Source organism: Schistocerca nitens, chromosome 2, assembly GCF_023898315.1.
Source record: "Schistocerca nitens isolate TAMUIC-IGC-003100 chromosome 2, iqSchNite1.1, whole genome shotgun sequence".
NCBI classification, from domain to species: Eukaryota; Metazoa; Arthropoda; class Insecta; order Orthoptera; family Acrididae; genus Schistocerca; species Schistocerca nitens.
The window spans coordinates 76,543,319-76,804,622 of record NC_064615.1 but is presented as its reverse complement, the minus strand read 5'-3'; the positions used below and the strand labels follow the sequence as shown (position 1 = coordinate 76,804,622).

The window sequence follows — 261,304 nt, the reverse complement described above, 5'->3', positions numbered from 1 at the left end:
TACTGTAAATCTGTTTCTGTCAGCCGGCCGAAGTGGCCGTGCGGTTAAAGGCGCTGCAGTCTGGAACCGCAAGACCGCTACGGTCGCAGGTTCGAATCCTGCCTCGGGCATGGATGTTTGTGATGTCCTTAGGCTAGTTAGGTTTAACTAGTTCTAAGTTCTAGGGGACTAATGACCTCAGCAGTTGAGTCCCATAGTGCTCAGAGCCATTTGAACCATTTTTTTGTTTCTGTCAGCTTCTCTGTAGCCACCTTTGTCGTCCATAACAGTCTGAGATTCTTACCCACTTATTAAAGCGTAAGATACTTTTCTTTTCATAGCAATAGAGCCAGCTATGATGAAAGTAACCTACTTGATACGCGAGATATATGAGAAAGATCATAGACACTAACGCTTCATGATGAACCTTAATTCCAACACCAAGGGTGCTGACAGATGTGAATATTAGCGATCCATGCGTTTAATAAGAGATGGCTGCTAAATAGTGCCATAAATTAGTTATAGAAGAATAGAAAATCTGGTACAAGCCAACCTCAGGGAAGACCAATTCTGATTCCGGCGAAACGTAAGAACGTGCGAGACAGTCCTGAACCAACGACTTACAGAATAGGATACTCTCAGTCGTCAGGCCACGAGTGGCCAACCGGGACCATCCGACTGCCGTGTCATCCTCAGTGGAGGACGCGGATAGGAGGGGTGTGGGGTGAGTACACCGCACTCCCGGTCGTTATGATGGTGTTCTTGACCGAAGCCGCTACTGTTAGGTCGAGTAGCTCCTCAATTAGCATCACGAGACTTAGTACACCCCGAAAAATGGCAACTGCGCATGACGGCCTCGATGGTCACCCACCCAAGTGCCGACCACGCCCGACAGAGCTTAACTTCGGTGATCTCACGGAAACCGGTGTATCGGAAAATTTCGGTTTATACGAGAGCCGTTCAGTATATAATGTACCACAATTTTTTTCAATAGGACCTATTTATTCATAAAAGGTATAACTTGGTGTAGTCTTTCGCCCCTACTGTTCAATCTGTACATCGAAGAAGCAATGGCGGAAATAAAACAAAGGTTCAGGAGCGGACTTAAAATTCGAGCTGAAAGAATACCAATGATACGATTTGCTGTTGACACTGCTATCCTAAGTGAAAGTGAAGAAGAATTACATGATCTGCTAATGAACAGTCTAATGAGTACAGAATATGGATTGAAAATAAATCGAAGAAAGACGAAACTAATGAAAAGTGATAGAAATGAGAACAGCAAGAAACTTAACATCCGTATTGATCGTCACAAAATAGATGAAGTTAAGGAATTCTGCTATCTAGGCAGCAAGATAAGCAATGGCGGATGGAGCGAGGAGGACATCAAAAGCAGACCAGCACTGGAAAACAGGGCGTTCCTGGAAAAGAGAAGTTTACTAGTATCAAACACAGGCCTTAATTTGAAAAAGAAATTTCTGAGAATGTACGTTCGGAGGACAGCACTGTATGGTAGTGAAACATGCACTGTGGGAAAACCAGAGCAGATGAGAATCGAAGCATCTGAGATAGGGTGCTACAGACGAATGTTGAAAAGTAGGTGGACTAGTAAGGTAAGGTATGAGGAGGTTCTGCCCACAATCGGAGAGGAAAGGAATATGCGGAGAACAATAATAAGAAGAATAGACAGGATAACATGACTTTCATGAAACTAGAGGGAGCTGTAGAGGGAAAAAACTGTAGAGGAAGGCAGAGATTGGAATATATCCAGCAAATCACTGAGGACGTAGGTTGCAAGTGCTACTCTGAGATAAAGAGGTTGGCACAGGAGAGGAATTCTTGGCGGGCCGTATCAAACCAGTCAGAAGACTGATGACTAAAAAAGAAAATATTGGTGGCAGTATTAATCAACATTTCTTTCACATGTACATTTATTCGCTATCACGTTCTGCGGTCTTACGTCAGCGTTGCGTAAGAGCATGTATTCGATGCTGATAAAAGCTCTTTCCCACTGCACATAGCGCCGGCCGGAGTGGCCGAGCGGTTCTAGGTGCTACAGTCTGCAACCGCATGACCGCTACGGTCGCAGGTTCGAATCCTGCCTCGGGCATGAATGTGTGTGATGTCAAAAAAATGGTTCAAATGGTTCTGAGCACTATGGGACTTAACATCTGTGGTCATCAGTCCCCTAGAACTTAGAGCTACTTAAACCTAACTAACCTAAGGACATCACACACATCCATGCCCGAGGCAGGATTCGAACCTGCGACCGTAGCAGTCGCGCGGTTCCGGACTGCGCGCCTAGAACCGCTAGACCACCGCGGCCGGCTGTGTGATGTCCTTAGGTTAGTTAGGTTTAAGTAATTCTCAGTTCCAGGGGACTGATGACCTCAGAAGTTAAGTCCCATAGTGCTCAGAGCCATTTGAACCATTTTGAACCACTGCACATAGCCATGTTTCCTCTGCAGGACTTATGTTCACATTAACTTCAAAGTGTGTCCCATCTACAAAATCCTGAAGTGGCCGAAACAGATGACAGTCCACAGGCGCCACGTCTGGGCATCCAGTTAGGCGGTGCGTTCTGAGACTTACACGTGGACTTACTTCGTACTTTTGGAACCAGATTTTTTCAGGTCCTGTTCAGATCGAACACACAGAAACGGTTCTCAAGTTTGGCTGGTTCTGAGCACTATGGGACTTAACTTCTAAGGTCATCAGTCCCCTAGAACTTAGAACTACTTAAACCTAACTAACCTAAGGACATCATACACATCCATGCCCGAGGCAGGATTCGACCCTGCGACCGTAGCGGTCGCGCGGTTCCACACTGTAGCGCCTAGAACCGCTCGGACACCCCGGCCGGCTTCTCAAGTTTGTTCAGAGTCTTTCCATAGGCCTATGAATTAATGGTTGACCTTTTTGGCAACAAATCCATGAAAATGACACCAACATTACATTTACATCAATATTTACATCTACATCTACACCTGCGTGTCTACTCTGCAATACACAATTAAGTATCTACTAAAGAGCTCATCGAACCATCCTCAAACCACTTCACTAGCGTTGCACTCTCGAACAGTGCGCGGGGGAAACGAACACTTAAATCTTTCCGTGCGAGCTCTGATTTCTCGTATTTCATTACAATCAACATTTCTCCGTATTCAGGCTGGTAACAGTTTAATATTTTCGCATTCGGAGGCGAAGTTGGGGACTGAAATTTCGTGAAAAGGTTCTGCCGCAATGAAAAAGCGCCTTTCTTGCAATTATAGCCATCCCAGCTTACAGATCATATTGGCGACCCTCTCTTTATTTCCACTTGGTATACATACCATGACGCACAGCAGTACTCTAGCACAGGGCGGACAAAGGTAGTGTAGGCAGTCTCTTTAGCAGACCTGCTGCATTGTCTAAGTGTTCAGCCAATAAACTGCAGTCTTTGCTTTGTTTTCCCCACAACACTATCTACGTGATCGTTCCAATTTATCCGTAATTGTAGTCCCTAAGCATTTAGTTGAATTTACAGCCTTTAGAGTTGTGTGATTTATCGTGTAACCGAAATTTCGTGGATTCGTTTTAGTACTCTTGTGGATGACTTCACACTATCATTACTGAGAGTCAATTTGCACTTTTCGCACCAAAAGATATCTTGTCTAAATCATTTTGCAGTTGATTTTGATCATCTGTTGACTTTACGAACAATCTCAGATGGTCCAAAAATGGTTCAAATGGCTCTGAGCACTATGGGACTTAACATCGGAGGTCATCAGTCCCCTAGACTTACAACTACTTAAACCTAACTAACCTAAGGACATCACACACATCCATGCCCGAGGCAGGATTCGAACCTGCGAGCTTAGCAGCAGCGCGGTTCCAGACTGAAGTGCCTAGAACCGTTCGGTCACAGCGGCCAGCATCACAGATGGCTGCTCGTATTGCCTCCTAAATCGTTTAAGTAGATCAGATGCAGCAGAGGACCCTAATACTTCCTTCGGAAAACCTAGATTTCACTCTATTTTACTAGATTGCACTCCGTCCGCTATAACGAACTGTGGCCTTTGTGAGAGGAAATCACGAAACCGATCATACAATTGAGATGATACTCTGTAGGCGTGCAATCTGATTAGAAGTCGCCTGTGACGAATGGTGTCAAAAGCCTTCCGGAAGCCTAGAAATACTGAATCAATCTGAGATCTTCTGTCTATAGCTCTTACTACTGTATCTGAATAAGAGCTAGTTGTTTTTTGCTGGAACGATATTTTCTGAATCTGTGTGACTGTTTGTCAATAAATCATTTCCATTCAGGTAATTCATAATGCTCGGAGACTGTGCAAGTTCAAAATCCTACTGCAAACTGAAGCCAGTGATTGGGGTCTGCAATTCAGCAGATTACCCCTATTTCCTTTCTTTTGCAAATGTGTGATTTATGCAGCTCTCCAGTTCTTAGGGACGGATCTTTCGTCATGAGAACCGTTCTATATAATTGCTAAGTGTGGAGCTATTATATCACTATAGTCTGAAAGCAACGTAGTTGCTATACAATCTGAACCAGAGGACTTGTCTTTTAAGAGATTTAAGCTGCTTCACAACACCTAGGTCATCTACTCCTAAGTTACTCGTGTTGGCAGCAGCTCTTGGTTCAAACTGTGCATTCACTTTGCCTTCTTCGGTGAACAAATTTTGGAAAATTTCGATTTAGTGGCATTGTCGGCAATACCACCCGATTGCTGTGGTGGAGCAAAGGTACTGATTATGTCTTGCCGCTGGTGTACTTTTATATAAAGATAATTTCTTTGGATTTGCTACCAGATTTTGAGACAGAGTTTTGTCGTGGAAACTGTTAAAAACATTAATCCCAAAAGACTGTCATCGTGGCTTTGTCAGTAGAGTAACTACAGAGGGTGCCTGTCCAGTGACTGCTTTTTTACTTCCGACTTAGAGTAACGCACTAAGGTGACAGAAAGGCCTCTCATTTGGCCTCATACTGTACCAACATTACAGATAAAGTGGCTTTTCTTTGAAATTTGTTGCGTGGTAGTGAACACTCATGAAACCCATCTCGAGCACACTTTCGAGTATTCATGAGTCTCAGTCAGTGCACACGCAATTCCAATGCTCACAGATAACTTAAGAGTCGATCGGCCAGCTATGCGCCGGGCTGTACGAATAATAGTATCTGCGCGAATCACTATATTGGGAGCAGTGACTGTGACAGAACATTCGGAACGTGGCAGATCATTGAACTCGGATTCTATAATTCCTGGCGCTTTAATTCTGTGTACCATCGCCCAACAATACTATCAACTGCATAATTACTAAAATCTGCGGTGTGCTGACCACATGCCTCTCCATATCCGCATCCAGTGACGCCTGTCGGCTGAGGATGACAGGGCGGCCGGTCGGTACCGTTTGGCCTTACAAGTGAAACATCCCCTTAGAAAAATTTTATAAATGACAGTGCTGGAAAACCTCTACGTTATTTGATTTTCAAACAGCTGAGGAAAACTGAACGTACTCAGACTTTCACTAAACTGACACATAATATTTTTAGCGCAACGCATTCTGACTTTCAGTAATCCCTACAAAAGAATGGCCCTGACTAACAATAATCTATTCCTTTCATGAATCACTTACCTCACAAAAATGTTCTTTACTCAAACTACTGCAATACAGCGAGCGCCAATACTGCCAGCTAAATAAAAGATTCTAACTACTCAAGTCACTAACTACTGATGGACACACGTCCAGATCATCCGCTCTCAAAACTGCCCAACACTGCAATAGCGAATATTCCAACAACGCTAACCAGCCACAGACTGCACACAGCACAGTCAGTGATTTTCATACAGAGCGCTACGTGGCGTTGCCAACATAAAAACCTAAACAACCTACTTACACAAGGTCTGTTCGGCCGGAGTTTAGTTTAGTACCATTTTACATTGACGAACCCTTTTTTCCATGTCGACAAATCTAACGTAAGTATCTCAATATTCCTCCAGTCTTGCTTTCGTTATCAAGCCAACGTCAGAATTGTCTCTGTGGTACCTTTGCCTTTCGTAAAGCCAAACTGATCGTCACGTAATAGATCTTCAGTTTTCATTTCCGTTCTTCTGTATATTAGTCATGTCAGCAACTTGAATGCAGGACCCGCTAAGCTGATTTTACGATAATTCTTGCACTTGTGTGTTCTTGCTATCTTCGGAATTGTGTGGATAATTTCCAAAAGTATGACTGTATGTCGCCAGTCTCATACATTCTTCACACCAACATGAATAGTTGATTTCTTTTGCCACTTCCCTCAGTGATATTATAAATTCCAATGGGATGTTATCTATCCCTTCTGCCTTATTTGATCTTAAGCCATCCATAGCTCTGATTCTACTACTTCCCTGTCGACACCTGTTTCTTGTTCTATTACGTCATCAGTCAAATCTTCTCCCTCTCAGAGGACTTCATAGTATTCTTTCCTCCTACTCTCTCTCTCCTGAATTTAACAGTGAAATCCTATTTACACTCTTAATATAATTGCGCATGCTTTTAATTTAACCGAGGCTTGTTTTGACTTTTCTATTTGCTGGGTCTGTCCTTCTGATGACCTTTTTTTTCGATATCTACATATTTTTCATGCAGCGGCTTCCCCTTACCATCACAACATTTCCCATCTGTTTCATTCCTAAGTGATTTGTATGTCTGTATTCTTGAATGTCCCTGTCGTCGATCAACTGAAGTATTTCTTCCGTTACCCCTGGTTTCTTCGCAGATACCTCCCTTCCACCTAAGTTTTTCTCTCCAAAGTCTGTAATGCCCTGTTTAGAGATGTCTGATCCTCTTCAACTGGACTCAGAGAACTTCAAGCGTGTCTCTTCATTCAGTAGTACTTCCGTATCCCTCTTCTTTGCGCATTGATTCTTCCTGACTAGTCACTTAAACGCCAGCCTACTCTTCGTCATTACCAAATTGTGATTTGAGTCTGTAACTTCTCCTGGGTACGTCTTACAACTCAGTATCATGTTTCGGAGTCTCTGCCTAACCATTATGTAATCTAACTGAAACCGGCCTTTCCCAAGTATCCCTCTGCCTCTTATGATTCTTCAACAGAGTGTTCGCTATGAGAGGTGGCATGAGCCCCTCTCATATTTCTATCTTACGATTTTCCTCTTTAATCGCATGCGGTGAAAAGTTGCTATTCCTTCACACGCGGACTTCCCACACAGCGTCTCTCGTCACCCAGGTGGTCCGGGATCTCGAGAGGGTTAAGCCGACGGGTGTGAGGCAGTCGAGAGAATGCTTTCCAGACGCCGACATTGTCAAAAGACACGCCCGGAGGGGCCTGAAGTAGCGGCTGGGCTAGAGGTTCCGTTACTTCGCAGAAACTTAGCGAAAACACTTTCTGGCGGGCTACCAGCGAGGCGTGGGAATGACTTGTGTATCCAGGCAGTTGTGGCGGGAAAATTCGCGCGCTTTCTGCAAAATAGTAACTGTGATTGGCTTGCTCAGGGCATAGCTCCGTGACGTAGCAAAATCAGCGCAGAAATTGGCGCCAAGAATCTCCATTGGTGGAATGGTAGTGCTCCAGCAATGGAGTGGAATTTTCCGCCGGTTTTCGAGTTACTGATTGGAACGTTTAACCACGGCCACTGTCGTGGGGGCGGGAATGTTCTGTGTTCGGCCTGTACGGGTGCTCAGAGGGAGTCGGCTCTCGCCTTTCGGTCGAGGACGTCGAAGCAACCAGCCATCGCCTCCGGTACGCCAGATCGTGTTCTGGCAGTTAAGAAGACAGTTTGGTAATGTATGTCCACAGCACCGGCGGATAGGGATTTTCCTAGGTGATAATCAGAGCTCAGCAGAGCGCGCCTGTTCGTCTTTTTCTAACTTTGTTCTGTCTTGAGTAGCAGCAATTAATGTTGGGTTAGCTGTGTGTCTCTCTTAAGATTTGAGTGGCAAGGAATTGGCTCCACATACCACTTCGCCTTAAACCTCACAATCTAGTTTAGGGACAACCTCACCTTTACAGTGTTTGTATGAGTATCCAATTTGAGCCAATTTGATGTATTGTAAATGTTTCATGTGTTTTTGTTTATTATTTTGTGTTTAGTCTTAATAAATCATATTGTTATTTTGGACAGAACTTTCATTCTGTTAATCGGTAGAGCAACCCTATTATTCCTCACTATGTTAATGAAACCTTCGTTTATTTAACTTACATATCAAATTAAATTATTGCAGGTGCCAAACTATCTTCTGCTCCACTGGCAGGGTTGATTAGAGTCAGTTCGCATATATTTTTTAATCCTTGTGCAACAGCAAAAGTCGGAGTTAGAATAGGGGGGGCTTAGAGCATCATTTACATATGTAGATTCTAGAAGAATTTAGTGTTAAATACACTGCTAGCCCCGGCACCTCGCATAAAATGGCGACCCTTAGCCTCGGATCTTTCCTGAGAATCACTGATTAACAAACAGTATTCTTAGTAGGAACATTCAAATTCTCTTTCTCTATTTTTTTTAATAATTAATACCCAAGTTCATTTTCTTGTAGTTCCGCGATTAGTTTTTAAGTAGCGGCGCATGATTACAGCTTTTGTTTTCAGTGTATATATTTTTTTTGTTCATTGTTTTTTGTGTTTCGTTGATGTGGTGTCCGTACCACATCGCACTTTGTCGGATTTATGTGCGGCTTCTGTACCGCATCAAATTGTGTTTGTAATTACAGCGTTGGAACAGCGTTGTTGAAATTTTATGTCTATACGTAAAAAATACAGGCAGTAGATTATTTTTACTGTGTATTTTAGATAAATTTTGTTTCTCATGAATGATCACGAGAAGTAAGGCACGACTATTAGTGAGTGAAGCTAAAACAAAAGTGGATACTATAATGTATAAGGGGCACGTTACTGACGGGGATAGGTTCGGAGGTGAGATGGGCACATTTTTAGCAGGACAGGACGACAGGGTCATTGATGAGGACGGTGATTTGGACGCGATCTTACAGCAGCGTCGCGACCGTGATTATGATAGTGAGGTAGAGGATGAAACAGAGACAGGCACACAGGTCGAGACGGCAGCAGAAGTTTATAATCAAACGAACGAGAGCAGATAGGGGCCAGCTCGGTCACGTCAGAGCTCTAGTGCCCAGGTGTCCAGAGTTACATCGCCCATGTGTGACGAGGATCAAAAAGATGACATTAACCCAATACTGAGCTTCCTACGATCAATGAAAGAAGAAGATAAGAAACAGCGTAAGAAGGACACTCAGACTATAATTTCGCATATAGGAGAAATTCGTGGGGAATTACTAACAATAATGAAAGAATGTGGAGAAGCAAAACAAATTTCAATGGTAGCACAAAAAGTAGCAGGCCTAGCCAAAACGGCAGCAACATGGGCAATGAGAATCGCAAAAGTAACTTCTCAACTTGCAGGTCGCTTGCGACATGCGACACAAGCCCACTCAAAATCCCTAGCGTTCTTAAAAACCCAAGGTAATATTGTGGTTACGAACATCACGAAACGAATTAAAGAAGTAGAGAGTCGGATAGCAAAACTAGAGCGAAACGGGCGCACGAGCACTGCGCGTTCGGATACCAATGATGGAGTACATAGAATTGTGTCTCCGAGGAAAAGCCCGCCGTGCTCTAGCCTAGTGACAGAGTGCGGAACTAACAGTGCACACGCAGAAACACCTAGTAATAGCTCCAATAATTGTAGCCCACTTAGGAGAGTGAATTCTGAGTGCCACTGCCACTGTGATACAGAGGTAGCACATCACAGTTATCAGCAAGATAGATCAGGACACTCAGCAGACGTGCAAGTTTCGGAAACGAGTGACAACACCAGTGCGAGGATCGGACAGGATTTTGATTACAATCACTTCCTGTCGATACTAAAATTCCAAAAGTTCAGAGATAATGGAGGGTCGATGCATCCCAAGAGCTGGGTGATGCAGTTTACAAATTCATTACCGTCATCATGGCCAACCCTGGCAAAATTAGAATTCATGTGTGGACACATCGAAGGCCAAGCCGCGGAAAAGATGCGGGGTGTGGCAGCGACGTGTCAGACTTATCAGGAATTTATTGATGCGTTCCTGGGGATCTACTGGTCAAAGGAAACGCAAGACAGGATTAAAGAGGAAATAATATTTTGTCCTGAACTGGAAGTGTCCGGGCAAAGGAGCGCAACCAAATTTTTTGATGATTTGCTCAAGAAGAATCAATTTTTAGATAGTCCATATAGCAAGGGAGAAATCATCAAATTTTGTTTTTCCAAATTGCCTGTTAGGTATCAACAGACACTTTTCGGCAAGTGTGGATATGACATAGAAGCATTCAAGAGTCTATTGCGCGAACTCGAAGTAGTCTTCGATAAACAAGACGCAAAGGACAGGAAGAAGGAGCAAAATAACAAATACCACGGGCCAGCAAGGGCAGACGACAACAGATCGCATAATCGCGCTCGTCAGTTAGGAAACCAGGGTTACGGAAATCAAGGTTACGCAATTCAAGATTATGGAAACCAGAGACATGGAAACCAGAACGTCAGGGAACAGGGTCAATCTAGACAAGGAATCTGGGACAGGAGGAATAACGAACGGCAAAGCGACCGTAACTGGAGAGAGCGAAATCAAGGACCACAGGAGAACCAGGAGATTGAAATTAGACCTGCAAATCCTAATGCACGTCAGAGGAGGGGGAGTCTGGCAAGGGATTGGCGCTAGTCCATAGGACTCCACCACATCTCTCACACAAAGAAGTTCGTGGAATAATAGTAGTTTAAGTGGTGTACATAGTAGAATAGGCAAATGTATGAACCTTTCTTCGGGGAACAATAATCGTTACATTAATAGATTAAGATTGCTAAATTATTAACACGCTGCGTTGTCTTGCATAAGAATTTACTGCTGCTATCCTCTTTTTGTTTATGTTCGCGACTTCCAATGTCGATGGAGTAGGAGACACTACCTTTTCATGAGCAATGTTTTTGTCCTTTCCTGTCTGGTGTCCATGTTGAGGGATAATGATGAGTGACGAGATGTCGCACAAACGGGCGCATACAAGAACGTGCTCTTAGAAGCGTTCTGAGAAGTCGTGATACGCTCCATAGCGGCCACAACCAGTTCGTGAGACGTTCATACCAATGCTTGCAGGCACGCGTCAGTGCACTGCAAGATTGTGGTATATTGCGTGATTTCGAGGATGAATATGGGCAGTATAGTTTTTGCAGAGCTGGGCCAGCATCGTTGTCTTGCAAGTCGGGGTGAACCTGTGAGCGTTTGATGGTTGGTTGGTTTGGGGAAGGAGACCAGACAGCGAGGTCATCGGTCTCATCGGATTAGGGAAGGATGGGGAAGGAAGTCGGCCGTGCCCTTTGAAAGGAACCATCCCGGCATTTGCCTGGAGCGATTTAGGGAAATCACGGAAAACCTAAATCAGGATGGCCGGACGCGGGATTGAACCGACGTCCTCCCGAATGCGAGTCCAGTGTCTAACCACTGCGCCACCTCGCTCGAGCGTTTGACCCCAATGGTGCCCTAGACGATAGAAATGCGGGCATAAAGCCTACCATGCCAATGTGCAGGTTGGGGATTTAGCGTGCTGCTCGTGACTGTGACAGATGAATAACCAAGGAATTATACTTACAGATTCGTGACATACTCTGTAGCTGGCGTGTGTTGGGCGACGGAATCCTCAACAGGAACCAGTCCTGGCTTGGTCATATTACATTGCCTCTGGAAAGGTGTGCTTTGATCGCGAATACTGCATAACATAGAAAAAGAAGTTGCAACTATAAATTTATTGTCTTGTATAGCCATGGCTAACCCAGTCTTTCAGTGAGGCGTAGTGAGAACTCGGAGGCCATGTCGTATGGCGCGCACATCACTGTCGTCAATAGCGGCGAGCAGCGAGACATCTCAACGTAACAGGAATTATGTAAGAGTATTGTATAAGGTAAACAAAAAATAATAATAAATAAATAAATAAATAAAGGGTACGATATATTAGGATAAGTTAAACTGTAGGATTTAACAATAACTAGATTAATATTGTGGGGGTTTTCTACCACAAGTGTTTGGCGCGCGCCTGTTGGGATGTTATTTTTCAGGTCATCAAATCACAGACCCAAGATGGAGGGACGACCGGCGAGCGAACGTAGAATAGTTGCTTGTTCTTTATAGTTCAGTAAAACTTCAGCCTGCATAATAATATAATTTATTCAGAAGACATAGAATGTAGATCGTTGACATATGGTAGTTAATACTTGAGCATGTCTACTGTCTATCTATATAAGTAATAGTAATATTGGTGCGGGCCCGCACATTTAGCTGTTCATCCAGTGTAGCGTCACACACCATGTACAGTAGTGAGACCGGTCTCTACACAAATATCAAGATAAATTATTTCCATGTCTAGATTACATACACCACGATTTTGTTATAATGATAGCCTTAGATTAATAACTATAAAAGTAAAATAAGAGTGTCTGAAATGACAGATCATCAATGTGTTATTATGTAAATTTATTATAACATAGAAGGTCATGGGGAAAAGTTAGGCATAAGATTTTTGTAAGAAAAGATTTTTGTAAGAATTGTGCAGATGACGGGGATCGTGGCAATGCAGAGGCCAGCCGGAGCAAAAACAAGAGGTCATCGGCTACCTGCAAGAAGAGAGCGTCAGCGCGCCACCTGATGTGAAGGGCGCGAGAGCATCCGGTCCTACAAGCTGACAGTCACCGGGCCGTATACCTGAGGGATTAGGCGGCAGACAGCCCTCGCTGGGCCACAAGCGAAAGTGAGGCTGGCCGTTGACACTGACATCCGACCCACAAGCGACAGCCTGCTAGCTCTCCGGACGCGGCAGCCGTTTGGAGGGATTCCCTGCGGCAGACCACGTTGTCGTGACTACACAAAGAAGATCACATATCGTGTCAGAACCTGCACCTCATGTGCCTCAGGACAGAAAGGGACGCTATATACTCACCTGTTTGGGTTTTTACAACTCACTAGCATTGGCCGATTTGCATACACAAAACAGCATCGTGCCACACTAACAAATGAATGGTCTCATTTCTAACTTCTCCTCTCTATTAGAGAGCAGTTTTAGCAATTGTCGCTCCTAGTTCGATCCTGTATGGATGACCTCACACACTTGTGGAGTCACTCCACGTGCCATCATCCCTCGTCGAACTGCAATATTGGGAAACGTAAAGTACTGTCCAGCGAGAGAAGAGACCTAGACTAGTGATGTATCCCAACAAGTAGACCTCAGAGACAATTAATCGACGTGAGGACAGCCTATCACTGTGTCTTCCTACCGTACTGCCGTGATCATATGCGTGGGTCTTGGTGCAATCTCAACAGAGTACTGCAGATGCTCCAGCACACCCTATTGCCGTTGCAACAACGCAGCAACAACACCTGACGTTTAGCCCTATGTGATGTCAGTACTGTGGAATTTGTGAAGTGCTTCGAATATTTCTAACAATGTGATTTAGTGCCTCATTCTCAGCACAGTCGTGAACTTTGTGCAATGTGCACGCACTACTTGATGCCCCATGAACCTTGTTCTTTTTTCTTAAATTTCTTTCTCTTATGTTGTTTTTGTAATGTATGTTATACCTTGTATGTGTTTGTGTTTTACACTGTAATTCTTATTACAAATTACTGTATTGTTCTCCACACCATGTTTTGTTTTTGTATTTTGTATTTATTGTTGTGTGTATGCAAACAGTGTGCCTGAAGTCCCCATAAACTGAAGCAGATACCACCACTGTCATTGTGAATGGACCATCAGTTCAGGGAACATTTTGTAAAGGTTATTCTTGCTGCAGGGAGACAGAATGAATTGGAGGTTGTAACTAGATTCTGAAAGCTCACAAAGAGATTGTTAACTTAAATAGTATCATGTGTGAGTGAGTTCAGGTTAGTTTCATGATTAAAATTGTTGTAAAATCTTAGGCATTTAATTGCGGAGCACTCCAACTCTGATTGTAAAGAATAAACTGCTCCATATTTGGCTCACATGGCGGGGCCATATTTAGAGCGTGAATGTCTGTGTGAATCGGTGTTTGGAAGGGGCTCCCTGGGTATGGATGTGTGATGTGAGTGTTAGTGTTCCATATTAAGAAGGTGAAGTTGGCTACATCATAAATAATCCTCCCTCTATGAGGTGCATTTTTCGGTTGCAGTGGTTTTTTTAATAGAGTGCGGCATGTGGAGTCAGTTTGTAAGATTGTTCTTGGGCGATTGACTCACTACCTTGCTCCTAAGTGAGCCAACCGCTCACCAATTACAATCTAAAATGGCGTAGGGGCTATGAGAGGTGGCATGAGCCCCCTCTCATATTTCTATCTTACGATTTTCCTCTTTAATCGCATGCGGTGAAAAGTTGCTATTCCTTCACATGCGGACTTCCCACACAGCGTCTCTCGTCACCCAGGTGGTCCGGTGACAGGCGGGCTCTGCGGATCTCGAGAGGGTTAAGCCGACGGGTGTGAGGCAGTCGAGAGAATGCTTTCCAGACGCCGACATTGTCAAAAGACACGCCCGGAGGGGCCTGAAGTAGCGGCTGGGCTAGAGGTTCCGTTACTTCGCAGAAACTTAGCGAAAACACTTTCTGGCGGGCTACCAGCGAGGCGTGGGAATGACTTGTGTACCCAGGCAGTTGTGGCGGGAAAATTCGCGCGCTTTCTGCAAAATAGTAACTGTGATTGGCTTGCTCAGGGCATAGCTCCGTGATGTAGCAAAATCAGCGCAGAAATTGGCGCCAAGAATCTCCATTGGTGGAATGGTAGTGCTCCAGCAATGGAGTGGAATTTTCCGCCGGTTTTCGAGTTACTGATTGGAATGTTTAACCACGGCCACTGTCGTGGGGGCGGGAATGTTCTGTGTTCGGCCTGTATGGGTGCTCAGAGGGAGTCGGCTCTCGCCTTTCAGTCGAGGACGTCGAAGCAACCAGCCATCGCCTCCGGTACGCCAGATCGTGTTCTGGCAGTTAAGAAGACAGTTTGGTAATGTATGTCCACAGCACCGGCGGATAGGGATTTTCCTAGGTGATAATCAGAGCTCAGCAGAGCGCGCCTGTTCGTCTTTTTCTAACTTTGTTCTGTCTTGAGTAGCAGCAATTAATGTTGGGTTAGCTGTGTGTCTCTCTTAAGATTTGAGTGGCAAGGAATTGGCTCCACATACCACTTCGCCTTAAACCTCACAATCTAGTTTAGGGACAACCTCACCTTTACAGTGTTTGTATGAGTATCCAATTTGAGCCAATTTGATGTATTGTAAATGTTTCATGTGTTTTTGTTTATTATTTTGTGTTTAGTCTTAATAAATCATATTGTTATTTTGGACAGAACTTTCATTCTGTTAATCGGTAGAGCAACCCTATTATTCCTCACTATGTTAATGAAACCTTCATTTATTTAACTTATATATCAAATTAAATTATTGCAGGTGCCAAACTCTCTTCTGCTCCACTGGCAGGGTTGATTAGAGTCAGTTCGCATATATTTTTTAATCCTTGTGCAACAGCAAAAGTCGGAGTTAGAATAGGGGGGGCTTAGAGCATCATTTACATATGTAGATTCTAGAAGAATTTAGTGTTAAATACACTGCTAGCCCCGGCACCTCGCAGCTATTACTAGCTGAAATGTACTGCAGAACTGCGTTGGCCTGTTACTTCTCTCGTTGCTACTACCAAGACCATATTCTCCCGTAAACCTTTATTCTACTCCCTCCCCTACAACAGCATTCCAATCCCCCCCGAGTAGTAGATTTTCATCTCCCCTTACCTTCTGAAGTATCTGTTAAATATCCTCATATACTTTCTCTATCATTTCGTCCTCTGCTTACGACATTGGCCTCTATACCTGAACTATTGTTGTCAGAATTTGCAGTCGATTCTAATGAGAACAACCCTATCACTGAATCTTTCACAGTATATCACTCTCTGCCATAACTTCCTATTCATAACGGATCCTACTCCCGTTACACTATTTTCTGCTGCTATTGATATTACCCTGGGCTAGTCTGAGCAGAAATCCTTGTCTTCTTTCCATTTCACTTGACTGACTCTACGTTGAGTTTTAGCATTTTCCTCTTCAGATTTTCTGATTTCCCTATCACTTTCAAGCTTCTGATACCCCAAGCCCCGACTAGTAGAACGTTACTCTTTCGTTGCTTATTAAATCTTTTTCTCATGGTCACTTCTCTCTTGGCAGTCCCCTCCCGGAAATCCGAATTGGGGTTAGTCCGGAATCTCTTGCTACTGGGACGTCATCATGACATTTTTTCAATTATAGACCATATGTCCTACGGATACACACTATGTATTGCTTCCCTGTTCTTCCACCTTTTAGGGGCATTTTCCCAGCCCAAGGGCAAGAAAATGCCCTGAACATCTGTCCGCTCCTTCGCCCTCTTTGAGAGGGCCGTTGGCAGGACGAGGGTGATTTATTATGCCAGAAATATTCGGCAGCCATTGATAATTATGTTCATTCACAATATTGTTAGTGGATAGTTTCGAACCCTGGACCAAAGACGTTTTGATTACTAACAAAAACACTCCCGCTAGACCACAAGGTCAAAAATGGTGTAAATGGCTCTGAGGACTATGGGACTTAACTGCTGTGGTCATCAGTCCCCTAGAACTTAGAACTACTTAAACCCAACTAACCTAAGGACATCACACATATCCATGCCCGAGGCAGGATTCGAACCTGCGACCGTAGTGGTCACGCGGTTCCAGACTGTAGCGCCTAGAGCCGGCCGGAGTAGCCGAGCGGTTCTAGGCACTTCAGTGTGGAACCGCGCGACCGATACGGTCGCAGGTTCGAATCCTGCCTCGGGCATGGATGTGTGTGATGTCGTTAGGTTAGTTAGGTTTAAGTAGTTCTAAGTTATGGGGGACTGATGACCTCAGATGTTAAGTCCCATGGTGCTCAGAGCCATTTTGTAGCGCCTAGAACCGCACGGCCACTCCGGCCGGCTAGACCACAAGTCTAATACGTTTTTACTGTCAGCTCAAACACTGGAATCCATTCGAATGCTTCGTTCTACCCGAAGGTGGCGCTCATGGTAGGTGTATGTTTGTTTACCAACAGGTCAGTGACGACCTTTTTAACAGAACAGTATCAGTCACATTAGCAACACACCCGGATGACATATTGGTCACATCAGTACAGGATCAGTCACAATAGCAACACATCTGGATGACATATTGGAGTGATGCAGCACCTCCATTATGTCGAATGAGGGTTTTACATCTAAATTATAGTTTCTTAAGAAATGACAGTAATAGAACGGTATTAATGGGGACAAAATATAACTGAATTTTACTTAATGATACTTTGTATAACACTACTAAGAACATATATATAACGTTAACACTGATAAAAGTGATAGTGACACAAAATATATTTATAGGTGTTCGAAAGCTATTTTTAGCAGCATATTGAATTCTGAAAGAGAGGAATTTAGTTGTAGTGCGCCAGCTAAGAGCTTTGGGCTAAAATGGATGATCAGTTGTAATGATACTTAGTAACGGGGTAACGAGTGCAAACAGGAAGAAAGGCAAACTTACTGTGGCTTTAGTAGATACGTCATTAACTGTCTTTTGAAGCTCTCAGATACTATGAAGCAGGTCATTCCAGAGTCGAGTTCCTGTTACTGAGAACCACACTGAGGGGCAATTTAAGGCAATTTTCATCGACCACCGCTTTCCGGAAAACTTTTAACATCTCGCCGCTGTTAAGGAAGGGTAAAGGGCTTTTCTGTTCGGTTGAAGTGCCGGGCGGGGATTTTAAACTGTAGCAGATTATAAAGTGAGCTCAGTACAAGACTTTAGATTGTCAATTGTTCCTGATACTCAGAGGTGGCAATAAGGCATTCTACGTACACTACTGGCCATTAAAATTGCTACACCAAGAAGAAATGCAGATGATAAACGGTTATTCATTGGACAAATATATTATACTAGAACTGACATGTGATTACATTTTCACACAATTTGGGTGCCTAGATCCTGAGAAATCACTACCCAGAACTACCACCTCTGGCCGTAATAACGGTCTTGCTACGCCTGGGCATTCAGTCAAACAGAGCTTGGATGGCGTGTACAGGAATAGCTGCCCGTGCACCTTCAACACGATACCACAGTTCATAAAGAGCAGTGACAGCCGTATTGTGACGAGCTAGTTGCTCGGCCACCATTGACCAGACGTTTTCAGTTGGTAAGAGATTTGGAGAATGTGCTGGCCAGGGCAGCAGTCGAATATTTTCTGTATCCAGAAAGTCCCGTACAGGACCTGCAAAATCCGGTCGTGCATTATCCTGCTGAAATATAGGGTTTTGCAGGGATCGAATGAAGGACAGAGCCACGGGTCGTAACATATCTGAAATGTAACGTCCACTGTTCAAAGTGCCGTCAATGCGAACAAGAGATGACCGAGACGTGTAACCAGTGGCACCTCATACCATCACGCCGGGTGATACGCCAGTATGGCGATGACGAATACACGCTTCCAATGTGCGTTCACCGCGATGTCGCCAAACACGGATGCGACCATTATGATGCTGGAACCATAACCTGGATTCATCCGAAAAAATGACGTTTTGCCATTCGCGCACCCAGGTTCGTCTTTGAGTACACCATCGAAAGCGCTCCTGTCTATGATGCACCGTCAAGGGTAACCAACGCCATGGTCTCCGAGCTGATAGTCCATGCTGCTGCAAACGTCGTCTAACTGTTCGTGCAGATTGTTGTCGTCTTGCAAACGGGCCCATCTGTTGACTTAGGGATCGAGACGTGGCTGCACGATCCGTTACAGCCTTGCGGATAAGATGCCCGTCATATCGACTGCTAGTGATACGAGGCCGTTGGGATCCAGCACGGCGTTCCGTATTACCCTCCTGAACCCACCGATTCCATATTCTGCTAACAATCATTGGATCTCGACCAACGCGAGCAGCAATGTCGCTGTACGATAAACCGCAATTGCGATAGGCTACAATCCGACCTTTATCAAAGTCGGAAACGTGATGGTACGCATTTCTCCTCCTTACGCGAGGCATCACAACAACGTTTCACCGGGTAACGCCGGTCAACTTCCGTTTGTGTATGGGAAATAGGTTGGAAACTTTCCTCATGTCAGCACGTTGTAGGTGTCGCCACCGGCGCCAACATTGTGTGAATGCTTTGAAAAGCTAATCATTTGCATATCACAGCATCTTCTTCCTGTCTGTTAAATTTCGCGTCTGTAGCACGTCATCTTTGTGGTGTAGCAATTTTAATGGCCAGTAGTGTACGTATTGCGTTTACAGAAAAGTTGTAGTTAACTACCTCGTGCATTTAATGAAAATGGAGGACTATGAGTAGGTCAATGTGCTGTTGCAAGTGCAAAGACACCTGGAGCAGGAGAGGAGCGTTCTGCAGGTATTCAGCGGTCATGCTCTGCGTCCCCTTGCATCAAGCAGCTCGTGACGTATCAACAGCAGGGATTCCCAGGACTCGCGTCAGTAGCAGGGATTCCCAGTACTCGGTTGCGATACAGACATATAACATGTCACTACTGAGGTCATCTGTTACTTCCAGGAAAATAAATAAAATATCCGGTGCGCACTTAGAGCGTTACACACCTACCCGTCCAGCCAAAATGACGACACCAACGGCTAACGAGTGCCCACCACATCCGTTATGCCTGAAGTTCCATTCTTGTAATTAAGACTGGAGGGATACGGCGACATTATTGGCCTTCGCCAATACCTGGAAGTTCAACATTTGCAGTTATGTCAATCAGCAGCAGCCCCTGGGAAAACAAGGGGCCCCTTCGCAGGCGTTTAAATACTTCTCAGCACTGCAGTCGAACTGCAGCTGAGCTTGCGTTGCAGCACCGACGAAGCACCACAAGTGCACGTGTCGAGTACATGGTCCACGGACAAGGTGCCGAATGAGCAGAACGTATCGCAGCACACCGTCGATATGTGTAGGAATGTTATAAGTGGGTTTTTGAAAGTAGCTTATCTACCGCGAGCAAATAACTTGCAACGTAGTTAACTAGAAAGCTCAGCTGAAACCACGCTAGAGGTTTAATTCCTGCGCCTTGTTTGCTAGAGCAATGAGTGTATCCCAACCGAGATTTCGTTAGAATAATAATTATCCCGTAATGTACTCCTTAATATTTCTAGTTTGTATCTTTTATTCGCTAATCATAAAAACGGATGGGATATTGTGACTAATAGCATTTTTAGTTCGCAAGTCATTGTCTATATTGAATAACCTAATGAAATTCAGCTACATTTACAAACTCAAACATTTTCTGTAACGGCGCAAGCCATCAATAATATGTACAAGTTTTCATATGCACTGATACTCGTGCTCACTATGTGTCGAAAGTTTATTATAAATACAGCCAGAGGTTGATAATACCGCTACAGTTGTAAAGTTCTTTTATTATTACACGACCGGTTTCGGGTTCTCGTAAGCCCATCCTCAGGTGTCGTAATTTGGTACTGCGGCCCCCGAGCGCGGCGGTGGACGTGTACTAGGCGCGGTGTGCTACCTGTCAGCGCTCATAGGTAGCACACCACGCCTAGTACACGTCCACCGCCGCGCTCGGGGGCCGCAGCACCAAATTACGACTCATGAAGATGGGTTTATAACAGCCCGAAACAGGTCGTGTGATAATAAAAGAACTTTACAACTGGAGCGGTATTTTCAACCTCTGGTATAATGCTCAGTTGCGGATGTTCCACCAACAGGATTGTTTGTGGAACCTGAAAAATAACAGTGCACCCCTATTAAAAGAATTGTTTCTTTACGTTGTGACGTATTTCTGAATGAAAACATTTTCAAAGAATCCGCTCTGGTTTCGAACGATACTTCTGCTTCAGTATCTATTCCGTCATTTATTCAGAGTAGAAGTGTTTATCCAGTTTTTAGTACAGAATGGGACTAAGTGCGAAAAATAGTTGCAACCCTGAATTTTTGAACTGGTGCTTCTTTCTATAATACCTGTTAGCCCATATCTATCATTATGTATAAAATTTTTGTGTCACAGTGTTAGTTGCAACCATACTACTCCGAAACAGCTAGATCGATTCTGACGAAATTTCACATGTATATTCGGTACGTCTGAGAATCGGTCGTAATCTACTTTTCGTACCCGTAAGTGATAGGGGTGGTCCACCCCAATTTTTTTTCTTATTTTTTGGACAGAACTTTTTATTTTAATTCTTTTATGATGTGGCATTACAAAATACACGCAACCCTAAATTTTCACCCTCCTACCACCAACCCCTATTTTGTAATAGCGATTTTAGTAATTCAATAATTTTCAACCCCGGTCGATAAATGATCAATTATCACTTGATCAGTCATCCCCGCCAGGTGTCTACCGGTGATAGTCTTCCACTATTCGATAGATAGGTAATTGAAGAGAACGTACCAAAAGCAAAGATTCGAATATCCCTCTCTGAATCGACGTAACTAGACCGAGAAGTTTAACTAGGTAGCACGCGCCATTCGCCAAACCGACATTTAGGCCTAGCGCACACACATCGATTTTTATCGCACGGAAATGTATCGTATGATCAAATTCTTTTAGTGGAACACAGAGGTTCCTACGCTCTCCTTTGCTCCTCTAAACCAATTTAATCGTACAATATTTTTACGTACGATAAAAATCGATGCATGTGCGCTTGGCCTTATTCATAATGCTGGTGAACACGTCTCGACTCGAAATTGCCGCCATGTTTGTATGCTCATGGACGAGCCGTGTATCGCCTCCAATTGTTAAATCCGCGCGATCTACCGTAGAAACGCTAGAACTAATAGTGGCCGACATTGCCAGACTTCTCCCTAAGCCTTTTCTCACTCCCTACCCAGTTTTCGGCCATTATTATTGTTTGTACCACGAGCTCCCGCCAACAACGGCTATTGTGTTACACGTATACATTGTGTTACACGTTTACAATATTCTTATAGACTAGAGATAATTTATATGACAAAACAACGTTTGCCGGGTCAGCTATAACATATAAAGATTTTCAGATGCGGAACGAAGTTCGCCGGGTATAGCTATTATGCTTATAAAAATCATTGTCTGTATGTATGTTCGTTCCATATCTCTTCTAAACCAGTAGACAGACTTCAACCAAGCTTGATGCACATATCGCTTAGTGTCTGGAAAGAAACACTGGTATGTAAAGAGACACATTCCTCCTACAATCGGTGAGAGTGTTGGGTGGAAAGGGAGTGACATAGAAGTATAGCTCACGTACGTCTCGGACAGTTTCCACCAAGTTTTTTGTATTATTTATATAATTATTTGCATAAAAATTCCTCTGGGGTAATAATCTTCTACTACCTCAAAGCGTCAGGGCTGGGATCTGTTCACCGTTTCAGCTGTGCGTGTGCTGCTGAGAATGTTAAAAACTTTTCAGTTATAAATATATTAGCCTGTGGTTGGAAGTATGTTTTGTACTTTCTTCAATGTGTAATCGATTTCGGGACTGTCGATCTAATTTACACATACACCCTGAAATATACCTCTGACCGATGTTAGATATTTTTTCCAGTATCACAGATGGCTGTCATCACCGACCACCTAACGTGCAAGAATCACGTCCACGACTCCACACAAAATAAAACCTCAGCAGTCGACAGTGGCATACACACATTTGTACACAGTTGTACATCGTTCATTGGCGGCTGTATCTCTTTTAGCTATATCATTACTGTTGTGCTAGAGAAACGTATGGTATTGTGCTCGGGAGACTCTGAGCGTTGATTCAGCCGCCTAATCAGGAAGCGTTTTCTTCATCGGCGCGAATTGGTCCGCTTACGTGCAGTGTGTGGGTTGTGTCTGAAGTGTATCTGTTATGTGTGACTGTCACTGATGAGTGCACAGTGTGGTGTGATATTTGTTTGGTATAGTGATGAGGGTGAATCCCAGCGCTGGTACATATTCCCCATCCGACGATCGGGTCACCACGGACAGTATCACATGCCTTCACTCCACGAGCCGGCCGCTGGTGGCCGAGCGGTTCTGGCGCTACAGTCTGGAACCGCGCGACCGCTACGGTCGCAGGTTCGAATCCTGCCTCGGGCATGGATGTGAGTGTTGTCCTTAGGTTAGTTAGGTTTAAGTAGTTCTAAGTTCTAGGGGACTTATGACCTCAGCAGTTGAGTCCCATAGTGCTCAGAGCCATTTGAACCATTTTTCACTCCACGAGAGACTGTGGAGAGGTTTGAAATTCAATTCAGGTCATTGGTGCAACGTCTGGTGGTCAGGAACGTTACGCCATCATATGACCTCACCTTCCTGGTCAGATACTGGTGGTTAAAATTTCCTCCACCACAGACATTCTATACGTCTTTCTGAGAGTTAAGCAATATGGGTGGGTTAAAGGCCTCTGCTGCGGAAGTGGGAACGGTCCTTCATTTCCATGGCTGACATTCCGTTTCCCTCTCTTGGCACAGACGCGACGGTTTCTAATTTTCCTCACAAAGCATTTCGAATAGATTGCAGTTCTTACAATAACCTTTCCGTATGCAGATAACAGTCAAAATGATGGATGGAGGGGCTAACGTTGTGCTGTAGAAGACATATCAAGCAAACTCTTTGTTTACGTTCAACATCTACTTGGTAATGTTTTGTGAAATCAAAAGATGTTTTACGACATCTACTAAACAATATATTTGTGTAGTCACTGAGGGAATAAATGCATCAAAAGATTCAAGATTTTATTTATTTATTTTTATTTACACCTCTAATTCCGTAGGACCAAATTAAGGAGCAAATTTCCAAGGTCATGGAACGTGTCATTACATGAAATTACAGCATAAAAGAAATAACAGATAAAATAAAATGTTTATGTACACAAAAAAGTCAAGCCGTAAGTTTAAATAAATGGAATCAACAATATAACATACGAATTAGCTTAATTTTTCAAAGAACTCAACAGAATAGAAGGAGTGACCCATGAGGAAACTCTTCAGTTTCGATTTCAAAGTGCGTGGATTACTGCCAAGATTTTCGAATTCTTGTGCTAGTTTATTGAAAATGGATGCAGCAGTCTACTGTACACCTTTCTGCACAAGCGCTAAGGAAGTGCGATACAAACTACAGAGTATTAACTGAGTGAAAGCTGCTAATTCTTGGGAATAAGCTGATATTGTTAACAAGAAACGACAGTAAAGAATGAATACGTATATATTGAGAGGGCAATGTCAAAATATCCAGACTAATGAACAGGGTTCGACAACAGGTTCCCGAACTTACACCATTTATTGCCCGAACTGCCCGTTTCTGAGCCAAAAATATCCTTTTAGAATGGGAACAGTTACCCCAAAATATAATACCATATGACATAAGCGAATGAAAATAAGCAATGTAGACGAATTTTCGATTCCAACGATCACTTACTTCAGATACCGTTCGAATAGTAAAAACGACAGCATTAAGTCTTTGAACAAGATCCTGAACGTGGGCTTTCCACAACAGTTTACTGTCTACCTGAACTCCTAGAAATTTGAACTGTTCAGTTTCACTAATCATATGCCCATTCTGTGAAATTAAAACGTCGAGTTTTGTTGAATTGTGAGTTAGAAATTGTAAAACCTGAGTCTTACTGTGACTTAGCGTTAGTTTATTTTCTATAAGCCATGAACTTATGTCATGAACTGCACTATTTGAAACAGAGCCAATGTTGCGCATTACATCCTTTACTACCAAGCTAGTGTCATCAGCAAACAGAAATATTTTAATTCTGTCACCAGTCATTGGTCATCCGCTGATGGCCTCTAGACATTTTCATGAACTACGTTCTTTAGCTACATGCATCCAAGTTGCTCCAGCACATTTTCCGTTAGACAGTACTCTGGTTCTTTTAATGTAGGTTAATTCTTACAAAGAAGAAAACAGCAACCACCCACTATTAACACTGCTATTTATTTAAGTAAATAGAGCCGTCACCGGTTTCGAACTGGCAAGATCATCATCAGACGGCTGTTCACATGATTTTCAAGATACACTTTACATTATCGTCCGTTTCCGATTTTTATTATTCCACTGTGACGAAGTATTTTTGGTGTGTTGTTACCCTACGGTAGAAAAACAGTGTTAGAAGCGCCCTATGTGAAAATAACTAATCTCCAAACGATGAAATACAGCGTAAATAAATATGTGAGGTTAAGTGGTTATGGTACTTACGTCGAAAATTCAACGCGATTTTGTTGCGAAGTTGCAGGATTGTATTTTTCGCATATTCCTAAATTAGCTTAACGGTTTAATTTTTGTTGGAGTTCCTTGACAGAATAGAAGGAATGAGCCATGAGGAAAATCTTCATTTTAAACTTCAAAGTACTAAGGTTTTTGGAATCTTGTAACAGCTAACTGAAAATGGGTGTTGCAGAATACTGCACGCCTTTCTGCACAAGAGTCAAGGAGGTTTGTTCCAAATGTAAATTAGATTTCTGGCTATTACTAACTGAGTGAAAGCAACTAATTCTTGGGAATAACCTGATATTGTTAACAACAAACGAAGTTAAAGAAAACGTGTATTGAGAGGCTAATATCAATATTCCCAGAGTAAAGGAAAGGGATCCACACGAGGTTTCTGAACTTACACCACATAGTTAGTTAGTTAGTCAATTAGTTACGTGTTCTATTGATCAATCTCACGGTAACCGCTATGATGTGGAACCTATCAAGTGTATAACAAATGAACGCATGAATTTCACGTTTTTATTACCTGCCCCATTCCCTTAAATGGCACAAAATGCATATGTTATACCTATAGATTTATTTCTGTTCAAGGACTCATCTGTGGTATAGAAGGAGTTGTAAGGGAGATATTATTTCATATTTTTGAAAGTATTACTGCTGTCTGTCAGACATTGTATTTCATCTGGTAATTTATCGATAAGATTTACAGCAGCATATTTTACCCCTTTCCTTGCCAGAGACAGGTTAAGTGGAGGATAGTGTAAGTCTTCCTTTCTTCTGGTATTATAATCATGAATGTCAGGGCTGTTTTTGAAATGGTCCGTGTTGCTGAGAACTAATTTCATTACTGAATAAATGTATTGTGAGGCTGTTGTTAGAATTCCCAACCTCTTAAGCAGATGCCTACAAGATGTGCGACTATGAGCCCCACACTTTATTTTAACCACTTTCTTTTGAGCGAATACTAAGTGTTGAGTTACCCCAAAGTATCATTCTGTATGACATCAGAAAGTGAAACTATGCAAAGGATGTTTACCTTAACACATTCTGTATCCTCATAAATGGCAATTATTCTGATTACAAAAGTTGCTGAACCTAGTCGCTTTAGGAGATCCAAAGTATGAACCTTACAATTTCGGTTCTCGTCAATATGTACACCCAAAAACTAAGTACACTCTACCCTGGCTACTGATTTCTGTTGATGTGTTATATTTATTGAAGGAACCGTACTCCTTTCAGCAAACAATTGGATATACTGTGTTTTTTCAAAGTTCAGAACAAGTCCATGCACAGAAAACCAATTAATAATATTTCCAAAGACATTATTTGTATCATTTACTATTGGAGTTTCTGTTACTGGATTAACAAAGATGCTTGTATCATCAGCAAACAGTGTCAGTTTAGTTTCCTGTTTCAGATAAAAAGGGAGGTCATCCACATATACAAAGAACAGAAGGGAACCCATGATCGAACCCTGTGGAACACCTAATGTATCTTCACTGCAATTAGATGTGGTCGCAAACTTTCCTAAATCACTTAAACCACATAAAAAACCTTTTGCTTCCACTTCTGTAGATATGACAAAGCATTCAAATTCTGTTACATTTACACAATAGAATTGTAATTTCTGCAACATAATATTATGGTTCACACAATCAAATGCTTTGGATAATCGCAGAAAATAACTGTCGGTGACATTTTACTATATATGGGCAGTGAAATTGTATATTGTTGTCTTAGTGGAACAGCGTATTTGAAGTCTGAACTGTGATTTACTAAGTATCCCATTACTGTTGGTATGGCTAACCACTCTTGAGCAAATTACTTTCTCCACGATTTTTGAAAATTCTGTAAGCAAGGATACTGACCCGTAATTATTGACATCTGTGAGTCCCCTTTTTTGTAGAAAGTCTTGATACTGGCATATTTTAACCTGTCTGGGAGAATACCGTGAGTTAGTGATGCATTACATGTGTGACTCAGAACATCAGCTGTAAGTGCTCCATATTGTCTTACTATCTTGCTAGAGATGTCGTCTACTCCAACAGAAAACATATTTTTCAAAGATTTAATGATTTTCCTTGTTTCACAAGAGGTTTTTACGTGAAAATTAATCTAAGATTTCTCAAAACTGACTCTTCCATGTACTTCTTGGCTTTTTCTTTTGAACTATTTTCATCAATTTTTTCTCCTGCGTTTAAGGAATGGTTGTTGAATACATTAGCTACCTGTGTGCTGTAGGTTAGGATGGTCTCATTCTCTGTAATAGTAATACTACCTACCCCAGTGATTACTTTTCCTGTCTCCCTCTTAACAACATTCCGTATTGATTTGATTTTCTTGCCCAAGTTGTTAATTTCATCTCTAACATACATATTTCTTGATTTTCTGAAAACTTTCCTGAGTATGTTACAATAAATTTTTCAGTGTATAATTACTTATGGGTCTTTACTATTTCTTGCTGTCTCATACAGCTTTCTTTTTCTTTCTGAAGACACTTTAATACCTGTAGCAATCCAAGGTTTCTTTGAAAACTGTTTTTTATTATATTTAGTAATTTTTTGACAACAATGTTCTAAAAGGGATATTAATTTATCATGAAATTTGTAGCATCCATCATTAGCATTTGCCTCATTATGTGCATCTCCTGAATTATCGATTCTGAATCTTTCTCTGAAGTGCTCTATAGATACAAAGTTGAGCAACCTTACACTTCTATGTAATGGTTTCTGAACTGTACACCCAGCTATGTTTTACAAGTTAACCAATGGTGCATCATGGTCTGATAATTAATCCATTTATCACAGGGAAAGCATGTGTTAGTTTTTCATCCTCTTGCTGCACAAATACATTATCTGTCTTGAGATATACATGTAGGGAAATGGATCACTGATTCTAAATTGCATGTCATTAATAACACTTCTAGTTCACTTACCCTATCAAAATTTGCTCAGAAAGAGTACATTGAAATCACCACACATTAATAATATCTTCTTTTTGTCTGAGACAGAATAATCTCATAATGGGGACCTGTACACTACATTATCTGGATGCAGTTCACATGCACAAACTTCAAAGTGCTGATTGACACAAAATTTGTTTACTTCTACAGTTTTTTATTTATGCCCTTGTTTTGTGTAAATGGCAACTTCTCCTTTATCCCTGCTAGATCTTCAGGATGCTAAATTACACCCATTTACACCAACACTATCCACCCCCACAGTTACATAGTGTTCACGAAGACAAAGTACATCAATCACATTCTTATTTTTGAGATCATCTAAACACACTAATATCTAATCTACTTTACTTTTTATTCCCCTCATATTTTGATGAAATAAGTTGATACTGTTCTTAGCTTTATCCCTATTTACTGCACATGAAGCTTCTTTTATTCTATTTGTCTTGATTGTTGTCTATCTGGACTTTGGCTATAACCTAAAAAGCCTGTCTGTCTAGTCCCTTGTATGACAGTGGTCCCTCTTATAGTGTCTTCTAATACAGAAGCTAACTTTCTTTCCCTTTCCTAGTTAGGTGCAGGCCATATGTAGTGTATCCCCATCTACCAATAGAATCAACTGTAACAACACTTACGTGAGATTTTGGCAGTGCCTGGAGCATCCTATTTAGTTCAGTGTTAACATGCCTTACATCGTTTTCATATTTTTACATTTAGTATGGGAATTTTATTAATCTGAATACATCTTTAGATAGTTCATATTTTTTGCATTTGTGTTATGTGTTTCTGATTACTTTTACACAAACGCTATGTGAGCCGACATCATCCACAGTTTTCTCATTTGGTGATTCCATTTTTCTGATTTTGCAACACACGCTATTTAAGTTTTCGTTAATAACACCTATAGATGCGTGTAAGTTCGTTGCTGTTTGAAACACAAGTCAGTTACTCTCTAAGAATCAGTTACAGACGCATGACTTTTTAACAACATAATGTTACACACTGTTGATGTTTGGAACAGTTGTAACATACGTTTAGATGTAGCAATATGTATCGATAAATGTAATATTTACTTAGATATAGTAAGATATTTAGATATTTCATATATTTTTATATGAAAAGTATGCATTTATAGTTTTAACTTGATGTCACTGTTTTTCGACAGTTTAATGTCTTACACTGTGAATGTTTGTTAGTACATGTATATAGGTATAGTAATGACTCGATAAATGTAACATCTGCTTAAGTGCAGTATGACTCTGGTTTGTTTTTAACTCTCTTACATTTAAAAAAAATTTATGATTTTGTTTTTCAATAATGGCTCTTTGATGTTTGAAAGTACAAAATGTGGTTGTGCACTGTCATGAACATTTATTGAAAACGATTATTTTATAAAAATGGATGCACGGACTGTATGTCGAACAAAGAAAATACATCTATAATGTGCAGCTAATGTTGTCTGTATTCTTATTTTCCTCACAGTCATTATGTGTGTTGGTATTGTGTCTGTGTCTGTGTGTGTGTGTGTGTGTGTGTGTGTGTATGGAAATGCTGAACACTTTTGTACAGGTATGTATGTACACGCAAAAAGAAAGCAGTGCATTATATTTACTTTGCACGTTTTAAAATATGCTGTGTTAAACCACCAAGCTACACTTATTATCCAGCATTACACGTAAATTCCTTCCACTTTTATGTGGGTGCTAAAGAAGCACACATACACTGAAACAGTTTTTCTTTTCCCAGTACGGTTACTTTGTTGGAGCCTCAGATTTTCTGTATATTTATTTTTACAGTGGTTGCAATAACACTACGAGATTTTTTATATACAGTTGCTGCAGTATATGTGTCTTTCTCCTGTTAATAAAGTGATGAAGTAGTTGTATTAGTGTGTAACAAGTTTACAAATCTCATGTTAGAAAATACATACATATACACTCAGTGTTTCATAATTTAAATGAGAACACTTTCATGCAGCTCTCCCACACTGTAATGATATGGAGTTACAGCTCTTATAATACATGACAACATAGTAATAACCATGATTGGAAATTAAACACATATCGTAACTTTTTAAAAGCAATACCAATTTTATCACATCTTATATACTATGCATGACTGCAACATTTTGCTATTTTAAACTTAGGCAATGCGTAGTCCTTTGAAATAGTATTTTCAGTGCTGCATGACCAAACAGGTCTAGTGTTTGCGGTGGTATCACGACTGCTGCTAATGCTGGTGACGCTATTGCTGCTGGAAGAAAAGCTGATATTGACCGTGTGTGGGTTCCATTCTGCATTGAGTTGATTCTAAAGCTCAGAGAGATTTTTGCAGAAGTGTCTCCACTCTATCTTACCAAACTGAATATTTCAGTGTTGCTGTAGATCCTCTAGTTCCACTATGATGGCAAACTCGACATTTGGTGCTATTTCAATGCTGATGCATTTCGAGTTGCAACCAATCAATATAAAACTTGCTTATGGCAAGGAGCATAATCCTGAAAACTTTTTAGATTGATGAACGGAATGCTGAGATTATATCCATATGTAAAACCATCCTCAGGTTACGATAATCTATATCAGTCTCGAGTGGTAGGGGGGAACTAGCTTTGAATTTTCCGTCAGTTTTTGATTTTCCGGGATGTAAGTAATGTACCAGGAATAAATATTTCATGGGCTAAAAATAGAATATTCCAGAAAAAAATATACCATATTCCTAGTAAAAAGCAGGTCATGGGCTAAAATAGAATGTCCTTTAAATAAATGGTCATAAGTTAAAAATAGAATGTCTCGGGAAAACGTAGGTCATTTGCTAAAAATATATTTGAAATTAGGCTAGGTGATACAGTGCCAGGAGCGGCAGTTGCCTACTATTGACTTTTAGCGCCCTCAGCGATTAGCTTTTAATCTTATCCAAGTTTGGGGAACGACAGCCCTTTAAGGTTTTATACACTTTGTGAAGAGAAAAAGTCATACAGGACCAGGTCAGCCTACTATGGAGGATGGGGCATAATTACAGTCTTGTGTTTAGCCAAAACTTACCGAAGAAGCAACGAAATGCAATTTAGATCCATTGTACTGGTACAGAAGCCAGGAATTATTCCGGTACAAATGCTCACTGTTTCATGCAGATTGCTTTATGCAAAGGCGTTAAATTCTTAAACAGTACTCCTTATTGGCCCTCTATGTCATGAATGCGCTAGCATAGTTACCCTTCCCCTTACCATCACTTGCAACTCTCAAAAATATCTACTTGTCGTCTCTAAGTTGTCACCGAAAGCTTTGCACGATACATGGTTGACTTGATGCTGATGTGTGTACTCATGTTGAGAGTGATGCCATGACGCTATCTGTACGACAGCTATATAGCTATACAGGGTGAGTCACTAACTATTGCCACCTGGAATAACTCCAAAAGGATGATAGTAGCTGAAAATTTTGTGGGACAAATGCTGCATGGGATAACGGGGGCCATAATAGACGTTGGTTTATTGTTGCTAGGTCGGGTCGCGTGGGAGATATGATCAACTTTATTTTTTTCTTTAATGGGATGCTGTAGTTTGGTACTTATCTTGTGATAGCTATCGAGACGAATCCCACCATGTGTTACAGTAAGGTCTTTGGAGGTCAATGGAGATCAAAATGGTGGCATGAATGTCCATTTACAGAAAGTGTTGGAAGTGATGACCATTGGTACCACTTGTGAGGTAATGGGCGACTTGTGGCGCCCTGGAAACATTCTATGTTCGGAGTTCGGGCAATCGCACAGGACGCTCGCCAAAGCCGCAGCTCGTTAGCAACCGCATGATGCCGCACAGTAGCCGGACCACGTGGTTGCTAGCCAACTGTGTGGCTGGGAATTCCGTGGTGACGCTGTGTCGATGAAAGAGACTTGTATGCGGAGAGTACCAAAGATGGCGGACTTTGTGAAACCTTAATGGCAGACATATCACAGTTTGTACAGAAATTAATAGTAGCCAGATGAATCATGACACCTCAAAAAGAAACATGTGCATTACCATTATTTGCACGATGATTCTGATGGTGTAATCAGATTTTCAGTACCTGTATTAGTTTAAAGTTTAGTATCTGACGATACATTATACAAGTAACACCCAGCAACGAATTTCCACAATCTAAACGGTTCATCCAATTTTGTCGACCGATATGTCTTTAGGAAGCTATTAATGTAAACCTAAATTGATGTAAATTGCAGGCATGTAACTTGAATAGTACATGAGTTATTGGAGGTCAAAGTGGCCGATTACTATCGATCGCGTCAGGCCTTAAGTACTCCACAGTTACACGAAAAAAGGGTGGCAGCATGCTTATAAATATATTTCGTCGTCTATGTCTTTTGTATATATCCGATATATACTATTCATGAAGAAATTGGTCAAATATTTACTGTGTTTTAGAAAGCGCAGAGACATTAGGCTACCTGCCTACCTTTTGTTGCTATTCCTTTGATATATGTTTATTTAATTTGTTTATGTATTTAATAATGTGTTTTAGAGCATGTTTGATGTTAACAAATTTCTCTTCTTCAGAAACGCTTTCCTTGCCATTGCCAGTCTACATTTGTTATCCTCTCTACTTCGACCGTCATCAGTTATTTTGATCCCCAAATAGCAAAACTCCTTTACTACTTTAAGTGTCTCATTTCCTAATCTAATTCCCTCAGCATCACCCGACTTAATTCGACTACATTCCATTATCCTCGTTTTTTAAGTGTCAGGAAGTCGTTTCTGAAAGTATTTGTATGGAGCGTAGCCATGTATGGAAGTGAAACATGGACGATAACTAGTTTGGACAAGAAGAGAATAGAAGCTTTCGAAATGTGGTGCTACAGAAGAATGCTGAATATTAGATGGGTAGATCACATAACTAATGAGGAGGTATTGAATAGGATTGAGGAGAAGGGAAGTTTGTGGCACAACTTGACTAGAAGAAGGGATCGGTTGGTAGGACATGTTCTGAGGCATCAAGGGATCACCAATTTAGTATTGGAGGGCAGCGTGGAGGGTAAAAATCGTAGAGGGAAACCAAGAGATGAATACACTAAGCAGATTCAGAAGGATGTAAGTTGCAGTAGGTACTGGGAGATGAAGAAGCTTGCACAGGATAGAGTAGCATGGAGAGCTGCATCAAACCAGTCTCAGGACTGAAGACCACAACAACAACAGAGCATTTTTATGGTCCGGCCATAGGATTATTTACTTAATTTCAAGTTATTTAAACGCAAATCCAGTATTTCGGATGTTTTTTTGAGTGTGTGTTGGCGCTCTAGCCAATCACAGCGCTCGTGAATGGGGAGACTGGATGGAAGTGGGGCTTCTGACAGGGCGGTGCGAGGGACAGTCGCACAGGACACGGAGAGTCCTGGGCAGAACGGCGCGACGGACGCACAGTCGCGGGAAAGACTTGGAGAGTGGAGCAGTTTGCGCGTGGTCGCGAGAGATTTCGTAGTGCCGACTTGTGCGCTTGTGAGATTTCCGTGGCTTCTGCAGTGAAGACGTAGTATGCGTTTAGAAGTGAATATCTTGCGAGCTATGTTGTTGTTCAGAACTAATTACGTGAAGTAGGAATCTATTATTTCCCTGTTATTCCACTTACATTTTATTTACTTGAAACCGATAAGTGTTTCACGGTAATAAAGGGCATTCTTAAAGGTAATTCTGCTATCACACTCGTCATTTAAAGTCGTTAAAATAGTACCTGCAGATTTTATTTAATTGCAATCTTTCATTTATAAATTTCTCTATAACATTCAAAATTCGTAATTGCCGAGTGATAGGAACCTTCGACCATTCTATTCATGTGTATGTTCATATTGTATACTGTAGACACAGCAGTATTTGGCTTGTAATGCGGCAACTACTCTCCTGGAAATTGAAATAAGAACACCGTGAATTCATTGTCCCAGGAAGGGGAAACTTTATTGACACATTCCTGGGGTCAGATACATCACATGATCACACTGACAGAACCACAGGCACATAGACACAGGCAACAGAGCATGCACAATGTCGGCACTAGTACAGTGTATATCCACCTTTCGCAGCAATGCAGGCTGCTATTCTCCCATGGAGACGATCGTAGAGATGCTGGATGTAGTCCTGTGGAACGGCTTGCCATGCCATTTCCACCTGGCGCCTCAGTTGGACCAGCGTTCGTGCTGGACGTGCAGACCGCGTGAGACGACGCTTCATCCAGTCCCAAACATACTCTATGGGGGACAGATCCGGAGATCTTGCTGGCCAGGGTAGTTGACTTACACCTTCTAGAGCACGTTGGGTGGCACGGGATACATGCGGACGTGCATTGTCCTGTTGGAACAGCAAGTTCCCTTGCCGGTCTAGGAATGGTAGAACGATGGGTTCGATGACGGTTTGGATGTACCGTGCACTATTCAGTGTCCCCTCGACGATCACCAGTGGTGTACGGCCAGTGTAGGAGATCGCTCCCCACACCATGATGCCGGGTGTTGGCCCTGTGTGCCTCGGTCGTATGCAGTCCTGATTGTGGCGCTCACCTGCACGGCGCCAAACACGCATACGACCATCATTGGCACCAAGGCAGAAGCGACTCTCATCGCTGAAGACGACACGTCTCCATTCGTCCCTCCATTCACGCCTGTCGCGACACCACTGGAGGCGGGCTGCACGATGTTGGGGCGTGAGCGGAAGACGGCCTAACGGTGTGCGGGACCGTAGCCCAGCTTCATGGAGACGGTTGCGAATGGTCCTCGCCGATACCCCAGGAGCAACAGTGTCCCTAATTTGCTGGGAAGTGGCGGTGCGGTCCCCTACGGCACTGCGTAGGATCCTACGGTCTTGGCGTGCATCCGTGCGTCGCTGCGGTCCGGTCCCAGGTCGACGGGCACGTGCACCTTCCGCCGACCACTGGCGACAACATCGATGTACTGTGGAGACCTCACGCCCCACGTGTTGAGCAATTCGGCGGTACGTCCACCCGGCCTCCCGCATGCCCACTATACGCCCTCGCTCAAAGTCCGTCAACTGCACATACGGTTCACGTCCACGCTGTCGCGGCATGCTACCAGTGTTTGCGATGGAGCTCCGTATGCCACGGCAAACTGGCTGACACTGACGGCGGCGGTGCACAAATGCTGCGCAGCTAGCGCCATTCGACGGCCAACACCGCGGTTCCTGGTGTTTCCGCTGTGCCGTGCGTGTGATCATTGCTTGTACAGCCCTCTCGCAGTGTCCGGAGCAAGTATGGTGGGTCTGACACACCGGTGTCAATGTGTTCTTTTTTCCATTTCCAGGAGTGTATGTATCCCAGACCCTAGACAAAGAAACGAGCCGAAACTTTTAATATTTCAACTCTGAGTCGGAGGGTACGTAGCTGAGTGCCATTTCATTTTCTATTTGAAAGCTCGCACAGTGCATTTCTGCAATATTTTTAGCATGGATTGAGTAGTATTCCTTGTCACTTCGGCATTTATCGTAGCACATGCTCTGACAATTCTCTCTCGAATATAGTGTAAATAGTAAAAATTCGCCGAATAAAGCGTATCCATGTAATTTGCCATTGACATGTAAACACCATTCGACGGTTTCGCAATACAACAATAATAGTTACGGTAAGACTAGTATCGTCGAATCAAGCGAATGTGAATGATATATTCCTTCGAAGAACAAGTCGATATGCTTCTCATTTGTGGAGAATGCCAATATCTCTAGCAAATGGAAGATACTAATGAGGAAACGGAATTCGGTACTCTTGCCATTGTGGTTCGAGATCCTTGTGTTAGTTCGCTTCAAATTTCAAGGGAATCTGGCATGAGCCAGAGTAGTGTTGTTCCGGTTCTGCATCGCCATAAATATCATCCTTACCTTATCAGTCTCTACCAAGAATTAACTGGTAGGGATTGAATGCGTCGCACTGAATTCTGCCGATGGGCTCAACTTCAGATTCAGAGGGATGACACATTTATTAATTTGATTTTATTTGCTGGAGAGGCTACATTCACGAATCGTCGAAATAATAATTTGCATAACATGCATTATTGGGCAACTGAAAATCAATGTTGGCTGCCGCAAGTTTCACACAAAAAACCGTGGTCTTTGAATGTTTGGTGTGGGACTCTGGAGGACAGAATTATGGGCCCCTATTTCATCGCAAGAAATCTTATGGGTAGGAAGGCCGCCACATTCCTGCAAGAAACATTAGATCTGTTATTGGAAAAAATACGTTTAGGAACAAGGAACAGAATGTGGTATCAACACGATGGGTGTCCGTCACATTTTTCGCTGATGGCTAGAAATAAGTTGCAGAGACAATTCCCATATCGTTGGATTGGAAGCGGAGGAGATGTGTCGTGGCCGGCTCGTTTGCCAGACTTGACACATTGGCTTTTTTCTTGTGGGAATTCGTAAGAGACTTTGTTTATAAAGACGTTCCAACTACATCTGAAGATATGCGAGAGAGAATTGTCAGAGCATGTGCTTCGATAAGTGCCGATGTGATAGCGAATACCATACAATCGATGATAAGAAGATTGCAGCACTGCGCTGATACCAATGGTCATCATTTCAAACACATTCTGTTAATGGACGTTCATGCCACCTTTGTGACCTTCGTGACCCTTAAAAAACCTTACTTTTACATATCATTGGATTCGTCTCGATAACCGCTATCAGAAAATAAGTACAAAATTATAGAATCCCATTAAAAGAAAAACAAAGTTGACCTTCATATTTCTGAAGCGCCCCCACCTAGCAACAAAAAGCCAACGTCATATTATGGCCCCCGTTGACCCATGCATCTTTTGTCCCACAAACTTTTCAGCTCCTATCATACTTTCAGAGTTATTGTTGGTGGCAATAGTTAGTGACTCACCCTGTAAAATGAGGAAGTAATCTAGCACGAGAAAAATGAAGACCTTGCACGCATCAGTGATGGTCCAAGATGGTCTAATGCAGCGACACATTGGTGTACAGGAGAGACAGATGTGTCGCGAGACTTTTAATGTCTTATAATAATCCGTAGATAAAATATCTAGAATATAAAAAAAATTATCGCCAAATCGTTTCTGGGAGGAGACCAAAATGCAAGAAACCGCCCATCATTATACGTTATTATAGGCATAATAATAAAAGGAATGTATTGCATGTACTCTGGTGTTTGCGTTTTTGCATCTAGGACGAAAATTACATGTAGAGGTCTTGCGAAAGCTTGAAACTTACTTTGGTGTGACCCAAAGAGAAAAAAAGAGGTTGAGAAATATGGGCCTAGATTGCAGAACAAGATTTTTCTTCTGCAATGGCCAGTTTCTGGACCAGCTATCCACCCAATGAAAAACATATTGGTGGATAATTAGTCTGATTTGCAAAAAAAAAAAAAGAAAGCTGGAGATTATCTTTGGAATGTAAGGCAACGTTACTGAGAGACTGAAAATGCGAGACTTATTAACCACCTTATAGGCTACCTTCCACTTACAGGAAAGTTGATCAGTGAAGTCGAAGTTTCAAATTTACCTGCAGATTTCTGTCTGTTTGTCTGCTGAAATATCTTGGTGTGAAGTCAGCAGCATCGAGCTACAACAATGAAACTTAATGAGGTACTCATTATGGCGGGAAGATTCAAATAAGAACAAAGATCAAAGAGAACATAAATTACAATAGGAGACTCATATGGCTTATAATCACTTTAAAACATAAGCCGGCGACTCGTACATAATATCCAGAATCAACTTGTTGATTTAAGTAAATATTCAATAAATCGAATCAAGATGATCTGCTAGCATGAGAAACTTAGATGTAGATATCCTCGGTATAGCGAAGCAGCTTAAATCACTTAATGAAGGAAGGCCTTTGGTCCAGATTGTAGACCTGTTACTTTCCTTTCAGAGTATGCAGATACAACAGCTCCATACTTAGTAGTGATATACAGTTGCTTGGGTGACGAAATATCCATACCGAACGACGAGAAAGTTGCACAGGTCACACCAGTACTCAAGAAAGGGATCCGCTGAATTGCAGACCCTTATCGCTAATGTCAACTTGCAGTAGGATTTTGGAACATATGCTGTGTTCGAACATAATGAATTTCCTCGAAGTAAACGATTAACTGACAAACAGCCAACACGGATTTAGAAAATATCGTTCTTGTGGAACACAACTAGCTCTTTATTCTCACGAAATAGTGAGGACTATCGACAGGGGAAGTCAAATTGTTTCCATATTCCTAGACTTCCAGAAGGCTTCACAACCTACTTCTGATCAAATTGCGTGAGTATCGAGTATCGTCTCAGTAGCGCGACTGGTTTTCTGTCAGAAAGGTTACAGTTAGTAGTAGTCTTAGCAATTAGCGGAAGCTCTTCGAGTAAAGCAGAAGTAATATCTAGCATTTCCCAAGGAAGTGTTACAGGAGCTGTGATGTTCCTGATCTGTATAAACGATTTAGGAGACAATCTGAGCAGCCCTCTCAGATTATTTGCGGATGATGCTCTCATTTACCGTCTTGTAAAGTCATTAGATGCTCAAAACGAATTGCCAAATGATTTAGATAAGTTATCAGTACGGTGCGAAAGTGACTCAAAATAATGAATGTCATCCACATGAGTACTAAAAGCAATACGCTAAATTTCGATTACACGAAAAATCACAAAATGTAGCTGTCAATTCCAGTAAATACTTAGGGATTACAATTACGAATAATTTAAACCGGGACGACAACATAGATAATGGTGTTGGGAAAAGCCAACCGAAGACAGCGGTTTACTGACAGCATATTTAGAAAACGCAACAGGTATAATAAAATGACTTCCTACACTACGCTTGTCCGTCCTCAGCTGGAGTATTACTGCGCAATGTGGGATCCGCATCAGCTGTGATTGGGCCGAGTATATCGAAAAATTTCAAACAAGAGAAGTTCGTTTTGTACTATCGAGAAATAGGTGAGAGCGTACCACGAATACGGTAGGACAACTGGCATGGAAATCATTAAAACAAAGGTGTGTTTCGTTCCGGCAGGATCTTAAAACATCTAAGCGGGTCTAAGGCGTCCATTTATCCGTCACTGACCAGTCTGGTGTGGCAGTCAAAGATAGCAAAACGAAAGCCGAAGTTTTAAATTTCAAGTTCAAGAAATCGTTAATACAGGAGAACCGTACAAACATACCGCCATTTGACCGTCGTGCAGAGTCTCGCAGGAACGACATAGTAATAAGCATTTCTGGCGTAGAAAAACAATTAAAGGATTAGAATGCAAATAAATTACCAGGTCTGGATGGAATCCCAGTTCGGTTTTACAAAGGGTACTCTACGACATTGGCGCCCTATCTAGCCTGCATTTATCGTTAATACACTACCGGCCATTAAAACTGCTACACCAAGGAGAAATGCAGATGATAAACGGGTATTCATTGGACAGATATATTATACTAGAAGTGACATGTGATTACATTTTCACACAACTTGGGTGCATGGATCCTGAGAAATCAGTACCCAGAACAACCACCTGTGGCCGTAACAACGGCCTTGATACGCCTGGGCATTGCGTCAGACAGAGCTTTGATGGAGTGTACAGGTACAGCTGCCCGTGCAGCTTCAACATCATACCACAGTTCATCAAGAGCAGTGACTGCCGTATTGTGACGAGCCAGTTGCTCGGCCACCATTGAGCAGACGTTTTCAAATGGTGAGACATCTGGAGAATGTGCTGGCCAGGTCAGCAGTCGAACATTTTCTGTATCCAGAAAAGCCCGTACAGGACCTGCAACATGTGGTCGTGCATTATCCTTCTGAAATGTAGGGTTTCGCAGGGATCGAATGAAGGGTAGAGCCACGGGTCATAACACATCTAACGTCCAATGTTCAAAGTGGCGTCAATGGGAACAAGAGGTGACCGAGACGCGTAACCAATGGCACCCCATACCATCACGCCGGGTGATACGCCATTATGGCGATGACGAATACACGCTTCCAATGTGCGTTTACGGCGATGTCGCCAAACACGGATGCGACGATCATGATACTGTAAACAGAACCTGGATTCATCCAAAAAAATGACGTTTTGCCATTCGTGCACCCAGGTTCGTCGTTGAGTACACCATCGCAAGCGCTCCTGTCTGTGATGCAGCGTCAAGGGGAACCGCAGCCATGGTCTCCGAGCTGATAGTCCGTGCTGCTGCAAACGTCGTCGAACTGTTCGTGTAGATGGTTGTTGTTTTGCAAACGTCCCCATCTGTTGACTGAAGGATCGAGACGTGGCTGCACTATCCGTTACAGCCATGCGGATAAGATGCCTGTCATCTCGACTGCTAGTGATACGAGGCCGTTGGGATCCAGCACGGCGTTCCGTATTACCCTCCTGAACCCACTGATTCCATATTCTGCTAACAGTCATTGGATATCGACCAACGCGAGCAGCAATGTCGCGATACGATAAATCGCAATCGCGATAGGCTACAATCCCACGTTTATCAAAGTCGGAAACGTGATGGTACGGATTTCTCCTCCTTACACGAGGCATCACAACAAAGCTTCACCAGACAACGTCGGTCAAATGTTGTTTGTGTATGAGAAATCAGTTGCCACCGGCGCCAACCTTGTGTGAATGCTCTGAAAAGCTAATCTCTTGCATATCACAGGATCTTCTTGCTGTCGGTTAAATTTCGCGTCTGTAGCACGTCATCTTCTTGGTGTAGCAATTATAATGGCCAGTAGTGTATATCGCCCAGCACAAAGTCCCAAGTGACTGAAAAAAAGTGCAGATGACTCCAGTATATAAGAAGGGTAAGAGAACGGACCAGCAAAATTACAGACCTATGTCCCTAAATTCGCTTTGCTGCAGAATCTTCGAACATGCTCTAAGTTCGAAAATATTAAACTTCCTTGAGAATGAATTGCTTACGTCCACGAATGAGCATGGTTTTAGAAAACATGAATCGTGCGAAACTCAGTTTTCCCTTACCTCACATGGTACTCACCCAACTATGAATGAATGGCAACAGGCTGACTTCATTTTCTAGATTTCCAACAAACATTTGACACGGTGTTCCACTGCCGGCTATTTAAGAAAGTACGACTGTATTGAATAAGTTCACAGATATTTGAGTGGCTCGAAGACTTCTTGAGTATTAGAACCAAATATGTTGTACTCGACGGCGAGTGTTCATCAGAGACAAGGATATCGTCAAGGTGTGCCACGAAGTGTGATAGGCGCGCTGTTGTTCTCTATATGCATAAATGCTTTGGCGGACAGGGTGGGCAACAATCCGTGGTTGTTTGCTGATGATGTTGTGGTGTACGGCAAGGTGTCGAAGCTAAATGACTGTATGAAGATACAAGATGACTTAGACAAAATTTCCAGTTGGTGGCTAGCTCTAAATGAGGGAAAATGTAAGTTGATGCAGATGAATTGGAAGAACAGACCTGTAATGTTAGGATGCAGTATTACTAGTGTCCTGCTTGACACAGTCAAGTCGCTTAAATACTGGGCGTAACGTTGCAAAGCGATATGAAACGAAACGAGCGTGGGAGAACTGTGCTAGGGAAGGAGAATGATCGACTTCGGTTTATTGCAAGAATTTTAGGAAAGAGTGGTTCACCTGTAAAAGAGACCGCGTATAGGCTGCTGGTGCGACCTAGTCTTGAGTACTGCTACAGTTTTTGGGTTCCGTACCAGGTAGGACTGAAGGAAGACATCAAAGCAAGTCGGAGGCAGGCTGCTAGATTTGCTACTGGCAGATTCGAACAAAAAGTGTTATGGAGATGCTTTGGTAACTCAAATGTGAATTCCTGGAGGGAAGGCGGTGTTCTTTCCGAGAAACTCATATAGCATATAGACGATCTTTTATTCTCGATCTGTTTGCGAGTGGAACAGGAAAGGAAATAACTAGTAGTCATGCACCTTACTGTGGGTTGCGGAGTGTCTATCTAGATGCAGATGAAACTTCAATCATCAACTTTCTTCTCAGAATACAATATTATTTTTTTGGGTCCTACATACATAGAGCGAAATTATCATTGTAATAAAAATAGAGAAATCAGAGCTCTCACGGAAAGTTTTTCCCGGCTACTGTTCGCAAGTGGAACGATAGAGAAATAGCTTGGGGGTTGTTCGATGAACCCTTAGCCCGGCACTTAACCATGAATTTCAGAGTAGTCATGTAGATGTACATGTAGGTGTAGATGCAGATGCAGATGCATTTCATACAGTGCTAGCAATTCTGAAAATATTACCACAGCCTTCGTGTAATCAGTCTGGAAACCGCTATGATTGCCTTTAACTTCTAGTCAGAATGTTAAATATACCCAGTTAAAATATCTTCCACTCCACAACCACAATAAAGAGAGTTATATTTCTTGCATAGCAGAAAGCTGAGAGTGAAGGAACTGTATGTGGGCGTACTTATATAGTGCTCAGTTATTGAACCACAGTGGCCTTTCCCGTCCTTCACTATCGTCTAGGCTACACATTCATTTAGCAAGAGGCCTACAGTTATTCTGAATTTCTACTACAGGTCATTGACCACGTTCTGTAGTGTCTAATTACATGTCTTCAGTTAAGAAAGAGACGCAGGCATTCGTTTAATTTTCTTTGATCTGGTTCAAATGGCTCTGAGCACTATGGGACTTTGATCTGGTTCAAATGGCTCTGAGCGCTATGGGACTTAACTTCTGAGGTCATCAGTCCCCTAGAACTTAGAACTACCTAAACCTAACTAACCTAAGGACATCACACACATCCATGCCCGAGACATGATTCGAACCCGTGACAGCAGCAGTCGCGCGATTCCGGACTGAAGCGCCTAGAACCGCTCGGCCACCATGGCCAGCTTTCTTTGATCTGTATTCATTCCTTCATAAAAGGTGTACTGGATACTTTGATAACAATTTTCTTCTCTTTTCCGGAACATTGCATTGTACATGTTCTGTAACTCAGAACTGAATGCCGACTACGAGTACAGCCCAAAAATTAGATTAGATTAGATTAGATTAGTACTTGTTCCATAGACCATGACTATGACACTTCGTAATGATGTGGAACGTGTCAGGTTAATAAAAGGTGTCGATACAAGAGATTACATTACACAAAATATTACATGACACTCAATATCTTTTTTTTTTTTTTTTTTTTTTTTGTGGGGGTTGGGGTAATTACCCACTTACTATATCCAAAAATTCATCTAATGAGTACAAGGAGTTGCCATTCAGAAATTCTTTTAATCTCCTTTAAAATGCTATATGGCTATCTGTCAGACTTTTGATGATTATTTACCCCCTTCTGAGCCAGAGTTAGATTTAACCTTGAGCAGTGAAGATCATCCTTTCTCTTAGTGTTGTAGCCATGTACACTGCTATTACTTTTGAATTTGTTCGGATTACTAATAACAAATTTCATAAGTGAATATATATATATTGTGAGGCTACAGTGAAGATCTCTAGCTCTTTAAATAAATGTCTGCAGGATGATCTTGGATGAACTCCAGCAATTATTCTGATTACACGCTTTTGTGCAATGAACACTCTTTTACTCAATGATGAGTTACCCCAGAATATGATGCCATACGAAAGCAGAGAATGAAAATAGGTGTGGTAAGCTAATTTACTGAGATGTATATCGCCAAAATTTGCAATGACCCTAATAGCATAAGTAGCTGAACTCAAACGTTTCAGCAGATCCTCAGTGTGTTTTTTCCAGTTCAACCCCTCATCAATGCATGCAGCTAGAAATTTTCAATATTTTACCTTAGCTAACGAATTCTGATCGAAGTCTAAATTTATTAATGGTGTCATTCCATTTACTGCGTGGAACTGTACATACTGTATATACTGAAAAAATAGTTGAATGAGAGCCCATTTGCAGAGAACCACTTAATGATTTTCTGTAAAACATCGTTTACAATTTCACTAGTCAATTCTTGTCTGTTGGGTGTGATAGCTATACTTGTATCATCGGCAAAAAGTAACAGCTTTGCATCTTCTTGAATATAGAATGGCAAGTCATTGATATATATTAAGAACAGCAGAGGACCCAAGACCGAACCTTGCGGCACCCCATTCTTGATTGTTCCCTAGTTTGAGAAACCAAAAGTTTTTGTATATTATGTGAACTGCTTATTTCAACTTTCTGCACTCTTCCAGTTAGATGTGATTTAAACTATTTGAGCGCTGTCCCATTCATACCATAGTACTTGAGCTTATCTAGAAGTATTCCATGATTTACACAATCAAAAGCCTTTGATAAATCACAAAAAATTCCAACGGGTGACTTCTGGTTACTCAGAGCATTTAATATTTCATTAGTGAAAGTATATATAGAATTTTCCGTTGAAAAACCCTTCTGGAAACCAAACTGACATTTTCTTAAAACTTTATTTTTACAAAGGTGTGAAGTACACAACTTTTTCAAGAATTTTGGATAAGGCATTCATAAGAGAGAGTGGGCGGTAGTTGTTGACATCAGACGCATCCCCTTTTTTATAGGGTGGTTTAACAGTGGCATACTTCAGTCTATCTGGGAAAATACCCTGCTTCAGAGAGCTATTACATATGTGGCTAAGAATCCCACTTATTTCTTGGCAACAAGCTATTATTATCCTTCTGGAAATGCCATCAATTCCATGTGAGCTTTTATTCTTCAGAGAGTTTATTATCTTCCTAATTTCAGAAGGAGAGGTGGGTGGAATTTCAATTGTATCAAATGGTGTGGGTAAGGCCACTTCCATTAACTGCCTTGCTTCTTTTAATGAACGTTTAGATCCTATTTTCTCTACAACATTTAAAAAATGATTATTCAAAATGTTTTCGACTTCCGGCCTGTTGTTTATCAAGTTTCCATTCGCTTTGATGGTGATGCCGTCATCCTGTACTTTTGGTTGCCCTGTCTCCCTTGTAATAGTATTCCAAATTGTTTTGATTTTGTTATCAGAGGTATTAATCTCAGACATGATGCATATGCTTCTGGACTACATACTGCAGTAGTGTAGCGACTGAGCTATCTCAGAAACTAATTCACTGATCGATTCTAGTTACTGTAACGTCCTTGAGGTTACGGTTGTGCCGAACTCTGAATTGTATCCTTACCTCACACGTGTTTGTCACTTTCGTGAGAAAATTTGTACAATTTAGAGATGTGGAAACGACAAGATGGAAAATTTGTGGTAAGGACCAAACTGCTGAGGTCATGAGTCCCCACCCTTACACACTACGTAAGCTAACTTAAACTAACTTACGTTATGAACAACACACACACACCCAGGCCCGAGGGAGGACTCGAACCTCCGACGGGGGAGCCGCGCGAATAGTGGCAAGGCGCCTCAGACCGCGAGGCTACCCCGCTTGGCAACGACAAGAAGAAGAGGTACTTGTTCGGAAGTCGTGCTCATACACACATCAAAAAATGTTTAGCATCACCTTGGTTCCGAGAGTTCCGGAACCTGTACAGAAAATTGGAATAGAAATCAACATGAACATAATTTCCGCCCTTTTTGTTGCTCATGAAAACCACACATTGCATGTTGTACCACCATACAGCGAGACCTTCAGAGGCGGTGGTCCAAATTGCTGTACCCTCCCGTACCTCTAATACCCAGTAGCACGTCCTTTTGCAATGATGCATGCCTGCATTCGTCGTGGTATACTATCCAAAAGTTCATCAAGGTCAGATTGTCCCACTCCTCAACGGTGATTCGGTGTAGATCCCTCGGAGTGGCTGGTGGGTCACGTCGTCCATAAACAGCGCTTTTAAACCTATCCCAGGCATGTTCGATAGAGTATGTGCCTGGAGAACATGTTGGCCACTCTAGTCGAGCGATGTCGTTATCTGAAGGAAGTTCTTGATAAGATGTGCACAATGGGGGCACGAATGAAGACGAATGCCTAGCCATTATGCTGCCGATATGGTTGCACTATCGGTCAGAGGATGGCGTTCACGTATCGTGCTGTTATTACGGCACCTTCCATGGCCACCAGCGGCGTACGTCGGCCACACATAATGCCACTCCAAAACTGCAGGGAACCTCCAACTCGCTGCACTCGCTGGACGGTGTGTCTAAGGCGTTCAGCCTGACTTGGTTGCCTCCAAACACGTCTCCGACGATTGTCTGGCTGAAGGCTTATGCGACACTCATCGGTGAGAGAACTTGATGCCAATCTTTAGCGATCCATTTGGCATGTTGTTGGACCCATTTGTACCGCGCTGCATGATTCACGTGGTTGCAAAGATGGACCTCGCCATGGACGTCGGGAGTGAAGTTGCGCATCATGCAGCCTACTGCCCACAGTTTGAGTCGTAACACGACGTCCTGTGGCTGCACGAAAAGCATTATTCGACATAGTGGCAATGCTGTCACGGTTCCGCCGAGCCAAAATCTGTAGGTAGTATTCCTTCGGCGGCCTGAGCGAACCTTTTCATCGACAGTTCCTGTCTCTCTGTATCTCCTCCATGTCCGAACAACATCGCTTTGGTTCACTCCCAGACACCTAGACACTTCCCTTGTTGAGAGCCCTTCCTGGCACAAGTAACAGTGGGAACGCGATGGAACCGCGGTACTGACCATCTAGGTACTGTTAGACTACAGACAACACGAGCCGTGCACCTCCTTCCTGGAGGAATGACTGGAACAGATCGACTGTCGCCTGCTCATGCATGGTTGTTCACATCGTTGGGCGGTTTTCGTGACATCTTTGAACAGTCAAAAGGACTGTGTCTGTGATACAATACCCACAGCCAACATCCATCTTCAGGAGTTCTCGGAACAGGGGTGATGCAAAACTGCTTTTGATGTGCGTATGTAGGTGAAATGAGCCATCAGCACGCCTAACTACCATGGATCAGGCATGGGTTCGATTCCCGGCCGGGTCGGGGAATTTCCTCCCTTCTCGGAATGGGTATTAGGTTGTCCTCATCACCGTCTCGTCACAATCGACACGCAAGGTGCCCAGTGTCGTGTGACAACTGAAAAGGCTTGTAGCGTGGCAGCCACACTTCCCCACGTGGGGGCTCCAGGCAATCTGTTCCATACAATCGCTTCTTTTTATTTCATTTCGCTCAGGGGGCAGTGTGTTGTGAAATTCACTGACCCGGATTACATCTATAGTTCGCGTTTGTTGTTGTCACAAGCAGTTAGTTTTGAATATTTATTTAAAAATATATTATATGCTATTGTTTGTCTGTAATAAATCTCGTAAAAATGAGAAATTATCTGACACATAAATGGCTGAACATTACCTCAAAAGAAAAGAATCAAATATGTTTTGATACGATTAGGTCATTGTTTTAGTAAGTTGTTAAACTTGGGTGCTGTCAATCATCTTGTGCCACCTCGCATTTTTGTAATTTTTTGCAGCTAAAAGTTTTATTGCATTTTTTTAAATTCTAGTTTTTAGCATCATTGCTTTCTTTTTATTTGTAGTTCGTGCACTTCACGTATGAGCTGCTGTTTTATGCAATATGGTATGCGCTGCATTCGATCTTTTACACTGATGCAATTGTTTTAATGTTAGTAATATGTTACGACTCAGGTATTAGCATCCAGATAGGTTATTACTGATTGTGTCTTAAGTTCTGAGGTTACTGACTATAATTTGACGCAGCCTAATTTTGATTGAAGTGAATTGAAGTGTGTGAAATGATTTTTAGCCATAAGACTTTCTGACCCACTGAGAAATCAGTTCTCTTGGTACCCTAGTGCAGATTTTATTCGTTTGCGCCACAGCAGTATATTTAATTGTTTAAAATCTATTTACTCTTGTTTATTATTAAAATATTTTTTCTCTAGTTTTAAGTAAGATCTTTTACATGGCTTTACTGTTTGTCATGTTCCTCTTGGTGATTAGTTCTGGAAACCTAAGAGCTGTCACGACCTATCGCCTACATGCGCCCTTTGCTGTCGGCTGCATATACTTGCTGCAACTCCGCCTGCTACGTATTATAGTGTGACGCATCTATGTAGGCTCGATCCCGTTTTAGTGGATGTGGGTGGCGCCGCAAACCGGACAAGGTAATATGGTGTTTATTTATACAGATATACGTAATTCTTGTGAGACTAAACCGGTTATTTGTTTTTGAATACTTCTTGGCCATTCTCGAGGTGATGTGTTTTACAGGACCTCGCACGAGGCCTAAAAAAAGTCAATGAGCAGTTACCTGTTTGTTCTTTCACATGTTTAGGCTCGGTTTCCCCTTGCATTTAACATCTTCTGTACCAGTACATTGTTTTTAAATCTTGTTCGAGTGTGTTTTGGGCTTTTAGTGCATTAGACTGTTAATTGGCTTCTGAAATTGTATTACACGGCACGTACAATGTTTTTTAAATTCTGACCACGGTGATTTCGTGCTGGGATATTTGTGTGCGCGTCATCCTGTATGCTTGACAGCATATTTTGCCAGTAAGTTCTTTATTTTCTTTTTTGCTAGTTGAATTTTGCTAAATCGCAATCATGCCATTTGTATGATAGGTTGTATTTTTTTTCTCGTTGGCCAACCTGATAAAGCGAAATGCATCATTGGAGGGTAAGTAAAATAGAAAATCCAGTTTTTAACCAAGACAGTTTGTTCTTTCATATTTAGGGAAAGGTTGTTATCAATAACAGTTGTGAGGTAATAAAGAATGCCCTGTAGTACTATGATGTGCTATATCATTTTTTATAATTAACACATTTTTATACTTCATACATGTGATGAACTGAGACTGGACATTTGCTAGATATGCGAAAACATGTCATAGTCTCAACCAGCAAACAGGTTGATTACATCACGATTGAGATGGGAGGTCCGAAAAACGTCCCATAAATAGCACTGTTTTGGTCTGCTGGTCCAGTATGAGGAACACGAAAGGATGATCCGCCTTGAAGATGATGGGACGGGATGGCTCAGACCCATCAAAGGATTCAATGGCGATTATCACCGCTGAAAAAGAACATAACATATAATGAAAACATTATCATTTAAAACATGGAAAACATTACCTATAGTTCAAATAAAAACAATGTCTAACTTCTTTTCTTCAGTAAACGAAAAGACTAATGAAATTAAACGCTTATGATTCATTACGCTGGAAGAAGTAAGTAATGTCCGTGAGTATGTAAGCCTCATATAGAGGCGATGGTACCGATAAGGAGCACCTAGGCTTGCTTGGGTAAAAATTCGCGTGATGAGAGTTGGAGAAAGCCCAGTATCTATGGCAGTACTGGACGCGGCATTATATGTAAAGTGCTTCCGTGGAAAGGAAGTTCTTGGGGTATCATGTATATTATTGCTCAACGGTCGGTACGTCATATCTCCCGCACCCTTAAACAAAAATTAATGATCAGGACGTCATTTTCAAGATTTCGTTCACCATTAATGACATTAAATACACAGATACGGTAGTTTAAGTATACGTTTTCATCATATGACTATTTTTGAAAACAGTTTTACAAAAATAATCTAGAATGTGTCATTTGTGGACAATCTGTTTAACTACCCCATACGACAGCTGTTACAGTCGTTTACATTCTTTATGCAACCATAGTCAATTATGCGGTTTCGGTGATACACGTCGATGTAAAAAATTTAGAAGTCGCTATCTATTGACAATCTAGGTTTACTATTACGCACAACAGATGTTGGAGCTATCTACTTCCTTTAAGCAAGCACTATGTACTGCGCGAATGAACTGAATTACATAAACGTTCATCATACCAGTTAAGTACCGTTTGTTTTTATACCTTAATTTATTTAACTTTTAATTCATAGCGACTTCAACGTTACGTTATACTTCCCCAAATCTCAGTACCATTAACCTGCATCGCCAGCAAAGATAAAAACAAAGAAAAACATGTCCTACCGGAAATGTTTATTTCTTTTTAATTTTTCTTAACAAATGAATAATTACAAAAACCAAAAACTGTTAATTGTCTGCTAAGGTTTTTTTCTGCAATTCATGTTTACACATTCCACGGGGTGCAACATGCAGACCAAGAGGGCGTTCCACACCACTGAAAAGTGTCACAAACCGCAGAAGCAGAAATGGTAAACAAAGTGACGAACAAAGACAACAGTTTCGATTTCATCGAGACAGAGAAGCTAAGCGCAGTCACAGACAAGACCGATTCAATGCTCAACGGCAACAATTAGTGCAAGACAATAACTTTGTGTCACTATCTTATCTATGTCGTATCCTTCGAAACATGAGTGCAAGGAAACAACTACATAACCTTCCAAAAACGTATTGTTCTGCCTGTTGTTTTCCTTGACACAATGAAGTGCAGATACGCAGTGTTGGTAATATGCACCAAATGTGCGTACACTGGCTTCCAACGTTGTCTGCAGAGATGTTCAGTGATACGCCGGCTATTTATGTGTTGCCACAAGGAAAAGCTTAGATCCTATTAAACTTTGTGGAAGAGCTTCAAAACCTCACAGAACAGAATAATGACAAGTCTAAGAACTTCCAAGAAAATATCAGACAGTTTAATGTTGCTCTGGAATTTGCTTCAGTTCAGTTTAAGTAGTTTAACTCGGCTGATATTTCTGGTAGTGGTCGATATAGTTTAAAACACATGGGCAGGTGTATCAAACGACACTAAGTTTGCAGCCTCCTGCAGGAGTTGCGCTAACGTACGCTGGCCTCTTAATTATAGATTCTGATAGTGAATTACAACATCGTAAAGCGAAACTTGGAAAAGGCCGAGTGATACGCGAAGATTTGTTACATTACATCATGGTCAGACAGAGATTCAGAAATCAGATACCGGATTGTAAGGTGTACCCAGGAGCAGATATACACTCAGATCAAAATCTAGTAGTGATGAAGAGTAGGCTGAAATTAAAGAGATTGGTTAGGAAGAATTAATACAGAAAGAAGTGAGACACGGAAGTACGGAGGAATAACGAGATACGTTTGAAGTTCTCTAAGGCTATAGATCAACAAGAAATAGCTCAATAGGAAAGTAAAATACAGTTGAAGAGAAAAGAGCAGTTACAGATGTTCGAAAGAAAAACATAGGTACAAAGAAGGTAGCGGCGAAGATACCATGAGTAACAGAAGACATACTGCAATTGATAGCTGAAAGAAAGAAGTAGAAAACTGTGCTGGGAAATTCAGAAAAACAGAAATGCAAGTCACTGAGGAATGAAATAAACAGGAAATGCAGGGAAGCTAAGACGAAATGGCTGCATGAAAAATGCGATGAAGCTGAAAAAGAAATGATTGTCGGAAAGACTGACTCAGCATATAGGAAAGTCAAAACCGGTGAAATTAAACGCAAGGGTGGTAACATGAAGAGTGCAACGGGAGTTCCACTGTTAAATGCAGAGGAGAGACCGGATAGGTGGAAAGAGTACAGTGTAGGCCCCTATAAGGTGGAAGATTTGATGCGATAGAAGAAGAAACAGGAGTCGAGTAAGAAGAGATAGGGGATACTGTATTAGAATCAAAATTTAAGAGTGCTTTTGGGGACTTAAGCTCAAATAAGACAGATGGGATGGATAACATTCCATCAGAATGTCTTAATTCATTTGGGGAAGGTGTCAACAAACGACTATTCACGTTGGTGTGTAGAATGTATGAATCTGGTGACATATCATCTGACTTTCGGAAAAAAAAACATCGTCCACACAATTCCGAAGACTGCAAGAGCTGACAATTGCGAGACTTAGCGCACAATGAGCTTAACAGCTGATGCACCAAGTTGCTGACAAGAATAATATACTGAAGAATGGAAAAGAAAATTCACGCCGTGTTAGATGACGATCATTTTGGCTTAAAGAATGGTAAAGGCACCAGAGAGACAATTCAGACGTTGCGGTTGGTAATGGAAACAAGACTAAAGAAAAATCAAGACACATTCATAAGTTTTGTCGACCTGGAAAAAGCGTTCGACAATGTAAAATGGTGCAAGATATTCGAAATTCTGAGAAAAATAGGCGTAAGTTATAGGGGAAGACAGGTAATATACAATATGCACAAGAGTCAAGACGACGACCAAGAACGAAGTGCTCGGATTGAAAATGATGTGAGACAGGTATGTTGTCTTTCGCCCCTACTGTTCAATCTGATCATCGAAGAAGCAATGGTGGAAGTAAAAGAAAATCCAAACTGAAAGCATATCAAAATTCGCTGACGACATTGCTATCCTCTGTGAAAGTGAAGAAGAAATACAAGGTCTGTTAATGAAATGAACAGTCTAATGAGTACAGAATATGGACTGAGAGTAAACTGGAGAAAGACGAAAGTAATGAGAAGTAGCAGAAATGAGAACAGCGAGAAACTTAACATCAGGACTGATGCACATGAAGTAAATGAAGTTAAGGAATTCTGCTACTTATGCAGCAAAATAACCTATGATGGGTGCAGGAAGGAGGATACCAAAAGCAGACTGGAACAGCCAAAACGTGCATGCCTGACCAAGAGAAGTCTGCTAGTATCAAACAGAGGCCTAAATTTGAAGAAGAAATTTCTGCGAATGTGTGTTTGGAGACAGCGTTGTATGATAGTGAAACATGGATGGTTGGAAAGTCAGAACACAAGAGATATTAGACTTGATTAGATTTAGTTTTCGTGCCATACACCCAAGAAATGAGGTGATTCTCGTGGGTGTAGAACAAGTCAGAAAATATAACATAAAAACATAAAACATTTGAATATAATACTTACTACCCTGATCATTTGTCATGAGAGTGTCGGAATAGGTGAATACAATGCGGTAAACTGGAACAGCTAATATTTACAGAATTAACACAATGTCAGAATGAAACATTGTTATGCACTATTAATAAATTTATCATAAACAAAATACCTAATCTTGACTGTTGTGACCAAGTACTGTCAAAACTGAAATCTGATAGACATATTTACTTTCCCTGGCTTAACAGTCTGTTAAGATACTCATCTACAGAGGAATTTGCCTATCAAAAAGTCTTCCAAACTCTGTTGAAACCGTGCTTTACCTGAATGGTTGCTGGCAATTGCTTGAAAATGTGTGCTCCTGAATATTGGACCCCTTTTTCGACCAAAGTAAGTGATTTGGGTCTTTATTAGATTGTGCTTATGCATAGTATAGATTCTATGTCTTGAGCTATTGGTTGGAAATAGAGATATATACTTGCAAAAAATTTCATTAAGAAATAAATATACTGAGAAGCAGTGGTTAGAATACAAAGTTCTCTGAACAGGTTTCTACGTGACGTTCTTGAATTTAAACCACAAATGATTCTTATCACACACTTTTTCACCCTAAAACTTTTGCTCGCTTTGATGACTTACCCCAGAATATGATCCCATATCGCCTACATCAGACATCATTCTCACTGCAAATACAGACTTGTTTAGGCGCTAATGGAATTCTGTAGTATGCCCTTCCCAACTGAATTTATCATCAAGTTGCATCCCAGAAATTTAACATTGTCAACCTCTTCGATCTGCATATCTTCATTTGTTATACACATGCTGTAAGGAAATCTCTTACAAGTTCTGAAATGCATGTAGTGGGTCTTCTCAAAGCTTAATGACAGTGTATTAGCTTTAAATCATTTATCAATGTCAGTGAAAATTTCATTAGCAGCTATTTCTGAATCTGTACTTGACTTGCTACTTGTTGTAATGTTTGTACATCTGCAAACAAAACAAACTTAGCATCTGACAATGTAACAGATGAGAGGTCATTAATGTACACAAGAAAAAGCAATGGACCCAAGATGGAACCTTGAGTAACACCATATGTAATTAATTCTCAATCAGATGAAGACTGACTGCTTACTGCACAGCTATTTTGCAACGACACCCTTTGTCTCCTTTTAGATAAATCTAAGACTCAAACCATTTGGTAGCATTGCCGGCGACACCATAATATTCTCATTTACTTAAGGGAATGCTGTGGTTAACACAGTCAAAGGCTTTTGACACGTCACAGAAAATGCCAGTAGCCTCTAATTAATTATCTAATGAAATAAGTACATTCTCATTGTTAGTGTAAATAGGTTTCTCTACGACACAACCCTTACGATATCCAAATGGTGACTTGGACAATATATTATTTTCAGTCAGATGCTCAAGGAGACACTTGAACACAACCTTTTCAAATATTTTTGAGAAAGCCGGCAAAAGATGGTACCTCTTTATCCACCTTCTTGTAAAGAGGCTTAGCTTCAGCATATTTTAGCCAGTCTGGAAATGTTCCACTGGTAAGAGATTGATTACACAAATAGAAGCTTTTGAGATGTGATGCAACAGACGAATGTTGCAAATTAGATGGATTGATAAAGTAAAGAGTGAAGAGGTTCTACGCAGAATCGGAGAGCAAAGGAGTATGTGAAAAACACTGACCAGGAGAAGGGACAGGATGACAGGACATCTGTTAAGACATCAGAGAATGACTTCTGTGGTACTAGAGAGAGCGGTGGAGGGCGAAAACTGTAGAGGAAGACAGAGATTGGAGTACATCCAGCAAACAATTGGGGACATAGGCTGGAGGTGCTACTGTGAGATGCTGGCACGGGAGCCGAATTCGTGGCTGGCTGCATCAGAACAATCAGAAAACTAAAGACCCAAAATAAAAAAAAGCGAATGAAGTTAATAACCCCGTTGCAGGGAAATGAATTGCAAGTAATGCTTGACACACATAATCCTTAAACACAGTTGTCTAAATGCATAAACGATGTAGCTCACAACATATGTGATATCCATTTTTTATAATGAGACTAATATGCGTTACTACTGTTCAAAATATAATAGCTTTTATTACTAAATCCTTGCTTTTACTTGTTTCTCCATTACTACAAATCTATTACCTATCGGTGACTGATGAGGACAGAGTGGGAATTATTTGCACGTCTCAACTAATATTCAGGTATCAGTAATTATGTTACGAGAGAAGCCAGCCGCGTCGCGAAGAATTATATATGAGTTTTGACTAAAAGGAGACGCGCCGAGTACTGCTTCTCATTTTAATTTTTCATGTGGTTTTAGAAGTACACAAAAATACAACATCCAAAAAAAAATTGTTCAAATGCCTCTGAGCACTATGGGACTTAACTTCTGAGGTCATCAGTCCCCTAGAGCTTAGAACTAGTTAAACCTAACTAACCTAAGGACATCACACACTTCCATGCCCGAGGCAGGACTCGAACCTGCGCCCGTAGCGGTCTCGCGGTTCCAGACTGTAGCGCCTATAACCGGTCGGCCACTCCGGCCTGCTACAACAACCGATTCTAAATTAAATTTCCTGTACTTCACGTCACGCAACTGTAAATTCCCAAATGTCACAACCAGCTCAGAGCACTCAGAAGTGGTGTAGAGTCCTCAAATCACAATCAAATGCTCTAAGAGGCTATGGGTGTTTCTATTAGGCATCTGTCACTGCAATAAAGGACGTCTCCTCTTAGCGTACTGGAGTAACAGTGGATATTCGCAATACACACGAGCAATATCCAGAACTCCAGAACACGAAAGCTATCGTGGAGGATGCCATAGTTTATATAGGCAAGAAACAGCAAAGGGCATATAACGCTACCTTGGTGAACGCCAGAAATCACTTCTGTTTTACTCGATGACTTTCCATGAATTACTACGAATTGTGACCTCTCTGACTGGAAATCACAAATCCAATCACATAACTGAGACGATATTCCATAAGCACGAGTTTTCACTACAAGCCGCTTGTGTGATACGGTGTCAAAAGCCTTCTGGAAATCCAGAAATACGGAATCAATTTGAAATCCCTTCTCAATACCACTCAATACTTCGTGTGAGTAAAGAGCTAGTTATGTTTGACAAGTACGATCTTTTCTAATTCCGTGTTGACAGTGTGTCAACAGACCGTCTCTTGAGCAATTCATAATGTTCGAACACAATATATGTTCGAGAAGCGTGCTGTATAACGACGTTAATGATATTTAGTGAATTACTCCTACTACCGTTCTTAAATATTGGTGTGACCTGTACAACTTCCAAGTCTTTGGGTACGGAAGCCTGACGCTACCTTGGGTTTGGACGAAATTAGCAAATTAAAAAATTTGAATTACCCTGTGGATAGTTATTAGCTCGCCTATCTTTGTTCAGGTCATGGCCGGGGAAGGCGAGTTAAGCGGCTCCGCCGGCGAGGAGAGAAAAGTTACCGACTGCAGTGACTATGGACAGCTTTCCTTGGTGGCTGCTGTCTGGCCATAACATAGGAAATCGGCTTGGCCAGTGATTGTGGGTGACGCCGCGCGGTCGATTTATATCTGCATTGCTGTTTCTTTTCAAGCGGCGTCCGTTGTGTGGAATTGTCTTGTAACGCTACCGCCGACCACCTAGAACGACAATCAAATATCTCGACGAGGAATTTTTGAGATGTGACCGTGAGATGACCTAATGGCAGCAGAGTAATCAAACTGGGATTCGTTTCCGAAACACTCCAGCAAAGTATAAACAATAGTAAACGGTGGTCTGGAACAAGGAAGCTCTAACATTAGATATTAAAACAGGTCTGTAGTCGAATTAAGCAATGTTGTGTCAAGCAAAATGATTAAGCAGAAGGCAGTGCTTCCTTGACACACACACTAAACTCTTTCCTTACATCTGTTCACACCACAACACAGTAACCTAACCTTGCAGGTAAATGTGCTAATAACTAACATGTCAAATAAACAAATGGCCAATGAGACAGGAAACAGCAACATATGCCTCTCAACAAAACGTATCTTAAATGAACTAGGTGCAACTGTTTATATAACCAAATATCGTCTCACATGAAATCAGTAGCAATACTGAAGAAGGAAAAGCTTGAAATGATTCTTAATTTAAATCAGGGGGTGTACAAATGACCATAATCTATAACTTCATTGCGTAATACAGGGTCTCCAAGCCTGTGCATTAACCAACTTGCATTAGAATAGGTAACACTGTCAATAGTTCTTTCTTAAACTCGGTTTGACACGACTAAACAGAATGCAAATCTAACTGCAGTGGCTACGATGGAGCCTTTGCATTGCTTCATTAAATAACCAGGCTGGTCTATGAGGAACCTTAAATTTTCATGGTTTCAAGAACCATGCTCATTAACAAAACTACACCATTATGTACGAGAAAAAGTAAGCATTCTTATCATTAATTACCAGTTAAGTAAAGCACAACAAACTATAACTCTTTAAATAACAAATGTGCTTTCATAAGCAGTCTTTTTGCTTTACTCAAAATCATAATTGGCTGTGCAAATGACAACACAACGTTAAATTCCAGTTCAGCCACTTTCTCATAATCAGTTAGGACACTCGGAACTAAACACACTACGATAGGTTCTACTCAGGTTTGTGATTTGGGATTATCGTGGGTGTAAGATAGAGTTTTTAGTAACACCACGAGTATTATTAAAATTAATCAGATTTCACAAATACCTGGTCCATTTACAGAGTGCCAAATATGAACAATTTGGTGGAAGGCTGGTGGCACTGGTGGCGCAATTTGCAGTGGCTGTTATCCTGGCGGCGGTGCAGTCATGGCAGTACTGTCGGCCACGCCCTATTACTGATCTTCTTGGCATTGAAATAATATTTTTATAGGACCAAAAATAATGCCATGATAATGGTATCACCAAATTCAGCATTCGAGGCCCATAAATACTACCGCTGAGATCATCTGGCCTCAAAACTCCGGGAATAACCATGGACATAGCCGTTGGTGGGAAGGCTTGCGTGCCTCAACGATACAAATAGCCGTACCGTAGGTGCAACCACAACGGAGGGGTATCTCTTGAGAGGCCAGACAAACTGCAGCAGGCTTTTTAGTAGTTGCGGGGGCAACAGTCTGGATGATTGCCTAATCTGGCCTTGTAACACTAACCAAAACGGCCTTGCTGTGTTGGTACTGCTAACGGTTGACAGCAAGGGGAAACTACAGCCGTAATATTTCCCGAGGGCATGCAGCTTTACTGTATAGTTAAATGATGATGGCGTCCTCTTGGGTAAAATATTCCGGAGGTAAAATAGTCCCCCATTCGGATCTCCGGACGGCGACTACTCAGGAGGACGATGTTATCTCGAGAAAGAAAACTGGCGTTCTACGGGTCGGAGAGTGGAATGTCAGATCCCGTATTCGGGCAGGTAGGTTAGAAAATTTAAAAAGGGAAATGGATAGGTTAAAGTTAGATATATCGGAAATTAGTGAAGTTCGGTGGCAGGAGGAACAAGACTTTTGGTCAGGTGATTACAGGGTTATAAATACAAAATCAAATAGGGGAAATGCAGGAGTAGGTTTAATAATGAATAAAAAATAGGATTGCGGGTAAGCTACTACAAACAGCATAGTGAACGCATTATTCTGGCCAAGAAAGATACGAAGCCCACGCCTACCACAGTAATACAAGCTTGATTGCCAACTAGCTACGCAGATGACGAAGAGATTGAAGAAATGTATGATGAGATAGAAGAAATCATTCAACGGGTGAGGGGAGATGAAAATTTAATAGTCATGGGTGACTGGAATTCGATAGTAGGAAAAGGAAGAGAAGGAAAAGTAGCAGGTGAATATGGATTGGGGGCAAGGAATGAAAGAGGAAGCCGCCTGGTAGAATCACTGGCACTTGGTTTAAGAATAATGAAAGAAGGCTGTATACGTGGAAGAGGCCTGGAGACAATTGAAGGTTTCGGATAGATTATGTAATGGTAAGACAGAGATTTAGCATCCAGATTTTAAACTGTAAGTCATTTCCAGGGGCAGATGTGGACTCTGACCACAATTTATTGGTTATGAACAGTAGACTAAAACTGAAGAAACTGCTAAAAGGCAGCAATTTAAGGAGATGGGTGCTGGATGAACAGAAAGAAATAGAGATTGTAGAGAGTTTCAGAGAGAGCATTAGGGAACGATTGACAAAAACGGGGGAAAGAAATACAGTAGAAGAAGAATGTGTAGCTTTGAGAGATGAAATAGTGAAAGTAGCAGAGGATCAAGTAGGTAAAAATACGAAGGCTAGTAGAAATTCTTGAGTAACAGAAGAAATATTGAATTTAATTGATGAAAGTAGAAAATATAAAAACGCAGTAAGTGAAGTAGACAAAAAGGAATACAAACGTCTCAATAATTAGATCGACAGGAAGAGCAAAATGGCTAAACAGGGATGACTAGAGGACAAATGTAAGCATGTAGAGCCGTATATCACTAGGGGTAGGATAAATACTGCGTACAGGAAAATTAGAGAGACCTTTGGAGAAAAGATAACCACTTGTATGAATATCAATTGCTGAGATGGAAAACCAGTCCTAAGCAAAGAAGGGAATGGAGACAGATGGAAGGAGTAAAATGGTTCAAATGGCTCTGAGCACTATGGGACTCAACTGCTGTGGTTATCAGTCCCCTAGAACTTAGAACTACTTAAACCTAACTAACCTAAGGACATCACACACATCCATGCCCGAGGCAGGATTCGAACCTGCGACCGTAGCAGTCGCACGGTTCCGGACTGCGCGCCTAGAACCGCGAGACCACCGCGGCCGGCGGAAGGAGTATACAGTGGGTCTATACAAGGGCAATGTACTGGAGGGCAACACTATGGAAATGAAAGAGGACGCAGATGAAGATGAAAAGGAAGATACGATACTGCGTGACGAGCTTGACAGAGGACTGAAAGACCTATGTCAAAACAAGGCCCCGGGAGTAGACAATATTCCATTAGAACTACTGACAGCCTTGGGAGAGCCAGCCCTGGCAAAACTCTACCATCCGGTGAGCAAGATGTATGAGACAGGCGAAATACCCTCAGACTTCAACAAGAATATAATAATTTCATTCCCAAAGAGAGCAGGTGCCGACAGGTGTGAAAAATAGCGAACTATCAGTTTAATAAGTGACAGCTGCAAAATACTAATACGAATTCTTTACAGACGAATGGAAAACTGGTAGAAGCCAACCTCCGGGAAGATAAGTTTGGATTCCGTAGAAATGTTGGAACACGCGAGGCAATACTGACCCTACGAATTATCTTAGAAAATAGATTAAGGAAAGGCAAACGTACGTTTCTAACATTTGTAGATTTTGAAAAAACTTTTGATAATGTTGACTGGAATATTCTCTCACAAATTCTGAAGGTGGTAGGGGTAAAATATAGGGATCAAAAGCCTATTTACAAATTGTACAGAAACCAGATGGCAATTATAAGAGTCGAGGGATATGAAAGGGAAGCAGTGGTTAGGAAGGGAGTGAGACAGGGTTGTCGTCTATCCCATATGTTATTCAGTCTGTATATTGAGCAAACAGTAAAGGAAACAAAAGAAAAATGTGGAGTAGGAATTAAAATCCATGGGCAAGAAATAAAAACTTTGACCACGTTCCAAGGCATCCCAAATATGCTCAATAATGTTCATGTCAGGGGAATTTGGTGGCAGGCGGAAGTGCTTAAACTCAGGAGAGTGTTCCTGAAGCCACTCTGTAGCAATTCTGGACGTGTGGGGCGTCCTGCTGGAATCGCCCATGTGCGTCTAAATGCACATTGGACACGAATGGATGCAGGTTATCAGACAGAATGCTTAAGTACGTGTCACCTTTCAGAGTCGTATCTAGACGTATCAGGGGTTCCGTATCACTCCTACTGCACATGCCCCACACCATTACAGAGTCTGCACCAACTTGAACAGTCCCCAGATTCATGAGGCTGTCTCCACACCCGCACACATCCATCCGCTCGATACAATTTGAAACGAGGCTCGTCTGACCAGGCAACATGTTTCCAGTCAGTCCAATGTCGGTGTTGACAGGCCTAGGCGAAGCGTAAAGCATTCTGTCGTGCAGTCATTAAGGATATACGAGTGCATCCTCGGCTCCAAAAGCCCATGTCGATCATGTTTCGTTGAATGGTTCACCCACTGGCACTTGTTGATTGCGCAGCACTGAAGTCTGTGCAATTTGCGGAAGGGTTGCACTTCTGTCACGTTGAAGGGTTCTCTTCAGTCGTCGTTAGTTCCGTTCTTGCAAGATCATTTTCCCCTCAGCGATGTCAGAGATTTGATGTATTACCGGATTCCTGATATTCACAGTACGCTCGTGAAATGGTCGTACGTGAAATTCCCCCCCTCATCGCTGTCTTGGAGAAGCTGCATCCATTCACTCGTGGCCTGACTATAACACCACGTTCAAACTCACTTAAATCTTGATCAACAGGCACTGTAGCAGCAGTAACAGATCTAACAACTGCGCCAGACACTTGTTGTCTTGTATGTAGGCGTTGCCGACAGCAGCGCTGTATTCTGCCTGTTTACTTATATCTGTATTTGAATACACATGACTATACCACTTTTTTTGGCGCTTCACTGTATATTATTGAAGTTAAGGTATTTTCGAAAGGAAATTAAGTTATTCTCGAAAATCTTGGAATGCAAGGTACCGATATCTTGCCAGTATGAATGTCAATAACAGGCGAAAATGTTGAGATTCTCGATTCCCGGAGAAGATGGAGTGTCTACAAATGTAATTACGTTTGCTTGTAAACCTCAGTGTGCGAGTGTGATGCACCCCTGGATAATTATTTAACGCTGGGCTGAGATCCACAATGCACAGCCCAGGGTAGTCAAGAACAATGAATGTGTAAGGTGGCAGGATAAATAGTCAGATTCCCACCTTACATGAAACCTTTACAAATCGCAATGAGAAGGTGAAGATGACACCTAACGTAAATCGACAGTTATGAGAACATTTGTCTATCAATATGTAATGCAAAAAGGGACGACTGTCAATGGACGCTAATTAACACACCATTCCCATACAATGCATGTCTTTGAGCGGAAGGTAGAACAGGGAACGTGAGTCGAGTCACTTTTAGTTTTGAAAAGCCAGTGCCACAACAGCGTAGCGAAGCCACACTGCAGGAGTTACGCCGGCAACCACTTAAAGGGGTGGCAGGAAGGAGATCAGTGACCTCGGGTCAGGCGATTCAAGCTGGAGGGCTGCTTGTAGCGAGGGCATCGGTACAAACGCAGAGAAGAAGCTTTAGAAAACTGCGTTTCGAAATTCCAAAGGGGTACGAACAAAAGCAAGTGACGCATTTTCGTCCAGCAAGTGCAACACACGGAAAGGTTAATGTACTTTAGGTGTTGGGAACGGGCACAAAACGTCCGATTGGCGGAAACTCACTAGGAAGGAGGAAACTACTGAAGTTTCGACGCAGTTTGATAATAGGGATGTGGTATTGGTAGAGGGTGTTCCTACAAAATGGGAGGAACGCTCCTATTGGCCGAAAAAAGCCGTGATGTGAAAAAGGAACCCAAGTAGAGGGAGGCAGTTCTGCCATGAGTAGGACAAGAGAGAAATTGAGTGGGGAGTCTTCTCTGAACTGGCGTCAGGTGCAGAAGGGAGCGCTTAACGCTCCATACGACGCAGAGAAGAAATTGGTGTGGACACTGCGTTCACAGCGGTTGCACTCCAGCTAAAATGGGCTGTAGCAATGATTAGCTCCAACTCTGGAGAAACGAACCAGCCAAATTAGTTGATTGTTCCTATACATACGTTATGATGTTGGTCAGTACTACGAAAATCGTCCGATTCCAGAGGGCACTGTAATATGCACGCTGCTCCAACCATGTGCATGTATATCGCCACATAATAAGACTAGGGCTGAGTACATGTTTTCTCGCATAACAAGGAACATAGGGAAAGTTTCTGCGGGAAATTTCAGCGAAGGCCAGATTAGTTTTGTAGGGAATGTAGTGGGAGAGCAGCACGTCGCAGCTTAAGGTAAATACCGCGTGCAGAGGCGTAACCTTTGTTGGTTCACCAGCTTGCGTTCACTGTAAACTCGGACGTCCTTGGGTGAGCTTGCGCTCAGGTTGTCAATTGATCAACCATCCACCGTAGACTTCATTGTCATCCTAAATAGTACCGAACATTGAACCGGAATATCACGATTTTCGTAGTACTGACCAACATTATAACGTAGGTGTAGGAGCAATTTTTGTAAAGAAACGTCCAATTAAACTTTGATATTATTGTGCTTAGGATTATTGTGAAGAAACTTCCAATTAAACCTTCATAATATTGTGCTTAAGATTAATGATCTTTCAGAGAGTTAATATTTAGCACTGCTGTGTATAAACTGATTTCACTTTTTGATGCTGGCAAGATGCGTTATCCATTGCGCTGTTTTTATGTTGGCAAGTTGAAAACAGTGTGAAAAGATGTAATTTGGTGAGAAATATTGCATCATTAAACATGTCATTTCGCCTTACACAGTTGTTCTCAATTCAAGAATAAGCAAAAAGCAAACCCACACCCTTACAAATGGTATCTGCAGTCATTCGAGGAAAGACAGCTGTGTCCCATAGAAACGTAACTGCCGTTATTGTGTAAATGGGAAGAGACAGAATCGAATAGGATTCGTAGAAGTTTTTGTGAAGATAATATGCATGTGAGACGATCACATTTATGTCACATATCATCGACGTAGAGAAGGTATTTCCACTTCGAACGCCTAGACAAAGACTGCTATACAGGTTTTCTACTGGTCGTTCACAGTCAGCTGGCTTTGCATACAACGTGGCAGTCAACGTATTTTCGTTTGACGAGAATCTGTAATCTCACGTTCGTAATGTGGAAGCATTCAGATGAAGCATCATCCGTTTCTGGTGTTGAACTTGGTCATGTGGACACATACAGTCCCTCATTGTGTTTCCATGGGAAGCTGCACGCCAAAGGTGTGTAAGGAGGAGATATTGAATGAACAGAGCTTCCATTCTTCTCAAATCCTCATATTTCAAATCCCTGAACGATACAGTCACTGCGCAGACGTATGCACATTTGAACGTAAATGGCATAATAAAATAGAGTTTGAAATGAATCTGAACATGACTTTAAATGAGAAATGTCTTCTGTAGATGGACGTAACACATTACTGTTAAGTATGTGGCAAAATGATGTTGTTGGCTGCTGTTGGTAAGGTAATAAATAACGAAATGTAATGATTTCATATTAAGTTTCCGTTTATTTTTTGTCTTCAGAAGAGAGCGCATGTGATAAATACATGACTGGACAATGTATGTGGTACACATTTTACATCAAATGGGAAAACATGCAGCTGTCAGACCCCAAGGCAAGAGATTCACTTCAAGATTCAGCGGGAGGGTTCGAGTAGCGTCCCACGAAGAGCACGGTTTTCGTCTGCTGGTCCAGTATGAGGAACACGAAGGGGTGATCCGCTTTGAAGATGATGGGGCTTGGTGGCTCGTTATAATCAATGGACTCAATAGCAGCCACCAGTACAGCTGAAAAAAGAAACGCAATACTGAATATTTAAATGAAACTTTATTCCACACAAAAGAGCTTACTATTCACAAAAAGTAAAATCTAAAGTATAGATTTCTAATAAACCGAATGATGAATGAAGAAGGAAGTTGGCTATAAATAATGGCACCGGAAGAAGTGAACTCTTTTGGAAAAATTATGTTAATTAACAGAGAAAATGGAAAGAAAATGTCCGTGAGCGCAATCCACTACATGTGCTGCAAATATAATTATAAATACAGTACTAGAGACAGTGGGCAACCCACTGTCATGTACATTGGCAAGGGACGTACACTAAAGGCTAACTGGAGAGCACTGCAATCGTGGACCATGTTGTCGTGTGCTTGCCACGACTTCACACGCGACGTGAAAGTAGTGTGCTTGGTAAGCGCTCAGAAACACATAGACGCGCCCGCCAACATCGCTCTTTAGTGGCAACACCACTTAGATTTGTTCCCGAAAATGGAGACACGTGAAATGACACTGATAACTTTCTTAGTGATTCTCAATGATATTCAGAGCACATTCGGAAAAAAAAACTGTGGCGGTATAATTTGGCTCAGATGCGCTTACGAGGAAAACACGGAAGTGCCATAACCTGATTTTCCAGAAACTTCGCTCAGTGAAAGAGGAGCCAAAATAAGCGAAAACGTTTGTCAACTTATTTGTAGGTACTTCACCGTTTCCAAGAAAATGACCGTCAAAGTCTTCGAGTCACTTTAAATGTCTTTTAGCGGGCGTTAAGCTCAACGGAATTAGTGGTACAAAAGATAGCGTCTCGGAATGTCACTTTTGCGCCCCTTGTTCGAAACCTGGTTACTGTTTTTCTTTTACTTTCTTATTTTCATTTATGTACTCAGGTCCGTAGAAGGCTACTACACGAACATTTATCAAGTTAGGGGATAGAAGGGCGTTATATTAATTGTACAATTACGACTGGGTTTCACAATAAGTGATATACATTTATTACTTGTTTGTACACGATATTTTCAGCGGCACAATCTTTCTAAATTCTCATATACCTATATTTCATTTTTACATCAGTTCTTAATGCTTGTATTTTATTCTTACGTTCATTATTGAGGAAGACTTGGTGCATTTTCTTGGGTGCCACTGACCGTGGGAACATTCGAGGCGTAGAAATTCCGAACACCACGAGCATCGGCGAAGGAAAATTTGTCAAAATGACCATTTATTCCTACGAATATCCTTCGGGAAAGAAACGTCGTTAACATTGTCGAATATTTCACGCTTTGGCAATAATTTCGTGGCAAACCACACGCAACAGATCACTTTTCCGAAAACTGACGCTTGCTACTGATTGTGAATCGAGATTCACCATAGGAATTCCACCAGACACAATTTAAAACAATTTTTCCAATTTTTTAAAGTTATTCGCCAGACATGCCATTTGCAGACAAATAAGGACAACATTATTTCAGTACACATCGTAAAACGTTTGTCTAGTAATCCTCTATGGACATATATAAATGAAAAATTAAAATAGAAATGATAAACGGGTTTCGAACACGGGGCGCAAAAGTGAGAGGCAGAGACGCTAGCCACTGTGCAGTCACTTCGACTGACATGATTACACGCTAAAAGCCACAAAAGTTTTTGTAATATTTCAAAAATGCATTTTAACTGTGTTAATATGTTTCACACGGTATGTAACTTTATAAAATGCAGTCGAAATTTTATTAGTAGATGTTGCTTTATATCTCGTAACTACTACGAGAATTTACTTGGGTATTCTTCATTGCTTACCGCCTTTTGTTTTGTCGTAATGCAAGAACACTTTTATGGCTTTTAGTGAATGCGCTTAGTACAATACCTAGGCACAGTTCAAAAAGTGTCTTGACAGATTTGTTAACGGAGTGGTGAATTTGTCAGAAAGAAACATGGTAGGAACAATACAGATTCTGTAAGAAAACTATGTTCCTCATACTTCGGACGTAAAATTCGTGATCAGAGTGCTGGGTGGTAAAAAAATAGAAGCCTGTTCCAAGTACCGGGTGGTTATAACTAAACTTTCTCTATTTAAAACGTTATAACACGGAAACTAATTACCATACGAGTAACAGACTTGATAGCATTAATGACCAGAGTTTGGGGTGCATGATTTCCACGCCTCACAGCACCACCGTCCAACTGCAACTATGGCCATCTGGTGCTGCGGTCAGCCATCGTGATTCATAGTCTCACACACCTGACCAGTCACAGTGCACTTGGTGACATATCAACATGAGCTTGGACAAATGGAGCAGGACATTATTGGTGAACGTCTGTTATCAGAACAATAGTAATGCTGCAGCTGCACTTCCAGAATATCGCCAGCTGAAAGGATTACGGAAGGATCATCTTCCTCTATCTGCTGTGCGGAGCTTGATGAAAAAAATGAAATGACCGTATTGTATTGTTGGCCGGGATGTCCCAGTCGGTTTCGTCCGCCAAGATCAAGTCTTACTTCAGTCGGCGCCACAACGGCCGACTTGCGGCCGGTGAATGAGGATGAAATGATGATGAGGACAACACAACACCCAGTCTCCGAGCGGGGAAAATCTCCAACCTGGCCGGAAATCGAGCCCAGGCCCAGTGCATGGAAGGCAAGCAGGTTACTACCCAGCTAAGCAGGCGGACGGAGCAGGATGAAGAAGTTCGAATCAACTAGAGAACTGGGAAGAGGCCAACAACCGCTTCCACCACAAATGATTGTTGAAATCGCTATTGCTATGATAGGCAACGCTGTGCGCAGTTCCCGATCGCCAGGCACTGCGCGTGATGTGCCACTACAGTTGAACATCCCGTGATCCACTGTACGGAAGGTGCTTCGAACCATTCTCGAATTGTACCTGTACAAGATCCATATCGTACAGTAGCTTGCACCGCAACACGCACAGTGATGTGTTGACTTCGCTCTCCACGTCCTCGCAAGGACTAGGGCTGGCCCTGGACCATGCTACGGACAGACGAATCTTATTTTTGACATTAGAATTATATTAATACCTTCAGCTCCTGACGGGAGTTTATGTGTATCAACGGGGACAGGTGAAATTGTGTGCCCCGACCGGGACTCGAACCCGGGATCTCCTGCTTAGATGGCAGACGCTCTATCCATCTGAGCCACCTAGGGCACGGAGGATAGTGCGACTGCAGGGACTATCTCGCGCACGCATCCCGCGAGGCCCACATATCCATATAAATCTTATTTTTTTCTCACAGGTGAGGTGGACAAACAGAATTGCCTATTGCGGGCATCTTCACCTCCAGCCACTGTGTAGAATGGTGAACGTGTCATCGTATGGTACGGCTCCACGGCTATGTTCACCATTGGCCCATTCCGATCAGTGACCAAAGATGTGCAGGGTGACTGGCTAGAGTTACTGCGTAATGCTTCGCCAGCATGTCATACCCGCCCTACAGGGGAGAGACGCATTGCACTCAACACTTTTCATGCAAGATGTGGCCCGAACTTGCTTCTCAGAAACATATTTGGAAACGATTGAATTATCGGCCAATCGTTTTCATATGCTTGGCCGGCACGATCAGCTGGTCTCCCTGTGATTTCTGGTTGTGGGGCTACTTGAAGGACAGAGTTTACCAGGGGAACGTTCACACATGTGCTGATCTGTTTCGCAGCATATCAAGAGAGGTAGACTGTATACCTACGGACATGCTACGTTCTGCTGTACACAACGCAATCCTGCGCTTTCAGACTTTTCTGGACCCTAATACTGAGCCTCTTTTGTAACAGTAATGGTACCAGTATGATATGATGTACCGTAGCAGAAACATTAAAATTGTTTCCACGGTATTGAAAAAATGGTTCTGAACACTGTGGGACTTAACTTCTAAGGCCATCAGTCCCCTATAACTTTGAACTGCTTAAACCTAACTAACCTGAAGACATCACACACATCCATGCCCGAGGCAGGATTCGAACCTGCGACCGTAGCGATCGCACGGTTCCAGACTGTAGCGCCTTGAGCCGCACGGCCACCCGCCGGCCACTGTATTGATTCTGCATTATTTCTCTTCTCCACGACCTTAACATTAATGCTACCAAGTTAGGTACTCGTGTTATTTTTCGTGTTATAACGTGTTAAGTAGGGGAAGTTCAGTTATAACCACATGGTAAATGGAAGGAGCCATTCCAGTGACTGTTCATTTTGTTGTGTTCATATTACTGGTTACAGTTTTTCTTCTTGTTGTTGTTCTTCTTCTTCTTCCCGCTCAAACACTAAAAAAATTCGCAAAACAAAAAGTAATAAGATACACGTACCAGCCGTCTATATAAAAGTTCCTGGTAGATTTAAACTGTGTGCCGGACCGAGACACGAACTCGGGACCTTTGGTTTTCGCTAGCAAGTATACTACCAACTTTTTTTACTTACTTACAGGATTAAATCGACATTACTGAAATAACTGAATTACTGTTGGCAAATTTACAGTAGTAACATGTTCACAATCTTGACATTTTTTTCACTGTTGCTCAAGAGAGTCTTTACAAAAGAAGCAGTGTAAGGAAATTCATAGAGGTTCTCTCTAGAAACTTGCGGGACTAGCACTTCTGGAAGAAAGGATATTCCGGAGACATGGCTTAACCACAGCCAGAGGTTTTTCCAGAATGAAATTTTCAGTCTGCAGCCTTATGTGTGCTGACATGAAATTTCCTGGCGGATCAAAACTGTATGCTGCGAGCACGGTTCATAAATCGTTCTTGGATAGCTTGGTTGGTAGAATACTTGCACATAAAAGGCGAAGATACAAAGTTCGAGTCTCAGTGCGGTACACAGTTTTAATCTGCCAGGAAGTTTCATGTCAGCGCACATTTCGCTGCAAAGTGAAAATTTTACTCTGAGAGATTCGTCTGCATTTTGGTCATTGGTATGTGACCCATAATGTCCTGGTCCTAAGCCATCAATAGTTTTTGCTAACAGGAATTTAATTGATGAAAGGAGAAGATGTAAAAATGCGGCAAATAAACGAGGCAAAAGGGAATACAGACTACAGACATATGGCTAGAGGATAGATGCAAGGTTGTGATAGCATCCACAACTCGGGAAAAGATAATGCCACCTAGAGGAAACTTAGACCTTCGAGGAAAAGAGAAGCAACTGTATATCAAGAGCTGAGGTGGAAAACTTGTAGTTAGATAAGAAAGTTGAAGGGTGGTTGGAAAATATATATAAGAAACAACCTCGAGGACAATACAGCAGAAAGGAAAGCTGAAGTGAGGGAACATAAGATTGGAGATATGACACTATCAGAAAAATTTGACAAAGCACTGGAAGACCCAACTCGAAACAAGGTCCCAGGCATAGACGACGACGTTACTCGGACTTGCAGAGGGTCTACGGAGAGCCAGCCATTTCAAAAATACTTAATCTGGTGTGTAAAATATATGAGACAGACGAGATAAGTCCGGAACCACGCGGCTGCTACGCTCGCGGGTTCGAATCCTGCCTGGGGCACTGATGTGTGTAATGTCCTTAGGTTAGTTAGGTTTAAGGTCTGATGATTTCAGATGTTAAGCCCCACAGTGATTAGAGCCATTTGAACCATATGAACGGACGAAATACCATCAGACTTAAGGAAGACTGTAATATTCTAATTCCAAAGAAGACAGATCCGGATAGATATGAATATCACTGAATCATCAGTGAAGTCACGGTTGCAAACTTCTGGCACGAATCTTTAATAGAATAGTGGAAAAACTGGTAGAAGACAACTTCGTGGAAGATTGGGATCCGCAGAAATGTAGGAACACGCAAGCAATAGTGATACTACAACTGATGTTAGGTTTAAAAAGGCAAACCTACGTTTATAGGAAATGTGGCTTTGAAAAAAGCGTCTGAAGAAGTTGACAGGAATACATTTTCCGGAATTCTGAAGATAGTAGCTATAAAACAATGGGAGCGATAGGTTATACACATCTTGTACAGAAACCAAGTTGCCGTTTATAATAGTCAAAGGACATGAAACGGAAGCTGTGTTTGAGAAGGGAGTGACACCTTTCTAGCCTGTTACCGATGTTATTCAGTTTGTACGTTAAGCCAGTAAGGGAAGAGAAGACAAGAACAAATTTCGAAAGCGAATCAGACTTCAGGGGGAGGAAACAAAACGTTAAGGTTTCATAATAACATAGTCATTCTATCAGTGAGTATAAAAGAACTGGATGAGCGGTTGAAGCGAATTGAAAGCGTCTTGAAAATAAGTTATAACGTGAATACCAACAATAGTAAAACTAAAGTAATGCAATGTTGTCAAACTCAACTCTATCAGGCTTCAGGCTTCTCTGGGAAAGATAGGAGGGGCGGGGGGGGGGGGGGGGGGAGGGGGGGGGGTAACGTAGGAAAGTATGTTTATGCCACTCTGTGGGCTATGATTCATCATGTCATATAGAACTCCTTATGCTATTGTTGCTGTGCAAGCCGGTAGAAAAGACGGGACACCTTGTCCAAAAGTGACAGATGCTCATGTCATATGGACCGGGACCTATGGGAAAGTGATGCGAGTAGACTAATCTGTCCTTGAGCGACGACAGATAGTAGCAAAGCCCGCATTAATTTTGGCGCCAAGGAGAGTAAGGTACAGTACTAATATTTAATGCCTAACAGATTAGGAAACCGACGTGGCAATATTGAAAACTTTACACCTATCGATGTCTATTATTTTTATTGTTATTATTGTTATCATTCGAATTTGACAGCTCGCGACCATCTGAAACAGTTGATTTATAGCATCGTTTTCTTTTCTTTCTTTGGAGGGGTTACCAACACTTTTGCATTCCATTTTTTTAAATCATGAAGTGGTTGTACATTTTCTCTGATTTTCTGCTTGTTTTCTATGTCTTCGTCTGATATTAGCAACTTTGGTAGATCTTTATTCTGTAGACCATCAAATTTGGGTTTTTGTCAAAGAAGTTGATTTTTTGACACTTTCTTGTTGTCTGTTCCATTTAAGTGACCATTAAATATAATCCTCCACTTTTTCATTGTGTCTTCTATATTCCTTGTTTTTTTTTCAGATTCCAAATCCCATTTATGTACTTTAGACCCACAATTTTCCGAACTACTCTACTTTATTTTTCTACAAATTATTTAACTGTTTAGCTGTGTCAATGGCGAGACGATCTGACATATAAAGACACCCGATTTTAATTGCCACGTCGTAATATCTCAGTTTTTTTATAATAGAAAAGGACTTTTTACTATTTGTTCTTTGTTAAGTGTAATGCCATTAATATTATTGTGGCTCTATTTACGTTACCTGCTTCGTTCAAAGCATTTGGCTGTTGTTTTTTTTTTCTTCATGATTTAAATTCTGAAACTTTCTTTATTTTATCAAGATTCTCTCGCTTTTCTCAAGTTTCGTTTTATTTGCTCCGTCTTCTTGATGTTTATAAAATTACTGTTCCAATAGTTAATAATTAAGCCACATCAGTTAACTAAGGAATTAATTTAATGTTACGAACTATGGCGGATATTGCTGACCTATTACGAAAGTGCACAATGCGCAAGTAGTCAGGAATTAGTAAGTCACTGTGCCATCCAGTCTAGCTATGCCCTTCATGATGTGAACACATATTAATCACAAGTGCATCATTTTAATTAAGAAAGCGATTTATAGTTCAATTTTGACGAATGAAACAGAAGTCTGAAGTGAAGAAATATGGAAACAGATCCTCTGCATTATTCTGTGGATACTGTGGCGCTTAAAGTGTTTCAATCATCTTCTGTGATCGTTATTGTGATTACTGAAATTAGACTGGCTGTTATATAGTACTGACTCTGATAAATAAGTTTTTTCGTCATTTTTATTTGGGCTAATAAATGAATTGGCATCCAATGTCCCGAGACATTATTGTAGCGCTATAGCATCCACTCCAAACTTCACTGTTTTAAATAGCATGTTAGAAACTATGGACTACAAAGACGAACTTTAATGGAGACATCGAAACAACTTTAAAAGATATGCGATAAACAGGCCTCTTCTTTGTCCCCTAGGTGAAAATCGAGTGCCGTTTGCTATAACTCACTTTAGTAGTGCTTTCTAGATAGCTCTCCACATGCAGCTGTCCCCAAATTACATCTCGCACAGTTAGTATATGCAATGGAGTAATGCGTCATAGCAGGAACTTCTCCTCTTTCTCAATGTAACATTTTTTTAGGAGAGGAAAGGCTACGCTTGGCACCCCTTGGGAGAAATCTGTGTTTAGGCAGTGATTATTTTGTAATTTAAAAAATATCTTGACCAGTGATTAGTTCGTCTTAAAACGATGTGTCTGAAGTGGGAAATCATAATTTGGTTGTAAAGAGAACTCTTTTGTATAAAGGATATTACATGTGGCAAAGATTTATGTTGAACAGTGAATATTTGGATAGAAGGTTGATTTTGAAATTGTCAAGCAGTGCCGAATATTTCCAGGATGAGATTTTCACTCTGCAGCGGAGTGTGCGCTGATACGAAACTTCCTGGCAGATTAAAACTGTGTGCCCGACCGAGACTCGAACTCGGGACCTTTGTCTTTCGCGAGCAAGTGCTCTACCATCTGAGCTACCGAAGCACGACTCACGCCCAGTACTCACAGCTTTACTTCTGCCAGTATCTCGTCTCCTACCTTCCAAACTTTACAGAAGCTCTCCTGCGAACCTTGCAGAACTAGCACTCCTGAAAGAAAGGATATTGCCGAGACATGGCTTAGCCACAGCCTGGGGGATGTTTCCAGAATGAGATTTTCACTCTGCAGCGGAGTGTGCGCTGATATGAAACTTCCTGGCAGATTGAAACTGTGTGCCCGACCGAGACTCGAACTCGGGACCTTTGCCTTTCGCGGGCAAGTGCTCTACCATCTGAGCTACCGAAGCACGCCCAGTACTCCCAGCTTTACTTCAGCCAGTATCTCGTCTCCTACCTTCCAAACTTTACAGAAGCTCTCCTGCGAACCTTGCAGAACTAGCACTCCTGAAAGAAAGAATCTGTCAGGAAGTTTCATATCAGCGCACACTCCGCTGCAGAGTGAAAATCTCATTCTGGAAACATCCCCCAGGCTGTGGCTAAGCCATGTCTCCGCAATATTCTTTCTTTCAGGAGTGCTAGTTCTGCAAGGTTCGCAGGAGAGCTTCTGTAAAGTTTGGAAGGTATAAGACGAGATACTGGCAGAAGTAAAGCTGTGAGTACTGGGCGCGAGTCGTGCTTCGGTGGCTCAGATGGTAGAGCACTTGCCCGCGAAAGGCAAAGGTCACGAGTTCGAGTATCGGTCGGGCACACAGTTTTAATCTGCCAGGAAGTTTCATATCAGCGCACACTCCGCTGCAGAGTGAAAATCTCATTCTGGAAACATCCCCCAGGCTGTGGCTAAGCCATGTCTCGGCAATATCCTTTCTTTCAGGAGTGCTAGTTCTGCAAGGTTGGCAGGAGAGCGTCTGTAAAGTTAGGAAGGTAGGAGACGAGATACTGGCAGAAGTAAAGCTGTGATTACTGGGCGTGAGTCGTGCTTCGGTAGCTCAGATGGTAGAGCACTTGCCCGCGGAAGGCAAAGGTCCCGAGTTCGAGTCTCGGTCGGGCACACAGTTTTAATCTGCCAGGAAGTTTCAGTGTCGAATATTTTCTTATCAACAGTGCCTGTGAAAAATACATATGAACGGTATATGTAAATGCTATTTCTGGAAACTGGAATAATGATAATGTACAGAAACTGTTATGGATTGAAGTGCCTTGTTACGTAAACATTAAATGAGACGTATTACTGCCACAGGCAGAATATGTACGAGTCAAGCAGCACTGATGGAATATTAGGTCTAGTTGCAAACTGTGCATGGATATCAAATAACGCTTGTAGTGAACTGTGCTTGGATGTTAAATAGCACATATTGTGGACTGTGCGTGTCTGTCAGTTAGCATGCTGTTGACATCGTGTCAGTGTATACTGATGTGTGAAACTGACAAACTCTAAACGGTTCTGCTTCGAATCGCATGCAAATGACTCAGAGTGCGTCAAATGTTGGAGACGCTGTATCGGTAGCTTGTAGAGGTTTGCCCGGAAAATTAGCTTGATGCACATGGCTTCAATCCCATAGCTGCTTAGAGGGGCCACATTGGCTTGGGAATATGTGGTACTGTGAAAAGCGATAGACAGAGGTGCTATACCAGCAATCAACAGGGTTCAGCTCGCTGAGCAGTTGATCTATGTTGCTTCAACATCATGGCAGCATGGAGGTCGTGCACAATTTCTGAGAGGCTAATGTAAGTAATCACAATATTGTTTAAGAAAATTTCTATTGCTGTAATTTTGTAGAACTCATTTTGTAATGTTAGGATTTATAATTTACGCTTTCTGTGATTTGCTGGTACAGTAAATAATACAAAATGAGTTTTGATAACGAGATTATGGTTAATGTTCCCACTTAGGGTAATATGGTAAATTTTGAGGTCAATATTGATGGTTTAATTGACAATGGGGGATGAACCTTTACTTCCATTGTCTAACTTCTGATTATATGGTTAAAGCAAATGGGCATCGAAACCAGCAAATAAACAAAGGAAAATTTTTAAATAAATTTCAAAGGCTTTTGAGCCAAACCAGTAAACCATCTTATTATCGTTATGAAATTGAACAAACTAACAAAGAAATCAATGAGTGAACTGATCAGTTTCCAAACTATGTTAAGATTTAAATAGGGGATTTGAAATTATGTTGGTGAAAACTGGGTGTGAAATAGCAAACGTAAAGAATATTGTGATGAAATATTATGAAAAAGCAAAAACAAGAGTGACAAGCTGAGTTAGTCACTTGATAGCCCAAAAGAGGAATAGTCAGAAAAAAATGTTGTGTTGATCAAATAAAACTAGGTTGATGGGACATAATTTTAAACTTCACAATTTATTATCAGATCTGAGGTAAGTGGAATAGAGATCATATCAATATGCTACATTTTGTGATAAAATTGTACAATGTGAGTCAGAAAATAATAAAGAAGATAGAAAATTATCAGAAGCTTAGTCATTACCCATCTCAGCGTACTAACAAGATAGATGATATTTTGCTTACAATAAATGAAGCTTACTGGAAAAATTAATGTTAATAAACAGGAATTAAATAAATATGATATTTAAGTTGAAAATAATGTTAAGGAAAGGGTGGAGGCTTGGTATACACAAGACAGAAACCAAACTGGAATAGGTAATCAAATGGGAATAAGTTTTCGTGATGTGACTGATGACAGTTTCTTGTGGGTGCGCAAGTTCTATCAATTTTCAACAAGGTGTTCTACTCAACCTACTGCTTTCTTTAAACAATTTATTACTGCATTACCTAAATCACTGGTTGACAGAAAGAAATTGGCTGTATTGTTAGTAGACAGGAAGGAATTTTTTAATGCAGTTATTAATCAACGCCGCGCGTAATTCGCCGAACGGTTTAAGGCGCTGCAGTCATGGACTGTGCGGCTGGTCCCGGCGGAGGTTCGAGTCCTCCCTCAGGCATGTGTGTGTGTGTGTGTGTGTGTGTGTTCGTCCTTAGGGTAATTTAGGTTAAGTAGTGTGTAAGCTTAGGGACTGATGACCTTAACAGTTAAGTCCCATAAGATTTTACACACATTTGAACATTTTTTAAAATAAATCAACGTTGGTCAAACACAACACAAAATAGTATGCACAATGATATTTTTATGGGAAGAATTTTTTCTGATAGTGGGTATTACAGTTACAAAGATTTCTTTCAGAACTGCCTGGAAGAAAGTTTATATTCTTAAAGAGAACGAACGAATTTCTTTGGTGGTAATTAAATTGTCGTTAATAGGAACTCGAAAGAACAATGCTGATGGCATTTCGTATGGTCTTGAACAGCAACAGTGTCTGGCATTCGTTGGGAAAGAGAAAAATTGAGGGACAACTGATAGAGACACAATATTAGGGAAGAAAGATGTAGCGATGACCACCTCATAGAAGCTGAAGTGAATGTAATCGTGGAGATATAAAAGTCATTATATGTATAATCAGAGGGAAGTGATAACGAAGAAGAAATAAGAGTTCCAAATGAAAGAAATGAAATGAAAGAAAAGAATGGACCAAATCAGGAAAACTAATTCAGGATTTTGATGCAGTTCCATCCAGAAATGAATTAACACATAAGCAATTAATTGTTTTTTACTTGGGATACAACGAAAGGGATGCTATAAAGAAGGACTCAGCATTTGAGGATTAAAAGGAAATATTAAGTTGGTGCATAAGTTCATAGCGTTTTCTCCATAAGTTTAATAAACAAATGGCTCTGAGCACTATGGGACTCAACTGCTGAGGTCATTAGTCCCCTAGAACTTAGAACTAGTTAAACCTAACTAACCTAAGGACATCACACACATCCATGCCCGAGGCAGGATTCGAACCTGCGACCGTAGCGGTCTCGTGGTTCCAGACTGCAGCGCCAGAACCGCGCGGCCACTTCGGCCGGCTTTAATAAACACATCAGATACATGTAACAGAGACATTATTCATCAATTATTCTCCTTCACTATTTACAACAGTTTTCCTACGCTGGGGTAACTTTTCGATTCCGAAACTGTACAAATAACGTGATTTATGGCGAAGAACTCGTCAAGCCATGTTCGGAGGGGATTTTCATCTGGGAAGGGAATTTCTTGAAGGTTGTTCGACAGCGAGTGGGAAAAGTGAAAATCTGAGTGCGCAAGATCATGCGAATAAGGTGGGTGTGGAATGGCTTCCCAACCCAACGCCTGCAAAGTATTTTCTGTCAGTCAAGCAGAATACGGTAGGGTGTCATAGTGGAGTAACGCCATTTTATACAGTCTTCCTGGTCGGTGTTCTTGGATTGCGTCTGCAAGTCGTTTCAATTGTTGTCAATAAAGGTCAGAAGTGATCCTTATATCTTGGGGGAACAGTCAATGGTACACCACATCGTCGCTGATCCATCTGACGCATAACATTATCTTTTATGATGCACAAAAATCTTTGTATAAGGAGTTGCTGCTTCGTTTTGTGCTCAACGACTCCTTTCTTGTCCTTATGTTGGCATAAAGACACCATTTCTTGTCACCAGCAACGGTTAAGAATAGGAATGGTGGGTGCTGCTCACTAGTCAACTGACGACGAGCAAGCAGAGATGCATAAATGGTCACCTTTGTATTTGTGTGTTTTTGGCTTAGAGTATGTGATATTCACACACCCCATTTCTGAATCTTCTGCATTACACGACGATGAAATAATCACAGCTCATCACATTTGTCGGTTGTCTAGTACACTCTCGTGGATAATTATGGACTAATGTCTTTAAGCGATCTTCGTGAAACCCCGAGGGTCGTCTTGAACATGGAGAGTAAATAATGTCAAAACGACGCTCCTTAAAAAAAAAAAAAAAAAAAAAAAAAAAAAACGGTAGTAAAAAATATAAAAAGTTCTTGTCGTTCTCTGGCCAATGGCGTTATCCCCAAACACGACACAAATGTTTCTGGCTAGAAACTTTCTAGAGCATACAGGTCCACTCACTATCCTTAAATGACAGAATGACGATATGTAAACATAAATACACTCCTGGAAATGGAAAAAAGAACACATTGACACCGGTGTGTCAGACCCACCATACTTGCTCCGGACACTGCGAGAGGGCTGTACAAGCAATGATCACACGCACGGCACAGCGGACACACCAGGAACAGCGGTGTTGGCCGTCGAATGGCGCTAGCTGCGCAGCATTTGTGCACCGCCGCCGTCAGTGTCAGCCAGTTTGCCGTGGCATACGGAGCTCCATCGCAGTCTTTAACACTGGTAGCATGCCGCGACAGCGTGGACGTGAACCGTATGTGCAGCTGACGGACTTTGAGCGAGGGCGTATAGTGGGCATGCGGGAGGCCGGGTGGACGTACCGCCGAATTGCTCAACACGTGGGGCGTGAGGTCTCCACAGTACATCGATGTTGTCGCCAGTGGTCTGCGGAAGGTGCACGTGCCCGTCGACCTGGGACCGGACCGCAGCGACGCACGGATGCACGCCAAGACCGTAGGATCCTACGCAGTGCCGTAGGGGACCGCACCGCCACTTCCCAGCAAATTAGGGACACTGTTGCTCCTGGGGTATCGGCGAGGACCATTCGCAACCGTCTCCATGAAGCTGGGCTACGGTCCCGCACACCGTTAGGCCGTCTTCCGCTCACGCCCCAACATCGTGCAGCCCGCCTCCAGTGGTGTCGCGACAGGCGTGAATGGAGGGACGAATGGAGACGTGTCGTCTTCAGCGATGAGAGTCGCTTCTGCCTTGGTGCCAATGATGGTCGTATGCGTGTTTGGCGCCGTGCAGGTGAGCGCCACAATCAGGACTGCATACGACCGAGGCACACAGGGCCAACACCCGGCATCATGGTGTGGGGAGCGATCTCCTACACTGGCCGTACACCACTGGTGATCGTCGAGGGGACACTGAATAGTGCACGGTACATCCAAACCGTCATCGAACCCATCGTTCTACCATTCCTAGACCGGCAAGGGAACTTGCTGTTCCAACAGGACAATGCACGTCCACATGTATCCCGTGCCACCCAACGTGCTCTAGAAGGTGTAAGTCAACTACCCTGGCCAGCAAGATCTCCGGATCTGTCCCCCATTGAGCATGTTTGGGACTGGATGAAGCGTCGTCTCACGCGGTCTGCACGTCCAGCACGAACGCTGGTCCAACTGAGGCGCCAGGTGGAAATGGCATGGCAAGCCGTTCCACAGGACTACATCCAGCACCTCTACGATCGTCTCCATGGGAGAATAGCAGCCTGCATTGCTGCGAAAGGTGGATATACACTGTACTAGAGCCGACATTGTGCATGCTCTGTTGCCTGTGTCTATGTGCCTGTGGTTCTGTCAGTGTGATCATGTGATGTATCTGACCCCAGGAATGAGTCAATAAAGTTTCCCCTTCCTGGGACAATGAATTCACGGTGTTCTTATTTCAATTTCCAGGAGTGTAGTAACATTGAATTGCAAATAAAAAACGTCAGTCGATAAATAACCCATAGAAACCGGAATACTAACATGCAAAAGAGAAACACTCGGATTTCTGTGCCAACCTAACAGATCAAGTTGTAGCGTCGCAAGTTTGTTCCGAGCGAACGTTTGTTTTAGGATAGCTAGCTGCATGTACCTTCGGGGGCTGACATCTCCCGGCCTAACCGGGAGACACACGCGCTTCTGTCACTACTTGCCGTATCCAATGTCTCTTACTGGATGCGTACATTCACCACCTATAAGAACCTAAATAAATTATATTAAATATAATTCGATCATTTTCAAAATAGGTACACTACCTTTCGACATTCAGGAAAAGATAACATCCAAACTTCAGCTTTATAACTATCATAGTTTCAGAGATAAAAAAATTTAAAAATTTGCTAAAAGAAGTCAAAAACCGACACTTGCGAAACTAAATTCAGTTAGGAAATATAATAGTTTATCCTGTGGTATTAACTAAAAACATAAACAGAACTCGCAGAGTGCAGAATTAATTAATTGAGATCTTTCGTGTTAAAACCGTAGTTATTTTTCGTTTTCGTAATATAAAAATCAGACAAAATTATTATTGATGTCTAAGATTGTTGTGGGAGTATATGTGAGTAAATGAGAGTGTGTTCGTGGAACATGCTAAATTTTAGTATTGCATTATATACCGTCTTAAGTAACCTGAAAGAGTTCCGCAAGCCTGTCGTGGGAAAATGTTCATAGGGAATTTACCCACTTTGCTGATGACGTATGTCTAGGTGTGATTGATATTGTAACAGAGCAGTCAGAAAGTCAGTTACAAGTTACATTTGTATATCAGAGTGACGTAGATGCGTCTGTATGTAAGGAGTGGTGCAGGCCAGTTTTGGCGCGAGTATGATCACGAGCGAATATTCTGACTGGCAGTCAGTATGGTCAGCCACTCACAACTGTCAGAAGTGAGACGGTTCCCGCTCGTTACCTGATATTTATACTGGCAGTGAGGCCACGAGAAGGGAGTCTCTCGCTAGCTTTGAACGCAGACGGTCATGTTTCTAGTGCGAGTCAAAATAATGTCTAAAATGAAGGAATATTGAGTTCCTCGCGTTTGATTCGTGTCGTGACTAACACTGATGTAGTTACGGACAGTTTTATGAAGTTTTGAAGTTTTAGAACTGTAATGTTAGAACGATATTCGCGTGTGAAAATTTTGCCTTCGTAGTTAGTATCTGCGTGGCATGTTTCAGCATTCAACCACTGAGCATCTTTGGCGAGGAATTTCTTTTTTGAAATCCACCAAAAGGACCGAATATAATAAATCATGTTAGTGGTGAAATTAATTACTGTGGAAACGTTTAACTCGGGTTGGATTTGGACAGATTTCTGGCTGCTGCGATTTCGAAATGAGAGTATGAATTGTGATCTTGACGAAAATAACCAATAGTTTAAATGTGGATTTAATAGTACCGTTTCTTTGGTTATAAGGACAAATAAGCATTTTTGTGTGGAAATTTCGGACATCATTTTCCAGAAGCCAATCCATAATCTTACCGCCCGATAAATTTTTTATTGACAGTTTTTCTATAGAACTTTATTTCATTATTAGAATTGCGCGGCCTCAGTAAGTGTAGATAGTAGATGGTGTTTTTTTTTTTTTTTTTTTTTTTTTAATCAACGCCAGGTGAGGTAGGTGAATTTCTAGTTTGCAGCCAGCACAGTATACGAAATTTTCCAAACCCGCCTCGCCGCAAAGTATATCACCCCACATTAAAAGTAGAAATATATGGCTCAAGTATTTTAACGATTTTCTATTGAGGAAATGACATTTGTGCAGTTACTAAGGAAGTCTGGATCAAAGTAACAAAGAGAAGAAGTAGTCCATGGTTTCCAGCAAAAAGGATATGGAATGTTGAAGCCATGGGTACAATAAGTAAGCGAATAAGAAAGCAAGCAATGTTGGAAGTAGATTTTCTGTGTAGAAGATTTAAGGTTAATGTGAGGATAGTTCCAGGGGTGTGTATGGATAATACTGGATGTGCACTGTCTAATAGAAACCTGTGCAACTGCTGATTTTGCGACTGGTATTGTAACGATAAAGATAGTTGAAAAGGGAACTGAACCAACTTTTGCAGCATATGTGCTCCCAAAGAATAAACACCGTAATGTTCATGTTAAAATATGGAAAGATAAAAAGAACCGGTACTCTGATGAAAATAGCAATAAAATAGTGGAAGATGCATATGATGCAAATGCAGCTTGTAATGAAGTAATGAATTGTGCCATATGCAAAGAGGAAAATATTTCAAATGATATTATAGATGAAAATAGTGGGAATGAGGTTTACGCCCTAAGTTCGAATTTTGTAGCGTCCAATCAGAATATTGACGAAGCAATTGACGGTAAAGCAATTGAAATGGAAGATACAGAGTACAGTGAGACAGAAGCACTAAGAAAGTTGTTGACGAAACGTACAAAAGTATTCTCCGAAAGACTTCGTATTAGGAAGGACTTTGCTTACTGATGTGAAGTAAAAGAGCATAGCCCTTCGGAACTGTCTCCTTATGGCACACCAAAGGAGGAGACTGTGCATAAAGAAATTAAATGTCTTTTGTAATGTGGTATAAAGGAGAGAAGCTAGTATTGTAGACCACTTGTTATCGCAATTGAAATGGATGGAACCATGTGAATAACTTAAGATGCAAAGGCAATAAATAAAATAATAATTCCAGTAATGGATACACCAGAAAAATTAGACAAACTTATTACATAATCTAATGGTGTACAGGTTATGGCTTGTACTGATTCAACAGCTAGATTTTTGGCAACTGCTGTTAGTAAGAATTCATTTACATGGGCTAGTTTTATCACTTCAGAGTGGCACCATTTGATTCAAATGTCTCTTTAAGCATTTATGTATATGTTGAGTTGGGTATTAGGAGAGTAAGTGTTGTCAAAAACTACATGTTACATGCGTGATGTATTAACTCCAGCTAATAACTGGAATGTACACAGTGCATTGGCTGATGATTTAATAATATGGAAAAGAAAGTGAGGAAAGTATTGGAGAAAGTGGAGTATTTTAAAAGAGAAAAGCATCGAATCAACAGATGAATGGGCTCACGTACAGCATTACCCCAAGATAGTCTGAGAAATACAGGGTTATTACAAATGATTGAAGCGATTTCACAGCTCTACAATAACTTTATTATTTGAGATATTTTTACAATGCTTTGCACACACATACAAAAACTCAAAAAGTTTTTTTAGGCATTCACAAATGTTCGATATGTGCCCCTTTAATGATTCGGCAGACATCAAGTCGATAATCAAGTTCCTCCCACACTCGGCGCAGCATGTCCCCATCAATGAGTTCGAAAGCATCGTTGATGCGAGCTCGCAGTTCTGGCACGTTTCTAGGTATAGGAGGTTTAAACACTGAATCTTTCACATAACGCCACAGAAAGAAATCGCATGGGGTTAAGTCGGGAGAGCGTGGAGGCCATGACATGAATTGCTGATCATGATCTCCACCACGACCGATCGATCGGTTTTCCATCGGGTGTCAGGGCTTATAGCAATTGTAAACGGTAAGGCTTCTGCTTTAGCCTTTTCCGTAAGATTTTCCAAACCGTCGGCTGTGGTACGTTTAGCTCCCTGCTTGCTTTATTCGTCGACTTCCGCGGGCTACGCGTGAAACTTGCCCGCACGCGTTCAACCGTTTCTTCGCTCACTGCAGGCCGACCCGTTGATTTCCCCTTACAGAGGCATCCAGAAGCTTTAAACTGCGCATACCATCGCCGAATGGAGTTAGCACTTGGTGGATCTTTGTTTAACTTCGTCCTGAAGTGTCGTTGCACTGTTATGACTGACTGATGTGAGTGCATTTCAAGCACGACATACGCTTTCTCGGCTCCTGTCGCCATTTTGTCTCACTGCGCTCTCGAGCGCTCTGGCGGCAGAAACCTGAAGTGCGGCTTCAGCCGAACAAAACATTGTGAGTTTTTCTACGTATCTGTAGTGTGTCGTAACCATATGTCAATGAATGGAGCTACAGTGAATTTATGAAATCGCTTCAATTATTTGTAATAGCCCTGTCCACTGCTGACAGAAAAGCGCAGCACCAAGAAGGAGTTATGCAACATAAACGAAAGTTGTTAGGCGTGTTTCTACATCTGTTGATGCTGTCTGTTCAGATTTCGCCACAGTGGCTTAAGAGTGGCGTTAGTAGCGCCACAATGAGGATGTAAATCAGGTTTGCTTAATGCTGTAAAGGTCGTGGTGACCCGATGTCAGTCAAGAATGCCTTTAAGGAGGCAAAGATGCCATAATCAACACCTCACTGAGTTTGAATAAGGACTACGAGAAGCCGGATGTACCTGCTGCGATACTGCAGACAGACGTGGCAGGTATGTAGCCACTGTACATGACTGCTGGCAGCAGCTGTCAGGTGAATGTAAAGTCGCAAAAAGACCAGGTTCCAGATGGCCACGTGGCACTACCGAGAGGGAAGACCATCGTGTTTGGCGCGCGGTTCTGGCGCATTGCATTGCACCTGCAGCACTAATCTGAGCAGCAGTTAACACCACAGTGACACAACGATCTGTTACAGATCGTTTACTTCAAGGAGAGCTCTGGACCAGACGCCCTGTAGCGTGCATTCCAATAACCCCAAACCACCGCCATTTGTGAGAGCTCGTTTTAGGGCAGAGTGGAAGTATGTTGTAGTTTCTGATGAACGCTGTTTGTAGCTCGGTGCCAGTGACGGTCATGTGTTAGGAAGAAGCCAGTTGAGGGCCTGCAATCAACCTGCTTATGTGGTAGACACACTGGTCCTATACATGGAGTGGCGCTATGGAGTGCGATTTCGTATGACAGCAGGAACACTCTCGTGGTTATACCACGCACCCTGACTGCAAATTTGTTGGTCGGTCTGGTGATTTGACCTGCTGCGCTGTCATTCATGAACAGCATTCTAGGAGGTGGTTTCCAACATACCGCATTTGGAACCCAACAGGCTCTACATGTTGACATGTTGACTTGGTATGCTCAATCACCAGATCTGCCCCCAATGGAGCACATGTGGGTTATCATTAGGCAACTCCAGCATCGTTCCAAAACAGCATTAATCACCCCTGTTTTGATCGACCAAGTGCAACGGGTATAGACTCTACCCCACGAACTGACATCGAACACCTGTACAACGCAATGAATTCACGTTTGCATGCTGACATTCAACATGCCGACGATTACACTGGTTATTAATGTAACAACATTTCACATTTCGCAATTACACTAACCTGTGATCTTCCAACGTTGATCATTTGAATATGTTACCTACACAAATGTATTTCTGAAATTTCATTATTCTAAATTATTTTATGGTGTTGAGATTTCTTTTTCTATTAGTCTAGTTGCAGTATACTTGCAAGGGCCACTACCTGCAACCAAACGAGGATTTAACTCGGCAATCCACGCTTCGATTGGCACGACTGTCCCACTTTTTCTACCATTTTGATGTCAGGTAAAACTATATCCCTTGTCGAAAAATACTAGTAATGTCATAACGCATAATACGAAGAAAGATTACGTGAAAATTATTGGTTAGTTGCAAAAAGTTCTTATTAATAATGGTTCGCTGTTTATCGGAAAAGTAGGCCACAACTTATTAAGGGAAACATAAGCAGTACCAGTTTATATATCTAAAATACTTTCCATCATACAGTCCTGCAGGCTATGTGATGAGAGACAGCTAGACTGTGAGACTGTGCTAAAACACTCAGTCTGGCAAAATAACTTCAAGACATTTGAACAAATAATGAATGAGTTACCACACTCAGTGACAGAATTATCACCACATGAAGTAATATTTGGTTGAAGTCTTTAAATATTTATGAGTAAGTTGCTACATTTTCTTTTAAAAGGAAGATTTCGTAAGATGAAAACCCAAAAAAAGAAAATGGTGAAAGTGACAAATGTACACTCATGGGGCAATGGCAGAATTTTTCCTGATAGGAGATTTAGTCTTGGTGAAAGTGAGGACTAGTTTATCAAAAAATAAGTTCCTGTAATTAAGAAATTCCATGAAATTTATCAGGATCTATACTGGATTATACTGGGTGGTTATAATTAAACTTTCCCTATTTAACACATTATAACACAGAAACTAATTACCATACGTGTACCAAACATGGAGAAAAGAAATAATGCAGACTCAGTTCAACTGAAACACTTTCAATGTGTTGCTACGGTACATCTTACCATCCGTGTCCAGAACAGTCTGAAAGAGCAGGATTGTATTCTACGCAGCAGGACGAAGCATGTTCGTAGGTATTCTGGCTACCTCTCTTGATATGCTGCCCTTCAGATCAGCACGTGTGTGAACGATCCCCTGGTAAACCCTGTCCTTCAGGTAACCCCACAACCAGAAATCACAGGGAGGGAGATCAGACGATCGATACTGGCCAAGCATTTGGTAACGATCGGCTGCCAATTCGATCGTTTCCAAATGTGTTTCGGAGGGGCAGTAAAACTTCACGAGGTATTTGCGGTGGGGCCCCATATTGCATGAAAACTGTTGAGTTCAATGCGTCTCTCTCCTGTAGGGTGAGTATGACGTGCTGGCAAAGTATATCGCAGTAATGCTGGCCAGTTACAATGCGCGTCTTTGGTCCTTGAGCTCCAACCTGTTCAAAAAAAAAATGGGCCAATGATGAACGTAGCAGTGAAGCCACACCGGACTATGACACATTCACTACATAGAGGAACCTCATGTACAGTGACTGGAGGTGAAGATCCCCACATTCGGTAGTTCTGTGTGTTCACCTCAAACGTCAGAGAAAAAGGAGCCTCGTCTGTCCATAGGATGGTCGAGGGCCAGCCCTCGTCAACTTCAATCCTTGTGAGAAAGTGGAGAGCGAAGTCCACACGTCGTTTTGCTTCCTGTGGTGCAAGCTGCAGCACGATATGGATCTTGTACGGATACCATTTGAGAATGGTTCGAAGCACTTTCCGTACAGTTGACCAGGGGATGTTCACCTGTCGTGACACAGCACGCGCATTGCCTGACAATCGGGAACTGCGCGCAGCGTTGTCTGCCATTACAACAGCGATTTCATCAACCACCTGTGGTGCAACAGGTCGTCGGCCTTTTCCCGGAGCGACGCCGAGTTCTCCGGTGGATTCGAACTTCTTCGTCATGCTCTTCACAGCAGAGAAAGAGCACCCTTCCGTGATCCTTCCAGCCAGCGATATTTTCGAAGTGCAGCTGCAGCATTACTGTTGTTTTGATAACAGAGCTTCACCAGTAATGTCCTGCACCTTTTGTCCAAGCTCATGTTGACACATCAACAAGCGCACTGCGCTAGTCAGATATGTGAGACTATCAATCAAGATGACCGATCACGGCACCTGGTGGCCATAGTTGGGACTGGACGTTGCCGCTGTGATGCATGGAAATCATGCACCCCATGCTCTGGACAGTAATGCCACCAAGTTTGGTACTCGTACGGTAATTAGTTTCCTTGTTATAACGTGTTAAATTGGGAATGTGTGATTATAACCACTCGTTATGTATAACAGGTTCTAATGCTGTGGAACTGGCAACAGCTGTAACAAACATGTCGAAACATATCTCTAACAGTGTAGACATTACACCCTACTGTGTATAAAAATTTAGATGTGTTTTTATTACACTGCAAAACTAGACATTCCTTTCAATGAAAATTAAGATCTAATCATATAAGTAAGTACTATGTTCAGTAATTAATTATATTGTTGTTGTTGTTGTGGTCTTCAGTCCTGAGACTGGTTTGATGCAGCTCTCCATGCTACTCTATCCTGTGCAAGCTTCTTCATCTCCCAGTACCTACTGCAACCTACATCCTTCTGAATCTGCTTAGTGTATTCATCTCTTGGTCTCCCTCTACGATTTTTACCCTCCACGCTGCCATCCAATGCTAAATTTGTGATCCGTTGATGCCTCAAAACATGTCCTACCAGCCGATCCCTTCTTCTAGTCAAGTTGTGCCACAAACTTCTCTTCTCCCCAATCCTATTCAATACCTCCTCATTAGTTACGTGATCTACCCACCTTATCTTCAACATTCTTCTGTAGCACCACATTTCGAAAGCTTCTATTCTCTTCTTGTCCAAACTGGTTATCGTCCATGTTTCACTTCCATACATGGCTACACTCCATACAAATACTTTCAGAAACGACTTCCTGACACTTAAATCTATACTCGATGTTAACAAATTTCTCTTCTTCAGAAACGTTTTCCTTGCCATTGCCAGTCTGCATTTTATATCCTCTCTACTTCGACCATCATCAGTTATTTTACTCCCTAAATAGCAAAACTCCTTTACTACTTTAAGTGTCTCATTTCCTAATCTAATTCCCTCAGCATCACCCGACTTAATTCGACTACATTCCATTATCCTCGTTTTGCTTTTGTTGATGTTCATCTTATATCCTTGTTTCAACACACTGTCCATTCCGTTCAACTGCTCTTCCAAGTCCTTTGCTGTCTCTGACAGAATTACAATGTCATCGGCGAACCTCAAAGTTTTTACTTCTTCTCCATGGATTTTAATACCTACTCCGAATTTTTCTTTTGTAAGTACTATGTTCAGTAATTAATTATATTACGCTATGGCAATTCTAATTTAAATAATGTTTGTTTAATGCTTCTATAATGATCTATGGCATCAGCCACTAACGTTTTACATTTCGTGTGTAATATGAAGTACATAAAAGATCAGAGTGCACTGCGTTAGTGCGACGGCTGTAAAAACAGCTGAGTGTATCCAGAACCGCCAGAGGACTGATGTGAGTTACAAGGCTTGTGACTCAAAAGGCAGTGAACTGCGTGGTGGTGGCGGTGTAATCAAGGACACATTAGCGCCCAGCTAAAGGAAAACAAGGGTCGCAATGCTGTTCGATGTGTAATAGCTGTCATAAGTTTTCATGCTTCCTTAAAAATAGACAAAGCGATTATTTGCTCACTGAATAGATCGTAATTAGTGTGTCACTTGTATTGATGTATGTTTATTTAGATGATTTCGTTACTGCTCTAAGTATTATTAATATATGATGACTTTATTTCAAGTAGATAATATTGTTATATGCACGTAATCTATTCCTTTTTGATATTTACTTCATGTAAGACTGTATTCAAGTAAAGCAAAGAGGAGATGCCAAAACTGAATTCAACAACCAGACCATGAATCAATGGCTGATTTTGCACAACCAACAAGAAGATGCATATGAGAAATTTACACTATTAACAAGTAGCATGGCTCTATTGTTAGTACTGGATACAAATGAGCAGAGAGTCGTTACCAAATGAATGAAAATCAGAAATACTAAATCTTATTATATTGTATTGCTATATTTGTAAAATTAATTTTCACCTATGCTAGTTGAAAACACATAGTACACCCAGATAATTGATAGTGATAGTAACAATGTTTTCGTTGTTTGCAATATCTTTCTGACAGTACATATGAACATCTTAGGATTTCTATGATTAAATGCAATTTCAGAATTTGTTCAACCAAAATAGCAGTGTATTATCATTGTAATGGTGTGAATAAAGCCCCAGTCCAAGTAGGTTTGGACCTTGTCTTAATTCTTTTTTTTTTTAATTTCAGTATCTAATAAAAATGGAAAATATTAAGAAAGAATTTGTTCAGGGGTTGTGTGGCAGAGGTGCTACTTTGCAGGTTATGATTTATCATATTTTACGGAGTAACATAAGCTGTTGTTGCGATGCATGCCAGTGGAAAAGACAGGTCACCTGCTCCACTAGCGACAGAAGTTCATGTAACATTGTTAGCGAATATGTGGAAGTGGTGTGAGTAGACTAAGCTATATTTGAGAGATGACAGATATTAGGAAATCTTGCATCAAGCTTTGGCGCCAAGATACTTAATGTCCAGTATTAATATTTTATATTTAATTGCTTAGGAAACAAATTTGACAATACTAAATACTTTTCCCATTTAGATGTCGATGTTTATTATTATTATTCGAATTCAGCATTTCACAACCCTGCTGATTTATGACATCACATTATTTTACTTCTTTTGGCTACCCAATACTTCATTCTTGGTCTTGTTGTTCTCTCCTCTCTTCTGTCCATGTCCCTCCTTTCTTCTTCTGTGTTTTATTCTGAAAATTCTGACCTGTTTGTATATTTCTCCGATTTCATGTCGTTCTCTGTTATCCACAACTCTTGTACATCATTTCAAACTCTTGCAAACCATGAAATTTGGGTTACTGAACTTTTGTCAAAGAATTGGAATACTTTTTGTCAGCATATTGTTATCCATTCTTTTTATGTTGCCGCGAAATGTAATCCTCCGTTTCCTCATTGTATCTACTACATTCTCAGCTTTCTCATACACCTGTTTGTCGCTTCTCAAATTCCAAATCCTATTTTATTTCCTTGGACTTATATTTTTTGAATTACTCTTCCTTAATTTTCTCCAAATTACTTAACTGTTTAGCTGTGTTTATGGCGAAGCATCCTGAGACATAAAGGCACCCAGTTATAATCACCAAACTGTCACACCTCAATTTTGTATTAATAAAAAAACTAAACTCTGCCCGAACAGGCCATGAAGACCCATCGGTACGGAGCGGCCGCCGTGTCATCCTCAGTCCACAGGCGTCACTGGATGCGACTTTGGAGGGGCATGTGGTCAGCACAACGCTCTCCCGAATGTACGTCACTTTAAGAGACCGGAGCCGCTACTTCTCAGTGAAGTAGCTCCTCATTTTGCCTCACTAAGTCTGAGTGCATCCCGCTTGCCAACAGCGCTCGCCAGACCGGATGGTTATCCATACAAGTGCTAGCCCAGCCCGACAGCGCTTAAATTCGGTGATCTGACGGGAACCGGTGTTACCACTGCGGCAAGGCCGTTGGCAATTTTGCCTGAATAAATAAGGATTTTTTATTGTGTCTGTCCTTTGTTGAGTGGAATGCCATTCACATTTTTGTGACTCTGTTTACATTTTTGTGACTCTGTTTATGATTGCAGAGTATTTGGCTGGATTGTTTCTCCGAAGTATTTAAATTTTTATATTTCGAAACATATGATATAATTAAAAATGTGTTGCTGAGACTGAAGAACGAATGAGAGTTGTTTTAAATAACATTATAATTGCTGAATCTCTCGTTACTAATATGTTGGCTGTAGTGACAATCATAGATTTTTATTTTAATGTCTGCTGAACTGTTTGATTCAGACGCCAGTAAATTCCTCTCCTGTATCAAAATATTCATCTCAGACTTGCGTTTTCGCCTACAATCAATTATTTATTCAGTATTTAAATCTCTGCCTTCCTCTACAGTTCCTACCTACTACCTATCCCTCGAGTACCATGGAAGCAATTCCCTGATGTCTTTACCCATGTCGTATCATCCTGTCCTTTCTCTTGTTAATGTTTTCCGTATGCTCTGCTCCTCGCCAAATCTGCGGACAACTTCCTCACTTCTTATTTCACCAGTTCATCTAATTTTTTACATCTTTCTGTAACACTATCTCTCAAACGCTTCGATTATCTTCTTTTCCAGTTCTCGACTAGTGCATGATTCACTTCCATGCAGTGCTGTGTTTCAAATGTACATTCTCCGAAATTTCTTCCACTAATTAAGGTCGATGTTTGATATTACTACGGTAGCCTTCTTTAAGCCAAGACTACCCTCTTCATGTGTGCTAGTCCGCTATTTTTGCCCTCCTCGCTTTGTCCATCGTGTTTTATCCCAATTGAAACCATAGTGCATGCTCATTACACTGCTGATTCCTGCATTTTTTCAACGCTTTTAGTGAGAGTAGAAAAGTTATCAGCTAATAATATACCGATAATATTTCACATGGAATTTTAATCCCACTCTTGAACCATTCTTTTATTTCCTTTATTCCTTCTTCGATATATGGCTTTAACTAAACGGCAAAAGCCTGCATCCTCCTCTTAAGCCATTTGTAATACAAGTTCTTTGTTCTCGGTCTTCCATTCTTAATGTTCCATCTCGGCTCCTGTACATATTGTATATCACCTGTATTGTCTAATAGTTTTCACCCATTTTACTTAGAATTTCGAACATCTTTCACCATTGTACGAAGTCGATGATTTTTCGAGGTCCACAAATTCCATAAACGTGTCTCGGTTTTTCTGAAACCTTGCTTCCATTATCAAGCACAACTTCAGAACAGAATCTCTGATGCCGTCGACTTTCCTGAAGCCATACTGAATGTCGGAAGAGCGAGGTGTCAAGGCAAGTGAGGTAACCTCGCAACGGAAGCACAAGTAAACATAGTCGATACAAGTACCGACGAATGAGGGACGGTGGCGTAGACACTCGCAGAAGAGTTTCCGTACGCCATTGCATCAGCTCGCTTATTTACATCTGAGCGCAGTATCACTCAGTTTAGTCACCAGTCGTCGCTGAAGACAACAGCATCACACTGTAAACACTCAAATAACGTTTTAACATCAATAGCAAACGTTATAACACAAACGTTTACATTTACATCGTAAATGAAGGGTAGAATCAAGTGCGTCGGTTTTTCATTGTAAAAATAGGCACACTTGATATTTGTCGATCACTGCGCCATCTACGACGAACGGGGAACACTGGTTTGAGTAAATCGTACGTATTTCTTGGTGTAGAACGCAAATATTTAATTAAAATGGTGAGTTCAAATTTCAAAATGCAAAGCTGTCCCCGCCCATGGACGAGGTGCGATTAGGTGGTGATGGTGGGTAGTGTTTAACGTCCCGTCGACAACGGGGTCATTAGAGACGGAGCGCAAGCTCGGGTTAGGGAAGGATTGGGAAGGAAATCGGCCGTGCCCTTTCAAAGGAACCCTCCCGGCATTTGCCTGAAACGATTTAGGGAAATCACGGAAAACCTAAATCAGGATGGCTGGAGACGGGATTGAACCGTCGTCCTCCCGAATGCGAGTCCAGTGTGCTAACCACTGCGCCACCTCGTTCGGTGGTGCGATTAGGAAATGGCTAGTTGCAGCTCAGACAGATGTCTTGTTCATTAATCAACTTTTCATCTAGAATTTCCTTTTTCCGTATTATGCGTCGTTTTCGAGATTTTTGGTTGTCTTAAATTAAAACAAACGTACTGCAAACGTACTGTATATAAGGTTATCTCAACCTTATGAGTCAAATTGAAAAAGATGATAGTGGGCCCACAACCGATTAAATTGAGATAGGGAACGAATGGCCGTAAACGCATACTTATTGTGCTATGGACATACACAGCGTACACAGCATAGCCACAACGTAGCACATCGTAACATTTCAAAGGTCTTCATCCGTTACATACACCAGCTTCTTGACGTAATCCTAGAGGACAAAATCCAACGGTCTGAGACAGGGCGATTGCGCTGCCCATGAGACAAGACCTCCTCTTCCAAACAACGATTGGGATACGTATTGTTCAGGTGCTCGCGAACATTAAGTTCGAAGTGAGCTGGTGCACCATCGCATTGAAACCATATGCTTTATCTGACAACAAGGATTCAGTCGACATGAACTGTGGCAGCACATCTCGCATCACAGGTAACGTAGACCACTCAAAGAGGGAATGCATCAGAGAAGGTCCTCTTAGGCGATTTTGGACAACGATCGCCCATACGTTGACAGAGAATCGTTGTTGGTGGCCAGCGATGTTGGAGGCAGGGGGATTGTCCAAACTCCCGACAATACACTATCGTCACTGTGAACAGTTACTATCAGCTACGCCGTTGCTATACGATGTGCGCTGTTATGTCCATAACACAATAAATATGCATTTCCAACCGCTGGCTCCATAATCTCAATATAATCAGTTGTGGATCCACTGTCACCTACTTAAATTTGACCCAAAAGGTTTTTGACTCTCTGTATAAGCACATAATTCAATAGAGTTAAGGTTTTTTGTTGGCAGTTGCATTTGGTGGAGTAAAAATAGCTCAGTGTGCTGGTTTTATATTCAGTTTCCGATTATTTTTAAGACGTGTTGTTCTTCCGAAGAAAATATAGGTGGTAAATTATGACCTCATAATGTAAGTAATGCAAAATTTACATCACATGACAAAACAGTCAACGCTCCGAACCTCAGGTAAGTCGTTCACTTCAGGATTCAGCGGGAGGGTCCGAGTAACGTCCCGCGAAGAGCACAGTTTTCGTCTGCTGGTCCAGTATGAGGAACACGAATGGGTGATCCGCTCTGAAGACGGTGGGGCTTGGTGGCTCAGGATCAAAAAGGGAATCAACAGCGACGTTCACTACTGCTGAAAAATAACGAGACACTCAATCCTTAAATGATCATTCAGACCCCAAAGAAACGCTTACTGGTTACAAAAGAATAACATCTAACCTATAGATTATTGATAAACGAAATGATAATTGAAAGTAAATTACACTGGAAGCAGTGAAATTTCTATTAAATTAACAGAGCAATTGGAATAGGAAACTGCGGTGAGTACAACGCTGTTCCATGTAGAATATTCCGTTTGCTGCATAGAAATAATCGCGACATCTTTTTCGTCACCTATGGACAGCACAAAACAGCAGGGAGGTCTTCCATATTAAGCGTGGGAAAGAATAGAACTCGATATATAACTCGATTTTTATGGATAACACATCGCCACCCACGTGGGTAAGGAAGGTGTAGTTAACTGCAGCTAGAGGTAACAGCAGTCGTGCATCGTGTTGGGTGTACCATTGCCTCACGCGAGACGTGAAAGCAATGTGCTTGGTGAGCGCTCAGAAAGACGCGGTGCGTGCTTGGCAATGTTGCCTGCAACCACAGTGCTCTCCAGTGGTAACGCCGTACAAGTTCTGCCTCCGAAAATGGACAGGCGTGGAACAGCAGTATTAATTTCTTTCGCAGTCCTCAGGGTGGTTTGGAGAAAATCCCGAAGAAAAATGTGGAGATGTAACTGGATTTAAACACGCGTAGCATACCGGAAAGAGGCCTTCAAAAAATTCCATTTGCCGCTAACAGGTACACTACTGGCCATTAAAATTGCTACACCAAGACGAAATGCAGATGATAAACGGGTATTCAACGGACAAATATATTATACTAGAACTGACATGTGATTACATTTGCACGCACTTTGGGTGCATAGCTCCTGAGAAATCAGTACCCAGAACAACCACCTCTGGCCTTAATACGCCTGGTCATTGAGTCAAAGAGAGCTTGGATGGGGCGCACAGGTACAGCTGTCAAACATGGCTCTGAGCACTATGGGACTTAACATCTGTGGTCATCAGTCCCCTAGAATTTAGAACTAGTTAAACCTAACTAACCTAAGGACATCACACACATCCATGTCCGAGGCAGGATTCGAACCTGCGACCGTAGCGGTCACGCGGTTCCAGACTGAAGCGCCTAGAACCGCACGGCCACGCCGGCCGGCGGTACAGCTGTCCACGCAGCTTCAACACGATACCGCAGTTCATCAAGAGTAATGACTGGCGTATTGTGACGAGCCAGCTGCTCGGCCACCATTGACCAGACGTTTTCAATTGGTGAGAGATTTGCAGAATGTGTTGGCCAGGGCAGCAATCGAACATTTTCTGTATCCAGAAAAAATGACGTTTTGCCATTCGTGCACCCAGGTTCGTCGTTGAGTACATCGCAGGCGTTCCTGTCTGTGATGCAGCGTCAAGGGTAACCGCAGCCATGGTCTCCGAACTGGTAGTCCATGCTGCTGCAAACGTAGTCGAACTGTTCGTGCAGATGGTTGTTGTCTTGCAAACGACACCATCTGTTGACTCAGGGATCGAGACGTGGCTGCACGATCCTTTACAGCCATGTGGATAAGATGCCTGTCATCTCGACTGCTAGTGATACGAGTCCGTTGGGATCCAGCACGGCGTTCCGTATTACCCTCTTGAACCCATCGATTCCATATTCCGCTAACAGTCATTGGATCTCGACCAAGGCGAGCAGCAATGTCGCGATACGATAAACCGCAATCGCGATAGGCTACAATCTCACATTTATCAAAGTCGGAAACGTGATGGTACGCATTTCTCCTCCTCACACGAGGCATCACAACAATGTTTCACCAGGCAACGCCGGTCAACTACTGTTTGTGTATGAGAAATCGGTTGGAAACTTTCCTCATGTCATCACGATGTAGGTGTCGCCACCGAGGCCAACCTTGTGTGAATGCCCTGAAAAGCTAATCATTTGCAAATCACGGCATCTTCTTCCTGTCGGTTAAATTTCGCGTCTGTAGCACGCCATTTTCTTGGTGTAGCAATTTTAATGGGCAGTAGTGTAAAAATACCCTTTTAATGAAAGTTTCATATATTTATGGTATTTAGTGTGCTACGTCGTGCCGTAAGACAAACATCGTAGGACCCCCCCTTTTCTCTGTTATCACACAGTATTTCAAAACTGAGAATTCTCGGTTCTCTGTGACAAGTAGAACGGCCACCAGCATTAGTATTGTTTGTGTTGAATTTCTTACCAGGCCTGGTGGGACATGTAAGAGAGAGAACAGCGTCAGATGTTGAGTGATGACTATGAAGGACTTTGGGATACCGCGTAAGTATGTGAGACAGTGTTAACAGCACCTGACTGAGTTTAAAAGAAGCCTAGTTGTGAGTCTCCGTTGGCCTGCTGGTCGGTTCTTGCAATACCCAGATTTGTGGGGCATTCGGACGTTACAGTCGCCCGATGTTGAGCTGCACACAGGCGTACCGGTCGTCAGAGGTTTCGATCAACCACGTCTGACCACCACAAGAGCCATGTATTGGTCTGTATTGTAGCATCAATAGTTCTGATTGCTTTAGCGATTCATACACGAGGGGTAAAAATGGTATTGACAGGTGGTGCGTACACGAGATTCTTGGAGCATGCAACACGGGCGAATTCATACTACAGAGGAGATCGGTTGGCTTCAGTTCATTTGTACTTAGTAGAAAAAAAAGGCTTAACCACTTATGTAGCACTTCAGGGATAGCTAATCTTCCTTCCTGCATTTCGCGTGATGACAAGGAATTGGCTTTTGTTGGCTGCGCTGAAATGCAGCTTTCAGACGGTCGACAGGTGTCTGAGACACAGGAGAACGTCCACTTCGATGAAGGTCTCTGACACCACTTCGATGAAGGTCTCTGCCACTCTAAAGATTTTGAACCACTTAATTACGTTTGTTTGCCATCCAATTTGCAATAATGTACGAAGCAAAAAAAACTTTGAGAGCTACTAAACATTTTGTAACGGTAGTCTATCTGTAACAGTTTCCAAGTTAGTTTTTGAGATGAAATGGGACTTCATGGGCATCCTGCATTTCCGCTGTAGGCAACATGTTGGAAAATTCAGAACTTTAGGCTGTTTGATGTACTTCAGTATTCACTTGTTGAGCATTTGCTTTGATTTTTTCGTCGCTTGAATATCCATATGATGGGAGACTACTGTTGGTCAGCTAAACAAGACGTGCAATATGCATTTCATTAGAGAAAAAAATATATTGGGTGCTTCAACGGGGAGGAACAAAATAAAAGCAATGGGCACGCAGTTCCACTGAAATAAAGAGCTATTTCATGATCATGCTTCAGTGAAATGTACATGTTGAAACATTAAGCTGCTTGACATATATCCTTTTTTTTCTTGCTTTGCAGTCATATTGTGAGACAACTGTATATAACACAAAAAACTGACATCAGAAAAAAACTGAGGCCTGATATGGACTCAGTGCCCAAACAACCATGACGTAACAAGCAATACTGAACAAAATACATTTTCATTGGCCTGTGTTAGGTTTGAGAACATATTTGAACAATAAAATCAAGTTTGTAACAGACATCAGACTCCTGCGAAGGTCATTTGCTTCAGACTTCAATTCAATGAAACATATGGAAGCACATGAATGTCATGAAAGTTTTAATTTCCGACATTTTTCTGTCCATACGTAAACACAGCTGTAAAACTAAATACTGATTTCTGCATAATCAGTAGAGATGAAAAGGATATACTACACTATGCGGCGGCGCGGTTCTTTTCGTCCCTTTACGACGAACCTGCACCTACCTGTGAACATTGTCTCAGCAGACTCAGTGTCCCGCTTGGTCTATATCTCCACACACTCCATACCCTCGCTCAAGGTGGCTTCTGCCAGCTCCCCCTCCCAGATGATGTCCTCATGCCTTCCATCTACCCCTCCTACCAGAACTAATCCCTCCTTCTTCCCCCCCATCCTCAGGATTCCTTCTTTCCCTCCGTCTCCCCTTTCTTTCTTCCTCCTTTATCCCTGCCAAACACCTTCTTACTCCTTTTCACCCCCCCCCCCCCTGGGCTTCTGGCTCCTTTCCTTCTACCCTCCACTGCCCACCTCCTAACCCTCCCCTGGGTTCCCCCGACCGCCGCTCCCCCTTTTCTTCCTCCCCCCCCTCCTCCCCTCACCTGGTGGTAGGTCCCCTTCGGTGCAGCGATTTTTAACGTTTTCTTTATACTGTAGTGTTTCTTCAGTATCATGTGCAGTGCTACATTCCACCAGCACCACCAGTATCATTAAATTGTGTTCCCACTGTGGGGTATTCTTTGTTCTCATGTCGGGTCACAGTGTTCATTCTCCGCATGTGTGTGTGTGTGTGTGTCTCGTCTATGTTAATTTAAATCTATTTTTTTTGTTCTTGTGTAATCATCACTTTATACCATTCTATGTTATGTGTTCCTTTCTCATTTGACTATGCTTTTTTCTGTAACTCTCTTGGCTGAAGAGCAGCGTATTGTGCCACTGCCAGCCCTCTCCATTTTGGGGAGTGAAATAACAATAAAGAAAAAATGTACACAAGATGAACTCCATTGTACCTACTCCTCGAAATGTAAAACGAAACCTCTTTTTGTCATCCCTGAGATGACCCCATCCACCCCAACAACTCGCTCAGCCCTCCCCCTACTGCAGAGGACATCATTTGCTTCATCACCATTATCTTCCAAAACATCCACCTCTTCCAACACTCCCACACCGTTTCCCAAATCGCCCTCGCTGCATGTTCCATCTTACCACCTACTCCCACAACCAGACCCACTTCACCTTCATCCCCCTCACTGCCCTCGTCTAAATCTCCCCTCCTATGGCATGACTCCATTGCGGTACCCTGTACCATAATATCCGCTCTTTATCCACCCACAAACTCCTCTTTCTCCACACCCTCCATCAACACTGTGTGGATGCCTTCATCCTAAATGAAATATTCCTTTAACCCCATATCTCTGTCTCCATAGCTTCTTACACCCTTCACTGCATGGATAACCTGTACCCTCTGGTGCATGGTGGGGTTGCTATTGGTCAACTCAAGCACTTCCCTGTTCGACCCCAATCTCTCCTCAACAATCCTGCCGAGCATCTCACCCTCAGCCTCTTCTTCCCCACCCTTACAGTCACATGTGCCACTATTTATGTCTGCCCTCATACCCCCATCCCATAGGATTTCCTGGCCCACGTTGACTGCACCTTCTTCACCTATGTGATTGCCGCTGACATCAATATCCACAGCCATGCTCTTGCTGAACTCCAGTGGTGGCATCACCACCCTCCAGGGAGACCTGGTTCCCCTCCCCCAACACATCCAACCCAAATCCAACACTACTCCCGATGTGATCCTAGCCTCTCCCAACCTCTTCGGGCGCATCACTACAGATGTCATTGACCTCATTGGCAGTGACCATCTCCCATCCTCCTCACTCTCTCTGATCGTCGCCATCCTTGCACCACTCCTCACCCTGACATTCCTCCTAAACTTGTCCACGATTACTGCCGCACCAACTGGGATGCCTACCAGGACTCCATACACACCCAGGCCGAACGCCACGACATTACCCTCCAATCTCCCTCACCACTGCCTTCCTCTACCAGACCTTGCCTGACGCTGTAGCCACCCACATCCCTAACAAAGCCATCCACCCTCACTGCCCAGCCCTGCACCCACAGGCCATCCTTCTCCTTCGTGAATCTCATTGCCTCTACCGATCTTTCCTCCACACTCGTGACTGGGACACACTCACCTGCCACCAGCAATTACAACGACACAACTACAACGTGATTACTGCTAAGAAAAGCCATGCCCGGCGACAGACATGCACACAATTCAACGCCACACTCCCAATAAACTCTTCCAAGTATTGGTCTGCTTTCCACCACCTTACTGGGAACTGCCCTACACCACAGTACCCTCTCCTCCTTGATGACTGTCCCTTTCCTGACCACCTAAGTAAGGCCAAGTACTTTGCCTCCCACCTATCATGCCTTTTTATTCCAGATTATCCCCAATTTGATTATTCCCTTTTCCCCGACGTCATCGAATGTACAAATACCTCTGTTCCTCCCCTTGCTCCTAGCTTCCAGTAATTGGGCCACACACCACCATCTGAACTTACCACTCCCATCACTAAGACAGGACATCAGCCTCACACTCTGCACTAAACACAACACCGCTCCCAGCCATGACCGCATTACCTACCACCATCTAAAACACTGACCTCCCTCCTTCCTTGTAGTCCTTGCTACCTTCTACAACGTAATCCTTTCCACCTGCTTCTAGCTCGACCTGTGGAAAACCTCCCATATGCTGGTGTTCTCCAAACCTAACAAGCCTCCCTCTGATGTCTCTTCCTACCACCCTATATGTCTCACTTTCGTGTTCAGCAAGCTCTTGGAATCCATCCTTACCCAGTGCATCCATCACCACCTCCCCAGACACCACCTCCTCCCCAACACCCAATGTGGCTTTCGATCTTCCGTCTCTGCCAATGGCCAACTACTACGCCTCACTCATCCCCTTTCCCTCCTGCTTAACTCCCGTTGTTCGCCATTTTTGTCTCCCTCGAACTCTAAAAGGCCTACGACTGTGTATGGAATCCCGGTCTCCTGTTTAAACTCCAGACCTACAGCCTTCCTATCAACTGTGTCCGTCTGACTGCCCCCTTCCTCTCCCGCCGATTCCCACACTTTCTACGCCTCCACAGGTCCTCTCCCCTCTCCTCTACCTCCTGTAAATGGTAGATATACCCCAACCCCCCCCCCCCTCCAGTACACCTCCTGCAGTAGACGGATGACACCACCTTCCTTGCCCTTGCTCCTACCCTTCAACGGTCCCAACGCCTTCTCTATGATCACCTTGACCTTTCTGCCATGTGGTGTAACCAGTGGCTCTTGAAAATCAATCCTTTCAAGACCCAGGCAATCCTTGTAAGTCATACCACTCGCTCCTTCAGGCTCCTTGATTTTTCCCTTACAGTCTGCACCCGTCCTACCCTCCTCTCCCCCACCCTCAACTACCTTGGCCTCACCACTGACCGTCACCTCACCTGGATCCCTCGTATCTGTTCTATCCAATCCAAAGCCCATAAGCAACTCCGACTCCTTAAACTCCTCTCTGGCTGGTCATGGGGGTTAAATCCCTCTACCATTCTCCACACCTACACATCCTTAATCCCATCCTCTGTTATGCCAGTCCCACCTTGATATCCGCAACCACCCCTAATTCTATAAGTCCCTCCAGATCCTTGAGTACCATGCACTCCGCCTCGCCTTCCGTATATACCTCCTGTCCCCCATGCAGATCCTCTATGACCTGATTCCTTTCCCCCAATCTGCTCCTTTTACTAGAACATATCCGTGTCCTCTACATCTCCTGCCGCCTCGATCCCCCTCTTCCACCTACTGCGCCTTCACCATTTTATCCCCCCTAACATCTCCTTTCACGAGGTGGCTTCCACCAACTCCCCCTCCCAGATAATGCCCTCTCTCCCTCCATCATTCCCTCCCATCAACTCTGACTCTGCTTCTCACCTCCCCCTCCCTCCCGCTGTCCTTTTCGTGGGCTCCCTCTCCCCCCCTTCCAGCCTGCTTTTCCCTGCCTATCCTCTCTATGACTCTCTTCCTCTCTTCTCTCCCCCGAATCCTTTTGCTTTCCCCTCCACTACCTTCTCCACTCATTCTTGTGTCTGCTTTGCCTCCCCTTTTTCTATGTCCTCTTCCTCCATCGGCTCCCCCCTTTTCTTTTCCATTCCTCCCCTCCTTTTTCCCCCTCATCGGTCCAGGTCCTCCCCCTGGCCCCATCTGCCGCTTTGTCGCATATAGTGTTGCTTCCAGTGAATGTTCATGTTGTGCATCCCCCGTCAGTGTTACAAACAGCCACTATATATCGCTCATTGTGGTTTTTATCTTGTGTGAACAGACACCAGACTGTCGCTGGGCTTTTTAATTGTGCCTGTCTACTTACTGTGTGTCTTCATCTGCATCGACAATGCCGTGTTTTTATATTTTAAATTCCGCAACTTTCCGCCATTTTAGTTTTATTAACAAAGTCACCGTTTTAACACCTTTTTTATATTGTTTGTTAATTTACCATGGTTTCTTTAACTCTTCTCTCGGCTATAGGGCAGCGTATTAAGCTGCTGTCAGCCCTCCCCCGCCCCCCTGGTGGGAGGGGGGAAATCGAAAATTAATAAAGGAAAAAAAAAACGTACGGAAGATGAGCGTTTGGGTTGCGATAGCTGTTCAACGAGATTTTTTTAAAATTAATACCTTTACAACTATATTACACGCTATAAATGCATTCCATACACTCTTAAGTCTATACGAAGTCCATTAATTCCTAAATAATATGAGTACTATTTCACATTACGATTGCCTAGGCATCAGTTTTTTGTCAACCAATGATCGTAACTTTGCATCCTCAACCACAGTATTCTAGGACATTTTTGGATGTCCTTACGCATCTGCTTCAAGCTGATTTGATATACATTTCTGATATTATACCTTTTTGTTTTTTAATACAATATAAAAGAAAAAACTGTCATACATTTTTTTCAAATTGTTGCCACTCCACTAGAGTTACCTAAATGGTTATATTTATGTCATCTATTGTTTGTTCGACTAGTGTAATGACTACAGTTGGTCATACGCGCATAACATTTTTTTTTTTTTTTGTGATGGTTATAAACCGCTGGACAGTTATACGATCTAACATTAACTTAAAAAATTTAAAAAGGACCACCTTTTACTGTATAATAGTTATTTTCATTTCAAGTTGTTGCCACTAATCTGGGCTCATCTAAATGATTCTGTTATGTCACTTCTTACATGTAGTATGACTACATTTGGTTATACTTCTGAAAAATTGTATTTGGTGATGGCTGTAAACTTTTTCCCTCACATCTTATAACTTACGTATTACCTGTATCGGTTTTATATTTATATTGCACCACACCAGTTATTGATTGCAATTGCCTTCTGTTCTGATTATTGGCTGGAGATCGTCTCTGTAACGTTGTTCACGGTGTTACCTAACGACGGACATTTCATGCTGTTAGTATATGAGCTTTTCTTCGTTAAAAGTAACATAAATGTATTTTTGTCAAGTTGCTCACGAGGTTCTGACATATACTTAGTCCCCCCGTCGGAGGCTCGAGTCCTCCATCGGGCATGAATGTGTGTTGTGTCCTTAGTGTAAGTTGGATTAAGTAGTGTATAAGCCTAGGGACCGACGACTTCAGCAGTTTGGTCCTGTACGAACTTACCACCACCATCACCATATACCTCGTAGCAGTGCAGAGAAGTTTGTTAAGCACCTCTTTGAATTGCTCTCTATGGTAGATGCTAGCGCCACCCACTGTCACATTCAGTTTGGCATTGGTTCTATTCGAATAGATTTAGACACTGTCGTATATGCATACATGAGATGAGATTTGTATCGTATTCACTCTACGTGCTTTCTTGAGCTTTGTACTTAGTTTGATTTTAATGCAAGTATGATACTAACTGAAATTTCTGTAAACTGGTATACTTAGATTCATAGTTATGTACATATCTGCAATCGTTGATTTTCTTGTACACCCCACAGCTTCAGTCTGATGATGAGATTTTGAAACGCGAAACGCTTAATGAAGAATTGTGCTAATAAGACTTTTCTGTATTTCTGAATTGTGCCAGTTAATATTTTGCAAAGATATAAAATATACAACGGACTAACACTGAACGATGTGCTTTTCTAATTACGCGCAAAACAAAAAGCAAACACAAAATAAGAAGAGGTCGTCGGCTCCCGGTTTCTCTCTCGCAGATTCATTTGTGTTTCTTTCCCCGCCAACGCTACCAATACTACCGCTAATCCCATCATTTACTACGTCATTTATATATTGTACCTAACTTACCAAACTGTAGTTTTGGTACAACACAACTCTACACAGAAAACATCTTATCCGCTTCATAGACAGATCGACGCACGAAGTGCTCCTAGATTTATATGAATCTTGCAGCTCCCGAAGAATGAAGTTACAATGAAATCCAGACCTGAAGCTGCTTACAGGCGTTGATAAATATCAACAGGGACAGTTGAAAATGTGTGCCCCGACCGGGACTCGAACATGGGATCTCCTGCTAAGATGCTCTATCCGTTTTTTCCTGTTTTTCATTCCGGTCGGATGTCCCATGACACCCGTTCAGTTCAAGTTCAGTGTTGAGCTGTTGACTCAGTTTTTTTTTTTGTTTTTTTTTTTTTATTTATTTATTCCCCCCCATGAACCATGGACCTTGCCGTTGGTGGGGAGGCTTGCGTGCCTCATCGATACAGATAGCCGTACCGTAGGTACAACCACAACGGAGGGGTATCTGTTGAGAGGCCAGACAAACGTGTGGTTCCTGAAGAGGGGCAGCAGCCTTTTCAGTAGCTGCAAGGGCAACAGTCTGGATGATTGACTGATCTGGCCTTGTAACAATAACCAAAACGGCCTTGCTGTGCTGGTACTGCGAACGGCTGAAAGCAAGGGGAAACTACGGCCGTAATTTTTCCCGAGGGCATGCAGCTGTACTGTATGATTAAATGATGATGGCGTCCTCTTGGGTAAAATATTCCGGAGGTAAAATAGTCCCCCATTCGGATCTCCGGGCGGGGACTACTCAGGAGGATGTCGTTATCAGGAGAAAGAAAACTGGCGTTCTACGGATCGGAGCGTGGAATGTCAGGTCCCTTAATCGGGCAGGTAGGTTAGAAAATTTGAAAAGGGAAATGGATAGGTTAAAGTTAGATATAGTGGGAATTAGTGAAGTTCGGTGGCAGGAGGAACAAGACTTCTGGTCAGGTGACTACAGGGTTATAAACACAAAGTCAAATAGGGGTAATGCAGGAGTAGGTTTAATAATGAATAGGAAAATAGGAATGCGGGTAAGCTACTACAAACAGCATAGTGAACGCATTATTGTGGCCAAGATAGATACGAAGCCCACACCTACTACAGTAGTACAAGTTTATATGCCAACTAGCTCTGCAGATGACGAAGAAATTGAAGAAATGTATGATGAAATAAAAGAAATTATTCAGATTGTGAAGGGAGACGAAAATTTAATAGTTATGGGTGACTGGAATTCCAGTGTAGGAAAAGGGAGAGAAGGAAACGTAGTAGGTGAATATGGATTGGGGCTAAGAAATGAAAGAGGAAGCCGCCTGGTAGAATTTTGCACGGAGCACAATTTAATCATAACTAACACTTGGTTTAAGAATCATGATAGAAGGTTGTATACATGGAAGAACCCTGGAGATACTAAAAGGTATCAGATAGATTATATAATGGTAAGACAGAGATTTAGGAACCAGGTTTTAAATTGTAAGACATTTCCAGGGGCAGATGTGGACTCTGACCACAATCTATTGGTTATGACCTGTAGATTAAAACTGAAGAAACTGCAAAAAGGTGGGAATTTAAGGAGATGGGACCTGGATAAACTGAAAGAACCAGAGGTTGTACAGAGTTTCAGGGAGAGCATAAGGGAACAATTGACAGGAATGGGGGAAAGAAATACAGTAGAAGAAGAATGGGTAGCTTTGAGGGATGAAGTAGTGAAGGCAGCAGAGGATCAAGTAGGTAAAAAGACGAGGGCTAGTAGAAATCCTTGGGTAACAGAAGAAATATTGAATTTAATTGATGAAAGGAGAAAATATAAAAATGCAGTAAATGAAGCAGGCAAAAAGGAATACAAACGTCTCAAAAATGATATCGACAGGAAGTGCAAAATGGCTAAGCAGGGATGGCTAGAGGACAAATGTAAGGATGTAGAGGCTTACCTTACTAGGGGTAAGATAGATACTGCCTACAGGAAAATTAAAGAGACCTTTGGAGAGAAGAGAACCACTTGTATGAACATCAAGAGCTCAGATGGCAACCCAGTTCTAAGCAAAGAAGGGAAAGCAGAAAGGTGGAAGGAGTATATAGAGGGTCTATACAAGGGCGATGTACTTGAGGACAATATTATGGAAATGGAAGAGGATGTAGATGAAGATGAAATGGGAGATAAGATACTGCGTGAAGAGTTTGACAGAGCACTGAAAGACCTGAGTCGAAACAAGGCCCCCGGAGTAGACAACATTCCATTGGAACTACTGACGGCCTTGGGAGAGCCAGTCCTGACAAAACTCTACCATCTGGTGAGCAAGATGTATGAAACAGGCGAAATACCCTCAGACTTCAAGAAGAATATAGTAATTCCAATCCCAAAGAAAGCAGGTGTTGACAGATGTGAGAATTACCGAACAATCAGTTTAATAAGCCACAGCTGCAAAATACTAACACGAATTCTTTACAGACGAATGGAAAAACTAGTAGAAGCCGACCTCGGGGAAGATCAGTTTGGATTCCGTAGAAATACTGGGACACGTGAGGCAATACTTACCTTACGACTTATCTTAGAAGAAAGATTAAGAAAAGGCAAACCTACGTTTCTAGCATTTGTAGACTTAGAGAAAGCTTTTGACAATGTTGACTGGAATACTCTCTTTCAAATTCTAAAGGTGGCAGGGGTAAAATACAGGGAGCGAAAGTCTATTTACAATTTGTACAGAAACCAGATGGCAGTTATAAGAGTCGAGGGACATGAAAGGGAAGCAGTGGTTGGGAAGGGAGTAAGACAGGGTTGTAGCCTCTCCCCGATGTTATTCAATCTGTATATTGAGCAAGCAGTAAAGGAAACAAAAGAAAAATTCGGAGTAGGTATTAAAATCCATGGAGAAGAAATAAAAACTTTGAGGTTCGCCGATGACATTGTAATTCTGTCAGAGACAGCAAAGGACTTGGATGAGCAGTTGAATGGAATGGATGGTGTCTTGAAGGGAGGATATAAGATGAACATCAACAAAAGCAAAACGAGGATAATGGAATGTAGTCGAATTAATTCGGGTGATGTTGAGGGTATTAGATTAGGAAATGAGACACTTAAAGTAGTAAAGGAGTTTTGCTATTTGGGGAGCAAAATAACTGATGATGGTCGAAGTAGAGAGGATATAAAATGTAGACTGGCAATGGCAAGGAAAGCGTTTCTGAAGAAGAGAAATTTGTTAACATCGAGTATAGATTTAAGTGTCAGGAAGTCTTTTCTGAAAGTATTTGTGTGGAGTGTAGCCATGTATGGAAGTGAAACATGGACGATAAATAGTTTGGACAAGAAGAGAATAGAAGCTTTCGAAATGTGGTGCTACAGAAGAATGCTGAAGATTAGATGGGTGGATCACATAACTAATGAGGAGGTACTGAACAGGATTGGGGAGAAGAGGAGTTTGTGGCACAACTTGACCAGAAGAAGGGATCGGTTGGTAGGACATGTTCTGAGGCATCAAGGGATCACCAATTTAGTATTGGAGGGCAGCGTGGAGGGTAAAAATCGTAGGGGGAGACCAAGAGATGCATACACTAAGCAGATTCAGAAGGATGTAGGTTGCAGTAGGTACTGGGAGATGAAGAAGCTTGCACAGGATAGAGTAGCATGGAGAGCTGCATCAAACCAGTCTCAGGACTGAAGACCACAACAACAACAACATTTATTTATTTATTTTTTTTAATTACAGAAGACAGCTAACCCTCTGACCGAACACGCTGAGCTACCGTGCCGGCACCCGTTGAGCCACCGAGGACACAGAGCAGAGCGCTCCTGCAGGGACTAATCTCTAGCACTCTCTCCATAAGACCCATATTCCCAACTTATTGTCGACACACTACATTTGTAGTGCCCCTGGCCACTATACTCATTACTCGCGGCAGTCAATCTACCGATTCCCGTAAGAGTTCGGGCATCGTGGGTGCTCCCGCACTGAAGAAGATCATTGGCCAGTAAGCCTTATCCATGTGAAGATGGTATCTGTTTTTTTCGATCATGAAGGTACCATCTTCATAGAGAAAGGCTTACCGGCCAATGACCTTCTTCAGTGCGGGTGCACCCACATTGCCCGAACTCTTACGGGAATCGGTATATTGACTGCCCCGAGTAATGACTATAGTCTACATCTACATCTACATCCATACTCCGAAAGCCACCTGACGGTGTGTGGCGGAGGCCGTGCGGTTAAAGGCGCTGCAGTCTGGAACCGCAAGACCGCTACGGTCGCAGGTTCGAATCCTGCCTCGGGCATGGATGTTTGTGATGTCCTTAGGTTAGTTAGGTTTAACTAGTTCTAAGTTCTAGGGGACTAATGACCTCAGCAGTTGAGTCCCATTGTTCGTGGAAAGAAGGATTGTCGGTATGAATCTGTGTGAGCTCTAATCTCTCTGATTTTATCCTCATGGTCTCTTCGCGTGATATACGTAGGAGGGAGCAATATACTGCTTGACTCCTCGGTGAAGGTATGTTCTCGAAACTTCAACAAAAGCCCGTACCGAGCTGCTGAGCGTCTCTCCTGCAAAATCTTCCACTGGAGTTTATCTATCATCTACGTAACGCTTTCACGATTACTAAATGATCCTGTAAAGAAGCGCTCTGCTCTCCGCTGGATCCGTGGGCAGGGGCACTACAAATGTAGTGTGTGGACAGTAAGTTGGGAATATGGGTCTTATGGGGAGTATGGCAGCGGTAAGTCCCTGCAATCGCACTGTTCTCCCTGTCCTCGCTGGCTCAAACGGATAGCGCGATTGCTATCTAAGCAAGAGATCCCGGGTTTTAGTTCACTGGAGGCACACATTTTCAACTGCCCCCGTTGATATTTATCAACGCCTGTAGGCAGCTACGGCCCTGAATTTCATTGTAATTTCATGCTCCTAGAGTAGTTTATCGGATGGCTATCGTGGCACGAATACCATATGGCCGCAAAGCTACGTTAAACGTCAGATCATGTGACTGTGGACTCCACCATGAGTGGGACAAGTGTTACAAGGACAGCAAGTGTACCATGATTTTGCACTAAAGTAACTTCAATGCAAAAAAATTACACAAAAGTACTCGTAATTTATATTTATTTTGAGGATAGGCCTGTCTTTCAAAACAGATTCATACGGTAAAGAGCGAGCGTTTTGTAAGGCAGTTTTCTTCAAGTGGGTGTGGCACGGTGCATATCTCCCGCGTGCTACTCGCTTTACGCTAGGCAATGTGTTCACATCAGGATGTGGACGGGGGCTCCGAGTAACGTCCCGCGAACAGCACAGTTTTCGTCTGCTGGTCCAGTATGAGGAACAGGAAGGGGTGATCCGCTTTGAAGATGATGCGTCGTGGCGGCGCAAATACGGCGGAGGTTGGGTAGCCAACAATCACCGCTGCAAAAGAATGCATCACGTGATGTTTTCGTGCATCACACCATAATCTGCAGCATATCAGAAGACTGAAATTTAATGTGTTCTTAGCTGACATTTTTATGTTTTTCTTGTTTTAACTCTACAACATACATTTTGCTCACAATGCTGTAAATTTTATTTTATTTTTAGTTATAGTTATTTTATTAAGACAGCAAACTGGGTACAAGAATATGCCCCGCCATTTATGAGATTACAGCCGCCGGGCGTTGCAAAAGCACTGGAGTGTGAACATTTGACCAGGTCGGAGTCATTTTATGCCTAGGACTAACAACATGTTGCGTGAACGACTTTCACATGTAACACCTACAACGCCTCTCGGTGTTAATAAACCAAAACAGCTCCCAAATTAGCTCCCATGCCCTCGAAATATAAATTCAGAAAATGTCCCAAGCCCCTCCACAAGTAGTAATTTACGAAATAGAAATAAGAGACGAATAGAGGGAAATCTATAGTAGAAAAATAATAGAAAAGAAAAGTATTTTCATCATAAATTTTGGAAGCATGGGAGGGGAGAAAAACGATAGAAACGGTTAAATTATTAGTTATTCTTATCTATGAGAAAATCAATATTATACTCACAGAACGTAGGTCTTGAACACCAAAGATAGCGTTTACTAAAGTATAAATAGACATACAATGCAATTATGATACTCTAGTCTCTATCCTCTAGTCTGTTCGAAGTCAATTAGGACGTACAGCTTTAGGAAGCAACAATAGGAGCTTTAGTAAACCAGGGCGCAAGAATAAATCGCGACGAGATTGTTTTTTGGGAAGCATTAATTTCAGATCAGAATTAGAACTTTTGTCATATTAGAGGAACGGGGAGGTGATCAATAATCTCTCTGACTTTAACGTCACATCGTGTGAAGATTTAAATATTTTACCGAATTAACGATTTTTGGACAGATTCGGACTTTGTATTCTGATAGTGGAAAAGCTTTGCTTCACGCGACTAGTAATCATAGGCCGTGACAGTTGTTCATGGATATTGTTGTGGCGTAACAAGCTAGCTACGCCACACTGAAGTAGCCGAAAGGGCACGCGTCAACTCACGCCGTCTTGCGTGAGGTCTGAAACAGGATACTTATGAATGCTATAAGGAAAAGAACGGAGCTTAGGTTTACTTATCTTTAATTTCCTTGTGGTACATATCTCTTGACAATACAAGTGCGACTCTCTCCAGATATGGTTAATGGCGCCTTGCTAGGTCGTAGCCATGGACTTAGCTGAAGGCTATTGTAACTGTCTCTCGGCAAATGAGAGAAAGGCTTCGTACGTGTAGTCGCTAGCAATGTCGTCCGTACAACTGGGGCGAGTGCTAGTACGTCTCTCGAGACCTGCCTTGTGGTGGCGCTCGGTCTGCGATCCTGACAGTGGCGACACGCGGGTCCGACATGTACTAATGGACCGCGGCCGATTTAAGCTACCACCTAGCAAGTGTGGTGTCTGGCGGTGACACCACAGATATTAAACGGGAACAATATTTTATCTAAAGTGACAGAACATTGTTTAGTATCTCTGATATTTACGGGATTCCTGATTAGATACTTATTCAAAGAGCCCCTTTGAATGCGACAGTGTGAAAGAATTGATTTATTAATATTTATTGTTAAATAAAATAACGTGTTAATTTGAAACTGACTATTCGTCTTGAACTTTACTTCGATTTAGGTTCATAAATAATTAGGTTACGTGATTTTCACTAAGAATAAACTGCAGACTAGTAACTGAAACAAGTGAACGAGAATCTATTGAAAACACTAGTATTAATTTACTTATGGTTTTTTTCCTTCAGAACTGGGAAGACAATACGTGTAGTGACTCACTGGGGTTAATTTACGAACTAGCCGGGATAAAACAAAACCCCTCAATACCAGTCAATGTATAGATAAATTAACATTCCTACTTTCATGCAAGATACGGAAGTCGGGATAGAAAAAAGGGTCACTACACACAGCACACAATATTCTAGCGCGCAAAAGTTAAGGACATTCCGCGGAATATTCCGTCGTTCCGATAGCTCTTCTACTTGCGCTGTCCGATGTGGCCGCCTGATGTCATCCATAAAGCTCAAGTCAGAGCAGAATGTACTTCTAAAAAGATGCACGTGGGCAAGGTGTACAGCGCCACAATGACGTTGAACGGTGGATGTAAAGTGTACAAAGACTTGGAAGTCAACCAGTCTATGCAACATTATGCCTTCTTACACCGCAACACTTGGGCCATCAAAACGACCATGTTCTCCAACAATGGACGTTCCCTCATATGGCGAGACGCACCGTGGAACATTGTCGACCAGGATCGTTTCGGTGCTCCAGGTGCTACGGTGTGGGGAGGCAAAATTTTGCATGGGCGTACTGACCTCCAAAACTTTGATCACGGACAAGGTACACTCACGTGTCGATGTTATTGTGACACCACGCTCTTTCTCCACGTCCGCATTTTAAGAGGTTCATCCGTCTGTGACTTCATTTTCATTGATGCGTGGCCGAATCAAACAGCGCAGGTGAATGGATTGGTCTTCCTGTTCACCAGACTTAAATCCCATCGAGCTTGAATGGGATGCACTGGAGGGACGTATTACAAATACGCACACATCCCACGCATGCATTAATGTCCGTCCAGCCGTTGTCGGTCATGTTGGAGGAGGACTGCCCTACCAAAGGAACTCCTCTCCAACCTGGTGGCCACGGGAGCACAAAAATGGCTCTGAGCGCTATGGGAGGTCTCAGGTCATCAGTCCCTTAGAACTTAGAACTACTTAAACCTAACTAACCTAAGGACATCACACACATCCATGCCTGAGGCAGGATTCGAACCTGCGACCGTAGCAGTCTCGCGGTTCCGGACTGTAGCGCCCAGAACCGCTCGGCCACCCCGGCCGGCATGGGAGCACACTGTACAGCGTCCACTGCCGTCTGCTGTGATCACAGACCCTATTATGAAACGTGTCACGCCTTTTGTAATGTAGAGGGGAACATCACGAATATTGGGGACTCCAGTGTAATTATTGCCTTTGAATAAAATTGTCATTTTTGTTCGTTTTGGGGCGCCTTTCTTACAGTTACCATCTGTTCCCATACTGTAGCCGTTCTTCCTAATCAGGGCCAAGTTTCATTGAGGTATGTCACGTGACTGTGGCCCATGATGCCAAATTTGTTTTCGTCCTTACGTTTTGCACACCAGTGTACAAGGGCTCCACTGCTACACATCGAACCCAGTGCTATGAATCATTTCTTCATGAGATGGAGTCTGCTTTAATACATGTCTGTGAAATATCACTTCATCAGGAAAATAGCATTGAAAGGTGGAATTTCCTTTAGTCCTCAAATTCACAAAGTCATGAGGGACCACGAATTCGATAGTACAAAGAATGTTACAGAAAAAGATGCACTGACTGCCTCTAAATCTGTTACTAGTGAGTAATAAACATACAATTTTCAAATCACATATTGACTACTTCCATGAATGCTCTGGGACGTTACGGTGAAGAGCAAGGTGAACACTTCCATCAGGACATTACCGGGATGGAGAAGATGTATTAGGTGAGAGTATGATGCTGGAGAGAGGCAAAGCTGAAGGTTCTTTGAGAGAAACATAAAAGAGAAAGATTTAAAATTAAATGTGAAGGATTACTTATAACGTTGCTAAAACAACAGTGTCTAGCATTTCTAGTGTATATCTAAACCATTAATTATGAAAATAAAGACCTTGATTTAAATTCTATTTAAATATCTGTACTTCTATTACTTAAGTATTATTGTGTTATGAAAAATCTTGATGTGATAGAGCAAAGCGAAAACAATTTTGAGAATCACTGTCATAAATTGATTCTAGAACAGTTATTTTTGATAACGTACCGCGAATGAATGCTCACTGTCATTATTCATTAAAAAACGAAGGACTGCTTTAATCTCCCTCTTTATAGATTTGGCACCAATGTAGGTGCAGTGAATCAGCAATTTTTGTCATAACGTGCGGCACATAATGCATCGCTGGTAACGGTCTATGGGAAAGTTTCAAGTACCGCAAAATTTTGAGAAATCCGAAGCAGGGCAATGTCTAACGTTGTATATTTGCATGTGAAGCGAGGAGTTACACGGAGCTGCGCAATTTTCTTAATGAATGAGGTTATTTATTTATGTACTGTTTAATGAAGGTCCTGTAACATATCAAAAATATGTTTTTCCGGTGTACGTCAGATCCCTCAGTTTCATCGTCTGTTATACACTACTGGCCATTAAAATTGCTACACCACGAAGATGACGTGCTACAGACGTGAAATTTAACCGACAGGAAGAAGATGCTGTGATATGCAAATGATTAGCTTTTCAGAGGATTCACACAAGGTTGGCGCCGTTGACGACACCTGCAACGTGCTGACATGAGGAAAGTTTCCAACCGATTTCTCATACACAAACAGCAGTTGACCGGCGTTGCCTGCTGAAATGTTGTTGTGATGCCTCGTGTAAGAAGGAGAAATGCGTACGACCACGTTTCCGACTTTGATAAAGGTCGGATTGTAGCCCATCGCGATTGCGGTTTATCATATCGCGACATTGCTGCTCGCGTTGGTCGAGATACAGTGACTGTTAGAAGAATATGGAATCCATGGGTTCAGGGGGATAATACGGAACGCCGTGCTGGATCCCAACAACCTCGTATCACTAGCAGTCGAGATGACAGGCATCTTATCCGCATGGCTATAACGGATCATGCAGCCACGTCTCGATCACTGAATCAACAGCTGGGGACGTTTGCAAGACAAAAACCATCTGCACGAACAGTTCGACGACGTTTGCAGCAGCATGGACTATCAGCTCGGAGACCATGGCTGCGGTTACCCTTGACACTGCATGACAGCCAGGAGCACCTGCGATGGTGTACTCAACGACGAACCTGGGTGCACGAATGGCAAAACGTCATTATTTCGGATGAATCAAGGTTCTGTTTACAGCATCATGATGGTCGCATCCGTGTTTGGCGACATTGCGGTGAACGCACATTGGAAGCGTGTATTCGTCATCGCCATACTGGCATAGCACCCGGCGTGATGGTATGGGGTGCCATTGGTTACACGTCTCGGTCACCTCTTGTTCGCATTGACGGCACTTTGAATAGTGGATGTTACAATTGAGATGTGTTACGACCAGTGGCTCTGCCCTTTATTCGATCCCTGCAAAAACCTACATTTCAGAAGGATAATGCACGACCACATGTTGCAGGTCCTGTACGGGCCTTTCTGGATACAGAAAATGTTCGACTGCTGCCCTGGCCAGCACATTCTCCAGATCTCTCACCAACTGAAAACGTCTTGTCAATGGTGGCCGAGCAACTGGCTCGTCACAATACGCCAGTCACTACTCTTGATGAACTGTGGTATCGTGTTGAAGCTGCATGGGCAGCTGTACCTGTACACGCCATCCAAGCTCTGTTTGACTCAATGCCCAGGGGTATCTAGGCCGTTATTACGGCCAAGGGTGGTTGTTGTAGGTACTGATTTCTCAGGATCTATGCACCCAAATTGCGTGAAAATGTAATCACATGTCAGTTCTAGTATAATATATTTGTCCAATGAATACCCGTTTATCATCTGCATTTCTTCTTGGTGTAGCAATTTGAATGGCCAGTAGTGTATTTCTGTGTTTGTACCGAGCTAAAACTTCCTGTCTGTAATGTGCGATTACCCCCTTTTTCATTGATACAAGCTTTCGCTGCCCTGTCGTCCTCAGATGTGTGTAATATTATTGTAATCATTATCACGTTGTGTCCGAAGAGGTGATAAACGATCAGCCACAAAGTCTGCTAAACGTAATAAAATAAAATATAATATAAAAAGTACCTGAGTACCTCGCCTTGCCCGCGTATGTATTTATTCCAGTCTTCTATTAGTCCATCTCTTCCTCCCTCCACTCTCTGTGTCCACACCTCCTCTTTCCGTTCTCTGCCCACCTCCTCCCCTCCCTCTGTCTCTCCCCTATTTTCTATCTCTGTCCATCTCATCCTCCCCCCTTCCCTCTCAACGTTACCATCCATACTTCAACAAGAGGGTTGTGGTTCTTACCCCCACAGTATTTTTTTCAGATTGTAACTATTAATTGTAACAAATTCGGTTGAAACCGTTGCAGGGGTATAGGATGAGCTATTTACCCGTCTCTTTGTCCGCGTACGTAATTTCCAAATATATTTCACACATATTCAACATATTTTGCACGTATTTGTACGCGCATTTCGCCTGATCTCTAGCGAATATCGTCCAACAGTTTCATTTCCACGCAGCAAAGTTTTTATGACGTTTTATCTCCTGAATTATGTGTCTTACAGTTATATAATTTTGCACATACGTCCAGTAGTATAGGGGGCTAGTGTCTGTGAAATGAGTTGTGAATAGAATTACTATTAAAGAAGTAACTGATAAAAACAGCATGCATGATGCGACAATCTTTCAAGCATCTCAGTGTTTATACGGTATATCTCGTGAAGTATGTGTCGTACAATGACATATTTTTCTAGGTACATTCATTGGTATATGTGGATAGTGTCTGAGAGATGTGTTGTGAATGGAACTAGTAGAAAAGAAGCAGTTAATTAAATCGTCATACATGAGGCGACAATTTTTCTCACTTCTCAGTGTTATTACCTCATATCCCCTGAATTACGAGTACGTATCGTACGCCGGTATATTTTCTAGGTACATCAATGACACTGTCTACGAAATGTGTTAAGAATAGAGTTAGTACTAAAGAAGTAATAAATTACAACATCATGCATGACGATGCAGTTTTTCTCGCTTCTCATTATTTGACGTCACACCTCCCGAGCTAATTGTTGTACAATGATATAATTTTGCTAATACTTTCAGTGGCGCAAAATATGTCGCGAATACAGTTAGTACTGAAGATGTAATAAATTAAAGCGTCATCCCTCATGTGGCAGTTTTAATGCATGAAGAGCGATAACGTAGTAAGCCATAAACATTTTTTTCTAGCATCTTTTTATGGGGGTTGTCAGCGAGAAACAGTTTCGTAAAAGTTCGAATTTATGTGTATAGTTTCTTGCAAATTACTTATTGCTCTCGTTCCCAAATACTGAATAAATAAATGACTGGTATTCGTGCGTCGTGATCTGCACTGCCTTTTCACTCCCACCCATTTGATAGGTATGTGGCTTTTACCCCCACAGTGATTCTTTCCAATGTGACAGGTGTACCAAGTTTGGATGGAATCGGGCCAGTGGTTTAGGAGGCCATGTGTAACTTACACACTTATGTAGATAAATTCACATATACTGTACATTCACTTTTATAATATGTACGGATACTAAAAGAAATGTGGAAGTCACGCATACACACACACACACACACACACAGGAATGCAAGAGAGATCACAAACGCACATTCGACAGTTGGCAAGAACATTCAACTGTCGGCAACAACATCCAAAACAGAAAATGAGAATAATGTTTTGCTATGGGAAGTAATTTAAAAATAAATTGTTAACTAATGCATACCGCAATTTAACCATCACATTGGAGACACTAGTTCAATATGCGCTCTAGATAAAGCGCCCTCTGCTGGCATTAGTCTCTTGTATAAATACCAGACGCAGTCTGAGTATTACCAGCACGTACCATGTACTCACGTGTAACTTGACGATGATTTACATCAGATATTTTAATCGTATGTGTGGTGTCACCGCCAGACACCACACTTGCTAGGTGGTAGCCTTTAAATCGGCCGCGGTCCATTAGTATACGTCGGTCCCGCGTGTCGTCACTATCAGTGATTGCAGACCGAGCGCAGCCACACGGCAGGTCTAGAGAGACTTCCTAGCACTCGCCCCAGTGGTACGACCGACTTTGCTAGCGATGGTTCACTGACAAAATACGCTCTCATTTGCCGAGACGATAGTTACCATAGCCTTCAGCTACGTCATTTGCTACGACCTAGCAAGGCGCCATTACCAGTTACTATTGATGCTGTAAAACATGTACCGTCAAGAGCGACATTCACCATTTATGGATTGAAGTTAAGTATTCCACCAGCTACAGTCTAATTTCCTTGTCCTGTTCCAGACCTCACGCCAGCCTGCGTGAGCTAAAACGTGTGCCTTTCGGCTTCCTCTCATACCGGTGTTGGCTCTCCTGCCAACCCACAAGTCAAATTATTTCCCCGACATAACGTAGCTACTCTGTCCTACGACGAAATTTTGTCTGCCTTAGATGCATATTTCAAAGAATCAGTCAATGTAGTTGCCAAACGGTATACCTTCTTTCGTACAAAACGTACAGCAGGTCAGACTAATCAGGAGTGGGTTGCAACCTTGCAAGGCCTTACTAGGGATTGTGCTTTTGAGTGTCAATGTGGACTCCCTTATTCAGATACTATGGTACGTGATGTAATTGCACAGAACGTTTCTGCTGTTCGTATACGGGAACAGATTTTGAAACTAGTCAATCCCTCCCTTCAACAAGTGATGGACATATTGGATCAGCTGGACACACTTGACTTTGCTCAGGAATCATTTGAAACTTCGCCACCCGTGTGTCAGGTTAACCGGCCTGCCGGGCGAGCTGCACGGAACAGTAAACAGTCCTCGCACCCGGCCGCACCATTGCCACCAGGCTCTCAGCCACGTGTACCGCGCCGGCAAGCAAATGCAGTGCTAAAATCATGCCCGCGGTGTGCTACTAGACATTCACGTGAGAATTGCCTGTCACGCCAAGCTATTTGCTTTTACTGTAATAAAAAAGGACATGTTCAAAGTGTTTGACAGAAAAAGCTCTGATCAGAAGCTCAAAACCATTCCAGGCCCTTTGCTTCGCGCCGGAATCGGAATCGAACCAAGGATACTAAGGCTCGCAACACTTCGCCTATGGAAATTCATGTAGTTCATGCCACTCCGCCCAGTGCCACTCTCTCTAACAGTGACTGTGTTCGTCCCACAAATAGTGTGCGTCGACGTCGCCGGAACTCCCGTCAAGTCGCAAGTGATTTTGTACCAGTGTCAGTTCACGTTGCACGAGACAGTCGCTCTTGTCATCAGCAGGACAATAAACTTTTTGTGGACTTGGACATTAACGGCAAAGTGATACCATTCCAGCTCGATACCAGGGCTGCAGTTTCATTGATCAATCAAGCCACGTACAAACAGCTGGGCACACCTCCGTTGTGTGCCACAAATGTTAAGCTAACTAGCTATTCCGGTCAGCATATCCCTGTGTTAGGACAGTGCAGCCTTCTTGCAACATACAAGGGACAAACAAAACTTGTGTCACTGTACGTCCTTCGTTCTTCTTCTGCAGTCAACGTGTTTGATTTCGATTTATTTCAGTTGTTTAACTTGTCTATAGTCAATCAGGTCCTATCAGTGAACCAGACTGTGCCTTCAGACGGTGTTTCTTGTCTATGTGCCGAATTTGCAGACATTTTTGGACCGGGCCTTGGTTGCGCTAAGAACTATAAAGCACATTTGGAACTGAAAGTAAACGCGCAAGCGAAACTTTTCAGAGCGCGCAATGTTCCCGACGCATTGCGTGATGAGGTCGCAAAAACATTACATGATTTGGAGTAACAAGGTGTAATTGAATGTGTGCAGGCTTCTCTCTGGGTATCACCCTTAGTAATTTTGCCAAAACCTTCCGGAAAATTGAGACTTTGTGTGAACTTCAAGGTAAAAGTGAATCCACAACTAGTGATTGCAACTTTTCCTTTACCCCGCCTGGAAGATCTTTTTGACAAACTGTGCCCGGGTCAATATTCTTCGAAGTTAGACCTCGCAGATGAGTACTTGCAAATACTGGTGGATGAAGAATCCCAGCGCATTTTGGTGGTTAACACGCATCTTGGTTTGTATCGATTCAAACGACTGCCATTCGGGTGCCCCTGCATTGTTTCAGCAATATCTACAAACTGTTTGTGCGTCGGTCCCTACTGCAGCAAACTATCTGGACGATATTGTGATCTCCGGAAAGACGGAAGAAGAACATTATTTCAGGCCTTGCGACAAAATGGTCTTCGCTTGCGGAAGGACAAATGTGTGTTTTTTGCTCGTGACTTGCCCTACCTGGGACATGTACTCAATGCCCAAGGCATACATCCCAGTCCTGAGCACCTCCGTGCCATACAAGACTTGCCTTCGCCGCAGAATTTGAAGCAGCTACAGGGTGTGCTGGGAAAAATTATTATCACCGTTATATACCACACGCCTCTTCCATTTCAGCTCCGCTTCATCGCTTACGCCGTAAAGGTGTTCCGTTCGTCTGGACGACGGAATGCGAACGCGCCTTTCGCCAGTTGAAATCGGCGTTGATTTCCAATACTTGCCTTACGCCATTCGATCCCCGGAAGCCCCTTTTGTTGATGGTGGATGCATCGGATTTCGGGATCGGTGCTGTGCTTGCACACAAAGATGGTTCGCACGATCGCCCTATTGCCTTTGCGTCCAAATTGCTCTCGTCTGCGCAAAGAAAGTATTCACAGATCGAGAAAGAAGCATTGGCTCTCGTCTTTGGTGTTACAAAGTTTCATGATTTCTTGTATGGTCGTCACTTTAGCATCATCACCGACCACAAACCTTGACATCGATTTTTCATCCCACCAAGCCTGTACCTCCATGTACAGCACAGAAGTTCATTCGCTGGTCTATTTTCCTCTCGCAGTACCGCTACGATATCTTGTATCGGTCCACTGCTCAGCACAGAAACGCTGATGCGTTGTCCCGTTTGCCTGTTGCTGAGGATAGAGCATTTGATTCCTCCGAACTTGCTTGCATGTTCATTGATTCGGAAACCGATGACGTGGTCGAATCGTTTCCGATTGATTTTCGTCGTGTAGCTACAGCCACAGCTGCCGACCCTGTCCTTGCTACCGTTCTGCGTTTTGTTGCTACGCAATGGCCATTGTCAAAGTCACAGATCGGGGATCCGTTGGTTCGCCGATTTTTTGCTCACCAGGAGAGACTTTTTGTACGACGTGGTGTTTTGCTGTTGCGTTCTGATAATGATCAGTCCAGGGTCGTGGTCCCATGTTCGTTACAGTCCTCTGTCTTACAGCTTCTCCACCAAGGACATTGGGGTATAGTGAGAACGAAACAACTTGCTCGTCAGCACTGTACTTGGTTCGGAATCGATGCCGTGATTACGAATATGTGCTCTTCTTGCATGGTGTGTGCCGAACAACAATCAGCACCACCGCGGAAATTCTTTGCATGGCCAAAAGCACTTCCCCTTGGCAACGCTTACACATCGATTTTGCTGGTCCATTCTAGAATGCTCGATGGTTGGTTGTGGTAGATTCATTCAGTAATTTTCCTTTTGTTGTCCGGATGTCTTCCACGACGTCATCTGCCACCATCCAAGCGTTATCTGCTATCTTTTGCACTGAAGGTCTTCCACAGACTATTGTTTCCGACAATGGCCCACAATTCATGTCCGCAGAATTTCAGTCATTCTGCAAGGCCAATGGTATTCAACATCTGACATCCGCGCCGTTTTCGCCACAGTCAAATGGTGCCGCTGAACGTCTGGTCAGGACTTTCAAGTCACAGATTTTGAAATTCTCGGGAGGACGCGTTATTGCTCTTTTTGTCCTCGTATCGCTCTCAGCCCCGAGATGGTCGCTCGCTGGCTGAGTTGCTTCACGGTCGCCCTCATCGAACCTTGATGTCTTTGCTACATCCGCCGCATCAGGTTCCTGTGCAGCGGCAGACACCTGCTTTTGCCCCAGGCGACGTTGTCTGCTACCGTCACTATCCAGGTTCACGGCGTTGGCTCGAAGGGCGCATTCTTCGTTGCCTCGGCCGCGCTATGTATCTGGTTTTGGGGGCCTCTGGTGAGGTGCGTCTGCATCTCAATCAGCTGCGCCTCTGTCGTCGCACGGGATCTACCGCTCCCCGTCTGCTTTCAGCGATGGTGCCGTCCGGTTAGCGCCCTGGGGACCCATCTAATGGGCGCCATCTCGCCTCAGCCCCAGGTGTTACCGACGCTGCCTTCCATTTTGCCCCATGGCGACGCGCCGCCGCCGCCGCCGCCGCCGCCGCCGCCGCCGCCGCCTGTTCTCCCGCCGGCGACGCCCGCAGTGGACGCGTCGCTGCAACCGCCGGGCGCCTCCCTGGGTCACGCGCCACCGTTCGCTTCCCGTGACCAGTTGTCCTCCGACATGGAACTCTTCCCGCTCTGGACCATATGTCGTCTTCGCCCGTCGGGTGCCCCGGCCCGATAGAGGTCGACCCTTCAGCCCCTCCTGTCTCTCTGCGGGCGCATACACCGCATGTTGGCGTGCACCCTGGAGCAGGTTTTCAGGCGTTTCCTAGCTCCCCGCGGTCCTAATGGCAGGGTGCGGGTGACACAGCCTCGCCTGTTGTTAGGCTCCCCACTTCATCGCATACGTCAACATGGGGTCCTCCCCACGGCGGGCGGAAGCCTTATGCCACAACCGTGCGCCGATTTGCTGGGGAGGAATGTGGTGTCACCGCCAGACACCACACTTGCTAGGTGGTAGCCTTTAAATCGGCCGCGGTCCGTTAGTATACGTCGGTCCCGCGTGTCGCCACTATCAGTGATTGCAGACCGAGCGCCGCCACACGGCAGGTCTAGAGAGACTTCCTAGCACTCGCCCCAGTGGTACGACCGACTTTGCTAGCGATGGTTCACTGACAAAATACGCTCTCATTTGCCGAGACGATAGTTACCATAGCCTTCAGCTACGTCATTTGCTACGACCTAGCAAGGCGCCATTACCAGTTACTATTGATGCTGTAAAACATGTACCGTCAAGAGCGACGTTCACCATTTATGGATTAAAGTTAAGTATTCCACCAGCTACAGTCTAATTTCCTTGTCCTGTTCCAGACCTCACGCCAGCCTGCGTGAGCTAAAACATGTGCCTTTTGGCTTCCTCTCATACCGATGTTGGCTCTCCTGCCAACCCACAACAGTATGTATGGCAGCTATACGTGGCTATAGACAGTTTATAATTTTATATTTTACCTATCACTAAGATTTGTTAGATTTAGCGTTAACTTATTGAACCTGTCGCTTACACAATACTTATCTCTGTAATAGATCTGAGGATGGCAGTTTGCCGGAACCGGTAATAAAGTGTAAGAAAACTGTTGATCAAGTTGGACTTGTGAAAATGAAAGGCAATTTCGTCAGAAAAAGGTAGAATAGGAAAACCCAAAACAAAAACATATCAAAAATCGCTTCAACTCTTCGTCTATCTTATATAAAACATGTTTCTGCTACTCATAAACAACTTTCAAGCTTATCAGTAACAACGGCAAACTTTTGTCTTTGATAGTGTTGAAGAACGTTCCATTGATTACAGAATTACAATAATAACCTAAAACTTCTGATGTTTGTGCAAGTAAACTACAGTTGTAAAGTAATTGCTGGTTACATAAAAGCGCTGACGATACTTGATCAAGTAATTTTTCTTACTTATAAATTGAGGAGCGCCGGAACAAAACCGATAAATCCCCATTTGCTCTTAATACAGAAAGTAACAAATAGTGATCTCTAAATGGCTCCACAAGCTATAAAAAGAAGAAACACACCATAAGACACTTGATGTCGCGATGTGCTGAAAATTATTTTGTGGCAGCATGTTTTACTACTCCTGTATCTCCCCCCTACACCTCATACAAGCGAATACAGCAAAAGTGGATATATCGGGTTTTGTTCCGGCGCTCTTCAATTGTAATGTATATTATCCATTACTTGCTGGAGAAATACAGACGTCAGATAATGTTATACATCACCCCGCTTCCCAGACCTCCTGAAGATAGACGTTGATTGCGGATACTGTATCACAGACACAGTCCATCTGACTGTTCAGAGATGTCACTATACCCACTCAACCATGCATAAGCAGCGCCTGTTAGACGAGGGAGTCGGACAGCCGATCACTTCCAGTCATTCCACCAGGAAGGAGGTACCAGGCTCGTGTTGTCTGTAGTTCATCCATGCCTAGACTGCCAATACCGCGGTTCGATCGCGTCCGCATTGTTACTTTGTGCCAGGAAGGGCTCTCAACAAGGGAAGTATCCAGGTATCTCGGAGTGAACCAAAGCGATGTTGTTCGGGCATGGTGGAGAGACTGGAACTATCGATGACATGCCTCGCTCAGGCCGCCCAAGTGCTACTACTGCAGTGGATGACCGTTACCTACGATTATGGCTCGGAGGAACCCTGACAGCAACGCCACCATGTCGAATAATCTACATCTACATCTACATTTATACTCCGCAAGCCACCCAACGGTGTGTGGCGGAGGGCACTTTACGTGCCACTGTCATTATCTCCCTCTCCTGTTCCAGTCGCGTATGGTTCGCGGGAAGAATGACTGCCGGAAAGCCTCCGTGCGCCCTTGAATATCTCTAATTTTACATTCGTGATCACCTCCGGAGGTATAAGTAGGGGGAAGCAATATATTCGATACCTCATCCAGAAACGCACCCTCTCGAAACCTGGACAGCAAGCTACGCCGTGATGCAGAGCGCCTCTCTTGCAGAGTGTGCCACTTGAGTTTGCTAAACTTCTCCATAATGCTATCACGCTTACCAAATAACCCTGTGACGAAACGCGCCGCTCTTCTTTGGATCATCTCTATCGCCTCTGTCAACCCAACCTCGTACGGATGCCACACTGATGAGCAATACTCAAGTATAGGTCCAACGAGTGTTTTGTAAGCCACCTCCTTTCTTGATGGACTACATTTTCTAAGGACTCTCCCAATGAATCTCAACCTGGTACCCGCCTTACCAATAATTAATTTTATATGCTCCTTCCACTTCAAATCGTTCCGTACCCATACTCCCAGATATTTTACAGAAGTAACTGCTACCAGTGTTTGTTCGGCTATCATATAATCATACAATAAAGTATCCTTCTTTCTATGTATTCGCAATACATTACATTTGTCGATGTTAAGGGTCAGTTGCCACTCCCTGCACCAAGTGCCTATCCGCTGCAGATCTTCCTGCATTTCACTGCAATTTTCTACTGCTGCAACTTCTCTGTATACTACAGCATCATCCGCGAAAACCCGGATGGAACTTCCGACACTATCTACTAGGTCATTTATATATATTGTGAAAAGCAAAGGTCCAATAACACTCCCCTGTGGCACGCCAGAGGTTACTTTAACGTCTGTAGACGTCTCTCCATTGAGAACAACATGCTGTGTTCTGTTTGTTAAAAACTCTTCAATCCAGCCACACAGCTGGTCTGATATTCCGTAGGCTCTTACTTTGTTTATCAGGCGTCAGTGCGGAACTGTATCAAACGCCTTCCGGAAGTGAAGAAAAATGGCATCTACCTGGGAGCCTGTATCTAATATTTTCTGGGTCTCATGAACAAATAAAGCGAGTTGGGTCTCACACGATCGCTTTTTCCGGAATCCATATTGATTCCTACAGAGTAGATTCTGGGTTTTCAGAAATAACATGATACGCGAGCAAAAAACATGTTCTAAGATTCTACAACAGATCGATGTCAGAGATATGGGCCTATAGTTTTGCGCATCTGCTCGACGACCCTTCTTGAAAACGGGAACTACCTGTGCTCTTTTCCAATCATTTGGAACCCTCCGTTTCTCTAGAGACTTGCGGTACACGGCTGTTAGAAGGGGGGCAAGTTCTTTCGCGTACTCTGTGTGAAATCGAACTGGTATCCCGTCAGGTCCAGTGGACTTTCCTCTGTTTAGTGATTTCAGTGGATTTTCTATTCCTTGGACACTTATTTCGATATCAGCCATTTTTTCGTTTGCGCGATGATTTAGAGAAGGAACTGCAGTGCGGTCCTCCTCTGTGAAACAGCTTTGGAAAAAGGTGTTTAGTATTTCAGCTTTACGCGTGTCATCCTCTGTTTCAATGCCATCATCATCCCAGAGTGTCTGGATATGCTGTTTCGATCCACTTACTGATTTAACGTATGACCAGAATTTCCTAGGATTTTCTGTCAAGTCGGTACATAGAATTTCACTTTCGAATTCACTGAACGCTTCACGCATAGCCCTCCTTACGCTAACTTTGACATCGTTTAGCTTCTGTTTATCTGAGAGGTTTTGGCTGCGTTTAAACTTGCTGTGAAGCTCTCTTTGGGTTCGCAGTAGTTTCCTAACTTTGTTGTTACTGATAAGCTTGAACGTTGTTAATGAATAGCAGAAACATGTTTTATATAAGATAGACGAAGAATTGAAGCGATTTTTGATATGTTTTTGTTTTGCGTTTTTTTATTCTACCTTTTTTTGACGAAATTGACTTTTATTTTGACAAGTCCGTCTTGATCACACAGTTTTCTTACACTTTATTACCGGTTCCGGCAAACTGCCATCCTCAGATCTGTTACAGAGTGTACTCCCTGCCGCCGCTGGATAAGCAGCTGCCAGCAGTAAGTCATGTACTCTTAGCTCACTTATTTGTTACATAGTTTAATTCTTAATTTCTTTGAGTGTTTTTGGGTACTTGCATCGTTTAATTCACAAATTTCGGGGGTATTACAGTATTTGAGAGTTGTAGCATCGCGTTTTAGTACCTGAATAGTGTAAAATTGCGTAGTCTCCTTCTTCCACCGAGCAGTGTGTCAGCAGTGTGCAAGTAGCAGCATTACTGCAGTTACTAGGCAATCTTGTATTTTAATAACCGTTTAAATTTTGTGTCGAATTGTTTGTGCTCTCTGTAGATTAGTTCAGAAGTTCTTTGCACAACAGTATTTAGCATGGATAGGGACTGCGACTGCTGTGTTCGGATGTGGGCTGAGTTGGCATCCCTTCGCTCCCAGCTTCAGGCAGTGTTGGCTTCGGTCACACAGCTTGAGGTTGTTGCCAATGGGCATCACTGTGGGGATCCGGATGGGGGTTTGTCGGGGACGGCCAGCTCGTCCCACGCATCCCCCGACCAGACTACGACTGTGGCTACCCGGGCTACTGCCCACATTGAGGCTGACCCCTCACCTGTGGTAGAGTGGGAGGTCGTCTCGAGGTGTGGCAGGGGTGAAAGACACTCCGGAGGGCCGAACGGAAGGCCTCTCCAGTTTGTCTGACGAATCGGTTTCAGGCTCTGTCTCCGGCTAATACTGATCTTCGGCCAAACATGGTAGCTTGTCCTGTTCCAGAGGTTGCCCCTCAGTCTGCAAGATCCGGGCGGTTGAAGAGGGTGGGCTTACTGGTAGTTGGGAGCTCCAACGTCAGGCGCGTAATGGGGCCCCTTAGGGATATGGCAGCAAGAGAGGAGAAGAAAACCAATGTGCACTCCGTGTGCATACCGGGGGGAGTCATTCCAGATGTGGAAAGGATCCTTCCGGATGCCATGAGGGGCACAGGGTGCACCCATCTGCAGGTGCTCGCTCATGTCGGCACCTATGATGTGTGTCGCTATGGATCGGAGAAAATCCTCTCTGGCTTCCGGCAGCTATCTGATTTGGTGAAGATTGCCAGTATCGCTAGCGGGATGAAAGCAGAGCTCACCATCTGCAGCATCGTCGACAGGACTGACTGCTGACCTTTGGTACAGAGCCGAGTGGAGGGTCTGAATCAGAGGCTGAGATGGTTCTGCGACTGTGTGGGCTGCAGATTCCTCGACTTGCGCCATAAGGTTGTGGGGCTTCGGGTTCCGCTGGATAGGTCAGGAGTCCACTACACACAGCAGGCGGCTACACGGGTAGCAGGGGTTGTGTGGCGTGGACTGGGCGGTTTTTTAGGTTAGATGGCCTTGGGCAAGTACAGAAAGGGCAACAGCCTCAAAGGGGGCGGGGCAAAGTCAGGACATGCGGGGACCAAGCAGCAATCGGTATTGTAATTGTAAACTGTCGAAGCTGCGTTGGTAAAGTACCAGAACTTCAAGCGCTGATAGAAAGCACCGAAGCTGAAATCGTTATAGGTGTGGAAAGCTGGTTGAAGCTAGAGATAAATTCTGCCGAAATTTTTACAAAGGCACAGACGGTGTTTAGAAAGGATAAATTGCATGCAGCCGGTGGTGGCGTGTTTGTCGCTTTTAGTAGTAGTTTATCCTGTAGTGAAGTAGAAGTGGATAGTTCTTGTGAATTATTACGGGTGGAGGTTATACTCAACAACCGAGCTAGGTTAATAATTGGCTCCTTTTACCGACCTCCCGACTCAGCAGCATTAGTGGCAGAACAACTGAGAGAAAATCTGGAATACATTTCACATACATTTCCTCAGCATGTTATAGTCTTAGGTGGAGATTTCAATTTACCAGATATAGACTGGGACACTCAGATGTTTAGGACGGGTGGTAGGGACAGAGCATCGTGTGACATTACACTGAGTGCACTATCCGAAAATTATCTCGAGCAATTAAACAGAGAACCGACTCGTGGAGACAACATCTTGGACCTACTGATAAGAAACAGACCCGAACTTTTCGACTCTGTAAGCGCAGAACAGGGAATCAGTGTTCATAAGGCCGTTGCAGCGTCCCTGAATATGGAAGTAAATAGGAATATAAAAAAAGGGAGGAAGGTTTATCTGTTTAGCAAGAGTAATAGGGGGCAGATTCCAGACTACCTAACAGATCAAAACGAAAATTTCTGTTCCGTCACTGACAATGTTGAGTGTTTATGGAAAAAGTTCAAGGCAATCATAAAATGCGTTTTAGATAGGTACGTGCCGAGTAAAACTGTGAGGGACTGGAAAAACCCACCGTGGTTCAACAACAAAGTTAGGAAATTACTGCGAAAGCAAAGAGAGCTTCACTGCAAGTTTAAACGTAGCCAAAACCTTTTCCTGCTTTTCGTGCAGCCACAGCACGTCGTATTGCGTTTCAAACTGTGCGCAATAGGCTGCATGATGCGCAACTTCACTCCCGACGTACATGGCGAGATCCATCTTTGCACCCACGTCACTATACAGCGCGGTACAGATGGGCCCAACAACATGTCGAATGGACCGCTCAGGATTGACATCACGTTCTTTGCACTGATGAGTGTAGCATATGCCGTCAACCAGACAATCGTCGGAGACTTGTTTGGAGGTGACCCGGTCAGGATGAACGCCCTAGACACACTGTCCAGCGATTCCAGCAAGGTGGAGATTCCCTGCTTTTTTGGGGTGGCGTTATGTGGGGCCGAAGTACACCGCTAGTGGTCACGGAAGGCGTTGTAATGGGTGTCATCCTCTGACAGATAGTGCAACCATATCGGCAGCATATTGGCGAGGCATACGTCTTCATGGACGACAATTCGCGCCCCCATTGTGCACATCTCGTGAATGACTACCTTCAGGATAACGACATCGCACGACTACAGTCGACAGCATGTTCTCCACACATGAACCCTATCGAACATGACCGGATGGATTCAAAAGGACTGTTTATGGCGGACGTCACCCACCAACCACTCTGAGGGATCTACGCCGAATCGCCGTTGAGGAGTGGGACAATCTGGACCATCACTGCCTTGATGAACTTGTGTATAGTATACCACGACGAATACAGGCATGCATCAATGCATGAGAACTTGCTACTAGGTGTTAGGGGCACCAGTGTATACAGCAGAGTGGACCACCACTTCTGAAGGTCTCGCTGTATGATGGGACAACATGCAGTGTTTGGTTTTCATCAGCAATAAAAAGGGCGGAAGTGATGCTCATGTTGATTTCTATTCCACTTTTTCCGGTTTCGGAACTCTCGGAACCGAGGTGATGCAAAACTTTGTTTGATATGTGTACATCCATGGCAGAGGTAGGCGACTATTCAGATTTGGCACAACTCTGAAACATAGAAAGGTATTGATCGCACAGTTCTTTATTATGAAAGCGTTTCTAAATCTCATCATCGGACTGTAGCTGTGGAGTGAGGTCCACAAGAAAATTAACAACAGCAAATATGTACATAAGTATGCGTCTATGTATTCCAGCATACAGAAATTTCAGTTACTATCGTACTTACTTACTGGCCATTATAGCCGAATATACGTTACTGTATTCCAACCTGTTAGATAGTGCCACCATTTTCATGGACCGTCTGATAATGCTGTCTTGCCAACCTTCCTCTATAGATTCACTCGCCTTAAAGAGATGGAGCCACTGTTCTCCCAGGCAGCCACCACGTTCTACCTGCCTCGCTGTGCAGCTCCTTTAGTTACAGACGATGCGTAGGGCATCGATACTTCGCGTTTTGACAGTAATAATTCTTCATGCTATTCATTTGACTTACTCTACAAATTTATCACAACTCGCTCATGCTCCCTCGCCATGCGTTGCACATTATGGTCAAAGTAAATTTAACCTCTCGTATCGAGTTCAACGAGTGTTTTTTTTTTCTTTTTTTTTAATAAATAGCTCTACTCCTCTAGACTTACCTAAATGGTTATATTGTATGTCATCTATTGTTTGTTCGACGAGTGTAATGTTTGCAGTTGGTCATACGCATGTAACATTTTTTGGTGATGGTTGTAAACTTGTAACAGCTGGACACTTACACAATATAACACTAATGTAAACAACCAAAAAAATCCCCCTTTTTACTGCATAATAATTCTTTTCATTTCAAGTTGTTGCCACTAATCTGGGCTCATCTAAATTATTCTGTTATGTGATTTATTACATGTTCGTCTATTGTAGTATGACCACATTTCGTGATACTTCTGAAGAATTTTATTTGGCGATGGCTGTAAAATTTTTCCCTCACAGCTTATAACTTATGTATTACCTATATCGATTTTGCGTTTATATTGTACCACACCAGTTATTGGTTGCAATTCTCTTCTGTTCTGATTAGTGCCTGGAGACTGTCTCTGTAACGTCATTGACGGTGTTACCTAACGATGCACATTTCATGCTGTTAGTATATGAGCTTCTCTTCGATAAAAGTAGCATAAATACATTTTCGCCAAGTTGCTCACAATGTTCTGACATATACTTAGTCGCAGTGCATGAGAATTTGTTAAGTACATCTTTGACTTGCTCTCTATGGTTAATGATAACGCCACCCCCTGTCCTTCGTTACGTCTTTGACAGCTTAATCGTCACATTCAGTTTGGCACTGGTTCTATTCGAATAGACAAAGGCGCTGTCAAATAAACATACATGAGATGAGATTTGTATTCTAGTCATTTTTGCACTGAAGTTTGAGTTTAACGTAAGTATGATACTAAATGAAACTTCTGTATACTGGAATACTTACATTCATATTTATGTAAGCATTTGCTATCGTTGATTTTCTTGTACACCCCCCACAGTTTCAGTCTGATGATGAGATTTTGAAACGCGTAACGCTTGATAAAGCATTGTGCTATCAAGACTGTTCTGTATTTCAGGTCTTTGCCAATTTATACTTTGCAAAGATATAAAATAGACAACGGACTAAGACTGAACGACATGCTGTTCTGATTATGTGCACACCAAAAAGCAAACACAAAATGAGAAGTCGGCGGCTCCCGGTTTCTTTCTCGCACATTCATTTATGTTTCTTACTCTACCATTTCGACCGCTAATCGCATCATTTACTACGTCATTTATGTATTGGACCAAACTTACCGCACCGTACTTGTGATACAGCACAATTCTATGCAGAAAACATCTTTCACGCTTTACAGACAGATTGACGCTCGACTTGCTCCTGGATTAGTTTATCGGCTGGCTATGGTGGCATGAAGATCATACGGCCGGAAAGCTACGATATGTGTCAGATCATGAAACTGAGGATTCCACCATAAGTGGGACAAGTGTTACAATGAAAACAATTTTACCATGATTTTGAATGAAAGTAACTTTAATGTGGAAAAAAAAAAACACAAAATTACTCGTAATTTATATTTATTTTGAGGATAGGCCTGTCTTTCAAAACAAATTCATACAGTAAAGAGCGAGCGTTTTATAAAACAGTTTTCTTCAAATGGGTGTGATACGGTGCAAATATCCAACGTGCTGCTCGCTTTACGCTTGGCAATGTGTTCACATCAGGATGTGGACGGGGGCTCCGAGTATCGTCCCGCGAACAGCACAGTTTTCGTCTGCTGGTCCAGTATGAGGAACAGGAAGGGGTGATCCGCTTTGAAGATGATGGGTCGTGGCGGCCCAAATCCGACGGAGGTAGGGTAGGAAATAATCACAGCTGCAAAAAAATACATCATGGGATGTTTTCTTTCATCACACCGTAATCTGCATTATATCAGAAGACTGAAATTTAATATGTGTTCTTAGCTGAAATTTTTATGCTGTTCTTGTTTTAACTCTACGAAGTGCATTTTCTTCACAACGCCGTAAATTTTATTTTATTTTTAGTAATAAGAATTAAGACAGCAAAGTAGGTACACGAATATGATTCGCTATGTATGAGATTACAGCCACAGGGCGTTGCGAAAACACTGGACTGCGAATATTTGACCACGTCGGAGACATCCTTTGCCTGGGACCAACAATATGTTGCCTGAACTGTTTACGTACCACACAACACACTAGCGCGTAAAACGTAATTACGAGAGTAACCTTCCATTCCGCGGAATATTCTTTCGTTCCAAGAGCTTCTCTACTTGCGCTGCCCGACGTGGCCGCCTTATATCACTCATATAGATGACACCAGAACAGAATGTACTTCAAAAAAGGTGTACTTGGGCAAGGCGTACAGTGTCACAATGACGTTGGACGGTGATTCTAACGTGTACAAAGATTTGGAGGTCAACACGTCCATGCAACATTATGCCTTCCTACTCCGAAACACTCGGGCCATCAAAATGACCATGTTCTATAATACAGCGCTGGACGTTCCCTCATATGGAGAGACGCAGGAACACATAACGCACCATGGAACATTGTCGAACATGATCATTTTGGTAGTCCAGGTGCTATGGTGTGGGAAGGCATACTGTTGCATGGGCATAATGACCTCCAAATCGTTGATAACGGTCCCGTTACACTCACTAGTCAATGTTATTGTGACACTGTGCTCTTTCTCCATGTCCGTATTTTAAAAGGTTCATTCGTCTCTGACTTCATAGATGACAACGCGTGGACGAATCGAACAGCGCAGGTAAATAGATTACGGCCTTGCCGCAGTGGTAACACCGGTTTCCGTCAGATCAGCGAAGTTAAGCACTCTCCGACTGCGCTAGCACTTGGATGGCTGACCATCCGGTCTGCCGAGCGCTGTTGGCAAGCGGTGTGCACTCAGCCCTTCTGAGGCAAACTGAGGAGCTACTTGATTGAGAAGCAGTGGCTCTGGTCACGAAAATTGACAATGGCAGAGAGAGCGGTGTGCTGACAATCTGCCCATCAGTATTAGCACCCAGTGACGCCCCTGGGCTGAGAGGATGACACGGCGGCCGGTCGGTGCCGTTGGGCTTTGGAAGGCCTGTTCGGACGGAGTTTAGTTCTTTAGGTGAATGGATTGGTCTGCCTATTCCCCCAATTTAAATCCGATCGAGCTAGTATGTGATGCGCTGGGGGGACGTATTACAACACGTACACATCCAACGCATGGAGGAATGGATTGCCCTACCAAAAGAACGCCTCTCCAACCTTGTGGCCAATGGAGCACGCTGTAGAGTCTTATCCCACATCGTATTAAGAACCATGTCACGCCTTTTTAATGCACAGCGGCCCATCACTTAAGTGTAATTATTGCTTTTGAATAAGACAGTCATTTTTGTTCGTTATATAGCGCCTTTCCTTCAGTTACCTTTTGTTACCATACTGTAGCCGTTCTTCCTAATCAGGCCCAAGTTTCATTGAGGTATGTCGCGTGAATGTGACACATGATGCCAAATTTGTATTCGTCCTCAAGTTTTCCACACCAGTGTACAAGGGCTCCACTGCTACATATCATACCGAGTTCAATGACTCATTTCTACATCAGATGGGTTCTGCTTTAATGCATGTCTGCGAAAATTCTCTTCATCAGTAAAATAGCACTGAAAGGTGGAATTTCCTTTAGTCCTCAAATTCACAAACTAATGAGGGGTCACGAATTCGGGAGTACAAAGAATGATACAGAAAAAGATACATTTAATGACTTTAAATATGTTGCTAGAGAGTAATAAACATCAAATTCTCAAAACCATGTCGGCAAGCTTCAAGAGACTAGGTTGTAAGGTGAAAAGTACCGTTTCTACATTCACATATTGACTACTTCCCTGAATGTCCTGGGACATTACAGTGAACAGCAAGGTGAACACTTCCATCAGGACATTACCAGGACGGACAAGATGTATTAGGTGAGATGGACTGACAGTATGATGCTGGAGAGAGGCAAAGCTGTAGGTTCTTTGAGAGAAACAAAAAAGAGAAAGATTTAAAATTAAATGTGAAGGATTACTTATAACGTTGCTAAAACAACAGTGTCTAGCATTTGTAGTGTATACCTAAACCATTAATTATAAGAATAAAAACCTTGATTTAAATTCTATTTAAATATCTCTACTTCTATTACTTAATTATTATTGTGTTATGAAAAATCTTGATGTGATAGAGCAAAGCGAAAACAATTTTGAGAATCACTGTCATAAATTGATTCTAGAACAGTTATTTTTGAGAATTTATCGGGAATGAATGCTCACTTTCGTTATTCATTAAAAAAAAAGCGAAGGACTACTTTAATCTCACACTTCATAGATTTGGCACCAATGTAGGTGCAGTGAATCAGCAATTTTTGTCATCACGTGCTCCACACAATGCATCGCTGCTATTGGTCTATGGGAAAGTTTCAAGTACGGCACAATTTTGAGAAATCCCAAGCAGGGCAATGTCTAACGTTGTATATTTGCAAGTGAAGCGAGGAGCTACACCGAGCTGCGCAATTTTCTTAATGAATGAGGTTATTTATTTCTGTACTGTTTAATGAAGATCCTGTAACACATCAAAAGAGTGAAATACGTTTTTCCGGTGGACGTCACATCCCTCAATTTCATCGTCTGTTATACACTAATGGCCATTAAAATTGCTACACCACGAAGATGACGTGCTACAGGCGTGAAATTTCACCGACAGGAAGAAGATGCTGTGATATGCAAATGATTAGCTTTTCAGAGCATTCACACAAGGTTGGCGACACCTACAACGTGCTGACACGAGGAAAGTTTCCAACCGATTTCTCATACACAAACAGCAGTTGACCGGCGTTGCCTGCTGAAATGTTGTTGTGATGCCTCGTGTAAGGAGGAGAAATGCGTACCATCACGTTTCCGACTTTGATAAAGGTCGGATTGTAGCCTATCGCGATTGCGGTTTATCGTATCGCGACAATGCTACTCGCTTTGGTCGAGATCCAATGACTGTTAGCAGAATATGGAGGGTAATACGGAACGCCGTGCTGGATCCCAACGGCCTCGTATCACTAGCAGTCGAGATGACGGGCATCTTATCCGCATGGCTGTAACGGATCGTGCAGCCACGTCTCTATCCCTGAATCAACAGATGGGGACGTTCGCAAGACAACAACCATCTGCACGAACAGTTCGACGACGTGTCCAGCAGCATGGACTATCAGCTCGGAGACCATGGCTGCGGTTAACCTTGACGCTGCATGACAGACAGGAGCGCCTGCGATGGTGTACTCAACGACGAACCTGGATGCACGAATGGCAAAACGTCATTTCTTCGGATGAATACAGGTTCTGTTTACAGCATCATGATTGTCGCATCCGTGTTTGGCGACATCGCGGTGAACGCACATTGGAAGCGTGTTTTCGTCATCGCCATACTGGCGTATCACCCGGCGTGATGGTATGGGGTGGCATTGGGTACACGTCTCGGTCACCTCTTGTTCGCATTGACGGCACTTTGAACAGTGGACGTTACATTTCAGATGTGTTACGACCAGTGGCTCTGCCCTTTATACGATCCCTGCGAAACCCTACATTTCATCAGGATAATGCACGACCGCATGTCGCAGGTCCTGTAGGGGCCTTTCTGGATGCAGAAAATGTTCGACTGCTGCCCTGGCCAGCACATTCTCCAGATCTCTCACCAATTTAAAACGACTGGTCAATGGTGGCCGAACAACTGGCTCGTCACAATACGCCAGTACTACTCTTGATGAACTGTGGCATCGTGTTGAAGCTGCATGGGCAGCTGTACCCGTACACGCCATCCAAGCTCTGTTTGACTCAATGCCCAGGCGTATCAAGGCCGTTATTACGGCCAGAGGTGGTTGTTCTAGGTACTGATTTCTCAGTATCTATGCACCCAAATTGCGTGAAAATGTAATCACATGTCAGTTCTAGTATAATATATTCGTCCAATGAATACCCGTTTATCATCTTCATTTCTTCTTGGTGTAGCAATTTGAATGGCCAGTAGTGTATTTCTGTGTTTGTACCGAGCTAAAACGTCCTGTCTGTAATGTGCGACTACCCCCTTTTTCATCGATACAAGCTTTCGCTGTATTGTCATCCTCAGTTGAGTGTAATATTATAATAATCATTATCACCTTGTGTCCGTCTAACTACTGTATTCAGAAAGCCACTGGAGGGAACGAACCGGTGATAAACGACCAGGCTCAAAAATGGTTCAAATGGCTCTGAGCACTATGGGACTTAACATCTATGGTCATCAGTCCCCTAGAACTTAGAACTACTTAAACCTAACTAACCTAAGGACATCACACAACACCCAGTCATCACGAAACGACCAGGCACAAACACTGCTAAACGTAATAAAATAAAATATAATATAAAAAGTACCTCAGTACCTTGCCTTGCCCGCGCATGTATTTATTCCAGTCTTCTATTAGTTCATCTCCTCCTCCATCCACTCTCTCTGTCCACACCTCCTCTTTCCATTCTCTGCCCACCTCCTCCCCTGCCTCTGTCTCTCCCATCCTATTTTCTATCTCTGTCCATCTCATCCTCCCCCCTTCCCTCTCAACGTTACCATCCATACTTCAACAAGAGGGTTGTGGTTCTTACCCCCACAGTATTTTTTTTCAGATTGTAACTAATAATTGCAACACATTCGGTTGGAATCGTTGCAGGGGTATACGATGAGCTGTTGTTGTTGTTGTTGTTGTTGTGGCTTTCAGTCCTGTGACTGGTTTGATGAAGCTCTCCATGCTACTCTATCCTGTGCAAGCTTCTTCATCTCCCAGTACCTACTGCAACCTACATCCTTCTGAATCTGTTTAGTGTTTTCATCTCTTGGTCGCCCTATACGATTTTTACCCTCCACGCTGCCCTCCAATGCTAAATTTGTGATCCCTTGATACATCAGAACATGTCCTACCAACCGGTCCCTTTTTATTGTCAAGTGGTGCCACAAACTCCTCTTCTCCCCAATCATATTCAATACCTCCTCATTAGTTATGTGATCTACCCATCTAATCTTCAGCATTCTTCTGTAGCACCACATTTCGAAAGCTTCTTTTCTCTTCTTGTCCAAACTATTTATCGTCCATGTTTTACTTCCATACATGGCTACACCCCATACAAATACTTTGAGAAACGACTTCCTGACACTTAAATCTATACTCGATGTTAACAAATTTCTCTTCTTGAGAAACGCTTTCCTTGCCATTGCCAGTCTACATTTTATATCCTCTCTACTTCGACCATCATCAGTTATTTTGCTCTCCAAATAGGAAAACTCCTTTACTACTTTAAGTGTCTCATTTCCTAATCTAATTCCCTCAGCATCACCCGACTTAATTAGACCACATTCCATTATCCTCGTTTTGCTTTTGTTGATGTTCATATTATATCCTCTTTTCAAGACACTGTCCATTCCGTTCAACTGTTCTTCCAAGTCCTTTGCTGTCTCTGACAGAATTACAATGTCATCGGCGAACCTCAAAGTTTTTATTTCTTCTCCATGGATTTTAATACATACTCCCAATTTTTCTTTTGTTTCCTTTACTGCTTGCTCAATATACAGATTGAATAACATCGGGGACAGGCTACAACCCTGTCTCGCTCCCTTCCCAACCACTGCTTCCCTTTCATGCCCCTCGACTCTTATAACTGACATCTGGTTTCTGCACAAATTGTAAATAACCTTTCGCTCCCTGTATTTTACCCCTGCCACCTTCTGAATTTGAAAGAGAGTATCCCAGTCAACATTGTCAAAAGCTTTCTCTGTGTCTACAAATGCTAGAAACGTAGGTTTGCCTTTCCTTAATCTTTCTTATAAGATAAGTCGTAGGGTCAGTATTGCCTCACGTGTTCCAACATTTCTACGGAATCCAAACTGATCTTCCCCGAGGTCAGCTTCTAAAAGTTTTTCCATTCGTCTGTAAATAATTCGCGTTAGTATTTTGCAGCTGTGACTTATTAAACTGATAGTTCGGTAATTTTCACATCTGTCAACACCTGCTTTCTTTGGGATTGGAATTATTATATTCTTCTTGAAGTCTGAGGGTATGTCACCTGTCTCATACATCTTGCTCACCAGATGATTGAGTTTTGTCAGGACTGGCTCTCCAAAGGCCGTCAGTAGTTCCAATGGAATGAGCTATTTGCCCGTATCTTTGTCCGCGTACGTAATTTCCAGATATATTTCACACATATTCAACATATTTTGCACGTATTTGTACGCGCATTTCGCCTGATCTCTAGCGAATATCGTCCAACAGTTTCATTTCCAAGCAGCAAAGTTTTTATGACGTTTTATCTCCTGAATTATGTGTCTTACAGTTATATAATTTTGCACATACGTCCAGTAGTATAGGGGGCTAGTGTCTGTGAAATGAGTTGTGAATAGAATTACTATTAAAGAAGTAACTGATAAAAACAGCATGCATGATGCGACAATCTTTCAAGCATGTCAGTGTTTATACGGTATATCTCGTGAAGTATGTGTCGTACAATGACATATTTTTCTAGGTACATTCAGTGGTATATGTGGATAGTGTCTGAGAGATGTGTTGTGAATGGAACTAGTAGAAAAGAAGCAGTTAATTAAATCGTCATACATGAGGCGACAATTTTTCTCACTTCTCAGTGTTATTACCTCATATCCCCTGAATTACGAGTACGTATCGTACGCCGGTATATTTTCTAGGTACATCAATGACACTGTCTACGAAATGTGTTAAGAATAGAGTTAGTACTAAAGAAGTAATAAATTACAACATCATGCATGACGATGCAGTTTTTCTCGCTTCTCATTATTTGACGTCACACCTCCCGAGCTAATTGTTGTACAATGATATAATTTTGCTAATACTTTCAGTGGCGCAAAATATGTCGCGAATACAGTTAGTACTGAAGATGTAATAAATTAAAGCGTCATCCCTCATGTGGCAGTTTTAATGCATGAAGAGCGATAACGTAGTAAGCCATAAACATTTTTTTCTAGCATCTTTTTATGGGGGTTGTCAGCGAGAAACAGTTTCGTAAAAGTTCGAATTTATGTGTATAGTTTCTTGCAAATTACTTATTGCTCTCGTTCCCAACTACTGAATGAATAAATTACCGGTATTCGTGCGTCGTGATCTGCACTGCCTTTTCACTCCCACCCGTTTGATAGGTATGTGGCTTTTACCCCCACAGTGATTCTTTCCAATGTGACAGGTGTACCAAGTTTGGGCGGAATCGGGTCAGTGGTTTAGGAGACCATATGAAACTTACACACTTATGTAGATACATACATATATATATTCACTTTTATAATATGTACGGATACTAAAAGAAATGTGAAAGTCACGCATACACACACACACACACACACGAATGAAAGAGAGATCACAAACTCACATTCGACAGTTGGCATCAATATTCAACTGTCGGCAACAACATCCAAAACACAAAATGAGAAAAATGTTTTGCTATGTGAAGTAATTTAAAAATAAATGTTAAACTAATGACTGTGCATACCGCAATTTAATCATCACATTGGAGATACTGGTTTAATATGCGCTCTAGATAAAGTGCCCGCTGTTGGCATTAGTCTCTTGTGTAAATACCAGACGCAGTCTGAGTATTACCATTACGTACCATGTACTCACGTGTAATTTGACGATGATTTACATCAGATATTTTAATCGTATGTATGGCAGCTATACGTGCCTATAAAAATTTTATAATTTTATTTTTTACCTATCACTAAGATTTGTTAGATTTAGCGTTAACTTATTGAACCTGTCGCTTACACAATATTTATCTCTGTAATAGATCTGAGGATGGCAGTTTGCCGGAACCGATAATGAAGTGTAAGAAAACTGTCTGATCAAGTTGGACTTGGGAAAATAAAAGGCAATTTCGTCTATCTTATATAAAACATGTTTCTGCTATTCATAAACAACTTTCAAGCTTATCAGTAACAACAGGAAACTTTGATAGTGTTGAAGAACGTTCCATTGATTACAGAATTACAATAATTACATAAAACGTGTTGTGTTTGTGCAAGTAAACTACACTTGCATCTAAAGTAATTGATGGGTACATAAAAGCGCAGACGATACGTGATCAAGTAATTTTTCTTACTTATAAATTGAGGACTGTCGGAACAAAAACTGATAAATGCTCATTTGCTCTTAATAGAGGAAGTAACAAATAGTGATCTCTAAATGGCTCCACAAGCTATAAAAAGAAGAAACACACCATAAAACACTTGATGTCGTGTTGTGCTGAAAATTATTTTGTGGCAGCATGTATTATTACTGCCGTATCTCCCCCTACACCTCAAACACGCGAATACAGCAAAAGTGGATATATCGGGGTTTGTTCCGGCGCTCTTCAATTGTAATGTATATTATCCATTTCTTGATGGAGAAATACAGACATCAGATAATGTTTTGCATCACCCCGTTTCCCAGAGCTCCTGAAGATAGACGTTGATTGCGGATATTGTATCACAGACACAGTCCATTTGACTGTTCAGAGATGTCACTAAACCCAACCAACCATGCATAATCAGCGCCTGTTAGACGAGGGAGTCGGACAGCCGATCACTTCCAGTCATTCCACCAGGAAGGGGGTACCAGGCTCGTGTTGCCTGTAGTTCATCCATGCCTAGACTGTCAATACCGCAGTTCGATCGCGTCCGCATTGTTACTTTGTGCCAGGAAGGGCTCTCAACAAAGGGAAGTATTCAGGCATCTCGGTGTGAACCAAAGCGATGTTGTTCGGGCATGGAGGAGAGAGAGGAACTGTCCATGACATGCCTCGCTCAGGCCGCCCAAGTGCTACTACTGCAGTGGATGACCGTTACCTACGATTATGGCTCGAAGGAACCGTGACAGCAACGCCACCATATTGAATAATGCTTTTCGTGCAGCCACAAGACGTCGTATTACATCTCAAAATGTGGGCAATAGGCTGCATGATGCGCAACTTCACTCCCGACGTCCATGACGAGATCCATCTTTGCACCCACGTCACCATGCAGCGCGGTACAGATGGGCCCAACAACATGCCGATTGGACCGCTCAGGTTTGGCATCACGTTCTCTCCACCGATGAGTGTCGCACATGCCTTCAACCAGATGTGTTTGGAGGCGACCCGGTCAGGATGAACGCCCTAGACACGCTGTCCAGCGAGTGCAAACAGGTGGAGATTCCCTGCTGTTTTGGGGTGGCATTATGTGGGGTAACGTACGCCGCTGGTGGTCATGGAAGGCACAGTAACGGCTGTACGATACGTGAGTACCATCCTCCAATCGATAGTGAAACAATATCGGCAGCATATTGGCGAGGCATTCGTCTTCATAGTCGACAATTCGCGCCCCCATCGTGCTCATCTTGTGAAGGACTTCCTTCAGGATAACGTCATCGCTCGACTAGAGGGGCCAGCATGTTCTCATGAACCTTATCGAACATGCCTGGGATAGATTGGAAAGGTCTGTTTATGGACGACGTGATCCTCCAACCACTCTGAGGGATCTACGCCGAATCGCCGTTGAGGAATAGAACAATCTGGTGGACCAACAGTGCCTTGATGAACTTACGGATAGTATACCACGACGAATACAGGGAATCATCAATGCAAGAGGACGTCCTATTGGGTATTAGAGGTACCGGTTTGTACAGCAGTCTGGACCACCATCTCTGAAGGTCACGCTGTATGGTGGTACAGCATGAAATTTGTGTTTTTCATTAGCAATAGAAAGGGTGGAGATTTCTATACTGGTTTCGGAACTCTCGGAACCGAGGTGATGCAAAACTTTGTTTGATATGTGTACATCCATGGCAGAGGTAGGCGACCATTCAGATTTGGCACAACTCTGAAACATAGAAAGGTATTGATCGCACAGTTCTTTATTCAGAATGCGTTTCAAAATCTCATCAACGTACTGTAGCTGTGGAATGAAGTCCACAAGAAAATTAACTACGACAGATAAGTACGTAAGTATGCGTCTAAGTATTCCAGCATACAGACATTTCAGTTACTATCGTACTTACTTACTGGCAACCATTATAGCTGAATATACCTTACTGTATTCGAACCTGTTAGATGGTGCCACCATTTTCATGGACTATCTGATGCTGCTGTCTTGCCAACCTTCCTCTACAGATTCACTCGACTCAAGGAGATGGAGCCACTGTTCTCGAAGGCACCCACCCACCTTGTACCTGCCTCGCTGTGCAGCTTCTTTAATTTCAGACGACGCGTAGTGCATCGATACTTCGCATTTTGCCAATAATAATTCTTCAAGCCGTTCATTTGACTTACTTTGCAGTTTTATCACAACTCGCTCATGCATTCCACTTTATGGGCAAAGCAAATTTAACTTCTCGTATCTTTTTTTTTTTTTTTTTTTTTAGTAAATAGCTCTACTCCTCTACACTTACCTAAATTGTTATTTGTATGTCATCTATTGTTTGTCCGACTAGTGTAATGATTACCGTTGGTCATACACATGTAACATTTTTTGTGATGGTTGTAATCTGATAACAGCTGGACTGTTATACGATCTAACACTAATCTAAAAAACGAATGAAATTGTCCCTTTTTACTGTATCACATTTGTTTTTATTTAAGTTGTTGCCACTAATCTCGGCTCATCTAAATGATTGTGTTATGTCATTTATTACATGTTCGTCTATTGTAGTATGACTACATTTGGTGATACTCCCGAAAAATTTTATTTGGTGATGGCTGAAAACTTATATCGGTTTTATATTTATATCGTACCACACCAGTTATTGATTGCAATTGTCTTCTGTTCTGATTATTGGCTAAAGGTCGTCTCTGTAACGTTGTTCACGAGGTTAGCTAACGACGCACATTTCATGCTGTTAGTATATGAGCTTTTCTTCGATAAACGTAGCAGAAATTTATTTTTGACAAGTTGCTCACGATGCTGTGACATATACTTAGTCGCTGTGCATGGAAATTTTTTAAGCTACTCTTTGACTTGCTTTCTACGGTTCATACTAGCGCCACCCACTGGCCTTCGTTACGTCTTTGATAGCTTACTCGTCACACTCAGTTTGGCACTGGTTCTATTCGAATAGACAACAGCGCTGTCAAATATGCATATATGAAATGAGATTTGTATTGTATTCACTATTGTACTGAAGTTTGAATTTAACGTAAGTATGATACTAAATGAAATTTCTGTGTACTGGAATACTTAGATTCGTATTTAAATAAGTATTTGCTATCGATTTTCTTGTACACCCCGCAGAACTTCAATCTGATGATGAGGTTTTGAAACGCGTAAGGCTTGATAAAGAATTGTGCTATCAAGACTTTTCTGTATTTCAGATTTGTGCCAATTTATATTTTGTAAAGATGTAAAATATACAATGGCCTAACACTGAGCGACGTGCGGTTCTAATTATGTGCACACCAAAAAGCAAACAGAAAATGAGAACGACTTCTCATTCATTTGTGTTTGTTACTCTACTATTTCTACCGCTAATCGCATCATTTACTACGTCATTTATGTATTGGACCAAACTTACCGCACCGTAGTTGTGACACAGCACAATTCTATACAGAAAACATTTTTCACCCTTTACAGACCAATCGACGCTCGACTTGCTCCTAGATTAGTTTATCGAATGGCTATGGTGGCACGAAGATCATACGGCCGCAAAGCTACGATATGTGTCAGATCATGTGGGGCAAGTGTTACAAGGAAAACAAGTGTACCTTGATTTTGAATTAAAGTAACTTTAATGTGGAAAAAAGTAACACAAAATTACTCGTAATTTATATTTATTTTGAGGATAGGCCTGTCTTTCAAAACAAATTCATACAGTAGAGAGCGAGCGTTTTATAAAACAGTTTTTTTCAAATGGGTGTGATACGGTGCAAATATCCAACGTGCTGCTCGCTTTACGCTAGGCAATGTGTTCACATCAGGATGTGGACGGGGGCTCCGAGTATCGTCCCGCGAACAGCACAGTTTTCGTCTGCTGGTCTAGTATGAGGAACAGGAAGGGGTGATCCGCTTTGAAGATGATGCGTCGTGGCCCCCCAATTTGAAGGGAGGTCGGAGCGGCAACCAACACAGCTGCAAAAAAATGCATCACGTGATGCTTTCGTTCATTGCAGCATAATCTGCATGATATCAGAACACTGACAACGGGAAGACATCAGACACGGCCAACCGATTCGGCTCAAATTTGGCAGGTCGCTTGTGAACAACTTAAAACGAAGGACTCTAAGATATTTTGGGTCAACACCCCCGCAATTTTGAGAAAATCACCCCTAAAGGTTATGACGAGTAACAGTGATTGGAAGAACCATTGTAAAGTGACCTGGAGTAACATTTTAGTTGTTAACTATCCCAAGAGGTTTGGGAAATTTATTTGCCTACCTTATTATTATCATTCCTTATTGATTTAATTACCTTATTAACCCTCCTATCCCTATCAATTGAGATATGAAAAAATACAAACGAAAAGAAGAACATCCTCTAGGTTTCTTCGAGATTCGAGCGCGGGTTCTCCGATTACCAGCCATTTACCTTGGCCGTTGCGCTATCTTTTTTTTTTTTTTTTTTAATTCTCACTTTGTTCGCTTTCGTTCGTTGCATCTGCTCGGGGCGGACGTCGTAAAACATCCGTTTAAGTTCGTTGTGGATCAAGTAACTCAGTTTATTTTTCTTTTTTTTTTTATTACAGAGGGCAGCTAACCCTCTGACCGAACACGCTGAGCTACCGTGCCGGGGATATCGGTGCTGTCGACGAGAAGCGGTTACCATGTGATTACAGAACAGCAGTTGTAAAGGTTTCTTTCCTCGATTTCTGGAAAAGTATGCGTTTGCGGACCCATACCTGATGATGAAAAATGCTCTGTTTACAATTATCTATCGATCCCGCCAATTTTGAATCGATTGCTCGTCATAACCTTTAGGGGCGATTTTCTAAAAAACGCGGGGCTGTTGACCCAAAATATCTTAGATTCCTTCGTTTTAAGTTGTACTCAAGCGACCTGCCAAATTTGAGCCGAATCGGTTGGCCTTATCTGAGGCCTTCCCCTTGTGAGATTTAATGTGTTCTTAGCTGACATTTTTACGCTTTTGTTGTTTTAACTCTACGGCGTATATTTTACTCACAATGCTGTAAATTTTATTTTATTTTTAGTTATAGATATTTTATTAAGACAGTAAACTGGGTACGCGAGGATGCCGCGCTCTGTATGACATTACAGCCGCCGGGCGTTGCGAAAGCACTGGTGTGTGAACATTTGACCAGGTCGGAGACATTTTATGCCTGGGCGGAGATGGACAGGGAATGGAAAGATGAGGTAGTGGACAGAGAGCGAAGAGGACGAATTGACTAACAGTGGAAGGGGTAGGAGGGGACGGACATGGAGAGAGGTACAAGGTATTGGACAGAGACAAGGTGGAAGAGGAGATGGATGGATGGATGGAGGGAGGTATATGATGGGCAAAGAGGGGGTATCGAGGTGAAGGAATAAGAGGGGGAGGAGGAGATGGACAGAGGGGGAAGGAGTAGATGGACAGAGGTCGAGGAGCAGATGGACAGATGGTGTTAGGAAGAGATGGACAGAGAAAAGGGCAGGCAGAGATAGTCAGAGGTAGAGGGTGGAAGTGGTGGCCAGAGAGAGGGGTTGGAAGAGTGGGACAGAGAGAGGGCGAAAGAAGAGATAGTCAGAGAGATGGGGCGGGGGGGAGGGGAAGGATGAGATGGACTAATGCAAGACTGGAAAAAATACATACACGGGCAACGGTAGGTACTCAGATACCGATTTACTATCATTTCTTTTATTGTATATAAAGGGTGTTACAAAAAGGTACGGCCAAACTTTCAGGAAACATTCCTCACACACAAAGAAAGAAAATATGTTATGTGGACATGTGTCCGGAAACGCTTACTTTCCATGTTAGAGCTCATTTTATTACTTCTCTTCAAATCACATTAATCATGGAATGGAAACACACAGCAACAGAACGTACCAGCGTGGCTTCAAACACTTTGTTACAGGAAATGTTCGAAATGACCTCCGTTAGCGAGGATACATGCATCCACCCTCCGTCGCATGGAATCCCTGATGCGCTGATGCAGCACTGGAGAATGGCGTATTGTATCACAGCCGTCCACAATACGAGCACGAACAGTCTCTACATTCGGTACCGGGGTTGCGTAGACAAGAGCTTTCAAATGCCTCCATAAATGAAAGTCAAGAGGGTTGAGGTCAGGAGAGCGTGGAGGCCATGGAATTGGTCCGCCTCTACCAATCCATCGGTCACCGAATATGTTGTTGAGAAGCGTACGAACACTTCGACTGAAATGTGCAGGAGCTCCATCGTGCATGAACCACATGTTGTGTCGTACTTGTAAAGGCACATGTTCTAGCAGCACAGGTAGAGTATCCCGTATGAAATCATGATAACGTGATCCATTGAGCGTAGGTGGAAGAACATGGGGCCCAATCAAGACATCAACAATGCCTGGCCAAACGTTCACAGAAAATCTGTGTTGATGACGTGATTGCACAATTGCGTGCGGATTCTCGTCCGTGGACACACATGTTGATTGTGAAAGTTTACAATTTGATCACGTTGGAATGAAGCCTCATCGGTAAAGAGAACATTTGCACTAAAATGAGGATTGTCACATTGTTGGATGAACCATTCGCAGAAGTGTACCCGTGGAGGCCAATCAGCTGCTGATAGTGCCTGCACACGCTGTACATGGTACGGATACAACTGGTTCTCCCGTAGCACTCTCCATACAGAGACGTGGTCAACGTTACCTTGTACAGCAGCAACTTCTCTGACGCTGACATTAGGGTTATCGTCAACTGCACGAAGAATTGCCTCGTCCATTGCAGGTGTCCTCGTCGTTCTAGGTCTTCCCCAGTCGCGAGTCATAGGCTGGAATGTTCCGTGCTCCCTAAGACGCCGATCAATTGCTTCGAACGTCTTCCTGTCGGGACACCCTCGTTCTGGAAATCTGTCTCGATACAAACGTACCGCGCCACGGCTATTGCCCCGACTGCAAAACCACGTTCGTAATGAACACTAACCTGTTGATGCTACGTACTGATGTGCTTGATGCTAGTATTGTAGAGCAATGAGTCGCATGTCAACACAAGCACCGAAGTCAACATTACCTTCCTTCAATTGGGCCAACTGACGGTGAATAGAAGAAGTACATTACATACTGACGAAACTAAAATGAGCTCTAACATGGAAATTAAGCGTTTCCGGACACATGTCTACATAACATCTTTTCTTTATTTGTGTGCGAGGAATGTTTCCTGAAAGTTTGGTCGTACCTTTCTGTAACACCCTGTATACTAAGATGGTATCTGTTCTTTCGGACATGTCCGATAACAGATACCATCTTAGTATATATACAGTTATGGCTCACCGGCCACTTGACCATCTTCTTCTTGTGTGCGGACGCACAAGTGCCCGAACTCTTACGGGAATCGGCAACGCGCCGCGAGAAATGAGTATAATGGGCGGGGGCACTACGAATGTAGTGCGGGACAATACGTTGAGAATGTGGGTGTCACGGGAGGCGTGCCAGAGATTAGTCCCTGCAGTCGCACTATCCTTTGTGTCCCCGGTGGCTCCGATGGATAGAGCGTCTGCCATGCAAGCAGGAGATCCCGGGTTCGAGTCCCGATCGGGGCACACATTTTCATCTGTCCCCGTTGACGTATGTCAACGCCTGTAAGCAGCTAAGGGTTGTCATTTCATTGTAATTTCTTTTATTAGTAGACAGTTTGTGTCTGGTCGTTTATTATCTATTAGTTCCCTACAATGGCTTTCTGAATACGGCAGTTAGACAGACACAACATAATAATTATTAAAATTAAATCACTCGCGACTGAGGACGACAGGACAAAAAAAGTTGAAGATAACTCGATCAATAATGCAAATTTTACTCGATCAATAATGCGTATTTACGGATAATGGATTTGGAAAATTATCTGAAATACCGCTAAATTGTATGAAAATCTTGTATCGATGAATATGAGGTTAGTCGCACACGACAGATAATATGTTGTAACTCGGTACAACCACAGAAATACAACTGGCGATGAAGCTGACGGATTTGACGTACACTACAAAAGCAGATTTTACTTTCTTGATATGTTCTGCCTCTAAGCTGGTCGTAGGTTGTGTTCCAGAAATGAACAGCATAGAGACAGAAGTGATGACACTTTCTGCAGGAGCTGGTCATCAGTTTGTAGGTCAATGTTCAAGCACGTACAGTGCAAGCTGTTACTGATTTGTTTGACTGATGGGGCTGCGAAGTGCTATACCACCTACTGCACCCCCTGACTCAAGCCCTCGTGAGTTCTACTCGACTTCTAAACTGAAGGAAGCACTTCACGGCATTCGATTCAGAACTGCTACAAATTCGTCGGGAAATAGACCGCGCCTCTCGAACTGTCAACACAACTGGCACTGCTAAGAGTATCCTTCGACTTCCACATAGCTGGCAACGGGTTATACACAATGCTGGTGACTACTTTGAAGGTCAGTAAAACTTTGAAACACCTATCTATTTTGTACTAGCAGCAAATAAATAGTTTTCACTATTAAAGTTCCAACCCCAGTATAATACTATACGACATAAGCGGACATCCAGTGGTATATGTGGATACTGGCTGCTAGGTGTGCTGTGAATAGTGTTAAGAGTAAAGAAGCAATTAATTAAAACGTCGCTTATCGGTGCTTATTACGTCATACCTCCTGAACTACGTATCGTACAATGATATATGCTCTAGGTTAAAACACGAATGTATTCATTACCAGCGATGGCGAGGCATGACAGAATCTCTGACCAGAGAGTTATTTATCGTTGGTAGTCTGCGCTTGACCGCGCTAGAGTTCAGTTGCACTCTGTCTGCAGTAGTAGTAGTCTGTCGGCAGTAGTTGTAGCGAGTGGACGGTTGTACTGAGCGGGCGTCGGCATGCGCCGACGGCTTGCTCTTCTTGTGAATCTGGTCAGGATTGTGGTGGACGATGTGTATTATTGTAGAAGGTAATGAAGCAGCATTACGCTCAGCTAATAACGTATGTTAATTGTAATTAATTTGTTCAAAAAATGCCCCAATAATAATTTTTCTATAAAGTAACTGTTTTAAGGAAAAAGATTCATTTCAATTTAAAGAATATTTCCTATGCATTTCATCCAAGAATCAAAATTAAATATAGGCCAGCATTGCACGGAGCTGTGCCGAAAAATAAGAGCAGATATAGATGCATTTTTACTGAGGTAAGAATTTTGGTTTTTTTATTCGGAACACAGGGCCGAAGGTCAGCGTTGCTGCCCTTATAAGATTTATCAGGTTTACTTATTTGTGTTGAGATGTTACATTCAGTTCATGGTTCATTATTTAATTAACATTATTGTGCGTTTAATGAGCAATCTTCATTCCTTAAGTTTTGTGTGGAGTTTACATTTTGGGCAATTTATTATTCTTTAATTTTGCAAGGAGGTTACTCTTGGCTCATTTTTATTCACTTTTGTGGGAAGACAACATTTGACACATTTTTATAATCATTGACTTTTTAATTTCTTGCGGGGACTTTCTAATTTCTTGCGGGGAGGTTACAAGGTACATCCAGTGGTACTGTCTGCGAAATGTGTTGCGAGTAGAGGTAGTACTAAAGAGGTAATAGATTATAACGTCATGCATATGCGGCAGTTTTTCACTCATCTCAATATTTGACGTCATATCTCCTGAAATAAGAGTCGTACAATAATATAATTTTGCTGATACATTCAATATTGTATGCGAATACTGTCTGTAACATGTGATGCGAATAGAGTTAGTAATAAAGAAGTAATAAATTAAAACGTTATGTATGAGGCTGCAGTTTTTCTCGCGTCCCATAACTTGACGTCATATCTCCTGAGCTATTTGTCGTACAATGATATAATTTTGCTGATACATTCAGTGATAAAGGTGAATACTCTCTACAAACTGTGTCGCGAACACATTTAGTACTCAACAAGTAATAAATTGCAGTAGGATCTTGGAGCATATACTGTACTCGAACATTATGAATCACCTTGAAGAAACTGACTTATTGATACATAACCAACACGGATTCAGAAAATATCGTTCTTGTCCAACACAGCCAGCTCTTTATTCCATTGAAGTAACGAGTGCTGTCGACAAAGGATCTCAGATCAGTTCCACATTCCTAGATTTCCAGAAGGCTTTTGATACCGTTCCTCACAAGCGACTATTAATCTGTAAGTAGGCTGTTTAGGTTTTTTTATTGGTAACGCCACCTCTGTATCAAAATCACTGGCTGTGCTGTGTGCAGTCTGTGGCTGCTTTTCATTGTTGTAATACTCGCCATTGTAGTGTTAGGCAGCTGGCTGTGAACAGCGCGTAGCGTTGCGCAGTTGGAGGTGAGCCGCCAGCAGTGGTGGATGTGGGGAGAGAGATGGCGGAGTTTTGTAATTTGTCATGAACTGCTATATATATGATGATATCAAGGTAAATACATTGTTTGTTCTCTATTAATATATTTCATTTGCTAACTATCCCTATCAGTAGTTAGTGCCTTCCATAGTTTGAATCTTTTATTTAGCTGGCAGCAGTGGCGCTCGCTGTATTGCAGTAGCTTCAGCAGCGAAGATTTTTGTGAGGTAAGTGATTTGTGAAAGGTATAGTTTAATGTTAGTCAGGGCCATTCTTTTGTAGGGAATTTTGAAAGTCAGATTGCATTGCGCTATAAATATTGTGTGTCAGTATATGCACAGTCGTGTATAAATAGTTCGAAAGGGGACGTTTCATATGGCGACCCTGCCAGGATTCGAACCTGGAATCTTCTGATTTTTTCTTGTAGTTTGTGTAATTAGTGTAGATTTTGTTTATTGCTAGCGCGTAATTGTAGAGAGAATTTCCTTTGTAGTTGCAGTCTTTCATTGTTGTACAGTAAAACAGGTGTGGCACGCATGTAGATTTGCACCAAGTATTTCGCAGCTGCAATTAACTAGATATTATTTTCTGTGTTATGTTAATGTGTTCTCTTATTTTTGCTCTTCAAATTGTGTTTTTCTGTGTTGTCGTGTGAAATACTGTGACAATAATGGCGTGTGAAAAACGTAATACTAGGCTCCAAAGTAAACTGCGAAATGACAGTGAAAACGAAAGCAGTGTGTTAGCGCCACCGAGCAATGAATTAACTGATGTTCAAAGTAATAATTTGGTAATTGTGCATAGGGAAATGGAGCGGGCGGCAAACAATGGTGTAGACAGCGAAACAATTAGAGAACAGGGAAGCATTATCGATCGATCGGTCGGCGACAGCTCGCCTCAGTAATCCGAAATAACAGAACACAACTTCGCAAATACTGTAGATTCAGGTTCTGGGTCATCACCATTTTCTCAAATGAGTCAAGACACATTTTCTGCTTGTCAAAATGTGAATGTTGCCGGTGAAAATGCACTGCCAAAAAGCATAGAGAAACAGATTCCAGACACTAATACATTATTATTGCAATTAATGCAACAAATGGAACAAAATCAGAGACAAATTGAACAAAATCAGACACAAACACAGCAACAGCTAGACACAGTGGAGCAAAATCAGAGACAAACACAGCAACAGCTAGACACAGTGGAACAAAATCAGAGACAAACACAGCAACAGTTAGACGCAATGGAACAAAAGCTTCAAAAGTTAGACTCAGTGGAAAATAAGCTTGAACAAACACGTGAAGATTTAACTACCGAGTTACATAACATTGAATCGAAATGTCAAAAAGTCTGTAATGATGTAAAAACACAAATTTGTGAGCATTTTCAACCTATTTTTTTGGCGGCATGAAAATGCATTACAGAATCACGAAGCAGCCATAAAAGAACTGCAAATTATTGTTCATGAAAATCATGAGACCTTGCAAGCTAAATTTGACTCAGTTGCATCTACCGATTCGGTTACGCATCTTGCAAAAACTCAGGAAAACTTAAAGGACACAGTAGATACTCTGAAACTTGGTTCAGAAAAACACACTGAGGAAATAAGTACACTATCGGAGAAAGTAGCCGAACTTTCGGATCAGGTCACTAACTTATCTACAAAGGTAGATGAGGATCTGAATGACAACACCTGTAGCCTTCACTGACACTGAAGAGTACGAACAAATTAGAAAATTCAAACAAAATAAAAATCAAATCAATACACAGTACAAAAGAGAAATCCAGGAAGTGCAAGATCAGTTGGCACAAGTAGCACAAGAATTACGTATTTCAGAGGACACTCGCGCCCCAACACGGGAAGAGGGACTTAGAAATACGGAAAAGACGCAAAATAATAACACAGGGCATTTCGGAAGTTGTGAAACAAACTGGCAATGTGCACCGAATTTTGAGATGGAATGGCCGACACGACCTAACAATGACCGATATGCGACTCGCCGACATGATGATTTTGATTATAAGCTGTTCATTACTACACGTAAATTCAAAACATTTAAGAATTCTGGCAATGACATTCATCCACAAGCATGGCTCCATCAATTCTCTCATTGTTTTCCTCCCAACTGGTCGTTAGAGCACAGATTAGAATTTATGTGTGGCTACTTAGAGAATGAACCAGCTGTAAGAATGCGATCGGTCATTCATGATTGTCACAGTGAAGGAGATTTTTATCATGCCTTCCTCTCAGCATATTGGCCTCAAGCCACACAAGACCGAGTAAAACATGGCATCATAATGATGAAACATTTCGAACAATCTGAATTCTCCAGTCTTGTGAAATATTTTGAAGACATGTTGCACAAGAATCAGTACCTGTCAAACCCATATAGCCCCTCAGAACTCATCCGCATTTGTTTAATCAAACTGCCTGAACATTTACGACATATTATTTTGGCAGGACGTTGCAAAGACGACATAGAAGCATTTCAAGGACTCTTACAAGAACTGGAAATTGACACTGACAATTGCGGAACGCACGAGCACAACAATTACAGATCACATCCGTCGCAATTCCACGATGAAAGAAATAATAACTGGACGCGACAAGGCTATTCTCACAACACAAATCGTGACCGAAACAGATACCACCCGTATAACAACTGTTGGCAGAGTAGTAATAATTACAGGGAAAGATCACCTCTCCGCGGTAATGACTATCACAGAGACAATCAGAGAAACAGGCAACATGGGAACCAAAACAATTATTATTACGAGAGACAGAATAACTTTAGACGCAACGGTCCAGCGCGCAGTTACGATTCAGGGAGAAATTCTCCACCACTTAACCGACAAGAAAGAAACAACAGGAACTACCAACATGACGACAGACGATGTGATCGTAACGACAGACCTGAATTGCATCAGAACTGGCGGAATTCTAACAGAGCTGGGCCTCTCGGCAAGGCGAATTTGTAGAAGTTCGGTCTCCTAATCCCAATAACGACGCGCGCCAACAAAGAAGCAGACAATGACCCACACCGCAGGCAGCCGCATGCGCCGGCTGGCTCAGAGAAAAATAACATAGAAGCTAACCTTGAAAAAAATTCCAGTGTTCTTTTCCGACATATACTGCATGATAATTCCACTGAAGCTGAAACTATGCGTACTAGGAAGAGCTAAGGGTTACACCACATTTCTCATGTAAAACCGTTTATTGAAAGATAATCTGCTTTTTAACTTTGTCTTTGCCATAAAACTTTTCACTTCACATTACTAGTATGCTTTGTAAGAATTAGAAACTGTTAACATGCAACAATGTTTGAAGTTAAATATCCAGTCAAGAACCAAGAGATCTTATTTAAGCAGAAATTACGAATGCATTGTTATAGTGAACAGACGACACAGTGTTATTGTGTGTATACATTCTTGCTTGTTTGTAGCATGATTACGTAAAGACTATAAGGATCACATACTTAGAACATATACCGGCAACGCTAATGAGATTTTCTTGCAACATTTTGGTTTACTTAAAAAATAAAAAATAAAAATAAATCTGGATTTAAAGTACTTTCTGTGAAATACCAGAGGACACAGTGGTTAGTTTATGTGACAGCTACACGATGTTATCACGACGCTACTAATGAGTGACAATTTACAATGTTGCTTTTGCAGTGTATCTGTTTTACATCTGCACAATTTTTCTGAATTCTTCTGGAAAGTGAAACATGTTTTAGTATTTAACTTTTGTGGTATAGCAACAATGAGACAGCCTTTTTCGTGGCACAACAATACGTTACAGTACAGTACTTTCTTCATCACAACAATAAGCGTAATAACTACGATATCTATACACTAAGCATTTCACTTTTGTTTATCATGAGGTAAGTACATTGACTTCTGCAGAACTTAGCTTTCGGAGGACGATAACTACGAGACTTCCACAGAGATGATGTTGCGACATGACACACAGTTTAGCGCTACAGGACACGTATTTGAGTGATTAATTTTGTACTTAAAACATTTATTTTTAAAGATTTTTAAATTGCAAAGAAAGTTTTCCGTGATACATTTCATTCCATTGCTGTAATCTGTAACACCTGAGGGTATAATTATTCATTTATCCTCAGGGGGGTACATGCTTACTTTGTGTACCATGTGTGTGGCAACCACAAGGAACCCTAGCTAATATGGTATTTGCTTATACAACTTTACACATCGGTACCATATTTCTCTAACACATAAATTACACAGCTATCCGATTATTTAACAAAGAAACAAACATTTATTTTACTGCATCAGTGACACATGTTTACGCAATTACACAGTTGGATAACTTCACACTTATGAAACTGTATTTTGTCTGTACTTTGTAAACTGTTCATATTTTTTCGGAACCATTGTGATACTATGAGAGCTTTGAATGATGTATTTGGTATGAGATAAAGATTTTTAAAGTACGTTTGAGGTAGACACTATTGAAATGAGCAGAGAATTTTTCTTAGGTTTTGAAATTATTGGAGGAAGCTACGTCGATTTTGAGAATTGACTGAGATGTTATGATATTTTTACGATGACGATGTGTATTATGCTGTTGAGGTATGTTTATGATTAATAAGCTGATGTTATATGAAGAATTTGATTATGCTATGTATCTTATGATGAAGTATTGAAGAAGCATCAACGAATTGGTATATGTGTAATAAGGTAAGGAGTAATGAGTAGCGGTTAGGAACTCTGCCTTGTGAAGACGTATGTTGGAAACCGAGAATCGTACTTTTAGAATTATGAAATGTGTGTAAATGCGTGAATGTATCACAATGCCGACGAAAATTTTTTTGGACACTGTTATATCAATAAGATTTTGTTTCTACAGATTTGCAACGCTAATTCTTGACCTATGAAATTTTTATATGAGACTGTCGCTGTAGCGAAAACTGCTGTCGTAAATATTTCGTTAAGAAAGGTAAGTGACCGTGAAGTAATTCGTTGTGAGCGGCCAGGTGTGCCAGCCGCCTTGAGAAAAAGCCATTATTGCGAGCAGCAGCACAGGTAGGAAAAAAAAAAGAGGCCATTAACCTCGCTTCTGACATTCTTTTGTAGAAAGCATCGCAAAAACGACACGGTCGAACTTGAAAACATATGATTACACTGGATGCCTAATGAAATGACGAGAAATATTTTTGTGTCTATACACCTGATTATGACTACTGTCTCTCTAGTTGAGAGATTTTTCTACTAACTTATGAAATGTCTCATGACTATTGAATGATATTTTTATGCTTTGCCTTTCATAGTTGCTTATTTCATTTGATATCTAGTTTCCAGCTGTGTTGCAGCATGGGTTTTATATTAAAAAAAATTTCATTTACTAATGTGAACACTTTCTGTGAACAGATCTATTAAATAATTATTTTATGACCCACATTCTTCGAAAAAGGAGCTCTTGGAATGGAAAGAACAATAAGAAGGGACTAATAACAGGAACTGCATACACAATTTTCTTTTCAACTACTTGGTAATTTTTTTTTCGTAGAGTAAGTTTTTTGTGATGCATCACTCTAGTGTTAAGATGTGACGTAAGTTTTAAACATGGCCATTTTTACTGTAATATTTTTTCTGCTTGAGCTATGTCATGTTTAGGTATAAGTTGCTGCTGTTTGCCAAGCATAGTGTTATTGAATTTGACTTTGTATTATTCTGTTAAGCCAGTTTTACTAATGATTTATTTTTATTGTTTGCTGCACATTGCCTTAGATTAGTTGTAATATTACAATTGCTTTGCTAATTTCTTAATGCTGCTTGCTTTGCAAATCTGCACTTTTTTGTCATTGCTGTTTGCGTTTATTGTTTTATGTGCTGCTGCATTGCCTCGTCCCTTAGTTTAGCATCTGAGCTCAGTAGATTTAAGTTAGCTTAAGAGGGGGTAGACTATATAAGAAACTAACTATGATGAATTGGAAGAAATACATTGAAAATCTATAAGAAAATGGTTTGGCCAAAACAGTATTTTGAAAGAGGATATGAACCAAAAAAAGTAGGGTTTAGGGACAACAGGTTTAGGTAGGATTTTCTTGGATACAAATGATGAAGTAAGATAATGGAAAATAAATAATGAGGTAAGAAATATGTGAACATATATATATATACAGAAAGCATGCTTGAATAGGATTTTTTTGGTGGAAACAAATGTGGAAATAAGACGAAATATCTATGGAATGAAGTCTTGGGTTGGACTGCAGTACCAAAAGTTACACTGAAAACGAACCCTGTCCTTTCCATTGTGTTATCCCACTATGTGTTTGTGTACCCTTGTGTATTTGTTTTCTTCCTGTCTTTGTGTAGTTTCATATAATTTTTTTCTTCTAATACTCAGCTACATTCACTATGATGAGGAATACTGTTATCCTCAAATATAATTGATATTAATAATATGTTATTTAACTTGTAAATATGCTTAGATATTATTTATTATGTTCTGTTTTAATGCTCATGTGTAAAGTTGATGTTTCAAAAGCTATTCTGATCTTTTATGTATGTACTCATGTCATAATTCCTGTAACATTGATGTATATGTTTATTTCTATTGTGTTGTAAAGCCTGTACTACAAATGTTATCTGTATTGTTATGTTCTTTATTGATGTATTTTGTACCTTTGTAATTGTACTCTCATGTTATAATATTGTAATTGACACCAGTTCTTCAAATTAAGTATCATTTCACTGCACACGCTTCTGTTGATCATAGTATATGGACAATATGTGAGAAGTAGGGACTGTTAGTGTTTACACGTGTGTTAATAATTCAGCAAGGGACTGGATAACAGCATTGCTGGTTCTAAAGACAATTCCAAAAACTTTGTGAGTGCACAAGTGGTGGTTATGGACTTGCTACATTATCCGCAAGACTCTTCAATGGTGATTGTGCACCTGCACAGTCGCAGCAGATGGCTGCTGGCCATCTCTACAAGGACTACAGTGGGTCTATACCTTTGATGATCCACCAATACCATTATTTCTACAAGGACTGCAGTGGGTCTGCGCCTCTGGTGGCCGACCAATACCGTAATCTCTACCAGGAGTACAGTGGGTCTGCTCTGTGATGACCTACCAAACGATATTCTTCAAAACTTCGATTGACTCCGCTGTGGGTTTGCTCTGTTGTGGCCCATTACCTGTCTGCATGTCGAGTCAGCACTGTCTTTCCGTTGGAAGGACAACGCTACTTCTTCAAGACTGCATGGAAATCCACTACTTCCGTGTGCATTTTCTTTTACTGCTCAGACTTTGAGAAAAACACTGCTATTTTACCGTCATGAACGATCAGGACTGTCTTTATGGACTGTGAGAAAATTTTAGCTTTTGACCAACATTGTATCAATAAGTGTGTGCATTTGATTTCTTTGTTATTGTAATTGTGAAAAAAATTTTAACAAATATGTATTGGCCAGTGCCCAACAAAATTTGTAAAATTTTTTTGTGGGGAGCATGGGGGCTATGTAAGTAGGCTGTTTAGGTTTTTTTATTGGTAACGCCACCTCTGTATCAAAATCACTGGCTGTGCTGTGTGCAGTCTGTGGCTGCTTTTCATTGTTGTAATACTCGCCATTGTAGTGTTAGGCAGCTGGCTGTGAACAGCGCGTAGCGTTGCGCAGTTGGAGGTGAGCCGCCAGCAGTGGTGGATGTGGGGAGAGAGATGGCGGAGTTTTGTAATTTGTCATGAACTGCTATATATATGATGATATCAAGGTAAATACATTGTTTGTTCTCTATTAATATCTTTCATTTGCTAACTATCCCTATCAGTAGTTAGTGCCTTCCATAGTTTGAATCTTTTATTTAGCTGGCAGCAGTGGCGCTCGCTGTATTGCAGTAGCTTGAGCAGCGAAGATTTTTGTGAGGTAAGTGATTTGTGAAAGGTATAGTTTAATGTTAGTCAGGGCCATTCTTTTGTAGGGAATTTTGAAAGTCAGATTGCGTTGCGCTATAAATATTGTGTGTCAGTATAAGCACAGTCGTGTATAAATAGTTCGAAAGGGGACGTTTCAAATCAAATTGCGTGCATGTGGACTATTGTCTCAGTTGTGTGACTGGATTCGTGGTTTCCTCTCAGAGAGGTCATAGTTCGTAGTGACAGACGATAAATCTTCGAGTAGAACAGAAGTGATATCTGGCGTTCCGAAAGGAAGTGTCATAGGCCCACTGCTGTTCATGATTTACATAAATGATCTAGGTGATAATCTGAGCAGCCCCCTTAGATTGGCTCTGGTACAAATGGCTCTGAGCACTATGCGACTTAACTTCTGAGGTCATCAGTCGCCTAGAACTTAGAACTAATTTAACCTAACTAACCTAAGGACATCACACCCATCCATGCCCGAGGCAGGATTCGAGCCTGCGACCGTAGCGGTCGCTCGGTTCCAGGCTGTAGCGCCCTTAGATTGGTTGCAGATGACGCTGTAATTTGCCGTCTAGTAAAATCATCAGACGATCAATTCCAATTACAAAATGATCTCGAGAGAAATTCTGTATGGTGCGTAAAGTGGCAATTGGCAGTAAACAAGGAAAAGTGCGAGGTCATCCACATGGGTACTAAAAGAAATCCGATAAATTTTGGGTATACGATAAATCGCACAAATCTAAGGTCTGTCAATTCCACTAAATATCTAGGAATTACAATTAAGAACAGCTTAAATTGGAAAGACCACATACATAATATTGTGAGGACGGCGAAACAAAGACTGTGCTTTGTTGGCAGAACATTTAGAAGATGCGACAAACCCACTAAAGAGACAGCCTAAATTACACTTGTCCGTCCTCTGCTGGAATATTGCTGCGCGGTGTGGGATCCTTACCAGGTAGGATTGACGGAGGACATGGAAAAAGTGCAATAAAGGGCAGCTCGTTTCGTGTTATCGCGCAATAGGGGTGAGAGTGTCACTGATATGATATGCGAGTTGGGGTGGCAGTAACTGAAACAAAGGCGGTTTTCTTTGCGGCGAGATCTGTTTACGAAATTACAATCACCAACTTTCTCTTCTGAATGCGAAAATATTTTGTTGACACCCACCTACGTAGGGAGAAATAATCACCATAATAAAATAAGAGAAATCAGAGCTCGACCGGAAAGATTTAGGTGTTCCTCTTTCCCACGCGCCATTGGAGAGTGGAATGGTAGAGAAGTAGAATGATAATGGTTCTATGAACTCTCTGTCAGGCACTAAAGTGTGATTTGCAGAGTAGCCATGTAAATGTAGATTTAGAAATTAAAGCGTCATGCTTCACGCGGCAGTTTTAATGTGTGATGAGCGAAAATGTAGTAAGCGATAAACTCTTTTCCGTTCATTATTTTACGGGGTTGTGAGCGAGAAAAAGTTTCGTAAAGGCTCGAAATTATGTGTATAGTTTGTTGCAAGTCTGCAAGTGCTCTGATTATGAAATACTATGTGAATAAATTACGGGTATTCGTGTGTCGTGACCTACACTGCTTTTTCACCCCTACCGACTTGAAAGGTATGTCGTTTTTACCCCCACAGTGATTCTTTCCAGTGGTCGAGTGATTCTAGGCGCTACAGTCTGGAACCGCGCAACCGCTACGGTCGCAGGTTGGAATCCTGCCTCGGGCATGGATGTGTATGATGTCCTTAGGTTAGTTAGGTTTAAGTAGTTCTAAGTTCTCGCGGACTGACCTCAGAAGTTAAGTCCCATAGTGCTGAGAGCCATTTGAACCATTTTTTGATTCTTTCCAGTGTGACAGGTGTACCAGGTTTGGGTGGAATCAGTCCAATGGCTTAGGAGGAGATGTGTAACATACATACATGTATAAATACATATGCACGTATATTTTTATAATATGTATAAATAGTAAAAGTAATATGAAGTCAAGCACACAAACACACACACACATACAACATAATTTAAAAAATGTAAGCATACACACACCTAACAATGTAAAAACAAATACTAATTCACACACACACACACACACACACACACACACACACACACACACACACACACACAAGCGCGCTCGCGCACGAAAGAAAGACCACAATCACACATTCGACAGTTGGCACCAATATTCAACAGTTGGCAACAACAACGCAAGCATAAAATGAGAAAAAACGAGTGTTCATTTGTTAGCGATGGGCAGATCAAATTTCGTATGGAAATAAACAGACGAACAGCTATAAAGCCGGAAGAAGGACACACGTACAGCAGTATCTGTGAAATTTGTAAGTAAATATTTAAGCTGTTATTACGGCAGGAAAATCAGAAAGTTCCCGAACTGTGTACAGTCTCAAAGTACAATGTCCAATATATGAAATGAAATAGAGTAAATACAAATATATAGACCTATGTACTCTGGCCAGCGAAGATGCATTTCTTATAACAAAGGCGAAACGCATATGGCACGAAACATTTGTTTCATTCAGTTACAATTAGGCGGACCCAAAATGGTTATTATAACGAATTATAAAGACTAAATTATTTGAACTCAAACTGTAATTGACGTGATGTCAATGTACATCATGTCCTATAGACCCCATAGAGGACGGGAATTTACAGTACTGACGAAAACTTCGAGTCATTAACAGTGACAACTAGCCATCATACTCTACACGCTACACTGTATGTTAACCGTTAACTATGCTTCAACTGTATGAAATGTATTCGCAGTTGCGAATAGAGGCAATCATCAACTGTATTATGAAATGACGACAATGAAATGGCTATGGCGACAGCTCGCGATACGCGGGAAATGTAGGTTCGAGTCCCGGTTCAGCCCACATTTACATTGCCGTCATTTCATTATACAGCTGATGGTTGTCCCCATTCGCAACTGCGAATGTATTTCATAAAGGCTGTCGACGCCCCACTGCTTGTTCTTTCGGACATGTGCATCGTAACTCGGAACAATACAGGCAGTGTAACATCTCACTGGCACTGCTGTATTTCGTTTGTGGCTCTCATTACCTAAAATAAAAATAATACGTGCTGAAAAGTAATGCCTTAGAATTTTTATGTGGAAACTTTTCATGCTTATCAAATAAAACAAACGCTTTTTAAAATCTTCACTACTGGCCACTAAAATTGCTACACCAAGGAGAAATGCAGATGATAAACGGGTATTCATTGGACAAATATATTATACTAGAACTGACATGTTCTTACATTTTCAAGCAATTTAGATGCATAGATCCTGAGAAATCAGTACCCAGAACAACCACCTCTGGCCGTAATAACGGCCTTGATACGCCTGGGCATTGAGGCAAACAGAGCTTGAATGGCGTGTACAGGTACAGCTGCCCATGTAGCTTCAACACCATACCACAGTTCATCAAGGGTAGTGACTGGCGTATTGTGACGAGCCAGTTGCTCGGCCACCATTGACCAGACTGCTGAGAGATCTGGAGAATGTGCTGGCCAGGGCAGCAGTCGAACATTTTCTGTATCTAGAAAGGCCCGTACAGGACCTGCAACATGCGGTCGTGCATTATCCTGCTGAAATGTAGGGTTTCGCAGGGATCGAATGAAGGGTAGAGCCACTGGTCGCAACAAATCTAAAATGTAACGTCCACTGTTCAAAGTGCCGTCAATGCGAACAAGAGGTTACCGAGACGTGTAACCAATGGCACCCCATACCATCAAACCGGGTGATACGCCAGTATAGCGATGACGAATACACGCTTCCAATGTGCGTTCACCGCGATGTCGTCAAACACGGATGCGACCATCATGATGCTGTAAACACAACCTGGATTCATCAGAAAAAACGACGTTTTGCCATTCGTGCACCCAGGTTCGTCGTTGAGTACACCATCGCAGGCGCTCCTGTCTGTGATGCAGCGTCAAGGGTAACCGCAGCCATGGTCTCCGAGTTGATAGTCCATGCTGCTACAAACGACGTCGAACTGTTCGTGCAGATGGTTGCGGTCTTGCAAACGTCCCCATCTGTTGACTCACGGATCGAGAGGTGGCTGCACGATCCGTTACAACCATTGGGATAAGATGCCTGTCATCTCGACGAGGCCGTTGGGATCCAGCACGGCGTTCCGTATTACCCACCTGAACCCACCGATTCCATTTTCTGCTAACAGTCATTGGATCTCGACCAACGCGAGCAGCAATGTCGCGATACGATAAACTGCAATCGCGACAGGTTACAATCCGCCCTTTATCAAAGTAGGAAACGTGATGGCAAGCATTTCTCCTCCTTACACGGGGCATCACAACAACGTTTCACCAGGCAACGCCAGTCAACTGCTGTTTGTGTATGAGAAATCGGTTGGAAACTTTCCTAATGTCAGCACGTTGTAGGTGTCACGAACCTTGTGTGAATGCTCTGAAAAGCTAATCATTTGCATATCACAGCATCTTCTTCCTGCGCGTTAAATTTCGCGTCTGTACCATGTCATCTTCGTGGTGTATCAATTTTAATGTCCAGTAGTGTACATCTTTATTCCTCAGGTCTACGTTTTATTTCTTAACATTAGTCGCCCTGTCGACGAAGACTTTTTCCCAACGAGAGACGAGTTGGTTGATAATGACACTATAGAATGTCTGACTTGATCGACCGAGCACAACCTGACCTAAGTTTGCACCACTTCATCACTATGAAAGTAAAGTCCTCGAAGAAACAGATGAAAATCGGGTGGATCCAAAACGGGACTTTATGGAAGATGATCTATGGCAGTGAAGCCAAGGTGTCGGACTGTTGCAGACGTAACAGCGGTCTTATGTGGTCTGGCATTGTCATGCTGAATGAGAGGGTGCTCCATGTGTGGACGAACCTCGATAACAGTGTCTCACACACTTACAGAATTAACGTTAGACACTAACGCAGTCACGTTCCACACCGCCATGTTACATGACACAATTCGGAGGCTTCTAGCAGCAGAGGGCTGCATATTTGTAGACAGGAAGAATAAACATGTAGAATGGTAATAAAGTTCGTTTTACTTAAAAATCTTTATGAGCTTTCGCTTTTTAAAAATTCAGAGGCATTACTTTTCAGCACATCCTCATATATTTAGCAGGAAACAAAACTACTGCTTTCCCAGTTGACTCCACTGATCCTCTTCATCTGTCGCTGATGTCATATTTACATGACTACACCTATAATAAAGGAAACAAAAGAAAAATTTGGAGTAGGTATTAAAATCCATCGAGAAGAAATGAAAACTTTGAGGTTCGCCGATGACATTCTAATTCTGTCAGAGACAGCAAAGGACTTTGAAGAGAAGTTGAACGGAATGGATAGTGTCTTGAAAGGAGGATATAAGATGAACATCAACAAAAGCAAAACGAGGATAATGGAATGTAGTCGATTTAAGTCGGGTGATGGTGAGGGAATTAGATTAGGAAATGAGACACTTAAAGTAGTAAAGGAGTTTTGCTATTTGGGGAGCAAAATAACTGATGATGGTAGAAGCAGAGAGGATATGAAATGTAGACTGGCAATGGCAAGGAAAGCCTTTCTGAAGAAGAGAAATTTGTTAACATCGAGTATAGATTTAAGTGTCAGGAAGTCGTTTCTGAAAGTATTTGTATGGAGTGTAGCCATGTATGGAAGTGAAACATGGACGATAAATAGTTTGGACAAGAAGAGAATAGAAGCTTTCGAAATGTGGTGCTACGGAAGAATGCTGAAGATTAGATGGGTAGATAACACAACTAATGAGGAAGTATTGAATAGAATTGGAGCGAAGAGGAGTTTGTGGCACAACTTGACAAGGAGAAGGGACTGGTTGGTAGCACATGTTCTGAGGCATGAAGGGATCACAAATTTAGCATTGGCGGGCAGCGTGGAGGGTAAAAATCGTAGAGGGAGACCAAGAGATGAATACACTAAGCAGTTTCAGAAGGATGTAGGTTCCAGAAGTACTGGGAGATAAAGAAGCTTGCACAGGGTATAGTAGCATGGAGAGCTGCATCAAACCAGTCTCAGGACTGAAGACCACAACAACAGCAAACCTATAATTGCCAAATAATTACATAGTGTGAGAAGAGAGAACTGTGTACAATGGAGGTTGTTGATTGCCATGCGATAACAGATGTTTGCTTCATTGCATAATCTACGGAAAGAGTGAATCTCCACTTGACACTACTCTCTACTGTAAACACTGAGACGTGTTCTGCAAAGGGAGCAATCTATTTTGGTGGGAAAAAGAAACTGTAATTTCTGTATGTCTAATCAGTCGTGAGAAGACATAATATGAGGTCGTAAGACTGCGGAAATACACACTGAGAAGGAATTACCCGAAAGGGACAGAAATCTTTAGATGTGACACACATGTACAGACAAACAAAAGCGAGCCGTGCTGCGGCTCGCGTTGGTGCCATATGTAGGTTTCTGCCAGACCGTATCGTTTAGTTGGCATGGTTGCGTTGTTTGTCTTCTTCTCGTGTTCACTGGCGCCACTCGGTTTTCCTAAGCGTTGCCTGTCCGCTAGTGGCAGCAGCGGTGCTCATCGATATGTAGTTCTGCTGCCCTATCTTTGGAGCGACCTCGTGCTGCTTCCGTGTGGTGTGAGTGGAGAGTTCGGTTGGGGACGCAGGAGCAGCGAGGTCCGTACAGAGCGACAACACGCCGGAACCGCTGGCGGCGTGTATGGACTGCCGGATCGAAGGGCAGTGGTCACGAACGTGTACGACCTCGTCGAAACCGGATCCTGCATGTTTACGTTGAGTGCATTGCAATTCGGGTAGAGAAACCTCCACCATTGTGAAATCTCGCGTTTCTCCAGTGACTTGGGTTCGTGCGCGTAGTGTCGCTGAGGCGAAAGCAGCGAGTGGAGTACCTGGGGATGGCGGACCTGATTAGCCTTCCTGAGCTGCTAATTACTATTTACTATTTTCAGCTTCTTACATTGTTGAGTTCAACCAGCGGTAGTTTTCTGTCTTGTGGTCGCTAACACCCCAGTTACCTGCCTTGGGGGGTAGTGTATACAGGGTGTTACAAAAAGGTACGGCCAAACTTTCAGCAAACATTCCTCACACACAAATAAAGAAAAGATGTTATGTGGACATGTGTCCGGAAACGCTTAATTTCCATGTTAGAGCTCATTTTAGTTTCGTCCACCTACGCTCAATGGAGCACTTTATCATGATTTCATACGGGATACTCTACCTGTGCTGCTAGAACATGTGCCTTTACAAGTACGACACAACATGTGGATCATGCACGATGGAGCTTCTGCACATTTCAGTCGAAGTGTTCGTACGCTTCTCAACAATAGATACGGTGACCGATGGATTGGTAGAGGCGGACCAATTCCATGGCCTACACGCTCTCCTGACCTCAACTCTCTTGACTTTCATTTATGGGGGCATTTGAAAGCTCTTGTCTACGCAACCCCGGTACCAAATGTAGAGACTCTTCGTGCTCGTATTGTGGACGGCTGTGATACAATACGCCATTCTCCAGGGCTGTATAAGCGCATCAGGGATTCCATGCGACGGAGAGTGGATGCATGTATCCTCGCTAACGGAGGTCATTTTGAACATTTCCTGTAACGAAGTGTTTGAAGTCACGCTGGTGCGTTCTCTTGCCGTGTGTTTCCATTCCATGATTAATGTGATTTGAAGAGAAGTAATAAAATGAGCTCTAACATGGAAAGTAAGCGTTTCCGGACACATGTCCACATAACATATTTTCTTTATTTGTGTGTGAGGAATGTTTCCTGAAAGTTTGGCCGTACCTTTTTGTAACACCCTGTATAACGGCATTGTACATTTCCTCGCCTTGCCGCCGTAGTCCAGTGAGGCGTGTAAGTTTGACAGCTTCTTGATTGTAGGTTGTTGCGACCTGATTGGATTGTTTTAAAAAGTTATTTATTAAAAATAAATGAGTGAAATTGCAAAACAAACCAATAGTAATTTATTTGGGCCCCATCCACAACCGTAACCCAATCCTGCCTTCCTTAATTACCAGGTTTCAAAAAGATTACAGTTTCAGAAAAATTGGAGGATTTATTCAAGAGAAAGTCAATAACGTGCTGGTCCACCTCTGGCCTTACGTAAGCAGTTATTCGGCTTGACGGTGATTGATAGAAGTGTTGGATGCCCTCCTGAGGGACGTCGTGCCGAATTCTGACCAACTGGTCAAAATAACAAACCGAATGGAACACCCATCCCATAATGCTCGAAACGTTCTCAGCTGCGGAGAGATCTGGATGCTTTGCTGGCCAAGCTGGGATTTGTCAAGGACGAAGACAGGTAATAGAAACTCTCACTGGGTGCGGAAGGACACAGTGTTGCTGGAATGTAAGCTGAGGATGGCTTGCTGTGAAGGGCACCAAAACGGGACGTAGAATATCGTCAACGTACCGCTGTGCCGTGATGGCGCATTGACAACGGCCAGAGTGGTACTGGTATGAAAAGAAATGGCACCACAGATAATCACTGCTGATTGTCGGGCAGTATGGCTTCCCACCACTCTCCGGACGCTTCGCTGTTCATCGGGCTCAATTCGAGACGGGACTCACTGAAGACAACACTGCTCCAATCGATGAGATTCCAAGTCGAAGACGTGTCTGGAGACGCTCCGGATAGCGATGGCATACCAGACTGATGGTCAACTCGCCATACTGCCAGACAACCAGGAGTGATGGTATGGTGTCACCGCCAGACACCACACTTGCTAGGTGGTAGCCTTTAAATCGGCCGCGGTCCATTAGTATACGTCGGACCCGCGTGTCGCCACTATCAGTGATTGCAGACCGAGCGCCGCCACACGGCAGGTCTAGAGAGACGTCCTAGCACTCGCCCCAGTTGTACAGCCGACTTTGCTAGCGATGGTTCACTGACAAATTACGCTCTCATTTGCCGAGACAATAGTTAGCATAGCCTTCAGCTACGTCATTTGCTGCGACCCAGCAAGGCGCCATTACCAATTACTATTGATGCTGTAAAACATGTACCATCAAGAGCGATGTTCACCAATTATGGATTAAAGTTAAGTATTCCAGAAGCTACGTACCTTTTTTGCTAGTCTCTATTCCTTTAACTGTTCCAGACCTCACGCCAGCCTGCGTGAGCTTAAACGCGTGCCTTTCGGCTTCCTCCTAGTGGATTAGCTGTCTTGCCAGTCCACAACAGATGGTCTGGGGTGACGCTTCTTTTCACATCAGGACGCCTTTGTTTGTCATCCGCGGCACCCTTACAGCAAATCGTTACGTCGACGATATTCCATTTCGTTGCCCTTCAAGGCAAGCCATACTGGTCTTACGTTTCAGCGAGATAATTACTGCCCACACACGGCGAGAGTTTCTATGCTAGGCTTTTTGCTTGACAATACCATGGCTAGCAAGATCGCCGAATCTCTTCCCCAGTTGAGAAAGTTAGGAGTATTATGAGCAGGGCCCTCCAACCATCTCAAGATTTAGACGACCTAAACCGTCGAAGGGGCAGAGTTTGGCACGATATCCATCAGAAGGACATCCAACAACTCTGTCAATGTAGACCAAGCTGGAAACTGCTTATTAAAGGCCAGAGATGGACCAACGTGCTTATGACTTGCTCGATTTGTGAAGTTCTTTCTCTTGCATAAGTCATCCAACTTTTCCAAAACTGTAAACATTTGTTTTTCTGTATATGTACATCACATCTACTGATTTATGTACCATTCGTATAATTCCTTCGTGGTACGTTGGTTTTTTCCTTTTCGTTTTTTTATCTTAGACTGTATTATTTACGGCTGACTTGTTGAGCATTTGTTGTAGAGAACATCGTCTTCGCTAAAAATCAATTGTGATGCTAATTACTGCTTTTGTATCATATGAAGCGTCATTTGTTGGCCATTTTGTGCACTTTTCTTTTAGTTTCAATAAAACCCAATGCCATTTCAAGCACGTGTGTCAATTTTTACCTCTACCTACATTATTCCGTGAAGTGTTGAATTGTCGAATGTTAACGGATTTTTGGGTCACCCTGTTCTATACGCATGAACAAAGCTACGACTTATGACAATAACTGCCAATCTCGTAGGTGTGGCCAAAGCCGTTAATTCATTCAGTAAAATATTGAGAAATGTTGCTTAAGTACCCAAAGATGGATATGTAAATTCACAGCACGCGTTGACCTATGTTACTGTCTGACGTTTTAAAACACATCAGTCTAGTGTGAACTCATATGTCTCATCGATAATTGCCATTGATTCATTTTATCGTAATCAGTATTGTGTTTCTACCAATTTCATGAATATCTGGCGCTGATTTTATCAGCGACATTTACTATGTTTACACTAGCCATACCATGTCAGTCTGTCAGAGTATTTCAGTTGCTTTAAAAATGTCTTTACTTGCAGTCACAGTTTCAAAGAACATAACCTGCTATGGCACCGGTTTCGATAGTGACTTCATGTTCACAAATAAAAGCAATGACCGCAGCTTATATGAGCTTTTATTTGTTTCCCCATGGACGTCTGAAACCATAGCTGGGACATCATTATTAATCACAACAGCCGACATAATTTTCATCGAAGCTGGTGGCTCAGCAGAGTCGAGTGATGGTACGTAATGACCTTCGATTGGCAAGTAGGAATTCATTTCTCACAACTCATGTTCAGAAGTGCAAACTGTCTTGACTGTATTGTTCATCTATACAGATGTGCGATACGCCAAATATCCTGACTCTATAGACCATTTTTTATTTATTCATCCTTCTACCAGACACTTTGCTCAAGCATTTTTGCAGCTCACTAACATCTCAGTTCTCTCACGGTAACAAGGAACAAGAAAAATCGCTGAAGAACGACGTTTTGATGAAGTGCAGAATACTAAATTCAAGTATTTGAATCTTGTGATACTTTTGTAAAGAAGAGAGTTGACAATTTACAGTTAAACCAGCCTACGAGCATACTACGTAACTTCTTACCAGTAGCAGCGGCGGCTTCTGTTCCCTTCTCGTTGACTTCGACGAAAGCCTTGTGTAAGACCGCGTCCACCTTAAGTCGCTCTTCGTCAGTAATTCCAGAGAAATTAGAGGCGAAGTCATCAAACATGTCGATCATTCCGAGCTGAAAATAGGATGTAGATTAAAGGATTAAAGTTATGACTAAATCTGAGTGACATTATAAATTCACTAGTGTGTAATTAAAATAGTTGACATACGGCGTGACATACGGAAGTCAGATTACTATGCAGAAGTCAAAAGCGGCAGTCAAAGGTGGTAGTACAGGCAATGAGTGCAAATATTGTAGAGCTGAAGGGGTGGAAACCACGAAATCACACTGAACCCATAACAATTCTTTGCCACACTGGAACAGAAGTTTGTTACTTCGAGCATCGTATTTTAGTCTGTCTCGTCTGCACAAAATTAGCAAAGGATTGAATTTCCTATCATCTGAGCAAAACTGCCTTTCCGGCTATGTCTTTCAACGTGCTGGTTTCTTTTGGTGATTAAGGAAGTTTTCCATTACGTCAGGGCGCTTTCTGTAAACTACATATTAAATAATACGAAAACTATCCTGAAAGGCATCTCCGTTTTCATGTACCAAGGAAAGGGCCTGATTTGCACACTTTCGTCAGCGAACCTAGAAATTTTGTGTCGAGAAAGCCGCGCTGATACTCATTCGCCTACATTAGCCGTTCGAAATGAGTTTATCATGGAGGCATAATTGGCCGTTGTCTGTAGTCAGCAACGAACTGGTACTTAAAATTCCCCCAAGTATCTGAATCCTTCTGAGAAACACAAAGCAAACTGAGAACCGCTATTCTAAACAACGAACACGGTCTCTTGACCATCAGTGTCGTGTTGTTCTTATACCATATGCTGGTCGCACACTTCCCAGGAATCATAAGTTCAGACAGGACGTTTTTGAACAAACGCGCAACCTCCCTGACTTAATTCTGCGAGGTTGCTCTATTTCTACATAACTGAACAAACGGCTTATCTCTCAACCCCTTTACGCCGACTAAAAACTTCAGGATTCTCTCATGAGCTAATTTCAATCTCAAACGGTAGATCATTTGCGTGCGTACTGCTATTCAGGATAAACAGTACACGCCTTTCTCTAACACCACGTTTTATTAATCTTTCTGACTGAATAACGCACAGGATGACCCGAAAGTCTGTTAACATGCAGTGATTCGCGGAATCATGTAAGTAGAGAGGCAAAAACTGACACGCATGCCTGAAATGACATGTGGTTTTCTTGGAACCAGATACGAGTATAAAAACTGGCCAACAGATGCCGCTGTGCAGGAAGACTCTGAGACGCTCCATGATAATCGTGTATAAAATGAGCTGTAGTGAGAGAGGGAGTTAGATAATCCCTAGCCTGGCTGATGAGCAGTTGCTGAAAGATACGACTATTATCCAGGATGACGGTCCACTCCACGTTCCTACATGTGTGACAGATCTCTTGCGCACATCGTTTGGTGTTGATTATGTACTGAGCCACCACGCTCGTTATGTTTAGCCTCCCAGGTCCCCAGACCTCAATCCGTGGGATTATTAGTTGTAGGGCTACCTAAAGTTGCATCCGACCTCAATATGGATGCTAAAAGACAACATCCGACAGCAGCTTCTCACCACACATACTGATATGTTCACAACATTGTCGCTCGACTGCAGGTGTAGTTGACGAATGACGACGAATATGTTGAGCAATTGTTATAGAGAACGTCGTCTTTGCCACAAATCAATTGTGATGCTAATTACTGCTTTTGTATCATATGAAGCGTCATTTGTTGGTCATTTTTTGCAGTTTTCTTTTGGTTTCAGTAAAACACAATGTCATCTCGAGCACGTGTGTCAATTTTTTCCTCTATCTACATCATTCCGTCAAGTATTGAATTTTCAAATGTTAACGGATTTTTCGGTCACCCTGTTCTATACCCATGGACAACTGTGTGACTTTTATGACAATAACTGCCAATCTGGTAGGTTATCAGCTGTGGCCAAAGCCGTTAATTAATTCAGTAAAGTATTGAGAAATGTTGCTTACGTTCTCAAAGATCGATATGTAAATTCACAGCATGTTAAAGTCTCACGTTTTTAAACGCATCAATCGAGTGTGGACTGATATGTCTCATCGATAATTGCCATTTATTCATTTTATCGTAATCTGTATCATGTTTCTACCAGTTTCATGAATATCTGGCGCTGATTATATCAGTGACATCAGTGACTGGAAAGACTGAGCAGCTGATACGTATCTTAATTTATCTCCATTTTTGTATAGTTAGCTGCACGTCCCATTTTTGTTGTGATGCACGAATGTGACGGAATCGTTGTTGGACGACACGATAGGAGGGGCCGAAGGGCCGCCTGAAGTTTAGGTCACTTGAGAAGGAAGCAATGACCAGCGCCAGATAGGCATTCAAGGGTCTTGTATTTTACGACAAGGCTTCGGCGAGGCGCGCACGTTCAAGATTCCACAAGCTGTGCGGTCCAGAACTCTGGTTAAAAAAAATAGGAAAATTGTGAATTGTATGAATGTGTAGTGTTTGTTTTTTCCAACATTCCCGAAAGAACAGATACAATGGATTCATATAATTGGTTTCTGGTCGTATGTAAAGTACACAAGCGGCAAGACGCAGTCAATACCTTCGCTGCGCAGTGCCGATGGTACTGTTACCGACGACTGTGCCGCTAAAGCGGAGTTATTGAACGCAGTTTTCCGAAATTCCTTCACCAGGGAAGATGAATGGAATATTCCAGAATTTGAAACACGAACAGCTGCTAGCATGAGTTTCTTAGAAGTAGGTACCTTAGGGGTTGCGAAGCAACTCAAATCGCTTGATACGGGCAGGTCTTCAGGTCCAGATTGTATACCGATTAGGTTCCTTTCAGATTACGCTGATACAATAGCTCCCCACTTAGCAATCATAAACAACCGCTCGCTCAACGATAGATATGTACCTGCAGATTGGAAAATTGCGCAGGTCGCACCAGTGTTTAAGAAGGGTAGTAGGAGTAATCCAATCGAACTACAGACCTATATCATTGACGTCGGTTTGCAGTAGGGTTTTGGAGCATATACTGTATTCAAAAATTATGAATCACCTCGAAGGGAACGATCTATTGATACGTAATCAGCATGGTTTCAGAAAACATCGTTCTTGTGCAACGCAGCTAGCTCTTTATTCGCACGAAGTAATGGCCGCTATCGACAGGGGATCTCAAGTTGATACCGTATTTCTAGATTTCCGGAAAGCTTTTGACACCGTTCCTCACAAGCGACTTCTAATCAAGCTGCGGGCCTATGGGGTATCGTCTCAGTTGTGCGACTGCATTCGTGATTTCCTGTCAGGAAGGCCGCAGTTCGTAGTAATAGACGGCAAATCATCGAGTAAAACTGAAGTGATATAAGGTGTTCCCCAGGGAAGCGTCCTGGGACCTCTGCTGTTCCTGATCTATATAAATGACCTGGGTGACAATCTGAGCAGTTCTCTTAGGTTGTTCGCAGATGATGCTATAATTTACCGTCTAGTAAGGTCATCCGAAGACCAGTATCAGTTGCAAAGCGATTTAGAAAAGATTGCTGTATGGTGTGGCAGGTGGCAGTTGACGCTAAATAACGAAAAGTGTGAGGTGATCCACATGAGTTCCAAAAGAAATCCGTTGGAATTCGATTACTCGATAAATAGTACAATTCTCAAGGCTGTCAATTCAACTAAGTACCTGGGTGTTAAAATTACGAACAACTTCTGTTGGAAAGACCACATGGATAATAATGTGGGGAAGGCGAGCCAAAGGTTGCGTTTCATTGGCAGGACACTTAGAAGATGCAACAAGCCCACTAAAGAGACAGCTTACACTACACTCGTTCGTCCTCTGTTAGAATATTGCTGCGCGGTGTGGGATCCTTACCAGGTGGGATTGACGGAGGACATCGAAAGGGTGCAAAAAAGGGCGGCTCGTTTAGTATTATCACGTAGTAGGGGAGAGTGTGTGGCAGATATGATACGCGAATTGGGATGGAAGTCATTACAGCAAAGACGTTTTTCGTCGCGGCGAGATCTATTTACGAAATTTCAGTCACCAACTTTCTCTTCCGAATGCGAAAATATTTTGTTGAGCCCAACCTACATAGGTAGGAATGATCATCAAAATAAAATAAGAGAAATCAGAGCTCGAACAGAAAGGTTTAGGTGTTCGTTTTTCCCGCGCGCTGTTCGGGAGTGGAATGGTAGAGAGATAGTATGATTGAGGTTCGACAAACCCTCTGCCAAGCACTTAAATGTGAATTGCAGAGTAGTCATGTAGATGTAGATGTGTCGTAACTCCGCCACCGTCAGTGCGGATAAACAATTACGTTCTGTCTCCTGCGCCAATCTCGAAGTAGCGAGTGACGTGGAGGGGGCTGCGGACAGGTGACCCTGGTGAGAGTGTGGGTCGGCTGGGAGGCGTGTTTACTCTGCGCAGTTGAGATAAACACTGTGCCTGGATGGCGCAGTGGTGAACGCGATTGCGTATAGTAAGCAGGGGGTCTTGGTTTCGAGTTCCGGTCGGCGCACATTTTCACTCCTCGCCGCTGATTTCGCGTGAAGTCGCGATCCAGCTGACTTCAGTAATCCTTACCTTTCCTTTCTCTCCTTTCCACCTTCAGCTTACATAATATGAGGTGCATTCCAGTTCTAAGGCCTCCGATTTTTTTTTCTAATTAACTACTCATCCGAAATCGATGAAACTGGCGTTACTTCTCGACGTAATCACCCTGCAGACGTACACATTTTTCACAACGCTGACGCCATGATTCCATGGGAGCGGCGAAGGCTTCTTTAGTAGTCTGTTTTGACCACTGGAAAATCGCTGAGGCAATAGCAGCACAGCTGGTGAATGTGCGGCCATGGAGAGTGTCTTTCATTGTTGGAAAAAGCCAAAAGTCACTAGGAGCCAGATCAGGTGAGTAGGGAGCATGAGGAACCACTTCAAAGTTGTTACCACGAAGAAACTGTTGCGTAACGTTAGTGCGATGTGCGGGTGCATTGTCTTGGTGAAACAGCACATGTGCTGCCCTTCCCGGACGTTTTTGTTGCAGTGCAGGAAGGAATTTGATCTTCAAAACATTTTCGTAGGATGCACCTGTTACCGTAGTGCCCTTTGGAATGCAATGGGTAAGGATTACGTCCTCACTGTCCCAGAACATGGACACCATTTCTTCAGCACTGGCGGTTACCTGAAATTTTTTTGGTGGCGGTAAATCTGTGTGCTTCCATTGAGGTGACTGACGCTTTGTTTCTGGATTGAAAAATGGCATCCACGTCTCATCCATTGTCACAACCGATGGAAAGAAAGTCCCATTCATGCTGTCGTTGCGCGTCAACATTGCTTGGCAACATCCGTCAGCATTCGTGGCACTCACCTGGATGACACTTTTCGCATTTTCAGGTCGTCATGCAGGATTGTGTGCACAGAATCCACAGAAATGCCAACTCTGGAGGCGATCTGTTCAACAGTCATTCGGTGATCCCCCAAAACAATTCTCTCCACTTTCTCGATCATGTCGTCAGACCGGCTTGTGCGAGCCCGAGGTTGTTTCGGTTTGTTGTCACACGATGTTCTGCCTTCATTAAACTGTCACACCCACAAACGCACTTTCGACACATCCATAACTCCATCACCACATGTCTCCTTCAACTGTCGATGAATTTCAGTTGGTTTCACACCACGCAAATTCAGAAAACGAATGATTGCACGCTGTTCAAGTAAGGAAAACGTCGCCATTTTAAGTATTTAAAACAGTTCTCATTCTCGCTGCTGGCGGTAAAATTCCATCTGCCGTACGGTGCTGCCATCTTTGGGATGTATTGATAATGAACGCGGCCCCATTTTAAAACAATGCGCATGTTTCTATCTCTTTCCAGTCCAGAGAAAAAAAATCGGAGGCCTTAGAACTTGAATGCACCTCGTAATGAACTGTGTCGTGCGACCAGTCAATGCAGAATAAATTATTTTTACAAATGGGCCTCTCTGCTCAAAGAACAGCTTGGCAGAGTGCTGTTTTCGCCCGCAACGCGTTCCCTCTAAAACTGGAGGATGCCAGGCTGATCGAGAGATATTCATCTCTGCTTTCTCATGGGTATCTCAGAGGCAAGACGGAATTTGAGAGAGACTGCTTAGAGACACGGAAGCCGAAACTCGGGTTTTAGAGGTGTATAGAAGTGGATCTCTGGAAACAGAGACGCGGAAGAGGGCACCGTGCCTTTAGAGACGTGGCAGGAGGCAGACGTGCAGCCCATCACGCAGCGGGGATGTGTAGCAGTTGACAGCAGGCCAGGCAGTATGCAGCACTCTCAATCTTCAACCTTGTAAGAGGTCCGAGCAGATGTAACTTCGATGTATTGCTCATGTGCTGCCTGCGATATGCAAGGTCTCTGACCAGAGAGCAGTGTTGACTGCAGTAGTAGGAACTGTGTAGCTGTAGCAGTAAGTTGTTGCTAGTCTGGAGTCTGCTCTGGTCTGGTCTGGTGTATCGTGTTGGCTGGCCCGGTCGCGGTGCAGCGATGCCGGAGCCTGAGTATTATTGTATAAGGTAAAAAGCAGCCTTGCGCATATCTAGTAATGTTACCTCAAGTCGCATGTAAATGTTTTAAAACTATCGTAATAATAATCTTCCTCATAAAAAGTAACTTTCAACAACCATTCATTTCAGTTTAAAGAATTTACTAATTTCTCCCATCCTTGATCATCCCGATTATTGCAATAGAAAAATCAGTTGCTTCCTTTCATAAATGACAGATAGGTCGGCCAGCATTGCACAGAGCTGTGCAGGAAAAATTTATTGTAAGAGCGGATATATCCGGCGACTTCATTGAGGTAAGAATTTTTCCTTTTTTATTCAGAATGATCTCTCAGGGCCATGACGCAGCACTGCTGTCGTCCAAAATTTACCAGGTTAAATTCACAGTGAATTATTGAAAAGTCATAAGTGAGCGACAATTTAATTCAAAAATGGTTCAAATGGCTCTGAGCACTATGGGACTTAACTTCTGTGTCATCAGTCCCCTAGAACTTAGAACTACTTAAACCTAACTAACCTAAGGACATCACAAACATCCATGCCCGAGGCAGGATTCGAACCTGCGACTGTAGCGGTCGCGCGGTTCCGGACTGAGCGCCTAGAACCGCTAGACCACCGCGGCCGGCTGACATTTTAATTGAGAGGTTTGTTATATTATATTATTACCAGGTTACGGAAATTATTTTGTTGGGACGTCACATTGAATGTGAACGACATAATTATAATTTTTACTGTTGAGAGGTTTAGGAATTTTTCTGTTTTGAGGTTACGTTAAATGTGAATGAATTTTGAGCTGAGATTAAATCAGAAAGAATTTTCTGTGGAGGTTGATGTGAAAAGAATTTTGTAGGGAGGTTACAAATGAGAAAGAATTTTGTGGGGTGGTTACACTAAATTAGAATCATATTCATATTATTTATTTTATATTTTGTAGGGAGGTTACATATAAACGTGAATATTATTCATATTATATTATTTATCATAAATTTTTGTGGGGAGGTTACAACCTGTCAACTGTGGTGAGAGTATCTGTCAGCACAGGCTACCTGGGAAGGGAAGCAGTAAGGCGCTTCTTGACATGTTACTGTTAAACGGGTTCATGTTTCGAGATTTACCACCTGTCAGGTTTTCGAGTCTTCATCCATGACTTAGCAGGCGTTTCATTTGCATGTTGATGTCGTATGTGACTGGCAGGATCAGTGCAGTCACTGGGTACTCATCCGCGGTTGTGTTTATTCGGGAATGATCTGCTGAGACGACGGTCGCTCTTACATCATTTGTTCCTGGAGGCTTTGCCTAGATCTGCCTTACATTTGTTTCAGTGTTCACAGTGAGTAGTTCCTTTCACTTTGTATTTTACTGAAAATGCTTCGCAATTAATAAACATCTGTAAGAATTGGACATAACTACTAATCTTCTGCTTGTCCTTCTCCTCTTCCCCCCTCACTATGTCCAGTGTCTCCCCCCTCCCTCCCTACCCCACTTCCTCTTCCTCCCTTTCTGTCTAACCTTGAGCTCCACTTATTCTTACTGCAGATTCAGATTCCGTAACAGTTTTCTAATGATAAGCCGATAAGCTGTAAATACACTTTTCCTGTGAAAACGAACTGCGAGGAAGGAAACAAAAATCATCTACATCTGCATCTACATCCATACTCGGCAAGCCACCTGACGGTGTGTGGCGGGGGGTACTTTGACTACCTCTATCGGTTCTTCCTTCTATTCTGTTCCAGTCTCGTATTGCTCGTGGAAAGAAAGATTATCGGTATGCCTCTGTCTGGGCTCTAATCTCTCTGATTTTATCCTCATGGTCTCTTCGCGAGTTATACGGAGGAGGGAGCAATATACTGCTGGACTCCTCGGTGAAGATATGTTCTCGAAACTTCAACAAAAGCCCGTACCGGACTACTGAGCGTCTCTCCTGCCGAGTCTTCCACTGGAGTTTACCTATCATCTCCGTAACGCTTTCGCGATCCTGTACCGAAGCGCTGTGCTCTCCGTTGGATCTTCTCTATCTCTTCTATCAACCCTATCTGGTACTGATCCCACACCGGTGAGCAGTATTCAAGCAGTGGGCGAACAAGTGTATTGTAACCTACTTCCTTTGTTTTCGGACTGCATTTCCTTAGGATTCTCCCAACGAATATGAGTCTGGCATCGACGATAAATTTTATATGGTCATTCCATTTTAAATCACTCCTAATGCCTACTCCCAGATAATTTATGGAATTAACTGCTTCCAGTTGCTGACATGCTATATTGTAGCTAAATGATAAAGGATCTTTCTTTCTGCGTATTCGCAGCACATTACCCTTGTCTACATTGAGATTCAATTGCCATTCCCTGCACCATGCGTCAATTCATTGCAGATCCTCCTATATTTCAGTACAATTTTCCATAGTTACAACCTCTAGATATACTGCAGCATCATCCGCAAATAGGCTCAGTGAACTTCCGATGTTATCCACAAGGTCATTTATATATACGTATTGTGAAAAGCAACGGTCCTACGACACTCCCCTCGGCACATCTGAAATCACTCAATTCGGAAGGCTTCTCTCCATTGAGAATGACATGCTGCTTTCTGTTATTTAGGAATTCTTCAATCCTATCACACAATTGGTCTGATAGTCCATATGCTCTTAATTTTGTTCATTAAACGGCTATGGGGAAATGTATCGAACGCCTTGCGGAAGTCAAGAACCACGGCATCTACCTGCGAACCCGTGTCTATGGCCCTCTGAGTCTCGTGGACGAATAGCGCGAACTGGGTTTCACACGATCGTCTTTTCCGAAACCCATGCTGATTCCTATAGAGCAGATTTCTAGTCTCCAGAGAAGTCATTATACTCAAACATAATACGTGTTCCAAAATTCTACAACTGATCGACGTTAGAAATATAGGTCTATAGTTTTGCACATCTATTCGACGTCTCTTCTTGAAAACGGGGATGACCTGTGTCCTTTTCCAATCCTTTGGAACCCTACGCTCTTCTAGAGACCTGCGGTACAACGCTGCAAGAAGGAGGGCAAGTTCCTTCGCGTACTCTGTGTAAAATGGAACTGGTATCCCATCAGGTCCAGCGGCCTTTCCTCTTTTGAGCGACTTTAATTGTTTCTCTATCCCTCTGTCGTCTATTTCGATATCTACCGTTTTGTCATCTGTGCGACAATGTACAGAAGGAAGTACAGTTCAGTCTTCTTCTGTGAAACAGCTTTGGAAAAAGACATTTAGTACTTCGGCCTTTAGTCTGTCATCCTCTGTTTCAGTACCATTTTGGTCACAGAGTGTCTGGACGTTTTGTTTTGATCCACCTACCGCTTTGACATAAGACCAAAATTTCTTAGGATTTTCTGCCAAGTCAGTACATAGAACTTTACTTTCGAATTCATTGAACGCCTCTCGCATAGCCCTCCTCACATTACATTTCGCTTCGCTTAATTTTTGTTTGTCTGCAAGGCTTTGGCTATGTTTATGTTTGCTGTGAAGTTCCCTTTGCTTCCGCAGCAGTTTTCTAACTTGGTTGTTGTGCCACGGTGGCTCTTTTCCATCTATTACGATCTTGCTTGGCACATACTCATCTAATGCATATTGTACGATGGTTTTGAACTTTGTCCACTGATCCTCAACACTATCTGTACTTGAGATTAAACTTTTGTGTTGAGCCTTCAAGTACTCTGAAATCTGCTTTTTGTCACTTTTGCTAAACAGGAAAATCTTCCTACCTTTTTTAATATTTATATTTACGGCTGAAATCATCGATGCAGTAACCGCTTTATGATCGCTGATTCCCTGTTCTGCATTAACTGTTTCAAATAGTTCGGGTCTGTTTGTCACCAGAAGGTCTAATACGCTATCGCCACGAGTCGGTTCTCTGTTTAATTGCTCAAAGCAGTTTTCAGATAATTTCACTGGACTCTTTGTCCCTGCCACCCGTTATAAACGTTTGAGTCTCCCAGTCTATATCCGGCAAATAAAAATCTCCACACAGAACTATAACATGGTCGGGAAATCTACTCGAAATATTTTCCAAATTTTCCTTCAGGTGCTTTGCCACAACAGTGTTATGACTGAATTAAAAAAAAAATGTTTATGGAGAGAAATAATATATAAGGGTCAAATAGTTCATCGCACGGTTTAAATGCCCTGCTATCATAGCTACAATTGACTACGAGAAAGAAAACAAAGCCACACGTTGTCACAGCAGAGCACAGTATTCTGTTTTAACAGACAACTTTTAGTTCGCTGATTAAAGAAGTACATAGTCCATGTCCCTTTGAACGTTTGTTAGAGTAATGTGTGAAACTCTGAAGTAAATGGACCAAGTATTTTGGCAACAGTGTTTCCCTATTATGTCTGTCCAAATGTGCATTACAGTACTCTGTAAAAATCAAAGAAAATTGGCCAAACATTTGTGGAGATTTTTGGTAACAATATTTGCCCTTTACGCATTACACATATATTTATACGAGAGTTGGAACTTAAATAATGGAAACTATTTATTCACAACCGATACAAAAGAATTACATGTTTGCACCTGTTACTGTCCTTCAAAGTAGTCACCAGCGTCGTGTAGAACCCATCGCCAGCGATGTGGAAGGTGTATTATACCGTTAGCAGAGCCTGTTCTGTTGATGGTGGGAGTGGAGCGGTCTAAAGTTATGGTGATTCTCGTGTAGGACTGTGATGGTGTTATCCTATACGTTCCTCCACAGCGCCGGCCGCGGTGGGCGAGCGGTTCTAGGCGCTTCAGTCCGGAACCGCGGGACTGCTACGGTCGCAGGTTCGAATCCTGTCTCGGGCATGGATGTGTGTGATGTCCTTAGGTTAATTAGGTTTAAGTTGTTCTAGGGGACTGATGACCTCAGATGTTAAGTCCCATAGCACTCAGAGCCATTTGAACTATTTTGTTCCTCCACAGCAGCCCGTCAAAGCACAGTACTACTGCTCGTTTTTGGAACATCACCTACAACCAGCTTTGCGAAACAAGCGGCGACACTTCCTGCGCAACCAACCCATCATTTTGCACGACAATGCGCGGCGCATACAGCGCAAGCTGTGGCTGCTCTGTTCGGTCGATGGGACTGGGAAGTACTGTACCATCCACCATACTCCCCGGACTTAAGTCCTTGTGACTTTGATTTGATTCCGAAGATGAAGGAATCACTTCGTGATATTCGCTTCAGAACTGTTCCAGAGATTCGACAGGCAGTAGACCGCTCCATTCGCACCATCAACAGAACAGGCTATGCTTACAGTATACTACGCCTTCCACATCGCTGGTAACGGGTTCTACACAACGCTGGTGACTACTTGGAAGGACAGTAACAGGCGCAAACATGTAACTCTTTCGTATCACTTCTGAATAAATAGTTGCCACTCTTTAAGTTCCAACCCTCGTATATTACACACATTAAAAGTATATAGCCTCTGTTCATTTGAATGTTCATTAGAGTACCGCGTAAAAATCTGAATTAAATCGTCCAAAATATATAGCCTACGTCCGTTCCAATGTTCATTAGTGTACGCTGTAAAAAACTGAGGGAACTGGACCAAGTACTTTTCGAGACTTTTGGTAACAACATTAAACAACGATTTTTCTTTATATATTATAAATTAATACAATAATCTGTAATTATTGCTTTCTTGTTTAATAATGTGCTCGCAAGGAGTAGTTGTAATAAACTGAGGTCAAATTGGTACAAGATTTTTCATTCAATTGTTGGATGAATCCCTTTATAATTAATAAACCATTAATGTTTATTTTTAGTACCAGCACCCGCGAATCATTTACGATGGCAATTCTCTGCATAATATTTAATCGGTTGCGTGATAGGTACACTTCCGTGTGTGATTTTCTGGGGAGTGACCTGTCTCTCGGTTGGCCCAACCGCTGGCGATCAGTTTAGAAGCCAAAGGGCTTGTTATCTCGGTTGGCGCCTCATTGTTTAACTAACAAATTATTAGCAGGAATGTGCCATCTTACTAACAATGCGACAGTTTAAGTACGCCTAATGCAGCAAATATTCAGGTACTCCGACCTGTAGCTCAAACACCCGTTTATCGTCCATGTGGGTAGATATTCAAACCTCTGTTCTTCCTGGAGATGTTTCAATAGCAGTAACGAAAAACATTTTTGTAAAAGAATAAAAACTGCGCAGCAGCGGTGAATATGCAGTCTGATGTTATCTGAATACTGCCGTAGTTAGCCTTGCATCAAATTATATCTTTGTAAATTGCGTAATCCCTTCCACTGCTAATTTATTTTGTATTTCCTATAAATTCTGTTTGCATATATTCTCTTAAAATTTGTGAAAACTTTATGATTCTGACTGATCTTTCCCTTTTTCCTTGGAACATAACTGGAAGACTTCTTTTTTCAATTAAGTAGGGTTAGTTGACGTAGATTCCAGACTTAAACAAATCTAATCGTTTTATTTAAAGCTTCGCTTACAGCACCTGGACTTGTGGACCATCATCTACAAAATACCCATTACCTATCACGTGGTCTGATCTGGAATAATAATAAAAAAAAGATAAAAGAAAAATCATTACTCGCGACAGCCTCTTCTTCACTTCAAACAAACATAATCCACCAGTTCAAGTGTTACCTTCCTGTCATGAGAGCACCCCAGCCCGCTTTATGCAATACTTAGGTTGTTCCACAAGCCAGCAATGAAACAATGAAAGTGCTGTACACGTTTTGACATTAATCTTACTCAGAACAGTTCCTCACTAAACCGTCGATTCAAAACTTCCTTAAGTCGTATACTACCGTCCCAAGGTTAATTATTATTATTCTTGACAGCTCATTTCTTAATGACGACGTTCGCATGATTTACATAATTCTCTTCTAGTGAAACTGCATTAGTATTTGTGAGAGTCGTCGGATAAACTCAGCCTACAGATGGAAATTCTCGGTACTAAATCCGAACACTCGAGACAAGCTCTCATCCACTCAGTCTGAATCACGCCCATAGCAGAGCGGTGAAATACAGAAATGTTTTCACTACTTGAGAGGGCCCCATATAAAGCTATTGATAGTAGGACAACGAAACTTTGTGGAGATATCTGTAGGGACATGCTGTGTCACGATAGCTGAACGTTTCACGGTGCCCCGTTCGAAAAGTGCTCCGAATAGTTGTGAAATGGTATCCGTATAAACTTCACATGACTCACAAACTTTTGCCACGTGACACAGGCCTTCGGGTACACTTTGTAAAAAGGCTGTTTAGGTTTTCTTATTGGTAACGCCACGTAGCGCTCTGTATGAAAAGCACTGGCTGTGCTGTGTGCAGTCTGTGGCTAGTTTGCATTGTTGTCTGCCATTGTAGTGTTGGGCAGCTGGATGTTAACAGTGCGTAGCGTTGCGCAGTTGGAGGTGAGCCGCCAGCAGTGGTGGATGTGGGGAGAGAAATGGCGGAGTTTTGAAATTTCTAAGACTGGATGTCATGAACTGCTATGTATATTATGATTTTTCAACACTATTAAGGTAAATACATTGTTTGTTCTCTATTAAAATCTTTCATTTGCTAACTATGCCTATCAGTAGTTAGTGCCTTCCGTAGTTTGAATCTTTTATTTAGCTGGCAGTATTGGCTCTCGCTGTATTGCAGTAGTTCGAGTAACGAAGATTTTTGTGAGGTAAGTGATTTGTGAAAGGTATAGGTTAATGTTAGTCAGGGCCATTCTTTTGTTGGGATTATTGAAAGTCAGATTGCGTTGCGCAAAAAATATTGTGGGTCAGTTTAAGCACAGTCATGTTTAATTTTTCTAAGGGGACGTTTCAACTTTGCTCTTTCAAGGGTTGAAATTGACGACATGCGGCCTAGGAACATTTTGTACAGCGATGAATCGTACTTTACCTTTACTGGGGTGGCGAATACCCAAAATTGTCCCTTTTGGGGATTGTCACCGCCAACGAACGTTCATGGAAGTCCCCTGTATAGTGCACGCGTCACTGTGTAAAGCGGCTTCACGGCACAGTTTATGACTGGTCCATTTTTCTTTGAGGAACTCAGACTCAAAGAACCAAAGACATGCAGAGTAAGCGACACACGTTACTGTTATCTGCTTCGCCGACATTTGATACCTGCTCCACGGCAGAGAGCTGCCTTGGACTCAGCTGTTATGATGCATTGTGAACTCCACCCCACATTACTCGTGATCACTCCGTTACTCTGCAACACATTTGGAGAAAACCCAATCATTGGCCGATCGTTCTAAACTGCGTAACCACCAAGATCACTAGATTTGAACCCTCTCATTTATTACTTAAAATGTGGTTCTCTTAATGGGTTATTTGTCATTTTTCTTTCTCCTACTATCATTAGCTTCAAAGGGCTCTCTCAAGTAGAGAAAGTTTAGCTATAACCACCCAACATAAACGCAAGGAAATGTGATTCTTCAATTTCTCCAGGCGTATTTTATGACGAAATAAATCTCGGGTGAACAGCCTAGTATGAGTGTGCATAGGACACAACATTCCGGCAATCGACCACGTTGCCATCACCTGATGATGGCAACGTGGTCGATTGCCGAAATATTGTGTCCTATGCACACTCCTACCATGCTGTTCACCCGAGATTTATTTCGTCAAGGCAAGGAAATGTTATCAAGAGATATGATAATGGCTAATGGTGATTATGCAGGGAGGAAATGCATCGGTGTTGTTTTACAATTTTTAAAATGAATTTGTTTTAAACTGTTCCAGTATTTTACTCATAAACTAAAGGAGGTTACGTAGCCGATTGCCTTGGTTGCAGGTAGCGTCATCAAAGAGCGAAGTGTGGAGGCCGTACAATTAGTGTGTTAAAAGCTATTCAATCTGTACGACAATTATGATCGTCTCATTTGTTGCAACGACGATACAAAGGATGTGGCAAGTGATAAACGAATGTTTAACACCAACACTTCATGTGATTCATATTTTTCTACTGTTTATCAGCAATGCTTTTCCCGTATTTTGTGTATGCCTTGCTACTATTCTTCTTCTTCTTTTCCTTCAGCGTTTGTCCCGCGTGCCTGCGGGGTCCTCTACATGGATCCGTTGTCTCCATTTCGCTCTATCACGGGGTGCATCTGGGTGAATGTTCACTCATTTACGGTCTTTATGAATTGCATCAGCCCTACGTGGGGATCGTCCTTCGGGTCCACTGCCGACGACTTCAAGTGTGTAACCCGCCTTGGCAACATCACCAGCCCGTGAAACATGCCCAAACCAAAGAAGACGACTCTCACGCATCTTGTCGTGGATCGGTGCAACACCAAACTGTTTCCTAATGCTGTCTTTGTACCGGATCCAGAAGGCAACATTTGCATAAACATGTGACAGAATTTTTACGGTCGGCTCGTCACATAGCCTGTCAGCGTGCTTTTTAGAGCTACTGCCAGCAGCAGGAAAGGTCGCTCCTGACATGGAGAACAGACGCCTGATGCAGCCGCTCCTAACATGGAGTACAGACCCTGCTGAAGTTGGTTTTTCCACCTTCTTCGCCGTTGGGTACGCAGACCTAGTCCGTCGTTGAAACTGTTGACTACCTTCAAGAGAAATGGAAAGAGGTATGCCTTGCTACTATTGGTGTCCATTTATTAATTTGTTCTGAATATGGCCAGTTTCCATATTTGTATGTGATTCGTAAAATATTATGTTATTTATTGGTCTTATTATAGGGTTGATAATTTGATTTCTGACTAGAGGACAGGAGAAGCTTGAAGGAAGTTCCTCTATGTGAAAGACGCAAAGACGTGCTATGCGGAACGTAGACGATGCGAAGAAAGTGGAAAGTACCAGTCTGTCGATATCTATCAAACTGTGCATGCCCCAACGTGAAAACGAGGCTAAAACATCTACGGTTCTCTGTAATTCGAGCCTCAGATGTATGCTTGTTCCACGTGTAACAGTGTGGAACACTTTTATTGTGTTCCATTGCAGATGGCAATGGGAAAAAGAGCCATGTGTAAACTACGTACTGTGCGGCTGGTCCCGGCGGAGGTTCGAGTCCTCCCTCGGGCATGGGTGTGTGTGTTTGTCCTTAGGATAATTTAGGTTAAGTAGCGTGCAAGCTTGGACTGATGACCTTAGCAGTTAAGTCCCATAAGATTTAACACACACACACAGTAAACTACGTAAATACTGAGGCTATGTGTATGCAATACTTGCAGACATCAACACAGCCCTAAGCACCGTTGCCTTCAGACAAAGTCCTTTTTTAGCACTGTAAAAACATAAAGGCCAGTATTTATTGTGTCTTCATTTGCGAATATATGAGCCAAATTCAACTTATATTTGTAGCCAAACGTTTATATTACGGTAATAGTACATGTGACAGGGTCCTGATCTGTTTCCTAAAGTATATGATACGTCATAATTACAATGTCCAGCCATATTTTGTTAACAAAGAATTTCAGAGATTAAAATTTGCCTGAAAAACAATTTAGTGACTGATTGAAGCAAAAATGTTTCGTATTAGGCTATTGAGCAATACAGGAATATAACATGAATAACATAAAAAGTTAAACATTAGTTTCAAAATTATTTATTTCGACTGTGCTATTCAACAGTCATTTAAAATAAATGTTTAAATTATTTTTCATTGTTTCGTAAGTGTGATAAGCGTAGTGACTGAGTGAAGCAAAAATGTTTCATATTAGGCTATTGAGCAATACAGGAATATAACGTGAATAACATAAAAAGTTAAACACTAGTTTCAAAATTATTTATTTCGACTGTGCTATTCAACAGTCATTTAAAATAAATGTTTAAATTATTTTTCGTTGTTTCGTAAGTGTGATAAGCGTATGTGCCCGTGTACTGATGGAAACCCCATGTAATGGAACTTAGTCGCCAGGTTAACTTCCACTATGAGTTTTGATGTTGCTTTTTTAAGATTCATCGTGAGTGTGTGTGTAATCGCTAATATCAGGGAGTTGTCTTCTCATTAACTAGTATCCCACAGTGAATTGCCAAATCAACACTTTGTTCGTAAGGTGAATCCTTGAAATAGTTTTCTCATGAATCAGTTAGTGAAGAAATTACACACTTATTGAAATTTTGGGTTTAAATATTATAATTTTCTTGATTTCTCGATGTATGCTGGATTTGGATCGGAGATTGTAATTTTACCTTGCTACAACTTGTGGGAAGATCTTTGTGTAACCCATCAGAAACGTTCCACAATCAACTCTTTTTTTACGTTTTGATTACGGTGTGTTTCGGAGACGAAAAAACAACTGAGTCCGATTTATTAAACTAACCATCAGTAACACGACCACTGACAAACTTTTGAAAAATATCTGCACATGGCTTGGAGAATTGTGAGATGCTGTTATAAGATCTGTCGTGTGGTAATGAGTATCCACACAAAACATAGTAATGTAAACGGGTTTAAAGCATAAGTAACCTACAATAAACAGTTCGCCTGTCTCCCGAAACATTTTAGTAGCGTGTTCCTCGCTTTAAGTGACAGATACATTAAGATCCCGTACTACTGAGTTTGTTGTGACGCATGCTTTTTTGTCTTTTTTTGTTTTGTTTACTCCAGTATTGCGATACTTTTAATTAACCGTAAACACATAGAAAGCAGTTGACATACACCACTTGGCTAAACTTACCTTAGTTAGTGGACCGTTAAGTTCTTTTGAGTATTCCATTTTGAATTTGGGTAAATAGACATATACGTTTGTCCTATACATGTTGTTCACAGTGTCTTGGAGACTGAAGTCGGCAAGTTTCGCCTCAAGGCTTGCCAAACCGTTAACTTCTCGGGGTAGAAGGATCATCATGTTGAGCCGCTCTCCCTGTAGAAAGAAACAATGAAAGCAATATGAGTCACAATTTTTTATTTAATAGATTATTACTTAATAGATTATTAGCCTTTTTTTAGATTTTTAATAGGTTATTTAATAGATTTTAATAGATTATTAGCCTTTTAATAGATTATTAGCCTTTTTAATAGATTATTAGCCTTAATAGATTATTAGATTTAATAGATTATTAGCCTTTTAATAGATTATTAGCCTTTTAATAGATTATTAGCCTTTCTTACGTTTTCGTAAACATTACTCAGATTACTAGCAATCAAGACATTTACGTAGTATTAATTGCGTTATGACTCAAACGCTCATCAATGGAAATTTGTAGAGATCCAAACAAATACACCGAAGGGAAAAACTCGCGAACACCAAGAAGGAGTTTTGCGGCATAAACGAAAGTTGGCAGGCGTGTTTCTACATTTGAAAGGTGAACACTATTCTAATTTGGCGCCAGTCTTGTGCGACTGGCGCCAGTAGGGCCACTATGAGGAGGCACATAAGGTTTCATTTAAGTACACTCTCTAAGGATCGGGGATATACGTTATCTATGAGATTGGGCGTGATGAGTTGATGTTCGTCAGGAATGGCTTTAAGACGACATAGAGCCCATTATCAATACCTCACTGAGTTTAAACGGGCTCGTGTAATAGGGCTACTAGAAGCTAGGGTTTTAGAACAGATGCTGTATTCGAACATTATGAAGTACCTCGAAGAAAACGATTTATTGACATATAGTCAGCCCGGATTCAGAAAATATCGTTCTTGTGAAACACAACTAGCTCTTTACACTCATGAAGTAATAAGTGCTATCGACAGGGGATGTCAAATTGATTCCATATTTTTAAATTTCCAGAAGGTTTTCGACACCGTTCCTCACAAGCGTCTTCTAACCAAACTGCGTGCCTACGGAGTATCGCCTCAGTTGTGCGACTGGATTCGTGATTTCCTGTCAGAAAGGTCACAGTTCGTAGCAATAGACGGAAAGTCATCGAGTAAAACAGAACGAATATCCGGCGTTCACCAAGGAAGTGTTATAGGCCCTCTATTGTTCCTGATCTGTATTAACGACATAGGAGGCAATCTGAGTAGCCGTCTTAGATTGTTTGCGTATGATGCTGTCATTTACCGTCTTGTCAAGTCATCAGATGATCAAAACGACTAGCAATATGATTTAGATAATATATCTGAATGGTGCAAAAAGTGGCAATTGACACCGAATAAAGAAAAGTGCGAAGTTATTCACATGAGTACTAAAAGAAATCAGCTAAATTTCGAATTCGCGATGTTGTTGTTGTTGTGGTCTTCAGTCCTGAGACTGGTTTGATGCAGCTCTCCATGCTACTATATCCTGTGCAAGCTTCTTCATCTCCCAGTACCTACTGCAACCTACATCCTTCTGAATCTGTTTAGTGTATTCATCTCTTGGTCTCCCTCTACGATTTTTACCCTCCACGCTTCCCTCCAATACTAAATTGGTGATCCCTTGATGCCTCAGAACATGTCCTACCAACCGATCCCTTCTTGTAGTCAAGTTGTGCCACAAACTTCTCTTTTCCCCAATCCCATTCAGTACCTCCTCATTAGTTATATGATCTACCCATCTAATCTTCAGCATTCTTCTGTAGCACCACATTTCGAAAGCTTATATTCTCTTCTTGTCCAAACTAGTTATCGTCCATGTTTCACTTCCATACATGGCTACGCCCCATACAAATACTTTCAGAAACGACTTCCTGATACTTAAATCTATACCCGATGTTAACAAATTTCTCTTCTTCAGAAACGCATTCCTTGCCATTGCCAGTCTATATTTTATATCCTCTCTATTTCAACCATCATCAGTTATTTTGCTCCCCAAATAGCAAAACTCCTTTACTACTTTAAGTGTCTCATTTCCTAATCTAATTCCCTCAGCATCACCCGACTTAATTTGATTACATTCCATTATCCTCGTTTTGCTTTTGTTGATGTTCATCTTATATCCTCCTTTCAAGACACTATCCATTCCGTTCAACTGCTCTTCCAAGTCCTTTACTGTTTCTGACAGAATTGCAATGTGATCGGCGAACCTCAAAGTTTTTATTTCTTCTCCATGGATTTTAATACCTACTCCGAATTTTTCTTTTGTTTCCTTTATTGCTTGCTAAATATGCAGATTGAATAACATCGGGGAGAGGCTACAACCCTGTCTCACGCCTTTCCCAATCACTGCTTCCCTTTCATGTCCCTCGACTCTTATAACTGCCATCTGGTTTCTGTACAAATTGTAAATAGCCTTTCGCTCCCTGTATTTTACCCATGCCACCTTCAGAATTTGAAAGAGACTATTCCAGTCAACATTGTCAAATCTCTATAAATGCTACAAATGTAGGTTTGCCTTTCCTTAATCTAGCTTCTAAGATAAGTCGTAGGGTCAGAATTGTCTCAAGTGTTCCAATATTTCTACGGAATCCATACTGATCTTCCCCGAGGTCGGCTTATACCAGTTTTTCCAATCGTCTGTAAAGAATTCGAGTTAGTATTTTGCATCCATGATTTATTAAACTGATTGTTCGGTAATTTTCACATCTGTCAGCACCTGCTTTCTTTGGGATGGGAATTACTATATTCTTCTTGAAGTCTGACGGTATTTCGCCTGTCTCATACATCTTGCTCACCAGATGGTAGAGTTTGGTCAGGACTGGCTCTCCCAAAGCGGTCAGTAGTTCTAATGGAATGTTGTCTACTCCTGGGGCCTTGTTTCGACTCAGGTCTTTCAGTGCTCTGTCAAACTCTTCACACAGTATCGTATCTCCCATTTAATCTTCATCTACATTTTCTTCCATTTCCATAATATAGTCCTCTAGTACATCGCCCTTGTATAGACCCTCTATATACTCCTTCCACCTTTCTGCCTTCCCTTCTTTGCTTCGAACTGGGTTTCCATCTGAGCTCTTGATATTCATACAAGTGGTTCTCTTTTCTCCAAAGGTCTCTTTAATTTTCCTGTAGGCAGTATCTATCTTACCCCTTGTGACATAAGCCTCCACATCTTTACATTTGTCCTCTAGCCATCCCTTCTTAGCCAATTTGCACTTCCTGTCGATGTCATTTTTGAGACGTTTGTACTCCTTTATGCCTGCTTCATTTACTGCATTTTTATATTTTCTCCTTTCATCAGTTAAATTCAATATTTCTTCTGTTACCCAAGGATTTCTACTAGTCCTCGTCTTTTTACCTACTTGATCCTCTGCTGTCTTCACTACTTCATCTGTCAAAGCTACCCATTCTCCTTCTACTGTATTTCTTCCCCCCCATTCCTGTCAATTGTTCCCTTATGCTCTCCCTGAAACTCTGTACAACCGCTGGTTTAGTCAGTTTATTCAGGTCCCATCTCCTTAAATTCCCACCTTTTTGCAGTTTCTTCAGTTTTAATCTACGGGTCATAACCAATAGATTGTGGTCAGAGTCCACATTTGCCCCAGGAAATGTCTTACAATTTAAAACCTGGTTCCCAAATCTCTGTATTACCATTATATAATCTATCTGATACCTTTCAGTATCTCCAGGCTTCTTCCATGTACACAACATTCTTTTATGATTCTTGAACCAAGTGTTAGCCATGATTAAGTTGTGCTCTGTGCAAAATTCTACAAGGCGGCTTCCTCTTTCATTTCTTACCCCCAATCCATATTCACCTACTACGGTTCCTTCTCTCCCTTTTCCTACTACCGAATTCCAGTCACCCATGACTATAAATTTTCGTCTCCCTGCGCTATCTGAATAATTTATTTCATCACACATTTCTTCAATTTCTTCGTCATCCGCAGAGCTAGTTGGCACATAAACTTGTACTACTGTAGTAGGCGTGGGCTTCGTGTCTATCTTGGCCACAATAATGCGTTCACTATGCTGTTTGTAGTAGCTTACCCGCACTCCTATTTTGTTATTCATTATTAAAGCTACTCCTGCATTACCCCTATATGATTTTGTATTTATAACCCTGTATTCGCCTGACCAAGAGTCTTGTTCCTCCTGCCACCGAACTTCACTAATTCCTACTATATCTAACTTTAACCTATCCATTTCCCTTTTTAAATTTTCTAACCTACCTGCTCGATTAAGGGATCTGACATTCCACGCTCCGATCCGTAGAACGCCAGTATTCTTTCTCCTGATAACGACGTCCTCCTGAGTAGTCCCCTCCCGGAGATCCAAATGGGGGACTATTTTACCTCCGGAATATTTTACCCAAGAGGACGCCATCATCATTTAACCATACAGTAAAGCTGCATGCCCTCGGGAAAAATTACGGCTGTAGTTTCCCCTTGCTTTCAGCCGTTCGCAGTACCAGCACAGCAAGGGCGTTTTGGTTAGTGTTACAAGGCCAGATCAGTCAATCATCCAGACTGTTGCCCCTGCAACTACTGAAAAGGCTGCTGCCCCTCTTCAGGAACCACACGTTTGTCTGGCCTCTCAACAGATACCCCTCCGTTGTGGTTTGCACCCACGGTACGGTTATCTGTATCGCTGAGGCACGCACGCAAGCCTCCCCACCAACGGCAAGGTCCATGGTTCTGGGGGTGGGGGGCGGGGGGGGGGGGGGTGATAAGTCACGCAAATCTGAGGGCAGTAAATTCAACTAAATACTTAGGAATTACAATTACAAATAACCTAAATTGGAACGATCACATAGATAATATTGTGGGTAGAGCAAACCAAAGACTGCGATTCTTTGGCAGAACACTTAGAAGGTGCAACAGGTCTACCAAAGAGACTGCTTACTCTACGCTTGTCCGACCTTACAAAGAAGGGCAGCTCATTTTGTATTATCGCTAAATAGGGGAGATAGTGTCATAGACATGATACGTGGATTGGAGTGGCAATCATTAAAACAAAGGCGTTTTTCGTTGCGACGGGATCTTCTCATGAAATTTCAATCACCAGTTTTCTCCTCAGATTGCGAAAACATTCTGTTGGCACCCACCTACATAGGCAGAAATGATCATCACGATAAAATAAGAGGAGTCAGGGCTCGCAAAGGAAAAATTTAAGTGCTCGTTTTTCCCGCGTGCCGTTCGAGAGAGGAACGGTTGACAGCATGAAGGTGGTTCATTGAACCCTCTTCCAGGCACTTTATTGTGAATAGTCGAGTAATCACGTAAATGCGTAGATGTAAAACTTCCTGGCAAATTAAAACTGTGTGCCCGACCGACACTCGAACTCAGGACCTTTGCCTTTCGCGGGCAAGTGCTTTACCATCTGAGCTACCGAAGCACGACTTACGCTCGGTCCTCACAGCTTTACTTTTGCCAGTATCTCGTCTCCTACCTTCCAAACTTTACAGAAGCTTTCCTGCGAACCTTGCAGAACTAACACTCCTGAAAGAAAGGATACTGCGGAGACATGGCTTAGCCACAGCCTGGGGGATGTTTCCAGGATGAGATTTTCACTCTGCAGCGGAGTGTGCGCTGATATGAAACTTCCTGGCAACAGTGAAGCTGTGAGGACCGGGCGTGAGTCGTGCTTCGGTAGCTCAGATGGTAGAGCACTTGCCCGCGAAAGGCAAAGGTCCCGAGTTCGAGTCTCAGTCGGGCACACAGTTTTAATCTGCCAGGAAGTTTCATATTAGCGCACACTCCGCTGCAGAGTGAAAATCTCATTCTGTGTAGATGTAGATGTTCCTTCTGTGATAATGTAGAAAACCTTGGCAGGAATGTATCCATTGTACATGATTGCTGGCAGTCGTTGTCATGGAAATGTACGGTCGCAAGAATCCGGGGCTGCGGACGGCCACATGGCACTAACGAGAGGGAAGACCGTCGTGTTCGGTATATGACTCTGGCCATCAAACTGCATCAATTTGAGCACCAGTTGGCATCACAGTAACACCACGAACCGTTACAAATCGGTTTCTACAAGGACAGCTTGCTCTGTTACGTGCATTCTGCTGATCCCAAATCACCGCCATTTGCGACTTCAAACGGTCTCAAGCGAGAGGTCATCGGAGAGCAAGGTAGAGGTCTGCTGTGTTTTCTGATGAAAGCTAGTTCTGCGTCGGTCCAATGATGACCGTGTGTTGTTTACAAGGAGGCCAGATGAGAGCTTGCAACCGGCGTATCTGCATGCTAGACACAATGGACCTACAGCTGGAGTTATGGTCTGGAGTGCGATTTCGTATGACAGCATGAGCGCTCTCCTGTTTATCCCACGAACCCTGATTGCAAATTTACACTTCAGTCTGGTTATTCGATCTGTTGTGCTACCATTCATGTACAGAATTCCATGGGGTGTTTTTCAACACATTAACGCTCGCCCACATACCGCTGTTTTGAGCCAACATGCTCTAAGGCGTGCGGATATGTTACCTTGGCGCGTTCGATCACCAGATCTATCCCCAATCGAGCGCATATGGGGCGTCATCGGAGGACAACTCCAACGTCACCCACAACCACCTTTAACCGTCCCTGTATTGACAGACCAAGTCCGATAGTCATGGAACTTCATTCCACAAACTGACATCCGACACCTATGCAACACAATACATGCACGTTTGCATGCTTTTATTCTACATTCTCACTGTTAGACCGGTTACTAACGTGCAATACTGTCACACATTTGCAGTGGATTATCTCGTGTTTACATTAGGCAGTAATCTTGTAATGTTAATCAGTTTAATATGCTACCTAGGTAAATGTATACCAGAAATTTCATTTCTCTACATTAATTATTTTTTGGTGTTGCGATTTGTTTCCGTAAGTTTAGAACTATGAACACAGAAAAGTAGCAACCAAATTTTAAATACGCTAAAATTATTTTAATCAACCAGTTTGTTTCAAATATCGATAATCAGAATTAGTATTGCTACATCAACGCCGACCGGTGTGGCCAAGCGGTTCTAGGCGCTTCAGTCTGGAACCGCGCGACCCCTACGGTCGCAGGTTCTAATCCTGCCTCGGGCATGGATGTGTGTGATGTCCTTAGGTTGGTTAGGTTTAAGTAGTTCTAAGTTCTAGGGGACTGATGACCTCAGATGTTAAGTCCCACAGTGCTCAGAGCCATTTGATTTTGAACCTACATGGACAACACTCGCGAAACGTTCGATTCTCTCGCCCTAAATTACCAATTTCCTAACTCAAGTGTCTGAGCCAAGTCCTTAAATGCAGCAAGTACTAGAACATAGAATAACATGTGACATGAAGTGATCTATTTTCGGTTTTAAAAATAAACTGCTAGCTTATCTATTGAAACTGTGGAAAATTTCTCTTTACTTCTCACTGAGACCACGCACAGCGCAACCTCGAGGCAGATTAAATACTATTACGAAAATCGCCATTGCTGCCTCCTTCATTTTTGTCTACACACTCTCTTCCTTGTTACCGCACGTTCGATTCTGTAATATAATTCTTTTAATATTAGATATTGTACTATAAAATCATTACCAGTGCGTATTCTTAAGTGCTAAGTAAATTTACATCTGCAGTATAAAACGGAAATTGTCTACTCTGACAGAAGTCAGACCCATTCTGATGATGATAAACAGCCGTCAATTAAACCTTTCCATCGAAAATAAGAAGAAAGCAGCGTTGTAAATCAGTAACATTGTAAACTTTGGTGTAAATGTGCCTGAACACTTGTAAACATAAAACCAAAAATGGTTCAAATGGCTCTAAGCACTACGGGACTTGAACATCTGAGGTCATCAGTCCCCTAGACTTAGAATTACTTAAACCTAACTAACCTAAGGACATCACACACATCCATGCCCGAGGCACGATTCGAACCTGTGACCGTAGCAGCAGCGCAGTTCCGGACTGAAGCGCCTAGAACCGCTCGGCTACAGCGGCCGGCTAACAGAAAACCGCGCTCATACTCATTAAGTGTTGCTCGGAAGTACTTTGTAGCAGGAAATGCATTATCATGCGCGAATCTAAGCAGGTGAGTTTCGGGGTTCAGCCATAGGATTGTTTTCATCTAGGGCAAAGATTTTCATAACTGAAAAATTCCTCCTTGTTTGGCTGTTCGAAGACCACGTCAAACATTAGCTCCCGCGGTAGTCTGATGGGACGAATTAGTACAAATAGGAAGAAGACCATGGCCTACCGGCTACAATATGATCACGCCCAGTAAAATAATTTCATCTTCGTAGCGACTAACTACATGAAACAGCTGTCACAGTGGAGCATAAAGTTTGCTGTCACACAAGTGAATGAAATTGTTGGACAGGTGATATGACACTAACGTCAAATTTCCGAATAGATGGCTCAATGAAAGCTGTTTATAGAACGGAAAATCAGAATATCTGAGCGAGTTAGGTCAATGTTAATTTCGCGGGGCGGACACATTGAGTAACCTATTGCCAATGTTATCAGTTATCAGCCCGCACGACTTTTCCATTTGAGGTCGTGCGGTAGCGTTCTCGCTTCCCACGCCCGGGTTCCCGGGTTCGATTCCCGGCGGGGTCAGGTATTTTCTCTGCCTCGTGATGGCTGGGTGTTGTGTGCTGTCCTTAGGTTAGTTAGGTTTAAGTAGTTCTAAGTTCTAGGGGACTGATGACCATAGATGTTAAGTCCCATAGTGCTCAGAGCCATTTGAACCATTTGAACTTTTCCATTTGAATAAAACAACGGTCCCAGAACTGACGACTGATCGTATTACCGTACACATGACAGAGTTACCTACATCTACACCTATACACTACAAGCCACCTAATGCTTTATGGGATGGTTGCTTGGGGTAATATTATGGCGGGTGAGAAGAACCGCTGGTGGAACGCACCCTTCTTTTGAGATCATCGGTCTTTCAAATTGTTTGATACTGCCCCTCTCTTGTGCTGATCTACTTTGTTAATAAAAGGCATATTGCGAATTCCATGGCTGTGTGTTATATAACAACCACCGTTCACTAAGTTGTGTATTTTTAAACATTTCATTATTTCATACCAGTACTGATTTCAAACCCCTGGATGATTCAACCCTTCTCTAAGGACATCATCGAGCTGCCACCTCAATGAAAGTGACTGTACTGCTTTGTAGTGTGGCGCAAACTTATCAAGATACGACTGAATATAAGTAAGGCTGTATTACAGATAACTGCAGCACATACAAGTAGTTTAAGTGTGATATGAATATTGTGTGCAAGGCCATACAACATGAACAGAATGTGCCCAACTCACTGCCCTGGGGCACTTCTACAAACGTCTACGACACTCTAACACAACGTACTTTGTCCTCCCTACTAAGACGTCATTTGGTTGCAGCTTTCGCTTGATACACCATACGCCCGATCTTTCGATAGTAAGCGTCTGTGTTGTTCTTAATCAAGTACTATTCGGAAGTTAATAAAACAGGGAAATACTTGACTGTCTTGACCAATGGCTTTCAGCACACATTGTGACGAAAGCGTGACGTAGATTTCACATTGTCAGAGTTTTTGGAGCCCATGCTGGTTTATATGGAGAAGGTCATTCTCGTCGAAATATATTCCTAATACATTCTAAGATTCCACCGAAAATGCATGTCAACTACACTACTGGCCATTAAAATTGCTACACCACGAATATGACGTGCCACGGACGCGAAATTTAACCGACAGGAAGAAGATGCTATGACATGCAAATGATTAGCTTTTCAGAGCATTCACACAAAGTTGGCGCAGGTGGCGACACCTACAACGTGCTGACATGAGGAAAGTTTCCAACCGATTTCTCATACACAAACAGCAGTTGACCGGCATTGCCTGGTGAAACGTTGTGATGCCTCGTGTAAGGAGGAGAAATGCGTACCATCACGTTTTCGACTTTGATAAAGGTCGGATTGTAGTCTATCGCAATTGCGGTTTATCGTATCGCGACATTGCTGCTCGTGTTGGTCGAAATCCAATGACTGTTTCCAGAATATTTAAAAGTTGGGTTCAGGAGGGTAATACGGAACGCCGTGCTGGATCCCAACGGCCTCGTATCACTAGCAGTCGAGGCATCTTATCCACATGGCTGTAACGGATCGTGCAACCACGTCTCGATCCCTGAGTCAACGGATGGGGACGTTTGCAAGACAACCATCTGCACGAACAGTTCGACGACGTTTGCAGCAGCATGGACTAACAGCTCGGAGACCGTGGCTGCGGTTACCCTTGACGCTGCATCACAGACAGCAGCGCCTGCGATGGTGCACTCGACGACGAACCTGGGTGCACGAAAGGCAAAACATTTTTTCGGATGAATCCAGGTTCTGTTTACAGCATCATGATGGTCGCATCGCCGGCCGGAGTGGCCGAGCGGTTCTAAGCGCTACAGTCTGGAGTCGCACGACCGCTAGGGTCGCAGGTTCGAATCCTGCCTCGGGCATGGATGTGTGTGATGTCCTTAGGTTAGTTAGGTTTAAGTAGTTCTAAGTTCTAGGGGACTGATGACCTCAGAAGTTAAGTCCCATAGCCATTTGAACCATTTTTTGATGGTCGCATCCGTGTTTGGCGACATCACGGTGAGCGCACATTGAAAATATTGCCATACCGGCGTATCACCCGGCGTGATGGTATGGGGTGCCATTGGTTACACGTCTGGATGACCTCTTGTTCGCATTTGCGGCACTTTGAACAGTGGACGTTACATTTCAAATGTGTTCCGACCCGTGGCTCTACCCGTCATTCGATCCCTGCGAAACCCTACATTTCAGCACGATAATGCTCGACCGCCGACTGCTGCCCTGGCCAGCACATTCTCCAGATCTCTCACCAACTGAAAACGTCTGGTCAATGGTGGCCGAGCAACTGGCTTGTCACAATACGCCAGTCACTACTCTTGATGAACTGTGATATCGTGTTGAAGCTGCATGGGCAGCTGTACCTGTACACGCCATCCAAGCTCTGTTTGCCTCAATGCCCAGGCGTATCAAGGCCGTTATTACGGCCAGAGGTGGTTGTTCTGGGTACTGATTTCTCAGGATCTATGCACCCAAATTGCGTGACAATGTAATCACATGTCAGTTCTAGTATAATGTATTTGTCCAAAGAATACCCGTTTATCATCTGCATTTCTTCTTGGTGTAGCTATTTTAATGGCCCGTAGTGTAGATTGGTCGGTAGTTTTGTGGGTCACGTCCGCTGCCCTTCTTGTAGGCTGCCGTAACATCTTCCTTCTTCCAACTGCTGCGCACGGATTTTTGTTCGAGAGATTTACGACGTATTACAGTTAACGGTGAAGTTAACTCAGACACAGATTCAGTATAGAATCTGAAAGGATTCCATCGAGCCTTGGAACCTTTTCCTTCGTAAAGGTACATTTGAAAACAGAGTTCGGCATTACGGCTACCCTCAGTTTCAGTTTCTTGCGACCAATGGAAATTTCTGGTCTTAGGTCTTTTCTAAATACAGCAGCGTCAAGGGGTTTCCGACCTACTGACCTGATAATTCCTAAATGTTGGGAACAGAAGTGGTAAAGTATTTGAGGGTACTGAAGGGGTAACCAAGTATCTAAAGGAAGGTGAAAATTGAAACAAGAGAGTTTGTAACGAAAAAGTAAGGGAAAGAATTACGGCTTTGTAGTGGGAATGAGGGAGGAGAAATATTCCTTGAATTTTACAAAATATTCAAGCTCGCAGTTGTAAATCGTTGTTAAAGAATCACAACAGAAGGAAGTATACCTGAAAAACACCTGGAGACTCGGGAAGATACCAACTGGACTACATAATTGTGGGAGAGAGATTGCAAAATAAGATGCTGAACACATATTGTACTCAGGAGCAGATAGACTCAGATCACAATTGAGTGATGAGAAAAGTGTACTGAATTAGAATCGTGTAAAGAAGTGGAATGTAGATATGCTGAGAAATGATGATATGCCTGAGAATGCAAATACTGTGATGCGAAATTCTCAACGATAACAAAAAAAATTTTAGCTTTAGCGAAAGCTGACCATGATGCTACATGTACAATATCCAAGAAGCAACCGTAAGAATGGCACAGTAAGAGAGAAGTGCTCGTATTAAAAATGTATAAGGCAGGAATTCTCAGGGATTAAAATTTAGAGTGCAAGGACATCACTAATAATATTTTACGAAAAATATTGGAAAAGAGGAATAAATGAATTTTACCATGGAGGCTGAGTAAGGGAGTAATTTTGTTCTTTCAATACTTATTTTGTTACGTAGCAATCACATATGAGGTTCACAATGCCGGCAACGGGCTCATGCTAAAACTGCTCGCAGCATGTACCTATAGCTCTAAAGTGACCACTGGCTGGTCGAAATGAGTTCCACGCTTTGTGAAATCCTAATGTGACTGTTGCAAGAACAAAAAAAAGTTCAATAAAATAAAAGAATACAAAATGAGGGATAATTGCAGGAGCTGTTGATTGGAATGAACATTGAAATGAGCGCACAATATGGACTTATAGTAAACTAAAGTAAGGCGAAAATAATGACTAGCAGAAGAAAAGTTTGCGATAAAATTAACATCAAAATTGGGGACCAAATACGAGGGCAGTTCAATAAGTAATGCAACACTTTTTTTTCTGAAACAGGGGTTGTTTTATTCAGCATTGAAATACACCAGGTTATTCCCCAATCTTTTAGCTACACAAGACTATTTTTCAACGTAATCTTCATTCAATGCTACGGCCTTACGCCACCTTGAAATGAGGGCCTGTATGCCTGCACGGTACCATTCCACTGGTCGATGTCGGCGCCAACGTCGTACTGCATCAATAACTTCTTCATCATCCGCGTAGTGCGTCCCACGGATTGCGTCCTTCATTGGGCCAAACATATGGAAATCCGACGGTGCGAGATCGGGGCTGTAGGGTGCATGAGGAAGAACAGTCCACTGAAGTTTTGTGAGCTCCTCTCGGGTGCGAAGACTTGTGTGAGGTCTTGTGTTGTCATGAAGAAGGAGAAGTTCGTTCTGATTTTTGTGCCTACGAACACGCTGAAGTCGTTTCTTCAATTTCTGAAGAGTAGCACAATACACTTCAGAGTTGATCGTTTGACAATGTGGAAGGACATCGAACAGAATAACCCCTTCAGCGTCCCAGAAGACTGTAACCATGACTTTACCGGCTGAGGGTATGGCTTTAAACTTTTTCTTGGTAGGGGAGTGGGTGTGGCGCCACTCCATTGATTGCCGTTTTGTTTCAGGTTCGAAGTGATGAACCCATGTTTCATCGCATGTAACAATCTTTGACAAGAAATTGTCACCCTCAGCCACATGATGAGCAAGAAATTCCGCACAGATGGTTCTCCTTTGCTCTTTATGGTGTTCGGTTAGACAACGAGGGACCCAGCGGGAACAAACCTTTGAATATCCCAACTGGTGAACAATTGTGACAGCACTACCAACAGAGATGTCAAGTTGAGCACTGAGTTGTTTGATGGTGATCCGTCGATCATCTCGAACGAGTGTGTTCGCACGCTCCGCCATTGCAGGAGTCACAGCTGTGCACGGCCGGCCCGCACGCGGGAGATCAGACAGTCTTGCTTGACCTTGCGGCGATGATGACACACGCTTTGCCCAACGACTCACTGTGCTTTTGTCCACTGCCAGATCACCATAGACATTCTGCAAGCGCCTATGAATATCTGAGATGCCCTGGTTTTCCGCCAAAAGAAACTCAATCACTGCCCATTGTTTGCAACACACATCCGTTACAGACGCCATTTTAACAGCTCCGTACAGCGCTGCCACCTGTCGGAAGTCAATGAAACTATACGAGACGAAGCGGGAATGTTTGAAAATATTCCACAAGAAATTTCCGGTTTTTTGAACCAAAATTGGCCGAGAAAAGAAATGTGTTGCATTACTTATTGAACTGCCCTCGTAGTAACGTAAAAGCATTTTGTTACCGGCGAAACAACGCATGACGTGCATTATAAACAAGATTTTAGAAGCAGTCTAGAACAGGCAAAAAGGCGTTTCTCGATAAAAGAAATTTAGTAGTATCAAACATAGGCCTTAATTTAGGTGAGAAATTTCTGAGAATATACATCTGGAGCGTAGCATGGTTTGGAAGTATATCATGGACTGTACGAAACCCGGAAAACCGAACTATTTTACATGTTTTGTTGCGGAGGGAGGTTGAAAATGAAATGACTAATGTAAGAAATGAAGCTGTCTTCCGCAAAATCTGAGAGGAAATACACACGGGGTTAAACATTGACTAGAAGACGGGACAAGGTGATACTACACGTGTTAAGACGTCAGGGTATAGCTTCCATGGTACTACAAGAATCACTAGAGTGAAAATCTCTAGGTAAATACAGAGATTGGAACGTATCCAAGAATCAAGTTCTTTGAACGAAAATGCTACTCTGAGGTGAAGCGATTGGCGTAGAAGATGAAAGTCATGGCGGGCTATACAAAATATTTCTGGAGATTGATGCAAGAGAAAATTTATAACGTTAGGGCTCCAGAAGACCACCAGACAGAATGACAACACGCCACATCGTTCTAGCACGCTACCTCTCTTTCCGGAATCCATTAGTATACATTGCTTCGATGGCACGTTTCCATACCTTGTATAAGAAAACAAGTTTCAAAAAATATCTTCTTCTTTTAATGCCACGCACAACCAGGCAAAGCAATAGCTGCAGCATGAGCACATAGAAAATATTATCTTTATTGGTGTTAATCAGGGTACATACATTTCACTCTATACGCTTTTCTTCCTCCCCAAAATTGTCCCTTATTTAATATACGACTATTTGCTCCTGAATTAGTTTCATCTCTTTCCGTGTTCATGTTAGCTTTCCATTCAGTCATCAGCAGTCACTATCGTCGCAACAGTACCTTATAAGGAAGCAGAAGAGCTTGACAGTTTAAATCATTTATCTCCGTGTACTTGAATTCTTCCTCGAGGAACATCATGTCCACATTCTTTGATTGTCCAACAGCTGAGTGGAAAGGTAAAGGTGAGGTTCTATCCTCTTCAAACTTTTTTAGCCAGTCCCCTTTGAAGTATATGGCATTGACCAGTACCATCCGAGTTAAGTCGTTCAAGATACCTGGAAAGAAAAAACTGTTAGCAGTAAGCAATCTTTTTTACACATCCACGCAGCAAACGTAAATAGTCAATGTCTTCTGTGAGGATTTTTCTATGATTACGAGTGAATTTTAACAGTGAATCCAGACTTGGTTGATATCAATACAAGGATCACCAATTATAACAGTATTTAGTCAGAGCAAGTAGTTTAGCAAGTAGCTCTTGTAATCTTATATCAGCGCGTCCCATACTCATCAGATGATACAGAATTATGACCATCAAGTCAACATGTAAACTCCCTTATTAACCACGTGGCTCACTAAACTTATCAACATATAAATTCACAATTAACTATAACGGCATGGGGCGGTGTGCGAGTTGGGGGAGGAGGGAGGCAGAGCTGCTGTTCCTCCCGCACAATTCAAACGACAACACTGATGTGGTATGTGGGTCGTCGAAGTTAAAATGTAACAAGGCTGGTGGAAATATGCGAGAAATCACCGGCGCAACTGCTGGGTACACACGAAAACTGATAGTCTAGATGTGCAATAGGTTTGGCGACTGAAGAAAAAAGAACGTCAAGGAAGGCTATCTTTTAAAGGACCATCGGTGCTAGGTTATCAACAGACAGAAGACAATATTTGTTGGACAAATATGAAGAAGAAACTAGGTGTGTGAGTTGTTAAATGAATTGTCTCAGCATGAATTGTCTCAGCATGTTCCTGAAGTGATTTGTTCGATGACTCCTGCTGACCGACCCACGGAGCAGTTTGAGGCAGCTGAGCGCCCAGTTCGACAGTGGCTACCACAAAGTCGCCAATCTCTGCAGAACTTTGATATCTGATAAATATCTGACTGAATATTTGTTCAGATTTTTCCACGCAACGCCTCGTCAGAGGTAACTGCATCATCTGTGAAAAGTCGGAAGTTACTGTTAACATTGTCTGCAATGTCATTAATATATAACATGTAGGATACCAGCATACCTACCAAGGGACGCCAGAAGCTACTTGTACAGTTGTCGATGGAAATGCGTCCTTCCTATATAGAAGTGTGCAGTCACAATTTTTACTTGGTATCCCGTACGATTATACGTTCAATAATAAATGTAAATGTGGTGCCGAGTAAAATGCTTTTCGTATCGCAGGAAATACCAAATTCACTTCATGGCCTACATCCCTGGTTTTCAAAATGCAATGTGAGAAAAGCGCGAGTTGGGCCTCACACGACCAATTCTTTCATTCTGTTTGAGCTCAGAATATGTTGTAATATTCTACAACAGATATATGTCAAAAGTATTGGACGGTAATTTTTGAGACCGATGACCTCGCAGTTTGGTCTCCTCCCCGAATCCACTCACGGTAATTTTGTAGATCACTTCCACTACGCTGCTTGTAGACGGGTTTGACCAGCTCGTCCTACCAACTATAAGGGCAAAATTTTTTGTTCGAGGGATATAATGTACATTTTACCTAAAACAGGGACTAATGCAGCCGCAAGTTCGTTATAGATTCGGACAGGGATGCTGTCGGGTCCTTAGACAGATTTCAGATTTTTCTCGGCGCCAGTGGCACTAATGCCTCTGTCAATCTTTGAAGTGGTTCGAGAATTAAGGTGAGACAATACTGCAGGATTTTCCTTTGCAAAGGTAGTTTCGTAAACTAAGTTAATAACAACAGAGGTGAATTACCTTCCGCCAAGTCACTCAAGTACGACGTTGATGACTCATTTACAGCGCCACTGCGTTACTGTCGTCAGTCTATACAAATCAATGGTTGTGCTGACAAACGCAACAAATGAATAAAGGAAGAATCATGATTATCCCATATCATAGGCAATGTATGAAATGGGCTAAGAATTTATGACGTTGAACAACTGCCAAAGTTCTTGTCTGAGACGAATTTTAAGGCAGCCTGTATAATTTATCTAAAAGGTTAGCGGAAATATTTTCTTCATCTGATACTAATTACGAGTGATGTCTTTATTATATTATAATGACCATAATTTGTGCTCACCAGGTGGAATTATGTCTTTTATTTTATTATTTGTCTTCTTCTCCACCCAGTCATTTATTGTTTTCCTTGCTTGTGGTTCTTGCAGGAAATCAAGTTCTTCTATTCCAGCCTTGAATCTAGTTGCTGACTGATTAAACCCTTCTTTAATGCCATAACCAGCTTTCAGAAATATTCTGTTCGCTATGTCAAGCAGCACATCGTTGTTGTCCTGAAACATTGTTCAAACGATATTAAAACAACAGCACAAAGAATTTCTTTCTCACTATACACATAATAAAGTACACGTCGCACTATCTTACATTAAAGACAGGAGAACTAAATTATAGAGCTATTGCATCAAACCTACAGTGTAATGTGTACATGCTGCCCAGTTCTAGAACTCATTGCGAGTTCTAAAATATTGACTTTCTTGATAAAAAAAAAAAAAAACCTATAAAGTTACGGCGCGTGAGTGAAAAATAACTACGGTTAAAGCTCCGTTTGTTGTATGAACTGTAGTTGGTACTTTGGATTCAGTGAGCTCATTTTATTGAGTAATTTTAACTTTTATTTATTTACTAGTTTTTAACATCATGTTATTGACCTTCAGTGAACTAACCTAGTGGAAAGTACACGATTGTGATCACAGAATGCTGGAGAAAATGAATGGCAAATGAGCACAGTGATACGAAAATTTGCCAGTAAATTTCGAAGTAACATTTCGTGAGTTTATATTGCCGAATGCAGTTCACCATAACACTTCACAACGATCAAGGAGATCATGTTTAAATACAGACCAATGCGGCTCAAAGAAATGTTGCACTAAGAGTTACGTCAAACAGAAGTTTCTTATTGAATTCTAACATATCCTTGTGTTACAGGTTTTGTTGTTCGAACAGGGCCTTAGAATTACTGAAATAGGTTTTACAAGCTAAATCTCCCAATAACTTCTTCGAAATTAGAGTAACCCTCCATTTTGGATCAATCACCCAGTGAGTCTTTTACAGGATTGCTTGACACTCATAAGCTCGGTAACTTTGTAGTCATAGTTGTGTTTCCCAGTTGGTGCAGTGAGTAGAATTTCGCATTAGAATACTGTAGTTCAGAGTTCGATTCTGGATCTAGGCGTATTTCCTTTTATTTTCTTATTTTGATACATATCCTACAACTGCAGCTTCTGTAAAGAACAGAACTATCACTAATACTCGTTTTGTAAATAAAACTGCCTTTTCCTGCTTGTAGTTACTTTATTTATGCCATACGCGTTTCGCCTTCTCCTGTTCTGAGGCATCATCAGTGGAATCCATCAAACAGTTCACTTCGCGATTTTTTGTAAATAAAAAAGTAATTACAGAGGTTGATAGAGTTGACCTTATTTTGGGTGCGGGGGGGGGGGGGGGGGGAGTGGCAGGTGTAGCTGTTAGCGAGAGGCAGAAAACTTTGGTGACAGCTGTTTTCACTTTTCGTTTCAACATTCTGTGGAGTGGTTCGTGGATGAGTGAGTGTAAAGGTGTTGGGTTCTATTATTATTACACTGCTCAATATTATTATATTAATACTTTTTGTGAACGTTATACTATTATTTTATCTATTAGTGTAAATAATGAATTGCTTGGCATGTGTACTTGGTCATTCAACAGGATTTTCCCTTCTGCTTTGGTTTTATGTATGTGGTAATTTTCTTGCATGGTCAGGAGGTGTTTTTTATTGTTGATTCTAATTATTTTCGTGTCATATTCTCAGGTGGTTGGTTTGTGGTCATTTTCTCTTAGGTGTTCTGCAAATGTAGAGTGGTTTGTCCCATATTTCCAGGCTCCCTCTCCCTCCCTCCCTCCCTCTCTCTCTCTCTCTCTCTCTCTCTCTCTCTCTCTCTCTCTCACTCACTCACTCATTCACACACACGGTATAAACATCACAAATAATAGAAGTTAGTAATGAACACATGCTTCGTTAAGTTGGCAACAAATAGGTAAACATACCAAAGAAGATGAAACACGTAATGGAGTCGCAATATTTACGCTGTGAAAAGCGGTGTACGACGAAATAGTTGTATCGAGTGACAAAAGAACAATAGTCCACCACAGAAAAGAGTGAGAAACATGGTGATCAGTGTGTGGAAGGCGAGAACACAACGATGTGATTATATGGCAGTGATAAAAGAAGTTTGATAATCTGTAACTAACAAAACTGTATCGTTATAGATTCCACTGATGATGCCTTAGAACAGGAGAAGGCGAAACTCGTATGGGATAAATAAAGTAACTAGCAGCGGGAAAAGGCAGTTTTATTTAGAAAACAAGTATTTATATGCTTGCTGCTGAGGTCGACCACACAAACAAACTTGAGAACTATTACTGCCCCGATATGTCAGAAAAATTCATGGGGAGTAATGATTTGTTAAAAATAATTTACCTGTCATTGGACAGAAATGGCTACAAAACTCATCAATGTTGAGATTTAAACATTCATACTGAATTTATCATCAGTGAAAGCATACCTTTCATAAAACGTGTATGCTCTTCAAAGCAAATGCTCAATGCGACCTCCCCGCATCTCCAAAAATTTAGCGACTGGCTTCATTACGCTTCTTTGAACTCTTTGCAGCATAGCTGCGTCCATATTTACAAGAGTACTTGCAAATTCATCAGCAGAGCAGAATAGACGTGCTTCTTCAAGAATCCCCACAGGATGAAATCCAGCGATCAATATCAGGAACAAGCGGAGGCCTTAAAACAGAATTTCCAGCACTGGTCTGTTTCTCAAAAAAATCTCGCATTTCTTCCATTGTGCACCATCATACTGGAACCGCAACCCCGGCTGAACGTGAAGTGCAATATCTTCTAGTGATTCAAGCAAACTGTTAGAAATACTTGATTGTCCTGATCTATACGTTGATGCTAAAGTGGGCCCGACGTCTAAAGTTACAGGTGACATGTGGGTTAACTAGACACCAATGGTGGGCGTTGTAGATACTGAAGAGACCATCACACAGCTTCATCAGGCCGTATTATAATTTTTAGGAAGTTGTCGTTGGCTTCCTGTTCTTGTTGGAACCATTTACAAAACTGCATACGTAGGACGCAGTCTTCAGGATGCTGAATCACTTCAATGAATATGGTTGGGGTGCAGTCCTTCTTTCACACGTCAGTGATCATGTGTTGTTGCGTGACCTATACTTCGTTGGCGTTCTTTGGGCATAGCTTCTAGAATGACTTCCTCGTTAGCTAGAGTGAGATGAAATACATTTTTCTCTGGATGACGTCGAACAGGATACCTAGCAGCATATTCATGTGCGACGACTCCATCCCTTTTGTCAGATGCAAAGCATTCAGAGTTTGTGATTGATATACTGTAAGTAGGCTGTTTAGGTTTTTATATTGGTAACACCATGTAGCGCTCTGTATGAAAATCACTGGCTGTGCTGTGTGCAGTCTGTGGCTGGTATGCATTGTTGTTGGCTATTGTAGTGTTGGGCAGTTGGCTGTTAACAGCGCGTGGCGTTGCGCAGTTGGAGGTGAGCCGCCAGCAGTGGTGGATGTGGGGAGTGAGATGGCGGAGTTTTGAGAGCGGATGATCTGGACAGAGACAGTAAATTTGTATATATATATATATATATATATATATATATATATATATTATGACTTTTGAACACTATTAAGGTAAATACATTGTTTGTTCTCTATCAAAATCTTTCATTTGCTAACTATGCCTATCAGTAGTTAGTGCCTTCAGTAGTTTGAATCTTTTATTTAGCTGGCAGTAGTGGCGCTCGGTATTGCAGTAGCTTGAGTAACGAAGATTTTTGTGGGGTAAGTGATTTGTGAAAGGTATAGGTTAATGTTAGTCAGGGCCATTCTTTTGTGGGGATTATTGAAAGTCAGATTCCGTTGCGCTAAAAATATTGTGTGTCGTTTAAGCAGTCATGTACAATTTTTCTAAGGGGAACGTTTCACAGTGTTATCAATATCCTTACTGTAATCAGTCAGCGGAAATTAGTGTGCTCCTTTCCTTGTGCTTGTTATTATGGTTACTTTGTATGTTTCAGAAACGTTAAAACATTAAATGAAAGATTTTGATAGAGAACAAACAATGTATTTACCTTAATACTGTTCAAAAGTCATAATATATATATATCAGTTCATGACATCCAGTCTTACAAATTTACTGTCTCTGTCCAGATCATCCGCTCTCAAAACTCCGCCATCTCACTCCCCACATCCACCACTGCTGGCGGCTCACCTCCAACTGCGCAACGCTACACGTTGTTAACAGCCAACTGCCCAACACTACAATAGCCAACAACAATGCAAACCAGCCACAGACTGCACACAGCACAGTCAGTGATTTTCATACAGAGCGCTACGTGGCGTTACCAATATAAAAACCTAAACAGCCTACTTACAATACTACTGTTCACGCTGTTTGACGAGAAATTCAAGAGGGAAGTACGATAAGTATACAACTGTACAGCGGAGTACTTTAACTGTGCGTTACTTTGTTCCCAGCTGTTGACTATTTGTAGAAAAGCCTGTAAACCCTTCACTCGTCGAAATGAGCTGTTGATCCAAACACACACCTGTTCTCTAAAGCCGTCGGCGTATGGGACAAGGCAGCTAACGTTGACATGCACGCAGACAGGATATCCCCCGTCACACGACACAGCGTCGTCGGCACATGCCACGACCTGGATAACATGATTTTGAACACTCAGCGCTACGCAGCGGTAGTTGTCGGCTTTATTTGGCTCGCAAACCATACAGTTCGTTCAGGAAAATGGACGCACATAGAATTCATATGCCAGCTCTATTAAAACACAAATTTTCTTTCTTGGCATATGCTAGTCATGTTGATCTGCCTGTGGTATACACAAATAAAAACTTCAGTAACTGTGAACATGTAATAATACAAAAATGAAAGATATATCCACTCAGGAAGTTCATCAGCTTACAAAAATTCACCATATCGAAAAACTCACTCCTGGCAGAGCGTGCACTTGTATTCGCATGACGTCAGATATTACAGAAATTATTTTATTAAGTTCATACAAACTTCCCGCAACGTTTTAGAAAACGATAAGGGGGTAAAAAAAGTTTGGCACAAGTGGGACACGAACCCTCAGTTCTGTATCGTGTCACCTTAATTATGCTACACTGTGTGATGAAAAGTATGCAGACACCCCAAAAAACATACATTTTTCATATTAGGTGCATTGTGCTGCCACCTACTACCAGGTACTCCATATCAGCCACCTCAGTAGACATTAGACATCGTGAGAGAGCAGAATGGGGCGCTCCACGGAACTCACGGACTTCGAACGTGCTCAGGTGATTGCGTGTCACATGTGTCATACGTCTCTGCGCGAGATTTCCACACTCGTAAATGTCCCTAGGTCCACGGTTTCCGATGTGATAGTGAAGTGGAAACGTGAAAGGACATGTACAGCACAAAAGCGTTCAGGGCCACCTCGTCTGTTTACTGACAGAGACCGCCGACAGTTGAAGATGGTCGTAATGTGCCATAGGCAGACATCTATCTAGACCATCACACAGGAATTCCAAACTGCATCAGGATCCACTGCAAGTACTATGACAGTTGGGCGGGAGATGAGAGAACTTGGATTTCATGATCGAGCGGCTGCTCATAAACCACACATCACGCCTGTAAATGCCAAGAGACGCCTTGCTTGGTGTAAGGAGCGTAAACATTGGACGATTGAACACTAGAAAAACGTTGTGTGGAGTGACGAGTCACGGTACAATGTGACGATCTGATGGCAGGGTGTTGGTATGGTGAATGCCGGTGAACGTCATCTGCCAGCGTGTGTAGTGCCAACAGTAAAATTCGGAGGCGGTGGTGTTGTGGTGTAGTCGTGTTTTTAATGGAGAGGGCGCACACCCCATGTTGCTTTGCATGGCACCATCACAGCACAGGCCTACATAGTTGTTTTAAGCACCTTTTCGCTTCCCACCGTTGAAGAGCAAATCAGGGTTGGCGACTGCATCTTTCAACACGATCGAGCATCTGTTCATAATGCACGGCCTGTGGCAGAGTGGTTATACGATAATAACATCCCTGTAATGGACTGGCCTGCACAGAGGTCTGGCCTGAATCCTATAGGACACCTTTGGGGTGTTTGGGAACACCGACTTCGTGCCAGGCCTCACCGACCGACATCGATACCTCTCCTCAGTGCAGCACTTCGTGAAGAATGGGCTACCATTCCCCAAGAAACCTTGCAGCAGGTGATTGAACGTATGCCTGCGAGAGTGGAAGCTGTCATCAAGGCTAAGGGTGGGCCAACACCATACTGAATTCCAGCATTACTGATGGAGGGCGCCACGAACCTGTAAGTCATTTTCAGCCACATGTCCGGATACTTTTGATCACGTAGTATGTGTTAGAACTCAACTGCTTTTGATTTCGTACTTATATTACAAGTTTCAATCGCCGAAATGTTATTGATATTTAATAATAACAAATCCTAACAAGAACGAAATGTTTTCATGACTTTTCAATGGGGCGTTGCTATAAAATGGTTTACCCTCATACTCTCGCTAGTTATGACACGAAAGAAACTGATTACAAAACTTCTTTAACAGCCAATATGAAATTCCTCGTTGTTTTAATGCAACAAAGCGTACCAATAACGATTCGTTCTGGAGACATTCGTTTTCATTTGACAGCCCTTTAAAATCAGTAGTCATATGATAACAGTAAAAATAGTAATAGAGTTTTGAAATTATCTGTGAAGTGGGTTGCTAGCTGTACTGATGACACCCTAAGCAAGTGTAATAGTACTGAAAGTGGTACATATGGTAGTTGATACTAATCGATAGTACCAATGGGCGGAGGGTATGCTGGAAAGTAGGGTCGGACGTACTGCAGATGCCTGCACTCAAATGATGCGACTATGTGATGCACATTACTGCAGGGGAACTACCTAGCATAAAATAATCACGAGTAGAACAAAAAGGAGAGGAGTCTTTTCTTTTTACGGTGAAGGAAGGGATATAACTGAAGAAAAGGCAGTCCGGAACCGTGCGACTGCTACGGTCGCAGGTTCGAATCCTGCCTCGGGCATGGATGTGTGTGATGTCCTTAGGTTAGTTAGGTTTAAGTAGTTCTAAGTTCTAGGGGACTGATGACCACAGATGTTAAGTCCCATAGTGCTCAGAGCCATTTGAACCATTTTTGAATACTGTGTAGATGACATTGCAGTTCTGGCAGAAAATGGAGCTGCGATGACAGAGGCAGCAACATACCTAGCCCAAAATAAAAACAGCACTAAAAACAACATATTAGTGATTGGTACTTTACGGAGGAATCGTGCAGCGAGGCTCCTGCAAGTTGGGTATTTGATAAGGGTTAGTGAGAAGAAACACCTGGTCAACAACATCAACTTATAACTAGAAATTTATAAAATGCTGTTATTAGTACATACAAATGTAACCTGTTTGAAATAAACTGTGTCAACACACAACAACCCCCGCCTAGCAAAATTCAGAGATTCAGAGAAAAAGACATACCGTCAAATGGCACTCCTACGCTGCCGTATGGAGCTGACAGATTGAGTACTAGAAAGTTAGCCGACAAAAGATTTAATTTTCGAAAGCAAATTCTCCGTTATCACTTTTTCCCCACTACATACACATCATGGATGAGGTCTCTCTTCTGCTCAAAAATTCATTACAGTGGAAACCGATGAGATATCGTCATCAAATTTGTACTGTACACTCATTGGTTTGCTAAGTTTTTAATCATAATGCATTTGTGTATATTTTAGATGCCCTGTTAATGGATGAGATACAGTGAAACGAACTCTTCAGGGGAAGTCACACTATATATTCTGATGTACTGAAACAGATATGGGAGATGTAGGCCCAGCAAGAACACACAACTACGTACTGATGACATCCACCGTCATTTCCTTACGTGGCGCAATAAATATGAGGAGACTGGAATAGTATTGGAGAAAGGAAGAGTGGACTATCAAGAAAATATGAGGAAAACATCGTTCGTGTAAGATCTTCCAGAAGTCTATCCGTGTCGCTCTCAAACATTTACACTTGCCACGTTAATTAATGAACAAAGTCTTACAAAATTTGCCGTTCTACGCTTACGAAGTGCAATTGCTGTAGGAGTCAAAATGGCTCTGAGCACTATGGGACTTAACATCTATGGTCATCAGTCTGTAGGAGTCACAAGGTAAACCAAAATTACAAGATTTTCCAGATAACATGCTGTAACGACTGTCTGCGGGTGAGTCAAGCTTTCATCTTTCAGGGAAGCTGAATATATACATTGCGAGAACATGGGGGTCATAAAACCCAAGTCTGTCAACGGAACTTCTGAGAGATAGTCCAAAGGCGAATGTGTGGCGTGGCATCGTGTGTAATCGCGTCATTAGTCCGTTTTTCTTCGGAGGGACATCAATAAAAAATATGTTTGCCTGGACCTGTAAACTGAATATGTACGCTGAAGGGCCAAAGAAACTAGCACAGGCGCGCGTATTCACGTACAGAGATACGTAAACAGGTAGAAAACGGCGCTGCGGTCGGCAACAAGTGTATGGCGCAGTTGTTCGATCGGTTACTGCTGCCACAATGGCAGGTTATCTACACTCCTGGAAATAGAAAAAAGAACACATTGACACCGGTGTGTCAGACCCACCATACTTGCTCCGGACACTGCGAGAGGGCTGTACAAGCAATGATCACACGCACGGCACAGCGGACACACCAGGAACCGCGGTGTTGGCCGTCGAATGGCGCTAGCTGCGCAGCATTTGTGCACCGCCGCCGTCAGTGTCAGCCAGTTTGCCGTGGCATACGGAGCTCCATCGCAGTCTTTAACACTGGTAGCATGCCGCGACAGCGTGGACGTGAACCGTATGTGCAGTTGACGGACTTTGAGCGAGGGCGTATAGTGGGCATGCGGGAGGCCGGGTGGACGTACCGCCGAATTGCTCAACACGTGGGGCGTGAGGTCTCCACAGTACATCGATGTTGTCGCCAGTGGTCGGCGGAAGGTGCACGTGCCCGTCGACCTGGGACCGGACCGCAGCGACGCACGGATGCACGCCAAGACCGTAGGATCCTACGCAGTGCCGTAGGGGACCGCACCGCCACTTCCCAGCAAATTAGGGACACTGTTGCTCCTGGGGTATCGGCGAGGACCATTCGCAACCGTCTCCATGAAGCTGGGCTACGGTCCCGCACACCGTTAGGCCGTCTTCCGCTCACGCCCCAACATCGTGCAGCCCGCCTCCAGTGGTGTCGCGACAGGCGTGAATGGAGGGACGAATGGAGACGTGTCGTCTTCAGCGATGAGAGTCGCTTCTGCCTTGGTGCCAATGATGGTCGTATGCGTGTTTGGCGCCGTGCAGGTGAGCGCCACAATCAGGACTGCATACGACCGAGGCATACAGGGCCAACACCCGGCATCATGGTGTGGGGAGCGATCTCCTACACTGGCCGTACACCACTGGTGATCGTCGAGGGGACACTGAATAGTGCACGGTACATCCAAACCGTCATCGAACCCATCGTTCTACCATTCCTAGACCGGCAAGGGAACTTGCTGTTCCAACAGGACAATGCACGTCCGCATGTATCCCGTGCCACCCAACGTGCTCTAGAAGGTGTAAGTCAACTACCCTGGCCAGCAAGATCTCCGGATCTGTCCCCCATTGAGCATGTTTGGGACTGGATGAAGCGTCGTCTCACGCGGTCTGCACGTCCAGCACGAACGCTGGTCCAACTGGGGCGCCAGGTGGAAATGGCATGGCAAGCCGTTCCACAGGACTACATCCAGCATCTCTACGATCGTCTCCATGGGAGAATAGCAGCCTGCATTGCTGCGAAAGGTGGATATACACCGTACTAGTGCCGACATTGTGCATGCTCTGTTGCCTGTGTCTATGTGCCTGTGGTTCTGTCATGTGATGTATCTGACCCCAGGAATGTGTCAATAAAGTTTCCCCTTCCTGGGACAATGAATTCACGGTGTTCTTATTTCAATTTCCAGGAGTGTAGATTCAAGTGAGTTTAAACGTGGTACTACAGTCGGCGCACGAGCGATGGGACGCAGTATATCCGACCGAGCGAGGTGGCGCAGTGGTTAGCACACTGGACTCGCATTCGGGAGGACCACCAGCAGTATATCCGAGGTAGCGATGAAGTGGGGATTTTCCGGTACGACCATTTGACGAGTGTACCGTGAATATCAGGGATTCGGTAGAACATCAAATCTCCGGCGTAGCTGCGGCCGGAAAAAGATCCTGCAAGAAAGGGACCAAAGACGACTGAAGAGAATCATTCGAAGTGACAGAAGTGCAACCCTTTAGCAAACTGTTGCAAATTTCAATACTGGTGCATCAATAAGTGTCAGCGTGCGAACCATTCAACGAAACATCATCGATATGGCTTTCGGAGCCAAAGGCTCACTCGTGTACGCTTGTTGACTGCACGACACAAACCTTACGCTTCGCCTGGGCCCGTCAACAGCGACATTGGATTGTTGATGACTGGGAACATGTTGCCCGGTCGGACGAGTCTCGTTTCAAATTGTATCGAGCGGATGGACGTGTACGGCGGGTATGCAGACGACCTCGTGAATTCATGGACCCTGCATGTCAGCAGGGAACTCTTCAAGCTGGTGGAGGCTCTGTAATGGTGTGGGGCGTGTGTATTGGAGTGATATGGGACCTCTGATACGTCTAGATACGACTCTGGCAGGTGACAAGTGCGTAAGCATCCTACCGGATCACCTGGATCAATTCATGTCCTTTCTGCTATCTGACACACGTGGGCAGTTCCAGCAGGACAATGCGACAACCCATACGACCACAATTTCTACTGAGTGGCTCCAGGAATACTCTTCTGAATTTATAACACTTCCGCTGGCCACCATTTTCCCAGACATGAGCATTATTGAGCATATCTCTGGTACCTCACAAGCTGCTTTTCAGATGAGGTCCCAGCCCCCTCGTATTCTTAAGGATATATGGACAGCCCTGCAGGATTCATCGTATCAGTTCCCTTCAGCACTACTTCAGATATTAGTAGAGTCCATGCCACGGCATGTTGCGGCACTTTTGCGTGCTTGCGGGACCCCTACACAATACTACACAGGTGTACCAGCTTCTTTTGCTCTTCAGCGTAGCACTACAGGACCACAACTTTCCGGTAAGGTGCTTTACCATCATATTGTGGATTACATGTGAGTGAATTCCCAATTAAAACTTTCCAGTGTCATCGGTGGGAAAGGTGGCTTACAGCCAAGGCCACCACCTTCATCATATATCACTGGCTTTGACAAATATATGGGACATCACTCATCTCAAGCAGAGGATTACTTATGTCATTGCCAACAATGATGTGGGGCTGTTACAGCGGAAGTAGTAAGAAAACGGCTACCGTCTTGATGTACTTTGTGCAGCTAATTCTACCAACATAAATACATATTAATTGGAGCAAAAAAAAAAAAAAGACTTAAATACAGGTCTATTACAAATGATTGAAGCGATTTCATAAATTCACTGTAGCTCCATTCATTGACATATGGTCACGACACACTACAGATACGTAGAAAAACTCACAATGTTTTGTTCGGCTGAAGCCGCACTTCAGGTTTCTGCCGCCAGAGCGCTCGAGAGCGCAGTGAGACAAAATGGCGACAGGAGCCGAGAAAGCGTATGTCGTGCTTGAAATGCACTCACATCAGTCAGTCATAACAGTGCAACGACACTTCAGGACGAAGTTCAACAAAGGTCCACCAACTGCTAACTCCATTCAGCGATGGTATGCGCAGTTTAAAGCTTCTGGATGCCTCTGTAAGGGGAAATCAACGGGTCGGCCTGCAGTGAGCGAAGAAACGGTTGAACGCGTGCGGGCAAGTTTTACGCGTAGCCCGCGGAAGTCGAAGAATAAAGCAAGCAGGGAGCTAAACGTACCACAGCCGACGGTTTGGAAAATCTTACGGATTACCGTTTACAATTGCTACAAGCTCTGGCACCCGATGACAAAGTCAAACGCTTTGAATTTTCGGCGCGGTTGCAACAGCTCATGGAAGAGGATGCGTTAAGTGCGGAACTTGTTTTCAGTGATGAAGCAACGTTTTTTCTTAATGGTGAAGTGAACAGACACAATGTGCGAATCTGGGCGGTAGAGAATCCTCACGCATTCGTGCAGCAAATTCGCAATTCACCAAAAGTTAACGTGTTTTGTGCAATCTCATGGTTTAAAGTTTACGGCCCCTTTTTCCTCTGCGAAAAAAACGTTACAGGACACGTGTATCTGGACATGCTGGAAAATTGGCTCATGCCACAACTGGAGACCGACAGCGCCGACTTCATCTTTCAACAGGATGGTGCTCCACCGCACTTCCATCATGATGTTCGGCATTTCTTAAACAGGAGATTGGAAAACCGATGGATCGGTCGTGGTGGAGATCATGATCAGCAATTCATGTCATGGCCTCCACGCTCTCCCGACTTAACCCCATGCGATTTCTTTCTGTGGGGTTATGTGAAATATTCAGTGTTTAAACCTCCTCTACCAAGAAACGTGCCAGAACTGCGAGCTCGCATCAACGATGCTTTCGAACTCATTGATGGGGACATGCTGCGCCGAGTGTGGGAGGAACTTGATTATCGGCTTGATGTCTGCCGAATCACTAAAGGGGCACATATCGAACATTTGTGAATGCCTAAAAAAACTTTTTGAGTTTTTGTATGTGTGTGCAAAGCATTGTGAAAATATCTCAAATAATAAAGTTATTGTAGAGCTGTGAAATCGCTTCAACCATTTGTAATAACCCTGTATGTATGTCTCATTATGTAAAACATTTCACGTGTCTGTTTTTTCCTTTAACTCTGTAACATTTTAATTTGTAAAGAGACTTTACGGACATCATGTATTTGAAACGGCGCAAAAAATTACATTTGCCCAAAAATGAAGGTAAGGTAAATTCTACAGGTATAATACACTGGTGTCCAAAATTAAAGCAGTGAACCACTGTTTCTCCGTCTTGTGTCTAATTCACGATATAATCATACAAACTGTCAACAGATGGCCGTACGATCGTGTTCTGCACGGAAAATGGTATTTCGGTCAACGGAAAACCACGCCAACGATGACATCAGGACACCTACCAAACGGAAGAGTGTTTGCCGCAGTCCCACATCCACAGTTGCTGTATACACAGTCACAGGCGGTGCAGTATTCCACAGAGAAGAAGCATACCAAACTCTCTGCAGTGGATGACCATAGGAAGAATGGAAGCAGGACAGTGGCAAACTCATGTGGTTCGATGGCTTAACGTGAATCGTTCTGTTGTTTCTCGGGTGTGGCGGCAGTTTATTGGGACCGAAACTGTATCATAAAGACCAGCGCAGGGCCGACCGCGTGTGATATCAGAAAGACAGGACCGTTATTTGGCTGTAAGGGCTCGGCGATACCGCCTTAATACTGCATTGCAACTGGCATCTGACCTCGCAGCATCCATGGGACGTGTTGTATTGAGGCAAACGGTGGAGAGAAGGCTTAGAGTGGCCTTTATTGCCAGAGTGCGACGTAAAGCGCTCTTTCGCACATCGACGGCGGTTCTGCAACATAAATTGTCCACCCACCTCGATACTGCTGCAGATCTGCACACGTAGCTCCTGACTGCAGCTACTTAAGAGATCTCAGAAAAGCGGTGTTGAAGAAACAGATTTCGTAACTACACGTCGGAGGCCGCTATAAGTACAAAAAGCTGAAAACAGTCTTATGAACTCTAAAGAATAAACCGAAAATGGGTTGCTATTCAAATTTCTAAGTTCAAAGGTCCTTTTAAACTTGCATTAGGATTTTTTTACTGCTATTAAGAAAGATCATCAGCCCACAGGTGTTCAAATCATCAAAGTTTACACACGCGATTTTCTCCAGAACAAAATATCTCTCGACTCTTAAAATTTCACAAATAGTTGATGCTAAACACCAGCTACCTTTAACACTGTACCGAAACGCGGAAGTCACAATATCACTTCATTTTACACATAATGCGTTCGACACTTTCAGCATGAAAGCTAGTCCGCCACTTCCTTCTTCTCTCTGCCTCTACAAGCCCCTCTATCTCAAGCGTTCGGTGGTAAACCGTCTCACTTATTGGCTGTACAGAATTACGGCCAATCAGAACTGACTTTCTGGGCTCAGCTCGCCCCAAAATCTAGCAAGAACCATCACTGCTCTCAGCTCATTGACGTCATTAACATAAGCAACTCAAAACTCTCTTGTTAAACAAATAAAATGAAATAAACTCTAAGCAGTAGTTTACGTCTGGAATTTAGCTATATAGTCGCGAACGTTCTGACTGTCTCTTACATATTCAAACATGCTTGGACATCCGTCATCTACTAGTAGGGGAACCATTGGTGGATTCGTTCCCACGATACAAAGCTGGAACACTTGCAAGTTCCTATAGAGAATTACAAACTGAAAATTTAATATTGGCGAATTTCCCACATACATTCACATGAGTACTCTCTTTCACACTCAGCCCAACACAAAACACAAATATCTACTTCAATTCTTAAAGTTATTACTACAGCAAAATTACGAAAGGTTTGCTAAAATGAGAACTGTCCAAATCCTTTACACAACAGAAGGTTATGTACCTAATACGAAGTTCCTCAAGCTATTTCTAGATCAGTTATTAATTGTTGTGTTGGCAGAAGAGGCAACACCGTGTTACGAATGGTGGCAGAAATGCACGCGTTTTAGCTCACGCAGGCTGGCGTGAGGAGGGAAGAACTATACTGACGTGGGCTCTGGAACATGACAAGGAATTAGAATTCAGAAAGCGGACGTAATTAGTTTGATACTTAACTTTAATCCATTAATGATGAACGTCGCTCTTGACGGTACATAATTCACAATATTATCTGATCAGAATACATTGATAGTAGCTGAATATGGCGCCTTGCTAGGTCGTAGCAAATGACGTAGCTGAAGGCTATGCTAAACTGTCGTCTCTGCAAATGAGAGCGTATGTAGACAGTGAACCATCGCTAGCAATGTCGGCTGTACAACTGGGGCGAGTGCTAGGGAGTCTCTCTAGACTAGACCTGCCGTGTGGCGGCGCTCGGTCTGCAATCACTGATAGTGGCGACACGCGGGTCCGACGTATACTAACGGACCGCGGCCGATTTAAAGGCTACCACCTAGCAAGTGTGGTGTCTGGCGGTGACACCACATTAATTTTTGTAGTTCCAGAGAATGTAACTGCTCTGTAAGCGCCTCTCCGCTACTTTCACACGCTGCAGTCACGCCATATGGTCATGACGCACGTCTGCAGGATACAGCTCGCCCGTTGCAGATCGTATAAGATTCTGACTACTTACACTGGGGCCCACATACATTCATACAAGAAAGCTTTAATAGACAAATTGGCGATCGTGCCCTAGCTGCGACGCATCAAGAGACCTGCTGTATGTATGCCTCTGGTGCGTCCTTATAGAAGGGACGTGTAGAGTCGTCAATATCCCGCCAGGACAGTCGAATAGTGGGCCAATGTTCTTTTCACAGATGAGTCCCGATTTGGTCTGGAGAGTGGTTCTCGACGGATTCGCATCTGAAGGCAATGTGGTACACGATTTTGAGATCCGAACATAGTGGAAAGAGACCGATATCGGGGAGGATCGCTAATGGTTTGGGCAGGGATTATGTTGATCACTCGAACATCTCTTCATAAAATCGTACGGGTGAATTATAAAGAATTAAGTGGCGCCTGGTATCGTGACGAGGTCTTGGGACCTCTTGTACGGTAGTTGTGAAGTGCTGTGCGTCCAGATGTCGTGCTGATGGACGATAATGCTCAACCTCATAAAGCACGAGTGGTTGACGTTTTCTTGGAAACGGAAGATGCTGGACGCATCGCGTGGGCTGCTCGCTCTGCGATTCGAATCCCATAGCGCTTGTCTGAGATGCACTAGGGAGACGGGTTGCATCGCGTCAGCATCCACCAAGACTTACGAGGAGCTCCGCAGGAAGAATGGGCGTTATTGCCTCAACATTAAATTGATGACGTTGTTCACTCACTGTATGTTTTGCCGTTGTCAGGCCTGTGCCGCGCGGAGTGGCCGCGTGGTTTGAGGCGCCATGCACGGACTGCGTGGCGCCTCCCGCCGGAGGTTCGAGTCCTCCCTCGGGCATGGGTGTGTGTGTTGTTCTTAGCATAGGTTAGTTTAAGTAGTGTATAAGTCTAGGGACCGATTACTCCAGCAGTTTGGCCCCTCAGGAATTCACACACATATTGTAAGAGGTCCGAGCAGACGTAATTTCGATGTATTGCTCATGCGCTGCCTGCGATATGCAAGGTATAAGAGAATCTCTGACCAGAGAGCAGTGTTGACTGCAGTAGGAACTGTGTAGCTGTAGCAGTAAGTTGTTGCTAGTGAGCAGTCTGCTCTGGTCTGGTCTGGTGTATCGTGTTGGCTGGGCCGGTCGCGGTGCAGCGATGCCGGAGCCTGAGTATTATTGTATAAGGTAAAAAGCAGCCTCGCGCATATCTAGTAATGTTATCTCAAGTCCCATGTAAATGTTTTAAAAATGTCCTAATAATAATCTTTCTCATAAAAAGTAACTTTTAACAACCACTCATTTCAATTTAAAGAATTTACTAATTTCTCCAATCCATGATCATCCCGATTATTACAAAAGATAAATCAGTTATTTCCTTTCATAAATGACAAATCTATCGGCCAGCATTGCACAGGGCTGTGCTAGAAAATTTTATTGTAAGAGCAGATATGTATGCGTTATCAAAAAATGGTTCAAATGGCTCTGAGCACTATGGGACTCAACATCTGTGGTCATAAGTCCCCTAGAACTTAGAACTACTTAAACCTAACTAACCTAAGGACATCACACACATCCATGCCCGAGGCAGGATTCGAACCTGCGACCGTAGCAGTCGCGCGGTTCGTGACTGAGCGCCTAGAACCGCTAGACCACCGCGGCCGGCCTATGCGTTATCCGGCGACTTCATTGAGGTAAGAATTTTTCCCTTTTTTTATTCAGAATGATCTTTCAGGGCCATGACGCAGCACTGCTGACGTCCAAAATTAACCAGTTTAAATTCACAATCAGTTATTGAAAAGTTATAAGTGAGCGACAATTTAATTGAGAAGTTAGTTACATTGTATTATTACCAGGTTACGGAAATTATTTTGTTGGGACGTTACACTGAATGTGAACGACATAATTATAATTTTTACTGTTGAGAGGTTTAGTAATTTTTCTGTTTTGAGGTTACACTAAATGAGAATGAATTTTGTGGGGAGGTTAAATGTGAATGAATTTTGTGGGGAGGTTACACTTGAATTATTTTGTGGGGAGGTTACAATATGTCAAGGCCTGTATTGTTACCAGAGGTGGTCACACCCCAGTTGTCGAAATGTGTGTGTAAATCTGTTAAGATGGAAAAAACGAAGAACATTTCCGTCTACTGTTATGCATGTTGCAGTTGTTTGCGTTCTGTATTCTTTACATTGTTTCTACTTTGTTATCACCTGTTTAAACTGTTTTGTGGCCAAAAAAGGCAAAACTGCAAATTTACTGTTTGTTGCTTTAATTTTGGACACCAGTGTCTGTGGGTCCCTTGCCTGAACAGATACTGGCTAAGGCAGTGATGCTGGTAACATGTCTACTCGCCAGATCCTGGAAGCCGGAGTTGCATACCTGTATACACGAAGGCCTACGAAAGCTGTGATTCGACGACGATTAATGAAAAATGCTCAATAAAGCAGACTCTAAGGCAGATTCTAAGGTCAGTATGTGATATTCAAAAAAGCCGTTCAACACCGGAAAGAAAATGCAAGCACGCACTTGTTGTCGCCCTAGGTACGAAAATTTATAAGTTTTGCCTCTACCATACTAAGAAAGTTGTCTCACTGGCTATCACTGAAATCAAATTTACAGAGATAATATCGTTAAACGTGTATCAAGAATCCGACTACAAACTACTTTGTTGAAGTTTCGAGAACACAACTTCACCCTCCTACGTATATCTCGCGAAGAGACCATGAGGATAAAGCCAGAGAGATTAGAGCCCACACAGAGGCATACAGACAATCTTTCTTTCCACGAACAATACGAGACTGGAATAGAAGGGAGAACCGATAGAGGTACTCAAAGTACCCTCCGCCACACACCGTCAGGTCGCTTGCGCAGTATGGATGTAGATGTAGATGTAGAAGCGAAATGATTTCTGTTCTTTTGATATTAACGAATAAGGAATCCCTTCTACGTGCCTTGGTCCCTTACACAACCTTTACTCACCTGTAATCTGTTCATTATAGCCCCAACACCATTTTCAACGACAGTTGTGTCCTCAGGTAGACGCAGTCCTCTGGCAATCTGTTTGGACGTATTGCCTTTGGCTCCAAGGAATGTGAGCGCGAGTATTACCTGTATACTGATAGGAGAGAAGAACAAGTTTCCAGGCTCCGCCGCCAGAATCTGAAAATGAATACGTGTGTCACAATTTATTCTTCTTCAGACAGTTTTTAGATACAGTAGTATATTTCGTTTGTAGTTCATGCTCTGCACTAATATAATAACATTTATCTGCTAAGAGAAATTAAGGCTGTGAAACCTAAATATCTTCGTAGAGATCGTTAGAATTAGAATGGAATGAATGAATTATGCCATCACCATCGATAGCGAGCAACAACAAAGCATTCTGATGGTCCACTTGTAATGAGGACAGCAAATTATGTAACTTTTCTACATAATTAATATACAGTAATGGTAAGTAAGAGCATCTGAAACGCTGAATCAGAAAACTATTTGCAAACAAAGTAATTGTTTCTAAGTGCTTCGTGAATAAGAAGTTTATGTAATTAATATATCTGATTGACACTTTCTTATAATATCATCGAAATTATTATGTATCAGATAATACATTCAACGTGATAGACTGTGACAACCTTGGTCGTTAATGTTCGACATTTGTTTCTTTTCATAAAGTTCCGAATTTTTATTTCACGAATGGAATTACAGATTCTAAAACAAAAAACCATTACTTTTCAAGTTACACATTCTACCACCCGTTATTTAGTTGAGAGTGCATAGAAAAATTCTTTTTAAAATGGCTTAAAGCTGTTAATTGAGGATGAAAGGAGGCTGAGACATTCCTAGAACCAAATCGCTGTTGCACCCGAATCGTTAACTTCAGTCCAAGGAATATTTTGTACTTGTATTCCTTAGATTGAGATGTGAAAGCTATTTTTAAGTTCAAGCAAGTTCTGTATACAACAGAGGTTTCGTATAGGTTTCGCTGTAACACACTATTTTAATCGATAATCGAGCTGATTGCACTGAATTTAATGTAATCAAGGATCGTTCAGTTTTCCATGGAAGTTGAAGGAGGCCATCTGACTTACAAACATAACTACTTAATAGCTTTCTACAATTCTGCCTACCTTTTAGAATTAATTTTCACCTGAACTGATATAAGTAATCCCTGCCAGAGAAAGTAAGCAACTGCACGTGCTGCTACAGATAGACAACAAGGTTACCAGGTATGGTAGAAAAACCAACACTTCTCCCATTACTGCATAGAGAGGCCTCGCAGACACACAAAGCGCTTCAAGCTTGGATGCCTCCAAAGTATCCGAAACGTTTCACTACGTGGTTGGTTTCACAATCAAAGAACTCCAGTCTGTGTGCAGGCTCTAGAAAACTTCAGAAAATGCAGCAAGACAGCTGATGGACCATAAACATCCCCATGTTGATCGGATTTAGTTTCCACGAAGGGTATGATATCATTGGCGTAGTCCCAAAATAGTGGCCTGAATGGGAACGATTCCTATCACGCCACACTTGTTTCTACTAACCCGTAGTAACCAATATCTACGCTGTTGACATAAAAATGCAAATTCCGTCTCTCGCAACAATCAACTTCCCTAATTTAGCACCACAACAAGCACTCCATCGAGACACTCTAACCATTATCATTTCTCTCTTCCACGACTTGTATTCTTTGTAGAAGAACACACGAGTTGTTCTTCGGATCATATGTCCACCTGTGCCGCGGGTACATTCACTCATTCTCTCGTAATGTCAGGATTGTTATGTTTCGTAACTACCGAATATCGTGAGCACCTCAGCACTTAAATACGACTATCGTCTCTCACAGAACTATTTCTATGCTCCCCTGGCTTCTCAGTCGTTGCTCAATGCGAAGAAACTTGACACTGTACAGCTAACTGGATATTTCTGAACACAGCGTTCTGCACTGTTTTTCATAACATTAGAAGCGTGGCATACTATGCTGCTGAAGCATACCTCACAAATTGCTGTCTGTTCCACGCTACACGGACGATCGTTGATGTTCACTTGGGGGCTGGCGTGGGTTCGGCATTGGCACAAATAGCGACCATATGCAGAGAACCTCACAGCCTTTCACGTAGCAATGACGAAATCACGAAGTAAAGGCAACAATAGGCCACAGAAGAAGTTTCTCGTCCATAAGATCCACGAAGATGTGAAAACCATTCAGAAAAACTTAGGCGAAAATATTCACAAAAACAGGTGTCTTTAGGCAAGAATTTTTTCGAACAACTTCTGCAGACATCGCTCAGATAATGGTAGGACGATATTTTTCAGTCCCTGACACAGAAGCGCAGGATCTAGCTTGCCGCTGCGACTTTAGAGGAAAAGGACAGGTGGGACAACCATCAAAACGGAGAAGTACAATTTCGCTCTCTGCCTGTAGGAGCTTCGTTTGTACTGGTTCTTGCAAAGCTGCTGCCAAGCAGGATGGAATCCAGACTAACATTATGCGAAACATAGTACATGAGTGGTAAGAAACCCGAATGGAGAGCTCCCAGTTCGGTGACGGAGGATATCCCTGAAATAAGGGATTCTACCCAGCAGGGCACACACACAACCGCTGTCTGACTTGTGTTGCAGAAGCAATTACATGTCATTTACGGGTCACAGGAATGTTTAGATGAACTGCAATAGAGCACAGCTCTAAACTCTTTCTAAAGGAGCCAGTGTGTATATAAGTACATTTCAGTCGTTGGCAGCGCCATATTGACGTATGCACACATACAGTGGGGATACAGTTCTCTGTTTCGAAAAAACAGCGACGTTCAGTGACCTCACCTTTTATGAGAAACTGTCACGGTACTTTTACATGGTTTAAAGGCCAAAGTTCTAGAGACTATTAATATCTCTTAACTGCGTTTGTCGTAGGTCTTGCAGAATCGGTAGGGCGCTACGCCTGAAGTCGCACAAAACTTGTGAGAAATGAGATATGGATGCCAAACGTTCTGTTTGACTGACTGTACTATAAAGGTCAGCTAAACGCGTCACACGGTCCGGATGCTATGATGAAACGTTCAGCTAATAGCAGTGTGATTCAGATGGTTGGTATGTTTCAGATTTCGGTACACGTGGAAGTGGCTTCTACTACGGAACGAAATGGTACAGCGCTAAAATATTGCATTTTCCTTCGCGGAGTCAGACGCAGAACGCCATTTGATGACTTACCAAACTCACATCACGCGAATGGTTAGACCATGAGTTATTCGTTTCTCATTTCTTAGCCTAGCCAGCGAAATTTAAATTTCGGGCGAGCGACTATGATCTTCGCATGTAATGCGGCTCGGGCTTTCTTGTAGTTAATGACAGTTAATAGCAGGTCTCCGCGGCTGTAGCTGGTCCAAGAGGAAGCAGCCCCATATTATTTATGGGCGTTCACCACTTTTCGCAGATAATGATGTATTACAGTTCCTTCTGAAAACTGGGCGGCCTTAATAGCTTACACGCGCCCGAAACGTAATTTTGAAGCACCGTAAATGTCATCCACGCAGTTTCGCAGAATAGATTACGTGGCCGCCGCTTTATGATTTCCTACCAGCGCTACGTAGGTACTTATTATAGATGTTACGCCTTTACTTAAATGGTGGAGAAGAACTGGTTTTGAAAGAATGACATTACATCTTTTTTTGTTGTTGTTGTTGTGCTCTTCAGACCTGAGACTGGTTTGATGCAGCTCTCCATGCTAATCTATCCTGTGCAAGCTCCTTCATCTCCCAGTACCTACTGCAACCTACATCCTTCTGAATCTGCTTAGTGTATTCATCTCTTGGTCTCCCTCTACGATTTTTACCCTCCACGCTGCCCTCCAATGCTAAATTGGTGATCCCGTGATGCCTCATAACATGCCCTACCGACCGGTCCATTCATCTTGTCAAGTTGTGCCACAAACTCCTCTTCTCCCCAATCCTATTCAATATCTCATTAGTTACGTGATCTACTCACCTAATCTTCTGTAGCACCACATTTCGAAAGCTTCTATTCTCTTTTTGACTAAATTATTTATCGTTCATGTTTCACTTCCATACATGGCTACACTTTCAGAAACGACTTCCTGACACTTAAATATACTCGATATTAACAAATTTCGCTTCTTCAGAAACGCTTTCCTTGCCATTGACAGTCTACATTTTATATCCTCCCTACTTCGACCATCATCAGTTATCTTGCTCCCCAAATAGCAAAACTCCTTTAGTACTTTAAGTGTCTCATTTCCTAATCTAATTCCCTCAGCATCACCCGACTTAATTCGACTACATTCCATTATCCTCGTTTTGCTTTTGTTGATGTTCATCTTATATCCTCCTTTCAAGACACTGTCCATTCCGTTCAACTGCTCTTCCAAGTCCTTTGCTGTCTCTGACAGAATTACAATGTCATCGGCGAACCTCAACGTTTGTATTTCTTCTCCATGGATTTAAATAGCTACTCCGAATTTATCTTTTGCTTCCTTTACTGCTTGCTCAATATACAAATTGAATAACATCGGGGATAGGCTACAACCCTGTCTCACTCCCTTCCCAACCGCTGCTTCCCTTTCATGCCCCTCGACTATTATAACTGCCATCTGGTTTCTGTACAAATTGTAAATAGCTTTTCGTTCCCTGTATTTTACGCCTGCCACCTTCAGAATTTCAAAGAGACTATTCCAGTCAACATTGTCAAAAGCTTTCTCTAAGTCTACAAATGCTAGAAACGTAGGTTTGCCTTTCCTTAATCTTTCTTCTAAGATAAGTCGTAAGGTCAGTATTGCCTCACGTGTTCCAACATTTCTACGGAATACAAACTGATCTTCCGCGAGGTCTGCTTCAACCAGTTTTTCCAATCGTCTGTAAAGAATTCCCGTTAGTATTTGCAGCTGTGACTTATTAAACTGATAGTTCGGTAATTTTCACATCTGTCAACACCTGCTTTCTTTGGGATTGGAATTATTATATTCTTCTTGAAGTCTGAGGGTATTTCGCCTGTTTCATACATCTTGCTCGCCAGATGGTAGAGTTTTGTCAGGACTGGCTCTCCCAAGGCCGTCAGTAGTTCTAATGGAATGTTGTCTACTCCCGGGCCTTGTTTCGACTCAGGTCTTTCAGTGCTCTGTCAAACTCTTCACGCAGTATCGTATCTCCCATTTCACCTTCATCTACATCCTCTTCCATTTCCATAATATTGTCCTCCTCAAGTACATCGCCCTTGTATAGACCCTCTATATACTCCTTCCACCTTTCTGCTTTCCCCTCTTTGCTGGGTTTCCATCTGAGCTCTTGATATTCATACAAGTGGCTCTCTTTTCTCCAAAGGCCTCTTTAATTTTCCTGTAGGCTGTATCTATCTTACCCCTAGTGAGATAAGCCTCTACATCCTTACATTTGCCTGCTTAGCCGTTTTGCACCTCGTGTCGATCTCATTTTTTAGACGTTTGTATTCCTTTTTCCGTGCTTCATTTACTGCATTTTTATATTTTCTCCTTTCATCAATTAAATTCAATATTTCTTCTGTTACCCAAGGATTTCTACTAGCCCTCGTCTTTTTACCTACTTGATCCTCTGCTGCCTTCACTACTTCATCCCTTAGAGCTACCCATTCGTCTTCTACTGTATTTCTTTCCCTCATTCCTGTCAATTGTTGCCTTATGCTCTCCCTGAAACTCTGTACAACCTCTGGTTTACTCAGTTTATCCAGGTCCCATCTCCTTAAATTCCCAACTTTTTGCATTTTCTTCAATCTGCCCCTGGAAATGTCCTACAATTTAAAACCTGGTTCCTAAATCTCTGTCTTACCATTATATATCATTATCTATCTGATACCTTTTAGTATCTCCAGGATTCTTCCATGTATACAACCTTCTTTTATGATTCTTGAACCAAGTGTTAGGTATGATTAAGTTATGCTCTGTGCAAAATTCTACCAGACGGCTTCCTCTTTCATTTCTTAGCCCCAGTCCATATTCACCTACTATGTTTCCTTCTCTCCCTTTTCCTACTGTCGAATTCCAGTCACCCATGACTATTAAATTTTCGTCTCCCTTCACTACCTGAATAATTTCTTTTATCTCACCATACATATCTTCAATTTCTTCGTCACCTTTTTTCCTGAAACTCATAAACAGTAATCTGCTACTATTTGTTTTAGTGTACGTCAGGTGACATTATAACGTGAAAGAATATCCAGTTAACTGGTAACTATGGCAGCGTTTGGTGAAACAAATATAATGGAATAATTTTTGAAAACTGTCACAGATCACACTTAATACGACTTACCTGTTGAATAAATGAAAAAATTTCGCCTGTCTTTCAAACAGAACTAGTTACATTCTAATATGCTGAAAAGCACGAAAATTTGAAATTCCCCTATAAAAAGCCCTATGGTTTCTTATGCTTGATGGTTTGGATAGGGAACTGCACTTTTATCAGTTCTTCACGTCTTTTAGTTATGTACGTGATAAGATATTTTCATTTGACTATTGCTGGTACAAAAATGGTAACGCACACAGTAGATCTTATACCTAAATCAGCTTTTCCAAAAGAGTAAAATGCACGACTCCATACTGTCGTGTAGCGGACTGCCTGGATACCAACCTTGTACATGTCGAAAGTAAAGACATTATTTGCCTGAGATATGTTATGCAGGGCGACGTTCACTTCCTCTGCCATTTTTTCGTCGGTCTGCAAAAATAAAGGAACACAAATTATAAGAATGCACTGAGGAAGTTGATAAACAGTCCGAATACATTTCTATCTGAACATGCTTTCCATACTGAGAATTACGTTAAGTTACACGGAAAACTAGAAGAATAATATTCGGCAAATACAATCCACATATATTAACTTACCGATGATGTATGTATTCGTTTTACTAAGTTCAGTATACGAATGGAGAATGGAAAATGTATACCTTTACAAATACTGGGGACAAACACTGTGGCTTATGGGGTGCTGATAGAGGAAAAATGAAGGCAATGAAGTGACGCACTGTGAACGCAATTGAAACGACGCATTGAGTGCGACTGTGTTGACCGTGTGTCAACGTATTTTACTTGCTGGATGAGTAGTCTATTGTCTTGACCACTGTATTTGATTAATAAACATTGTACTCAGGGCAGAATGTCGTAAATGCAAAAATTTGGTGACGTTAAATGAATTTCAACAAGGTATTTTTGTGAATGTGGAATTGGGAAACTACAAATTCTAATACCATTTCATGTCCAGTACCCTTGTAAAAATGATATACCGATTAATAAAACTACTACTACTACTACTACTACTATTACTACTCCTATTATTACATTATATGTCCAGATGATCTGAGAAACATTGACTGTTATTTAACCAGCTAGAAAAGGCTATACAAGGTTATTGTATCGTTGTTCAACACGATCTATCCATAGGTGTATTAGTGAGCCTATGTTCATGATCCTATACACTGAATAGCTTCTCCTGAGTGTTTTCGATCCATTTCTCGTATGTGCATTTCTATAATAAACACTGAATTCAGACAACTCTCATTCAGCTGAAATTAACGAAAATGATGCGATGGAACCAAAAGATATTGCGCAGTGCTTGAGACACTGTTATCATATTCGGCTGAAATTTCACTCGAATGTGCTTCTGGGCATCCTGGTTTACATAAATTGTAGTTTCCATAAACAATGTGAATACTTGAACTATTCTTTAAGGCGACCATTCCTTCAGATTGTTCAAGAGAAGCATGAGTTTCAATGGGACTTTACATCTCGAAGAGTCAAAGACAAATTAATTTACTGAAATGCAAGCAGAAATAAACTAAAGCTATGAAGATAGATCAGAATTTGTTCATCAGCGTAGTACGAAAAGCACTGTAGAGTATTATTTACCTTTGGTTTCATTATTATGCTAGCTTCGCTATGAATTTCGGCGAAGGAGATAGGTTGCATAAACATATTATTGTGGCAAAGATCGTTAGGCAAGATTCACGATACACAAGTGAGGCTACTCGGGTGTTTTCAAGGATTTAGTGGATGAAAATGCAAACGAAGCCACGCAAGGTTGCTACAGCACTCAGCATTTTCAGCAAGAGCACAGAAAACATTCAGACTTGTAATACAATCCTATTACCTCTTTATGTGAGTGTTCAGCCAGTTTGACAATACTAGGGCAAAGTCCACTATCCCAAATGAGAATAACTGAAGATCGAGTTGTAGGAGAAACAGAGCATAAAGTTTCGAAGACCGTTGTTATGTACTGGAGGACACTAGGACTATGTGGCCCCTTAAGCCCCTATTACACAAGTGACATTTTTGTTTGAATTGACTACTCGTGACAGGTGAGTTTTGTGCACCGCCTCTGGGGTTTTATCCTTCTATAAGTCTCGCAAATGACGATTTGTCGTTTTGGTTGTAAGTAGGCTGCTTAGGTTTTTATGTTGGTAATGCCACGTAGCGCTCTACATGAAAATCACTGACTGTGCTGTGTGAAGTCTGTGGCTGGTTGGCATTGAAGGAATAGTCGCTACTGTAGTGTTGAGCAGTTGGATTTGAACAGCGCGTAGCGTTGGGCAATTGGAGGTGAGCCGGCAGCAGTGGTGGATGTGGGGAAAGAGATGGTATAATTTTGAGAGCGGACGAACTGGACGTGTGTCCATCTGAAAGAGTAAATTTGTAATACTGGATATCATGAACTGATATATATGATGAGTTTTGAACATTATTAAGGTAAATACATTGTTTGCTTTCTATCACAATCTTTCATTTGCTAACTATGCCTATCAGTAGTTAGTGCCTTCAGTAGTTAGAATCTTTTATTTAGCTGGCAGTAGTGGCGGTCGCTGTAGAGCAGTAGTTCGAGTAACGAAGATTTTTGTGAGGTAAGTGATTTGTGAAAGGTATAGGTTATTGTTAGTCAGGGCCATTCTTTTGTAGGGATTTTTGAAAGTCAGATTGCGTTGCGCTAAAAATATTGTGTCAGTTTAGTGTTGATCAGAATAAGTAAAGAGAGAAATGTCTGAGTACGTTTAGTTCTGCTCAGCTGTTTGAAAATCAAATAACGTAAGAGGTTTGTCAGCACAGTAATTCATTAATTTTTTTACGGGGTCGTTTCATATAGTTTACACATCAGCGCCGAACTTGTCGTGAGAGCTGTCTGCTGATCAGTTTACCACGTGAAGTGAGGTCGTGAGGAACTACCCCTTTCACGAAAAATTGAAATGTAGCGACACATTGTAGGCACAGACAATGGTTATTAGGGAAACATCCCCCAAGCTGTGGCTAAGCCATGTCTCCACAGTATCCTTTCTTTCAGGAGTGCTAGTTCTGCTAGGTTCGCAGGAGAGCTTCTGTTAAGTCTGGAAGGTAGGAGACGAGGTACTGGCAGAAGTAAAGCTGTGAGGAACGGGCGTGAGTCGTGCTTCGGTAGCTCAGATGGTAGAGCACTTGCCCGCGAAAGGCAAAGGTCCCGAGTTCGAGTCTCGGTCCGGCACACAGTTTTAATTTGCCAGGACGTTTCAGTGGTAATTGGGTTTATCTCTGCGGAAAACAAAATCCATAGATACATGAAATGTATTCGGATTTGCGAATACGGGCAACCATCAGCTGTATAATAGAATGACAACAATGGAAATTTGTGCAGAACCGAGAGTCGAACCCGGTTTTTCCGCTTTTGCGAGCAGCCGCCTTACCATTTTCTTTTTCTTTCGTTGAGCTCATTTTCTTCGTTATTGTTCGTGGCATTTGTTCGGGGCGGACGTCCCATGACATGCGTTCAAGTTCATCGTTGATTCATTCACTCATTTTTTTTTTTTTATTACAGAGAACAGCTAACCCGCTGACCGAACACGCTGAGCTAACGTGCGGGCAGCATCAGGCTATGCGAGTGCGACGCACGTCTAGACCCAAACTTCCATATTTCGTCAGCCTCGTGCCTACAGCCTGTGCTCCTACAGCCATCTTCTACATACAAAATCCAATGTCCTGACTGTTAACTTACTGACTGACTCAACATCGCTCAGCCCAAACCGCTACGGATAGAAACTTGAAATTTGGAGAACCTGTGTATCTTACAATGTAGGCGTCGTTTAAGAAGGGACATTTTGAAATTCCATCCCTAAAGAGGTGAAATAGAGGATGTAGTTTTTTTTTAATGTCGCTATTAAGGCGATTTTGAAACTAGACCTATGAAAATTTGTATTTGGTTCCTCAGAAATAAAGAAATACATGTTTCGGCATTTTTGGAAATTCAGCTTTATGGGGGTGAAATAGTGGGTGAAAGCTTTTTTCGAAAATAAATTATTAAAGAACTACTAAATTGTTTTAACAGTTACACCTATGAACAATAGTTTCCGACTTCTCGGTTACAAATTAAAAAAATATATGTTTCACTGTTTTTGGAAATTGAGCCCCTAAGGCGGGTGAAATAGGGAACTAGATGTTTTTATGAAAATATTTTATTATGAACGCATCTTTAAGCTAAATATAGGAAAATTTAAATTTGGCCTCTCTGTTTGAAATGAAACACACGCATGTCACTGTTTTTGGAGATTCAATCCCTAAGGATGTGAAATAGGGTCATACTGATTCACGGACTCATCCCCGCCCAGCCCAAACTTGAGGTTTGGAGAGGATGTGGGTCTTAAATTGCAGGCATCGTTTAAGAAGGGATTGTGTGAAATTCCATACTAAGGGGGTGAGATAGGGGATGAAAAGCTCTTTGAAAGTATGTCGCTATTAAGGGAATTTTGGAGCTAGATCTACGAAAACTGGATTTGGTTTCTCAGTCAGAAAATAAAAAATACATATTTCAGTATTTTTGGAAATTAAGTCATTAAGGGAGTAAAATAATATGTGAAAGATTTTTGAAAATAAATTATTAGTAAAGAACTGAAGTATTTTAAGGCTACATATATGACAACTGGTATTTGACTTCTCCATTAGAATGTATATACCGGGTGATCAAAAAATCAGTATAAATTTGAAAACTGAATAAATCGTGGAATAGTATAGATAGAGAGGCACAAATTGACTCACATGCTTGGAATGACATGGGGTTTTATTAGAACCAAAAAAATAGAAAAGTTCAAAAAATGTCCGACAGATGGCGCTTCATCTGATCAGAATAGCAGTAATTAGCAAAACAAAGTAAGACAAAGCAAAGATGATGTTCTTAACAGGAAATGGTCAATATGTCCACCATCATTTCTCAACAATAGCTGTAGTCGAGGAATAATGTTGTGAACAGCACTGTAAAGCATGTCCGGAGTTATGGTGAGGCATTGGCGTCGGATGTTGTCTTTCAGCATCCCTAGAGGTGTCGGTCGGTCACGATACACTTGCGACTTCAGGTAACCCCAAAGCTAATAATCGCACGGACTGAGATCTGGGGACCTGGGAGGCCAAGCATGACGAAAGTGGCGGCTGAGCACACGATCATCACCAAACGACGCGCGCAAGAGATCTTTCACGCGTCTAGCAATATGGGGTGGTTCTAATAAAACCCCATGTCATTCCAAGCATATGTGTTAATTTTCACCTCTCCATCTACATTATTCGGTGGTTTATTAAGTTTTCAAATTTATACTGACTTTTGATCACCAGGTATATATACGTGTTTCAGTGTTTCTGGAAATTCAGTCCCTAAGGGAGTGCAATAGGGGACGAAACATTTTTAAGAAAATATTTCGTTACATTAAAAAACTTTTAAAGCTAAACATATGAAAACTGGTATTTCACGTGTCGGTTAGATGTAAAGAAATATTTGTTAGGAGATGAAACTTGCTACGGAAGTACCTCCTCAAGAAAGCAAATGCATCATCAAGAAAAACTTTGGACTCCTGCTAATAGAAGTAGAAGCTAGTTGCGTACGAGGCTCATTCAATAATTAAAGAGAGAAATTGGTGTAGGAAAAAAATTGTTATTAGGGCAAGTTTGGTACTTTTATGGCTTTTAGTTGACATCACTGGAATGAGCCCTGGTCAGATGATGTATCAACATTGTTTTGTTTATAACCTCAAAAATACTTTTTCAAGATGGCGAGTCCGCTTGAAACGTCCACATTAGTTCAACAACGTTCTGTTATTCGCTTTTTACTTGCTGAAGGCGAGAAACCAGTGAATATATACTGTAGAATGTCTAACGTTTATGGTGAAGGTTGTATGAATTGTGCAAATTTTTATAAGCAGCTCAAAAATGGTCGCGACTCAGTGACTGACGAACACCGATTTGGCCGACCAGTTGCAGTTTCAACTCCTTCACTTGAAAGTCGAATTGATGACATTATTCGTGCCGATCGCCGTGTGACTGTGGAAATGATAGTTGATAAGGTTCACGTTAGTACTGGTACAGTTCAAAACATTATCTGTGACAAATTGAAGTACCACAAAACACGTGCAACATGGGTCCCAAAGGAGTTGACGCGGCTACACAAGAAAACAACGTTGACAGTGCGCACACAGGTAAAGGAACGTAATGAAAGAGAAGGTGAGCACTTCCTCCACAAAATTTTAACTTGTGATGGAACTTGGGTTCACTATTATGGGCCAGAATCAAAAAGACAAAGCATGGAGTGGAAGCACACCAACTCACCTGTCAAGAATAAATTCAAAACCCAAGCATCAACAGGAAAAGTCGTGTTGACGGTGTTTTGGGATGCTGAAGGTCCAGTTTTTTTGTGATTATCTGGAAGAGCAACGTACAGTGAACAGCCAGTACTTCTCGGATTTGCTCTTAAACAAGGTGAAGCCAGCCATGAGAGAAAGACGTCGTGGGTCTCAGAGGAGAGGTGTTATTCTCCAGCAAAACAACGCACGTCCTCATATTGCTCAACTAACCCGTGAAACCATCGACAAAATTAGCTGGGAAATACTGCATCATCTTCCTTACAGTCCTGATTTAGCAGCTAGCGATTTCCATTTGACTGGCGCACTGAAAGCGGCATTTCGAGGGAAGAAGTTCCAGGGCAACGATGACGTGAAAAGGTTTGTGGGAAATTGATTCAAACATCAAGACGGAGTAAAAAAAGCTTGTAGCCCGTTGGAACAAGTGCAACAATTTGCCTCTTTACTTACTGAATGACCCTCGTATATTCCCGTATAGGGGAGGCATTTTACTTGGAACTCGCTTCCCCGGTGGCGGAGAATGAATACGATATATTGCAGTGCCTGTGTTACTCCCAACTTCGATGCAATTTTCCTTCGGACATTCAAAAATAACTGTATTCACCTGCTAAAGGAAATATATACTCACAAACACATCAAACAATGTTTAGAAGGCCGTAAGCAGCACCCTTTTCCTCTATCTTTTGTATCTTGTTTCCTTTCTGTGTGCCAAATAACACAGAAAATTATTTATCTTGTTAAACAGTTCTAACTTTTTCACTGTCGGAAATTAATTTCATTTAAAACGGTAATCTAAACATTCTTATTCACGCGTAATGTAGGGGTTCGTTTCGTCCAGATACCTGTTCTGTAAAACGTAAATACCGGTACCTTTTGCTTTCCGATATTTCGTCTCTCTTGTGGGAAACACTAGTGGTAAAATACCAGGTCCTGATGCAACCTTAGTAGTGTGCCGCAAAACAAATCTGACAACAAACCATATCTTAAGAAGGAACAAAAGCACAAAATCTGCTGCTGTAATAGAGTAGATTAACTTCGGATGTTAGCATACGAGACCACACTCCTGTGTTTCTCTGCATACGCAGTCTGCAACATATGTAAGATTTAGGATTCCGCACTCGGCACAGTCACTTACCTATCCGCGGCGTGGTTGGCTGCTGACTTATACGCGAGCACGTGACCACAGTGAGCAGCCGATTTTGACCAGAAAGTCACTCGTGTGAAACAGGCTTTAGGGAGAATGTGAGGCAGCAGTTGATCGAAAGGAAGTTATGTAGGGTGTCTATACAGAATTTCTCTATTTTTGAGGCGATTTAAAAACAGTAAATCTTTTTTTTCTGATTTGTCCGTTGAATGTAGAAGCACCTACAGTTGATGCCTAATTTTTGTCAACTTTTGCCGCCTTTGCAAATGTTTCTTTCTTGTCCGTACAAGCGAAAATGGCATCAGTTTTGGAGAAAGCAAAAACTGTGCTTTGGTATGCAAAGTTGACATTCATTGTTAAAGTGCAAAGGCAGCCTCGTTCTGTTCATTATAAGGCAGCACTAGGCGCTAGAAGGATAAAAGGCCGCCCGGAAGGGCCGCGTGGTTTAAGGCGCCATCTCACATATTGTCCTCCCTCGGGCACGGGTGTGCATTTTGTTCTTATCATAAGTTAGTTCAAGCTGGTTTAAGTAGTGTCAGTCTAGGGACCGATGACCTCAGCAGTTTGGTCCCTTAGGTAATCACATACACATTTTTTAAGGATAAAAGCGCGGCATAGGCAGTTTCTGGGGGCATGCAAGGGGTGAGTATATCTCTGAACAAGAGAACGAGAAAGTCTGCCAAATGTTCCAATGAAGTCCACGCAAATCAATTAGTCAGGCTTCACGGGAACTTCAAATGCCACTTGCGACAATTCATAAGGTCCTGAAACATCAGTTGAATATGTAGTCGTACAACGTGCTCATTCTGCAGGCCATAAAAGCCGATGCCAAACATCGGTGGCGTGGATTTTCACTTGAAATGCTTAACCGAATCTATCAGAATTCTGCTCTCTTGACAAGAGTAGTGATCTCTGATGAGGGCACATTCCAAGTCTCTGGATCTGTAAACAAGGAAAACGTTCGCATTTCGGAGTCACAGAATCCTCACTGTAGCAGGCTAAAAGTGGGCGTACCCAGAAAGTGACCGTTTGCTGTGTCTTGATATGCGATTAGATACACAAAGTGATCAAAAGTATCCGGACACCCCTAAAATCATACGATTTCATATTAGGTGCATTGTGCTGCCACCTACTGCCAGGAACTCCATATCAGTGACCTCAGTAGTCATTAGACATCGTGAGAGAGCAGAATGGTGCGCTCCGCGGAGCTCACGGACTTCCAACGTGGTCAGGTGATTGGGTGTCACTTGTGTCATACGTCTGTACGCGAGATTTCCACACTCCTTAACATCCCTAAGTCCACTGTTTCCGATGTGGTAGTGAAGTGGAAACGTGAAGGATCACGTACAGCACTAAAGCGTACAGGCCGATCTCGTCTGCCGGCCCTGTGGCCGAGCGGTTCTAGGCGCTTCAGTCCGGAACCGCACGACCACTATGGTCGCAGGTTCGAATCCTGGCTAGGGCATGGATGTGTGTGATGTCCTTAGGTTAGTTAGGTTTAAGTAGTTCTAAGTTCTAGGGGACTGATGACCTCAGATGTGAAGTCCCATAGTGCTCAGAGCCGATCTCGTCTGTTGGCTGACCGGCGACAGGTGACATCTGGATCCACTGCAAGTACTATGACAGTTGGGCGGGAGGTGAGAAAACTTGGATTTCATGGTCGAGCGGCTGCTCATAAGCCACACATCAGGCTGGTAAATGCCAAACGACGCCTCGCTTGGTGTAAGGAGCGTAAATATTGGACGATTGAACAGTGGGAAAACGTTGTGTGGAGTGACGAATCACGGTACACAGTGTGGCGATCCGATGGCAGGGTGTGGGTATGGCGAATGTCCGGTGAACTCCGCGTGCCACCGTGTGTAGTGCAAACAGTAAAATTGGGAGGCGGTGGTGTTATGGTGTGGTCGTGTTTTTCATGGAGGGGGGGCTTGATCCCTTGTTGTTTTGCGTACCACATCACAGCACAGCCCTACATTGATGTTTTAAGCACCTTCTTGATTCCCACTGTTGAAGAGCGATTTGGTGATGGCGATTGCACCTTTCAACACGATAGAGCACCTGTTCATAATATACGGCCTGTGCGGAGTGGTTACACGATAATAACATCTATGTAATGCACTGCCCTGAATCCTACATAAGACCTTTGGGATATTTTGGAACGCCGACTTCGTGCCAGACCTCACCGACAGACATCGATACCTCTCCTCAGTGCAGCACTCCGTCAAGAATGGGCTGCCATTCCCTAAGAAACCCGGCACCTGATTGAACGTATGCCTGCGAGAGTGGACTCTGTCATCAAGGCTAACGGTGGGCCAACGCCATATTGAATTCCAGCATTACCGATGGAAGGGCGCCACGAAATTGTAAGTCATTTTCAGCCAGTGTCCAGATACTTTTGATCACACAGTGTAGTTGGACAGTTACTCTTTGCTGAGAAAACTGTCACATAACATCGTCCCTAGAACTGTTATAGACGTTCTCTTTTCCCCAGGCTGTAGAAACACAACCGAACCAGTGGTTTCAAGAAGATGTTGCTCCACCTCAGGTCGATGAATGTTCGGAAAACACTGAATCGAATATTTCCAGGTCGCTGGATTGGACGAGGTGTACCAATGAACAAGCCTCCTCGTTCTCCTGGCATCACATCAGTAGATTTTTCTCTCTGGGGCTACGTGAATGACAGTGCGTTCGCCGGTGTAGTCTGGACCTCCAAGGCCGTACTCGGACTGTGTCGGTACCATCGCTTCGTACATGTTGCAGCGGACTTGGCTGCAAGTTCAGTACAGACAAGTCATTTTTCGAATCACCGCAGGTGCTCACGTGGAAGTGTTTTGATTTGAAGTTGGAATTTTTTAAACTCAACTTGACGTACAACTTATTTCTGACAAGGAAATATATATTTATTTCATTTACTTTTGTGTTGGGAGCAAATAGAAAATATGACATTTCGGTGTAGACACCCAGTATTTCGAAGAAAATAACTTTACGGATTAGAGTTTTTCGTATCTATAGCTACTTAAATTCTCCAAAAGTCATTGGAGAGTTTGTGGTGGAAGACACTTCATACCAATGTTACAGGATCTGTCCTGTTCCATTCACATACTGAAAAAGAAAAAAAAAGTCTCTCTGTACGCAATTTCATGCGGCCTAGTCTCTCTCCCCTTATTCTCATGGTCACTGCTCAAGGTACACGATGGCGTCAGCAGAACTGTCACGCTGCATTCGTCGAATACTGGTTCTCTATTTTCCCCAACAGGATTTAACTAGGATAACGCTACTTTTCTGCTTTTCCTTCAAATATTCACATTCCCGAGAATCTCTGTTCACAGGCTACACTAACCTTTTACGGTCCTGGCAGCGTGTCTCTGAATTTCTTCAACTGCTGCTACTTGCTACCAAGGCATCTTGGTAACAACTCCAAATGGTGTAGCAGTACTCCATAATCATTGTGACTAGCGTCTTGTATGCGATTACCGTTACAGATGCATCGAGCTTCTTAGAAACCTCCCAATAAATGTAATTTTTCCATTTGCATTCCATACTAATGATTATAATGATTCCATACTAATGATTTCGTCCTATTTGATTTCACTTTTTAATATTGCCCTTAATTGTGTATCTACGCTACCAATATCGTAAATTTTTAACTCACCTTGTAATCGGGTACTACTGGGTTCTGTCTCTCTATTATAGGCATTATCTTGCATTTATTCACATTTTAGTAAAGCTGCCGTTACTTACCCCAAGTGGAAGTTTTGTTCAAGTCTTTCTACGCTTCGTTACAATTGCCCTACGACGATGCTTTCGTGTAGAACAATACTATAGCTCTGCTGTTCTCATCTGATGAACTCTCGTAGTCTGTGTATTACATTAGCGGTCCTATACAGTTTTTCATGAGCACAGGTAAAGTCACTTTCGTTTAGGATGAACATTAGCCGTCCTGTATAACACAGACATTCATCAACCCATCAATACAACTGTGAACATATCTCGTATGATAGTGTCTTGGTTTTCTTTTTTCTCTTTTTCTACGGTATATTACCGTGTCGAAGGGCTGTCAGAAACCTAAGAAAACGGATTTGACAGGTTCCCCTGCATCTACCCTATGCAACACATGGTGTGTGAATAAAGCAAGTTGTGTCTCATCCGATCGATTCTTTGTAAATAGGTACTCTTGCAGAGAAACTTCTTTTCTCTGTTATAAACTTGATGTCTTTTGGAAGTTTGACCTATGTAATATATACGATATAAGCAAATGATATGTTTGTCTTTCTCACTTAATGTCTTTGGTTACCTTTGAGATTGAATAATTTTGTTTAAATAATTTTTTGCCGAAATACCAATATGTGCAAATGTTCTGATTTAATTAATATGTTTGGCTGTTGTTATGTAATTGCTGATCCTCACTTAGGGTTCTTAATTATTTTGTATGTAACAGGTGTTGTGGTTCCCCTCGGGAACGGAAGCATGCAGCGCCACAAATTGTAGTTGGCCTAGGTAGAAAAGGTGGAACAAGAGTCAGTCGGGGACGAGCTACCAAACTGTGAACTGCCCATGTAAAAGTTGTATATTGTGCTGGTTCCGAGAGACGCTTTTCCTGACGCTTTCCAATGCCTCGGATGGATGGATAAAGAGCTGGAACTATTCTGAAATTGGTATCTATCATCGCTACCAGGAAATGACAGTGTCCAGCAATTCCACCTACAAATTCACCTACCAACAAGCAATCGCCACCACATCGCGCAATCACTGTAATGGATCACTATAGTAATGTACAGTGAAATATCAGCTTATTGGATGTGTTAGTGTGCTAAAATAAAAGGTAATTTATAACTGAATTTATGTACCTACCTCTATTTTTTTTCTTATCATTTCACCTCTCAGGTTCCTCTCCGTTTGAACTAAAGTGATTACCGAGTGTCCTTATTGAAACAACATTAAAGCCTAGTGTTTTAACTAATTAGTGCCTCTTGAACACTGTGGTGTCACCGCCAGACACCACACTTGCTAGGTGGTAGCTTAAATCGGCCGCGGTCCATTAGTACATGTCGGACCCGCGTGTCGCCACTGTCAGGATCGCAGACCGAGCGCCACCACAAGGCAGGTCTCGAGAGACGGACTAGCACTCGCCCCAGTTGTACGACGACGTTGCTAGCGACTACACTGACGAAGCCTTTCTCTCATTTGCCGAGAGACAGAATAGCCTTCAGCTAAGTCCATGGCTACGACCTAGCAAGGCGCCATTAGCCTTAGATAGCTTGTATCTAAAGAGTCTCACTTGTATCGCCACAATCTCCAGATGTCTCATCAAGAACGATGTATACAAGGATGTATTAAAAGTTAAGTATTCAAGGAGCTACGTACTTTTCTTTATAACATTCATTACGTATCCTGTTTCAGACCTCACTCCATCCTTCGTGAGTTAGCGCGTGCATCTTGGCCGCCTCTTTCAATTAGTGTGCGTAGTGTTGGCAAGTCTGCCGACACTACAAACACAGTAAAAAGAAAGTTAAAGTTAATGTGGCAAGAGAGTGAACTAAAGGAAATGATGCTTGCTGAAAATAATTTTTCTATTAAAACTGCTTATTAATATGTTGTTGCCAACTACAAAATTAAAAATTCTTAAAACTGAGGCTTATAAAGTTTTGCTTAGTAAATGATCACATTGCTGCCCGTTGTAAATCGCAAAAGGTGAGTCAGTATCTTAAAAATATGTCAGTTTTGTGCCTCACTGTAGTAAAAGTTTAAAACTGCTATTGTGGAAGGTTATATACTCACGCTTGCTAAACACCTGTTTCTTTTGGGTATTGAAAGTACATATTAATAGTGTGATAGGATCCACAGTTTATCCTTTATGCTCATGATAAATAACAATTAATAGAAAGACCACTATTTATGAAAACAATAATTTCTCTCTAAATTTCATTCTAAATAGAAAAGTATTTAGCTGAGAGAGACTTAACCTGTGACCAGTTCATAATTTTGCAGTGAACTACATTTACTATTTTATGTCAGCTAGGATAATGTTCGAAAAGTAATACTGAACCTATGTCCAATTTATGATTCTACAGTGAATATTAATAGTAATGTTATAAAGACCATTCAGTTTGAATAAGCACTGAAAGTAATAGTGTGTAGTGTTATAAGGTTATAATTATGCAAATAGTTTGTTCTGATCTGTTAGCTCCAATCTTAACCTGAACATACTGTATTCAGGTGCCAGAGTTCAATGCACTCGCGTGTGACAAAGTGTAGGTTGTGTCTGTCCGTTAAAGTTACTCATACTTATTTACCTGAACAAGAATGTCAATCATTCTATTGCATAATTAGGCTGGCGACCGTTTTCATTATTCTTTGAATAGTGTAGATAGGTAAAATATTGTTTGTTACTGTTTAAATATTTACGTAATTCTGACTTTCACTTCCGATAAGCCACCTCCGTTAGGTACAACACGGTCAACATAATAAAATTCCTCTCAGAGGGTAACACTGTTCTGCTTCTTTATATTATAATTGCTTGAATAAAAATAATTTCATTATACGAACTGCCGCCAGCTTTGAGGTTAGGGTATAACAGTAGCAGACGGTAGTGTTATAAGCTATAGTGTAAAACGACGTCACTGGGGACAGGAATGGCATCAGATAGTGTTTTCGGACGAATCCGGGTTGTGTTTGTTAGAAAACAATGGCCGCATTTTGGTTCGCCGCAGACGAGCGTCATCACAGTGAGTGCATTCGCACAAGATATAGAGCGCCAACTCAAGACCTTATAGCGTCGGGTGCTATTGACTACAACCTCAGATCACTGCTGGTGCATGAACAGGGCACTGCGACCGCTATGATTTACGTGAATGACACCCTGCGCCTCGTAGCCATACCTTTTTCTGCGCAACACCCAAGACGACATTTTTCAGCAAGACAATCCACTGAAACGTCCCGTTAGAAAAATTTATGAATAACTGTTATGATAAACCGCTTACGTTATTTGATTTTCAAACAGCTGAGCAGAACTGAACGTAATCAGACATTTCTCTCTTAACTTATTCAGATCAACACTAAACTGACACACAATATTTTTAGCGCAACGCAATCAGAGTTACAATAATCCCTACAAAAGAATGGCCCTGACTAACATTAACCTATACCTTTCACGAACCACTTACCTCACAAAAATCTACGTTACTCGAACTACTGCAATACAACGAGCGCCACTACTACCAGCTAAATAAAAGATTCTAACTAATGAAGGCACTAACTACTGATAGGCATAGTTAGCAAATGAAAGATTTTGATAGAGAACAAACAATGTATTTACCTTAATAGTGTTCAAAAGTTATTTTTATATATATATATATATATATATATATATATATATATATATATATATATATATATATATATATATATCAGTTCATGACATCCAGTCTTACAAATTTACTCTTTCTGGCGGACACACGTCCAGATCATCCGCTCTCAAAACTCCGCCATCTCACTCCCCACATCCAGCACTGCTGGCGGCTCACCTCCAACTGCGCAACGCTACGCGCTGTTCAAAACCAACTGCCCACTACAATAGAGAATTTTTCAACAATGCCAACCAACCACAGACTGCACGCAGCACAGCCAGTGATTTTCATACAGAGCGCTACGTGGCGTTACCAATATAAAAACCTAAAACAGCCTACTTACAGCACGACCACATGTTGCTGCAGGAACAAGTGACTTCTTGGTGTCTCGGGATGTCACCCTTTTTCGCTGCCCCCCCCCCCTCCCCCCTGATCACCAGACTTGTCGCCAATCGAAAATGTTTGAGATATGGTGAAATGACAGGTACAGTGCTGTGACCCAATGCCCACCACCATAGATGATCTTTGGAATAAGGTGAATGCAGCATGAATGGCTATATTACAGGACGCCATTCCCGCCTTATACGCATCGATGCCTTCACGCGTGGAACAAGTTATCAGGGGTCATGGTGGACCCTGTGCCCACTAGGCAACAGGACACATCCTGAACCGAGGTTATTGAAATACTGATCTTTCTGCAGAACATACTAATGTACGTATCCTGTGAATATTAACATCCGATCTCTAGTCGTTCAATGTGTTTTTCTTTTTTGAACTTGAGTGTAAATTCAATGAGATGCAGAGAGCATATGTTGCAGGTTTCTTGCAGAAACAGTTTTGCTACGATACGGATAACATGTGATAAGAAGTGCATCCCAGTGAGTGAACGGTCCGGCCGTTCGTTTAGAGAGATTTGGTAACTATGTTGACAAATAGTGTCATATATCTGCTTCACTTTGATGTTTAGTGGAGTTTTCAATACAAGTAAATTGACTTGTCATAATGATGTGTAACTCACTTTTTGAAGAACCTCGTCATAGCTGTTGTGGTCTTCAGTCCTGAGACTGGTGTGATGCAGCTCTCCATGCAACTCTATCCGGTGCAAGCTTCTTCATCTCCCAGTACCTACTGCAGCCTACATCCTTCTGAATCTGCTTAGTGTATTCATCTCTTGGTCTCCCTCTACGATTTTTACCCTCCACGCTGCCCTCCAATACTAAATTGGTGATCCCTTGATGCCTCAGAACATGTCCTACCAACCTATCCCTTCTTCTAGTCAAGTTGTGCCACAAACTCCACTTCTCCCAAACGCTATTCAATACCTCCTCATTAGTTATATGATCCACCCATCTAATCTTCAGCATTCTTCTGTAGCACCACATTTCGAAAGCTTCTATTCTCTTCTTGTCCGAACTATTTATCGTCCATGTTTCACTTCCATACATAGCTACACTCGTCATAAAAAAAAATCGCCAGGAAGCATCAAATAACGGAATTCAGTAAGCGACATGTTTGAAATTATTCTGTATACCAAATGTAATGAATACAGACAAAACCCGCTGCATAGTGACTCGTTTTTAGTGAACGCCGATCACTGTCGTGGAGCGCGGACTGTGACAGTAGGTAACAAGGCTGTGTTGTTCAGAGCCGGGCTTACCTTTCCTGCTGCGGATGTTCACCAGCTCGCTTGTGCTGCGGCAGTGGACTGGGGCTCCCCGAAGCTGCGCTGCCAGTGTACCCAATCGCAAACTCGTTCTTTTTCCGTCCGAAGGCACGGATGACGTCGTCTGTAATCATGCACTCTCTGGTCTCTGAAGGTCAGCGGCGGTGTTAAACGGCCGACGTCCCCAGCCGGGAAAGCCCTGGACAGGCAGCCAATAAGCACATCCTCTCTGCGCCCGCATTTCACAGAAAGCTAATGACGCACTCTTCCAGCACCTTCGGTTTTCTATCTCCTATTTCCAGGATAGGGTCGTTCGTAACGCAGTTTCCACAAAATACAAGAGATTCTTTAAGTGCCTGGCAGAGGGTTCATCGAACCATTTTTGTACTACTTCTCTAACATTCCACTCTCGAATGGCGAGTGGGAAAAAGGAACACCTAAATCTTTCCATTCGAGCTCTGATTTCCCTTATTTTATTATGATGATCATTTCTCCCTACGTAGGTGGGTCTCAACAAAGTATTTCCGCATTCGAAAGAGAAAGTTGGTGACTGAAATTTCGTAAATAGATCTCGCCGCAAACAAAACCACCTACGTTTCAGTGGCGTATCATATCAGTGACACTCTCACCCCTGTTGTGCGATGACACGAAACTAGCTGCCTTTCTTTCCACAGAACAGAATGAAATGAAATTATAAATGCTGCGCCGGCCGGAGTGGCCGAGCGGTTCTAGGCGCTACAGTCTGGAACCGCGCGACCGCTACGGTCGCAGGTTCGAATCCTGCCTCGGGCATGAAGGTGTGTGATGTCCTTAGGTTAGTTAGGTTTAAGTAGTTCTAAGTTCTAGGGGACTGATGACCTCAGATGTTAAGTCCCATAGTGCTCAGAGCCATTTGAACCATTTTTTAGAAATGCTGCAGTAACCAGATTCTCAATACTTGATAAATTCGCACTATCTCTCAACCTACAACACTGCATGGAAATACATGTGAGTGAAAGACGGAACAGAGAAAAATACATAGTCACGACCAAACTCACGTCTTTAATACCCATTGTGCTCAATTATATGGAAGTGTGTGCTGTGTATGTACTTTTCAGTCTAAGGAATTTTTTCACGGTCATTATAATTTTCTTTTTGAAACATATCACAGAACTTGCACATCACTACTTATGAGAATGATTCCCGCCCTCCCACCCTGATGAACCATGGACGTTGCCGTTGGTGGGGAGGCTTGCGTACCTCAGCGATACAGATAGCCATACCGTAGGTGCAACCACAACGGAGGGGTATCTGTTGAGAGGCCAGACAAACGTGTGGTTCCTGAAGAGGGGCAGCAGCCTTTTCAGAAATTGCAGGGGCAACAGTCTGGATGATTGACTGATCTGGCCTTGTAACATTAATCAAAATGGCCTTGCTGAGCTGGTACTGCGAACGGCTGAGAGCAAGAGGAAACTACAGCCGTAATTTTTCCCGAGGGCATGAAGCTTTACTGTATGGTTAATTGATAATGGCGTCCTCTTGGGTAAAATATTCCGGAGGTAAAATAGTCCCTCATTCGGATCTCCGGGCGGGGACTACTCAAGAGGACGTCTTTGTCAGGAGAAAGAAAACTGGCGTTCTACGGATCGGAGCGTGGAATGTCAGATCCCTTAATTGAGCAGGTAGGTTACAAAATTTAGAAACGGAAATGGATAGGTTAAAGTTATAGTGGCAATTAGCGAAGTTCGGTGGGAGAAGGAACAAGACTTTTGGTCAGGTGATTACAGGGTTATAAATACAAAATCAAATAGGGGTAATGCAGGAGTAGCTTTAATAATGAATAAAAAAATAGGAGTGCGGGTAAGCGACCACAAACAGTATAGTGAACGCCTTATTGTGGCCAAGAGATAACGCAACCCACGCCTACTACAGTAGTACAAGTTTAAATGCCAACTAGCTCTGCAGATGATGAAGAAATTGATGAAATGTATGACGAGATAAAAGAAATTATTCAGGTAGTGAAGGGAGACGAAAATGTAATAGTCATGGGTGACTGGAATTCGATAGTAGGAAAAGGAAGAGAAGGAAACGCACAAGGTGAATATGGAATGGGAGTAAGGAATGAAAGAGGAAGCCGCCTGGTAGAATTTTGCACAGAGCATAACTTAATCATAGCTAACACTTGATTCAAGAATCATGAAAGAAAGTTTTATACATGGAAGAAGCCTGGAGATACTAAATGGTATCAGATAGATTATATAATATTAAGACTGAGATCTAGGAACCAGGTTTTAAATTGTAAGACATTTCCAGGGGCAGATGTGGACTCTGACCACACTCTGTTGGTTATGAACTGTAAATTAAAACTGAAGAAACTGCAAAAAGGTGGGAATGTATTGATATGGGGCCTGGATAAACTGACTAAACTAGAGGTTGTACAGAGTTTCAGGGAGAGCATAAGGGAACAATTGACAAGAATGAGGAAAAGAAATACCGTAGAAGAAGAATGGGTAGCTTTGAGGGATGAAGTAGTGTAGGCAGCAAAGGATCAAGTAGATAAAAAGACGAGGGCTAGTAGAAATCCTTGGGTAACAGAAGAAATATTGAATTTAATTGATGAAAGGAGAAAATACCAAAATGCAGTAATTGAAGCATGCAAAAAGGAATACAAACGTCTCAAAAATGAGATCGACAGGAAGTGCAATATGGCTAAGCAGGGATGGCTAGAGGACAAATGTAAGAATGTAGAGGCATATTTCACTAGGGGTAAGATAGATACTGCCTACAGGAAAATTAGAGAGACCTTTGGAGAAAAGAGAACCACTTGTATGAATATCAAGAGCTCAGATGGAAACCCAGTTCTAAGCAAAGAAGGTAAAGCAGAAAGGTGGAAGGAGCATATAGAGGGTCTATCCAAGGGCGATGTACTTGAGGACAATATTATGGAAATGGAAGAGGAGGTAGATGAAGATGAAATGGGAGATACGATACTGTGTGAAGAGTTTGACAGAGCAGTGAAAGACCTAAGTCGAAACAAGGCTCCGGGAGTAGATAACATTCCATTAGAACTAATGACGGCCATGGGAGAGCCAGTCCTGACAAAACTCTACCATCTGGTGAGCAAGATGTATGAGACAGGTGAAATTCCCTCAGACTTCAAGAAGAATATAATAATTCCAATCCTAAAGAAAGCAGGTGTTGACAGATGTGAAAATTACCGAACTATCAGTTGAATAAGTCACGGATGCAAAATACTAACGCGAATTCTTTACAGACGAATGGAAAAACTGGTAGAAACCGACCTCGGGGAAGATCAGTTTGGATTCCGTAGAAATATTGGAACACGTGAGGCAATACTGACTCTACGACTTATCTTAGAAGCAAGATTAAGAAAAGGCAAACCTACGTTTCTAGCGTTTGTAGACTTAGAGAAAGCTTTTGACAATGTTGACTGGAATACTCTCTTTCAAATTCTGAAGGTGGCAGGGGTAAAATACAGCTAGCGAAAGGCTATTTACAATTTGTACAGAAAGCAGATGGCAGTTAGAAGAGTTGATGGGCATGAAAGGGAAGCAGAGGTTGGGAAGGGAGTGAGACAGGGTTGTAGCCTATCCCCGATGTTATTCAATCTGTATACTGAGCAAGCAGTAAAGGAAACAAAAGAAAAATTCGGAGTAGGTATTAAAATCCATGGAGAAGAAATAAAAACTTTGAGGTTCGCCGATGGCATTGTAATTCTGTCAGAGACAGCAAAGGACTTGCAAGAGCAGCTGAACGGAATGGACAGTGTCTTGAAAGGAGGAAATAAGATGAACATCAACAAAAGCAAAACGAGAATAGTGGAATGTAGTCGAATTAAGTAGGGTGATGGTGAGGAAATTAGATTAGGAAATGAGACACTTAAAGTAGTAAAGGAATTTTGTTTTTGGGGAGCAAAATAGCCGATGATAGTCGTAGTAGAGAGGATATAAAATGTAGACTCTTCACGCAGTATCCTATCTCCCATTTCATCTTCATCTACATTCTCTTCCATTTCCATAATATTGTCCTCAATTACATCGCCCTTGTATAGACCTTCTATATATTCCTTCCACCATTCTGCTTTCCCTTCTTTGCTTAGATGTGGGTTTCCATCTGAGCTCTTGATATTCAAACAAGTGGTTCTCTTTTCTCCAAAGGTCTCTTTAATTTTCCTGTAGGCAGTATCTATCTTACCCCAAATGAGATAAGCCTCTGCATCCTTACATTTGTCCTCTAGCCACCCCTGCTTAGCCATTTTGCAGTTCCTGCCGATCTCATTTTTGAGACGTTTGTATTTCTTTTTTCCTGCTTCATTTACTGCATTTTTATATTTTATCCTTTCATCAATTAAATTCAATATTTCTCCTGTTACCTAAGGATTTCTACTAGCCCTAACTTTGTACATAGCTGTGGAATATTACTCAAGTACGCTTGACTATATCTGAAGTAAGCTTAAATTACTATTTGCTACTACTAACAACGACAAACACTCGTAATTTTATTACCAAACCTGTATTGTTTCTCCAAAATACTTCAACTCCAAACAAATGTTTCCATGTCCTCTATGTGTTTCTAACATCACTGCTACCCTTGTCTAGGACGGATGACTTAATTTTACACATATAAACACTCATTCACTATTACGTGTAAGATGTACATATATGTAATCGTAATAGTATTACACATCTATTTAGGTCAATATGCTAGCACACGGATTTTGCTGAATGATTGCGCATCAGTGTAACTAAACCGGATTTCCTTGTGTAGAGCTACATATGTGTACATGGATATGAATTATTAAATCTATGTAGCAGTCTGTATCTAAAAAGAGAGAATCCGTTGCAAAAAGGTTGCCAGTTTTAAATAGTGTGATAATAAATTAGACTTAGAGAAAATTCTTTGACTGATTTTTAGGATTTCTGGATTTTTCACTATTATTATACTGAATAACTGTCACTATCTGTAATATCTTCTGCTGTTGTCCATTTCCAGTACATATCCCTATATAATGTTTGATTTCAATGTAAACAGTCACTGATACGTCGAGAATAATGGCTGCCATTACGAGAATCCACTTCCTTGCTCAGCTGACAAGTATGTCCTGCTGTGGCTGACAATCGCTGGAGTTACAGAGCGTCAGATGTTCTGTTGTCCATGGTAAGACGATAAGATGGTAGTGAACGATCATGTACTGGCCAAATTAATTTTGTAAATATTACCAATTACCGCTGCAGCTCTAGTACACCGTTTTGTTGTGCACATTTCACTGCCAAACTTTTTTAACTCCTTCTGAATGGATATGGGATGGGATGCATTAGGGTGGTGTGCGAACAGAGTTTTCTCTTTCGCTACAGCAGATGCCAACATAACGATGTATTTGTTTTATCGCGGCGTCAATTTTATTTAAACTGACGGTTTTACTTTTAATAAGTGCTTTGGTCCGCACATTAAACGCCTTTTTAATATTATTCGATCGTTTTAGGGACCACCTTCTCAAACAAAAGAGAATGAGAACAGTCACCTCAATAACATAGTGTATATCAACGTTGTAGTTCAGAATTAACTCCGTCTCTTTGATGAAATTAAGCCTTAAATGCGAACATTTTTAGGTTAGGCTTTGCCGTGACTGTTATTGACATTAAATGAACTTTAAATGCGAACATTTTTAGGTTATGCTTTACCGTGACTGTTATTGACATTAAATTAAACAACAAGTTTACTGTTACGAGTCACCGTTTTATTTATTTCCACGACGCGTTTCAAAGGTTTACACCTAAGCCTTTAGTTCTTTTACATGACTCTGTAGTTGCAGAAACCAACAAGGCCTCATCCACATGCGCGTAAGCGAGTCCCGTTCTCCCATTCCTAAGTCAATGTACGTTAACCAATGGTAGCTTCTCTTAGGGTGTTTTAGCAAAAATCAACAACTTTAGGTTGTTTGGTGCCAGCCTGACGAGTGTGCTGCCACGCCCGCAGGCACAAAAAGTGCAGGTTGGCCTCTTCTCCCTCCACCTCTGAGATCTTTTCATTAATCCGCCCCTTGCCCAGCGTCTCACATAACAAGGGCTCCTGCAGGGCTCAGTTTACATCTGAGTAAATTAGCTTACCATGCCTATGTTCATCCTCTGCTTTCGTATGGCATCATATTCTGGGGTAACTCATCATTGAGTAAAATAGTGTTCATTACACAAAAGCGTGTAATCAGAATAACTGCTGGAGCTCATCCAAGATCATCCTGCAGACACTTATTTAAAGAGCTAGAGATCTTCACTGTAGCCTCACAATATATATATATATATATATATATATATATATATATATATATATATATATATATATATATATATTCACTTATGAAATTTGTTAGTAACAATCCGGACGAATTCAAAAGTAATAGCAGTGTACATGGCTACAACACTAGGAGAAAGGATGATCTTCACTACTCGAGATTAAATCTAACTTTGGCTCAGAAGGGGGTAAATTATGCTGCCACAAAAGTCTTTGGTCACAAGCCTAATAGCATCAAAAGTCTGACAGATAGCCATATAGCATTTAAAATGAAATTAAAAGAATTTATTAATGGCAGCTCCTTCTACTCATTAGATGAATTTTTGATACAGTAAGTGGGTAATTTCCCCAACCCCCACAAAAAAATATTAAAAATATTAAGTGCCATGTAATATTTTGTGTAATGTATATCTTGTATAGACACCTTTTATTAACCTGATACGTTTCACATCATTACGAAGTGTCGTATTCATGATCTATGGAACAAGTACTAATCTAATCTAATCTGAGCGCCGTCGCTGTTAGTTTACGGGAAAGAGTCGCGAAGTGCCCCTGGCGTTGTCGGACACATCACGTGTTAACACTGTTATCGATCTTACTTATAACTGTCTCGTATAATTTCTTTGACTGTTTTACTTAATGTGACTTCTGTATAATCAAGGCTCTTTGATGTTTTATTCATTATTTATGACCATTTATGTAATTTCAATTAATCTATGGATGTAACTTCAAAAGTAATATACTGTGAAAGAATGGAACTTTTAAAACTTTACTTGTAGTAATGGTTCGTGCATAGAACATGTAGGTTTGTGATCGTGTAAAATATGGATGAAAGCCCCTTGACAAGGAGCCTAGCTTAGCGGGAATAGAAAAGGTGGAATTGGTGGTCGATCCGCAAGGCTCCTTTAACAATTAATCGGTGGCTGGCAGGCAAAACGTTCGCACCTTGCAAACTGAACGCGGCAAGAAGAACTGCGAGATTATACACTCCTGGAAATTGAAATAAGAACACCGTGAATTCATTGTCCCAGGAAGGGGAAACTTTATTGACATATTCCTGGGGTTAGATACATCACATGATCACACTGACAGAACCACAGGCACATAGACACAGGCAACAGAGCATGCACAATGTCGGCACTAGTACAGTGTATATCCACCTTTCGCAGCAATGCAGGCTGCTATTCTCCCATGGAGACGATCGTAGAGATGCTGGATGTAGTCCTGTGGAACGGCTTGCCATGCCATTTCCACCTGGCGCCTCAGTTGGACCAGCGTTCGTGCTGGACGTGCAGACCGCGTGAGACGACGCTTCATACAGTCCCAAACATGCTCAATGGGGGACAGATCCGGAGATCTTGCTGGCCAGGGTAGTTGACTTACACCTTCTAGAGCACGTTGGGTGGCACGGGATACATGCGGACGTGCATTGTCCTGTTGGAACAGCAAGTTCCCTTGCCGGTCTAGGAATGGTAGAACGATGGGTTCGATGACGGTTTGGATGTACCGTGTACTATTCAGTGTCCCCTCGACGATCACCAGTGGTGTACGGCCAGTGTAGGAGATCGCTCCCCACACCATGATGCCGGGTGTTGGCCCTGTGTGCCTCGGTCGTATGCAGTCCTGATTGTGGCGCTCACCTGCACGGCGCCAAACACGCATACGACCATCGTTGGCACCAAGGCAGAAGCGACTCTCATCGCTGAAGACGACACGTCTCATTCGTCCCTCCATTCACGCCTGTCGCGACACCACTGGAGGCGGGCTGCACGATGTTGGGGCGTGAGCGGAAGACGGCCTAACGGTGTGCGGGACCGTAGCCCAGCTTCATGGAGACGGTTGCGAATGGTCCTCGCCGATGCCCCAGGAGCAACAGTGTCCCTAATTTGCTGGGAAGTGGCGGTGCGGTCCCCTACGGCACTGCGTAGGATCCTACGGTCTTGGCGTGCATCCGTGCGTCGCTGCGGCCCGGTCCCAGGTCGACGGGCACGTGCACCTTCCGCCGACCACTGGCGACAACATCGATGTACTGTGGAGACCTCACGCCCCACGTGTTGAGCAATTCGGCGGTACGTCCACCCGGCCTCCCGCATGCCCACTATACGCCCTCGCTCAAAGTCCGTCAACTGCACATACGGTTCACGTCCACGCTGTCGCAGCATGCTACCAGTGTTAAAGACTGCGATGGAGCTCCGTATGCCACGGCAAACTGGCTGACACTGACGGCGGCGGTGCACAAATGCTGCGCAGCTAGCGCCATTCGACGGCCAACACCGCGGTTCCTGGTGTGTGCGCTGTGCCGTGCGTGTGATCATTGCTTGTACAGCCCTCTCGCAGTGTCCGGAGCAAGTATGGTGGGTCTGACACACCGGTGTCAATGTGTTCTTTTTTCCATTTCCAGGAGTGTATAACATAGCCCCGGAAGTGGACGTAATTTGGCTTATTATTCACGGCATACTTTAGTTAATATTATGAAACTCCGACGCTAATAAGAAGCCGGCCGAAGTGGCCGTGCGGTTAAAGGCGCTGCAGTCTGGAACCGCAAGACCGCTACGGTCGCAGGTTCGAATCCTGCCTCGGGCATGGATGTTTGTGATGTCCTTAGGTTAGTTAGGTTTAACTAGTTCTAAGTTCTAGGGGACTAATGACCTCAGCAGTTGAGTCCCATAGTGCTCAGAGCCATTTGAACGCTAATAAGAGAATTTTCAGAGCCAGTTACACAGTAAGAGTGGTGGATACTTTTGCCACCTTTTTTGACTTTTTTGAGTAGCACCGGAGGCCGACTTCGCCACCACCTTCATCTCAAATTACCAGTTGAGTACTGCATAATTGCATGGACCAGTTATGCGGTTGTGTTCTGTAAATGTTGTGTTGAGAACCCATATTTTATCCTTAGTCGAGGGTCCTATCTCAAGTGCTACGATTTTTCCGCGTATCCTATTTTATTCAGCTGAAAAGTTATTTCAGTAAGCTTTCACTACAATTAATAAACATTCTAGAGTAGTAAATTTCATAATTATTCAGTGAGCATAAATTTTGTTGTCCTATCTAGCTGACTTTGAAGAACCAGCATAACGATTAATTAATGCGCAGGTTCCGAAGTAACAGTGATTGTAATATCATGTGTATATAGTTAACTGTGTTTCCTATATTGTGTTGTGAATGAAGTGTTCATCCTTGATTTGAGTCTACTGACAAATTATTTTCTGAGTCCCCATGCTAATAGTTGAGCCAGGCTTAAATTTCATATTACAATAAAAGTAATCACGAAGTACAACTTCCAGATGTCCCATTGGAGCTAAATACTGCAAGGAAGTGAATGCTCCCTGAGAATACAAATAACAATCAGTACAAAAGACGCAATTATATGAAAACTGTTTCAGTGGTAGTAATTTCCAATAACAATCTGACCAAATACTCCTCGCCCAAGATAGTTGTTCTCCGCCATTTGTAATCTTGTACCTATAATGATCAGTTCAAAAATGGCTCTGAGCACTATGGGACTCAACTGCTGAGGTCATTAGTCCCCTAGAACTTAGAACTAGTTAAGCCTAACTAACCTAAGGACATCACAAACATCCATGCCCGAGGCAGGATTCGAACCTGCGACCGTAGCGGTCTTGCGGTTCCAGACTGCAGCGCCTTTAACCGCACGGCCACTTCGGCCGGCAATGATCAGTAGCTTCCTGCTTAATGTACAGACAGTAAGTGTTTTTGAGAGCCAATTGTTGCCTAAACGTATTAATACTCCTCTTGTAGCTTATGCCAAACCACTGGTACATTACTTGCTAAATTGTGCTACTGCCTTGTATCTTGTTAGAAAAACAGAATTTTAGTTTCAAGTAACGTCAGTCCCAATTTCTTTATGAGCCATGCTAGTTGTTGGTCTAACTTTACCTTGCTTAGTAACAGAACCTTTGCACTGTTTCTCCTGTTACTGCTTCCCTTCAATAGAAATCTTTAGAGAAACAAAAAAACTCCGATGCCTTTCTATTACGCACGATCATAGTCAAGTAAACATCCTTTCACAGTAGTAACATTATCGGCTTATTGCTAATTTAGCAGTAGCCGATAGTGTTATACACTTTAGAGGCAGTCTTTTATTACATAATAGCTTCCCACCGCTTAGTACGCAAGTACTACTGCCGTAGCGGCACGGACTTTGAACCTAATGGCTCGATTTTCGCCCTTTTGTATATATTCTGCGAGGCTTCGCTCAACATTCATTCAATGGGACTCTCAACCATTCATTTAAGATATCGTGCACAAGAACAAATTAATATCGAATTTTACTGGCCGTATGTGGCAGTCACTGAGGTTAACTTTAACAATATTAATTCTTTAATTTCTCGGTGGGAATTAATTAGATTTGGTGAGTTTGTCAGTTTAATGGAGTTTGATTATGACGCATAGTAAAAATTTTTGTGTATCACTACAACTGCCTCATAGTCGCTGATACCAGTTTCTCTGTGGGCATCCTCAAAGTGGTCGCGTCTGTATGTTTCAATTAGATGTACACTACTGGCCATTAAAAGTGATACACCACGAAGGTGACGTGCTACAGACTCGAAATTTAACCGACAGGAAGAAGATGCTGTGATATGCAAATGATTAGCTTTTCAGAGCATTCACACAAGGTTGGCGCCGGTGGCGACACCTACAACGTGCTGACATTAGGAAAGTTTCCAACCGATTTCTCATACACAAACAGCAGTTGACCGGCGTTGCCTGGCGAAACGTTGTTGTGATGCCTCGTGTAAGGAGAAGAAATTCGTACCATAACGTTTCCGACTTTAATAAAGGTCAGATTGTAGCCTATCGCGATTGCGGTTTATCGTATCGCGACATTGCTGCTCGCGTTGGTCGAGATCCAATGACTGTTAGCAGAATATGGAATCGGTGGGTTCAGGAGGGTAATACGGAACGCCGTGCTGGATCCCAACGGCCTCGTATCACTAGCAGTCGAGATGACAGGCATCTTATCCGCATGGCTGTAACGGATCGTGCAGCCACGTCTCGATCCCTGAGTCAACAGATGGGGACGTTTGCAAGACAACAACCATCTGCACGAACTTCTCGACGTCGTTTGGAGCAGCAGGGACTTTCAGCTCGGAGACCATGGCTGCGGTCACCCTTGACGCTGCATTACAGACAGGAGCGCCTGCGATGGTGTACCACCTGGGTGCACGAATGGCAAAACAGAAAATGTCTGGATACAGAAAATGTTCGACGGCTGCCCTGGGCAGCACATTCTCCAGATCTCTCACCAATTTAAAACGTCTGGTCAATGGTGGTCGAGCAACTGGCTCGTCACAATACGCCAGTCACTACTCTTGATTAACTGTGGTATCGTGTTGAAGCTTCATGGGCAGCTGTACCTGTACACGCCATCCAAGCTCTCTTTGACTCAATTCTCAGGCGTATCAAGGCCGTTATTACGGCCAGAGGTGGTTGTCCTGGGTACTGATTTCTCACCATCTATGCACCCAAATTGCGTGAAAATGTAATCACCTGTCAATTCTAGGATAATACATTTGTCTAATGAATACCCGTTTATCATCTACATTTCTTCTTGCTGTAGCAATTTTAATGGCCAGTAGTGTACTTCCACCATGAATGCATTCCAAACTGCTTGCTCTAGACAGTTTTTTTGGGAAAGGACTGTGTAATGTTTCACAGGATGTCTTCACATGTGTACTTGTAACAAAACTGTAACGAACCCAGTTGATCTCTAGATGATTAAAGTCACCTTCGATGACTACCGTATGATTTGGGAACTTATGGTCAAGACAACTGAGATTTTCTCTAAAGTGGTCAATAGGAATATCCAATTACAATTTTTTGCTCACCCCACATTCAGCAGAATATTGCCCAAACAGTGTCACACGCTGCTTCAGCTTTTATTTCGGCAGATTTGGGTTTCTTGTCTACAGCGACAAACACGACTACACCATCTCCAGTTCCCATTAGCCTATTGTATCGATATTCAGTTAAATTTTCCCCAAAATCTCACTAGTGTCAACCTCAGATTTGATCCAGTTTTCCATACCTAGTACTATAGGAGCCTCACGGCTTTTTAGAAGCACTTCAAACTCTGGCATTTCGCAACAAACGCTGCAGCAGTTAACCACTAGTATTTTAATACGCTCGCTTGTGGGGGCATTTCTTCGGACCTTACCCTAATACTTCTCATTTTCCTACATCTGCCATTATCTGAACTAGATGGAAAGTTGCCTAATCTGAAAAGCCTTGTGTGCTGTATGATGCGTTGTGCACACCGCATTCTTTTGGGTGTCCCTTACAGTGTACCGTTCAGTTCTCTACCATAAGTCTGGGATGTTACAGACTAGCTTGTCACAGAACTTCACAGTTTAAGCTCTCCACTCGACTCAGAATCACGGGGCCACGATATGTTCGGGGCCAGTGCTGCGGATCGTGAGCTTCGTTGGAACACCATGAACGAGGTTGGTATTCTCAATCTTCTCTGTCAGTCGCCGGAATGATACACGAACGACCTTCGTGCCCAAACGACAGGCATCGTTTGTCCCAAAATGCGCCACACTTTGTGGCTGATTACACCCTGTTCCCTCAATGGCTGGCACTATTGCGCCCAACATTTTGTATGAAGCCTCAAGATATACACACTGAGTGCATCCTTTCCTGCCATTTCCCTAAATGGTACCGTTATTCGCAGTGCATTCGAACTGCTGACGATTAATATACCCTACCTTGCTGTGTTTGCCTCCCTTTTCCACGGGATACAGAACATTTCCAAACAGGTGCAGCCAGTCTCACTGTCTTAGTTTCAGTGGAAGACGACACCTCGAACTTGTTGGTCAGGGGGATGGCTGTAACATACTGAGTTCTCCTTAGTCCCTGTCTCCCCTGTACAGGACGCCTAGAGCTACGACTGGCACATCACTCACAGTCAAGTGGACGAGTAGTTACAGACCGCTTATTACGTACGGAAGACACAATATCCACAAGAACTTGAGGTACCTTTGGTGTCTTTGGTACATGACTCTCGGTAACCATCCTAATACACATATTTGCAGCAGTTTTCGACCGCTTGAGAGCAGTCAGGCCGATTTCCAGTTGTTTATGAACAGCAACTACGAGGGTGAGTCAAATAAAAACCTTAAATATTTTTTTAAATATTATTTATTGTGCAGAAGTGGTACAAAGCTGTATCACGTTTTAACATGATGTCCCCCACGCTCAATGCAAGTCCTCCAGCTCTTACAAAGTGCATAAATTCCTTTAGAAAAAATTCCTTTGGTACTCCGCGCAATCACTCATTCACAATGTGGCGTACCTCTTCATCAGAACGGAACTTCTTTCGTCCCATTGCGTCTTTGAGTGGTCCAAACATATGGAAATCACTTGGGGCAAGATCGGGTGAGTATTGTGGATGAGGAAGACACTCAAAATGCAGGTCTGTGATTGTTGCAACTGTTGTACGGGCAGTTTGGGGCCTTACATTGTCATGTTGCAAAAGGACACCTGCTGAAAGCAGTCCACGTCGCTTTGATTTGATTGCAGGTCGCAGATGATGTTTTAGGAGATCTGTGTATGATTCACTGGTGACCGTGTAGTGCTCCAAAATGACGCCTCTTTCGTCCCAAAAGAGAGTCAGCATAACCTTCCCTGCTGATGGTTCTGTTCCAAACTTCTTTGGTTTTGGTGATGAGGAATGCGACAATTCCTTGCTCGCTCTCTTCACTTCCGATTGGTGGAAGTGAACCCAGGTTTAGTCCCCAGTAACGATTCTTGCAAGGAAGCCATCACCTTCTCGTTCAAAGGGCCGAAGAAGTTCCTCAGGAGCATTAACACGTCGTTCTCTCATTTCAGGAGTCAGTTGCTGTGGCACCCATCTTGCAGAAACTTTGTGAAACTGGAACACATAATCCACACTGTGGTGTGCTGACCCATGGCTAATCTGAAAACATGCTGCAGTGTCATTCAGTGTCACTCGGCGGCTTTCCTCCACTATGGCTTCAACTGCTGCAATGTTCTGTGGAGTTACAACTGGTTGTGCCTGACCCGGACGAGGAGCATCTTCCACTGAAGTCACACCATTTGCAAACTTCGTACTCCATTCGTAGACTTGCTGCTGTGGCAAACATGCATTACCGTACTGAACCTTCATTCGTCGATGCATTTCAATAGGTTTCACACCTTCACTACGCAAAAACCGAATAACAGAACGCTGTTCTTCCCTGGTGCAGGTCGCAAGTGGGGCGGACATCTTTATAGTGATACTGCGACGGGATGTATCTGCATTATGCTGCCACCTACAGGCCATTGTGCACGCTGTTTCTATCACGCTTACCAACTCACAGGATAACGGCGCGAAATTTAGATTTGTTATTACAAATTAAAGGTTTTCATTTGACTCACCCTCGTAACTCACCCAGTGTTCGAGAACAACATACACTGTCAGGCTGCAATGTGTCTTGTGCAATATTTTAGCGAACAGTAAGTAGATAACTGATTCGTTACACGTCATTTCGATAAATGATCGTTCAAATTATATATGGAACGTGTAACTAACTGTCTAAACTAATCTTGTTGACTCTCTTTAATGTATGGGTCTGATATACCAAAAGCATCACCTGCAACCTTCTAGAACTGAGCGTTTTACAGCCAAAAGGAGGAATCTATTACGCCAACTTACTACAAAATTTACTGTTTCTCTAAAACATTTTCCAGCTTACTGTCACTAATAAATTTCACAATAACCTTAACGTACCATTAATACAGACAATATACACTCCTATTAAAAGAGAAAACGAATGTGACGCGATACGTTCGTTGTTTACAGTAACTGTAAATCACAAAGGACGATTAACTACAAGATAGAGTTGCACAATCAGTTGTAATTTTCTTAATAAACCTTTCCAAGCCTCTTGAATGAATACTCGTAAGTGCCAAACATTTTCAGAAATGTACGATTATTCATGTTGACATAACCCGATGTTCGAGATGAACGATTCCTTCAATGAGGATACTTCTGCAAACACTGGATAGGGCACAAATGTTGAGTGAAACTGACGTTATCGCATATATTACGTTTTTTGTGGCGCGCAGTGTATGAAAATAATTTATCTCGACACATTCTCGAGTTATGGTGTAATAATGGCGAAAAACACGTTTAAATTTCACGCTCAGAGTTTGTAACAAAGTTTTCGAGAAGATTTTATCTGATACACGTCATTTTGCTCGGACACAAAGGAAATATTGAAAGTCGACTAATATGCGCAAATAAAAGAAAATAAATGTGCGAATTGCACGGATTTTGCAAGTGGCTGCTTTCGTGTTGCGGCTTTACTCCAGTGTGCTGCAGATAAAAACTGCAGCGGCAGTGTATCTCACAAATATGACGCAAGACGTGGAGCACAAGGCACGTCTTCTGCATGGAGCAGCATCTATGACGGAATACTTCCTGATCTTCGTGTCGCAAATTGACAGACTTCTGCAGGTACATTTACCGGTTATCTAGATACCGCATGCAAAATCTGTTCGTGTTGTTGTTGTTGAGATCTTCAGTCCTGAGACTGGTTTGATGCAGCTCTCCATGCTACTCTATCCTGTGCAAGCTACTTCATCTCCCAGTACCTACTGCAGCCTACATCCTTCTGAATCTGTTTAGTGTATTCATCTCTTGGTCTCCCTCAACGATTTTTACCCTCCACACTGCCCTCCAATACTAAATTGGTGATCCCTTGATGCCTCAACACATGTCCTACCAACCGATCCCTTCTTCTAGTCATGTTGTGCCACAAACTTCTCTTCTCCCCAATCCTATTCAATACTTCCTCATTAGTTATGTGATCTACCCATATAATCTGTTCGTAATAAAAAATAATAATAAATTAAAATTTCATACATGATGCTGATGTTTGACTGCATGAACAACGAAAAAGCGCTCAATAAACTTTCTTCCTTTCATTATTTTGAGGGGCGGAAGGGTACCAGTTTGAAAAAGTTTCAGAAAGGTTAGAATTTATGTGTAAAGTTTGTTGGAAGTCACAAAGGGTTCTCATTCTGCATGAAT

The 261,304-nt window shown here is 42.5% G+C and overlaps 1 protein-coding gene and 1 non-coding gene across 8 annotated transcripts; both read right to left on the bottom strand.

Moving 5' to 3' along the window:
- Positions 1–48,761: 48,761 nt before the first annotated feature.
- On the bottom strand, positions 48,762–245,023 carry LOC126235747 (leukocyte elastase inhibitor-like). 7 transcript variants are annotated; one of them, XM_049944534.1, is made up of 9 exons: positions 244,954–245,023; positions 228,803–228,889; positions 222,180–222,359; positions 203,881–204,088; positions 201,673–201,887; positions 186,715–186,900; positions 168,506–168,647; positions 93,462–93,638; positions 64,210–64,346 (listed from the first exon to the last, which is right to left on the bottom strand). In XM_049944534.1, exons 2-8 carry the CDS (start codon positions 228,875–228,877, stop codon positions 93,481–93,483), a joined length of 1,164 nt encoding a protein of 387 aa, XP_049800491.1. In that variant the 5' UTR covers positions 228,878–228,889; positions 244,954–245,023; the 3' UTR covers positions 64,210–64,346; positions 93,462–93,480. The 7 variants fall into 7 exon arrangements, 6 of the variants coding, with proteins under 6 accessions (XP_049800494.1, XP_049800489.1, XP_049800491.1 ...); XM_049944538.1 differs by having other exon boundaries at positions 93,462–93,635; XR_007544805.1 differs by lacking the exons at positions 64,210–64,346; positions 93,462–93,638 and adding exons at positions 130,678–130,762; positions 143,042–143,270 and having other exon boundaries at positions 244,954–245,022.
- Trnar-ucu (transfer RNA arginine (anticodon UCU)) lies at positions 67,425–67,499 on the bottom strand. The gene has a single exon. It is a non-coding gene; the product is annotated as a tRNA-Arg (tRNA).
- Positions 245,024–261,304: the final 16,281 nt, after the last annotated feature.

What these genes read in the sequence shown, in the direction of transcription:
- LOC126235747 (XM_049944534.1), bottom strand. Translation starts at nt 228,877, where the DNA reads ATGGCAGAGGAAGTGAACGTCGCCCTGCATAACATATCTCAGGCAAAT. An exon ending in CTATAATGAACAGATTACAG is followed by an intron (nt 204,089 to 222,179) that starts GTGAGTAAAGGT and finishes ACAATGTTTCAG; the next exon opens with GACAACAACGATGTGCTGCT. An exon ending in TTAACGGTCCACTAACTAAG is followed by an intron (nt 168,648 to 186,714) that starts GTAAGTTTAGCC and finishes TCCTATTTTCAG; the next exon opens with CTCGGAATGATCGACATGTT.